This window comes from Prionailurus viverrinus, chromosome A3 (assembly GCF_022837055.1).
Source record: "Prionailurus viverrinus isolate Anna chromosome A3, UM_Priviv_1.0, whole genome shotgun sequence".
Lineage (NCBI taxonomy): Eukaryota > Metazoa > Chordata > Mammalia > Carnivora > Felidae > Prionailurus > Prionailurus viverrinus.
In genome coordinates, this window is record NC_062563.1 from 91,648,470 (window position 1) to 91,936,827 (window position 288,358).

General features: G+C 39.9%; 1 protein-coding gene across 1 annotated transcript; it reads right to left on the reverse strand.

Moving 5' to 3' along the window:
• Window positions 1-54,531: 54,531 nt before the first annotated feature.
• On the reverse strand, window positions 54,532-194,273 carry TACR1 (tachykinin receptor 1). Its single transcript, XM_047854521.1, has 5 exons — window positions 193,885-194,273; window positions 120,720-120,914; window positions 57,195-57,345; window positions 55,937-56,133; window positions 54,532-54,841 (listed from the first exon to the last, which is right to left on the reverse strand). Exons 1-5 carry the CDS (start codon window positions 194,271-194,273, stop codon window positions 54,550-54,552), a joined length of 1,224 nt encoding a protein of 407 aa, XP_047710477.1. The 3' UTR covers window positions 54,532-54,549.
• Between the last annotated feature and the right edge of the window lie 94,085 nt (window positions 194,274-288,358).

Here is a 288,358-nt window from a genome sequence, read left to right on the forward strand (position 1 = left end):
GGTCACTGTCCAGTTTTCTCAGCACCACTTGCTGAAGAGACTGTCTTTATTCCATTGGATATTCTTTCCTACTTTGTCAAAGATTAGCTGGCCATACATTTGTGGGTCCATTTCTGGTCTATATTCTGTACCAATGATCTGAGTGTCTGTTCTTGCACCAGTACCATACTGTCTTGATGATGCAACTTTGTAGTATAGCTTGAAGTCCGGGATTGTGATGCCTCCTGCTTTGGTTTTCTTTTTCAAGATTGCTTTGGATATTCGGGGTCTTTTCTGGATCCATACAAATTTCAGAATTGTTTGTTCTAGCTCTGTGATGAATGCTGGTGTTATTTTGATATGGATTGCATTGAAAATGTAGATTGCTTTGGGTACTATTGACATTTTAACAATATTTGTTCTTCCTATCCAGAAGCATGAAATCTTTTTCCATTTTTTTGTGTCTTCTTCAGTTTCTTTCATGAGCTTTCTATAGTTTTCAGTGTATAGAATTTTCACCTCTTTGGTTAGATTTATTCCTAGGTATTTTATGGTTTTTGGTGCAATTGTAAATGGGATCGATTCCTTGATTTCTCTGTCACCTCATTGTTGGTATATAGGAATGCAACCGATTTCTGTGCATCGATTTTATATTCTGCAACTTTGCTGAATTCATGAATCAGTTCTAGCAGTTTTTTGGTGGAATCTTTTGAGTTTTCCATATAGAGTATCATGTCATCTGCGAAGAGTGAAAGTTTGACCTCCTCTTGGCTGATTTGAATGCCTTTTATTTCTTTGTGTTGTCTGATTGCAGAGGCTAAGACTTCCAATACTATGTTGAGTAACAGTGGTGAGAGTGGACATCCCTGTCTTGTTTCTAACCTTAGGGGGAAAGCTCTCAGTTTTTCCCCATTGAGGATGATATTAGTGTTGGGTGGTTCATATATGGCTTTTATTATATTGATGTATGCTCCTTCTATCACTACTTTCTTAAGGGTTTTGATCAAGAAAGGATGCTGTATTTTGTCAAATGCTTTCTCTGCATCTATTGAGAGGATCTTATGGTTCTTGTTCTTTCTTTTGTTGATGTGATGAATCACGTGAATTGTTTTGTGGATACTGATCCAGCCCTGCATTCCAGGTATAAATCCCCTTGGTGGTGGTGAATAATTTTCTTTAATGTATTGTTGGATCCAGTTGGCTCATATCTTGTTGAGGATTTTTGTATCCATATCCATCAGGGAAATTGGTCTATAGTTCTCCTTTTTAGTGGGGTCTCTGTCTGATTTTGGAATCCAGTTAATGCTGGCTTCCTAGAAAGAGTTTGAAAGTTTTCCTTCCATTTCTATTTTTTGGAACAGCTTCAAGATTTTAGGTGTTAACTCTTCTTTCAATGTTTGGTAGAATTCCCCTGGAAAGCCATCTGGCCCTGGACTCTTGTTTTTTTTTTGGGAGATTTTTGATGACTAATTCGATTTCCTTACTGGTTATGGGTCTGTTCAAACTTTATTTGTTCCTCTTTCAGCTTTGGTAGTTTATATGTGTCTAGGAATTTGTCCATTTCTTCCAGATTGCCCATTTTATTGGTGTATAATTGCTCATAGTATTCTCTTATTACTGTTTGTATTTCTGCAGTGTTGGTTGTGATCTCTCCTCTTTCATTCTTGATTTTATTCGTTTGGGTCATTTCCTTTTTCTTTTTGATCAAATTGACTAGTGATTTATCAATATTGTTGATTCTTTCAAAGAACCAGCTTCTGGTTTCATTGATCTGTTCTACTGTTTTTTTTTTTTTTTGTTTGTTTGTTTGTTTGATTTCAATAGCATTGGTTTCCGCCCTAATCTTTATTATTTCCTGTCTTCTTCTGTATTTGGGTTTTATTTGCTGTTCTTTTTCCAGCTCTTTAAGGTTTAAGGTTAGGTTGTGTATCTGAGACCTTTCTTCCTTCTTTAGGAAGGCCTGGATCACTATATATTTTCCTCTTATGACTGCCTTTCCTGCGTCCCAGAAGTTTTGGGTTGTGGTGTTCTCATTTTCGTTGGCTTCCATGAACTTTTTAATTTCCTCTTTAACTTCTTGGTTAGCACATTCATTCTTTAGTAGGATGGTCTTCAGTCTCCAAGTATTTGTTACCTTTCCAACTTTTTTCTTGTGGTTGATTTCGAGTTTCATAGTGTTGTGGTCTGAAAACATGCATGGTATGATCTTGATATTTTTGCACTTGTTGAAGGCTGATTTGTGTCCCAGTATGTGGTGTATTCTGGAGAATGTTCCATGTGCCCTGGAGAAGAATGTATATTCTGCTGCTTTAGGATGAAATGCTCTGAATATATCTGTTAAGTCCATCTGGTAAGTGTGTCATTCAAAGCCATTGTTTCCTTGTTGATTTTTGATTAGATGATCTGTCCATTGTTGTGAGTGGGGTGTTGAAGTCTCCTACTATTATGGTGTTACTTTATGTTTGTGTAATGAGTTTCTTTATGTTTGTGATTAATTGATTTATATATTTGGGTGCTCACACATTTGGTGCATAGATGTGTACAATTGTTAGGTCTTCTTGGTGGACCCCTTGATTTTGATATAATGCCCCCCTGCATCTCTTGATACAGTCTTTATTTTAACGTCTAGATTTTCTGATATAAGTGTGGCTACTTCAGCTTTCTTTTGTTGACCATTAGCATGATAGATGGTTCTCCATCCCCTTATTTTCAATCTGAAGGTATCTTTAGGTCTAAAGTGCGTCTCTTGTAAACAGCATATAGATGGATCTTGTTTTCTTATCCATTCTGTTAACCTGTATCTTTTGATTGGAGCATTGAGTCCATTGACATTTAGAGTGAGTACTGAAAGATATGAATTTATTGCCATTATGGTGCTTGTAGAATTGGAGTTTCTGGTGGTGTTCTCTGGTCCTTTCTAATCTTTGTTGCCTTTGCTATTTATTTATTTATTTATTTATATTTTCATCTTTTCTATGCTCAGAGATATGAATTTATTGCCATTATGGTGCTTGTAGAATTGGAGTTTCTGGTGGTGTTCTCTGGTCCTTTCTAATCTTTGTTGCCTTTGCTATTTATTTATTTATTTATTTATTTATTTATTTATTTATTTATATTTTCATCTTTTCTATGCTCAGAGAGTCCCCCTTAAAATTTCTTGCAGGGCTGGTTTAGTGGTCACAAACTTTTTAAATTTTTGTTTTGCTGGGAAACTTTTTATCTTTCTTTCTATTTTGAATGACAGCCTTGCTGGATAACAAATTCTTGGCTGCATAGTTTTCTGATTCAGTACACTGAATATATCCTGCTACTCCTTTCTGGCCTGCCAAGTTTCTGTGGATAGGTCTGCTGAAAACCTGATCTGTCTTTCCTTGTAGGTTAGGGACTTTTTTTCCCTTGCTGCTACATGATTCTCTCCTTGCCTGAGTATTTTGTGAATTTAAGTATGATATACCTCATTTATGGTCAATTTTTGTTGAATCTAATGGGAGTCCTTTGTGCTTCCTGGATTTTGATGTCTGTGTCTCTCCCCAGGTTAGGAAAGTTTTCCGCTATGATTTACTCACATAACCCTTCTACCCCTATATCTCTCTCTTCCTCTTCTGGGACCCCTAATGTTCTGATGTTGTTCCTTTTTAATGAGTCACTAATTTCTCTAATTCTTAAATCGTGCTCTTTTGTCTTAATCTCCCTCATTTTTTCTGCTTCATTATTCTCCATAAGTTTGTCTTCTATATCACTGATTCTCTGTTCTTCCTCATCCATTCTTGCTGCCGTGGCATCTATTCAAGATTGCAGCTCAGTTATAGCACTTTTTATTTCATCCTGACTAGCTTTTACTTCTTTTATCTCTGAAGGAAGGGATTCTGATCTATTTTCAATTCCAGTTAGTATTCTTATTATCGTGATTCTAAATTCTGTTTCAGTCATCTTGCTTTTATGTGTGTTGGTTAATTCCCTGGCTGTCATTTCTTCCTGCTCTTTCTTTTGGGGTGAATTCCTTCATTTCATCATTTGGAAGGGAGAAAAGGAATTAATGAGGTAAAAAATTAAAAGTAAAAAAATAAAATTATTAAAATATTTAAATTAAAAAATTAAAAACACACACAGAAAAAAATCGAATAAATGATGCTGGATCCTAGGTGTGTTTTGGTCTGGGTGTTGAAGGGGGCTTGATAGATTAGAGAAAAATGGGGAAAGAAAAAGAAAATAAAAAAGGAAATCGTTTGAAAATTTGAAAAGATGAATACACTGAAGTAGACTAAAATGAAATGATGGAAGTAAAATATAATTTGAAAAAATTTACACAAAAGTAAAAATATAGTAGAAAAAATTAAAGAAAAGCATTTTTAATAAAAATTGAAAATTGAATTTTTTCTCTTTCTGTATTCAAGAAAAAGAAAAGAAGCGAAAAAGAAAAAAGAAAAAAAATAAAAAGGAAAGAAAATTGAATAGATGGACTGGCAAACAGACCAAAATATGAGTGAAATTACTTTGTTTTCCCCTAGAAGTCAAACTATGAAGCGATTTATAGTCCATAAATTAAGCAGGAGGAGAGACTTGTGTTCCTGAAGAGTGAGGTTGGCCTAGTTGGGCAGGGCTTAGTGTAACGGCTCCATTCTCCATTAGATGGCTCTGCTTAGCTTACCGGGGTGGATTGTTGTGGTGCTTGTAGGTGAGGTGCGTATGCGCATGTGTGGGAGCGGTGAAAATGTCATCACTCAGCTAACCAGTCTCTGCTATTGGAACTCTGTTCTCCTTGATCAGAATTGTGCACCTGTCCTTTGTTTTCAGCTTCTGTCCACTCCCTGCTTTTACACAGTTCGTGACAAAGCCCCAGGCAGCACCTCCCTCCTGAGTTTTGTCTCAGATGTGGCTGTTTTTCTGGACACCTTACTTCTGAGGGACTGTGGCTTTGACCTGTTCTGCCCCTCTGTCAAGGGTCTCACCGAGCAATGGCCGGGTGCCAGCTGCATCCAGGAACGTTTGGGAGCCATGCTGCTGCGGGTGCCCAGAGACTGCGGCTGGGTGTCAGCCTTCCCCAGAAAAAGTTCGGGAGATAGTGTTGCTGCAGCATTTCAGGGATTATGGAAAATCACAACACACATCTGGCACCTGGCTTCACCCTTAACAACCTTGTTCTAGCACCAGCGAATGTGGTTGTTCTCCCAGGTCCACTGGGACCTTGCCTTTGGGGGACCCACACAGCTTCTACCAGGTGTTCTTCCAGCAGGGGACCACCTCTCTCCATGTGGCCTGAAGAACCCCAGACTCCACTTTGCTCCTGGGGACTCACCTTTCCTACCAGAGCACCATCTGGTATCGAGCTGCAGAGTTTCATACTCTTTGCTCCCCCTGTTTATTGTCCTAATGGAATTTAAACTCCCTCCTTTCTCCCTTTTTAGTTCATTTCCTGTCGCTGTTTCCACTTGTCTACTTTCTCTCCAGCTGCTTTTGTGGGGGGGGGCTTTTCCCATATTCTCCCCCCTCCCTGTCTTTGTTCTCTCTCCTCAGGCAAAAGTGGCCCCTCCCCTCTGTGGTTTCTCTTTTCCCGAGTTCACCTCTCCGTGCCACATACCTGCTGAATTCTGTGGTTCAGGTTGTACAGATTGTTGTGTTAATCCTCAGATTAGTGTTCTAGGTGTGCAGGATAGTTTAGTGTTGGGCTGGCTGTATTTCATGGATGCAGGACACCAAAAAAACTTCCATGATTTTCCGCCATCTTGGCTCCTCCCCTCTGTCTTTACATTTTTAATGAGAGGAAACTGAAGCTGACAGAAGCTGATCAAGGATGAATAGAAGGTAGGAGGAGGGCAGATGAACAGCGTGATCATGATTTTCATAGCGGCGAGACAATTAAGGAGCGTCAGGAATTAGTCCATTCTATTCATTGGCTACATAAGATGATGGGAGATAATTCTCTCTTTGGCTCATTTTCTTGTGCTTCTATTCCAGCAGAGAGTTGAGGGAGAACTATTTGCAGTACCCAAATAGACTGCCAGAATCCTTCACATCTCTTAGTGTCTTAGAGGGCCTCCTAGAATGGGTGACTTCTCATTGGGCATCACTTCAGCACTTGGAGAGACAGGATGTGGTGTGAAGTACACCTGTGAATTCTCAAACACACATTTCTTGGAGAGGGCTTAGAAACGGTGAGTCAATAAATATGTCGAAATGCTCAGACCAGGGGCTTATGGGGCATCAGTTATGGGGTCCAAGAGAAGAGGGAAAAGGAAGTGCATGAATAGTAGAGAGCTGAGGAGGTGATGATAGGAATGGAGAAATCTGGGGAAATCAGAGAACAGATGTGATGAGAGTGAGGGCATCAGAGAGCTTGCAGAAGAGGAAATTATGGCTGGTATTAATGTCTACAGATGATGACATTTTCAGATTGTGACCCTGGAAATGTGTGCATATTAGCGACTGAGTAGCATTTCCCTAAATTTATATATTCAAGCTCCAATCCATGATGTGACTATAGTTGGAAATAGGGCCTTTAAAGAGGTAAGTAAGGTAAAATGAGGTCATAATGGTGGGGTCATAATCTAATAGGATTGGAGTCCTTATAAGAAGAGACACTGAAGAACTCTCTGTCCCTCCACATACACACAGAGGAAAAGTCATGTGAGAACACAGTGAGAGGGTGGCTGTCTACAAGCCAGGAAGAGAGCTCTCACTAGAAACCTTGATTATGGACTTTCGGTTTTCAGAACTGTGACAAAACAAATGTCTATTGTTTAAGTCACCCAGTCTGTGATATTTTGTAATCGCAGCCTGTGAGCAGACTTATACAGTGCCTAAATCAGAGTGGGATGGGGGATCTATGTAGCTAAGGTGGTCAAACTGTAAGGCTAATATGTGGGATTCATCTATATGGATGAAAAATATTCCCATAAAGATGATTATAAAGTGAATCATAATGTTAGCTAAACTTACTAGGCACTTATGGACAAAGAAATCTTTTTTTTTTTTTTACAAAGAAATCTTCTAAACACTTTACATGCAATAACTCATTTAATCCTCTACCAGTTCCATGACATGGATACTACTATTTCATCCCCATGATACATGGAAAGGCAATGAGGCACAGAGAAGTGAAGTAGTATGTCTAAAGTTACAGAGACAGACATAGAGGTGGTGCTTGAACAACACACTCGAGCTGTAGAGCCCACATCCTCAACCACTGCTCTGTATTAGGATATAGGACATGTTACAGGACAGGAGCCAAAGAAGGGATGTGCACAGAGAAGTGAAGGAAGAAAGATTTAGCAGAGTAATCAGCCAGAGCAGCTGGGCAAATCTGGGTGACTAGTGGATGATAGATGTAAGACGATGGCCTATTGCCTCTCATCCAGAGGGAGATAAAAACCTGTGGTGTGAGCTTGAAGGGATGCAGGATTTTTGTATGAGGATGAAAGAGAAATGATGTGGAGTCAGTGGGGCACTGGGCTCATATTCACACCACCTTGCACTTGTGCCCATCTCAGAGGGTTGTAGTGTGGCAGAAGCTTCATGTCAATAGTAGGTGCAGGCTGGGAAGGGTGCCTTGAAGACCCCTGCTGCAGGCAGAACTGGAGTTTCCTCCTGACCCACCCCTCACAGATGGCCTGAGTTCTCAGCTCTCCGCAGTTCCAAGGAAGAGATGTTAGTGACATTCTCAAGCGTAGCAGTCCAGGTCAAGTCAGGTGATATAAATCACACACTACGTTAAATGGGAGAAGTTTAATATAAGATTTATTAACTAAAATTAAAGAGTCACTATAAGATATAAGGAAACTTTATGATACCCTAGAACTGAGAGAGGGTACCCAAGAAAGGATAAACTTTGAAGGAGTTTAGACCTCATTGAAGAAGGTGTGATTCAGCTCACCTGGTAGCATAAAAGTTTTCTGGTTTGTCCAGTCTGAAGTGAGCAATAGGGTGAGCAATAGGCTAAGTTCTTGAATGCAGGTGTGGGAACAGGCAACCAGCAACTGGTGGCAATGGCAAGCAGTGGGATTCTGGACACTGACAGGGGCAGGAGGCCTTCAGACCATGTGGGTCGCATAGGGGTTTGCAGAAGCTCTAGCAGCTCTCTGTGGATATAGACGCAGAAGTCCTATTTACAATATCTACAACTTAAATACAGTCATAAGTTCAAGAGCAGCTTAGCTGGGTGGTTTTGGCTCAGGATCTCTTACGTGGTTACAGTCCAGATGTTGGCAGGGGCTGCAGTCATATGAAGATGTGACTGGAGGTGGAGGATTGAACTTCAAGGTGGTTATTTGTAAAAGGCTTCAGTTCCTCACTGGTTTTTGGTAGGAGGATTCAGTTCCTTGCCATATGCACCTCTCTATAGGCTGCTTGAGTGTCCTCATTAACATGGTGTCTACCTTCCCCCAAAAGGAGCAACCCAAGAGACCAGCCAAGATGGAAGTCACAATGTCTTTTATGATTTGGTCTCCAGTGTCAAACCTCATTTCTGTTTATTCTGTTAGTTAGAAGTAAGTCACTAAGCTCATTCCATGTTCAAGGGGAGCAGAATTAGGCTCCACCTTATCAAAGGAGTACCAAAGAATTTGTGGATATAATTTGAACAAAGATTTTTCCATTGGTCAAGTCAACCTCATGGACATTATCTGGTTTTGCATCATCTATCTAGTATTATACCTGAGATGTTACTTACAACAGGTGTTTCAGTAGCAAAATGCTACCAGTTGGCAAAATGTAGCACTGGTGGTGAGAGAAGAGGCAGGAAGGAAGAGATCATGTGGAACGTCTCATCAGGGTACCAAGTGGGTGAATACACTTCAGGGCTTTCTGGAGAACTTGCACATAACCCAGTGTTGGGGCTGACATTTGGATATCTGCTACTCACAGGGCTTCTGTGGCTATAGTTAGCAGAGGAATTGCTTCCCTCCATTCTTCCTTCTTTCTTTTCTGTCTTCTCTCTCTTTTCCTTTTCATGAGGAACATAAATGGATAAGAAACAGCAAAACTAATAAGAAACAGTAAAACACTTCTCATGGTCTACATTTCTTAGAAGGCAGAGCCTGAAGCAAAAGCTTATGGCCTAATACTTTGTCGGGGGTGGAAACTAGTGGTGTGCTGGGCTAGCTTGTATTGACCATCTCACAGGAACTGATTGTTTAATTTTCAGGAATTATTGTTCAATACTGCCATGATGAAAAATTAAGTTACATAAATTTCTAATTAAAGAAATTATATAAAAAACAAAAGTAATAACTAGCCTGAACTCACCACTTCCTAATTATATGACTAAAATTTCCTATTATCTATATTCTTGAGGTTATTTATGTTTATTATATGGATATGGTAAGGATAGCAAATAATGGTGTGCTAACTGTGCATCTCTTTCCAGTTGCACTTCCAGTGACATTATGTTAGCAGCCTGAAATCGGTCTTGGTGGGAGTATTTACCCCACAGAAATAGGCAAATGGTACAAATAAGGGTTTGACTTGTCTTGTTGACTCTCTAGAATCTAGAGTTAAGAGATGGAAGAAAGAAGTTAGTAATACAAATTAAACTTAAAAGCATGTCATGTCTGCAACCACTACATTGTGAATACAGCATGAAATTGAAATGGTCTTCCAGTATTCAAAAACTACTATCCAATATAACAAAGAAGTATCTCTTACCATTGATAAATGAATGGAGTTCAAGCATATGGCTTTGTAGTTCCAGTTCCATGTTGCTCATTCATTTAAATGAATGTATCAGTCAACATTTACGATGAAACGACACTTGGAAAGCCAGCTGTTGAACACTCACCAGCACAACACTGAGCAAACCCTGGGAACCAGGAGTGAGGGAAAAGGGGGAGCAAGGCAGGGAAGGGGGCAGCTCAAATACAAGGAAGTGTGAGTATATACTCCCCAGAATTGAAAATACCATCTGAAAGGAATATTTGCACACCCATGTTCACGGCAGCATGATTCATGATATCCAAGAGGTGGAAACAACCTAATGTCCATCCACATATGAATGAATATAGAAACTGTGATCTATACACACAATGGAATATTATTCAGCCTTAGAAAAGAAGAAAATCCTGTCTAGGCTAAAAATATGGATGACACTTGAGGACCTGACACTAGATGAAATAATCCTGTCACAAAAGGACAAATACTTCATGATTCCACTTATATGAGGGATCTAAAGTAGTCATTCTTAGAAACTAGAATTGTGGTAGCCAGGTGCTGGGGAGGAGGGAAAAGGGGAGTTGTTCAAAGGGTATAGAGTTTCAGTTTTTCAAATGAAAAGATTCTAGAGTTCTTTTGCACAACAATGTGCATGTAGTCAATACACTGCACTTAAAATTAGCTAAAATGGTAAATTTTATGTTATGTGCTTTTTTTTTAAAAAAAAAATCTCAATTTGAAAGCAAAAGAGACAGAGAAAAAATACAAGGAGGTTTGTTACTTAGCTGATCACAGAGTCATAACAAGCACAGCTAATTGCTTGGTTTCATAGGATATTTTCTATGCACATAGTCTGCAAATAGTCTCTCTGGGGGATAAAGGGAAAAGAAATGATCCCCCAGCTCCGCCACCCACTATGTCTCCCACACCCATGAGGTGTCACTCCACCAAATTCTAGCTTGTGTCACTGGCCTCTCCAAGAAACAGGCTGGTTTGTAGGGGAAGCCCTGTGCATTGAGCTTCCCAATCTGTGGCAGTGGTGGCAGCAGCAGTGACCTGAGCTGTTGGTAGCACCAGGAGCAAGGCACGTGGACAGACATGAATGGCGCAGAAGCTGAGACCAGTATAATGTTCGTGTGACCTCTTAATTTAAGCTGAAGTCAGGAGAAGAATTATATGAGAAGATAGTTGTTTGTTGTCAGAAATGAGGAGGAAAACATAGGATTGCAAATTGGTGTGTGAGGGTGCTCACTGAGGAAGCCATTCATCAAAAAAGCAGATAGGTGCTGATGAGCCAGGTGAAATACTTCATGCAGAGGAAAAGCATTTTGATAGTGTCTATTCAGAGTCCCGTGCAGCAGAATAATGGCCAGTACTACCGGTGACTATCTACTGTGGCTGTAGTAAGTAGTTTCCAAAATTCAACTAATGAATGGAAGAGAATTGTATTTATTAAAAGGGCATGATGTTGATGGGAACACATTTTAATTTTCAAAATATCACTTTGGAGAGTAAATTCATCAGTGTAACAGAGCTGGTTGGAGCCTAGATTTTATTATTCTCCACTCTTGGGAAATCAACAATGAAAAATAGGGTCAAATCCCTTTTACTTATATTGCATTTGCATTGTGTTTTGGAGAGTCGGGTGCAACGCTAATTAAGCTGAGCAAATTCTTGTGAGAACTACTTGCTTTTATTAGCAAGTGTTTATTAATCAAAAGGTTTTCCCTACATTTAATCTATTGTCACAGCTACTCCCCAGGGTGTAGCAGTTTTTATTTCTGTCCCTATTTAGAGGTGCAGAAATTGACTGAAGGTCATCTAAATTGATCTAGAAATAGGAGAGATGGTTTCCCTTAACTATGGTTTAGGATCTTGTAACACGAGCAGTCCTTGGAAGAGTGAAGCAATTATTAAGACAATGTGGTTGTCATGAAGGTGTAATTGATCTCCTCTGCCTTTTTTGCTTCCCTGTCCCTTCAACCACTTGAGGTTGGAATCCCTGTAGCAACTCCAGAGATCTCTGATGTCTCCTAACTTTGAAGAGGGACTTTCTTCACCCCAGCGCCCACGTAGCTTTGCCATTCCTGGACAGCATCCAAGGGCTCAACCTTGCTCCTTCTCAGTTGCATTTCAGAGGCTGCTTCTCTGCTGATGAGACTATAGCAGGTCATACTCTCATCTAGACTGGAAACAAATCCCTTTTCAAGTTTTATGTCACCCAGAAAGCAAATGAGCCCATCAGTGACTGTGATACTGTTATCAAGCCCAGATAAGACATTTATTGCAGGCTGAAGGGAAGGAAATCCGGTGCCCCTATGGCAGCTGTAGGACACTCCTGTCCCCTCACTCTCCACTTCCATCTCTCCTCGCTCTTACCCTTATCATTTAGCCCACACAGATCTGACTCCTGACTGCCAGCATCGGTATTTCCTTACCTGTGGGTTTTCCTGTGCAAGCTGCAAGTGGTCCCTACCCTCAGCAGCCCTTAACCAACTGCTAGGAGTTGATGTATCTATAAATACCCCACCTCTGTCCCCACTGGGTTGGGACAACTCTTAGGCATGAGATGTACACTCCCCCCCCCGCCACGCCCTGCCGCAGAGTTCCACAGTGGAATCAAGCCTCAGTGGCCCATAGATGTAACTTGCTTGAAAAATGCTCCTCCATGTGTTGGCTTCCTCCCTTCCTTGGCTCACTTTCCCACTCCTCTCTAGCAATGTTTCCTGGGATTCCACTTAGGAATACTGGCCTCAGGATTGGCTTCTTGAGGAACCCAGATGAAGATAGCCTCTAAAATCATAAGACAAATCTGAGCTGAATAAAAGACCAACCTTTATTTCCAAAAGAGCCCTTGCTGATTCATATTCATGTTAGCTGAGCTCTTCTCTGCCTGTCACAGGACTTCGATTTGCCCAGAGCTGAAGGGAATGTGGGTGTTGCAGTTCACCATACCTCCTAATTTTGCAAAGTTGCTTTTCAAAAGTCAGTTGTTCTCTATTCTTATCTATATTAGCTTTTTTGATGTAAAGTTTAATACATTGCATTGTATGGGAAAAGCAAGGAGACTGAAATTTAGTGAGTTAATCCTTTTCCCCCTTTCTTTTCTCTAGCGATGGAAGCATTTTGGCATTTAGCCAAATCCCATTCATTTTGATGTATAGTTGAAAACATGAAAATAGATGAACTAAAAGCCTAACTCCCCAAATTAGAAAAAAATGATGGCAAAGTACATGCAAGGAGAGCAGGAGGAAAACTATAGTGAAGATAAAAGCAGAAATTAATGAATTAAAATCCACAAAAATCATAGAATTGATAAATCAAAGAGAAGAGTCTCTTAAAAGAACAATCAATTACATAAACCTCTGGCAAGTCTCTTTAAGAAAAAAGAAAACATAAACAAACAGTTAACTATTACAATATATCACATTAATAGAGTAAAGGATGCTTTTTTTTTTTTATCACAGCCATTTTTCAACATTGTTTGGAAGTTGTTATCCAGAATTACTCTAACTTCCATCCATGAACACAGGTTTTGCGAGCAGAGATGATTGTAGAATTTCTAGGTAGGAAAAGCTAAGAGGACATATGCTTGCAGAATGAGGATATTTAAAACTTTGATTGCCATTGCCCTGAGGTATACTAATGGAATTCTTCTGGGGTACTAGGTACATTAGCTATGCAGGGTTAAATATATTTATTTATTTTTATTTAAAAAAATTTTTATTTATTTATTTTGAGAGAGAGAGTGAGAGAGCATGAGTGGAGGAGGGGGAGAGAGAAGGGGAAAGAGAATCCCAAGCATGCTCCCTGCTGTCAGTGCAGAGCCCAACTTGGGGCTCGATCCCACAAACTATGAGATGATGACCTGAGCTGAAATCAAGAGCTCGACACTGACTGAGCCACCGGGCACCCCAGGGTTAAATAAGTTTAACTAGGTTTCTTTACCATATGACTTTCGTAGCCCCCAACACTGAAGTGTAAGTTGTGAACCTATGAGAGGAAGATAAAGTACCAGCATTTTCCGAATTCCTGGGACACTCAGGTTCTGGGGACCATGGACTGGGCAACACTGTTCTAGGGATGAAGTGAGGCAAAAACTGAAAAGGAAGATAAAAGAAGAGCTGTAAGTTTATTTACAAAAATAAATCATTATTTTTAGCTGATGTGATTCTCTGTAAAATTTAAGAAAATCAATTGAAAAATGATATGACCAATTATAACATTAATAGTTTTACAATATATCAGCAACACAAGTTAAAAATGAAATAGGAAAAATACCATATTTAAATACCATTAAACATTTAAAATACCTAGGATTAAAGTTAATAAGAAATGTACTAGTCTGATATGAGTAAAACAAAAAAAGGTTCCTGAAGAGCAGAAAAGAACAAGTGAAGAATGTTTTCAGGGTTTTGAAGATACTAATTTCTCAAATTAAACTATGGGTATAACATAAACATAATTACACTATTTACATGAATTTATAAGGAATTTAACACAATAATGATAAAAGTTACCTAAAGATTTTCTATTTTCATATTTGAAATAAAAATCTATATTTATTATTTTTATAATGAGAAAAAATATAGCTATAAAAAATAAATGAGTAAATACAGCTCAGAAATACTTGGAAAGGGAGTTGTATGAGGAGGCCTTACCTTACTAGATATGAACATAATATATAAAAAGACTATAAAAATAAAACAATTAAAATGTTATGGTATGGGTTCAAGACATCCATACTCTAGAACACAAAATAGCTTAAAATGTAATAAATAGGTCATCACAAATAAATAAGAAATAGATGAGTTATTTAGTAACTGGTGTTGATGAAATTGGTTATTTTCAAAAGTAATACACTTAGAACCTGACTTACAAGTATATGGATACACCTTAACAGTATATATGGATATACTTTACAGTGCTATATGTCAATCATATCTCAAGAAAATTTGAAAAAAAGCACATGTAAAGCCTTACTTGAAGCCTTACTTGAAGAAAACTGGTAAATATGTATTTAATTTCTGAATAGATAAGAGGTTTCCAAGTAGAAAACGATAGAATGAACAACAAAGGGAAAACACAGATTTGGTTACATAAAATTTAAAAATATTCCACCTTATAAAACTATATAAATGAAAAGAAAGACAACAGATGGGGATTATGATTTTAAAAAAATTTTAATGGTTTTATTTTTTTGAGATACAGAGAGAGAGAGACAGCATGAAAGAGGGAGGGACAGAGAGAGAGAGAGAGAGGGAGACACAACCTGAAGCAGGCTCCCGGCTCTGTGCTGTCATGACAGCACAGAGCCCAACACGGGACTCAAACTCATGGATCACAAGATCATGACCTCAGTTGAAGTCGGACGCTTAACTGACTGAGCTATCCAGGTGCCCTGAAGATTGTAATTTTTAATCATTTAGGTCCTCATAAAAATGATTTAAAAAATTCCAAGACCTCAATTGAATGATGAACAAAGAATATAAAGATAGGAAATTCAGAGAATAGAGATTATAAGTGGCTAAGAAACATAAAAAGTACACATCAACTTCGGTGTCACATAAATGCACAATAAAACAATAATGAATCACTAACTCTTGCTTGAAATTGGAAACTGTTTCCTGTCTGAGGCAGAGATAGCCTGTTGTCACCTCCCTCATTCCGAATCTGTGTCCTCCTTCCTTCATAGTGCACAGGGATTACATATCCCAGTAACCCTTGCAGTTGAGTGCAGCCATTGGCTGGGTTGTAGCCAGTGGATTGTTAGTGGAAGTGATATGGTCTTTTTTGGGCCTGGTGCATAAAAACCTCCCATGAAGAAATACACCATGCGTTTTGTTCCTTCTGACTGGTTGGAATGGAGGCAACCCCTTGAATGACCTTGGAAGACACATGTTGAAGAAAGCAAACAAAACCTTATCAATTCTGGGTCCCTGAAAGACCTGCCTATTCACATGCCTACTATATTATGTAATCAAGAAATAAATTTCTGTTGTTTCTGAGCCACCATGCCTTTTGGGGTTAACTTGTTATAGTAGTTAGCCTACGGTAACCAATCCAGCACCCCAGGAGCGTTTGGACTTTCCCTGCCGTAAGAGAATGCTGCCAACACATGGGGCTTTGTGGGACACATCTTCCCTGTTGCAATGTCTCAGCTCTGCCACTGTCGAGTGAAAGCAGTCATAGACAATGATGTGGAAATGTTGGGGTTTGGAGCCTAAGACCAAGAAAGAATTCTTGAGATGTCTTCGACGTCAAAAGGTGTTTTTATTAAAGTATGGGGACAGGATCTGTGGGCAGAAAGAGCTGCACTGTGGTTGTGATGGGTGACTTATTATATACTTTCAAGTTGAGAGGGGGTTAGGGACAGCGTAAGTCTCTAAGGAATTTCAGAAGCAGGGTTTTCAGGACCTTGAGGGGCTGGTTATTTTTTGGAAAAGGTCATTTACTGCTGTCTAGTAAAACCTCGGTCATGAGACCCTTCAGATGTATATCAGTGGGCCCTATGCTTGGAGGATGATTGCTAACATATACTTGGGGGGTAGAGATAAAGCAAGTTTCCAAAGAAATTTTTATATGTTTAAGTAGACTTATAGGATCTTGGAGGTCGGGATAATGTTAAGCTAAGATTGCCTTTTGCCCTTAGCAAAGTGTCATCATTAAGGCAGCTGAGTTCCTAGAGGAAGGTCACTCTGCCTGTCTCAAGGACTTGCCAATGGGCTGTGAGTTGTAAGGAAATTTAATTTTTTTTCTTTTGCCTTTGTTTCGCACATCAGACAATGGAAAATAAATAGCCGTGGCTGTGTTACACCAGAACTTTATTTGTGAAAATAAGTAGCTGGCAAGATATAGCCTTGGGGGCTACCAGAGCACAGCTCTATGCCTTTGGCCTAACTTACTTTCCTTCACAGCACTTACTACATGATATATCATATATGAAAGCTTCCTAAGAAGAGAAATGTTTTCTGTCTGTTCACTAGTTTATTTCCAGCATATAGAATAATGACTAGCTCATAATAGACCCTTGATAAGTATTTGCTGAATAATGATTATAGGTTTTAGTGAAATTGGCCCATTCATCTGCTGCTGCTGTAATTGTTAATTTTAGTATCATATTTCTGCAAAACATTATGGCAGAACTGAGTGCTCTCTTTTTGCCCACTGTTTCTCTTCATCTTACCTTATTGACATCTCACATGTTGTACACTTGCAACTACACAATAGCCACACCTCTTCCTTAGTGTGCTCTCTGTGAACAAATACATTCATCAAACTTACAAACACTTGGTGGGCATCTTCACAGAAGCAAACACCTCCGTTTGTAGTAATTTGGCCCTGGATGGTGATACTGGATATTTATTCTGCAGAACTGTAGTCTCTGCAGGGTAAACAGTCTCAGGCAACAATCACAAAATGATACCATTTTTTTTAAGTTTATTTATTTGAGAGAGCGAGAGCGAGAGCGCACGCGCGCGAGAGAGAGAGAGAGCGCAAGCTGGTAAGGGGCAGAGAGAAGGAGAGACAGAATCCCAAGAAGGCTCCATGCCATCAGCTCAGAGCCCAATGTAGGGCTCGAACTCACAGACTGTGAGATCATGACCTGTGCCAAGATTAAGAGTAAGACACTTAACCAACTGAGCCACCCAGGCACCCCCAAAATGACACCATTTGAAAAAAGAACAACATAGTTTTTGGAGGGCAAGCATCTTATTGTCTGTAACCCAGGCAGGATGCCCCTGACACATGGACAGTGTGCTCATGTGGTATGTGTTTACCACAGAGACAGTGGAGGTCTCTTCATTAGTTCTCTTATTGTACAGAGGCATCTTTCTTCCACTTAAATGTTTCATATTTTGGGCTCCTGAAGACCAGACACTCTGCAGTTATAGAATTCCAGTATTTTTTTAGGTGTTCATCTTACCTAAGGAAGAAAAAAAGCACCTCTGACATCTGGAAACTGGCCTGACCCAATCAGCTTTGGTGTTGTTGGGAGGTAGCCAGGCACCCATGGCTGGGTTGTGTTTGTCTGTTGGACATAAGCAATCTACAGAACACAGACATCAGGTAGGGCCACTCTGTGACTGACATGACATGAAACAAAACAAGGCCATTTAATAATTTTATGTGAGCTCAGACAAGAACAAGGCCACTGGGCCGCTATATATTACCAAACCCCTCCTTGCCCCAGCTAATGAGTTATTGCTGCTTTCCTCATTGTAGCTGCATCCCTGCTCCAGTCCGTGCTCCCTGTTGATGAAATATATTGAGATACCCAGTCACAAAATTGCCTGCACTTTCTGACAGTTTTCTGACACTGAGTGAATCTCTGCCTCTTTAAACCCTCCCCAAATCACCAAACCAAAGCCCCAATTCTGTAATAAGTTATTTTTAACACCCTCTTCCTGAGAGGCCCTGCAATAGTCTGTGGCGTGTATTCTCCCTTGCTGCCACATGACACAAACCCAACATGTTCAACTACGGACATTCTTGTGGTCTCTGACTGTAGGGTGTTGACACACTCAGAGGAGATAGGATGCCTTCTTAGGAGGGAAATTGCAGAGCTGCATTAGGGCTCCATGACCTTCTGGAAAATTCCTAAAGTGAACATCAAACCTAATCTACTGATTTCTTTTTTTTAATGTTTATTTATTTATTTTGAGAGAGAGAGAGAGAGAGCGTGAGCATGACTGGGGAGGGGCAGAGAGGGGAGGAGGGACAGAGAGAGAGAGAGAGAGAGAGAGAGAGAGAATCCCAAGCAGGCTTCATGTTGTCAGTTCAGAGCCTAACTTGGGCTCGATCCCATAAACCGTGAGATCATGACCTGAGTCAAGAGTGGACACTTAACTGGCTGAGCCACCCAGGCGCCCCTAATCTACCAATTTCCATCCTTGGAATTCTAACAGCAAGCTACATAATAGCGTGGAGATACAGCCACAGCCATGTAATAGGAAATGAGGATAGTTTTTCTCCTCTGGAAGGAGGGAACATTTGGAACCTTAAAACATTTGGAACCTTAAAGTTAGGCAAACCATGGTGGACTGTCTCCATGCTGTTCCATGGGATCACTAAGACCTTATTGTGAAAGGATTTCAAGCAATTTGAGGAGAAACTTCACAGACAATGATGATGCAGTGGCACCCAGTCTGGCGTCTCTGCATCAAGCTGCCCCATTAATGAAGCATCTGTCTGCTGAAGGGTCATACTTGAAATAACCAGTCTAGCAGTTGGCAGTTCCTGCCCCTGCTCACCCTGATTATGAGTAAAGAGCTCAGGATAATTCTTGTGAACAATTTTAGGAGCTAGCAGGGTACATGTATCAGTCAGGATTCTCCAGAGAAACAGAGCCACTAGGGTGTGTGTGTGTGTGTGTGTGTGTGTGTGTGTGTACGTAAAGAGCTGTATTTCAGTGAATTGACTTACGTCATTGTGGGGGCTGGCAAGTCTGAACTGTGTGGCTGGCCAGTAGGCTGGACACTCTTGGGCAGAAGCTAATGCTGCATCTTCAAGCAGAAGATTATTTTTCAGGGAAACCCCAGCTTTGCTCTTAAGGCCTTTCAGTTGATTGAATGAGGGCCATCCACATAATCAAGAATAGTCTCCATAAGTTGACTGATTATAGATTTAGCCACAACTTCAAAATACCTTCACACATAGATTAGTGTTTGATTGAATAACTGGGTACTATGGCCTTGTCAAGTTGACACATAGAACTGGCTGTCATGGTACAGCTCTTCTCCTGGGTAGTCAAGCATCACCTTCCTGAGCAGGTAAGGAGGGGTGGGACAAGGGTGTGAGGAGACAGGGATTCAGAACACATGTTGGTAACTTCTAGAAGTCAAGAGTTGAGAGACAGATTAGAAGAAGGGTCTGCTCATTTTCCTTCAAACACACATTGGATAGCCAGAGCTCCTTGGTTTCCTCCAGTAGGACAGGCCAACTCCGCTGCTGGGTTATGCAGGTGACTTGAGATATTAGAGGTCAGAGTTATAGGTATTTTGTGGACACTACAGTGAAATAATCTATGTAAAGCACTTAGTGTTTAAAACATTGGCTACTTTGTTGTTTTTTTAAAGCACTTATGTAAGTAAAGCACTTAGTTTTTAAGACATTGACGTCAGGGTGGCTCAGTCAGTTGAGTGTCTGACTCTTGATTTTGGCTCAGATTATGATCTCATAGTTGTGAGATCGTGCCCCACATTGAGGGTGGGGCACAGCCAGGGGTCTGCTTAGGATTCTCTCTCTCCTCTCTCTGTCCCTCCCCCACTCATTCTGTCTGTCTCTCTCTCTCTCAAAATAAATAAACTTAAAAAAACATTGGCTACTTTATCATTATTAATATGTCTTTCCTTTCTTTTCTGCTTATGAGATTGCAGTCATCCTTTAGACTCAGCTCAAATGCCAGCCTCATGGCTGTCTTCTCTTCTTAATTCCCTGGTGATCTCAGATAGTCCTATGGCTATAAATACCATCTATTATGCTGATGCTTTTCAAGTTGATAACTCTGCTCTGACTTCTCCCTTGAACTCCATATTCAAATAACTAACTGCCTATATGATGTTTCCACTTGGATGACTATTAGGCATCTAAAATTTGACATGTCTCAAACAGAACTTTTGATTCTCTGACCCAAATATGCCCCTTCTGCAACCTTCCCCATCTCACAGGACGGCAGCTCTATTCTTGTTACTCAGGTCAAGAAGTTTGCAGTTATTATTGTCTCCTCTTTTTCTCTCACACTGACCTCCAATTCACCAGCAAATTCATTTGGCTCTACCTGCCAAATATAACTAGAAGCAGGTCACTTCTTTCCACCTCGGCTGCTCCCACCGTGGTCCAAGCCCCCTTCACATTCTGGGTTATTGCAGAAACCTTCCCACTGGTCTCATCGTGTTCACCATTGCGCCCCTAGTGGCTATTCTTAACACTGCGGCCAGAGTGATTGGAAACTTTCGTCCTTGCGTTACATCTCTGCTCAAAACAGACATCCTGGCTTTTCATTTTGCTTGAAATGAAATCTCAAGTTCCTAAGGTGGTCTCTAAGGCCCCACGTGTTCTAGCAGTAACACCTCCTGCCCTCCCAAAGTAACATTGATGAATCTGACAAAAATAATGACTGAAAGAAGCCAAGTACAAGACAAAACGGTATGCTTTTATTTATATAAAGTCGTAAACAGGACTTACCTATGCTTGAATTCAGGATAGTGGCTGCTTTGGGAGGGTAACGGGTAACCTGTAAACGGGTATGTTCACTTAGTGACAAATCATCTAGCTGTAACCTTAACGATCGGTGCAACTTTTCTTTATGTTTGTTATACTTCAGGAAGAAAGTTTAAAATCACCCATGAGGTTTCAGATCTATAGGCTGAAAGAATTTTTTTGCAAGATTTAATTTTTAAGTAATCTCTATACCCAGTGTGGGGCTCAAACTCACACCCCAAGATCAAGAGTCACATGTTCTACCGACGGAGCCAGTCAGGTACCCTAAAAGACTCCACTTTTACAAATTATTGCCCAGGTATTTTAAACCCTGTATTGGTGACTTCTGGGCATAAGATTGTAAGTCAGGATTGGCAAGCCCATGTCCCATGCCAACTCCACCCAGTTAGTGATGGGTGCCTGGAGCATTGCCCAGAGAGGGGTTTGGGGTCAGTTTCTGGGCTCAGCAGCAGCAGTGTGCTATGGCCAAGAAGAGACTTATGTCATGATCGAGGGGGAGAGAATTGGCCACATGTGTGCTTAGTACTAGCTAGTCCCATTGATGGTATAGTCAGGTATAAGCCAATTTCTGTCTCACAAAACAGACCCTGATTTATGCCAACATAGAGCTTATTTGAGATTTCAGAAGCTCCATTATGAATCACAGACATTCCGTCGATCTGTCTCTGATTTCTTTGATGATACACCAGTTTCTTAACCTTGCCACCATACCTCTCAAATAGCATCTTCTACACTTGAAGTGCTGTCAGGTTCTGGCAGCAACCACTTGAATAGCAGGTGTTCATTATTTCATCTTCCTTGTGTCCAGTCAGCCTCCAGCTGCCACACTGGCAGCCCACAGCCGGACCCCTAACCTTACATCCAGATGCCACCTTGGCCTGGGTAGCCAGGAGACCCCCAAAATGCCACCAGAGATTGGTGGATGGCCTCCCCCTGCCTTGTGAACAGAGGACTACAATGGACAGATCTCTACTGTTAGCTAAAGTCCAGGTGGTTTGGCCTACCATTGTTATCCTTAAGCCTCTTTTCACTTCAGATGAAGGAGAGATGGGTGCCAAGATGCCCTTCTTCCTGTTCTTCAAACACAGGAAGCTTGTTTGCATCTTAACGTTTTTATACTTGCTGCTACCTTTGTTTAGGACATTCTACACGTAGCCATCTCCTTCTTCTCATTTAGGTTTCGGCCTTCAAGTTGCTTCCTCATAGAGGCCTTCTCTCACCACCCTGAGTCATTCATTATCTCACTAATTCATTCAACAAATATTGTTGGGCACCCACTCGTTGCCAACGCTGTTCTCAGTGTAGTGATATAGCAATGAACCAAGGGAAGCAACGGAAGCATATATCTACAGGGGAGAGTAGAACAGTTAGTAATTCAACATATAAATATATAAAGTAGCAGGTGGTGACAAATGCTGTGAAGAAAATTGCAAACAGGGCAAGGAGACAGGAAATGAGAACAGGGATAGGAGGAAGCACCATTTGGGTCGGATAAGTTAGGGGAGGCCTCCTTGAGTAGGTGACAGTTGAAGCTGGATAAGGTGAGAGAATTAGCACAGGAAATGTCTGGGAAACAGCACTCCAGGCAGAGGGAGTAGCGAATGTGAGGGCCCTGAACAGGGCTGCTGCCTCTCCTCTAACATATGCTCTATCATGTTGTCCCATTTATTTTCTCCATAGTACCTGCATAGTAAATAAATAAATAAATAGTTTATTATTTATGACTTACTTATTGTTTGTGTCATGTTAAGGAGGCTCAGTGAGAGCAAGAATCTTACTGACTGTTCACTGCTTTATTTCTTGTGCTTAGAATTGAGCTTTGTAGAAAACAAAACAAAACCAAAAAAACCATGCCCAATAAATGGGAATGACTTATTAACTTTCTGGTCAATGAGGCTCTCTTAATACAAGCCACAGAAACTTACAAAGAAAAATACAGCAAAACAAAACCAAAGGAGAATTTATTGGAAGAAAGTGAGAGTTCACAGAATTACAGGCAAAGCTGGAGAACAGGACAACAAAGCCTTGGAAAGCAAAGGGCCAAAACCAGGGCAGTCCCTGTGGTCTACTTGCAGGAATGAATGGGCGTCCCCATGCAACTCTGCCGAGGATGTGACTCAGCTTCCCTGTTTCTCATCTTGTGACTCTTCTCTCAGGAATCCAATGGGACAAAGAGGCTGGCTTCATGGGCACACAACCATGCTTTGAAGAATGCCAGTTTGACTTAATGCTCTGCTGTTGCCATCTTGAAATTTTTAATAATCATTGAATAAGGGACTCCGCGTTTTCATTCTAGTAAGACTTTAATTTGTTTAGAGAAGTTTTATGTTCACAGCAAAATTGAAAAGAAGGTACAGCAATTTCTAGTATGCTCCTGACCCCACACATGCACAACCTCCCCCATTATCAGCATCCCCCACCAGAGTGGTGCATTTGTTACAATTGATAAACCTACACTGACACATTATAATCACCCAAACTCCACTGGGTACATTAGGGTTTACTCTTTGCGGTATTCGTTCTGTATAACATCATGTATTCATCATTATTATCATATGGAGGATTTTCACTGCCCTAAAAATTCTCTGTCCTCAACCAATTCATCCCTCACCATGTCCCCCCACCCAAACCCTGGCAACCATTGATCATTTTACTGTCTCCAAGTTTTGCCTTTTCTAGAATGTCATATAGTGAAATCATGCAGTATTTAGTATTTTCTGATTGGCTTTTTTTCACCATGTAATAATGTGCATTTTAGCTTCTTTTCTATCTTTTCATGGCTTGGTAGCCCACTTCTTTCTATCTATCTATCTATCTATCTATCTATCTATCTATCTATCTATCATCTATCATCTATTCATAAATATTTATTTTGAGAGAGAGAGAGAGCACACATGCACATGGGGGAGGAGCAGCAAGAGAGGGAGAGAGAGAATCTGCAGCAGGTTCCTCACTGTCAGCACAAAGCCCCACACGGGTCTCAGTCTCATGAGCCATGAGATCATGACCTGAGCTGAAGTCAACAGTTACATGCTTAAGTGACTGAGCCACCCAGGTGCCCTAGTGCTGGGCTAGTGCTGAATTTCCTTTCAGTGCTGAATGATATTTCATTGTTTGGAGATACTACAGTTTATTTATGTATTAACCCACTGAAAGACATCCTGGTTGCTTCCAAGTTTGGGCATTACGAACAAAGTTGCTCTAAACGTCCAAGTACAGGTTTTTGTATGACAGAAGTTTTCAACACTTTTTAGTAAGTACTGAATCATATGATAAAAGTGTGTCTAGTTTTGTAAAACAAAACAAAACAAGAAAACAAAACAAAACAAAACAAAAAAACCTGCCAAGATGACTTCTAAAGTGGCTGTCCCATTTTGCATTTCCACCAGCAATGAATGAGAGTTCCTGTTGCACCACGTTCTCCTTAGCATTTGGTGCTGTCAGTGTCTGGATATTGGCTGTTCTAGTAGGTATGTACTGGTATCTCAGTTGTTTCCGTTTGTATTTCCCTGATGATGTATGATGTGGAGTATTGTTTCATTTGGTTATTTGCCACCTGTGTATCTTCTCTGGTGGGGCGTCTGCTCAGGTGTTTGACTCATTTGTAACTAGGGTTCTTATTATTGAGTTTTAATCATCCATTTTGGATAACAACCCTTTATCACCTGTGTCTTGCAAATATTTTCAACCAATCTGTGGCTGTCTTCTTACTCTTTTGACATTGCCTTTTGCAGAGCAAACATTTTTAATTGTAATGAAGTCCTGCTTATCAATTATTTCTTTCATAGATTGTGCCTTTGGTGTTGCATCTAAAAAGTTATTGCCATACCCAAGGTCATTTATGTTTTCTCCTATTTATCTTCTAGGAGTTTTATGGTTTTGCAGTTACATTTTTAAAATGTTAGAAAAGGAGTAATTCTTTTTGTAGGCATGGTAGTGATTCTTTTTGCTTTTTGTTTTCATTAGTACACATGTGTAACAAGGAAGTGGTCTGTGGAGCAACATTTTAGAAACTGCAAATATAGGTTTGAATTAAATACTAAAAAAAGATAAATCTTTGATCCATTTTGAGTTAATTTTTGTGACTGTAAGACCTGTGTATAGATTAATTTCTTTTTTTTCTTAAAAAAAATTTTAAAATGTATTTATTTATTTTTGAGATAGAGACAAAACACCAGAAAGGAAGGGAAAGAGAGAGAGGGAGACACAAAATCCAAAGCAGGATCCAGGCTCTGAGCTGTCAGCACAGAGCCTGACGTGGGGCTAGAACCCACGAACCATGAGTCAAAGTCAGATGGCCAACCGACTGAGCCACCCAGGTGTCCCCCCCTTTTTTTTGCATGTGATGTCCAGTTGTTCCAGCATTATTTGTTCAAAAGACTGTCTTTGCTCCATTATATTGTCTTTGCTCCTTTGTCAAAGAGTGATTGATTATATTTGGGGGGGGGGTCTATATCTGGACTCTGTATTGATCTACTTGTCTGTTCTTTTGCCAATAATTCACTGTCTTGATTTTTGTCTCTTTATAGTAAGTCTTGAAATTGGGTAGTGTCAGTCCTTCAACTTTGTTCTTCTTCAATATTGTGTTGGCTGTTATGGGTACTTTACCTCCCTATAGAAATTTAGAATTAATCTTTAGTATCCACAAAATAACTTGCTGGAATTTTGATTGGGATTGCATCAAGCCTGTAGATCAAGTTGGGGAGAACTGACACCTTGACAATATTGAATCTTCCTAGTCACGAATATGGAATATTTCTCCTTTAATTTAGTTCCTCTTTGATTTTGTCATTAGAGATGTATAATTTTCCTCATACAGATCTTATACATATTTTGTTAGATTTATATCTAAGTTTTTAATTTGGGAGGATGCTAATGTAAATGGTATTGTGTTCTCAACATGCAATTTCACTTGTTCATTGCTGGTATATAGGAAGGTGATTGAGTTTTGTATATTAACCTTATATCAGTGCATTTTCATTTTGCACTGCAAATTTGTGTGGTCATTCCTGGGGCCAGCTTGTGTTGTGCACCTACCCTTTTGTCAGAGAAGGGCAAGGGCAATATGCCTGGCAGCTTCCCCAAGGTTTTCCTAAAGGAAAATGGAGGGGAGCTGCTGGATTGGGATGGGAGGCAGGCATATATAGCAGTTATGCTGGAATTCTGTTATATACTGGGTTTGTTAGGGGATAGAGGAAGTGGAATTGGCCATCTGTTTGTAAATTAGGAGACAAATCTTATGCCTATATCCACTCTCACCCATAAATGCTGTTTTACCCAGGCCAGGCAGGGTTTGGAAACCTGCTGTTTGTTTCTCAGTGTCTGTGAATGGTTTTCCCAATTGTTCCATGTGGTTCAGAGAGGGAGTTCCGAGTTCATGTATGTTGAATTCTTGTTTGTAAATTATACATGATGTAAAAAGTAGTATTTTCTCAAAATCTTTTTTGTTTCATGAAAATCATAAGAAAAAATTAGTCTTAATTGTATGCATAATTGTATATTATTTTAACTTCCCCTATGGTTCTATTTCTACCTCTCTGTGGTAAACTTTTGGGTTTCCAAAGGCGTATTCCCTTAGTTCTCTTAGTTCTCTGGTATAGCATCCCACTTATTAGGCGCTTATTGGCACTTTTAAAAAAGTGTGCTACTGTTCTGTTCCTTTTTCATGGCAAGTTAAGGATAATTGTATGACTTTGGGTTCTGTTAATCGAATGGGCTTAAAAATATATAACCAGCTAAGTCCTAGAGACTTTGAAAACTCTCAGCCTGCTTTTATTGTTAAGCGAGTTCCCCAGTTTTTGGTTCAGTATGGCCAGCTGGCCACTCACTTTTACCTCCCTGCCCTCCCCAAATCCTACTGAAATGTCAGAAAAAGGAAAAGAAATGCATCCAAAAAAAAGCACTGTAAATTGTAGATGTTGAGCATTTTTAAAAGATATAAGGTAGATATAATCAAATGATGGAGAAATGAGCCTAGAGAAAATGGCAACTCTGAACAGTCTTGGGCATGAGTGGGTAAAGGGGTAAGAACCATTCTTCCTCATGGACTCTGGAGCACTTCTAAGCTTAGAGGCAACACAGTTTACCATGTCAGTGACAGAGAGCAGATGGTGAGAAAAATTGCAGCTTACAGAATAAATATATAAATCAACATATATATATATATATATATATATATATATATATATATATATGGACCTCCTACAATAAAACATCAAAATGCTCAGCAGAAAAAGAATACAGTAAAAGGAATGAAAATGGTAAAAAAAACTTAAATAATGTGAACTTCACTAATAATCAGAAAATTGTAGATCGAAACTAAGCTGAGATGTAATTTCTAGCTGAAGAGGTGTATTAGTCAAGGTTCTCTAGAAAAACAGAACCAATAGGCTGTTTAAGTGTGTGTGTGTGTGTGTGTGTGTGTGTGTGTGTGTGTGTAATAGATTTACTGTAAGGGATTGGCTCATGTGATATGTGGAGGCTGGCAAGTTGAAAACTTGCAGGGCGCGTGGGCAGGCTGGAGACCCAGGCAAGAACTAATGTTGCAGCTGCAATCTGAAGGCAGTGTGGGGGCAGAATTCCCTCTTCCTTGGGAGGCCTCAGTCTTTTTCTCCTAAGGTCTCCAACGGATACGACGTCCTGCTCACATTATTGAGGGTCATCTGCTTCACTCAAGATCTACTGATTTCAATGTCAATTTCATCTACAAAGTACTTTTAAAGCAAAATCTATCTAGATTGAGGTTTGACCAAATATTTGAGTACCATGGCCTCGCCAAATTAACACATAAAATTAACCATTACAATAGGCAATTTTTTTTAAAGATTGATAATATATGTTGCTTATAAGAAGTAAGAAAAAGAGAAATTCTTTTATATTGTTGGTGGGAGAGTCTATAGAATGACTGGGAACAGACAAAACAGCCATTTGGCAGTTTCTACAGAAATATAAAATATGACATAACTTTCAGTCTAGACTGGTTTTGCTGGCTTGTCTCTACTGGCTGTGTTGTTCCACCTGAAGTGACTGCTCCTGCCTTGGCGGCCCCTGTCCTACAACTTCTCCTTCTGGGTCCAGTAACTGCTCCCTTCCCTTGTGCCTTCAGGGCTGGGAGTGGCATTGGCTCTTGCTGCAGCGCTGCTGTGCCCTGCACTGATGTAAACAATGCCCTTATTAGCCTTCTTCCCGGTCTCCTGATTTGAGTGTGTTCTTTCCTCCTGAGGCCTTGCCGGATACACCCAGGCATCATTCTGGATTCTTCTCTCATCCTTTTTTTTTTTTTTTTTTTTATTGTAATCTCCTGTCTACCACCAAGACATATCAGTAAAATCCTTTTTACTCTTATTTCCTCCTCCAACCACAGAACTAGTTTCTTAACAGACCATTGTTATCTTTTGCCTTGATTTCTGAAAAACTTTCCTGTCTACTTTCCTTGCTTTCAATCTTGTCTTCCACCAGAACATTTTTCTGTTATTGCAAAAAGATCTTTCTCAGATGAAAACCTGATTGTACCGTATTTCTCTACTTAAAATCTTGCAATGGTTCTCCAATGCTCGTAGAATAAAACTCAGTCTCCTAAGTGAGGATTCTAGGTCCTGTGCTACCTGTTGCTTGCTCACACATGGCTCAATGGTTCCCATCTCACACAACTTAATGCTCCCTATCTTTCCTTGTGGCCCTCTAGTAACTCACAACCAGGAAGTGCCAAGACAAAGGAGACAATACTAAGGATTATCTGTGCCCTAAACATGAGAGGTTCTTACCACCCAGCAAGGCCCTACTGGTTTTGAATAAACTCATTCCCAAATTAGAACTGCCATTCTCAACCCAGATGATACCGTCACCCTAACGATGGTCATCTGGAGTGTTCTCACAGCCTGACACCCACAGAGTTTTATAACACTCAAGAGTTACTGGACAGAATTTCTCCTGAGAAGACAGTGAGACTCTCTGGACCTGTGCTGTTTAATGTAGTAACTACTAGTCATGTGTGGCCACTGAACGCTTGAAATGTGGCTAGTGTAATTTGAGATGTGCTGTAAATGTAAAATACATGATTTTGAAGACTTAGTATGAAAAAAAGAGTGCAAAATATCTAAGTAATTTTTGTATTGATTGCCTGTTGAACTGATAATATTTGGTTATGTTGGGGTAAATAAAATATATTGTTAGATTATGTCCACTTGAACCTTAAAAATTTTTTTTAATGTGGCTACTAGGATATTTACCACTACACCTGTGGCACACTGCTCTAGACCCTGCAGGTCCTGGCTACTCTAAGGGCTGTGGGTCAGCACCACCACCAGCAGTATCTGGGAGCTCGTCAGGGTCACAAATTTCAGCCCTGCTCTAAACCAGCTAGCTCAGATGCTGCAGTGTAAGAAGCAGCCCAGACTTCTTGCACATTACATATTCATATGCACAATGTACATATTCATATGCACATTACAGTTGAGAAGTGCTTGTCTAAAGGGGAAGAGGTGCAATGAACAGAGACTTTGGTAATTCTTCCTGGATGCACACATTTATTACATCTCTTTATTCAAAGGCTCTAAGTGTGTTTTTTGCTTTGTGGGAGAGGGAGAAAAGAATATCTCATTAGATAAGAAATTCTTTAAATCAGATGCACATTCCCAGACCCTAATCAAGCACTCTGAGCACAGAGGTTTAAGAGAAAGTAAATTGAACACATCAAGTCTTCAAAAACGATACAAATTCATGACAAATCAGACCGATCATTTGAAGCATAAACTTTCAGAGAGAAGAATCAGAACTCCTTGGAACACTGATAAAGCTAGAGATTCTGAGCATTCAAAATTCAGATTGCAAGCACTATTTCCAAGAACAGTTAGAGCCATTGCAGTGATCACAGAGTTGGTGTCCAAAATTCTGGAAGGTTTGCACTGAACTGCAGCATGAACTGGCTCAAAAAAATCTAACTGGAGTCACAAAAAGAAGTGCAGCTGGTTTTGATGTCCTTCTCTCTCAATTATTTTATGTTTATTTATTTATTTTTCTGGTGAAATCTGGATAATAACTACCTTTATTATTAAACTTTAAACCATCTCTCCCAGGGAATTATAAGAATCTTAAGGGGGACAAGAACATATTTCTATGGTCATTATAGCTGCTAAAATAAACACTTGGCATTTCTAGACCCATTGCTTGAGGCAAACTGCAATACCAAATGCTTCTTAGATAAAAAGAGAGTTGTGGTATGCCTTGTTTATTCTGAATGCGTTATTTTTTTTTTTAAGTTTTTTCTCATATTTTGGCTCTTATGGACAGCTATACTTATTTGCCAGAGAAAATAGAGTGTGAGAGTTACCCTGACCCCTCACAATACATATGTGTTTAAGGTCAAGTTATTCTATAAATAAAATATTTTCCTTTAATAATGTATTCATATTGCAGTAAGAGGCACATACAGATGCTTATTCACAAAGATACCTCCTTCTGACATGGTTTCTGTAATAGCCAGGCATTCCCATTCTCTCTAAAGGCCTTGATGTTCTGGCCAAAAGGTTTTTCATTCAGGGCTCTCCCTGGATGGTATCCAATAACTCCATTTTTCTCAAAATATATGAATAGCCACTATAACCCAGGAGGTTTGGGAGAAGATATTTGGTTTCCAGAATTGTTCCAAATTTAGCCCAAGTGGTGGAGTTGTGTTCTCAATCTGCATTCACCGATTCCTTAGACATAATGCTCTCAGGTTAAACTCAAAGTATGTATTTTTGTTTGTTTAACTAAGTTGATTTCTACTTTTCTTGTTTCCAAAAAGTTCTGAGGCAATTAGTATACAACAAAGCAAATAAAATGGAAATAGAAAGTCAGTACACAGACAAATAAGTGGAAATAATATACTTATGACAAGATGATATCATCCTATGTAGAAGACCCAAATTCTACTGCACATTTCTGGAATCCAGGGATAAAAGGCAAGCAGTAAATATTACCCTACTTATTATCAGGAAGTAGGAGGTATACCAGTTTCCCAATAGAGATAAAATTTTTCTGGCAGTAAATTCCAAAAGAAATTCTTAGGCAGAGATTAAGGAATATTATGTGACATTGGGGATAGATGGATTAATGATACTACCTTCCTCCTCAGGGATATGCAAAGACTAAATGAAGCAAAACATGCTAAGCCCTTAGAATTATGAGTGGCACATAGTGAACTCAAACATTAACTGTTATCCTAATCATGATTATATAAAAATTATATATAAATTACATAGTAAAAACATTGATAATATTCACAGTGACTTTTATAGCAAATGCAGAAGTGTATTTCATTTAATTGTTTATTGGAACAACTCTAGCCAAGAGCATGACATTAACACAACTCAGTGAAGGTGGCCAACAGGAGCCACAGCTAATGTGGTCCAAGTGTGGGGCTGTCTGGTGTCCTCACTGGATCAAAGGACAGAACAGAGGAGAACTGGAGAAATGGTTGGATTGCACACCTCCTAGACCAGTAGTCCTCAGATATGATTCTTAGTCATCTGGTAAGCCATGAGGATCCTTTAGATGATCAGGGAATGAATCCAAAAAACCCAAGTTCTTATAGGCAAATGGCAGGCAATTCCATAGACTTTTAGTAAGTTGTTTACTAATAACTACTAGGTGTATTATTGAGGGTTACTAAAATTTGGTACTCAAGAAATTCACTTAATACTGTGCTAGAATTTCCTGAGGATTCTAGTTCAGCATTCTGCCAATAAGTCTGATTACTCCACAGTGCCTGACAATGCTGCAAAGACCAGAGAGTGGGATGGCTTGTTATCTGTTTATCATTAACAGTATCCCAAGTTTATGGGATGGCAACTGAATGGAACTCTTCTTGATTCTTAAAGTATTAATTTTCTTTTCTGAGGGTTGTTTGGTTAACCCTACAATGTGTTATGATTTACATTTGCATCAAAGTATTGCTAAAGTTAATGTCTGTATGATTCCCTCGAAATGTGCTTGTGTTATCCTCGTGGTTCTTTGTCTATTGGAGTAGCTTTCTCTGACTAAGTGAGAGTCACAAAGGTTTGAGAGCAACTGCCTTAGATTCTCTTACCTGGATGTCACACAGTCAGCTGGACTATCACTCACTGCATGTTGCTCTGGAAACCAGCAAGGACAGGGTAAGGTTGACTCCCTAATGTATATTTATTTATTTATTCAGTAGATCTTTATTGAGTTAACCTATGTAATCTAAAATCAGCCCGTTGTGCCGATACTGTACTGGGTATACATTGTATGATAAAATGAACTTGAGCTCCTCATAGGACCTACAGTCTAACAGTGATACAAAGTTAAAAATATAATACAAATAATTTATACTTGCAAATGGGGATTGTGCCATGAAGAAAAATAACAGGATGGTATGAGAGAAAATAATGATGGGGTCTGTTTGAGGGGGAGATCTATTAATGTCAGAGGTTGGAGAAACATTTCCAAAGAAGTAGCATTTAATCAGAGATTTGAAGGATCAAGGGGTGTTGGTCAAGCAAAGAATGAAGAACAGTTCATTAAGAGAATGACTGGAAACCAGGTAAAATCCTTTCTAGAGCTCACTTATCTGTCCTCAGGCTTCATAATCATGGACAGAAATGATTTATGTGGCAAGATGATCTATGCATAGTTATAATGCTTTTTCAAAACTTGTACCATTATTCTTCTTCCAAATTAAACTGGGTAAAGCTGGTTCTGATATATCTTGCTTGAAATTTATAGTTAGGTATTATATTCAGATTTTAGATTGTGTGCATACTCATATATTGTTACCTTTTGACAAGGGTCATACCTTGGAATTCTCATAAACTAGATAATGACTAACATTGTAACACAGTAATTCTGGCAACAGAAGGGTTAAGTAGAGTGGGGCATGGTTTAGAGACTAAATACAACCCTGGTTATTAGAACTAGGGCCTAAAGTCAGAATAAATGACTAAGTTCAAGTTCAAGTTGAGTTGCCTCAGAACTGAATTAAGATCTATTAAATTTCACAAAAGGTCAAGAATAGCTTCAGAGCTACCTTGGTCAAATAGCCCTCCTGGGAGAGTGGAGCCATCTGAGGACATAGAATTATACAGATTGTCATGTACACCAGTACAATCTTCTTGGAAACACTTCTTTCTTCCATTCTTGATGGCGAGTTTCACATGGGGACTTAAAAGGGTACATGTCCCCAGGCTGGTGTTTCCCAAAGCCTGGTCCCGGAAACACATGTTTCAGAATCAGCTGTAGTTTTGGAGGCACCCCTCCAGAACAACTGAAACAGAGTTTCTGGATAGTCTGCAATGACTATTTGAAATCTTCTATATGCTCCGCCAACCATTAGTTTGTAGCCCTGTTCCCCAACTTCCCGCCCCATTACCAGTGATGACCCTGCTTTCTGTTTCTTAGAGAAAATTGAAGCAATCAGCTAGAGGAATTTTTTTGATATCCTGCTTTCAGATTTCCTAACCTACCCTCACCTTTTGTCTCCCATCTTCCACCTGTGCTCTCTGCATGCCACCACCCTCCTGCTTCCCCAGACATTGTTTGCTACCTATTTTCTCTTCTCTCTCCTATGCATTCAAGTGCTCCTCAAAAGGATCATTCTTGTCGGCATTGAATTATGTCCAAGTCTCTTCTATTAAACAACAAATACAAATCAAAAATACCTTCCGTGGTCCCACATTCCCTCTAGTTACCACCATCTCTCCCTTTCCTTCTAAACTAGCCTTTAGGTCTGGGTCTTTATTTCTTCATCAAACATTTCTTCCTCAGCTCACTGTGATCTGTTCATCTCAGGACCCCACTCAAACAATTCTTGCTATGGCCACCACTGATCTTTTCAACTAAACCCTCTGGGCATTTTCCATGTCCCCTCTTCCTCAATTTGTTAGCAGCATTCAACATCACAGAATACTTTCCTTGAAACATTCTCTTTCATTGTTGGCTTCCTAGACACCACACTGCCCTGTTGTTGTTTTCTCTTTCTCAGCACAATGTGACTCCTCTTCTCCCCAGCTATTAAATGTTGCAGTTGATTACCTGATACTACCATACTTGGCAAGCTATACATGTTCATGGCATCAACTGTCATCTATAATTGACCTGGAAATCAATGTCCTCAGCCCAGTCTGCTCCTGAGCTCCAAATCTGCATATCCAACAGTTTGCTGGTTATCTCCTTTGCTCTCTCTAAGTTACCTCATAATCAACATGTTTAAGATCAAACTCATAATATTTCTGCCTCTCCTCTCTCCCCAAGTTGATATCCCACTGTTCCCTGTTTCAGTAAATGGCACTAACATTCAACTAATCACATGAGTAAGAATCACCAAATTCACCCTCGAGACCTCCTCTTTATCCGTAACCAGTGAAGTCCATCAACAAATAAATATTTCTCATACAGACTACAGGGGATTTCTCAAATCCATCCCCTTGTGTCAATCTCCTCTTATTTGAACTATAGAAATGGCCTCCTAATTGGTCTTCCCATGGCCAGAGTGGTCTTCCAAAAGCAGATTGATCCTGTCACCTCAAATCTTTTGCTGACTTGCTTTGCTCTAAGACTGAAGGCCATAATGCTTATCAAGGCCCATAAGGGTGCCCAAGTCCTCTGCCTCCTTCTCTTCCAGCCTTGCCTCCCACTATGTCTCCTCCTTCCAGCCAGGCTCATTGGTCTTGTGCTTTCAGTCCCTCAAATATGCTGTAATCCCTCCCATCACAGACCTTTCTCCATGCCATTCATGTGCTTGACGAATACTCTTTCCTCTTTGTCTGGGTTACTCTTACTCCCCAGGGCCTCACTTTCTCAGAGAACACTCCCCTGCTCTTAGATGCTGGGTCCAGTTCCTTTGTAACAGAACCTTTCTTTCTCTAATAGCTCTTATCTCAGTTTTTAATTATGCCCTTCTTCATGGGATTATTTGATCAGCATGTCTTTCCATTAGCCTGGAAGCTGCTTGCCAGTAGGATCCATTTTCACTCTCATTGCCTTCCTGATGCCCAGTACAGGGTCTGGTGTATTGTGGGAGTTCCAAGAATGAAAGGATGAGGAACTAGGCATGGCCAGACCTGAAGGAAGCTTCATATTGCTTTTCACAAGGACCATCAGAGATTATTTCTCGAATACCAAAGCACCAATGTGGCTTCTTTAGAGATTACTTATCATCTGAGAGGGAACATTTCTAGGAATTCAGTAAATGTTTGTTGAAAGGGTGAGTTTCGGGGAAGCTTGATATTAGCCCTGCCCTGATTATGTAGTCAAGAAAGGGCATCCAGAGATCCTATATTCCTGCTCTCAATCACACACCAGGTGCTCCCTCTGCATTCACAATGTCTAGGGGCACATCACATTGTCTATTATCTGAAAAGGGATAAAATTGGAGATAGTTATGGTTTCTAGTCTCTTTACTTGTTGTAAAAAGAAAATATATCCAACTTCTGCTGCTTTTGTCTTAGTTACATATCAACTCCCCCCCACCCACACTCGCTCACTGTGCACATAAAAAATGTTGCTCTGACCTGTAGACTCCTTCCTTTGCTTGGATATGAATCTGGGTTGAACATAAGGGGAAAGTTGTAAATAATTGAAAAAAATCATAAAATTGGAATGAGTGTTGGGGCTGTATAAAAATAAATCGCGTTCCCATAAAATGCTCTGGGAATTGTTTTAGATTTCAGGGAAAACAGCTCCATCCTAAGCTGGATACAGTTCGACACTGGGGCCTCCCAGAAGTTGGCAGCTATGGCACATGTCTAGAAATATGGGAAGTAAAAATTCTGTACTTTAATTCTGATTTTGCAAACTTGCCTGAAAGAAGACCAGAACAGAGGCGGGAGGTAGGTGGAGGAGTAAGCTACTCTGTGTTGGAGAGATAGTTTTGGAATGCTAAAAGGAAACACTGGGAATGGGGGCTCAGGGCAAAGGTGAAAAGTGGGTTGAGTTGTAACCCCCTCTTACATCTCCACCCTTTGTCCCTCTCCCTTCTGTGGCACTGACCCTGGAGTCTTTCTCTCAACTGCCTTCTTTATCCTAGTTCTTTGAGAGTCTACTTTGACTAAGTGAGGCAAGACTGTGTGTTAAGACCCCCTCCATTCACTTGCTTATAATTCATCCTTTCCTGTCAAAACCCTCTCTCACTGACTTTACAGTCTGTTTTCTGTTTAGGTTTTGTCTTGCCCAGTGGTTCCATGACCACCTGCATCACAATAACTGACATGTTTTTAAAATGCAGATCTACTAAGTCAGGATCTCTGGGAATGAAGCTAGGAATGATATTGATAAACTCCCTAAGTGACATTTTATGCCCCTTAGGGTTTAAAACAATTGACTTGGTCCCTCCAGTTTCCAACTTCCTACTTCCTTTACTTGGGTATTGAATTCACCTTTCTTTCATGACTCAGCAATCCTGTGGACAATGATCTGGTTCAGGCTGTCCCCAGGACACCCTCCCTTTGTGCACCATTTTCACAGCCAGTCCAGTGATCCCCACCCCTCCATCCAATACCTAGCTGATAGAGAGTCTGGCCTGATAGAACATAGATTTTTAAGTTGTTAGTTGTAAACATAAGATAATTGTCCTTCCCAGTGACATTTATCTTTCTAAAAGAAGGCTTTATCCTCCAGAGAAATGTATAACTAGGAAATTCTGTGCACCCAAGGCTAAATGTGCCAAGATTAATTACAGCTGGAAATCTTTGATAAGCAGTCTTCAAATCAGAGTTAGAACCTGGCCACATACCACACATAATTGTAAGAATGACTACAGAGAATATGAGGACAATTTACCCTTTGGAATGTTTTCCTGATGATTTAATGAGACTATGGAAGTTTGCTGCTCCTAGAAACAACATCTCTTGATTAGCGCTTTGGCGGTGTGTTTGGGGTATTCCTTCCAGCCAGGGCTGTGGCACCTTTAAAAGTAGGAGAGAGGCCTAGGAATACAGTGAATGAAAGACAGCAGAGGTCTTGCTCAAGACTGTGGACTTTGTAATTGGGCAGCTCTGAGAGTCGGTCCTGGCAATGGGATCTCAAACAAGTCACTCTTTATGCCCCATTGTTCTCCTATTAAGACCAATGATAATATTTTATTTTATTTTATTTTTTATTTTTTAAAATTTACATCCAAATTAGCATATAATGCAACAATTATTTCAGGAGTAGATTATTTAGTGCCCCTTACCCGTTTAGCCCATCCACCCTCCCACAACCCCTCCAGTAACCCTCAGTTTGTTCTGCATATTTATGAGTCTCTTATGTTTTGTTCCCCTCCCTGTTTTTATATTATTTTCTTTCCCTTCCCTTATGTTCATCTGTTTTGTCTCTTAAAGTCCTCATATGAGTGAAATCATATGATTTTTGTCTTTCTCTGACTAATTTCACTTAATACCCTCCAGTTCCATCCACATAGCTGCAAATGGCAAGATTTCATTCTTTTTGATTGCCAAGTAATACTCCATTGAATATATATACCACATCTTCTTTATCCATTCATCCATCAATGGACATTTGGGATCTTTCCATACGTTGCTATTGTTGATAGTGCTGCTATAAACATGGGGGTGCATGTGTCCTTTTGAAACAGCACACTTGTATCCCGTGGATAAATGCCTATTAGTGCAATTGCTGGGTCATAGAGTAGTTCCATTTTTAGTTTTTTGAAGAACTTCCATACTGTTTTCCAGAGTGGTTGTGCCAGTTTGCATTCCCACCAACCATGCAAAATAGATCCTTTTTCTCCACATCCTCGCCAACATCTGTTGTTCCCTGAGTTGTTAATGTTAGCCATTCTGACAGGTACAAGGTGGTATCTCATTGCGGTTTTGATTTGTATTTCCCTGATGGTTAGTAATGTTGAGCATTTTTTCGTGTGTCGGTTGGCCATCTGGATGTCTTCTTTGAAGAAGTGTCTATTAATGTCTTTGCTCATTTCTTCACTGGATTATTTGTTTTTTGGGTGTTGAGTTTGATAAATTCTTTATTGATTTTGGATTCTAACCCTTTATCTGAAATGTCATTTGCAAATATCTTCTCCCATTCTGTCAGTTGCCTTTTAGTTTTGCTGATTGTTTCCTTCGCTGTGCAGAAGCTTTTTATTTTGATGAGGTCCCAGTAGTTCATTTTTGCTTTTGTTTCCCTTGCCTCAGGAGATGTGTTGAGTAAGAAGTTGCTGCAGCCAATGTCAAAGAGGTTTTTGCCTGCTTTCTCCTCCAGGGTTTTGATGGCTTCCTGTCTTACATTTGGGTCTTTCATCCATTTTGAGTTTATTTTTGTGTATGGTGTAAGAAAGTGGTCCAGGTTCATTTTTCTGCATGTCGCTATCCAGTTTTCCCAGCACCACTTGCTGAAGAGACTGTCTTTATTCCATTGGATATTCTTTCCTGCTTTGTCAAAGATTAGTTGGTTATACGTTTGTGGGTCCATTTCTGGGCTCTCTATTCTGTTCCAATGATCTGAGTGTCTGTTCTTGCACCAGTACCATACTGTCTTGATGATTACAGCTTTGTAGTATAGCTTGAAGTCTGGGATTGTGATGCTTCCTGCTTTGGTTTTCTTTTCTAAGATTTCTTTGGCTATTTGGGGTATTTTCTGGTTCCATACAAATTCCAGGATTATTTATTCTAGCTCTGTGAAGAATGCTTGTGTTATTTTGATATGGATTGCATTGAATATGTAGATTGCTTTGGGTACTATTGACATTTTAACAATATTTGTTCTTCCTATCCAGAAGCATGGAATCTTTTTCCATATGTTGAGTCTTCTTCAATTTCTTTCATAAGCTTTCTATAGTTTTCAGTGTATAGATTTTTCACATCTTTGGTTAGATTTATTCCTAGGTATTTTATGGTCTTTTGCGCAACTGTAAATGGGATCGATTCCTTGATTTCTCTTTCTGTTGCTTCATTGTTGGTATATAGGAATGCAACCGATTTCTGTGCATTGATTATATATCCTGCAACTTTGCTGAATTCATGAATCAATTCTAGCAGTTTTTTGGTGGAATCTTTTGGGTTTTCCATACAGAGTATCATGTCATCTGTGAAGAGTGAAAATTTGACCTCCTCCTGGCAGATTTGGATGCTTTTTATTTCTTTGTGTTGTCTGATTGCAGAGGCTAAGACTTCCAATACTCTGTTGAATAACAGTGGTGACAGTGGACATCCCTGTCTTGTTCCTGACCTTAGGGGGAATGTTCTCAGTTTTTTCCCATTGAGGATGATATTAGTATTAGAGTGTTCATATATGGCTTTTATGATCTCAATGTATGCTCCTTCTATCCCTACTTTCTTGAGGGTTTTGATTAAGAAAGCATGCTGTATTTTGTCAAATGCTTTCTCTGTACCTATTGAGAGGATCATATGGTTCTTGTTCTTTCTTTTATTGATGTGGTGAATCACGTGAATTGTTTTGCAGATATTGAACCAGCCCTGCATTCCAGGTATAAATCCCACTTGGTCATGGTGAATAATTTTTTTACTGTATTGTTGGATCCAGTTGACTCATATCTTGTTGAGGATTTTTGTATCCACATACACCAGGGAAATTGGTCTCTCTTTTAGTGGGGTCTCTCTCTAGTTTTGGAATTAAAGTAATGCTGGCTTCCTAGAAAGAGTTTGGAAGTTTTCCTTCCATTTCTATTTTTTTGGAACAGCTTCAAGATTTTAGGTGTTAACTCTTCCTTAAATGTTTAGTAGAATTCCCCTGGAAAGCCATCTGTCCCTGGACTCTTGTTTTTTGGGGGAGATTTTTGATTACTAATTTGATTTTGTTACTGGTTATGAGTCTGTTCAAACTTTCTATTTGTTCGTCTTTCAGTTTTAGTAGTGTATATATGTTTCTAGGAATTTGTCCATTTCTTCCAGATTGCCCATTTTATTGGTGTATAATTGCTCATAATATTCTGTTATTACTGTTTGTATTTCTGCTGCGTTGGTTGTGATCTCTCCTCTTTCATTCTTGATTTTATTTATTTGGGTCCTTTCCTTTTTCTTTTTGGTCAAACTGGCTAGTGGTTTATCAATTTTGTTAATTCTCTCAAAGAACCAGCTTCTGGTTTCATTGATCTGTTCTACTGTTTTTTTGTTTGTTTGTTTGTTTGTTTGTTTGTTTGTTTCGACCGCATTAATTTCTGCTGTAATCTTTATTATTTCCTGTCTTCTGCTGGTGGTGGGTTTTATTTGCTGTTCTTTTTCAACTCTTTAAGGTGTAAGGTTAGGTTGTGTATCTGAGACCTTCCTTCTTTAGGAAGGCCTGGATTGCTATATACTTTCCTCTTATGACTGCCTTTCCTGCGTCCCAGAGGTTTTGGGTTGTGGTGTTCTCATTTTCATTGGCTTCCATGAATTTTTTAATTTCCTCTTTAACTTCTTGGTTAGCCCATTCATTCTTTAGTAGGATTTTCTTCAGTCTCCAAGTATTTGTTACCTTTCCAAATTTTGGTCTTGTGGTTGAGTTTGAGTTTCATTGCGTCGTAGTCTCAAAATATGCACAGTATGATCTTGATCTTTTTGCACTTGTTGAAGGCTGATTCACTATGTCCCAGTATGTGGTGTATTCTGGAGAATGTTCCATGTGCACTGGAGAAGAATGTAGATTCTGCTGCTTTAGGATGAAATTTTCTGAATATATCTGTTAAGTCCATCTGGTCCAGTGTGTCATTCAAAGCCATTGTTTCCTTGTTGATTTTTTGATCAGATGATCTGTGCATTGCTGTGAGTGGGGTGTTGTGGTCTCCTACTATTACGGTATTACTATTGATGAGTTTCTTTATGTTTGTGATTAATTGATTTATATATTTGGGTGCTTACACATTTGGCACATAAATGTTACAATTGTTAGGTCTTCTTGGTGGATAGACCCCTTGATTATGATATAATGCCCCTCTACATCTCTTTATACAGTCTTTATTTTAACATCTAGATTTTCTGATATAAGTATGGCTACTCCGGCTTTCTTTTGTTAACCATTAGCATGATAGATGGTTCTCCATCCCCTTATTTTCAATCTGAAGGTGTCTTTAGGTCTAAAGTGGGTCTCTTGTAAACAGCATATAGATGGATCTTGTTTTCTCATCCATTCTGTTACCCTGTGTCTTTTGATTGGAGCATTGAACCCATTGATGTTTAGAGTGAGTTCTGAAAGATAATAGTCCTTTCTAGTCTTTGTTTCTTTGGGTCTTTATTTACCTGTTTTTTTTTTTTCATCTTTTCTTCCCTCAGAAAGTCTCCCTTAAACTTTCTTGCAGAGCTGGTTAGTGGTCACAAACTTCTTTAATTTTTGTTTGTCTGGGAAACTTTATCTCTCCTTCTATTTTGAATGACAGTATTGCTAGATAAAGAATTCTTGGCTGCATATTTTTCTGATTCAGCACATTGAATATATCCTGCTACTCCTTTCTGGTCCGCCAAGTTTCTGTGGATAGGTCTGCTGCAAACCTGATCTGTCTTCCCTTGTAGGTGAAGGCCTTTTTTTCCCTTGCTACTTCATGATTCTCTCCTTGCCTGAGTATTTTGTGACTTTGAATATGATATGCCTTGTTGATGGTCAATTTTTGTTGAAACTAATGGGGGTCCTCTGTGCTTCCTGGATTTTGATGTCTGTGTCTTTCCCCAGGTTAGGAACATTTTCTGCTATGATTTACTCACATAACCCTTCTACCCCTATTTCTCTCTCTTCCTTTTCTGGGACCCCTATGATTCTGATGTTGTTCCTTTTTAATGAGTCCCTGATTTCTCTAATTCTCAAATCATGCTCTTTTGCCTTAATCTCCCTCTTTTTTTCTGATTCATTATTCTCCATAAGTTTGTCCACTATATCGCTGATTCTCTGTTCTGCCTCATCCATCCTTGTTGCTGTGGCATCTATTCATGATGGCAGCTCAATTATGCCATTTTTTATTTCATCCTGACTAGTTTTTACTTCTTTTATCTCTGCAGAAAAGGAGTCTAATCTCTTCGACTCCAGCTAGTATTCTTATTATCATGATTCTAAATTCTGGTTCAGACATCTTGCTTGTATCTGTGTTGATTAAATCCCTTGCTGTTGTTTCTTCGTGCTCTTTCTTTTAGGGTGAATTCCTTCCTTTCATCATTTTGAAGGGAGAAAAGGAATTAATGATGTAGAAAAAATTTAAAAAAATAAAATTAAAAAATATTAAAATTAAAAAATTAAACACACACACACAAATCCAATAAATGATGGTAGGTTCTAGGTGTGTTTTGGCCTGGGTGTTGAAAGTGGTTTTATAGATTAGAGAAAAAAGAGGGGAAGGGAAATCGTTTGAGAATTTGAAAAAGTGAGTACACTGAAGTAGACTAAAATGAAATGGTGGGAGTTAGAATTTGAAAAAATTAACACAAAAGTATAAAATATAGTAGAAAAAATTAAGGAAAATATTTTTAATAAAAAATTAAAAATAAAAATGAATTTTTTCCATTCTCGTATTCAAGAAAAAGAGAAAAAGGAAAGAAACGATAAAGAGAAAAAAGAGGGAAAAATAAGGAAATCATTTGAAAATTTGAAAAAGTGAATATAGTGTAGTAGACTAAAATAAAATGATAGAAATAAAATAGAATTTGAAAAAATTTTACATAAGAGGAAAAAATGTAGTAATAAAATGAAAGAAATATATTTTTGATAGAAATTGAAAGTAAAAGTGAAATTTTTCTCTTTATTCAGGAAAAAGAAAAGAAATGAAAAAGAAAAAATAAAAAGAGAAAAAAGGAAATCGTTTGAAAATTTGAAAAAGTGAATACACTGAAGTATACTAAGATAAAATGATGAAAGTAAAATAGAATTTGAAAAAATTTACACAAAAGTAAAAAAGTATAGTAAAAAAATAAAGAAAAATATTTTTAATAAAAATTGTAAATAAAAATGAATTTTTTCTCTTTTTGTATTCAAGAAAAAAAAAGACGTGTAAAAGAGAAAAAAAAGAAAATTGAATAGATGGACCTGCTAACAGATTGAAGTAGGACTGAAATTGATTTGTTTTCCCCTAGAAGTCAGTCTATGTAGTTCCTTATTATCCATAAACTAAGCTGGCGGTGAGAGTTGTATTCTTGAAGAGAGAGGTTGGCCCAATTGGGTGGGGCTCAGTGTAACAGCTCCATTCTCCACTAGATGGCGCTGCTAGCCTACTGGGGTGGAGTGATGTGGTGGTCGTAGTTTCGTATGTGCATGTATGGGAGTGGTGAAAATGGCGTCACCCTACCCAGTCTCTAATATCAGAACTCTGTTCTCCCTGATCAGCAATCATGCACCAATCCTCTGTCTTCAGCTTTCGTCCACTCCCCACTTTTTCACTGTCTGTGATTAAGCCCCAGGCAGTACCTCTCTCTCGAGTTTTGTCTCAGATGTGGCTGTTTTCCCCGGCCCCTTACTTCTGAAGGACTGTGCCTTTGACCTGTTCCACCCCTCTGCGGGAGGGTCTCACGGAGCAATGACTGAATATCGCCTGCACCCAGGAACACCCACTGGACCCTGCTGTTGCCAGCGCTCCGAGACTGCAGCTAGGTGCCAGCCTGCCCCAGAAAAACTTCGCGAGACAGTGTAGCAGCATTTCAGGGATTATGGAAAATCACAACACACATCTGGCACCAGCATTCACCCTTAATGACCTTGCCCCAGCACTAGTGAATGTGGCCACCTTCTGGGGTCTGCTGGGACCAGGTGGCTTCAACAGTCTCTACCAAGTGCCCTTCCAGCAGTGGAACCGCTTTTCTCTGTGTGGCCCAAGAACCTCCCGGACCCCACTCTGTGTTTGGGTATTCACCTTCCCACCAGAGCACCTCCAGGTATGGAACTGCGGAGTTGCAGACTTTGCACTCCCCTTGTTTACAGTCTTAATGGAATTTAAACCCTCTCCTTTCTCCTTTCTCCCTTTTTTAGTTTAGTCCCTGCTGTCCAATTTCCACTTTCTCTCCAACTGCTTTTGGGGAGGGGTACTTTTCCCGTATTCTCCCCCACCCAGTCTCCGTCCTCTCTCCGCCCGCAAAAGCACCTCCCTTCCTGTGGCTTCTTGCTCCCCAAGTTCACCTCTCCATTCCGCGTACCTGCTGAATTCTGTGGTTCAGGTTGTTCAGATTGTTGTGTTCATCCTCAGATCAGTTTTCTAGGTGTGCAGGATGGTTTAGTGTTGGTCTGGCTGCATTTCATGGACGTGAGACACACAAAAAACTTCCATGCTGTTCCACCATCGTGGCTCCTCCCCAAGCCAATGATAATATTGATTTCATGGCATTTGAAGATGAAATCTGATAATGCACATGAAATACTTGGCACAAGAGATCTGGAGCGTAAATCTTGTTATCACTGTTATCTTTATTATTACATTTGAGTTGGGAGAGGGGAGGAAGGAATTCTTCTGTTCTGCTTTTCAAACCTTCAAACTTCTAGAGCGCACATTTCTGCTTTCACTCACATGTCCTTTTCGTTTATCAAACAAAGACCTTGGGGATATCGTATTCCATTCCCCTTCGCCTGCACTATGTTGTAAACAGATGCAATACACGTAACATGAACACCCAGGGCCAAAGAGTTCCAAGCTTTAGGGGGATATATAGAAAAAGGCAAGGGCTTGTCACTCATCCTGGCTTCAGGGTAGCTGGGAGTAAGTTTATGGTGGTGTAAAAGCTCAATGTCATCTTTTTTTTGAAAAATTAGCTGACAGAATCATGTCTTTTTCAGTCCATGGGACCATGAAGCCAGTGCAGTAAGAGAGGTCTTCCAGAACATGCAGAATAGGGTGTGGGTCTTCCCATACTGCCTACTCTGGTCACCCTTTTGAGGACTTATTCTCAGTCCCTTAGGAGACATGGAGACCAAATTCTGTGCTGGAAATCTACAAAAAGATCCATGACAGTCATCTGGTAGGGGTAAGAAGTTGCTGGGGCTTGATGCTTCTGAGCCAAGGCATCCAGTTCCAAATCCAAGGCCAGTGTAGATTGAAGCCAAGAGTGGTCCTGATAACCTAAAGTATCCGATGCAAAATAAATGCTTCTTGTCCCATAGATATTGCCCTAGATAAGCACCTGAGCCTGCCCAGCCACAACTTGGCATCATCAGCAACATGAGAAGCAGAGAACCTTATTGTTTCTTAAAGAGAGGGCCTTGCATGGCATCTGTAGGTGGGCTGCTGTGAGACTGTGCCCTACAGTCTGCATATCTCTGGGTGGTGGGCATAGCCATACATTGATTTTCAGCCTACCAGTATGACAAGTCCCACTGGAACACTAGGACCATCATGAGGCATCTGGGAATTGGCAGAATATACACCATGATTAGGAATGTGGGATAGTCAGATAAGAGGTGGGGTGGTGAGGAAAAAGGCATAAGGAATCCATTGTGGATCCCCACCATTGGCTTGCATGATCAGACTGAGAGTTGTCCTGGTGGGAACAGAAGCACATGTGACTATATGTCCATAATGATAAGTCCCTATTTCCAGGCCCCATGTAGTCTTTCTTTTATTTTATTTTATTTTATTTCATTTTATTTTATTTTATTTTTTACAATTTATATCCAAGTCAGCCATATAGTGCAACAATAATTTCAAGAGTAGATTCCTTAATGCCCCTTACCCATTTAGCCCATAACTCCTTCCACAGCCCCTCCAGTAACCCTTTGTTTGTTCTCCATACTTAAGAGTCTCTTATGTCTTGTCTTTCTCCCTGTTTTTATATTTGCTTCCCTTATGTTCATCTGTTTTGTATCTTACAGTCCTCATATGAGTGAAATCATGATATTTGTCTTTCTCTGACTGACTAATTTCGCTTAGCATAATACACTCTAGTTCCATCCATGTAGTTGTAAATGGCAAGATTTCATTCTTTTTGATTGCCGAGTAATACTCCATTGTGTGTATATGTATATATACCACATCTTCTTTATCCATTCATCCATCAATGGACATTTGGGCTCTTTCCATACTTTGGCTATTGTTGATAGTGGTTCTATAAACATTGGGGTGCATGTGCCCCTTTGGAACAGCACACCTGTATCCTGTGGATAAATGCCTAGTAGTGCAATTGCTGGGTCATAGGGTAGTTCTACTTTTAATTTTTTGAGGAACCTCCATACTGTTTTCCAGAGTGGCTGCACCAGCTTGCATTCCCACCAACAGTGCAAAAGAGATCCTTTTTCTCCACATTTTCGCCAACATCTGTTGTTGCCTGAATCGTTAATGTTAGCCATTCTGACAGGTGTGAGGTGGTATCTCATTGTGGTTTTGATTTGTATTTCCCTGATGATGAGTGATGTTGAGCATTTTTTCATGTATTGGTCGGCCATCTGGATGTCTTCTTTGGAGAAGTGTCTATTCATGTCTTTTGCCCATTTCTTCACTGGATTATTTGTTTTTTGGGTGTTGAGTTTGATAAGTTCTGTATAGATTTTGGATACTAACCCTTTATATGATATGTTGTTTGCAAATAACATATTCTTCTCCCATTCCATTGGTTGCCTTTTAGTTTTGCTGATTGTTTCCTTTGCTGTGCAGAAGATTTTTATTTTGATGAGGTCCCAGTAGTTCATTTTTGCTTTTGTTTCCCTTGCCTCTGGAGATGTGTTGAGTAAGAAGTTGCTGCAGCCAATGTCAAAGAGGTTTCTGCCTGCTTTCTCCTCAAGGGATTTGATGGCTTCCTGTCTAACATTTGGGTCTTTCATCCATTTTGAATTTATTTTTGTGTATGGTATAAGAAAGTGGTCCAGGTTCATTTTTCTGTATGTCGCTATCCAGTTTTCCCAGCACCACTTGCTGAAGAGACTGTCTTTATTCCATTGGATATTCTTTCCTGCTTTGTCAAAGATTAGTTGGCCATACCTTTGTGGGTCCATTTCTGGGTTCTCTATGCTGTTCCATTGATCTGAGTGTTTGGTTTTATGCCAGTACCATACTGTATTGATGATTACAGCTTTGTAATACAGCTTGAAGTCTGGGATTGTGATCAGGCCCCATGTATTCTAATGTGTGTCTTCCTTTCTTCAAACATATAACCAAAATGATGCCCAGGCACAGGAAATCATGCTCATGGTATTGACTCCTAGGCTACTTCAAAGTGAGCTCCCTACCAGCTGGCAGGAATATACATAAAAGCATATAACCTTCATGTTGGGTACTTCATTCATTTGAATCCTTAACCTGTGAATTTTTTTTAACAATTATTTATTTTTGAGACAGAGAGAGACAGAGCATGAACAGGGGAGGGTCAGAAAGAGAGGGAGACACAGAATCCGAAACAGGCTCCGGACTCTGAGCTGTCAGCACAGAGCCCAATGCGGGGCTTGAACTCATGGACCGCGAGATCATGACCTGAGCTGAAGTCAGACACTTAACCGACTGAGCCACCCAGGTGCCCCTACCTCTGCATTTTTTTTTTAAATTTTTTTTCAACGTTTATTTATTTTTGGGACAGAGAGAGACAGAGCATGAACGGGGGAGGGGCAGAGAGAGAGGGAGACACAGAATCGGAAACAGGCTCCAGGCTCTGAGCCATCAGCCCAGAGCCTGACGCGGGGCTCGAACTCACGGACCGCGAGATCGTGACCTGGCTGAAGTCGGGCGCTTAACCGACTGCACCACCCAGGCGCCCCTACCTCTGCATTTTTAATAGGGTCCGTTAGAGGGCAGCAGAGACAGTCCTATGGCACCCATGAGGAACCTGACCAGAGGTGGGGCTAGAGGTGGGGCTAGAGGTGGGGCTAGAGGTGGTGGTAGTCACATTCCACTGGGATTGCTGAGGGACTGGCGTTTGATTTAGTTGGATTTGAAATTAACAGTAGAAAGGAAGATGTGGCTGATAAGGGAGTGGAACTTCATGACCTTAAAAACTTGGGGAGGTTTGAAAGTGAGTCATTGCAATGGGCAAACATTTCCTGTGAGTGATTGTGTCTGCTTTGCCACGGAGGAATATCCTAGGCTTAGGACTTTGTGATCTTTTAGTGACATTTAGTGAGGTATGGCATCAAGTGTGCTTTCTACCGTCTCTGCTTTCACATTCCTCCCACTGGGCTATAGTGAACATCTGTCTATTCCTCTGGACTCGAGGGCAGAGACCAAGTGCTACAGAAATTTATATTCCCAAATCCCCCCAGCAGGGCACCTGCTATATCATGGGTGCCAGGCAAATGTTTAGTGGATGAGGTTGAATTATCAGCTGCCAAATCTTGATAGGTATAAAATAAACTGAAAATGTCTTCTTCCCTTTTTGAGAAAGTGTTTGTATTGTCCGCAAATTTCTAAGGCCAAAACAGAACGATGATCATAATCATCCTTCACAGCATCTCTCTTTGACCATCTGGACCAATCAGGTGGCTGCCATCTTTAAGAAATAGTTATTGCGCCTAGGACCCTTCTGCCAAAACAAGTACCCCTCCAGGTGGTGGTTAAGGAACAAGAGGACAATGAGCATGGATCAGCGAGGACAAACCAAGTCCAGAAAGAACTTTGTGGGCAGTGAGCATGCACTGCCTTGCCCTTCTTCCTCCACTCTGTTTGGTGGTCTCTTCATGCACTGATGTTCTCCAAATCCTTACACTGGCATGGTTAAGAGTTGATGGCACAGGAATCTGGCAGCCCTCTGGAGATTGCCGTTCTTCCCTCCCAGCCTGGAGGCTGGATCTGTTATGTCAGCTGCTTCTTTTAAGTATAGGGACTAATTCAGGAGTTCTGTTCTGAGAGCATCTCAATTAAGGAAAGTGGGTGAGGGGGAGGTGGGGTTAGGGGATAAAGGGAAAGTGTGGGTGGGTGGGTACATGGACTGGGCAAGGGGGGATGTGGGGAGATGGGAAAGGGAAGTTGTTAGGGATGGTCGTTATCACTATCACACCAAATCCTCTTTATTGATGAGCACACAGGAAGGCGTCCCAAGTAGTGGCATAAAACCTAGAGATTTCGGGGCGCCTGGGTGGCGCAGTCGGTTAAGCGTCCGACTTCAGCCAGGTCACGATCTCACGGTCCGTGAGTTCGAGCCCCGCGTCAGGCTCTGGGCTGATGGCTCAGAGCCTGGAGCCTGTTTCCGATTCTGTGTCTCCCTCTCTCTCTGACTCTCCCCTGTTCATGCTCTGTCTCTCTCTGTCCCCAAAATAAATAAACGTTGAAAGAAAAAATTAAAAAAAAAAAACCTAGAGATTTCATCGTGGTTTGTGAATTCGAGCCCCACTTCGGGCTCTGTCCTGACAGCTGGGAGCCTGGAACCTGCTTCGGATTCTGTGTCTTCCTCTCTCTCTGCCTCTCCCCTGCTCGTGCTCGCTCTCTCTCTCTCTCTCTCTCCCTCTCTCAAAAATAAATAAACATTAAAAAAAATTAAAAAAACAAACCTCAAAATTTCAGCAGGGAGAGTGTCAGGTGAGGGCTTCCAGGGATGGGAACAATGTTGGAGTAAAGCATGGAGAACAAAAGGAAACTGGAAATAAACAGAGGCAGAAAAAGGGAAAGGACACAGGTGCATGCAGTTCAGAGGACCTGGGTCTGAATCTGCATGAAAATCTCTGGAGCTGGTGTGACATATGCTGCTAACATGCCATGGGAGAGTGACAGGGCAGGGGCAGCCGCCCATCAAGCTCATGTCAGTGCTGATACCTGTTAGGCACTTGCTTCTAATCAGCAGTGTGTTCTCCTTCCTAGCTTTGCTGCTTGAGAGGGAGGCCAGGATCAAAAGTCACTACTGCTTTATGTTGAACGCAGTGCTTGTGAGATATGCCCTTCCAGGGCCTCATTCTCCTTCCTCCCTGTTTTCCTGAACTGGATACATGTAAAGGAGGGTGTCTCAGCACACTATGGGGGGGGGGGGGTCAGGAAAGCAGTTTCTATAGCCAGATGCTCCCCTCACCTTTTAAGATGAATGAGGGGAACATGCCTGGAGTGTCCCCACCTGGCCCACCTCTGCCTGGGGTCTTGACTGAAATCCCCCCTAAGGTTCCAGAGCTAAGGAGATCTCAGATGCACTTGCATCTCACATACACTTGCACTCTGGCAGCCCCTGGGGGTGTATCACTATAGGCATCTGTGGCTCCAAAAGCTAAGCGTCTGCGGTGTGTATGTGGGCCACATATGCCCACACAGGACTAGATGAAACGTCTTTGCCTTTCCATGGGAAAATCTGTACTCCATAGCTGGTGTGATCTGTTTGCCCATAACTCAGGTTAGTCCTTCCTCACCTAACAAATACTCGTCTTCCCAGGGAGAAGTGTCAGCACACCCCTTAATCATGAATTTGGTGTTTTTACTGCCACGGACATCTTTAATGATGTTCTAACAGCTTTAACTCATCTGGGCATCTGGGGTGAATTATGATTTTGTTCCAAAGCGGTTTCCAGTTTCCAGGAGTTGCTCTGATTCTCCAGTGCAGCCTATACCTGTCACTGTGCTCTGAAGGTCTCAAGGCTGCTCATCCCTGTCCTATAAACACTATCATTTTTCTCCTTCTCTGTAGAATGGAGGGCGACTGATTCCTCTTGACAAGATTCAGGTTTTGCACCTCTTATTACACACATGCACACAAACAAGGACTGGCGATGTGTTATGTATGACTTGTAGAAATCTTGAGGTGGTTTGTGTATCCCTGGAAGCTTCTACAAGAATATCAGTTTAAGGTGCTTTGGTTTAAATGGAAACATTCTTATTATTTGCATCTGATACCGCATATGCATATGCAATTAGACAGTTGGGTAACTGTCCATATTCTCCTCAAAAGTCGCTCTTTCAATACCTTTACAACCTTTGTGTCATTGCAAGTCCACTGACAGCTCTCCCCGCTCTTTTGAGGGAGGTGCCTCCCTTTTGAGGGAGGAGGCCACAAGGTGGCCCCAGGAACTAGGAGGCAGGTTGCCAGGGTTCGCAGACATTACCATTAAGGTTTCGAATTCTGCCAATTATTTCCTGACATGTGTTTTTAAAGACAGGGGGCTGGACCAAAGCTCTGGTGGCAGTCATGGGGGTCCCAGCTCTCATGTCCCTTCAAGAGAGAACTGGGGTTGGGGAGAATCATCTGGTAGCCTCCAGCTGCAGTGCCTCAGATGCAGCCCACTCTCTCCCAAGAGAGTTCCCAGTGACAACGTGTGGCAGGGGTGCCAGACCTGGCCATTTATGCCATTGGCAACTTTTTTTTTAATGTTTATTTATTTTGAGAGGTTGGGGGAAGCAAACATGAGCAGGGGAGTGCAGAGAGTGAAGGAGAGAGAGAATGTCAAGCAGACTCTGCACTGTCAGCACAGAGCCTGACATGGGGCTTGATCCCACGAATCATGAGATCATGACCTGAGCTGAAACCAAGAATCCAATGCTCAACCAACTGAGCCACCCAGGCTCCCCTCTATGGGAAAACTTTGATGTGGTTGGGCCATCTGAGACTTTTCACAGCTTCATCATGGTCTGAGGCTCTGCCTGCCCATCCTTCTCACCCCCTTTCATCACAGGTGTCACATCTGTGCTGTGCTTCAGGCTTCCCCTGCCTGCTTCTGCTTCCTCTCATCTCTTTCCCAGGCGTCCCGCCAATAAATCTCTTGTACTTCTAACTGTTTTGGTATCTGTTCTGAAAGGGCCTGCATGGACACAGCTCTGTTCACAGGTGACATTGTTGGGCACTTCACATAATCCCACCTTACCTTCCCAGATCCCTACCTGAAAACAGCCACCAGTTTGCCAACCCATTTTGTCACAGAGTTAAAAGTCTATTTAGGTGTTAGTTTCCATCCTTGTGGCTATGCAAGTTAGTAGGGTTCATCATACCATCCCATTCAGCATCCTGTAGGGTGCTGAGGTTCCCCAGGGATGAGACAGAGGCGTGAGATGGTCAAACACACACTTTATTTCTGTATGGAGATTCTTTCCAGGATCCCAGGCTGGATAACAGAAACCTCAGGAACGACCCCTGTCCACTTATAGACTCTTCTTGAAAACCAGGTCAATGAGGTCAGCTCCTGAGTCCCCTTTTCCCAGGAGACCTCTTAGTCCTTCCAAGAGAAAGGACATTCCAGTGTGTCTTCAAATTCTGGTGGGGGTGGGGAGGACAAAGATTCCTGCCCTTCAGTTCCTCCCAGAAAGGTCTCCCACCCACCCCTCAAATACTATGATTTGACTGAGTTCGTGATATATGTCTCAGCTCCTTTCTGTGACGAAATGAAGAGGAGGAGGATTGGCACAGTACAAACAACACATTGACAGCAACTGGATCCCACTTTTTGGAAGTAACATAATAAAGATGGCCCCATGATATCTTATATTCTTTTACTACTGAACACTACACCAAGGAAAAACACTTGGGAGATAAACACAGGGTGACACATTTCTATAAAAATGAGACCCATGCACAATGCAAATCATGGTGTTTCTCACACATGGGAGCTGACAACATTTTAATAAGTTCAGTGGAGAATGGGTTAGAGGAAGGCTTGCTGGGCTCTCTCAGTAGGATGTTCTGCCATAGTTGAACTAGCCAGGACCATCCAATATTCTCTCTTCTTATGTGTGGTGTTGATGCTGTCCAACCACATCCCTTCAGTTCCCTTGGTGGCTCCCTTTGCAATGATCTCAGAGAACTCATTGCAAAAGTCTCTCTGAAGGTGCTAGGTTTTGGCTTGATAACCCCTGTTGAGGGTAGGTCTTTAAAATCCTGGGGAGAATGTGCTTCTCAGCTGCCTCCATGCCTGATGGGTAGTCTCGACCCATTAGGACAGGTGAGCTAGCCACAAACCAGTCTGGTAGGTTCCTCAAGAGTGGAGGAGCTTTGTGTCCCCATCTCAGGGCTAAGCACAGAGCAGGTACTCAACAAATTGTTGAATTCAACTCTAACCTCTTCAACAGAGAGGATGTTCCCAAGTCCTAGACACTTTTCTTCTTGGGTATTTTTTATAATCATTCTGGTTCCTTACATACCCCTTTGGAATGAATAACATGGTACAGTTTTTATTGGAAGTATGATTAATGCTTTGGGCATTGATTTTTTTTTTTGCCCCTAAATTATGTCTTTCATCCATATGTCTACACTGAAATAACTTTATTTAATTTATTTAATCCTTCCCATGCTGCTCTGCATAATGTGGCTATTGGGTTATTTTGGCGTATACTGTTGCTATACAACTTTCTCAGGGCTGCTAATGCCCTGGTAGGGTTATAGCCCTCATGGCTAGTAAAGGCTAGAGAGCCTGTGGGCAGCACTGGTCTCTGTCAACACCACAAATGTAGCACATGTGCATCCATTCTTCAAACCACAAGGAAGACATTCATGGATGTTACATGAGACTTCTGCTTTCAGCCACATCTGGACAAAGCACAAATCTGGGAGACATCAAGAAATTGTGTGCTCACCTGCTGGAAACCTCAAAGCTTTTCTGAGACATGAAAGATTAAATTCATGGCTCTTGGTAGACTGACTGTCCTGTGGGGTTGGTGGGTCTTCCCACCCCTTTCAGACAGGAGGCCAGTTATGCCGTGGGGGCAGGAAGGGAGATTCAGAGAATCTGAAGGGAAGATATAAGGTGGCCTCTTCCCACAAGTGGAGCTGCAGGGTCCAGCCTCCTTGCTCACTGGACATCTGAGAATAAAGCTAGAATAATAGAATAAAGCTAAGACTGCATTAGTGCCCCTGCCCTAAGATACCCCAAAAGGCCAGAGCAGGGAGCCCACATGTTTATCTTCCTTGATGGCATCTCCACCTGTGGAACTTGGCCTGCTAACACTTGATGGAGAGATGCAAACTTTGACATGAAGTCCTCTGCTCTGTCAAAGACCAAAACGTTCCAGAAGAAGGAAAATACTCGTGGTTTTAGGATAAATCCGAGCATGTTTGATATGGATATTGACACGTTGTAGCAGTTGCTACTCTCCAGAAACAGGGTACTAAGTCACTAGACTTGCTGTTCTTATTCTTTTTGAGATTACCAATTGATAAAACTAACAAAAAACTCATACAATCCTTGAACCACTGAATGTTAAAAGGAGTACTTAGGTTATCTAGCTCAGCCCCATATTTTACAAATAAGGAAAGAGAGGCTCAGATAGATTAAGTATGGCACAGGCCTCCTGACTCTTGGTCTGTAGCAGACATTAGCTGGCATCACTGGACCTATTTTGCCGTACTGGTTGTTCAGGACAGTCCCTGGGGATATAATCCACATGGACCTGAGGCTCTCAATCTCAAGAGGTGTCGATGCACTAAAATATTGAGGTCTCTAAAGGAAGGCATCCATGCTTCCTTTTCATGGATGCTTAGAAGACAGAGTTAAACCTTTCCTTTGGATTTTATGTGGTTCCTTCTTTTGTTTACCCTGATGAGTGAAGGTTGATGTGATGTGCTCCACCAGCTAAAGGAGAATAATGTGAGCACGACTATGGACAACTTCACTGAAGTTCATGGAGGCTCCAGGCAAATCCAGGTGCTGCAGGATTCATCCCTAAATGAGCCCCCACATATAACCAAAGTTAATTTTAGAATCATGGAAGAGATTTAGGGGAAATCAAGTCCAACCTTGCCATTTTACAAGCTCAGAGAAGTTCAGCAACTTGCCTTGGGTCACACAGCATGGGGGATATCAAAGTCATAGAAGAATCCGGATTTTTTTTTACACTCAGGATTGGATGTTTTCCCTAAAAAATTCTGAACTTTTTCACAAACCCCAGTGTTAGGGAATTTCTGATGGTTTCTAGATCAAGGCATTATCCATGCATGAAGTGAAGCAAGACAAAAATGGTGGTGGCTGCCCCTGCTGAAGACCTGCGGTCTAGGAGAGCATGTTGGAGTAGAAGCTGAAGCTCTCTGTCATGGTCTTGGAGTTGCTGCGAGAGGAGCCATTGGAGGTCAGATCCAGGGACGAGGGTGTGGTCTTGGGACCATCCTCCAGCTCCTCCTCGTGGGCCCCCACCACCGTGGAGATGGTGGTCTCCAGGCGGCTGACTTTATACACGCTGCCCTGGGTTTGGAGGTACCGGGTGGATTTCATTTCGAGCCCCTCGTAGTCGCCGGCACTGATAAAGGGGCAGCACCGGAAGGCATGCTTGAAGCCCAGGCGGAACCTGGAGAGACAGAAGATGGGAGAGGTGACCCTTTGGGACAGTCTGCTTCCAGAGGGCATTGTCACCACTATGTCAGCTCTTTAACACATAGGCAAGCCTAAGTATGACTCTCTGTTGTTATTGTTATTATTATTATTATTTAAAGCTTATTTATTTTGAGAGAGAGAGAGCAGGGGAGGGACAGAGAGAGAGGGAAAGAAAGAATCCCAAGCAGGCTCCACACTGTTGGTGCAGAGCCTGATGTGGGGCTTGAACTCATAAACTGTGAGATCATGACCTGAGCCGAAATCAAGAGTCCGACACTTAACTGACTCAGCCACCCAGGCACCCCAATGACCACTGACTGAGCCACCCAGGCACCCCGATGACCACCATTCCTGATGGGCTCTCCCTTCTCTTGCTTGTCTAAGGTTGGCTTCTTCTGCCAGAACAGCTCTCCTGATCAGTGTGACTAAGTAAGGGCCTTCCAGACACTGATTCTCCTTTGCTTACCCTGTCCTGCTGGAACTGCTAGAAGAAACTGGGTAAAGCTGCCCAAATTGTATGATGAGATGAGATGGAAAGAGGAAAGTGAGAGGCCAGTGAAGGGAAAAGATGCCCTATGGAGAATGGTATTCTACGGCCATCAATCTCTCTTTGTGTGTTACTCTCCCTGTCTCCCCCCCCCCCCCACCACACCCCACTGCATGCACAGCCCCCTGTGCATGGATCCACAGGGCAGAGGGAACAAAATCACAGGCCATGAACTAGATCCAGCTTTCAGGCCTGTTTATATGCATCAATCACAGAGGTGGTTTTTTTTTTTAATGTGCACCCCCACCCCCACTAACTTAGTTGCCAGTGTCCAAAAGTCAGAAGATTCACACATAAGTATGGATGTCTGGTTCTTCTTGGAGAAGAAAAACAAAGTCCACTTTGGGCTCATAAAGCTGCATGGCAATAATTAGTAGGGATGGAGTAGTGTGGTCTTTTTGCTGCAGTCCCTCCCACCCCCTCTTGTCTCACAAAGATTTTGCTCATTTAGGTTGGCTGTTTGGCTGCTATAGAGACAAATGATCTTGTCCCTGGAGAGAGAGTGGGGGATGAGGTCCTCACCTGTCATTGAGGCAGCAGTAGATGATAGGATTGTACATGGTGGAGCTCATGGCCAGCCACATGATGGCCAGGTAGACCTGCTGAATAAACTTCTCAAGGTAGAGATCAGGGTTGATGTAGGGCAAGAGGAAGAAGATGTGGAATGGCAGCCAGCAGATGGCAAAGGTGCACACCACGACGATCATCATCTTGACCACCTGGCAAGAGGGTGGGGCAGGTGAGGTCACCACCACAGCCAACTTTTCTCACGGCTACTTTCTCCCTCCTCCCATGCCCCTCACCGCACACAGTGCAGTGTGTGGTGGGAAGTGTCTATAATAACCCCTTTCGAGGAGGAGACAGGACCATTTATATGTGGTATCAAAGGACTTTGATTATATCAGTAGTTCTCAGAGTGTGGCTCCGGGACCAGCTTTGTAACCATCATTTGGGATTTGTCAGAAATGAGGATTCTTAGACCCCATCCCATATTACAGAATCAGAAACCCTGGGGGTGAGACCCAGAATTCTGGTTTGACAAGCCCTTCATATGACTCTGAAACACAGTCATGTTTGAGAACCTCTGTGTGATATGACCCCTCTGGGCAGTGGCTGCAGAAGCCAAGGGAGAGCAGATAATGACCCAGGGGAATGGGTATTCAGTGGGGAGAGACTCAGTAAGGAGGAGGAAGCAGTGAGGGCTGGGGGGTGGGGGAAGGTGGAGAGGAGGGGCCAGGGTAGTATCAGGGGAAAGAAGAGGAAGGGAGGCATCTGGACAGCTGCAGCTAGGGAGCACCAGATGGTTAAAAGGGATTTAAAAGGTTTTTTATAAATAGTGAGTAATGTGACCCACTGTTTCTGTTCTCCATCACTAGTTTTGTTCCTTTTAATACTTTTTGATGTTTGAACCAAGTGAATGTATTATTTTGTCAAACTTTAATAATAAAAGAGGACTTAACTCTTCAATGCATTTGTAGTTAAGTGTGTGTGTGTGTGTGTGTGTGTGTGTGTGTGTGTGTGTGTTAATGGCTTGACAGGTTGCAATTACTCTTAAGGCAAGAAAGAAGTGGCTCTTGCCTATACAGGCAGGCCTAGGTTACAAATACAACCAAGAAAGATCTCTTCCCTCCTCTGTCCCACATCTCCTCTCCTCCTTCCACTGTTCCACAGACCCAGGGACATTTTGTGCCTGCTGCCTCTGGGCCTCCTGAGGCTCTGAGGCTCATATGCTTGCCAGCCTGAGCCAGGGCGGGTTAGGTGCTGCTTGCTCTTTGCTTACCTTGCGCTTGGCAGAGACCTGCTCATGGTAACGGTCAGAGGAGTCCCCAGGGATCTCGCTGGCCCACAGTGTGATTCCCACAACAGTGTACGCATAGCCAATCACCAACAAGGGGAGGAAGTAGATCAGCACAGTTACGCAGATGTGGTACCTGCAACAGGAAGGATGGGAGGGTTCAGTCTAAGGACAGGGATGGTCAAGGCTTGCCAACCACCTTTCTCAGCATTTGCCATTAATGAGCTTGGATGATAAGGCACAGCATGGAGTCTGGCCACCTGCATTGGGTGGTTGGCTGATATATGAATGGATAAACTAGAGAAAGCAAATCTCTTCAACTTAGGTTTTTCTTGTGGACTTTTTCCATAATAGAGATTCCTGTTGAGATTGAAGAGAAGAAAAAACATTGATGAAAGGGAACTGAATCTGTTGTATACTTATGACAATTTCAGTGGAGGGTAAGTTCAATATTGCTCACATTCCCCCTCCAAAAAAAAAATGCAACCTTAGGCTGCATTAATAAAAGTGTATTCTCTAGAATGCAGGAGGTGTTTGTACCACTCGGTTAATTCCAGTCAGATTACATTTAGGCTGGGCTTTTGTGCAGGAGTGTAGACAAACTTGTACATTCAGGTGAGAACCACTAGGTGGCTGGTGAGCTCTCTTTCTTTCTGTAGGACAAGTGGATTCACAGGTATAAGAATAATTAGCTTGGAGGAGAGAAACAAAATTTATCCTAGAACTAGGATCAGTGTGTGAAAGCCACAAAGTATAAGCCAATTCTAAGCCTGGCCCTTAAAAATATATCTGCAAATGGAAGCTTCCTGGGTCTCTGGGTTACAGCTTGCAAAATAGATACCAATTGACTTGAGTTTGACTGGGACAAATTGACATGGGCAGGAAATAAGCTTTTGCAGTATTAAACCACTGAGAATTTTTTCTCCAAGATTTTATCTAAATTCAAGTTAGTTAATACATAGTGTAGCATTGGTTTCAGGAGTAGGATTTAGTGATTCATCACTTACATACAACACCCAGTGCTCATCACAACAAGGCCCCTTCTTAGTACCCATCACCGATTTAGCCCATCCCCAACCTCCTCTCCAGCAACTCTCAGTTTGTTCCCTGTAATTAAGAGTCTCATGGTTTGCCTCCCTCTCTGTTTTTATCTAATTTCTGCTTCCCTTCTCCCATGTTCACCTGTTTTGTTTCTTAAGCTCCACATGTGAGTGAAATCATATGATATTTTTCTTTCTTTGACTGACTTATTTAACTTAGCTATAATACACTATAATATACTGTAGTTCCATTAACATCATTGCAAATGGCAAGATTTCATTCTTTTTGATGGCTGAGTAGTATATACATACCATATCTTCTTTATCCATTCATTAGTCAATGGACATTTGGGCTCTTTCCATAATTTGGCTATTGTTGATAAATTACTGAGATTTTGATGTTTGTTGCAACAACATAACTTATTCTATTTTGTTTAAGGCAAGTGTCCTTCTAAGTAGGATGCTCAAATAATTTTTTGAATTTTGAGAAAGGATATTTTTCTCAGTGAGTACTTTGTATATCTGGTTAGTTATAGCCCTTTTCTCCTGATGTGAGTTTAATGGAGAAGATCCATTAGTAGTAATAGTAGTAATAATAGTGGGAACAGCTAATATTTTAGGGAGTTCACTCTAGATCACTATGTTGATAATAATATTAATGATAGTATTAATAGCAGAAACGATAGTTAGATTTTATTTAGTGAAGAGCACAATGCCACTCACTTTACCATTATTCTTATTTAATCCTCAAAAAAAAATGATTAGGCGTGTACTATCATAATCCCATTCTGTAGATGAGGAACCTGACTTTCCCAAATTCACAGCAGGTAAAAAGAGGAGGGTGGGATAAGAAGGCAAGACTGTGACCCCAGAACTGGCTTTTTGTCACTGGAGAAAAGTCATCCAGTGATGACTCTGTTTATACTTATTCTCTGAAATGATTTTTTTTTCCAATAAAGAAAACCTACTTATTCATTTAATTTCTCTTTATCGGTACTATGTTTTCAATTACTTCTTTGCAAAGCTCCACAGTTTTACTTATTCAGCTTCCTGTGAATATTAAAATTTGCAACTTGAAGACACTCGAAGAGCTCTTAAATAATGCACAACAGCTTCAGCAAAGCAGGGTGCTGAGTGCATCCGTTTTGTGCAGACAGGCTGCTCCAACAGTCTCAACAGGCTGTTAAGGTCCCCCTTGATTGTCACCTCCTCTGGGAGCCTCTGGGTTCTCCAGTCACCATGGCAGTGAGTGCATACTGAGTTTCCTACCTGATCTCAACCTCTCCCCCGATTGCTGTACTTATCACTTGGATATAAGGGGACAGGGAGACCCTGGGAACCTTCAGGATACACCTGCTTCTCCTACCTGGAAGAATAGTCCTGACTTATGCAAACTGATACTTGGTTGATGATCAAAACACATTAGTTGAGCTTTGTGGGGCCAGTGCCCCAGAGTGCTGAGCATCTATATGGGAGTTAGGGACACGATGGAAGGACACTGCAGTCCAGTCACCGGTGCTCCTAACCCTGGACCAGTGGATTCCAAACTTGAGCCAGCTTCAGAATCACCTGGGGGAGCTTGTACAAACACAAAGGGCTGGACCCCACCTAGACTTTCCCACTTAACAAGTCTGGGGTGGGCTTGAGAATCTGCTTTCATAACAAATTCCCAGTTCATGCTGCTGCTGGTCCAGGTTCAGACTTTGAGAAACACTGTCCTAAACCAATGGTTCTTGAGCCCGGAATCACATGAGAATCACCAGGGGAGCTTTTAAAATGATCAGTGCTCAGAGACACATTAAATTGGCCTTGATTGTAGAAGCAGGAAACCACAGCTGAGAAAAATTTCCCAAGTTATTCTTGCATATGGTTAGCACTGAGAAGCACTGTTTCAGGTCCAAGTCTGCAAGCCTGTTGGAACCCCATTGTTTGAGATTTTATGACTTCACTAAGATGTGTGTTAACCATATTTTTTAGTTTCTGTATCTGATGCTTTGAGGTCTAGGCCTTGTTGACCTGGAAAGGACTGTGCCTCCTTGGGTTAGTTAATTCCTAGAGATAACTCCTGCTAGTGTGCCTTTCCTATGCAAACGAACCAACCCAGGGCCTATACTCCCCACCCACTTGTTTTCTCAGGGGCTCTTACACTGTGGGATGCTATCCAGCTGCCATGGTCACCCCAGGGCCACTTCAGACAGTCAGGGGCACAGAGCTCATGGAAATGATTCAAACTAGCCAATTCTAAGCCTGTTTATCCTGCCTCACCCATTCCTTCTCTGGAACACACAATAAAAGCCTTCCTGAAGTCTCCTGCGCTCTCTCTCTGCCCGTGGCCCTATGTGGCGCACTTGCCCCTTTGTCCTGGGAACTATGAGTAATAAACTATCTTTTCAATGGCAATCATGTCCTTATCTGTTGGCCTCACCATACTTGAATAGAATATAAAACATACACTTTAAAACAAAGTACGCTTTGGAAAAATCACAGATCAGACCATTAGGAAAATGCTAAGCTGAATCAATAAACATAAATTATCAGCTTCTATTTTCTTAAAAGAAGGAAAAGTAATTTTCTTATTTGTAAACAACAAAAAGTATGAACTTAATTTCAGTTAAAAAGTACTATAGTCAGGGAGAGCATTAACTTGTCCATTGTAGAACAGGGATAATTGAAAATAACACAGGAATATGACCCAGCAATTCCACTTCTAGATATATATCCAGAAGATTTGAAAGCAGGGGCTCAAATAGATACTTACACACCAATGTTCATAGCAGCACTATTTCCAATAGCCAAAAGGTGGAAGCAACCCAAATATCCCTCAAAAGTTGAGTGGATAAACCAAATGTGGTATATATTTACAATGGAATATTACTCAGCCATGAAAAGGAATGACGTTCTAATACATACCACAACATGGATAAACCTTGCAAACATGTTAAGTGGATAAGCCAGATACAAGAGGACAAATACTGGATGATTCCACTTAAATTAAATATCTAGAATAGCCAAATTCATAGAAACAGAAAGTAGAATAGAGGTTACCAAGGGCTGGGGAGAGGGGATGGAATAATAGGTACAGAATGTGGGCTAATGGAAAAGTTCTGGAAATGGATTGTGGTGATGGTTGCAACAATATGGTGAATGTAAAATGGTAAATTTTATGTTATATGTATTTTATCACAATAAACTTAATTTAAAAAATCCATGAGAAAATTCTAGTGAAGCTGGGGTCTTACATCTCCAGATGAGTAGTTTTCTGCTCCCTTTGGGAGCCCCTCAACAATCTCCCTCCTTCCCTCCCTCCCAAATCATAAAAAAACAAACAAACCTGTAGGTTTGATTCTTGGATGGGATCAAAGGTAAAATGTATCCTCCTAAATCTTGCTCAGATAAGCCCCTTTTGCCTAGAAATTGCAAGTACTTAGGATGCCTGAGTAGTTCAGTTAAGCGGCTGACTTTGGCTCAGGTCATGATCTCACGGTTTATGAGTTTCAGCCCTGCATCTGGCTGTCTGTTGTCAGTGCAGAGCCTGCTTTGGATCCTCTGTCCCCTCTCCTCTCTCTGCCCCTCCCCCAACTTGTGCGTGCAAGTGCACGCGCTCTTTCTCGCTCTCTCTTTCAAAAATAAACAAAAAATAAAAAATAAAAAATAAAAAAAGAATTGCAAATACTCAATCCAAAAAATGTCCAAGTTACTAAAAATTCTAAATGACTCTACAGTAAAAAAGTTCAAAAAAATTCTAAGGTCAAATGAATGAAATTCCATCATTAGAAAAAATGAAAATAAATACATTTCTTCCATTTTGACACCTTCTTGAAGAAATTTTACCATATTCTTGTAGTTAACTGGAGATAATTCTGTTTTGTAATTTTTTTTCCATAATCATGGTTTTAAAGAGCCGGCCAATGGAATTTCGTGTAATCTTATTAGGTGAGGCTCCATTTTTTTTTTTTTTTTTTTTTTTTTTTTATTCTCCAATCTGATATTCCTAGGTTCCTGCCAGGCAGGGTTTAATCAGCTCTCAGAGTTAGTATCCGCCTTGAGAGAAGAGAAGAAGGGGTCAGGGGTGCATCTGAAGTGAGTGAGAGAAAGGACCAGGAGTGACAGCAAGAGGCTGTGACAGCAGGGGTGGCTTGGTTCCCACTTGATGAGATATGTCGGTGGATTCCGATCATTAAATTTTGCCAGTGGACTTACCGGTACCCTTGGAAGGCAAGTGCATGCAACAACCTCCTACCTTTGTTCCCTCCAGGTCACCCCTCTAGAAGCGGCACATATTACAAGATAAAATTGCTATATACAGACTGTGTCACCCCAAATCCTGCAGATTCGCCTGTCCTTAATGCCGTAATGCTCACTAATCCAGGTTTACTAACATCTCACTATCTGGAGTCACTCGTTGCTCAAGCACCAACAGTTCCAGTCTCTGAAATAGTCCTCAGCATCTGAAATCAGATAGATGGGTTTGTTAAATAGTATCCAGTGTGTCTTCTAATGCACTTCATGGAGGCTCTAGGTGCCCTGAGGTGGGGGAGGAAGGGAGACAAGAGGGCAGAGCTCTGGGGTTCCTGCTGTCCCTCTAACAAGCAACTCTGCTGGGTTTATATGTGGCTTTCTGTGGATCAGGTTGTTAGGTGGTGGTGGTGGTGGGAGATTTCAGCTGTCACAGAAAGGTGGATGAGCACTGCTGTGCTTATCTAATTCAATGCATTAACCCTCATTCATTGTGTCAGCCTTCTCTACAGTTTCCACACCATGTAATCAGCCCCTTACTTCTTGAATACCCCCTGTGACATGCTGCTCACTAGCTATAAAGCCAGCGCCATCGGCAATACCTGGAGCTTGTTAGAGACGAAGATTCTCAGTCCCCACCCTGGATGGGCCAAATTGGAAAATGTGTACTTTAATAAGACTTTCTGGTGATTCATGTGCAAGTTCAAGTTTGAAGCACAGTGCTCTCCATCTTGGCTGTACACTGGAATCACCTGGGGAATGTTGAAAACTTCCAGTGTGTGGTTTCCAGTCTCAGCTTCTGACTTAAGACTGGCCTGCAGTGCTGCCTGGGCATCAGAGTGTCAGAAGCTCTCCAGAGGGTTCTCCTTGTGGCTGGGGCTGAGAGTCATCGTCGTTGAGCCTACTCCTGCTGGCAGCTGTGACTGATGTCGTTCCTTCTTAAACTAAGAACCTGTGGCCCGATAGCTTTCACTACATCCTAGGTCACAGGCAACAAGCTGAACCTGCCTCCTGGGATGGTCCTGCCAAGTTGAGATAACCAGGAACACGCCTGAGCCCTCTTTGCATCTCGGACTTGTGGGGCCACCCCTCGATAGACATGAGCTGAGCAGTACCCCCTTCCTGCCCTTCCTTGAGCAGCCCTCAGGCTGTCTCTTCCTCAAGCACAGTGCTAGATGCCTGCTTAACTTTTTACTTCCTTCCCAAAAATTGTCTTCTTTGCAGATAAATGTGGTTTCCTTCTAGTAAAAGAAAAAAAAATCCATATATTTTTTTGCTCACTTTCACTTCTAGGCATTAGACCAAATCCCAAAGCCCTTGCAGTCCTATTGGAGACAAAAAGAAACTGCAGTCTACTAATTCATAAATTCTGTGGCCCTGTGTGAGGAGTCCAAGCCTGTGTTCCCATTACCAGGAGCTCAGTCTTTGGGGGACACAGAGAAGTGCCAAAGAATGTAATATGGGAAGTGACTGACAAAAAAAAAAAGGAAGTGACTGACAGTGGTTACCTCTTCAAGTGGAGTGGAGACACTGAGAAAGACGTCAGGGGCCTTTATAAATATATATAAAATATAAAAAATATATACATATGTAAACAAGTTTTAAAATTACCCTGAAAACAGTAGGCATTTTGTTACTAAGTGCATGGAGAATAATGGGAATGCAGAAGTGAGACTCTCAACCAATCCAATCAGGGAAGCTTCCTGCAGGAGGTGTGCTTGGCCACGCCCTGATATGTGTGCAGGAGGTGGGCACTACAGGTGGTGAAAACAGCAAGTGCAAAGGCACCGAGGGAGGACCTTGGCATGATGTGGTGCTGTGCTGTGACTCAGACTAATGGAACATTAGTGAGGAAGTATCAGGAGACTTAGACAGAAAGGTAGACAGAGGACAAATCATGAAGTGCATTTTATGACATGCTGGAGAGTTTATAATGTATTTTGAAGTTGATGGGAAATCACAAAATGGTTTTAAACAGGGAGTGACATGATCAGATACTTGTGCTCTGGCCACAGTGGGGCTTGGATGGAGGCAGGAAAGGCTAGAGGCACCAGCCTTTAGGAAGCTGTGCAAGGAGCCAGGCTGGAAGCGGCAATGACCTGAGCTAGAGCCATGGCAGACCGGATGGATGGGGAGGAGAGGAAGACCCCAGGGGGTGCTGTGGCTGGGAGGAAAAGCTGGTGGGCTTGGCTGCCATTTGGCACTTTAGCTGGGTTTCTGGCCTGTGTGAATGGGGGAGAGTGAGGCTGACTGTTGCAGGTATGGGGACCCGGGAGGAGGAGCAGGTTTGTTGGGGAGGTCAGCAAGCTGACATTTGGATATGCTGACCTTCAGGGCAAGCAGTTGAATGTCTGAATCTGGCTGGAACTAGGACAAGAGGCCTGGGTGGAGATTAGATTTGGATCCCTTGGGTATCCTCAAACCCTGAGAAGATGAAGGGAGAGAGGGGGCTGGCAGAGGAGGCCCACATGAGGATGAGCCCAGGACAGGAGGGAAGGAGGAGAGTGAGGGGTGGGAGGTGCAGGGCGGGGAGGGAGAGTCCAGGGACTGGTGGAACCCACCTGGGGGAGGAGTGTTGGGAGGTGGAGGTGGGATGAGGACAGGAACTTGCTCTGTGGTTTTGGAAATAGGAGGTCATGGGCAGATTCCATTTTTGTGGTGTGGTCAGCGATGATTAGAGCAGGTGAGCCAGCTGATGGGGAGTGAGGAGTGGGGGCAGTAAGTGGGGGCTCCATTCCTAAACTGCTGAGTCACAAAAGGGAGGGAGAGGTCAGGGGACAGAGAAAGACATTTGCATGGGATAACAAAGCCCTCGTGTACCCTCCCCTGCTTGTGACCAGTCTACCCTGGGATATAGAGATGTGAGGACATGTCCTCGCTGTCCTTGAGAGAGGGCTGGGATCATACTCCCATCAACTGCATCCAGGCATAAACTTGGGGCAGAAATGCCCCCAGGTCAGCCTCTTTCAGGATGTGCTGACCAATCAAGGCAGATGCTCAAGTGTATTCATTTAATTCACAGAAAAATTGGGTTGCCCAGATTCCTACCCCCAAATGGTGCTGCCTCCTGAAGGCAGTGGCTCAGCTCCTGCCAGTGAACAAGAGGAAATAAAACATATGTTTTTCTGCAGTCATTATCCAAACCACACAAGTCAGAATTTTGATGTGTTCTTCTCCAGGCTCCTTTTTATGTTTTATCTGCTTCATTAGATGCTATGGTCCTTGGAGACAGAGCCCAGCGGTGTCCCTCTTTAATCACCCTTGCAGAACTGGCCCCAAGGAAACTCTTCATAGAAAGATACCATCTCAGGCTTGGAAGGACATTAGAATTCTCACCTGCTCCATACCCACAGCCAGCAAGAAGCCCCCCTGAGGGCATCCTCTTGAATACCCTGCAGGCACAGAGCCCCAGGCCTGACCATTTCCCATTTCTTCATTTTTCTTTCTTTCTTTCTTTCTTTCTTTCTTTCTTTCTTTCTTTCTTTCTTTCTTTCTTTCTTTCTTTCTAGAGAGGGAGGGAGCAAGCACAGGGTAGGGACAGAGGGAAAGAGAGAGAGAGAATCTTAAGCCCCATCTCAGGGCTTGATCCTGTGACCCTGAGAACATGACTTGAGCCAAAATCAAGAATCAGACGCTTAACTGATTGAGCCACCCAGGCACCCCGATTTTGTAATCAATAGTTTTCTTGTGCAAGCACTATATATTCATTGTGGATTTGAAAATACAGGCAAGCATTAAAAGAACACCTTTAGAAGTTCTTGTGAGCCCATGACCTAGAAATAAATCCTAATAAAGTTGACATCTTCCTATACCTAGCTGCACATTCACACTCTTACTTGTACATACATAAGTATATTTTATATTACTTCAAAAATAACACTGTGTCACAATCATCTTTTTATGTCAATGAATCTATTTCTCTGACAATGTTTCTAACCAGTGTGACCATGCCCCATATTATAGAAGTACATGGGTATTCAGCCTGCCTTCTAATTGGGACGTTTGAGTTATTTACAATGTTTTGATATTTAACTGATACTGTAATTAACATCTTCAATACATATCTTTGCTCTCATTCTCATTTCCCAACAATTAATTAGCCAGAATTAAAGTATTATTAAAGGTTTGGCATATATTGTCCCTCTTCAGAAAGTATCTGCTAACTTATGGCCTCTGGGCTTTCTCTTTTTCCTGCATGGTGGCACTGGGTGTTGGGATGTGTGTTAGTCTTTAACAACATGATAGCTTACTTTTAATATTCTTTATTCATTATAAATTGAAATTTTATAATTATGCCTTTTGTCATTGTCATTTTTTCTTTTCCAAATTGACCACTTGTATAATTCGCTCGATTTTACATGGGGTTGTTCATACAGTCCTTACTAATTTGTGAGAATTCTTTATGGCTTCTATCATATTATCCTTAGAATTGCCTTTTCAATATCATAGTTATGAAAATATTCACCCCTGCTTTCTTCCAGTTTATTTATTTGATTATTTGTGTTGTAACTATTCAGTCCATCAGGGATTTATTTTGATGAGTGTTATGACAAAAGCTGCCACATTGTTTTCTTCACTAATTGTCTACAGCTTTCCCAGCACCGCTATTAGATATTGCGTCCTTTCCTTGCTGAATTGAAATTGCACTTATACCTTATACCACTACCATGTATCCTTGGCTCTGTCTGGGCTTTTGTTCCGTTTCCTTGATCTTTCTTTCTGGTGCTAGCTCCACACAATCTAGTTTTTGTGGCTTTGTAGTATATCATTTATCCATGGCAGTACAACTCTCGTATTATTTTACTCAGTTCTCCAATACGGAGTATTTCTAGACCTTCTTAAGAAGAGGGTCAGGGGATAGTTTCAGTTATTTGCGGGCAGGATTTCAGCTTCCCAGAAGATATCATATGGCAAATCCACTGGCCCAACCCTGCACTGGTTCTCATGATGTCCTGGTTTCAGAGTTTCTCTTGGTCAGCTCTCTCAGACAAAGAGAAAGGTCCTAAAGAGGACGTGTTGCCGGGAATGGCTCCAGAGTTTGGAAATGCTCTAAGAAGAGACATGTAAACAACAGACTCCCAAGCAGAAAGAAACCAAGCTCCCTTACCCACACCCCTCCTCCTTCCAGTCTGCTCATGGGAATAGGGTAGAGACAGGAGGACTATACCCCTGCCTGAAATTTTCACTGGGTTATATGTTAAAGAACAAAATAAACCCTGAATTACAAAGCTTCTGCAGACTTCATAATGCTGAGAGAAGAACATAAATCAGATGGCCCTTGGTTTAGCCGAGGACCTTACTGTGTTCAAGCACAAGAAGATAGGCTAGAAGTTTAATTTGAGGAAGGGAGACATATGCTCAACCTGTCTCTGTGTAAGAGAATATCAAGAGTATAAGTAACAAGAAAAAAAGAGAAAGATGAGAGATTAGGCATGAGAGGGAGGGGAGGGGGCCGGGAGAGACAGAGAGAACAAGAGTGAGTGTTCCTGAACCCCATGACTGAAAGCAGGGATTAGTAAAAGGGCACAGCCAGCAAGAGTTTGCCTGTGGTGAGGACTGCTCAACAGAGTACAAAGAACAGTGGTATCTGAGGGTAAATTCAAGAAGGTATTATCCTGTCTTGTGCTGTAATTCTCTAATTTCTGTAATCACTCCTCTCATGTTCTGTAAACAGCCTCGACAACTCCACATCAGTGTGGCCTTGAGGAAATTAAGGAGGAGGAGTTGTTTCCGGAGTGGGGCCAAAGGGGCTGGTCTGAGCTAGTGGTGGCCAGGAAGATGCCGTGGTGGGTGAAGGTTCTTACTTTGGTGGGGTAGGGAATGTGGTGGAGAAGGAGACTCTGTCTCCGGAGGCAGGGAGACAGAGAGGGAGCCCCTGAGTCTGTATTCCATTACCTGGTCAATCTTCTCTGTCTGGCAGATGACATCAAATCATGTAGATATTCCTGGAATCCCCTTAGTAGTTTTGGAAGCCCCAACCACGCCAGACAGCCCAGATAGCAACGTCTGGGCAGACAATCACCACCAGGTGGCGCCAAACTGAAACCGGCACCGGGACCAATCAGCATTTCCTTGAGAGTACAGGCATTTCCCCTTAAACAGGGGCCTTAAAGCATCGCGCATTTTATGTGCTTGCATTCATTGCACAGGGCCCAACTCACCACCCCCCCCCCCCGCCCATCCCTTACCATGTCATGATGCCATTTTCCAGTATGTACCTCAGTCCAGTGTTTACCAACGTAGCACGAGCTTTGCTAGCCTCTTTGGTTTATTACAATCCCATTGAGAACAAGACTGCATTTTTTGTCTGCGACATGTTTTTTACAAGTATTGGCAGGCACTGATGAATGTTTTGCTGATACAACTCACCCACCCTCAACCCCTCCAGATAGTTAATACGCTCTGCTTGAGGTTGGCAGACTATCACTTCAGCGAATCCATCTTGCTGGATGAATAACCAAGGACAGATCTGGGATGTGCTTTTTGCCCTGGCTGCTGCAGCCTCTAATGAAATTGGAGTTGAGGGGGACTCAGATACATGCAGCAGAACTGATGCTTGTACTTTATCATTCTCTTGAACATTTAACATACAGTTACTTATGTATTTATTTTTTGGCGGGGCATTGTTTTAAAACTGCTCCAATCGGTGCCAAATGGTATCGGTAAACATTTCCTGATGTAAGTAAGTTGCACCATAAATGTAGGTGTTGGCTGGTTTTTACACTCCCCCTCGTCCCTGGGATCTGAGGAACACTTAAAATAATCAAAACAATCCGAGCCATAATAGCCTGTCCACCCTGTCTGGACTAAGTTCCCAGACTCATGGTGCTCATGCCAAGTGCCCCTTCTCGTGCTGTGTCTGCAAAGTATCTCCTCTTCACAAAGCAAATCTTAGCACTAACACCTGCTAACAAATGGCCAGTTAGTGGCCATTTTCCTTTTCTTTGGGAGATATCTTCTGATGAAATCTAGTTTGAAGCATGGTACAATATAAATAGCTGTTGGCTTGTAAAAGATGTAGAAATTTCACATGGCCTGTGTGCAGTGGTTTCATTGTAAAGGTGTTTCTGCCAAGTGGATTTGTCTTTGTGTGATTACCTCTGGGACTTGGGGTAAGAGACAGTTATTGCTAACCCCATTTTAAATTGAAAAATTAAAGTACAGGGAAGGTAATTGCCTTGTTCAAGTCACTCAGGGTTGAAATGGGAATAGAAAACAGATCTGTCCTTTTCTCTTTGCCACCCTTTGCATTTTTTCCTCTTTCTGCTCAGATGAGCTCAGAAGAAGAATGGATAAATGTCATGCAGAGCAGGGAAACCATAGTTTTTAAAGAAGGAACACATACATCAAGCACAAAAATTATCCACAGCATTTGATAAAGGCAGGTAATTTATTGAAAAATAGCATAGCTAAAAACATCAGGCCTAGCATTCAAGTTCATCTACATGGATGACTTGGAATGTGGACAAGTCTTGGATTCCAGTTTACAGCTGAATTCAGTCTTGTATTTCTACTGTCTTTTCTTGTCTTGAACCCTGAGCCCAAAGAGGATCTGAATTGGCTGAAACATGTGGGAAAGACAAACACCCTACTTTCTGTTCCTCAGCCAAAAGTTAGTGTCTTCTTAGCATAGACACTAGACCGTTATACCATGAGCCACACAGGCCACCAGTTTGTAGCTTCCATTAACAAATTGAGCAATGCAATTTATGTGTCTCACAAAAAATATTCAAGGAGACTACATTAATCAATTTGAAATCGGATGGGGATTGTATGTGAGAGGACAAACATTTTTAATGTGGGAGTATTGATAGGTTTTCATGCCTCTCCAAGCTGGCCAAAGAGAATCTAGTAATTTCTGCAACCAACTTTTATGAGCCTTTCCTCTTACAAAAAAAAGGGGTCTTTATTGCTGGAATAAAAGCTAAGTTGATCTGTACCTTAGAGATAGACCTTCTGTGTGGACTTGATGTGGGAAGGAGGTTCTGATTGGGGAGGGCCTGAAGGGGGCAGTGATGCGTATGAGAGCAGGAGGTAGGAGAAGATGAGGAATTGTTTGTGATTATTGCTGTGGACAACCGTTTTTGCCTACTTTTTAATAGCGTTCCTATCTTTATTACTTTTGCCTATTAAACTAGGCTTCCTACTAAGAACGATGCTTTGTTATTAAACAAAGTTCAAGACTGCTTGTTTTTGACGACTTTGACAGTTTTGAGTCAGGCATTTTGTAGAGTGTCCCTTAGCTGGGATTTGTCTAATGATTTTCTCATTACAAGATGGGGGACATGGGTTTTTTGGAGGAAGACCCCAGAGGTAAGATGCCATTCTCATCACATAATATCAAGGGTACATGCTATTAATATGGCTTATCATTGTTGGTATTGATTTGGATCACTTGACTGAGGTAGCATTTGTCAGGTTTATCCATCCTAAAGCTACTCCCTGCCCCTTTCCATACTGTACTCTTTGGAAGAGAGTCACTACACACAGCCCACACTTGAGGATAGGGAGTTATGTTCCCCCTCCTGGACAGTAGGGTATCTACATAAATTATTTGGAATATTTCTGCATGGGGTAATATGGGACCAATAGAATATTTGTCTGTTCTGCCTCACCTACTTGTTTATTCAATCCTTTATATAAATATGGACCTATGTGTATGTATTCTATACCTTGGATTATAATCCAATACTACTTTATTTATTTTGTTCTAATTGCTCCGACTTTAGTCATTGGGAGCTCTTCTGATTGCCCCTCCATGTCTCTTGACTTCCAACATTGTTTGTTTGTGTGTGGAGGTGTGTGTGTTGGTTCCTTTTTGTTAAAGCCAAAATTAGAAACCAAGATCTGGGTACTGGGTGATAGAAAGCCTCATTACCTTTTCCAAGTGCAACCATATTTATTTTGTCATTTTCTCCCGCCCACCTCCTTCCCTCCTGCCCCAGCCAATCCCCCTCAGAGTGAGTAAAATCATTCCAACTCTACATAAGAGGAAACTAAGGAACAGCCCTTCAAAGATCATGCAGCAGATCTCAAACGAGACCCTAAATCTCACACCTCTGAGTCTCAAGTTATTTCCCAATCACACCTATGCTCTGTACTCTGTGCTCCTCTGTGCCTCTGGGGAAGTTTCATGGGTTCAAGACTTCCTGCTCACTTAATCTGCACGGCAACCAGAGGAAATAGATGCTCCTATCTTTATCTCTACTCTGAAGATGAGGAAGCTGAGACACAGAGAGGTAGCTTCCGCATAGCTGTGCATCTGGTGAGTCGTGGTGGTGGAGGGGAATGGTCAGGTGTGGACCCAGGTCCCCTGACACCACACAGGACTCCATGCTTTAGTCCTCCATGGCATGGGCTACAAACTACTGCCCATCGGTCAAGTCAGGTGACCACCTGTTTTCATAGGGTTTGTGAGCTAAGAATGATTTTTACATTTTTAAATGATAAAAAAAATCAAAAGAAGATTATTTCATGTCATGTGAAAATTATGTGAAATTCAGATTCAGGGACCACAAAAATTCAGGGACCATAAAAATCTCTTGGAACACAGCCATGCCCATTGCTTTAAGTATGTTAGCAACTGCTTTTGTGCTGCAGCGGCTGAGGGGAAGAGCTGCGGCAGAGACCCCAGGTCTTGCAAAGCCTGCAGTATTTACTACCAGCCTCTTAAAATCCACGGGCCCCTGCTCCACTGCACTGCGAAGAGAAGGGGTTGGGTCACAGCCACTGCAGAGGAAAGCAATGCCGGCCAGCGCAGTGCCTTCACCGGTCTCATTTATGCTCCTGGGCTGTGCTTCCTTGTGGCACTGGCCCTAGCCCCATCCTTCTTCGAGGGTAGCTCCAAGCTTCTGTTGGAAGCTTCTCTGGTCTTTTTAATCCCTCCAATTCCTCTGATCCTCCAGACCACTTTCCCTCGACTTAGTTTTTGATTACTTGACGCCTTGTACAGTTCTTCATTCCATGCACACGAGCTTTATCTTCCAAGTTACCTGCAAGTTCTCTGAAAGCAGAAGCAGAGAGTATCTTTCTTCTCCACTCCCTAAATTATCAACCATAGATTAAGCTTGCCTGAAACCCAGCTCTGATCAGTGATACAAATGACCTCCCTGTTCAGGCTTCCATCTGCTTACCAGAGTAAGCCTGAACTCCTTAGCAGGATGCTTAAAGCTCTCTGTAACATAATCTGCAACCTCTGCTCTTACTTGTGAGCTGGTGCCCAGATCAGTGCTTGGAACCTGGTGGCTGCTCAGGAAATGTTCCCTCCTGCTCTCACCCACCTTGTTTTCTCTTATGCTCTTCCCACAGTGGAAAAGAACTGAGGACAGACTACTGGATTTGACAATGATGAGGTCACTCATGAGCAATTTCAGCGTCAGGATGGGGACAAAAGCAGATAGCAGGAACAAAGGAGTATTTCAATGAAAACTATAACTTCAGCGAGCATCACATAGATGTTTGTGCTGAGATGGGATAGCGGTGAGGCAGCCAGGAGGCCAATGTTTAGTCTGGGGAGAGCTCTGCATGGATTTGTGAGTGAAGACAGGAGTCAATGGTGCTATAAAGAGGGGGTTAGCTGGGGAGAGCTCAGAAGGAGCAGGACCAGGCCTCAAGTGTAGGGGGAGAGAGGGAAGGGAGGAAGGAAAGGTCCAGTTTCTGTCTTCTCGGTGGGGTTGAAATGAATCATCTGCTGAGTCAAAGACACAGAGAGGGAACAGAGACCTGAGGAGGGCAGCCACAGGAAGGCAGCTCATGACATCAATATGGGAGGTGTTGGTAGGTTGCCGGCAGTGTGGACTAATACAGCTATACTTAGCCAGATTTCCTGATTTCTGCTGGCATTCCTGGGACGTGCAGGTATGCTAGGGGAAAAAATGTAAGAATACGAGGTGGGAGTGCAGAGGCTGCAGATGGGCCATGGACACTGTGGAAAATGTAGGGAGCGATGCCTTGGTGAAGTCATTTTTTGAGCTCCCCTTGGTTTAGCACCAACTGCAGGCCAGCAAGTTACCATGCATTACCCTGTTTAATGCCTACACCAATCTGTTAAGGTGGGGTTTCATTACCTCAATTTTCCACTTAAATTTGAGGTGGACTGATATCACAGTACTAACATGAAGTTTGAGCTGGGATTTTAATCTCTTTCTTTTTTTCCACTCTACCATTCTGCCCTCACACTGTGGAAATGAGGTCCCAAGAGGCCCCAGGGTACCAGAGACTAAAGGAGTAAGAGAGGCCTTGAAGGGTTAAGAAACTCTTTAGTACTCTCATAGCTGTCCCATCCTGTGTCCCTCCTCATTATGACGCCATTCACAGAACCCCTCCTGGCTGTCTCTTGTGTTCTGCTGAATTGTCGGTGAAAAGCAGAACCCTGAGGCCACCACTGTCCACTTGGGGGAACCACGGGCAGGCCACTTGTTGCATTCCTCTCTCTCCAGTCCCACAAAATCAGGAGTGGGAAGGGGACTGGTAAGGGTCCAACCTCAAAACCTCTTTGCTTTTCACTGTGACTCTCCAGCAAGACCCCTGCTTTGGACTCAATGTTTGTGTCCCCCAAATTCACATGTTAAATCCTTAACCCCCAATGGGATGGGATGGGAGGTGGAGTCTTTGGGAGGCAATTAGGTCCTGAGGGTGGAGCCCTCATGATAGGATTAGTGACCTCAGAAGAAGAGGTACAAGAGAGATGATCTGTCTGTACCAAGTGTGGATACAGCAAGAAGGCAGCTCTCCTGGGTCTCTCCAGGAACGAAATAGGCAGGCCCCTTAAGCTTGGACTTCCCAGCCTTTAGAACTGTGAGAAGTAAGTGTTGGTGGTTGTAGCTGCCCAGTGTATGATATTCTGTTGGCGGCAGCCCTAACTGACTGAGACAACCCAGGCTTATTCCAGACTCTGAGTTCATTCCTTGGGTCAAAACCTGTTTTGGTGCCAACTGGACAATAACAAAAATGTGTTTTAAAGATAGGAAATAAGTTGGTTTCCTGGGCCTAGAAGGAGAAAGCCTAGAGGTTTTTCCCATCGTGTGAAATCCCGTTGGCTGTCTTCCATCTCTATGGCTGTTGTTCTCAGATAGATTGTCTAAAACAAAAAATCACCATGGGCATGTTTTTGAAAAGCTGATTCCTGGGCCCCACCCCAGAGATTCTGAGGGAGGGCCTGGGACCTGAGTGTTAACAAGTGCCTCAGTGGTTCTGAGGCAGGTGGCCCCACCTACATGTGAAGAGAACTCAAAGAGGGAACCCAAATCCATCCGCTTAAAACAGTATAGATCCGGATTCAAGTCTAGCTTAGAGCAATTGTCCAAATTCCTCCCTAGACAGATTAGTCAGTGAACTTTACTGCAGTTTGAAAGAAAATGGGTGTCTGTGGCACACACAAAGATGTCTCTGGGGATGGCTGACTGGTTGGCTGCAAGAGACCCCCAAAAGGCATTCACCTTGCTGAGCTCTTTCAAGTGCAGGGGCTGGCCCCAGGCTTTGGGCCCCAGAACCCTCATTTGTCAGCCTCAGAGGCATGGGCATGCTAACCGTGCTCTCAGGAATCTGATTTGTATGCCATTTTCTGGGAGAGGTATGACTGGTAAGCAGACCAGATGCTAGTGCTGGCCAGATCCACAGGCTGCAGATCACATAATCAGATGGGGCACTGGGAGGGTTGCTGGCTGAACGGGGCCTCCTGGCATCAGACTCCAAGAGGCTGAAATGCAGTGCACCCTCCTTCACAGTGGGGATCTGTCAGGGGTGCGAACACGCCTGCCCCCCAGGGGACACCCACAGCTTGTAAGTGCCTGGCACACAGCTGGTGTCCTGAGGATGGCTTAGCAAGGTGAGGTCAACTTCAGGACACTTTTGCTCAAGCCTTCAAGGTCTGTGGTTCACAGACGTCTACATTTCGTGGAAAAAGTTTAACAAAACTTGGGGACTGATGTAGGTTTTCTTTCTTTCTTTTTTTTTTTAGTCTCTTGCTGTGTCAAGTAAGGACATTACAAATACTAACCTAAGGTAAGCCAACCTAAGCTAAACCAAAGGAAACTAAGCTAAGCTACCGACTCCTGGCATCATCACTGTATTCAGTAAGTTACATTTTAACTACGGAAAGATGTAAGGGCATAATTTCTGCAGAAGAGGCAGACCTTTAAATTAAAACATCTGACTACATTAAAAGAGAAAACTTCACTAGCCACTGGCATTTAGACTGGGTGTCTGGAAATCACTGAGAATCTGGCCATTGTTCAAGGACCATCATTCTGTGTTGTTGCCTGTGATCGCCATCCAGATGAGCTACCGTCTGTTGACTCCCACTCCTGGCTCCCAACTGCATTGCAGCCCCCCATTCCCAGATGACCCTGACTGGGTGTTGAGGTGACCCCCAGCCCTGCAGCCTGGCTTGCACAGACAGCTCTTGCATCCTGTGTGTGGAAGCGCCCAGTGACATCTAAAGTCAGAGGGTGACTTTATTTCTGAGAGGAGGAGGAGGGGTGAGAGGGGTTGTGACTGTCTGCTGGTCACCAGCCTCGGTTCCTGTGTCTTCTGTCTGACCACCTACCTCGGAGGGAGTGTGTGTGATAAGGGGCTGCACGTGATGTTGTCACCAGCCAGAAAGGCAGCAACTGGTGTGAGCCCAGTTACTAAATGGGGTGAAGGCCAAAGAGAGAAAGAAACAAGAGGGACTGAAGGACGAGGGCATAGTGGTTGCTCACAGGTGAGGGTGCTCCAGGGACTTTCCTTGCCCAGAGTCAGGTGGGCGCCCACTGAACTGGTCTGGTGGGGAGGGAGCTGTTAGCCTGTGGGGAGGGCAGGCTGGCATAGGCTTCTCTGTCTGGAGACACTCAGGGGGAGGTAGGAAGACAGAGAAGAGAGTCCCCCTGCCACTTCCTGAGACACTCTTCTGGCCATTTAATGGGATTCTGGGCAGATTCCTTTTCCACAGCCTCATATTGGACTAAGAGACACAGGCCAAATAAAGCAAGGCTCCCAAACCTGCCGTTTGGGACTGTTTCTGCCAGGCAGGGTGAGGCAATTACAGAATAGGTTCTCCTGGGCCCACCTGGGAAGCCCTTTCCTACCCTAGGGCTTTGAACCTGAACCTGAAGGCAACTTCACAATCCCTGAAGTGAATAAAGGATGCTTACAGTGGCCTCTTGCAATTCTGTGCTCCGCCCAAATAACAACAAAAAGATGTCTTGGAATTATATTGCACCTGCAGTGTCTGAGATAAACCACACATATTAGAATGTAGGTCACTAATTAGTGACTATTTTTTAAAAGCATTTCTCATGTTACACTATTTACCAAACGGACGGAAGTATCAGACTACTTTCACAACAGGTGCAGCTGTGCGCATGCGCTTCTGCTAAATGCCAACCCAGCTCACAAGAAGCACCAAGCCTATTTGCAAGATGAGGAACTGTTGACACAGGTGTTGACTTGTGCTGTCATAACTTGCTGCAAGGGAGAAAAACCGACAGTGGTGGTTCCTGTCATCTTTGTTCCCTGAAACCCCCACCTCTGGCAAGAGCCCCATTAAGTCTGCTTTGAGACACAGGCATCCATCAGGAGCTCCTGGGTGTACTCAGACCTTGTGGGGAGGCAGAGTTTGGATTACATGTCCGCATAACGTGGCTCTATAGCATGTGGCTGATTCTCCCAGCAGACTGGCCCTGGGGCCTGTATCATTTTTGAGATGTGTTTTCGAGCCATCACATTTCCCCAGCCGGGGGAAACAGGGATTTTTTAGAAAAACAGCTACTAAGAAACTGGCATACAATGCAATGTGATCCAGATTTTTCTTTTGAAGTAGTAAATAAAATTCTTTCACTCACCTTATTCACTGTGAACAGGGATGGTCCTTTGGAGCAATGTTTTCAGGTGAGAAGGTAGTTCAGATTGCAGCTATATGCTGCCATCTGCCACCATGGAGACCAGGCCTGGTGTGTGTGTGTGTGTGTGTGTGTGTGTGTGTGTGTGTGCGCGCGCGCATGACAATTAGGCTCCTTGCATGGAGTAAAATGTTTTAGGACTAATAGGGTTGGAAGACAACGATATGTGTAGTGTGAGTATGTGACAAGCTTGTTGTGGCTTGCTTGGGATTTTTCTGGTTTTAAAACAAAAAGTCCTGCATCTGAGGAAACCTGTCAGTTCTAGGCAAATCCGAATGGCTGGTCACCTTAGATGTGGGAGCACTGTGAATCTGCTCCTCTTCCTAGTTGTCTCCTCTCTCACTGGCCTGTGATAGGGCTGATTATACACGACTTAAGATCCATTCCTTTGAGTGCAGACATTGTCCCGCATTAAAATGCAGACATCTGAGAACAAACTGAGGGTTGATGGGGGGTGGGAGGGAGGGGAGGGTGGGTGATGGGTATTGAGGAGGGCACCTTTTGGGATGAGCACTGGGTGTTGTATGGAAACCAATTTGACAATAAATTTCACATATTGAAAAAAAAATTAAATGCAGACATCTTTGAGAGGGGTGACCCATTAAGCCATTACATCTAGAAGCAGCATTCTATGCAGCTGATCACTTCCTGCTCCTGAAACAACTATGTCCTTCCTCAGGAAAGGCAAATTCAGACTACAAAAAGATTGCATTTCACATTTACTAGATAAGCAAAAATAAAGAAGCCCGACAACACCAAATGTTAGCAAGGACATGGAACAAAAGGAGCTCTTATTCACTGCTGGTGAATGTGCACTGGAACACTCACTTTGGAAAACAATGATCTTAGGGGTGTTATCTTACAAAGTTGAACATGTACAAACCCGTTGATTTCACTTTAAGATATGTGCCCTAGAGAAACCCTTCTACTTGCAACTCAGGAATCATACATAAAAATGTTCACAGTAGCAAAAAGTGGGTAACCACCCAAGTGACAACAAGTAAAAGAATGGATAAATAAATTATGGAGTCCTTACACATGGAATAGGATGCAGCAGTTAAAACTAATAAACCACAGCTACATACAGTAACAGATAAATCTCAGAAACACAAGGTTAAGCAAAAAGTTTAAGCTAATCATGAAAACTACTTGAAGTAGGACACCATTTTTATTAAGGTGAAAATCAAGCAAAACTAAGCAATCTGTTGTTTAGGACTGCATACAGACCACATATGGGAGGGAAGGAAGGAGGATTTCTGTGGCTTAATAATGCTCTAGTTTACAAGATGCTCATCTCATGTTTCAAATTATTAATATGTCCCATTACTTATATATGTGCTATGTACATTCATTTATAAAAATAAAAAAATATACATAATAAATGTTCTAGGAAAATAAAAAGGTAGAAATAAAAAAACATGTCAATGATCATGATAAATGTAAAGAGACTAAATTCACTGGCTGAAAGGTTGGGACGGTAAGATTATATTTTAACAACAACAACAACAACAACAACAACAACAACAACGATTCCAGCTAAATGCTCTTTATGAAAGATACACATAAAACTTAAGGATACAGAAAGACTGAAAGGAAAAGGACAGAATAAAATATTCCAATAAGAGGCACTATGTTAACATCAGACAAACAGACATTAAGGCACAAATTAGGAATATCTAATATCCTAATGTCCAACATTAGGAATCAAGAGAGTCTCTATAAAACCACCAGAAAGTTATAACTTATTTGAATCTGTACAACATAGCTCCACTATGTTATACTATGGGTATAAAGCATAGCTAACATAATTACTAGGAGAAATGGATAAATGCACAAACACGGTGGGCAGGAGATTTTAACACCGCAAGTGAGTGGCAGACATAGGTTTGTGCTTGGATCTGCTCTGCTATTCTGTCTCTCCTAATTTCCTATGTAATCTTGAGCAAGTCTTTTCCTCTTGCTAGACCTCAGTTTCTCATATCTGAAAAGAAGGGAGTGGGCCATTTGGGTCAGATTATATGAAATACTCATACTCCCATGTCAGGCAGTGTCTGGGGAAAGACCTTGTCACATGATGGATTCTTCTGAGCCCTGTGGCAGCTGGTGCTCTTACTCAGCAGGTCTTGGGAGAATCTATCACCTGCAGTTTTCCCTGACAGTTTCACCTCCCAAATTCCCCCCACCCCCATCCCAGGCAGCTTTACACATACAGAAGTTTATAAAGCTCTTTGTCAGCTGAAGAACAGCCTGGTCGATGCAACTTCTGGGAGCTCCATGTCTGGTTTGCCTCTTGAAGTCAATTAGGAGGTGACAGAGTGAGGAAGGCCGTCCAAGCCGCCTCCACTGGAAGGCTGTCATTAATACAGAGCAAATGCTTCTCCAAACATGGAAGAGGCCATCTGTGAAAACTGGGAGTCTAGCCTCCCTAAGTGGCAATTCCAAGTGCAGCGTAAAGGGGCTAACTGGGCATGGCTAGTGTGGTAACAGGGGCTGGCTTTGCTGGCCTTGATTATCACTGTTGCAACACCGGGCTAGCTGTGGCTTGTCTCTGCATCTCTTCCTTATCTCTGTAGTGATGGGCTGGGTTCTTACCTCTGAGGCCTCCCCAGCTCTCATAGACACTGGAAACTCTAAGTCTTGGAGAGGTAACTCTTTTGTTTATTGACTATTTTCCTCAATAGGAAGACGGGAGGAAACTAGCATATACCAGGTGCCTACTAGATTCCAGATGCTTTATACAAGTAATTTCACATAGTTCTCACCACACACCTGTTATTACTTTAATTTTACTGATAGACTGAGGCTCTGGGAGGGAAGACTCTGGCAGTAATACTGACAGGATTCAAACTCAAGTCTTTTGACAAACAGAGACTGTGCTTTTTCTGCCAACCTACAGTGGCTAGGACATCTCCCCTAAGAGGGGAGATGGTTCTGCTGTGAATTTTTCTTCCTATATGATGAAACTTTCAGAAGGGGCTAGAAGGAAGAAGAGATTGTTGGTAAATGCCTGACACAGTGCTACAAAAATCCATAAATATCTGATGATTGACATGGTAACAACAAATACATGAATATCCCGGCTAGAGATCTTAGGAGGTCATCCCAAGGCAGAGAGACCTGTAGTCAACAGGTCAGCATGTGTGTTCATTCATTCCTTCACCCATTTGCCATTTTCTGTGCATTTACTGTGGAACAGGTCTGGGATGCTGGGGGTATAGTGATGAATAACACGGATTCTGTCCCTGCTCTCTTCATTCACCTGCTAAATTCTTGGCAGCCTGAGTCCACTGAAAATTCAGAGGATTCATGGAGGGAAGAATGGTGGCTCAGAGCTGTCAAGTTGTGATGATCATGAATACAAAACTCAATAATTAAGGAGCCCAGTATTAAATTCAGTGTCCCTGTCCAGATTCCATTTGGATTCTTGGTTATTGTCTCATTTGGGTTGGGAGTAATGGATTTTGCATGAATTTGCAAGTTGTGTGACCTTGAGTGAATCTCTAAACTTGCCAAATCTCAGTTTATGTATCTATAAAGTGCAGATTATGTTATAGTTCTCCTCATAGGAGTTTCTGAGAGGCAAATGAGGTTGCTCATTTAAAGTGCCTAGCATATTTTCTCCTCTAGGATTTTGATGGTTTCTTGACTCACATTTAGATTTTTCATCCATTTTGAATTTATTTTTGTGTGTGGTGTAAGAAAGTGGTCCAGTTTCATTCTTCTGCATGTCACTGTTCAGTTTGCCCAGCACTGTTTACTGAAGTGACTGTCTTTTTTCCATGGGATACTCTTTCCTGCTTTGTCAAAGATTAGTTGGCCATACAATTTGTAGGTCCATTTCTGTTCCATTGATCTATGTGTCTGTTTTTGTGCCAGTGTCCTACTGCCTTGGTGATTACAGCTTTGTAATGCAGCTTGAAGTCCAGAATTGTTATGCCTCCAGCTTTGGTTTTCTTTTTCAACATTACTTTGGCTGTTCGGGTTCCATACAAATTTTGGATGTCTGTATCTATATATCTATATGATCTATATCTATATCTATATCTATATATAATGGAATATTTCTCAGAGATAAAAAATGAAATCTTGCCACTTGCAACAATGTGGATGGAACTAGAATGTATTATCCTAAGCGAAATAAGTCAGAGAAAGACTATCATATGATTTCACTCATATGTGGAGTTTAAGAAACAAAACAGATGAACATAGGGAATGGGAAGGAAAAATAAGATAAAAACAGAGAGGGAGGCAAACCATAAGAGACTCTTAAATACAGAGAACAAACTGTGGGTTGCTAAAGGGGAGGTTGGTTGGGGGATGGGCTAAATGGGTGATGGGTGTTAAGGAGGTCACTTGTTGGGATGAGCACTGGGTGTTACATGTAAGAGATGAATCCCTGGATCCTACTCCTGAAACCAATACTACACTGTATGTTAACTAATTTGAATTTAAATAAAGAAATTAAAGTAATTAAAAAACTAAATAAATAAATAAAAAATAAAGTGCCTAGTATAATACCAGGCTCACATAAGGGCTTGACAAAAACCCAATATTATTTAAAATAAAAAAAACTTAATTTCTATTAGTTCCCTCTTGCATCTGTTTTATTATTTCTCCTTTCTATTAAGATCCTTTTCTTCCAAGCAGAATATCCAATGTCATCTTGGTTTGCTTTCCCATGTTCTACCCCAACCTGTTTCAATCACACCATTCAACCACTTCCAACCTCATGGAGGCAGCACAGAGGTGTAACCAGGACCCTGGTAGGGATGTATTCAGGGGAACTAAAGATCTTCTTTGGGCATCAGAAAAGCAAACTGTAACTCATTTGTTCCTTTTCTGATAATTATGCTGTGTGCAAAATTCTTAGCACCATGACTTGCCTCTTGTAGATTCTGGATAGATGAGAGCTCTTTATCCCTAGTTCTTCTTCCCCTTCCCACCATCTTTTAATCTATTCCATCATAAATCCTGAAGATTCTCAGAATTATAAGGGGAAAATGTGACAAAATAGTTCTAAAGTTCAAGTGTAGTGAACATAGATGTTGAACCATACATCCATAAGCTCTCTGGCAAACCTAACAAAGCATCAAAATCCTGTCTGTACTTGAGGCCCCACCGATGACAGGGAGCTCACCACTTTACAAGGCAGCCTGTACCATTACTTCTCAGTAGTAATTATTCCTGAATTTATCTTTACATGGAAGCCACATGAAGTGCCTCCATGTCACTTCCATTCATTGGTCCTAGTTTTGCTCTCCAGAGTGACCCAAAGTCAGTCCCACACCTGCTCCATGTGGTAGCTTTTTACTCCCATTCTCCTATTCATCCCTTTCTGTCTCAACACATGATTACTACTGTAGGTTGTCCATCATAGTTGAAGGGGCTGTTGTAATAAGTCTTCTTAGCATGTATCTTTGTGTTTAGTCTCTCCCCTCCAGGCTTTCTTCCCTATTCTTTCCAGATTTCTCTTCCCCAACCTGGATTACTTTCTCCTGGTTAAAGTTCAAATGTTGAACTTGGCCCGTGAGCCAGTGCTACCACCTACCGTGTCCTTCATGCCCTCCACTGCTGGTCCCCAGCTGTCCAACCTGCCTTTCCTGCCTCATCTCTCACTGACTGTTTCCACCAGTGGTACCAGTGGTATCTCTAGTCACCGTGGACAACTCGCTGCCAAGAATGCCTTGTGATTTTCTCCTTCCTTGTTTTCATTCATTCCATACTCATTCGCTCTCTGGAATGTTATCCTGCCTCACCCTCTATGTTCAAATGAGACTTATTTATATCTCAGGAGAAGTCTAGGTTGTGCTTCTAGACCTAATACATTTTTGTTCATTATAAAGTAAATCGTTTCCATCCATCCTGAGAGATTTTTCTTCAGGGAGATGTCCCAGTTGTAGCAACATTCTGGAAGATGGATACCATGGTTGTCTCTGGGGTTATCTGGAGGAAAGAAGACTGAAAGTGGAGAAACCATTTCATTTCCTAAGCAGCCATGTCATGTCGGGCAGGCTGCTACCATCACAAGGTGCAGAGAAGGTTGCCAGAAGCTGGATTTGAAGTAATTAAGCTGATACTGACAGCTCACGGCACAGAAGGAGGTAGTTACTCTCCAATCTTACAGAAGATTGTTCCATGTCTATTACTTACACTTCAGGATATTAAGATTGGGACAGAGATAATTCTTACTGAAATTAGAAATCGAAATGCAATTAGAACTTCCTAATTAAGTTGTTATAAATATTTACAAGAGTATAATGCACATTTCAAATGGCTGTAACACTGAATGTCTCTTTGAATGTTCTGAGCAAGAAAAATGTAGTGCTCAGTCACTAATCCCTGAGTTGGATCCCCAAAAGGCTGAAAACACACAGAGCACATACATGAAAACACACTCCCACACACACGATCATCATCTCTTCCCTTGAGCACCTGTCACCGTTGGTATGCTCAGAAACAGCTATTCATTTGGACTTTTAATAGTTACACAGTCACTGGCCCATTGGGCCAGTTATAGCTACATTTTATAGTCTTTTTAACTCAGAACTTTGGAAATATGTTGCATTACCCACCATACAAGAACATTATTAGGAGGCTCAGGAAACTGATGTGGTGTCTAGAGCCATTACTTGGTTTAGGGAAGAAAACATTTTACTCTAGAGGTCAGAAGACCAGAACTTCAATTCTGGCTTATTTACTCACCAATCCTATGAACTTGAGTAAGTGTTTTCTCCTTTCATACTTTCAGACAGGGCTAATAGGAACATCTCTACCTTTGAGGGCTTTGGGGAGGATATGTAGAAATAACCAATGTGAAGTACTTAGGAAAGTTAAAAAAAAGAATGAGGCACCAGGTATTATTGTTGATGTAATCATTACTCAGCCCAACTAGCTGATGGATTAGCACACACAGAAGAAACACTTCCTGAAGTGTAATACCTGAATGGGGAAGGTTGGAGGAGGGAAGCTGTGGGCAAGGGCTGAATGCGAAAATAGGGGATGGGCATGAAAATGGATGGATTAGTCAGGAGGAGCCAGGGAGGAATCCTCTTCACAAAGCCAATTGGGAAAGTGCCCTGATTCCAGGCCACTGACAGACTGCTTGTGAGAACAATGGCATGTCAATCAATGCATCAGTCCCTCAACCCATCCCACCACAGGTGCTGGTAGGAAGACAAAGAAGCACTAAGCCTGCCCCTCGGGGAAATTACCATTGAGTAGAGAAATATGATGTACACTCAGGAAACACAATAAGACTGTATAATAAATGATGTGAAATTGTATAAAGGGAAAGCACATTAGTGCTGCTAGCCCTACCCTTATGCCCGGGGAAGAGGGGGTCACCATCTTGTGCCCTATGCTTTAGGACACATAGGACCTTGTATGACCAGGCCCACCTACACAGATTGAAGAGTCTATGCCTTTCTTGGAGTCAAGAAGACATGCCCACAGGTGACCCCTTTACCCTTGTCATGCTGATGTACTTGGGACCCTGGAATTCCCTACAGCCTACTTCTAGGGCCTGTGTGGGCCTCTTGCTTTGGGACAGTCTTCCCAAGGATGGACAATGCTGCTTGTGTTGCCTGGGGTGGCCAAGGCACCAAGAAGTTGGGGAGGCACCAAGGCACCTGGGGTTGCTCTTGGGGGCTGGGGGTGGACAGAGCTTGGGTTCAGAGATTGGGGTGTCACATGGGCAGGGGGCAGAGGCAGGGGTGCGAAGGGAAGTGGGCCAGGCTGAGAGCTAGAGGTTGGGCTGTCCTGCAAGGCCACGTTCCCACAAAGAACTCTAAGGATTAAAAGGTTCAGACTTGGCCTCCAGGTCCTTATTAAGGTATAAGTTTTCAAGATAAGAGGATAGAGATTTTAATTAATGTTTTATTAGCTTGATTTATAATTTGTTAGTATTTATACAGGATATAGTGGCTGCACTCTTATTTTTGGCCTGCAAATGTTAGTGGCAGATCTGAGTGCTAAGGTAGTTCCAGAAGGGAGAGATCAACATTTCCTAAGCATCTGCATCACCTCAGGCAGGCTGTTGCATCACAAGGTGCAGAGAAGATTGTCAGAAGCTGGGGTTGAAGTAATTAAGCTGATGACCACAGATCACAGCACGGGAGGAAGTCATTACTCTCCAATCTTGCCAAAAAGGTTGTAACATGTCTGTTACTTACACTTTGGGACACTAAGATTGGGGGCAAGCTAATTCTTACTGGAATTAACTGCAAGCATCTGGGAGGATCTCCTCTAGGAGGTGGGATTTGAATTTTGCCTTGATGTATCCATCAAGGCTGGGAAAAAATTCCAAGGCACATGAATGATTGAGGCAAGTCTTGGAGGTAATGAGGTGACCTGGCTGGAGTCAGTTATTGCTGATTCCTTACAGCCTGTACCACTGTTGCTACTCCCCATGTGGCTAAATTCTTGACCATTTCTTTATATCTTACTGAAGTGCCACCTCCTCTATGAAGACTTCTCAGATTTTTTCATCCCATAAAATCACTTCTCTGTTCTGGTCCCTTTAGAATACTCTATCCACACCATCAACATGCACAACATTTTTTTCAGAGAACATACTGTGTACATGGGCATTACTAGCTGGCAACCCTGTTGAGAATTTAATTGTGAAATAATAGTTTCAGAAATGTTAGCTTTGTCTCCCTAAAACTCAAACTTCTAGAGATCAAGAGCCCTTCAGCTAAACACAGAGTGATTACAAGAACTGTGGCAAGCTCATTCTGACAGCTCTGTGTTGTTTGGGTTGAGGAAAGGGCAAATGGAGAAGGAGGAACAATTACTGGTCTTAGACTTTTTGATCAAAGTTGCTTCTTGCAGCACAGGAACTGGGAACTTGTATCCTCCTGGGATTCCGAGGGCATAGCCCAAAGCTATGCATGTCAAGCCTAGACATTTATGTCAAGCCTCTTGTTTTATCTCCAAATTTCATGTAGATTTTATATTCTACTCCATGATACATTTTTGTATCTGTTAAATTTTTAAATTATTTATCACTGACTCTTGGAAGATTATCATGCCAGTTTTAAAAAGTGTGAATTATTCTCAGGCTAAGCACAGCACTTGGCACATGGTGGACATTCAATAAGTATTTGCTGAATGAATAAATGAACGAACAACACTGGGGAGTTTCATGTCCCCAGTCCATTTCATTATATTCCCTGGAAGAAGCATGCCAGGTTTAAGTAGCTGAGGATTACATCACTGTTTCAATGGTCCATGTGTGAGAGAAAGGACCCAGTCAGAGTACTGGAAGTATAGGGGAAGGACAAATATGAGAGATGCTTCATAGGAAGAATAAACAGGAATAAAACACTGGCTGAAAATGGAGGCCAAGAGAATCAGAAATGGGGAAGTTTCAAAAGGGAAGGAATGTTTAATTCATCTTTGTCATTTGAGTTTGTGATCATGGAAGATTCAGATACTCTAGGGTCATCTTTTCCAGGCAGAAGAAATCGTCAGCTCAACATGCAACAGGCAGAGAGTCACTATCACTGTGACACGGAAAATATGAAAACTTCAATCTGATAGAAGAAACCATCACTGTCTAGACCCCATCCTGTCCAATATGGTAGCCACTGGCCACATAGGAGCAGCAGGAATTGAGCTGTGCTGTAAGTGTAAAATACACACTGGATTTTGAGGAGAGTATATGCGCACACACACACCCATATCCACATTCAAAGAATATAAAATAGTCCATTAATAAATTTTAAATTGATTTACTATGTATATGTTAGGTTCAATAACATATACTATTAAAATTAATTTCATCTGTTTCTTTTTACTTTAAAAAATGTGGCTACTAGAAAATTTTAAATAATATATGTGTCTTGAATTTATAGTTCACATTATGTTTTAATTGGGCAGTGCTGGTTTAGACTGAGGAAGTAAGACAATTTGGTCACAGATCCAGGAAAAGAGATCCCAGTAGCTCTTCCCTAAGGACTACCAAGGACAAGCCTTTGCAAACTTCCCTCTGCAAAACAATGTTTATCTCTCTGGTGTATTTGGAATACACTGTTAATAGATGGTTGCAGAGAATGATCATCATTCACCACACACATCTGATAGGGTTTACTATTGAGAGAAGCTGTAGAAGTGTAAATTTGAATCGAAACTAATTAAAACCTTTGCCTAAAGAAGCCCTATCAGTCACAAACAACTTCAAGCAGAGATGTGTGATTAAACTCTCTTTTGTGTTAGTCAACACTTACCCAGCTGTGTCTTCAGGTTGTCATGGACTCCTACACCCCTCGCCATTTTAAACAGTAAATAATTGGACTTCTGCGCATCTCCTTGCCATTACTTAGCACTTCTCCCCTGCTGAGACCTGGTTCTTTAAACGAGTCTTATTCCCTTGGAGGATGTTGCTTAAATATCTGTCACCAGTTCTAGCAGATTTAGGATTCCAATCGCCTACTTCCTGTTTGTGGTATTTTCATGTAGCAAAGTACTACATGGAGTTACAGAGAGAACCTATAAGGAACTTGACCCCCCCCCCCGGCCCCCAGCAACAGGCATCCAGGGATGTTTTGGGAATCCTTCCAAGGGAAATTCCCTTCTGTGGTGGAATGAGCTTCTCTCATCTGCAGTCCTGCCTTGCCTGGGTCCTTGCTTCTCTCTCTGACCTGTGCCTTGTAGTGTGGTCCTGTGCTGTGAAGCTCCAAGCCACCCCTCTAGTGACAGGTGGATAGGCAAAACCCAAACCCTCAATGTGGCCAGCAATGCTTTGTGTGACATGCCACCCCAGGCCACTCTCCCCTGCACCCCACTGCAGCCACCCCCACTGGCATTGGCTCTTGTCCCTGTCCTACTGCTTCCAGCCTTAGTGTCTTTCCTTGCAGTGCTTCTAGCTTGGAATGAGATCCTCTTCCCTCCTTCGTTAGGCACCAGCTCCTTCCCAAAACAGCCCCTCTTTCTTGAAACCTCCAACCTTTTAATTTGCTCTCATACAGGCCTGGGCTAGTCTTTCAAAGTGCTCATCACAGTTGATGACCTATGGTTTCTGTAGTTGTGTGCTTATTTGATGCCTTTGCCACTTGATTTCAAGCACCTGGAGGATGGGAATAATTTTTGTTTTGCTCACTGCTGTCGAGACTTAATAGCTATTTGTTGAATAAATTTATAAATGTGTTTGTTCTGTTCCCCCTGCAGACTGCCTGGAATAGCCCTAGTGGGGGTACTGACCGTGAGGATGGGATGCGGGGGTGGAGAGACACATGGTCCTTCCTTCTTCCATCAGGTGGGGACCCCTAAGGCTATAGACCTTAGGGCAATGGTGGGGTAGCTAGGTCAGTTTCCAGCAAACATATGGAAAAGGTAGGACTTCTGGTGTAACCTGCACCTCTCAAACTTCCAGTCACTGCCCCCTTTCAATTCCTTGGTCCAAGCTACTTTCCTTCCTTCCCTGAGATTTCCTTCTCTTTGCATTTCAAATCTTCTCCCCTTTCCCTGTAATTTTCTGCTCCAGCTGCTTTCAGCTTTTTCCCTCCCTTTCCATCTTTAAGCTAGTCTGGCAGTTTCCCACGGAGAGCTTCGAGCTCTCAGGGCATGTGGAGGCAATTTTCCATCTGATCGTAGTGGTTTCTAGTTTTTTATTTCAACGTTTATTTATTTATTTTTGGGACAGAGAGAGACAGAGCATGAACGGGGGAGGGGCAGAGAGAGAGGGAGACACAGAATCGGAAACAGGCTCCAGGCTCCGAGCCATCAGCCCAGAGCCTGACGCGGGGCTCGAACTCACGGACCGCGAGATCGTGACCTGGCTGAAGTCGGACGCTTAACCGACTGCGCCACCCAGGCGCCCCTGGTTTCTAGTTTTAATGCACCCACATAAGGCAGCACAGGCTCAGCGAGCTATCTTGGAAGCTCATCATACGTTCCTCTCTTTGGCATAGCACACAGGGCTGGGGGCCTGGTACAGAGTTTCAGATAAGGCCACTGGTTAGAGCCCTTCATGTTCCAGAGATGGCATCTGCCACCACTTTTTACAGTAAGATACCTCATGGCTCACCTGATGCATAAATGCAAGATTTTTCATATGCTAGTTCTCCCTTCAAAGATATATCAGGAATCAGATCATTGCTCACCACCTCCAAAGGCAGCATCCTGGCCCAAGCCACCGCCATCTTTCTACAGAATGACTGTCATGCTCTCCTTGCTTCTGCCTTTGAGTCCCTAGTTCAGCACTGCATTCTGCATAATCTTATTGAAATGTAATTCCACCATGCCATTTCTCTGCTAAGATCCTCTAACATAAGGAAATGCTGCCATTTGAAACAACATGGATGGACCATGAGGGCATTGTGCTAAGTGAAATATATCAGAGAAAGACATAGAGCATATGATCTCACTTATATGTGGAATCTAAACAAATTTATAAATCAAAAAAAATTTTTTAATGTTTTATTTATTTTTTAGAGAGAGAGTGAGTACGAGTGGGGGAGGGGCAGAGAAAGAGGGAGACACAGAATCTGAAGCAGGCTCCAGGCTCTGAGCTGTCAGCACAGAGCTCAATGTGGGGCTTGAACCCACAAGCTGTGATATCATGACCTGAGCCAAAGTCAGATGTTCAACTGACTGAGCTACCCAAATGCCCCAAAGAATCTATGCAAATTTAACTCATAGAAACAGAGTATAGATCAGTGGTTGCCAGAGACAGGAGCTGGGAGTGGGAGAAATGGATGAAGGTGGTCAAAAAGGTACAAACTTTCTGTTACAAGATAAATTAACCCTTGGGATGTCATGTACAGCATGATGACTATAGTTAACAATACTGTTTCGTGTGTTTGAAAGTTGCTAAGAGAGTAAGACCTTAAATGTTCTCATCACGCACAAAAAATCTGTAACTATGTGAGGTGATAGATAGATGTTAACTAAACTTACTGTGGTGAACATTTGGCAATATAAGCATATATCAAATCTTATGCTGTACATCTTAAACTAATACAACGTTATATGTTTAATTGTATCTCAATAAAATTGGGAGGAAAAAAAGATCCTTCAGTGGATTACCTGCTGAGAGTGTAGGTGACATCCATGCAGTTGCTCCCCACAACCTCCCTCTTACTGCTCTCCTATTGCTCATTCCACTCCTGCAAACACTGACTTCCTTCTGGTTCCTGGACTATGCCAAAAATGTTCCTTCCTCTGCACTATGTATTTGCCGTGTCCTCTGCCTGGAATGCCAGCTCTTCAGTGTGCACACAGCTCATTCTCATCTCCTCCAGGACTCTGCCCAAATGTGATCGTATCAATGTGTGGACCCTGTGTCTTTGTTCTAACCCTGTATTTGTCTCCTCTTGTCTTACCTCTCTGAAAACAGACAGGCACACTGTTGAGATTATGGGGAAACATTGGCTGGTTCAGAGCCCCCTCCAGAAAATCAGTGCTCCAGCTTGAGGGCATCTGCAGATTTGTAAGAGACCACAGACACTAGGGCGATGGTTTTAAACTTTAAAAAAATAAATGGAACCCTTTCATCAAATGAAACCATATGTCGAAGATCTTACTTTGGCAAGTTTTAGAGAAATGAATTGTATGAACACATGAACACACTGCTGGGAACAGAAGTTGTCACTGTCTTAATTGACAGATTAAGTGAGTGAGGCCAAGCCAAAAGAAGTTAAATTCTTAGTGTAGGAGCTGGAAGCAGTGAGGGGAGACTGGGCTTGGAGGCCTTGGATTTGTCACTACCACTGCATGTCCCAACCTCCCCCCTCCCCCAACCAGAGTGCATTCTAAGGGTTTTATGAATACTAACAAAGAAAAAGAAATTTCTATAAAGCACAGCATTAAATGGCTGAAAAAGTCTGGCTTAAAATGAATGCACCAAATATGGCAGCTCATCACCACCCTCACCTCCATCAAATCTTTATTATTACTGTTAATCTAATTATCTGCGTTGTATCACTTTGTCCAGAGGGATGGTATGAGGACTCATCGCATGCATTTGCTAAAACAAATGTACTCCCCACCTCCTTCAGTTCTGCTCAAAGTTCACTTCTCAATGATATGACCATCCTACTGCAAAGTGGGACCCTCCTTTACCCTCCCCTGTTCTCTCATTCCACTCACTCCACCCTGCTTTGTTTTTCCCATAGCGCTTTTCACCTTCTAACATGTTTTATAATTTACTTATTTGTTGTTATTTTTTTTTGCTCCCCTCTGCTAGAATGTAAACTCAGCATGTGCATCCCCTCTGTCTGTTAGCATTCCAGTCTCCCTTCAAGTTCCAGTCAAGGCCCAACTATCTTTCCTGGCTCTGGTTTGCATCAATTCTGCCTCCTCCTGATTTCTCACACATTTCAGTGTTTGATAGAATTATTTATTGTAATCTTCCATTTCTTTTGTGCTTGGAAGTAGAAAAATAATTTCCCACTGAGCCTCCACTCCTAACTGTGCCATTACTCAATGGTGACCTTGGGAAATTATCCAACCACTCTGAACTTCAATCTCTCCATTTTATAAGAAGCTGAATTAGATGATATTCCAGTCCTCCCCAGATTTCACATTCTAAGAGATCAAAGCAATTTGATAGTAGCGTCCATGAACAACAACAACAGCAACAACAACAACAACAACAACAACAACAACAGCTCCCATTCAGAAATGGGAGGACCCTTCAACTACACCATTTCCAATTCTCTCAATGATCCAATAAAGGAAGTACTATTATACCCACTTTGCAAATAAGGAAAGTAATAACTCAGAACTTAAAAAACAATCAGACTTGCTTAAATGACTATCAGTGAGATAGGGCCTGGAGTCTATCTTGAGTCTGTCTAACTTCTAAGCCCATGTCCATTTTCCACTTTGACATGGTCTCTTGTATTATATTTCTTTTATATTACTTTTGGTTATGAATGAAAGACCTGGGCACAGTACATGGTCTGAGGTGAATTTTGAGTCATACTCCAAAAGAGAGGAATCCATTTGCCTTTTCTTGCTTGGCTCTGACACCTGACTGTTGCATGGGCTGGGCTGTACCCTCTAGGAGCTCCTTGATGCTGGCAGTTGGGCAGAAGGCAGACACATGGGGAAGAAGTCATTGTTTTACTCACTAATGTATGACTGTGGACATGTTACATAAGTTTTATAAGCCTTAATTTACAAATTATTTTCATCTATTAAATAAGGACAATAGCATCTACCTCCTAGGATTATTAGGAGAAATTTAAACAAGGAGATGAGTGTAGCATCAGCATGTTGTGTTTTAAAGTTTTTTTTTTTAATTGTGATAAAATATACACAACATAATATTTATCATCGTAACCATTTTTAAGCCTACAGTTCAGTGGTAATAAATACATTCATTTTGTTATGCAACAAACACCTATCTCCAGAACTCTTCTCATCTGCAAAACTGAAACTACATGTGATGTTTGTTTTTGTTCCAACTCAATGTAGATGCAGAACTAAGTACACTTTCCAATTCTCTCAAAAGCGCGCGCACACACACACACACACATGCACACACACACACACACACACACACACACACAGAGACAGAGACAGAGAGAGAGAGAGGCAAAGACCTCCCTGATGATCTTACAAGGTGATACAAGAGTGTTTAAATCACATTGACTGTAGCAAACAACTAAATGTCCACATTCTGCATTACCTTTCCCCAATCCTCACGGGTTCCCAACTCTTCCATTCCTTCCCAACTTCAAATACCACCCCACCTTTGATTATGCAGAATGCAATACCACCAGCTTTAATCTCCAAACTTATGTTTCCAACTCATTATGGTGCTCAGAAATCAAGGTCCCCAAAGTTAACAGGATTCACTCTCTTTGGACAGTAATTGGGATTATAAATTAAAAAAAATATTATTTTCCTTATGCATTATCATCATCATTATCTTCATCATAAAAAACTCTGGTTGGTAAGCTGGAAGAGCAATTCAGAAAAAGACAGGACAGTTTAATCAATTTTCAAAAGAGTTATAGAAAAACAGATCAAGAGAATCCAATGCTGAATAAAGTAGCTCTGAAACACAGCCTCCTAAGCTCAGAAAGACTGAACCAACTACATCCAGCAACTGAAGCTCATCTATCACTCCACACTGGTTGAGTATACTGATCCTGCACCTACCCCAAATTCTGAGTGGGCTGAGGAGGTCTCCAAAGACCACTTGGCACTGTCTTACCAGGAGGATCAGAGCCCTCCTCCCTGGGCTGATATGTGGGGTCCTCCATAACCTGGTTCATGAGACCAAGCTCACAGAGCAACACTCCCTATCACGGACTGTCTGCCAGGAACTACCATATCAGTGTGACTACCTCTGGAGGATTCCTTCCAAGAATTAGGTGGAAATCCAATTTATCTGGATAGCTTTACATGAAAGAGAAATGGAGAAATGGAATTAAAGCTACCAAAATAAGAAAATTCCTGATCAGGAATCTTTGACTAGTCTTTGTCATCTACAGGCCAAGTTATTTTTTTGTGTGGTAAGCTAAATTTGTTTCTGATACCTTAGTGAGCAATAAATCACACCAACAATGGGTAGTATGCAACAACAGAAAGCAGACTGTGTATCTGGGCACGGGGTCCTTTAAAAGTACACAGGAGGAGAGGACAAGAGAAAGGGCAAATGTGTTGCAATTTCATATTTACAATTCACAACAACCTATGAATGTTTAATTCTGACTTTCTTCTTCCTCACAAATTAATCTCCCATTTCCTCCTGTATGACTTTCCACAGAACCGAAAAAGGATTTACCTGAATATTGAAGATTTTATTTTCTATTTTTGCACAGTACCTATGCACCGTAGATCTTAGGAGTTAGAGATGAGGCAATGGAAGGGACCAGAAGTTTGTCAGTGACAGCTGTAAGCTTTGCTCTCTTAGCTAGATTTTCTCCATAATTAAACTTGGAGCAGAATGAATCTGATCTACTCTTAATTCCCCCATGGAATTCTCAACAAATTCAAGACTGAGCTGGCTAAAGGCACTGACAACAGGCTATGGTGCAGGTATTAGAGATGAAAGGCCTTGATGTCTGGGAAGAATAGACAGGAGTCTTGCAGCCATTCAGTCTGCCCATCTGTACCACCAGATGCCTTGCATTTGGTAGTTGGTAATTCTAACTCTTTGTGCAGTTATGGCTGCCAATTTCTGTTTGATTTGTAACACCTCAGCTATTTGAGGAGGGAACTTACTGAAGGGTGAGGAATCTGGGATAACTTCATGGAAGAGGTGATATTTGATCTGAGTCTTGAGAGAGGACAGAGTTTGGATAAGCAGAGAGGGATGGTGTTTCATGGGGAAGAAAGCAGGGGCTGAGGTTTAGGCATTGGAATGAATGGATCAGTTTGACAAGTGGAGGCCCATGAGATCTGTTGGATAGACTCACTGTGGTCACACTAGGGGAGACCTTGGATGCTCAGGTAAAAAATCTGGGCTCCCTCTTAGGGCAGGGCTTCTGAGTCAGGACAGTTGGTGCTCATCTAATATCTGTGGGTTCCCCTTCATGCTGAAGGGGCCCTGTGAGTGTGCTCTGGCAAACAGGAATGTGGCACATCACTTTCACTCAGGTCACCTTGTCTGACCCCTCTGCCTCTTCTGACCCCTGGTGCCTTTGAAAATGCTCCAGGTGATGCAGCTACAAGATGGCAGAATCTTCATTACCCAGGACCTCGACTGTAAACAGCAGGACCCAGGACACATGCTATGTGTGAGAAATAAGGTTTTGTTGTGATAAGGGCCTTAAGTTTGGTAGCAACCTGATAGTTTCTAAGGCTTGGGGTCAAGCAGAGTTGGGAGTTGTGGGTGGGTGAAGGGATATGTACAAGGTCACATCCTCTTCATCGATGAAGCTTCCTCTCATGTGCAATCAGATGGCGCGTTACTCTTCTGGGCCCTGGGGAGAGCAGTTGATTATAAATCTATGAATGCCTCTCCTTTTCGCTAGGCACCATCCCTCTCTCTGTGCTGCTCTTTGAACACCTTGGAACAGCGGGGTTGAGATGGAGAGTGAGACACTTGAAAGGAAGTGTGATACTCTAGTTGAAGCGGGAGTTTAGGAAGCAAGATCCTTTAGTTCTTTCCAAATATCAGCCAGTCAATGGAGATTCTTTAGAACTCCTAGTGCATCTGAGAATCCAGTTTGAAAATACCTTGGTAGCATGGAAAGTGCACAGGAATTGGATTTAGAAGATCTGGATTTGACTCCTGGCTCGACCAGTTACTAACTGCATGAATATGGGTAAATTTCTTCATCTCTCTAGGCCGCATTCTTCATGTGAAATTGGATACAATAACTGCACCTCCTACTGTACAGGTTATTGTGTGTGAATGACGCTTTGTGAACTGTGTAGAACTCTGCAAATATGTGTGGTTTGTTCATTATCATGCATGCATGGCTGCAAAGCTGTTTCAGTTGGGGCCTCGTTGCTCCCTGTTACATTGTTTATGTTGTACATTCCAGAACCTTCTCCCTTCTTTGTGTGGATGACCTTGCCTTCCGTTTCACAGAGACTATCAAGAACTTCCAACTTCTCTCTATACCTTTGTACATTCTCTTATTGTTCTCTCCCATTTCAGGGGAAGATAGTGTTTCTCTCTGTTCCAGCGCCAAACCCTCCATTTGGGCTCGCAGCCCCATTTTATCACAGCTTCATAACTGCTCCATCCATCAGCATCTATCTCCTATATTACAATATTTCTGTCCTGTCAATCAGAGAATGTGTTCAAGTCTTGTACCCTAAAAAAATTCCCTTACCATATTGCCTGATAAGGCTAAGTCTTATCTTCTCTCCTTCTCTTTACTACATATACTTCTGAAAGAATAGCCCATGTTCTCCACTTCCACTCCCATGCCCACTTGGAGCAGGAAGAATGGAAGTAGATATTTCTGACCACAATTAAAGGGGCAGCTAACTTTTTGTGGGTGTGATGAATGTGGGTAAGGAAAGGGAGGTGGTTCTTCAGAATGTTTTGTTCTGAGTAGGTACACAGTATCACCAACAGAAAAGGTTTCACAGCCAGAGAACTAGACAAAATAACTCTGTAACTTTTCTTTGCACTTTGGGTTTTCAACAACACTGCTGCTTCATTGATTTTTTTTTTTATTGTAGGTGATGAAACTATTTCTGTTCTTTGAAGTGTATGAGTATATGAGTATTTGGAGACTTGAACCAAACATCCCCTCACCTAATAAATAGCACACTCAGGATAAGAGCTAACCTGGGTCTTTTAAAATAAATGACAAAACCATGGAACTCAGCATGGGAAAAGCAAGGGCAGTGACAGATCATCATATGGGGGCAAGAGTCAAGTTTATGGGGGCCAAGCCAGTCGCAAGTACCCTTTCTCACTCCCAGTTTGGGATGAGCAGCCAACTACTGTTTTTGCCCTGGTTGGGGGGGGCACTCGATTTAGAGGCAGACATTATGTACCCACTAAATCCAAGAGAAAGATTGTATTTCTTCCTATTGCTCAGCTAGGACATGAACAAGTTGTTTCTCTCCTCTCTAGGGATCTGCATCAGGGTAGAGACATGGAGCGTTCAGTCTCTCAAATCTTTCCCTGCTCCCGGGTCTACCCAGATTTTCATCAGGCACCCCTGGTTGGTGGTGACAGCTAGTGGTGTGTTGGTAACACTTATCTCTTTGTAAAGAAAAATCCCTAATTGGTAGCATTCTGTGGTGTAAACACATTTGCCATGGCCAATTTCAAGCCACGCCATGATGTCACTGGACATGGAACTGGGAAGAGATGTGCACAGTTGGAAGCTGGAAGCACACTACTGAATAGGCCACACATTCTGTTAACTAGGTAGTAAACATACCATAGCAAATTTGAAAATCATGGAAATGCACGGTAGTTTGCAGAGAGAAAAATGTGCTAGGAGCTTTATTACCCCCCCCCCCAAATATAATTTGACATATTCCATTTTCAAAAAGGAAAACTATGCATAGATTGCTTCCAATGTTTGGTTCTGCATATTTGTCATCATCATCCTGCAGTTTGGTTTCCTTTTTATGTCTACTGTAACATAAGCAGTGCCCCCATGTTATTACAAATTTGTCCTAAACATTTTATTTCTTTAAAGAATTTTTTAAAGTTTATTTATTTTGAGAGAGTGAGGGTGAGTGGAGGTGGGACAGAGAGAGAGGGAGAGAGAATCCCAAGCAAGCTTATCGCTGTCAGCAGGGAGCCAGATGTGGGTCTTGATCTCACCAACTGTGAGATCATGATCTGAGCTGAGATTAAGGGTCAGACACTCAACTGACTGAGCCACCCAGGTGCCCCTGTGCTAAACATTTTAGGAGCTGCTGAATATTCCAATGCATGAACAAACCAGTACATATCATGGGACATTGAGGTTGTTTCTGATTTGTGATAAAAAACAATCTTGTTTACCATAATGAACATCCTTAAATCTTCTAGAAATACTTCTGAGGAAGCCAAGGGAGCAGCTGTCCTATGAGTAATATGAAGGGAAACCTCTGTGAATAGCTGCCTCCATATTGGCCAAACTCCGGGGGATCACAGGGCCTGAACTGAGGGACTCTTGTCTGCTAAAAAACTTACAAGCATTGTCCCTGAAACCACATTCCTGTTGACCTTGATCCCAACCATTAAGGTCACTCTACAAGTTGACTCTCATCTCCCTACTTCTGGGTTCATCCCATTAGCTAATCTAGTCTCTCTCACTTCCCTCTCCTGCTCTGCCTTTGAATTCCTTCTTTGTGGCACGTAAACTCCCATCTATCCTCACAGTTTTAGGAATGTTCCTTCACTTCCAGCCTTACTAGAACCCTGGGTGGCCCCTGAGAACATGTGTTCTCTGTACCTCTGTTCTCTGTTTTTCTTCTCATTCTTACATTTACTCTCCTCAGAGCCAGGAGGTGGGTGAGGGTTCTCCTGCTCCTCATTGCCACTTCCAGACCACTTCCTCCTCTGTCCTATCAAATACTATCCCTTTGAGGAACATTTATCCAGCCACAAACCTCTCTCCTTCATTGCTGTCATCCTTCAATCTCCACCTCACTCTTCCCATGTCACTGAGGACTTTGCTCTAGCTGGAAGCTTTCTCCTCCATCCTGCCTCTGTCTCACCGTGGTGACTTCTTTCTCCTGAGGAAGACTGCCCAGCACTCTGGCATCTCAGCTCTGAGACTACTTATCTGTCTCCTCAATTCAGTTATTGGTTATTGGCTTCCTGGTCACACCTAGAGAAAAGTGTATACCACTTTTGAGATATGGTTTTCAAACATCCTCTCCATACATATCTTGTCCATCCTCCTGCCTCTCTTGCCAAAGAACCTCCACTGTTACAGTTCTGTCTCAATGGAACCCAAATAAATTGAGCCTGCCACTTTCTTCCTATCCTTCAGCCTCTTCAAGTTTTATTTCCCTCCTTGTCCATCAATATAATCACTCTTTGCAGCTGCCACCAATTCCCTTACCCATTTCCACCCTGTATGATATTCACAGGATAGCATCTCAGCCCTAGATGAACGAACCACTCATATTCTTGTCTGCTGCTTCTCCAGATGCTGAACACTGGGAGAGGTTAGCAGAGCCAGATTTACTTGATTTTCAATTTCCAGGTTCCTTTCATTCCATGATACCATGACTCTACACCGTGAGTTCCTTTCCTATCCTGCTGGCCACTGGTTCACAGTCCCCTTGGCTGAGTCCTCCTATTCTTCTGACTTTCTCCTTTGTCCAGAACTTCCATGATTAGCTCTCCCCAGGTGACTCATGTATCTCAAAGGTTGTAGAACCATCTATGAGCTCATGGCTCACATTTTTATATCTCTAACTCGAACTTCACTCATGAGCTAGACCCATATGTCCACTGGGATGCACCTCACAAAGTGTCTCATAACCACCTCTTGCTTCAGGGTTTTCTGTTCCAGAATTTATTCCCCACTGTTGTCAGGGTAAAGTCTAAATTCCTCAGTGGGTATACATGATCTCTAGCCTGGTATTTCTTCATTTATTCCCCATCATGCCCCACCCTCCACACCACACACACATACACACACACACGTCACTCAAATACACAGAATTTCTTCAGAGAGGCAGGATAATATATAGTAGCTAATGAGTGAGTTCCACAGCTAGAGTTCCTGGGTTCAAATTCTAGTTATGCCACTCACCACCTGGCAAATCTTGGACAATTTGCCTACCTTATTGAGCTGCTATGAGGATGAAATGAGATGAGGCATGTAAAATTCTTGGTAGAGTGCCTGGAACACCATAGGGGCTTAATGAATGTTAGCAATTATCATTTTTAAAATTCAGTTTTTTCAGGGCGCCTGGGTGGCGCAGTCGGTTAAGCGTCCGACTTCAGCCAGGTCACGATCTCGCGGTCTGTGAGTTCGAGCCCCGTGTCAGGCTCTGGGCTGATGGCTCAGAGCCTGGAGCCTGCTTCCGATTCTGTGTCTCCCTCTCTCTCTCTGCCCCTCCCCCGTTCATGCTCTGTCTCTCTCTGTCCCAAAAATAAATAAACGTTGGAAAAAAAAATTTTTTTTAAAATTCAGTTTTTTCAGCATAACACATGATCTCTCTTTTACAGCATATTATTGCTTCAACCTGGAATTCTTTCTTCCACTGAACCCTGAATACCCTTAGCCCTGCCCCATCCCTACCACATGCTGTCTGACTAACTCAGACTCAACCTCCAGGACTCAGCCAGTTACCTACTTGATCTGTTGAACATTTCATGACCCCTTCTTTGTGCTCTCCTGGCACTGTAGGCTTTTTCTTATAACACCTATCACCCACCACGGTATTTGCATGCACCTTTACCTCCCACCTTTACCTCCCTGATTTCCTAGTAGACTCTGAGAGCATTGAGGGCAGGAGTGCATCTTGGCCATTGTTGTATTTCCAGCATAGTTCCTGCCATAAACTAAGTGTTCATAAATAGTTGTTAAGTGAATGAATGAAATGATAAACTGAGTAATGATAGCTCTCCTCTTTTATGAATAATAAATCAAAAGAGAAAGTTTATGGGAACTATGAAGTAATTTTGCGATTCAGAGATGCAACCCCTAATTCACTAAATATCCTTGGTGATATGAATAAGTGTTCCCTGAAATGGATAACTACAAAAAAAAAACAACACGATACTGGTGAAATAGCTAATTTTTGTACTCAGAAATATTCAATAAGATGCCATCTTTAATAAACAAAAGGAAACTTACATTAAATGAGTTCCAACATCTAAATCTAGCCAACCATGATGAGAATCATGGTTGCTGAATTTAAAAAAGAAAAGAATAGTAAACAACATATTGGACAAGGCAGAAAATTGAATTAGTCAGGCAGAGGACAATTTGACTATTTTCTGAGACTAACTTAGATAAAGGAAAACAGGTGAAAATAAAGGTATGACATATAATAGGAATAGAAATGAGATTGCAAGAGACCCTAGTTACTAAAAAAAGATAAAGGAATAAAGAAAGATGTATCTTTTTTTAAACAAGTTTTTCCAGAAGTGGTGCTGTAAGATTTTCATAATTGTAATAGTAATTAAATAAGCAACTTAGGAAATAGTGGCTATCTGCATTTATTGGATGATTACTATGCACCAGACACTGTGCTAAGGGCTTTACATGCAGTATATCATCTAATCCTCCAATAATTCATGGTGTAGGTACTATTATTATTCCCAATTTTCATATGGCAAAAGTGAGGCTCAGAAGCAAAATGAAGCAATTTTCCCAAAGTCACATAGCTGGTGAATATTGGTCCTACTGTGGATTACTTCAGGAGTGAGCTCTTGACCCATGTTCGGTAAATCATCATCATAATTCTACAACTTTACCTTAGAAATAAATGCCAGGCTCTCTTCAGCAACTAAAAGTAAAGACATGACCATATTTTCTGCCATACGGTTTGGCCAACAGCATGTTAGCAAATGCAGGGCAACCAGAGATTTGAAAAGCACTGGTGCAATGGGGCTTATCCTCTCTTGCTGTTTTTGGAATCCAACCACCATGTGAAGAAAGCTTAGTGTTCCTGCCAGATGATGAGAAACTCATGGTTCAGACACCTCTGTCACCTAGGCTGGCAATCTTCTAAGTGCCAGATATGGAAGTAAGGGTTCCTAGGTTATCCAGCAGCCAGATGACCCACAGCTGACTGAAGACAGATGAGAGAGTCCTACAGAGTTCACTTGAGTTGACACAAACCAGATCAGGAAACCAATTCACAAAATCATGACCTACATGAATAGTTGTTACTTTCAATCACTGAGTTTTGGAAGAGTTTGTTACTCAGCAGGTCTAACTGATACACTATGCAAAGTCAGTTTCTATTATTTGCAGCCAAAAGAGTACTAATTATAATTGTAATTATAATAAAGTTAAAAATTTTTATATCTAAAATATAGGTTGGCCAGAAACTGTACAGTGACAATCCTGTTATGGGAAAACATAATATTTCAATCCTGTTTGGATTTACTAGATTAATATGTAATCTGATAAGTATCTTGGAATACATTTCAGGCTAGTCCCAAAAGAAGAAACCATTTTGACTTCAAACAACAAAAGAGTGACCTTTACAAAACTTAAAAAGACGCAGGATACTCCACCAGTATACACCCAAACTATTTGTATGTATATGCAAGAGAAAGGTATTTTCAAATATGAAGGAAAGTACTCTTTTCTGCAAAGAAACTACCAAAAGACATGCCCTAGGACAATGAAAGATGAATCAAAATGAGAATTCAAAATCAGGAAGCCCTGGAGCTAATAAACTGGTGATGATTAATAAAACACAAGTATATAGAGACAACTATGGGTCATTGTTTATAAACCATAGTTATAAAATGGAAGAGAAAACACTTGTAAGAAGACAGGTCTATATCAGTTGTTCTCAACCTCTTTGGTCTTAGGGCCTTTTAACACTCAAAAAAATTACTGAAGATCCCAAAGAGCTTTTGTTCATGTGGGTTCTACCTATCAATAGTTACAACACAAGAAACAAAAACTGAGAAAATTTGAGTGTTTGTTAAGTCATTTAAAAATAACAGTAACACCTCTAGAGCCCAGATCTTTGTTTCTAATACCATTCTCCTGAGACAGAGGAAAGGAGCAGGAAGTATGATTTGCTATGATTTTCATCTTCCCTGCTCCCTCTCCATTGTAGAGGGGAGATTAGAGATACTCAGAGCCCTGTCCCCCTTCTCTGGTCATCAGGGTTCATGACTCCAAATGTTGAAGCCATTGGGAATCTGGGCAATGGCCCCTGAGCTGGCAGTTTCTTCCCCTGAGCCCTACTGCACATTCCAGAATTGAAAGGTTCAAGGTCTAGCCTTACCCATTCCCTCAAGCTCTTCCTTAGCATCACCGTGCAGCCTTCTGCACTGACAGATTCCTGACACTTGTTTTCCCATGTGAGTCGTTCTTCTTCCATCAGGCTGCATCCTCCCTCTATCAGGTCTCAGGTGCTCAGCTACATGAAAAACTTGGACCCTGTCCAATGGGTAACACCCTGCACTCATTTTCTAGAGCTGAAATGGGTTTCTACATTTTTCTGACAATTTTAGGGGCTATTCCAGAAGGAGAAGTAATTAACTATATTGGACTTAAACTAGAGTATTACATTCAAATTTTGAAATGATCCCTTTAGGATATAGGAGTGCTGATGCATAGGGGCACATGTACCCCAATGTTTATAGCAGCACTTTCAACAATAGCCAAATTATGGAAAGAGCCTAAATGTCCATCAACTGATGGATGGATAAAGAAGATTTGGTTTATATATACAATGGAATACTACTTGGCAATGAGAAAGAATGAAATCTGGCCATTTGCAGCAACGTGGTTAGAACTGGAGGGTATTATGCTAAGTGAAATAAGTCCGTCAGAGAAAGGCAGATACCATATGTTTTCACTCGTATGTGGATCTTGAGAAACTTAACAGAAGACCATGGGGAGAGGTGGGGAGAAAAAAATTACAAACAGAGAGGGAGGGAGGCAAACCATAAGAGACTCTTAAATACAGAGAACAAGCTGAAGGTAGATGGGGGGGTGAGGGAGAGGAGCAAGTGGGTGATGGGCATTAAGGAGGGCACTTGCTGGGATGAGTACTGGGTGTTGTATGGAAACCAATTTGACAATAAATTATATTAAACAAAGAAATGATTCCCTTTATATTTTTCAGCTGGTAACCACAAATTAAAAACCAGTAATAGATATGGAAAATATTAAATAGAGAAAGGAATCCAAGTATATCACTAAAGAAAGCCAGCTAACAGTGAGGAAAGAGAGCAAGAGAAGAAAGGAACAGAGGAGAACTATAAAAACAATCATAAAAAAGTAACAAAATGGCAATAAGTACACACCTATCAAAAATTACTTTGAATGTAAATGGACTGAACACTGTAATCAAAAGATGTAGAGTGACGGAATAGATAAAAATGTAAGACCCACCTATAAGAGACCCATTTCAAACCTAAAGATACATCCAGATTGGAAGTGAAAGGATGGAAAAGCATTTATGAGGCAAATGGAGGTGAAAAGAAAGCCTACATAGCAATACTTATATTGAACCAAATAAACTTTAAAACAAAGGCGATAACAAGAGATAAAGAAGGACACTATACAATCATAAAGGGAATAATTCAACAAGAAGATATAACAATTGTAAATATTTACTCAATATGGAAGCACCCAAATACATAAAGCAGCTAATAACAAACATAAAGGAAGAAAGTAATTGATAGTAATACAACAATAGTAGGGGACTTTAACACTCAAGTTGCATCAGTGGATAGATCATCCAAGCAGAAAAATGTCAAGGAAACAGTGCCTTTGAATGACACATTGGACCAGTTGGATCTAACATATATATTGAGAACATTCCATCCTAAAACATTCCATCTACTTTTCAAGTGTACATGGAACATCCTCCAGAACAGATCACATATTAGATCACAAAACAAGGGCCAACAAATTAAAAAAGATTGAAGACATACCATGTATCTTTCTCAAACACAATGCTATGAAACTGGAAATAAGTTACAAGAAAAAATCTGGAAAGAACACATAGAAATCTAGAAATACATGGAGGTTAAATAACATGCTACTAAACAATGAATAGGTCAACAAAGAAATCAAAGAAGACATAAAAAATGCATGGAGACAAAAGCAAATGAAAACAAAATAGTCCAAAATCTTTGGGATTCAGCAAAAGCTGTTCTAAGGGGGAAGTTTATAGCAATAGAGGTCTATTTCAAGAAGCAAGAAAAATATCAAATAAACAACCCAACTTTATACCTAAAGGAGCTAGAAAAAGAACAAACAAAATCTGAAACTAGTACAGAAGGAATAATAAGATTAGGGCATACATAAACAAAATAAAAACAAAAACAAAAAAACTCCAGATCAATGAAACCAGGAGCTTGTTCTTTGAAAAAAAAATCAGTAAAGTTGATAAACCTTTAGCTAGACTCATCAAGAAAAAAAAAGAAAGAGAACTCAAATAAGATCAGAAATGAAAGAGGGAAAATAACAACGACACTAAAGAAATACAAAGGATTGTAAGAGAATATTATGAAAAATTATATGCCAACAAATTGGATAACCTGGAAGAAATGGATAAGTTTCTAGAAACATATAACTTCCCCAAACTGAATCAGGAAGAAATAGAAAATTTGAACAGATCAATTACCAGCAATGAAATTGCCTTAGTAATTAAAAAAAAAAAAAAAGCAACAAACAAAAGTTCAGGACCAGATGGCTTCACAGGTGAATTATACCAACATTTAAAGAAGAATTAATACCTATGCTTCTCAAACTGTTCCAAAAAATACAAGAATAAGGAAAACTTCCAAATTCATTCTATGAGGCCAACACAACATTCCCCTGATGCCAAAACCAAATAAAAGCACTATAAAAAAAAGAGAGAGAAAGAGAGAGAGAACTACAGGCCAACATCTCTGATGAACATAGTTGAAAGAATCCTCAATAAAATATTAGCTAACCAAATCCAACAATACATCAAAAATATCATTCACCATGATCAAGTGGGATTTATTCCTGGGATGCAAGGGTGGTTCAGTATTCACAAATCAATCAACGTGATACATCACATCAACAAGAGAAAGAATAAAAACCATATGATCATCTCAATAGATTCAGAAAAAGCATTTGACAAAGTACAACATCTATTCATGATAAAAGCCCTCAACCAAGTATGTTTAGAGAGAACATACGTCACATAGTAAAGGCCACATATGAAGAGCCCATAGCTAACATCATACTCTATAATGAGAAACTGAAGAGTTTTTCGTTTAAGGTCAGGAACAGGACAAGGGTGTCCATTCTTACCACTTTTATTCAACATAGTGCTAGAAGTCCTAGTCACAGCAATCAGACAAGAAAAAGAAATAAAAGGCATTCAAATTAGTAAGGAAGTAAAACTTTCACTATTTGCAGATGACACGATACTATAGAAAACCATAAAGAGTACACCAAAAAACTACTAGAACCAATAAATGAATTCAGTAAGGTTGTAGGATACAAAATCAAGGTACAGAAATCCATTGCTCTTCTATACACTAATAATGAAGTAGCATAAAGAGAAGTTAAGAAAAACAATCCCATTTACAATTGCACCAAAAATAATAAAATACTTAGGATAAACTTAACCAAAGAGGTGAAAGACCTGTACTCTGAAAACTATAAAATACTGATGAAAGAAATTGAAGATGACAGAAACAAATGGAAAGACACTCCATGCTCATGGACTGGAAGAACAAATATTGCTAAAATGGCCATACTGCCCAAAGCAATCTATAGATGCAATGCAATCTTTATGAAAATACCAACAGCATTTTTCACCAAACTGGAATATTTATTCCTAAGATTTTTATGGAGCCATAAAAGACCCCAAATATCCAAAGCAATCTTGAGAAAGAGGAACAGAACTGGAGTTATCACAATTCTGGATTTCAAGATATACTACAAAGCTCTAGTAATCAAAAGAGTGTGTTCCCAACACAAAAATAGTGAGATCAACGTAACAGAATAGAGAGCCCAGAAATAAACCCAGAAAAGAGAGCCCAGAAATAGACAATTATATGATCAATTAATCTCCCACAAAGGAGGCAAGAAAATGCAGTGTGAAAAAGTCAGTCTCTTTAATAAATGGTATTGGGAAAACTTGACAGCTACATGCAAAAAAAAAAAGAAACTGGACCACTTTCTTACACGATACTGAAAAATAAATTCAAAATGGATTAAAGACCTAAATGTGAGACTTGAAACCACAAAAATCCTGGAAGAGAGCACAGGCAGTGATTTCTGTGATATCGGCTGTAGCAACATCTTTCTAGCTGTATCTCCTGAGGCAAGGGAAACAAAAGCAAAAATAAGTATTGAGACTATATCAAAATAAAAAGCTTCTGCACAACAGAGGAACAATCAACAAAACTAAAAGACAACCTACTGAATGGGATAAGATACTGACATATCTGGTAGGGGTTAGTATCCAAATAACATACCTAATTAAAGGTTAGTATCCAAAAAATATAAGGAACTTATACAACTCAACACCAAGAAAATAAATAATCTAATTTAAAAATTGGCAGAAGACATGAACAGACATTTCTCCAAGACATAAAGATGGCCAACAGACACATGAAAAGATGCTCAACATCACTCACCATTGGGGAAATACAAATCAAAACCACAATGAGATATCACCTCACGCCTGTCATAATGACTAGAATCAAAAAAACACAAGAAACAACAAGTGTTGGTGAGGATGTGGAAAAAAGGAACCCTCTTGCACTGTTGGTGGGAATGCAAGCTGGTGCAACCACTGTGGAACAGTATGGAACTTCCTCAATGCAATTCCTATCAAAATAACACCAGCATTCTTCACAGAACTAGAACAAACAATTCTAAAATTTGTGTGGAGTCACAAAAGACCCAGAACAGTCAAAATAATGCTGAAAAAGAAAACCAAAGCTGGAGGCATCACAATCCTGGACTTCAAGTTGTATTACAAAGCAGTATTCATTAAGACAGTATGGTATTGGCACAAAAAGAGATGACACATAGACCAATGGATCAGAATAGAGAACCCAGAAATGGACCCACAAACATATGGCCAACTGATCTTTGACAAAGCAGGAAAGAATATCCAATGGAAAAAAGAGCCTCTTCAGCAGATAGTTCTGGGAAAATTGGACAGTGACATGCAGAAGAATGAAACTGGACCACTTTCTTATACCACACACAAAAATAAATTCAAAATGGATGAAAGACCTAAATGTCAGACAGGAAACCATCAAAATCCTACAGGAAAAAACGGGCAACCTTGTACAATGTTATTTTTAATGGCTGCAAAGTTTTTCTTTGTGTGGATGATATATTGATGATTTAATCAGTCCTGTATGATGGCATTTGTTTCTAATTTTACACTTATAAACCATGGTGATATCAATATCTTGCATATATATTTATGCCCTCTTGACTTTCTGTGTACAATTGCTGACCCAAATCAAGTGTATATTTAATCTTTTTAAGTTCTTATTTTAATTCCAGTTAGTTAACATACAGTGTTATATTAGTTTCAGTACAGTATAGTGATTCCATATTCCATACATCATCCAGTGCTCATCATGACAAGTGCACGCCTTAATCCCCATCACCTGTTTAACTCATCCCCCCATTGCCTCCCCTTTGGTAACTATCAGTTTGTTCTCTATAGTTAAGAATCTGTTTTTAGCTCTCTCTCTCTCTCTCTCTCTCTCTCTCTCTCTCTTTCTCTCTCTCTCTTTCTCTCTCTGTTTTTCCCTTTGCTTCTAAGTGTCTATCAGTTGAATGGATAAAGAAGATGTGGTATATATAAATGTATATACAGTGAATATTATTCAGCCATAACAAAGAATGAAATCTTGCCATTTGTAACATGGATGGATCTAAAGAGTATAATGCTAAGTAAAATAAGTCAGTCAGAGACAAATACTATATAATTTCACTCTCAAGTGTATATTTAAAAACCTTGATGGATATTGTCAAACTGTCCTCCTGAAGACAGTGCTCATCTTCCCCACAAACTTGTTAATATTTAGAATTTTCTTTAAGTTTAATCTGGGCTAATAAAATAAAGAGAAAATTGGAATACAGTTTTTCATATCCTTTTATGAGCTATTAGTTTTTTGATTAAAAAAGCCTTATTCTTATTGATTAGTCAGAGCTTCTCTATGTTAATTACATTCATGGTTTGTCTCATACATTGTATTTTTCTCTTAATTTGTCATTTGCAGAACTTCCTCACAGAGTTTCCTGATATATAGAATTTAAGAAATATATCTATATCTGTATTCAAACCAGCAATCTCTTTCATTTTGGATTTGCCTTTGATGTTAGGAAAACCCCTTCTCCATCCCAACTTACATGGAATTTATACTGGTCTTAAGTTGTGAGAAAGGAATACAGCTTTATGATTAGCCCAGAGGTTCCCCAGAATATGTTTTATGGACAATGTTTCTGTGGGATGTTAATGATATTAATCAAAAGAAGGATTCTGTGATCAAATAAGCTTGGGGAACATAAGGTTTAAGCAAAAGTGTCACTTTTATTGACTTCGATACTTAATCAGGGTGGAGCCAATTTATTGCAATATAACTTGAAATAGCTAAACACTAGGAACAATCCAAATATACATGAAAATCATAGCAGATAAATAAATGATGTTTTATCCACACGGAGGAATACTACACAGCTGTAGAAAATGAGAATGCTTGCTCCATATGGTGAAAAAGGATATCTGAGATAAATTGTTTATTGAAAAAGCAAGATTCGGGTATATTATATATTTTGTATGAGAAACAAAACAAGATTATATACACAAAATTTTAAAGATAAGCATAAAGAAACTTTAGAAATCTCCCAAGAAAGTAAGAACAGTGGCTAGAGGGAGAAATCTTCTACTGATTACCCTTTTACACTAACTGTTTATTTTAAACCACATGAATGTATTTCCTATGAAGATAAAATTAAAACATTTTTGAATGAAAAGCCTCTCAGAGGCTTCAATACGCTAATATATATTGTGACTCTCTCCAAGTTGTTGGCAGTGGTGGGTTACGCAGTTGCCTATAAAATCGTTTGAGTTAGAAAATTCCACAGCATTTTGGTTGATCAGGTTTCCCTCCAAATTTATGGAATAATCCTTACAGATATGACATGTCATCTGTAGCATATAGTAAAGACAACATTTTAGAGTCTTGGGTTTCTGTGTATGTGTATGGGTGTGTGATTTCTGTTCTGTTTTTCTATTGATTAATTCTATCCCCAGAAATGAGTATTTTCATATCTGGAAGAGCATGCCATTTCTTATCATTGTTTTTCATTACCTTGCTGATATCAAAATTAATTCTTCTTGTTCAATGTTTTTTATTTTTCTCCAAAAACAAACTTTATTTATTTATTTATTTATTTATTTATTTATTTATTTATTTATTTATTAAAATTTACCTCCAAATTGGTTAGCATATAGTGCAACAATGATTTCAGGAGTAGATTCCTTAGTGCCCCTTACCCATTTATCCCATCCCCCCTCCCACAACCCCTCCAGTAACCCTCAGTTTGTTCTCCATATTTATGAGCCTCTTCTGTTTTGTTCCCCTCCCTGTTTTTATATTATTTTTGCTACCCTTCCCTTATGTTTATCTGTTTTGTCTCTTAAAGTCCTCATATGAGTGAATTCATATGATTTTTGTCTTTCTCTGACTAATTTCACTTAGCATAATACCCTCCAGTCCATCCATGTATTTGCAAATGGCAAGATTTCATTCTTTTTGATTGCCGAGTAATACTCCATTGTATATATGTACCACATCTTCTTTATTGATTCATCCATCGATGGACATTTGGGTTCTTTCCATACTTTGACTGTTGTTGATAGTGCTGCTATAAATATTGGAGTGCATGTGTCCCTTCGAAACAGCACACCTGTATCCCGTGGATAAATGCCTAGCAGTGCAATTGCTGTGTTGTAGGGTAGTTCTATTTTTAGTTTTTTGAAGAACCTCCATACTGTTTTCCAGAGTGGCTGCACCAGCTTGCATTCCCATAATTTTTTAAGTTTATTTATTTATTTATTTAGAGAGAGAGACAACAGCAGTGGGGGAAGAGCAGCTAGAGAGGGTTCTGCCAGCACAGAACCCGATGTGGGGCTTGAACCCACAAAGCCATGAGATCATGACCTGAGCCAAAACCAAGAGCTGGACGCTTAACCGACTGAGCCCCCCGGGCATCCACAATCTTTTCTTGAATTATTTTTACTCATTTATTATTTCAAATGATTTGCTTTATCAGTTACCTAAATATGCTTGTGGGAAGTTTGTGGAGAGCTGATAGCTTTATGGAATTATACAAAGACAGAAGGGTGTTTCCACCTTTTGACTATTGTGAATAATGCTGCGATGAATACTGGTGTACAAATAGGAGAAAAAAGATGGAAAAGGAGACTGTTTCCTATACGCCCTTAGATACTTTCCAGGGTTTGAATCAAGTGAAATGCACTTCTCAAATATTCTTTTATGCCAATCAGTAAAGTCTAATAGCATGATGTTTTTCATTTTCTTCATGTAACTCCTATTTCTTAAATACTCAAAGTGTTATTTTGTTTCTGTTGTAAAGGAGATCTATTATTCATTTATTTTCTCAAGGATTATTGCTGATATAAGCTATTGTTTCTTCAGTAGATATTACATTTTAACAAATTTATTTTGACATTTATTGAAACAGATATATGATGTTTTCCTTTTACCAATTAGTTGAATGAAATATAATAGATTTCCTGATAAGTTACTAACATTATTTGCTGGAAAAAGTCATGCTTAAAAACAAACCATTGTTATTTTAATATAATTTTGAATTTTGGGGGTGACTTTTAATTAGGTTCTTTGCATCTATGTTTGTAAATGGAATTGGCCTGAAGATTTGTTTTTGAAGTTCTCTGTCAGTTTTTTACAATTATGTTGTGCCAAATGCATATAACAAATTATCAAGTTCTCCATATGGGTCTGAACTCTTGAAGAGCTTATAGGGTATTTGAAAGAATTTCTCTGCAAAAATTTTGGTACCAGTGCCTTTTATAAATGTAATTCTTGAGCAGTATTTTCATCCCTCTCCCCTCGAGCAGCATCAATTTGATATTTGTGGTTTTGTAGGAAATCATCCATTTTTATCTTACTGTGAGTTACACTCTCTGGCCTGTGTGTGCTTTGTCCTCAGTCTAAGAGCAGCTGCTTTTGGAAGCTGATGGTGGCAGCCCAAAGAAATCTCCAACTGGGGTGAGGGGTTCCCATCTTTCTCAGGACTACACTTTCCTCTCCTAATTAGGGCCTGCTAGTTTATGTCTTGCCCATGACAGTCCTTCGTGGCTGCCTCCTCTTTGGCTCTTTCTGCACAGTGTCTACCAGAAAACTGAGTGAAATTTCTGGCATTTGTATGGCAACCTTCCTAGTTTCTGCATTAATGCAGGCTTTTTTCCCCCTCCTCCTCCTCCTTCTTCCTTACTTTGCTCACTCTAATTTCTTTATGGAGTCAAAGTTGAGGGATTGTTTTTATGCTACCATCTTTCCCTGAAGTGTTAATGTACTTTTCATTCTTGGTTTAACTGCTTTTCATCAATAGCTGAGACAATACCAGGGGCCCTCAGCTGTATCTATAAATGTAGCAGGTGTCAGGGGAGGAGATTAATCATAACAGCTAGCATAAACAGTCAGTCCTGGAAACACGAATATGCTGACACCCCTTTGGCCAAGGCCTGGAAGAGCTTGGCAAAGGATACACATTTCTTTCCTTTCGTTTATTTGTGAAATAGTCAAGGAGGTGGAAAATTTGAGAAGTAATGTTGCAGGTACGTTTTCTGATATTCCCTTTCCCCCTCTTATTCTGTCAATTAGTTGACTTTCAGTTTTCAGTGCTGTTAATGAAATTAAAGATCTGTATAAATAGGGGCGCCTGGGTGGCTCAGTCGGTTGGGCGTCTGACTTCAGCTCAGGTCATGATCTCGCGGTCCGTGAGTTCGAGCCCCACGTTGGGCTCTGTGCTGACAGCTCAGAGCCTGGAGCCTGTTTCAGATTCTGTGTCTCCCTCTCTCTCTGACCTTCCCCCATTCATGCTCTGTCTCTCTCTCTGTCTCAAAAATGAATAAACGTTAAAAAATATTAAAAAAAAGATCTGTATAAATATAAAAATTTCAGCTAATTTCTGATGATGGAGTGTAACACATAAAAGACAAAATGCTGCAAAAAAATAACAACACATATTTTTATAGTTTTTGTTACAACTGGTACTTATAGAGAATTATATTAGAGTTAATATATACACATTCATGTACACTTCTACAAATTTTCTAAGTAATTAGAGTCATGAATGATGCTATTTTCTGGCATCACCTCCTTTCCCAGTACTACTGATAATATTTGGAATTCAGGATAGGCATGTCTTACTTCTTGCTACAACTCTACTGCATCGTTCGGTACATACAAGTTTAATTAATAGAAAATGATATATGACCAATATTAATAAATGATTCAGGAAAACTGAAATTCCCCTGGCTGCCTCAATCTTGTTCTTTTGGATGTCTTTCTCATTTTTCATCCTCATTACAGACTTTTTCTTGGCCTTGATGGTGGGCCCTCTGATAAAGAAATGTTGGCTCATTCATCTTCCTTGTCCTCAGGGGCCTTGCCCCTTCTGGGACCACTGCAAACTGACAGCCTGTATAGCATCCTCAAGTGTGAGTTTGGCTCTGAATGACTTTGAAAGCTATGGCACATTCCTCCGTGTTTTAACAGAATGGGGAAGTCTATGCATTTTTCAAAGCCAGTGGTTTCTCTTTTATACTTGTCCTTTCATGTGCATTTTTCTAGACCAGGAGGAGTCACTTTGGGTCACCCAGGAAGCCAGTCAATCCATTCCCCCTTCATAGGACTTCCTGGGCAGTGTCACAGTTCACCAGAGCAGCCGCAGCAAAGCCGGCAGCTTGCAAATTATGGCAGGATTCCATTACAGATGATGATAGTATTGCATTAATAATGAGCCCACATCTTCACTTTCATCAATGTTACAACATTGGGATATTTTCTATAACCATGCATTGTAAAAATAAACAGAATGGCAGAGGACCCTGAAGTAGTCCCCGCAAGGATCTAGGAATATAGCTAGAAGCAGCTTGTTTTAAAGCTTAGTGTTTTGGAGGCGCCTGGGTGGCTCAGTTCGTTAAGTATCTGACTTCAGCTCAGGTCATGATTTCATGGTTTGTGAGTTCCAGCTCTGCATCGGGCTTTGTGCTGGCAGTGTAGAGCCTACTTAGGATTCTCTCTCTCCCTCTCTCTCTCTCTGCCCCTCTCCTACTTGTGCTCTCTCTCTCAAAGTAAATAAATAAACTTAAAAAAGCTTAGTGTTTTATCTTAAGTCAGCTAAAAGAACCCACTGGAGTAATTAATTTTCAAAGAGCAGATTAGTTAACAAAATTATTATTTATGCACACATTTAAACATATGGGTATATGTTTTCATATCAGGTTGTAGAAACATGTTTAATGACACAGGTAATCATTTATGATATGGTAAATGAAATAAGCAGATAATAAGATGTATATACAAATTATCCATTTTATGAAAAGATATTCAACCCTACTTGTAATAAGAAAAATGCAAATTTTTAACTATAATGGGCAAAAACCTAAAGTTTGACAATACAGTACTCTGTTGGTAGGGCTACAGAGAAACAGGGACTCTCATACACTATTTGTGAGAATGTAAATTAGTACAATCCCATGTGAAGGACAAATGTCAAAATTAAAATGTTATATATCTTTGACTCAGAATTCCATTTTTGGAATTTTTTGGCTATGGATAGCCTGACATGATACATGTAAAGGTTATCCATGGCAGCACTCTGTAATAACAAAAGGCTGGAGACAATCCAAAGTCCACCAAAAGTGATGGCTTAAATAACACTGTACATTTGTAGCATGGAGTACTATGTAGCTGAGAAAAAGAATATAGAAGCTCTTCATGAACTGACATGGAAATATCTCTGAGATATATTAAATTAAAAAAATAGGGTACAGAACAATGTGCATAATAAGCTACATTTTGTGTTACAGAGAGGGAGACCATCTATATTTGTGCTGACTTGTATGTATGTAAAACACTTCAAAAGAAACTAAGAACAGTAGTTCCCTAGAGATGGAATAAAAGCCTGGAAGAATATTCATCAAAATGTTAGAGCCTTTGATAAATGATGGGCATGTGGGTGATTAAAGAAATTATAGGACTTTTCAGTATACTCCATGACTTATTTGTATTTTAAAATGCAAAATACAGTTTTAAATGATTTTCCATGGCACAAAAACAGACACATAGACCAATGGAATAGAATAGAAACCCCAGAACTAGACCCACAAACGTATGGCCAACTCATCTTTGACAAAGCAGGAAAGAACATCCAATGGAAAAAAGACAGCCTCTTTAACAAATGGTGCTGGGAGAACTGGACAGCAACATGCAGAAGGTTGAAACTAGACCACTTTCTCACACCATTCACAAAAATAAACTCAAAATGGATAAAGGACCTGAATGTGAGACAGGAAACCATCAAAACCCTAGAGGAGAAAGCAGGAAAAGACCTCTCTGACCTCAGCCATAGCAATCTCTTACTCGACACATCCCCAAAGGCAAGGGAATTAAAAGCAAAAATGAACTACTGGGACCTTATGAAGATACAAAGCTTCTGCACAGCAAAGGAAACAACCAACAAAACTAAAAGGCAACCAACGGAATGGGAAAAGATATTTGCAAATGACCTATCGGACAAAGGGCTAGTATCCAAAATCTATAAAGAGTTCACCAAACTCCACACCCGAAAAACAAATAATCCAGTGAAGAAATGGGCAGAAAACATGAATAGACACTTCTCTAAAGAAGACATCCGGATGGCCAAGAGGCACATGAAAAGATGCTCAACGTCGCTCCTCATCAGGGAAATACAAATCAAGACCACACTCAGATATCACCTCACGCCAGTCAGAGTGGCCAAAATGAACAAATCAGGAGACTATAGATGCTGGAGAGGATGTGGAGAAACGGGAACCCTCTTGCACTGTTGGTGGGAATGCAAATTGGTGCAACCACTCTGGAAAGCAGTGTGGAGGTTCCTCAGAAAATTAAAAATAGACCTACCCTATGACCTAGCAATAGCACTGCTAGGAATTTATCCAAGGGATACAGGAGTCCTGATGCATAGGGGCACTTGTACCCCAATGTTTATACCAGCACTCTCAACAATAGCCAAATTATGGAAAGAGCCTAAATGTCCAACAACTGATATGGACAAAGAAATTGTGGTTTATATACACAATGGAGTACTACATGGCAATGAGAAAGAACGAAATATGGCCCTGTGTAGCAACGTGGATGGAACTGGAGAGTGTGATGCTAAGTGAAATAAGCCATACAGAGAAAGACAGATACCATATGTTTTCACTCTTACGTGGATCCTGAGAAACTTAACAGAAACCCATGGGGGAGGGGAAGGAAAAAAAAAGAGGTTAGAGTGGGAGAGAGCCAAAGCATAAGAGACTCTTAAAAACTGAGAACAAACTGAGGGTTGATGGGGGGTGGCAGGGAGGGGAGGGTGGGTGATGGGTATTGAGGTGGGAACCTTTTGGGATGAGCACTGGGTATTTTATGGAAACCAATTTGACAATAAATTTCATATATTGAAAAAAAAATGACTCTCCAGGAAATTGACCAAGTCTATCTGTAGCATTTTGTAGCCCAGAGGTACATGCTTATGAATATAGCAGCAAGGGATCAGGGCTGTGGAGACTGTTTGGGTCTTATTTTCTGGTGAACATTTGTCTCTCCCATCAGGGACAACATCTGTCCTATATTCTCTTGAACAAATTGGGTAAATTTTGGGATTTAAGGTGGGATTAAGCATAAAAGTCAGCAAGGCAAAATACATGAGGTCAAGTAAACATGAGAATGAAGTTGGCTTATTCAAAGGTAAATACTTATGAATAATATCATTCCAGGCAAAGTCCCACACCTCAAAAGGTAGTTTCTTCTGAAGGAACTCTTAGGATTGTCCCAATGAGAGAAGTTTCTTGGGAGCTTGTAAAACCAAAACCCTTTGAATAAGATTTAATTTTAAGTTAAAAAATATGAAACATACATTCCAGAAAAAGTGGATGAAAAAAATTACCTGGTGTTAGGAGTAATTTTTAAGCAAACACTCATGCTACTACTATCTAGCTCAAGAAATATAATAGTGCCCGCCCCTCAGAAGCACCTCTAAGTGCATCTTCTTGATCACACCCCTTTCCTCCCATGAGAGATAAACATGCCGTTGCTTTCATGGTCCCTACTTCTTTGTTTGCATTTATAGTTTTGCCACCTACTGATGTGCCCTTGAAGATGTACTTTCATTTTGTTTTAAAATTTTTGTTTGTAAGGGCCATCCATGTTGCATGGAAATACATTTTGTTCATTGTATTAATTACATAGTATTCTGTTACATGCTTGTACCACAATTTTTACCCATTGTACTGATGATGGATGTTTGGAGTATCTCCAATTCCAGGCATTAAAAAAAACACTGATATGCTTTATATGCTAGATGTTTCTGGGTGCATACATGCGTGAATTTCTCCAGGGCAATTACCCCTCAGTGAAACTGTGGGGTTATGGTGTATGGGTAGTTTCTGCTTTTCTAGATACTACAAAACGTTTTCCAATATGGTTTTATCAATGTATACTTCTAGCAGTCTACAAAGGTTCTCATTGTTTCCTAATTACACCGAAAGTTCTAAATTCTTAGTTGAGTCTGACTTCTTAACATTTGCTAGTCTAGTGGGTGTGCAGTAAGATGTCACTATGGTTTTAATTTATATTTGACTGGTGATGAATGAAGTTGTGTGCCTCCTCATGTATTATTGGTCATTTGGACATTTCTTTTTGTGAAGTGCATGTTCAAAGTTTTCCTTTTATTGGATTGCTTTTCTTTAATAGTGCTTAATTTAATCCATGTATTAATAAAGAATCTGAATGATGAATGATCAGGACTGGGGTTTCACCATGCAGCCAGAAGGCAAATGCAGCAATCTAAGATTTTTCACAAAACCCTTTTATATGATTAGCTGACACAGATTTTTCATCAGGCAAATTGGGCTTAAGCACCTGCCCACCACACTGTCTGCTGCCAGTCATCTGTCTGTGCATCCAGATCAATGAATGATGCTGATGGCTGTAGTTAACAGTCACCAGTCTCTTCTCCTGTGCCTGGCACTGGGCTAAGCATGTGCCTTATTTACTTCTCTCAATACCTCTTTGTGGAATGTTCCATTAGGCTTACAAGCTTAAATAACTTGACTGTGATGACTCAACTAGAGTGTGATATGGCTGGGAGTTGATCCTTCATTTAACTCCAGAGCCCGTGTTCTTATCCTACTCATTATACTGTCTTAAATGAAGTTTCTTTCTGGTTTCAAATTTGGGATTATTGTGTGCTTTGGAAATGGCAATCAGTTTTAGTAGAAGAGAATATAAGGGAGTACTTAGTTTAGAGCTAATAAAAAAATTCCCCCCAAATATATCATAATGCATTATGAAGGATATTGACAAAAAAATTGGCTTACATAAAGCTTACTATGCACTTGAGATATGTTCACTTCACTTCACAGTCTGTACGTGGATGGCAAATACGGATTCCTTTAACTTACTACTGCATCCATAAACAACTGACACATCTTGAATAGATAAAATCAGATGCTCTTCTCCAGACTCATTTTTTGAGGTTAAAATCATGAAATAAACAGATGGTATTGTCTTTCTCTGACTTTTTTCACTTACCATTATACTCTTTAGCTCCATCTGTGTTGTTGCAAATGGCAAGATACCATTATTTTTTATGGCCAAATAATATTCTTCTGTGTGTGTGTGTGTGTGTGTGTGTGTGTGTGTGTGTACCTCACATTTTTATCCATTCACCCTCACTCATATATGGAATTTAAAAAACAAAACAAATGAGCAAAGGGGAAAAAAAGAGAGAGAGGGACAAACCAAGAAATTAGAGTGAACAAACTGAGGGTTACCAGAGGGGAGGTGGCTGTGAGGATGGGTGAAATAGGTGAGCACTTATGATGAGCACTAAGTAATATATAGAATTGTTGAATCACTGTTATGCTGTGTATCCCTGAAACAAACATAACACTGTATGTTAACTATACTGGAATTAAAATTTAAAACTTAATAAAAACAAATAGAAAAGAAGTTAAAAAATCATGTAGTAAACAATGATGGCAAATCTAATCATGCATCCAGTACAGCCACCCTAAATTCTCAAAGCAAGGAAATAAGACAATCTGGCACACTTTGTTGAGTCTCAAAGGGCTTTCTAGTCATTAATAAGCATAAAACAGCAGAATGTTCAAAAGTAAAACTTTAAATACTACTGTTTCTTGGACAAAGCTCCAAAGATCTGTGGAAAAATAAACCTTTATTCCCACATTAAACTTAGAATTTGTTGGAAGATAAATGAACTATATTTTGAAGCAAAACTTTAGAAAGGTGACCAGACTTGGAAAAGATTTTGATAATCAAGAGCCGTGCTATAGTCCACACAGTTGAGGGCAGTTTCTAAGCAGTTTATAATGGGATTTAATTCAGAGGGTTTTTATTTTTCCCTTTTCAGGGAACCTTCTGGTTTGAACACATTCACAGGCCCTGTATGGTTTGCAAAGCTATGTTCTTTCTCCCGCTGAGACCCCGCTCAGTCTTGTAGTGTCATTTGAAAGAATAATTTCCAATGTCTCCTTCTAGGCTGAGCATTAATCCCCCCACTGCTTGATCGATTAAATCCCACTGCCTGTGTCTGGAAGGCGAAGTCTGAGCTTTATGTATTGCTTTCTGGCAAGCCCCATTTCCATGCTCCCCATACAGATGCAGCAGTATAACTCTATGCAACAGGCTTTTGTACCCTCAAATCTTGGGGGCCAACAGGTAATGTCTCATGTAACCATCTAATCAGATTAAAGGCCTATTAATGACTATACTGCTACCTGATGAATTCGGCTCGATAATAATATCTTGCCTTTTGTATGGCATTTAGTTGCTTACAAGGTGAGGATACATTATCTTGTTTGCTCTTCACAATAGTTGTTTATGGGAAGTGGTGTTTTATCATCTTGCATTTTAACAATGAGGGGAGATTGTTATCCTTGCCCAGAGTCACATAGCTGGTAATGGCAATCTTGTTATTAAAACATAGATCATCTGATTATTAACACCAGTGTACTTTTATGATTCACATAATAAACCCAAGATTGGAGGATTGTAGAGAACTTTCAAAAGGACCCACATTATCCATGTGCTCTGAGTCCAGAAAACTGATGGTAATATAAATGTCACATTGCCGCTCACCTGGGCAGAATGAAACAAAGAATAAGCCATTTCAGTGTCACCTGTAGGAGAAGTAGGCTTGGAGAAAATTGCCAGGATTTCTTTGGAAAACCTTAAATGTGATCAGTCAGGCCCTGGAAGATAAGCAGGACTGCCTTATAGGAAACTTGTAACTCATAAGGTCTCAGTGCCCTGGCCTTGCCTTTCCGTGCATTTTGAATGCACCTGGAATGCATTTTCCCCACCTGGAAAGCCCTAGAGAATAGGTGGTTTGGCTTGGTTTTCCCCAGAGGCACATCCTGAGATAAAGATTCAAGTGCAAGTGACTTGGTTAGGGGGAGAAAGAGATACTAGTAGGGAGTGGGCCGGTGGTATAAGGAAAGGTGTGTCATTGAGCCAGCTGCCACTGGGGTGACTGGAGCTTAATCCCAAGACAAAACCTTGGATATAGTGTAAAACCCACACTTCAGAGACATCCCACTTGAGGTGAGGGAGCTGGGGTATTCATACACCAACTCCTATCAGTTGTTGAGAGCTGCTGCGTGCAGGGGATAATTCCCCCACCTTCTGGCATGCTGAGCAAGAGCGTAGAGTAGTGTTCTATAGGTGAGGAAAAGGCTCCCAGGCAAAGCAATGCAGACACTGGCAGGGCAGAGTTGTTGGTAAATGGCGGGAGGATATGGAAGAACACTTGGAAGGTAGGCTATAACAGGATGCAAGTCTGACATTTTTTCTAATTTTCATTCAAAGTCCACAGTAGTATTTGGGATATAATAATCCCTTGATAATTATGGACATATCAACTTGACATCAAGAGTGGCTATGAGAAATGCTTATAGATGGACACTAAATCCTAACCAACAAAATAACATGAAAAGAAAGAAGAAATAAGAAAAGGCAAAAGAGGTACCGGGGAGTCACCCCTACTCACACTTTCTCATAAATCTTGTTGGGATGCTCTGGCCATTCAATCATGCACACCACTCTGTTGGGCATGGTCTCCGTGGTCGAATAGTAGCCCTGGGGGAAGGCCAGCAGGAGAGCCAGGACCCAGATGACACAGATGACCACCTTGGTGGCCGTGGCTGACAACCGGGGCTGGAGGGGATGGATGATGGCCATGTACCTGGAACAGAGAAGAAAGGACAAATTTTTGATTTGGTCACCAAAATTTGCATTAGTGATTAGCATTGTTCCTATCAATGAAAAATTCCAGGGAAACCTTTGACTTCTGATGATTTTTACAACTATTTTCTGATCCCTTTTTGCATATTCTATCTTTAAGTTTTATGACTCTTAGGACATAAACCCCTAAAATCCATGAGAAAAGTCATCCAGGTTCTTAAGTATTTTAGAGCCCATCTAGCAACATTCTAGGAGAGAAGTTTTCATCACTAGAACACTCATGGTCTATACCCAAGTTTATATCAGTGGCCTACAGTAGAATTAGAAAAATAAGAACAATGTTGTAAATTTATTCAATATAAACACTACCTTTATCCTTTTTGGATTAAAGAATAATGCTGATAGAAATAGTGGTTTTTAAAGTCTTTATGTGGCAATTTAAAAGGCTAGCAACCTTATGTTGGTGTCTACAATTTGAAGGAAAATGAATGTGTATGGTGAGAAAGTAGTAGCCTAACAGTAAAACATCAGCCCCTGGATAAATATTCAAGTTGAAGTTCTTTGAACATGTACAAGTCAGTGTGTGGCTCACGACACATGCTTCACGGGGGAAAGTCTCCATTTGCTGAAACAGACACACTTAAGTTTATTATAGTCCAGGGTAGATGGAACGTCTACCCTGAAGGGAAACAAAGTGAATGATGACCCAGGACTTGGAATTGCTCCCTCCTCCATCTCCTCTCACCTGGGATGGAGCACTGAATGGTGCCAGTTGAACAAGTGTGTCCACCTCTGAAATGCAGCAGAGATCTTAGGAATAATAAATATTCCAATCAGCATTTCATACCAATTATAATCCCATCAATTCTGCATCTTCCCTTTTGAAAGGCATCCTGCCCTGCATGTTTTTCTTGCAAAATTTATGGATCCATCCCTTAAAATATGCATTTTTTTTTTGTCAGAGTAGAAATTATATCTCACCCTGCCTTTGGGACTTAAATATTATCTGACAAAGCCTCGTATGTGATTTTCTGACACGCAGGTATTTCTGGCTCCTGTGGGACAGAATGGTCAATGGAGACTTCAGAAATGAGCAGACAAATAGCATCCCAGCTGTCAGCTGTCTGCACATAATTCCACATAATTCTTTTTCTACACTCTTTGGACTCCTAAGATCTGTAGGCCAGAACTGGTGCCATGGTTACAAGTAAAGCAATTTCATTCAGTATGTGCTCTACACGTTCGCACTGGGCACCTGCTGCATGTGGAACACAGCTTTTCCTTCTTGGCTCCATGCTTCTAATTTCTTCAGGGAGAGTAGGCGCATAAATAAGCAGCCACAAAACATGACAGTGGGATATGTGACCTCAAGTGGTAATCTGATAAATACCTTAGAGCCTTACTGAGGGTGAGGAGGTAATCAAGTTGGTATGGCAGGGGGACTGCTGGAGGGGCTTAAAGAGGTGTGATTGCTGGATTTGGGACAAGTCTGCTGAGCGTCCAGCTTGAAGGGCCCGAAACATTCAGAGCCTTCCTCTCTTCTCTGTTATGATTAGATCTGACTCCCTGTCTGGGGAGCTTGATGGCTCAGTTTTTGCGAAGGTTCGTTTGAGTGTCCTGTCATAATTCTCAATTTTTTAAAGTTTATTTATTTATTTTGAGAGGGACAGAGAATGCGTGAGTTGGGAAGGGGCAGAAAGAGAGAGAGAGAGAGAGAGAGAGAGAGAGAGAGAGAGCATCCCAAGCAGGCTCCACACTGCCAGCACTGAGCCCGATGCTGGGCTCAAACCCACAAAACCAGGAGATCATGACCTGAGCTGAAACCAAGAGTTAGACACTTAACCGACTGAGCCACCCAGGTGCCCCATAATCCTAAACTTTAAAATACTTTTCTGGGGCGCCTAGGTGGCTCAGTTGGTTAAGCATCTGACTTCAGTTCAGGTCATAATCTCACGGTTCGTGAACTCAAGCCCCATGTCGAGCTCTGTGTTGACAGCTCAGGGCCTGGAGCCTGTTTCAAATTCTCTCTCTCTCTCTCTCTCTCTCTCTCTCTCTCAAAAATAAATAAATAAATATTTTTAAAAATTAAAAAAATATATAAAATACCTTTCTCTACATTTTCTTGCTAGGGACCTAGGCTTTCTTCTTTGGTCTTTTATAGTTATGCTCCTGAAGGTGTTCAGTGTGTGGAGGCTGGATATTAGGGTACCTCAGGTCAGCCTTTACATATATGATCAGAAGTGATAACCTTCAGGAAGGAACTCCCCAGAATATTTACCTTCTGCCTCTTTTGGAAAGTGAGCAGGCAGTCTGGAAGTCAGGAGAGAGTAGAATTAGGAATAGATTTGGAACAGATATTTTGGTGGGGGCAAGCAGTAATCTATAAATCTTTGGGCAAATCTCAGTTGAGTTGGTGGCTATAAAGGTAATCATTCAGCTGTTCTCTAGAGCACCAAAAGGGCAAAGACGACTCTCAAGATACTGTGAATCAAGCATTGTCTGTCTTCTTTAGGTGACTTCAAGAGGCCATAGCTGTTTCCTAGTGAGGTCCACTACATAATAGACCTGATGACCTTCCATCCTTGGGGTGTTCTCCTGAAAAAAACCCCTGACAAGTCCTGGTTTCCCTCCTAAAGGAATTTCTTGCTGCCTGAAGGCAATGAAGCACTGGTTTTCTCTTCAGTCATGGGGTGGCAGTGGATAGGGAACCCACAAACGGAGCCGGCAGAGGTGAACTGTGAAACCACTATTGTCCTTTCCGATTTGGTGAAGAGCTGGACCTGGATAGTCAAGGCCAGAATCTCTTTGAGTGTTTGCATTAATTTAGGATTTCTTACTGGATCATTTCCCAGAGGCAAGATCTTTCCCCTACAAAGCTGGACACATAGCCATAAAGATGTCTTTCCTTTCTAGCACCATCCAGGCTTCTGCTCTCACTGTAGCTGTGCCATTCTCAGGCCTCACAGGAGCTTGAGACCCCACAGAGGACAACGTGCTAATTATATTGCCCCCTTTTAATATTATCTCAAACGCGAGATTTTAATTTTCATTTCACTCAGCATAAACATTCAATCTTAAATAAACATACCTTACAACCCATCCCCAACCCCTCATTGGTGATACACTGTTCAGAATCTAATGTGACTAGGGCTTAAGGGGAACTGCATCAGCATATTGGTGCTATAGCTCCAAATGGGTTGCAGAAAGTCATATTTTATCTTTATTGCAAAAATTACAACTTGGGAGCCCATTTCAGTTAACTCTGCCGTTTCTTGAGTGTAGGAGCCATTTCAGTGACAGATGAAAGCATTACGCACATAAAGCCAGAGAGAATACAGAAGATTGGCCTTAAAAAATGTATGTATTTTCATTTGTTCAGAATAGAGCCATTTATAAATCTCTCTCTTTCCTTTCATTTTTTTCTCCTCTTCCTTCTTTCTTTCTTTGGCAATCCTCACTTCTGGGGCTTAAGAGACACGCTTCTCTCTTATTTACACCAAACCTAGTACCACTCAGGTAACTTATCCACTGATGAATGTGTGTTTTCTTTCCTGATGACCATTCTGAGCTTGGATTCCACTAATATACACTTATATAATTATTTGTAACCCCCCTGAACAATTCTTGCTTATTCAGTTATGAGTTATCATTGAGCAAGTGCTCTAAGCCTTAGGAAAATGCATTTAATAAATATTTATTGACTGCACTGTGCTCAAGAGACCAGAAGGCAGTCAATGAAATGTCTTCCTGGTTTACACATTAATCATCAGGCTGCCAGAGACAGGGGTCCGGAGGCTGTGTGGGGTGTGGATTATGTTTTCCACGTCAGGTTGCTCCAGTCCCACGGAGGGCCAGTGGCTCTGATTTGAATTGCATGTGGCCTCTGAGCTGAAACATAGCACCTGAGGTGCTATCTTCCTCTTGAGTGATCATGCTTTATAAAAAGAACTCTCCATAGAGTCCCTGAAATCTGGAAAAATATAAGGCTGCACATTTTTGTAAAGGCAGAGTGAAATAATCTTACTGTGAAAAGGAATTCCAATCTTCTGACAATGCCCAGTATCCTCATAACGTCCTCTTGTACCAGCCCTAAATCACCTGGCAGAGAGGATGTCTTTCCTCTGCCAAGAGACCGGACCTCCCAGGCTCTTCCTCCAGGTCTAGTCCCTGCCCTCCCTTACCCCCACTCCCTCCCTCCTGGGATGGTAGAGTTTCTGTCAGGGGACTACATCTTCCTGGGTTCAAATGATGAGGAATAGTGGCAGCTGAGAGCATGGCTGCTATGGTCTGGTTCAAAAGTTGGCAATCTTTTTCTGTAAAGGGCCAGATAGTAAATATTCTAAGCTTTGTGGCCCATAAAGTTTCTTTAATAACTACTCAACTCTGCCTTTGTAGTGTGAAAGCAGACAAGGCAACTATTCATGACTGTGTGTCAGTAAGACATAATTTACAAAACTGGTGGTGGCTGGGCTTGACTGTGGGCCATAGTTTGCTGACCCTTGGTCTGGTTTATGGGAAGTGAAGAGCAGGAGGAATTAGAACCATAGGAGAACATGGTGTACTCTTCAGAAACACTCTTTAACTTTGGCAGACTGAGGACTCTAAGACTTAAACTCACTGGGTGGATAGATCTTAATGCCCACAAGGAGTTAGTAAAGTGGTCAGCTACCATTCATGACCCATAATCCAGCCCCTTGTCTGAGTACAGTAGTCACTAACCCATGATGGTTTTACTCCTCCTGGATGGCTCCTACTTATTTTCATGAGTTGGCCCATTTATCATGTCCCATGACTGGGTTTAGGTGCCCTGCCTTTCCTGCTGTGAAGATCTCTAACCTTGTATGGACCACATTTCAGTTTATTTGCCTATCTACCTTGTCTCGATTCATCCTTGACAGATTCTTTGGAGATGGCAGCTGCTGTGACTTATTCAAGCTGGTTTCCTTGGCTTCCCTCAGTGCCCAGGACATAGTAAATACTCAGTGAAAGCTTAATTGAATAATTGAATATACACATTTCTTGGTACATAGCAGGGGCTCCATAAATGGCTGTTGAATAAAAATAAATGCAATAGGAGAACTACATTCTTACTATACCTTCATTCGTCCCAGTCTGAACATACGTGAGACTATTATGTGGGAATAATTATTCCTTAGTATTTTCTGTCATACAGACATCCAGGATAATCTTGCAGGAAGGGCTCACTGGACCTAGGTCTTCAGAAGTTCCTATCTCTTGACATTAAACCCTTAGGTAAATTCTCAATAAGTATTTGCTGACTAACTTCCACATTGACCACTATGTAGAAAATTCAGTCTTTCTACATGGCATCACCGCCCAACTCTTCCTCTGAACGAGAGGTTGCCCCATGCTTTCCCCTCCTACTACTCACCCCTTTCCATCCCAGGCAGCACCTGTTGGGGCATCAATTGGGGTTCTCTTCTAGGACATTTCTTTAATCATCAAAATCCTCATTTAGCCAGATCACTTGACCAGCTAACTTTGTCCATTCAACTAAGCTTAAGCGTCACGCAACTATATCAAAGAGGCCTTTGAGCAGCCAACAGAGGTGGCCTGAAGTTCACATACTACCAAAGCATTTTTGTTCATGGCAAAGCGCCTTGAGTCCTCACTGCTATGTTATGCACGATTCTAAGCAGCATGACTTTTTGACCTCCAAACCCAACATAGATTCACATCACTGTTGGTGGGCTCATTTCAAAAAGGGTTAGCTGACAGCAATGGCACAGTCAATAAAACCATAATAAACAGATGCAAAGACAACTGGAACTGAGAGCCTGGAACAATTTAGAGTTAATTGAGCGGGGGGAATTTAGCTAACTGATGGCTGAGCTGTCCTGCCCTATGTGTGGTCAAAGGATCTATGTGGTCCAAAGTGATGCAGATATAAAGTCTTCAGTCAGGGCTACCATAAAACTATGCATGACTTAGGCCTGAAATGAACTGTGGGGGAAAAACCAGTAAAGATCCAAACCAAGTACAATATCCTGAAGGCTTCTACCTGTAGAGGTGGGCCAGATTTACATGAAAACTTAAAGCAGGGGCACCTGAGACAGAAAGGTTGGGTGAGGGGAGGGGCGGTTCAGAGAACAGCATGTTCCCATCTCCTCCTCCACCAGAGCACCCTCTCTTCTCCCACAGGCCTCCTTTCTTCACCAGATAAAGGCAGGATCATGTGAGTGAGGCACTCATTGCCAGGCTTGTACAAATACAGAGTTGGCTCTTTGTTGATAATTTTGATATTTTGCTCAGCATATATTTTTTGTGTTAATTTTTTATATTTTAAAATATTGCATTAAAATATTTTATCTTGATTGCTGAATCATTTGTGCCAAACTTAAATTTTGCACCCAAGGTTAATGCCTCCCTTGCCTCACCCTAATCCCAGCCCTGATGATATCTCCCACTCAAGTACATTAGGCAGGACAATCACTGGTGAAGTGAAATATACTTGGACTTAGGTAGTGGTGGGACTATTGTTCAATGTTTCTAGTCCCATCAACCACCTGATAAACAGTCAGTTATGCTGTGTCTTCTCCCTATAGCCTTGTAATGCCCAGGTCACCAGACCATGGTTGGCAGGGTTGATATGAGGCCTGGAAAATTATCACTAACATAAGCAGAATAGAGGCTGAATAATTCTACTGTATAGAGCTATTTGGACACTCTTTCTGTAGTGATTTTGCCTTTCGTTGTACATGCAAACCATCAACTATTTATTTTATTGACTGATTGGCTGATAGTGCTTTCTTAGTTAAAAAAATTCTCTGACAGCAGTAATTTGTAAACAAACAAAAGTGCATGTTTAATGACAAATTATAGGCTTGATTTCTGCTTTTCACTAAAATTGATGATGAATGTATAACCTGAACAAAGGGATTGTAGACGTGTACCTTCGTGTGAAAATCTGAGGACATAAATCTGCTGAAGAAGCAGCATCATCTCCACCAAAAACTTAGTAGTTATTTTAAGCCAATGTGTCCAAAGATGTTGATTTAACATATGCAGTGAAAATGGTGTGTTTGCCCATTACTCTGTGAACCCATGATTTTTCATTTAGAATAAATAAGTGCTCTAAATTAATTCCACCAATTTTCAGTTCTAATTTTTCTTGTGCATGTACAAAAGTTCCAGTGGTAGCTATTAGGATCTTGGCTCGGTTAGCAGAAGAACTTGGCAAATAGCTAAATGATTCTAATTTTATATGACTGTCATCAGATATTTCAAATAGGAAATCAGGTAACATCAATTATGGTTCAATTCTTTTGTAATCTAATTCATGGAGTCAAAGTTTTTGGAAGTAGAAACAACTGGTATTGTGAATATTATCATAAATTCACTTCAAATTTCAACAGGGAAGATAAATTGTTTTGTTTTTATACTAATATGAATAAATGTGGTAAACATAATGTCCTTACTAAATTAAGAAACCTATGGAACAGAAATGTACTTGCAATAAATTGTGACACATGTAACTTGCAAAACAAGCTCTGATACTTTATCAACTTAAAGCTGACGTTGTTGAAATTTACAAAAACTCTTGCAGGTGCAGGGTAACTGAACTAATTTTTCTTATTTTGGTAGTAAATTTGATGATGAATATAAAAATATACTTCAGTAGGATTTTGGACACGTTGACGCCTTTGACAAACTGTTTTGTGAATTAACCTATGTAATAGTACTAAATTTTTTGCACCTGAGTCCTCTCAGTTTTGGTTGCACTTGTTTAAGATTAGTTGAGTATCTTCAATTGCAAATATATTTTTTAAATGTTTTTTGGGGGGGGGGAGAGAGAGAAAAAGTACATGGGCACAGGTGCGCAAGCTGGGGAGGGGCAGAGAGAGAGAGAGAGAGAGAGAGAGAGAGAGAGAGGATCCCAAGCAGGCTCTGCACTATTAGCATGGAGTCCAAGGTGGGGCTTGATCTCATGAACCATCATGAGATCATGACCTGACCTGAAATCAAGAGCTGGCAGCTCAACTGACTATGCCACCCAGGCACCCATAATGCAAATATTTTAAATGGAGTATCCCAAAATATGAGCTTCTGAAACTTTTAGAAATTTGTAATTTTTGAATACAAATATGATAAACAAAAAGACATTGAAATTTATCCCTATAAGGGCAAGAGAGGAACTGCGTAAAGTAAGCAATGGAAGCTCGAAGGTGTGCACAACTTAATTTTGGAATTCTTGAATTGCCTTTAGGAATATTTTGACCTGTGGAAAGACTCTCTTGACAGATCTCTACTTTTTCAGTAAATAATTTGTACTCTGTCTCAGAATGGACTGGTATGAAATTGGCATGGATTATAATTTTGCAGTATCTAAATTTGGTAAATCAATAAAAAGAAACAGAGAGACAACCTATTTACTAACTTAGATAACTTAGTTTTGTCTCTTAAATCTATCTTTTTGTGTCTTTGCGCTGCATTCTGGATACTTATTTTGGATCAATCTTCCAGTTCCCTGATTCTTTCTTCAGCATATGTAATCTACTATTAGACCTGTCCGTTAATTTACATTTCAACTCTTATTATTTTTCATTTTTATAATTTTGACTTGCCTATATTTCAATATCCTTGGTCATTCTTTATATTATTCCCTTGGTCCTCATATTTTCAAGCTTTTTTTATAGGTTCTTTTATATTTCTTTATACATAATACACATAGTTTATATTCTGTCTCTGTTAACTCCAATAACTGAAGTATCTGTGGATCTGCTTCTAAAGGTTCTCACTCACATTGATTTATTTCATTATCTGTCTCATTTTGACTGCATTATTTTCCGTGGAACTTTATCTGTGAGAATTCATTGATGCCTGGATTGAAGGCGGTTTCCTTCAGAGATTTGCAGCAGTTTCTGCAAAGAACCTGGGAACACTTCCAGGTTGGGACCACTGTGAACTAGATTTCTGTGTGAGATTTTTTTTTTTTTTTAGATCAATCAACTGATATGAATTTGGCCTGCATACCATGTGTGGACTCCTTTTCTGCTGCAAACTTTCAAAATATATATATTTATTTCTGTTTACTCTGCACCACAGTTAGAAATTAGTAATTTTTCTTGTAGTCCCTGGCAGGGTAGGCATTTATTTGCAGGCCTTTTTTACACTGAGTGTGTAGCCCTTTGTGTCTCAACTTTAAGCGAACTTACCCTGTTAGACAACCCACAATGGGCAGGTCTTAGGCTTTGAGTCTTGTCCCTGGTACCTTACCTTGTGAGTCAAAGTCAAGATCAAATACCCTCAAGACCAAAGCTAGCTTTACTACTCTGTCCAATAATTAGAATTGCTGCCCTCATTTAAATTTTGACCTCAGTATTCCTGACTTTCTTGCAAGGTAATGAATGCATTGAAGAAGTTTGCGTGTGTGTGTGTGTGTGTGTGTGTGTGTGTGTGCGTGCATGCGTGCACATGTGGTATTGTATCCAGAATTTTTTAATTTAAAAATCATCCAACCAGGATATCTAGTCTGTAATTTGGCTGAAAGAAGAAGTTATGATGTCTTATTTTTATTTTATTTTTTTGTTTTATTGTCAAATTATTTGGTGTAAAATTTCAAACAATACAGGAGGAGAAAAAGGGAAAGCCCCTCTCCCACTTCTGTTCCCTAAGAGAAACACCTAGCTAACATACTGAGCACTTGGGAAGTGCCAGGCTCAATTCTATGTGCTTTCGGTGTATTAACTCATTTTATCTTTCACCAACTCTTCAAGGTAGGCCATTTTTATGACCCTCATTTTCCAAATGAGCAAACTGGCTCAGAGAGGTCAAGTAACTCATCCACCAAGTAGTGGGGCTGGGTTTGAACTTGCCAGTCTGGCTTCAAAGCCTTTGTACTGCTTTGTCCCCCCTCCCCCACCCGCCTTTTGCTTTGCTTTTATTTATTTTATTTTTTAAAAAAATTTTAATGTTTATTTTTTGAGAGAGAGAGAGAGAGCGTGAGGGAGGGAGGGGCAGAGAGAGAGAGGGAGACACAGAATCCGAAGCAATCTCCAGGCTCTGAGCTGTCAGCACAGAGCCCAACAGGGGGCCTGAACTCACAAACCGCGAGATCATAATGCATAAAGTTGGATGCATAACTAACTGAGCCACTCAAGTTCCCCTGCTTTGCTGTTATATTATGGCACTATCTAGGACTCTCATACCTACTGTTAATAATGGATGCAAGTCTTCTTTTCTCTGCACATATAAACCTATATATTCATACTTTTCCCTGATTGATTCCATCCATTCAGTAAACATATGGATTCCTTTCTATGTGTCAGGTAAGAGTTCAATGTCTCTGTTTTGAAAAAGTCTGTCTAGTGGGAGAGGCATACAGTTACACTGTAATGAAGACACAATGCCTGTGTACTGAAGGAAAGTTGCAATGTGTAGGAAGCATGGGGCAAATAGGTTGCCATTTTGGCCTGGGCACTGAGGTCAGGGAAGTTTCTCAGTGGAGTTGGTATTTAAATTTGACCCTGAAGGATATATTGGTGTGTACATCAACAGAGAGCTGTATGCAACATACTTTTCTAGGAGGAGGCAACAGCATATACAGAAGTCTGCTGACCTGAAAAGAAATGGCTTGTTTATAATCACTTTAAACATTTTACTAGATGTTTCTCAGGAAGGAGCAGTTAATACATCTTCTATTCTTATAAATCCCTGGCTGGGCCCAACATAGGCCCGCAGTAATCACCCATTAATTGACTTAACGCACTCTCCCCCCAGTCTATTAAGCAAGCAGATGTTGGCCTCTAAGTTTGGTCCCTCCAGATGTTGATGGAAAAACAAGGATAGAGGATTGAATGAGGAAGGACACAGTCCTGTGGTCTCTGTTGAGAAAAGTGCCCAGAGAGAAAGCTAGCATCCAAGGGAACATATGGAGGATGCTGAGACCAGGGCTGCCAAACAGAGCAAGATCCCAAGAGAGAGAAACATGCTTTCTAGAAAGCAAACACTCCTCAGGCCTGTGTTTACAGACCACCCTGTGGCCTGTCCTGCTGGTGATGTTGGACTTCCTCAGTCTGCATTGCCAGATGCTGGAGACCCTGCTGGCTGAATTAGGACTTTCTTCTTCCCAAGGAGTTCTCAGCACAGAACATACTTCTTTTCCTCTCCCCCTTGCTCTTACTTACTTCTTTTTCAGCTCTTTAATCTCTCTCAAAGTGATTTCTCAGTGTCAGTTTTCTCCTTGTGAAGTAAGGACATCTTTGTTGACGAACATTCCCAGAGGCAACATAGTATCTTCTCAGAGGCTCAGTGCCTAGTTTAAATCCGGCTACCAGGTGCAATGGACACACTGCATAAACGTCTGCACATCAGCGAGACTGCCCAGATCCAGGGTCAGGTGCCCAGAAAGTATTCAAACAGCAAAAGGCTGATGAGGCAGTGGCGTCAGCTCAATAGCTGTTGTCTATAATGGAAGTGCTCAATTTACAACTTAAATAGTATTTCATAGGAAAAATATAAAGGGGAGCAGTATTCATTTCCCACAGTTCCCATGTGTAAATTCTACTGAGACATTTAAGCATGACAATTGCTGAAACATGATGTCACAGACTGACAGGGGGCACTAAACTTCAGCCAACTACACATCAGACCTTCTCTAGGGTTTGCTGGAATGAACTGTCTCCCCTGCAAGGGACCCCAAGCCCCAGCTTGCCTGTGGAAGAGGAGCCCAATTCACCCTCTCCCCATCTCCCAGGCCTCCCCCTCCATGCAGCATCCTGTTTCACTGCCTTTTTTTTTTTTTTTTTTACAAATGTCATTTCTGAGAGTGGTTGTTAGAGGCCCATCAGAGAGCCACTGTAATAGCAGGGAACTAGCAGGGTGTTGTCAGAGGACAGAGCACCGGCTGTGAATGTGGGGACTGCACAGGAGACAGCATCTTCTCAAGCAAGAAGGAGCAGGTGGAGAAGGCAGGAGTTGGCAGGACGGGGGCATGTGGAGAGGGGGCCAGGCACGTCATCTGACAGGGCACAGCCCACCAGCTAGCATTTCAAGTCCTCTGTCCAGCCTTCCTCTCTGGCCTTCGGAGTGGTGGTTGTTCCCTTGGGACGTGTGGGTCTGACTCTAAGGGGCTTGGCCCTCACTCCTTTCCAAACAGCCCACAGCAGGGGACTCAGCATTTCACTCACTGGTGCTGCAGAGTAACAAAAACAAAATCTCCTTGGACTAGGAGTCAGAAAGAACTGAATTCTAGTTTTGTAAATTTCTCTGCACTGACTGGTGTGAGTTTCTGGCAAATCACCTCCTCTCTGTGTCCTGACGTCCTTATTGGTGAGCAGTTTCTGTAGAGTTCTGTGAGGTCCAAGTACAAGTCTGGCTTTGAGTCTTGGCCCAGAAGGTGGAGCAGGGCTGCCGCTCCCAGCTCCTGAAGGCTTTCCCCCTTCACCCCTGTCCCACCTCACAGGACCTCTCAGCCAGCAGCTCTCAGAGTCCCCTCACTCCCATCAGAAAGGATCAAAGTCATAACAGGGGCTTTAATTTTTTTTTAATCTCATGTGCTCATGGTGAAGATCAAATAAGAAAATAAAAAACTAAGGCCTGGTAATCATTGTAGAGGCATAGTTAGGCAGACTCCCCAGACAGGCCCCCAAAATAGGCCCCGGTAAGATAGGAAAAAAGGCAACTCATCAGGTGTGTTATGCCACCTTTGGAGCTTTAGATAGATCATGGACAAGTAGAGGTGGATGACAGCAGAGGGGGATGCCTGGCTGAACCCGTGGTGCCCACACTGGCTCAGGCAAGGACCTCAACGGATAAGGATGTCCTTACTACAAGTTTCTATGGTCCCTTAGGAGAAATTGTTAGGTCAACCATAACTCACTATGAGAAGCAACTCAGGCCGTGGATCGGGTGAGCATGTCCATGTTTCTTGCATGCCGATGGCACATGGGACCTAAGTGACTATGTAGGGCTGTTAGGGCAGTGAGGGGGATTAGAGGTTGTTTAGTGCAGTCCCTTCACTAGACACGGGAGCTCACCAAGGCCCAGAGAGGTGGCATGAAAAACGAAGGTCAAGTTTAAGGCTAAGTGGTAGCTCTGGAATTTCTATATTGGAAGGACTAAGGCGAAGATACTGGGTTGAAGGAAGGTGGGGGGATATCTTGAAGCTGCTTTTATGTAAGACTTTACATAAAACTGGAAAAATGTCACTTGTCTAGTTTAGCAAGTAGGAGGAAGGAGTTAGTGCAGCTGGGAGAGAACTAAAGCCACTCTTGGGCACCAACACGACTTCATGCCCAAGAACTCTGCTCCCCTGCTCTTCTCCACTAGATGTGGCCACCTGAACATTTTTAGGTGTAGGGGAAAGAAAACAGTTTCTCCTGTGTCCATAACAATGAGCGCACCGTCTGGACTAGGCAGCCCTACCCGCCACCCCTGCCAGGGTCACGGGAAGCACTTGTGATGAGCGGACTGGCGTTCGGCCTTGGCAACCGATGTTCACTGTACGGAGACACCTACACTTCGATCTCATGCCCAGATTTGGAAGATCAGGAAAGTGATTTCTAGCAACAAACTCATTAGTACCAACCTCTATTACCCAAAAGCAATTTGGAGGGCTGATGAAATTCATTAAAATGGGATTTTCCTGATAATATTAACTACAAACAGAAAAGACAGTGACTTATGCCCAGCTTTGCAATGCCCTTGGGGAGGTGTGTGTGAAAGGATTCTCTCTCTCCCACTGAGTCTTGAAGGGCTCTGACCTTCTGGGACCTTTTCTGTGCCTAGGCGACAGGTGTCTCAAACAGATTAAAGACATTTGTTTAAACAGCTTTAATGGTTTTGTTTGTTTCATGACTACCCAGACAGCTTTTGAGGTCTCTCTTTCCAACATTTGCTTGCTTGCTTGCTTGCTTCTTTTTTTTTCCTTTTCTTTTCTTTTCTTTTCTTTTCTTTTCTTTTCTTTCTTTTTCTTTCTCTTTCTCTTTCTTTCTTTCTTTCTTTCTTTCTTTCTTTCTTTCTTTCTTCCTTTCTTTCTCTTTCTTTCTTTCTTTCTTTCCTATTCACTCTGAGTGGTTTAAATCCCCTGGGTGACTGACTAACTGACAGCTATGGCCATGGGCCACTCCAGGAGCTGTTGTCCAAAAGGAAACGGATGCTTTGTATTTCAAGTGGCTCCTGGAATCTCACTGCAGTCCTGTCACCAAGCCTCGTTCCCCACCTGAAATGAAATGGGACACTTTGCCTCAACAGATTTGATATGGTGTTGTTGTTGTTTTTTTTAACATGGTGGGGCAACATGTAGAAATGTTGTTCTGATACCGAATAATGTGCAGGAAGTTACTTCTCTACCCCCGCCCCCACTCTTGCTTATCTCTCTCCGGCTCCATCTTTAAGGGAGGGTTGGTGAAGATGTGAGGCTGAGAGATGGGATGAGGTCCAGCAAGGGGATGGAGGAGTCCATTAAAGCACCTGGGATAATGATTATTTGATTTCTACCAACATGTCTTTGCCGTCAAGTCTCATCTATTTACAGCTGCTTACTTCTGGGTATCCATTGGGTCAGAGACCATCCACTCCTCCTCTGGGAAAGTAGTGCCCCTTCAGAGTCTCTGAGAACAGTGCCTTTTGTATCAGATATCCAGTTTATCATCCTCTGGGATATGATGAGCAGAGGCAGCTGGTGGGCCCACCCAAACTATGTTCTTTCCCTCTTCCTCAGTAACAAAACCTTAATTTGAGTCATGTAAGTTCTGGCCAAATGGATGTAAGTGGCAGGTTGTGTAAAAGTTCTAGGACAGAGTATTTTTCTCCCTTCTCCTTTCATCCTGTTTGCTGCCTACCACGTGGGTGCAATGATTGGAACCTCAGTGGTCACTCTGGACCATGAAGTGGTCTGAGCATGGAAGCCATGTGTGGGAGAGCAAAAAGAGAAGGAGTCCAGGCGTCTGATGGTTTCACAGAGCCATTATACCTGTCCTTCTGTGGCCACTGACTTTTTAACATTTGCCTTCCTCTGGCATCTTTAGACTGTCAGCCTGCCTCCCTCTGGGACTATTTTATGTAATATAATAAACCTCTGTGTGTTTAAAAATAGTAATCAGTCCTCAGTTACTCTTAGCTGATGTGAATTCCAACTGATACCAAATTTTGGCACTTGTAAGTAACAGAAACTAGAATAATCCAGTCACTATGGCAGGGGCTGGGGGTGCAGAGGCAGGGATCATAAATACAACCCCTGACTTTAGGGATTTCTGGTCTTATGAGGGTGAAAGACAGTAATCAACTAAACCTACAAATAAATGTTCAATTACAGCTGTGGTAAGAAGTAGGGCCATGATATTATGTAACAAGGGATATTTGGACAGCCTTGGGGGTGAGGAAACATTCTCCGAGGAAGTGACATTTGGGCCGAGACCTATAAAGTGAGTTGGATCTGGTAGGTGAAGAGCGATATGGGAGTAGAGTCATTCCAGAGAGGCATGGAAAACAGCATGCTCAAAGGTCCTGTGGTGGGAGAGAGGCAGTATGTACAAGGTACAGGAGCACAGGGAGTGACAGGGAGGGGTGCGAGATAATGATACTAGCTAATACCACTGGGTGCTTACTCTGTACCAGGTGGTGCTATTTTTAAGTGCTTTATGTCTATAAACTCATTTAATGTTCATAACAACCCAAACAGGTAGATACTATTATGACCCACATTTCACATACGAGGAAACTAAGTTACAGAGGGATTAAGTAATGCACCCAATTTCATATTGTTACTAAGCAGTGTGAGTCCCCAGGAAGCCAGTGAGCAGAGCAGTGAGCAGGGTGGGGAGGTGTCTTTACCCAGATGGGAATGGGAAGCCACTGTATGTTCTTAAGGTGAGAAGTAGGGTGGCCAGGTTTGCACTTTGAAGGGTCCAGTCCACTCTTGGTGCATGACAGCTTTGGGTGGGGTCATCTTAGACCTTCTGCCTCCGGTCTTCATGACCTCACAGGACATGTTCTCAGTAGTGACAGGCAGAAGAATGATGCTAAGTTATAAAAACCACAGTCCCCTTCATTCTATGTCCTAAGGGTTCTGTAGCTCAGGCCTCAAGAAGAACAGAGGTTACTAAGAGTCTGAATGAAGCCTCTGCAGGCATTGAGAAGTCCATCTACCATGCCTCCTTGCTCCAATGGGAGGGATGAGCAGAAGGCAGGCTGTCCCTTCTCTCCAAGTCACTGTGATAGCCTCTCACCCAGGACCAGGGGCCTTGGAGGCTGCAATGGCTCCTTGCTTGCTGACTGGCCTCCCTACCTGCAGAGTGTCATGGTGGCCTAGATCACTGCTTCCCACGCCAGACTGCTCGTCGGTTACCCAAGGAACTGTAAACAAAAGTTAGATGCCATCACCCCTCTTTCGATCTACCAAATCAGAATTTCTGGGAGGAGGCCTAGATATCAGTATTTTGAAGAGCTCCCAGGCTGAAGCAAATCGCTTCTAAGGCCTCTTCTTGCTTCACAATGATGATTTTTGTCTTCCTCTACATTTATCAATTGAAAGAGGAATAGGAAGAATGAGACACAGTGCTAGGACGCTTTATATATTTTCTATTGCTGAATGCTCACCCAAGCCCTCTGAGGGTGGTAATACCATCATCACTGGATGGATGATGAGACTGGTTCAGGATGTTTACTTCCCATTCAATGCCTCACACTTGATAAACACTGGAGCCACTGTTTCTCTAATACCCAGTCTCCTTCCACCAACCCCGGGAAAGGGGGTGGGGGCAAATGTTTTCTTAAAGGGTCAAACAATCAATTTTTTTGACTTTGTGGACCACATGGTCTTTATTGTAACTATTCAGCTCTGCCTTCACAGAATGAAAGCAGCCACAGGCAACATGTAAATGCATGTGCAGAGCTGCGCCTCAGTGATACTTCATATATAAAAGCAGATGGCTGAATGGATTTGGCCCATCAGACATAGTTTGCCCACCCCTGCACTAAACAGTTAAAGTGTTGATTTAGCCTTCTTAAGGAAAGGGAAATGAAATGAGCATTTTTTTAAACATTCATTAAGGGATGTCTAACAAACAGGCTACCCAGGCATCATGCTGGACTCTTCATGGCTTTTATTTCCTATAGATGGCTTTGTCACCCAGGTGCTATTGTCCATATTTTACTCATTAGGAAACTGAGGCACAAAGCAATTAAATTATTTGTCTAAGGTCACATTGCTAGTGAGGCAAAGAGAGTGTCTGAGTTGGCCTATTAGGCTGGAGGCAGGGATCTGGCAGGATTCGAAACTGGGTTGCCCGACTCCAGCATCTGTAATTTTTCTGCTAAAATGAGAATGGCAGAGGAGAATCTATGCAGCTGGCTTCCCTGCTGTGGTCACACAGGTGAAGCTATGGATCCAGTTACTTCTGTCTGACCCGAGGGCTTAGGTGTCCTTTCCTCCCTGCTCAGGGAAGTTGTGTAAAGCATCATCTTCCAATGTACTTCGGCCACACTGGGTGCCCCCACCCCCCACCCACAGAGAATCAGGAATTGTACACGAAACTGAATATTTCAGAGCTTTCTTCCTTCCGTATATAAACAAGTAAAGCATCAGCGTTCAATATTCTGGTAACAAAGTAATCTCCTTCCTGTTGAGCTGAAGATAAAGGATTTGAGAGGCTCCACTGGGGGAGAAATAAGAACCTTAATTGTAAGTTTATTTGAGACACAGCCAAGATACTAACATCTTATTCAGAATGGGAAAACAAGAGGTTAAGAGGTAAATACTTTCAGACATTAGGTAACACAACAGCCCTTGTCAACGCCCCCCAACAAATGAGAATAAAAATTTAGTTTATTAATTCTAGATGCATGTCCAGGTTGTTAATGGGGAAAGAAAACATATAATTCAGAAATCTGTTTTTGTTCCTTTTAAAACAACATGCTTTCATTAAAACTAAAATTGAAGTCCTGTGATATGGAGGGTTATTCTCTGGACTCTGTAAGATTATCTCTACCTTTCCAGGCCACGGTGGAAAGGGAAGTACTCAATTTCACCCATTAGATTTTGGAAGTTACAACTTTGAATTTCTTTCTTTCTTTTTTGTTTTAAATTATTTTATTTTATTTATTATTATTTTTTAACTAATTTATTTAAATTCACGTTAGTTAACATACAGTGTAGTAATGGTTTCAGGAGTGGAACCCAGTGATTCATCACTTACGTGGAACACCCAGTGCTCATCCCAACAAGGGCCCTCCTTAATGCCCACCACCCCTTTGGCCCATCCCCTCACCCACCTCCCCTCCCATAACCCTCGGGTGTCTAAAGTAGCCTGCTTTCCTCAGTATTGTGTGCAGACATCTATTTATTAACAGCAAGGGCTGGGTGGGTGGTGAGCGCCTGCCTTCCTCCCACTCACTGTAACTCAGAAAGGCTGAGAGCAAATGAAAGTGGCAGTCGGGTGCAAGAAGTGGCATATAAAAGGGTTCTGTTTTGTTGTTGCTTGTTTTTGTTTTGTTTTGCGAAAAGAGCAGAGGCAGGTAAATGTCCGTCTGGAGAAATGATTTTAAAAAGTCATCATAAAGAAAAAGGAAGCCAGATTTGCTTGTGAAGGTTACAGGCAGATTCTGTGAGGCGTGAGATTTAAATGGGCAGGGGACAGAGCTGCTTTTGTCTGCCTGGGTGCTCCCTGGCTGGTCTGTTTTGGGAAGTTCCGACAGGGAGCTCCTGAAAAGGCTGTTCCCATATTCTGCCAAACCAATCCGGCATCTCCCTTGTAAGACGCAACTCAGGGTGACCCTCAAGAAGCCCTTCCCAAGGCCTTTCTCTAATCACCTCCATCACTCTTTACTGAAAAGTAAAATGCAGCCTGAAAGCCCGTTGTGCAATGGCTTTATATCTTGTCTGCACAATGAGACTGGAAGCTCCTTGAGGAGAAGGCCAGGTTGCCTGTTCAGTATGCATTCCTCGTGGTATTGGCAAGAAGGATGGCAAATTCAGAGGACTTAGGAGTCACTTGAGAAGACCCTGCTCTGCCCTTCAGAGGTCCAGCCCTACCCATGCATGATATGTAGAGATTCTCATGGTCTTTCTTCTCACAGTTCCCCTTGTGACTAGTTCTTCAATGCATAGACTATCTTTTTTTTTTTCTCCTCAGTCACCTGGATGCAAAATTCTCACTTTTCTGGTTGGTGAGTCTAGTAAGAACTGGGGATGTAGAGATCACGGGAGGGGCTCTGGGTAACTCACATAGTCTTGGTGGCCCTCTCTTTCTCTTTCATTTCCTCTTAGATTGCCCTAGAAGTCTCAAGTCATTCTCCCTTGAATATATGGACTCCCCTGCCCCCTTTCCCCCAGCTTGCAAATCCCCATCTACTGGGTCTCAGCAGAACAAAGCTAACTCATCCTCCTTAAAAACAGAGCTTGAAATGATAGATAACCTTTTCTTGCTACATTAAACAGGACTTGCCTCTCTTAACAAGAATCCCTCCTTAATAGAAGTGCCTTGCAACACTGATGATTTTATCTGAGAGCAGGAAGTTCAAAGTCTCGGTGCTGGGAGGGGCAGGTTTGATATTTTATATTTATATTATATTTTATATTATACAGAGATTACATTGGGAAACGAAAGTGGCACAACAAAAAGTCATTATCTTTAAATGACTATTTCATAAAGATTCTATAGTAGAAAATTGATCTCTTAGTCTCAAATCTTAACATTTTTTGTTATAATTTAAACTACATTTATTTAAGCTCACCTGAAACTTTATGCATATCAGGGACTCTGTGAACTCTGGACACCTCAGAAAATAGCAGAGGAAACAGAGCTCTGTCTGGGATGGCTTAACCACATCCAGATGTGGAGGCCAGGGCATGGACTAAATGGCTTGTACCATCTTCAGTAAACAACTTATTCCCATCACGCATAGTCTAGAGGACCAAGGAAGTAGGAAAGAACAAGGGAGAAATGGTGTCAAGCTGTGTCTTTGCCCTCCCACTGCTCAGTGTACAAATACTTTCTGGTCCTCTCTCAGGCACTCTCCTAGATATTAGGACAACACAGATGAATGAAGTATGGGCCTTTCCCTGAAGAGCACTTATAGGTGCTGGAAATGTGTTCTACCATGTCTCCATGAGTATTTTTGGATATCCTGAGAAGGTAGCTTGCTTGGTCTATCTCAGTGGTTTGGTTTTCATATCTTCTGCAACTGCGGTCTGCTTGCTAGACTGGACTCTATAGTTTCGAGCAGCTGCATCCCGCACCGTCTGCTAGTCTCCCCACAAGAGTCCAGGCCCAGGCCTGTGGCTGCTTCCCATTGTTCTGCTGCAACATTTAGTGTATTATACTCAGTGCTTCCATATATATTGCTTCATTTTATTCTCATAACAACACTATGACAACCCATTTTTGGCCCTCTTTTATGAGGACACTGATGTTCAGAGTGCCTAAAGTAACAGCAGGTGGAGGCTAGTGGAGGAGAGATGGGCTCAATCTCAGCATCCTCAATCTTTTTCCCATGTCCTGTCTAGCACACTGTTAAGCCCATTGAAAGCACTGGCTCATGCTTTCTGGCTGTTCAGTGTTTTCATTCTTCATGCCAATCCTCATGCCAACCTTGATTGCCAGATATTTAGGTCTCAGGAGATGGCTGTTATAATATAGTCCCTCTGATCTCCTGGGCCTCCTTTCTCAAGAAGACAGAAGGTTCACAGTAAGTTTGGCAAACAAGTCGGGTATATGTTGCCAAACAAAAAACAATGATTTCTGTCTCACTTTTAAGCTCCTAAGTCTCTGAAAGTCAAATGGGGGTGGGTAAAAGCAATGAACAACAAAGGATGGAAACACCTAAGAGGCTGGCGGCTCAAACATTTGGGGAAGAGGCGATTCAGTTATTCATTCATGCAACACATTTCTGAAGGCCTGGGGCTATGTAAGTTGCTGGGGACATGAGACAGGTATGACATGGTGCCTGCTCTAACAGAGTTCATGGCCTATTACAGAGGGGAAGGCATGCTAACCACAAAGGAGGCTAGATTAACTAGAGAGAAGGCATGTTAACCAGAGAGGATGTATTATATAACCCAAACTTGGCTCGTCCTCAGTTGTTTTATAAACATATGGATTCCTGGGCCCCACTCCTAACGCATTAGAATCTTCCAGAACCATCATTTATATTTTTTAATAAGCTCCCAAGTTGATTCCAATAATCATGGCAGTTGGGAGTAAAGCCTCACAGTCACATTGTAGAGAAACCTGCACTGGATACAGTGTGGACCAAGGAGGGGTCTGTTGCTGTAATTCTGGGCTTCACAGAGAAGATGATACCTGCAGTGAGCCTTCAGAATTGCAGTAGAGGAAATAATGTGCACAGGTGTGTGGAAAAGGGGAAATGGTGGAGGGCTTCCAGGTGGAAAGCTCCTAAGAGCAGAGGCCTGTAGTGTGAAATACCATGATAAGCCAGGAGGTGTGGGTGGGCTGGAGCCTGAGGTGCAAGAAAGGACTAGGTTAGAGAAAAGGCCAGAATGTGGTCTAGATCTCAGGTAGCCTTGTTAATTCCACCAACAAACTTAAATTTTGCCCTCTTTGAAATGGACAACCATTCAGAGATTTAAATCAGTGAGTGAACTGATCAGCTTTCATTTCAGAACAATTACTTTAGAATTTCTGGAACAAGATGGAATTTTGAGCCTACACATTTAACTCTTCTCTTTCTAAAGTTTTCATGGAAATATCCAAACAAATATAAAAAGGAGAAAAATCAGGGAAGGATGCCCTCCTCAAATTCCAAGTGTTGACACTCTTTGTATTAGTTAACATTGACCCAGCATTACTGGGTGTGGGCATTGTCTGGAATGCTTGGCATTACAGTACTCCATGAGGGAGGTGCTATCATTATCCACGCTGATGGGCTATTATTATCTTCTATTACAGATGAAGAAATCACAGCACAGGGAAGGTAACTGAGTCCATCAGTCCCATAGCTCGTGGCATAGCTGTTATTTGAACCCAAAGAGTGTGGCTCTAGAGACCAAACACTTACTCACAGCGTTATACTGCTTAAGATATTGTAAAAATATTGTGCTAGTGGTCTTCTGTGACTTGTGGACCAAGGTCCCTAATTCTTTACATATGATGGAGAAGCTGATCCAGGTGGTGGGTGCATCAGGTAAAGAGTGCAATCCTACTAATTTCCAAGCTCGGGGGGGGGGCCTTCAAACAGGGGAGGCCATGAGCAGGGTGCAGAGGGAGTATTATAAGACCAGAACCTATGACAACAAGAGAAGAGGAACATTCTCCAACTGTTCAACAATGAAGTGCCCTTCCAGCAGTCTGCCTGCAGTTATAATTACTTTCCTAGTTTCCATGGTCAAGGGGAAATCAAACTTGGCACAAATGCTCCTAACTTTGAGCAGTGGGGCCAGGACTCCATGGGGCCATTACTGGGACAAAGGACATGGTCTTTCATAGTGTTCAGAAAACACAGTGGGAGCTGCTAGACGGAGCCCTCCTAGTCTTGGGAGGTGAGATAATAACTAGAGTGTGGGCATAGCCTGTGGGGTTCTGAGATAACCATGGGCTTCACCATACACTGGAAGGAATCCCTCAGCACCACATGTGTTTCTCTTGTGCAGATGTCTCTGACTGCAGCCTTCCCTCACCTCCCCATCCCCTATGGCCAACTAAACCTGCAGACTTCTCTTTTCTCTTTTTCTTGGACTTGAGATTTTACATAAGCATTCCCATGATCTCCGACAAAACCACTATAACGCACAACCCTGAATAGTACTTTCTCAGGAAAGTTGGGCAAACAGAAACATCGGCAGGTATGTGAAATGGTTCAGCAATTTGAAAGAAGGAAATTAATCTGAAGACTCAGACAAATGCTCTCCTCTGAAGGAAGCTTACTCCAAAAAGTGAGACAGAACCAGAAGCAAAACAAAATGGATTCATATTCTTAGTGAGAAACATCGCTTAAACATTTTTTTTAATTTTTCAATATATGAAATTTATTGTCAAATTGGTTTCCATACAACACCCAGTGCTCATCCCAAAAGGTGCCTCCTCAAAACCCATCACCCACCCTCCCCTCCCTCCCACCCCCATCAACCCTCAGTTTGTCCTCAGTTTTTATCGCTTAAACATGTTTAAGAATTTAAATTTTTAAAACTTCAGATTTTAAGTTTCAAATTTTTATTTGCAAGTGGTAGCTGTGAATAACAGATTAGATAGTACCAAAGATCATATCAACGATTCAAAAGTCCAGTTTGAGAAATTTTCCAAAAACCCAGAAGCAAAATACAGAGATGAATATAATATACAAAAATGTAAGAGATAGGAGGGTGTAGGTTTAGGAGATAAAATACAGTATAATGGGAATTCTGAAAGGAGAAGCAGTAATTAATTAATTCATAATGTTGTCCCCGGAGCTGAGTAAAATTTAAGTTCTTAACTTAAATGGGCTCTTTCTAGAAAAAAATATACTACAAAGATAAATTCAATATTAAGAACTCTATTAATATCACTTATCATATAACTAGATCAAAGGAGAAAAAACTTATAATCATTTCTTGGGGTAACTAAAAGACATTTAATAAAAATTTAACATCATTTCCTAATGTGAAATAGTGATAGAATAATATGCCATTAGTAATATAAAGCATATATATTTAATTTAATGATGAAAGGGCTTTTAATTGAATGATGAAAAATAGAAGTGGTCTGTTCTTATTAAAGTCAGAAACCACACAAATGACCATTATTACCAGCAGTAACATTGTTCTAAGCATACTACCCAATGCAATTAAGATAAGAAAAAGGAATAAGAGGCATAAAATGATGTAAAATAAGAGAAAACTATCATGATTTGCAGATGACAGTCTATCTACAAAACCAGAGACAATCAATGTAAAAACAGAGATAAATTAAGGATTTCAGGAGGCGGTTTCAAAACAAATGCATAAATATCAACAGCTTTCCTATATACCAGCATGACCATTTATAAACCATAATGGAAATAAGATCACATCACAAGGGCCATAAAAACATATAACACTTAGAAATAAACACTTATGGAAATATATAGGGCCCCCATAAAGAAAACTACTAAATATTCTTTTACTGAAATAAATAATGGAAACTTGAATAAATGAAGAAGGATGTCCTGCTGAATGCATGGATGCAATCCTGCAACATTATAACAATCTCGTTTGTGGAATTTGAAGTTCTTATTGCACGCCCAAGTGGAGGGATACGGAAAGCACATAGGATATATATTTTGAATTCAGATGGGAGGTCTGGGTTGGCAACAGAGATTTGGGAGCTAACACTATAGAGTGAATGTTTGTAGCCATAAGCTGTATGAAACCCCTAGGAGTGTGGAGTGCAAAGAAAAAAGGACCAAAGACCAAATTTTGGAGAACATCAGCATTCATAGGGTGCACAGGGACAGAGAAGCCAGTAAATGAGATTGAGATGGTGGGCGTTAGGATGGAGGAGAAAAACCAGGAGGGAGAACTATCACAGAAACCAAAGGAGACAGCCTTAAGAAGCAGGGAGTAGTCTACATGGTCATTTGCTACAGAGGGGTCTTGCAAGAGAAAAAATGGAAAGAATCTATGTTATTTGGCTTCTAAGAGATTACTGGTCACAGTGGCGAGGATAGTTTCAGTGGAATTTGAGGATTCCAAAGTTGAGGCGAGGACTGTTGAATTTCTTATGATGCTAACAACCCCATGGACTCTACCAGTTGATGTGGGAAGTCACTAAACCCTGACAAGTCCCATTTTCCTCATCTATAAAGTGGAGTTGCAGTTGCAGGAAAAAAAAGTGTGATGACTGTAAAATATTTCATAAACTATAAACCACTATACAGACAGCGTTATTTTTAGTTCTGATGATCTTCCAGGCAATATTTTAACATGAAATGTGTTAAAGGTGATGGCACTGAGATAATGGCCCTGAAAATTTTCCCCATCACATCCTCTGTAGTCCCAATTTTTCATCCCAAGGCAGGTTCTGCAGGCTTGTTAACACAGAAACATAATCTGCTATGTGCTTCTGCACTGACGCACTAAGCTGCTGGGGAAGCCAACTGATCTGAAATGTTTTGCAATGCCATGCATTGTTTCAGCCATCGAAAAGGGAACAGAATTCCAGTTCCAATGAAGTGAGGTGGCAGAATGTGTTCCTGTTTGTCTAAGTAGATGCCAACACTTAAATAAATACCATGTTCCTTCCCAGAACTTAGTTGGAAAGCGCTCCCTCCAAACGTAACCCTGAGATGCTTGGCACATGGCCCAGACCATCTGACATTTCAATTGTCCTTCCCACCATTGTTGGGATCTCAAATGGCCACAGAGCTGGTATTTCTCTAGACCCTCAGTGGGAACATTTCAATGACAAACTATCAAGTGATCATATCATAATGGGCTTAGACCCACTTTCATTCCTTTCTTCATCCATCCCTACAAAGTACATTTGTTAAGCATCTATGAAATGCCAGGCACTTCACCAGGGATAAGGTTCACAGAGATGAATGACACTGAGTTGCCCTTGAAGAGTTCGTTGTTTAGTGAAAAAGAGAAGCATGGTAGCACTTCATTAAATACAGTGAAATAAAGACTTTAGTAGATGAATGTCCAAAGTGCTATGGGAAGCTTGAAAAGGGCATCTATCCTGCCAGTTCAGACAAAAGTCCAAGAGTTGAAGTGTCAGAGGTCTGACTCCTTTTAGCTCTGAAAACAGAAAGCGTAGTAGTTGGTACATAGTAGCTGTTCAGTTAATGCCCAATAAATGACTGATGAATACTACTAAACATGCCTATCAACCACAGCTCTCCTAATCACCTCACATCTATCCGCATTAGGGTAGTTGATTTCTAAGGGGATAGTGACTGATGCTCCCTCAGAGAATAGACTATATATCACACTCTGCCATCCTCAGTAGGTGAGCCAATGACCATTAATCCCAAAGAAAGATGGGGCCAAAACCCCTTGTAAGAGTTATTTTAGGCAAAAGTTCAGCAGGAGAGCAGGCCCGGAATGGCACCATGGTCATGATCACCCTGATTGAATCTAAAAGACAACACGGCACAAGATGGAAGCAGAGGTCAACGGGAATCTTCTGAAGTCATCCAGACCTCAGTGGGACATTATGAAAGACTGCTGCTGGGAAGATAGCCCTCCTGACTCTGAAATGCGGTAACTCGCCCAAGACAAGCCCTTGTCCCCCTTGAGGGTCGCTGACCCCATTCGTCACATCCCAATGCTGCCTGGCTATGCTCAGATGTCTCTTCCAAATCTAAGAAACTAGGATTTGTGTTTTTGAATCAGGAAAAAATATTAAAACGAATCTCTTAGTTCTTAGAGTAGTTGTGACCACTGGGGAAGAAGCAACGGCAAGATTCTTGAAATCTACCCAACGCATTCCCCATTTCCTTCCACATGGCTGCTAACACTTTAACTTGTCAGGGCAAAAGATCCAGGTAGGACAGCCCAGGAGACAATTTTAACTCCTGTGTGCAAGAATTAGACTTCTCACACGTCGTCTCTCCCTTCTTACATTAATTCCAGGTTGTCAGTGTCATGTAAATAGTGTAACCAGGCCCATTTAACCTTTTACGGGAGTTGCTGGCTGTGGGCAGCACTATTCAGCTCCATTCAGGGTGTCGTGCTAAGAAAATCACTGGGGTGTCCTTGCTGTATAAGGACATCATCAGCCTTGGTAAGGGGCTGGCCTCCCTATAAGATTTCAAGAAAGGCTGTGCCTGATGGGTAATGGGTTAATTGAAGGGCAGGGTGGGGGCCTTGCTGTGCTCCCTCAGGTGCTCTATCAGGTGCCCCCTGCTAGTGCCCAAAGCAGTGCCTGGCCCCACAGGAAGGCTGCCTTCCTTTCTCCCAGGCTCCTGGCTTCCCCTCGGATCCCAAGGATCAGGGTCACACTATCGCTGCTGAGGCATGAACATCTTGTTCCTGAAAGCCTCCAAATTAACAATACCCCTGAGGGGGACCACCAGGGAGTAGTTAGACTTTTCAGACTTGAGCATGTCACAAGGGAAGACTGCATTACTAAAGCCTCTCACTCTGGGAGATTTCTAATTGGAAGTTTGGCCCCAGGGAGGTAATCAGCCAAGCAAGAAACACTGGGGATTCAGGACCAAATCCAGCATCACTGAGTGAGAAATGCCGGGCTGTCAGCCACCCAGCTATGGTGCCTCTCTCTGACAAGTGTTTACCATCTGTCCCCTCCCTTTCATCACCACTGTAGGACAGGCGCTCGTGCATCCTGCCTGGACTGTGGCCAGAGTCTCCTGATTGTCCTGTGTTCTCTGATCTTCTTGCCCCCGTCTCTCCCTGTCCACCTGCCCTGCATTCCTGTTGCTGTCAGAGGAGTCCCGTAAAGCACTCTCCAAAGCGTTGCTCAGCTCCTGTTCTATACCCATCACTCCTTCTTTCTCACTATGTGCTGCTGGCTTCAGAGGCTGCATCCAGTCCACTTACCACCTCAGTCATGGAGGGCAGCCTGGGGAAGCCTCCCTCCTCAGCACTCTGGGCTCTGCCACTCCTTGGATCGCCCAAATTCACGCAGAGCACGGTCATCTCTGACCCCACTTCTCCACATCAAAGGAAGGAACCGGGCAAATACAACTTTATTTATTTTAGAAGGTTGTTACGCCTTGACTTCCATTTTAAAAATAATAAAAACAAAACCAAAAACACTCAGGAACTTTCCCCAACCCTCCTTGCCTGTCTCACCCTCATCCTTCAGGGATGCTCTTTCCATTCTTGAGATTTCAGCTCCTAAAATGTCTGAATTGTCTTCAGCTCTAATTGCCCTCTTTCCTGGTATGGCCTAGCAAGCCCCAAGCTCACTTAGCATCCTCTAGGTTTAATTTCCTCTCTTGCCATAAGCAACCTCATTTCATCTTTCTGTCTCTCTTCTCTCCCTTCCTTTTCCCATCTCCCCTGCTCTTTGCTTACATCCTCTCTACCCCCTTTCTCTCCTCTCTCTGCTCCACCTCCCTCACTAATGTCATTAGTTCCTATCAACAGCCCGTTCATCTCATCCTATCTCCAGCTCATCTGGCCCCTCTCATCTGTCTAAGGTTCTATTCCTTCCACAGAGCTTCCCTACCCTGTTCTGACAGGTCACAGAGCTCAGATACACATAGATAGGGTCAAGACCATCACCTTCCTGCCATGGGAAGTCACCATATTAACTCTCCTTTATCGTATTTCTCATAAAAGTGCATTTACATTTTATCATATCCACATGGCTGGAGGGAGAGTTTTGGAAAGGAGAGGGGTCACAACATGTGTCGAAAGACATAGAAATCTTTAGATTAACAAAGACAGAAAAGATAGTTGGCCTTAATAGAAGGTTATTAGAGAACTTTGAAAAGAAATTCAGATGATTTAAAATATATTCAAGTACTCTAACCCAAGATGGGCAAATTATAGTCCCTGGCTTGTTTTTTAGATGGCCTATGGGTGAAAAAGAGATTTTACATTTTTAAATGGATGATAAAAAATAAAAGGGGGAACATTTGATAATGTGTGAAAAGTCTATGAAATTTGAATTTCAGTGTCCATAAATTAAATTTTCCTCTAAAAAAGCCACACTCATTTATTTATGTATTATCTATGGCTTCTTTCATTCTAGCTACAATGGCAGAGCCTAGTAATTGGTGTCACCTGAGAGACCCATAGGCCCTCTGAACTAAGGATTGACCCCTAGAACTCAGGAAACTTCTAGAGGCATCTGCCTGTCAATTTCATCTTTTAGGAACTAATTGTTGGAAGAAGAAAAGAAACATTGAGGCAGTTGGTGGTGCAAATGAATCAGAAAGTACCTGACAGTTACTTCAGCTTCATTATCATGTTAAAATCCCATCCCTTTCTGAATATTCATCCCAAGCCTTAATAAAAGGAGCCTGCTTACCCCTTTCCCCTGGAGTGATGGCTTTGGGCATTATTCCCTGTGATCTCCTTGTTTGTACAAATAAAGATAACTTTGTGTGGCAACTCCATCTGGGATAATCTCTGTAACTCACCAAGAAGCAGATCCACTTTAATAACGTTGAGACATAAAGTAGTTACAACAATTATAGCCCATAAACCCTAAAATATTTACTATCTGACTTTAATAGGTTGAATGCCCCCCCCCCAAAAAAAAAAAAACATATACCCATCCCCTGATACCCAGATCCTGTGCATGTTACCTAATTTGGAAGAAGAGTCTTTGCAGATGAGATTAAGGATATTAAGATAAATTCATTCTGGATTACTGGGGTGGGCATCAAATCCAATTTCAAGTGTTCATAGAAGAGACAGAAGAAAAGACAGAGGTGGAGGAGGAGGCTATATCCCCAGGAAGCAGAGATTGACATTACACAGCTGCAAGCCAAGGAAAACTGGGAGTCACTAGAAACTGGAAGGGGCAAATAAGGATTCTCTTCTAGAGCCTTTGCAGGGAATGTAACCCTGCTAACACTTTGATTTTAGACTCTGACCTCTAGGCCTGTGAGAAAATAATGTGTTGTTTTAAGCCACCCAGTCTGTGGTAACTTGTTAAAAAAGCCTTAGGAAACTGACACATTGACCTTTTCCATAAAGTTTGCCAACCTCTGTTCCTACTTGTATTCTACATTGTATCTTGTTATGCTCCTTCAAGTTTACTTTATTCTTAAAGGACTTAGTGGATACATTGTTTTTCTATGAACTTAAGATGAACAAGAAAATGTGAAAGCTGGCTGTGTGTCTGGCTGGCACCTCTTGCCTTCCCAGGTGGCGGTGGGAAGGGGGACCGGGTGTGCTCCATTCATCTCTTCAAAGGACTCATCCCTCCAATGTATCCCAGCACTGCCCTGAATCAATAATGGTTGGAAACTGAGGCTGGGAAGGATTATCTTCTCCGCTTTTACTGAAGTTTGTGGTAGTGGCAGGATGAGGTTTGGGAAGGGATAAGTAGGAAAGAATACTCCTTGGAGCAAACTGATAACTGAGACTAGACTCCACTCTAAGTCTGAACAAATCGCCTTTCCTTCCATTTTCCTTTGCACCACCTGCCCCCTACCGTCCTCCCCATCCACTCATGGAAGCAAGGTTCCTCAGCCGCCAGAGAAGGTACCCACACTTCTCTTTCCTACACTCCCCAAAGAGAGACTCGGGTCCCACAGATAAACCTTTCACAGGCAACGTAAGGACTTAAAGGCAAGGATTGGACTTAGTGGAATCAGAGAATGAACTGGAAAGAACCTTTAAAGGAGGACTGCATCCACTTGGTTCCCCACTGTTTATGTAGTGTGCTAGAGAAGGGCAGATAAGTAGCCCACGCGGCCCCCAGATAGCCCAGGGCCAGCACCGTGACAACTGGCATCAATGGGAGCCCCACCCCTGCCCCAGGTCAGAGGCTAGGCACATGGATGCACTGCCCTTACACCTTGGTGGATTTGTCCCTCCACCCCCCCCCCCCCCAAACACACACACACACACACAACAACAAAGGAAAAGGAAAAGGAAAAAAATTATAAATGCACTGTATTTCTTTGACTAAGGAAGAGATGGGTCGGAAGCAATTTAAATATCTTATTCTGTTCTTTCAGTTTTGGCTTCTGGCCATTATTAGGAAGATGTGGGAAGAAGCCTGAATGAACATCTTCTCATTATTGAGAAAAAATTCACAGCAGTGAAGCAATTTACAGCCTTTCTACCTAGAGACAGGGAGGTAAGAACCTTCTGAGTCCAAGTCCCCATGGAAATGCTCTTCAGAGCTTGTCTCTCAAATAACTTGCATATAGACACACGGATTTGTGCAATTCTCATCATAATCTCATAGGTTAGCTCTAAACCACATTTGATATTTGAGAAAATGGAGCCTAGCTTTGTTGAGAACTTATCTAAGGTCACAGAGATAGTTGAGGCCAGAGAGAATATGAGGGTCCACCTGTGACCCAAGTTGGTTTTCTAACACTCCTCACCACTTTGGGATCTAATTCATTTCAGGTTAATATCTCTGAGAGCTTCAGATGGGCAAAGGCCTGGGAAAGGCATTATTCCAGGTACCTGATCAGTATAGTTTCAATTAAGCAAAGCGGGCATGGAGAGATTTCCAAGATTTACTAACTCCCTTTTGTTCTGTGTCTTCTTCGTAGGCAGAACATGCATATTGTGTATTCCCAGGGTCTGATTTAATAAAAGGGATTTCTATGAGAGGCAGCAACAAGACAGCTATTTTCCAAGATAAGACACATACTTAGATAAATAGCAAAAATAGAAATGGCCCTAACAGGGGGTTCTATCCCAGGCCTCAAGCAAAATTTGAACCTTACAATCTGTTAGTTTTTAACAGCAGGGTTAGAAGTTGTTTTTGTCAGCTTTGGGTGATCGCCATATATTTTCATCAATTAATTTTTGTTGAAATGCCTGCTGAGTATGTGGTGTAGCACAGGGAGTCAGCTGACTATTGGCATCATAATCTAATTTGGCAGCTGGGCCCTGAAAGCTGAGTATTACTCAAATTAACATGCCCAGGATAGCAGAGGAAGCAGAACTGAAGACAGGAATCTGGTCAGTGAGATGCTTGCTGTGCAGTTATTAGTGAGAGTTGAGGCTCTGCTTTGAACTCGGATGGTCCCGCATCCCAGCCCTGGCTCTGCCTCGGATCAGCTTCCAACAAGTTATCTCAGTCTCTGAACATCTGCTTCCTCATTTGTAAAACTGAGATAGTAATCGCACCAACTTCTAATGGTGTTGTACTAAGTGCTTCAGATGTATTATCTCATTTAATTCTTACAACCACCAGCTGTGATAAATAACTTTTTATTGGTACTTTTTTGGCAGAAGGGGAATAAGTAAAGTACCTAATTTGATTGGAAAGGCTAAGGAAGAGGAGACCTGATTTCTAGTCCAGCTTGGTGATTAATTCTAGATCTTCAAGGCCTCAGAAAGCAGATCCTAACAACATGCCTTCTCCATTTGCATTATTTAAAGTATTAAGTACTCCAGCCAACTGAGACACAGCAAAGTAAAGAATTCAAATGGGGAAGGCATGTCATAAAAGGTCAACTGGTAAGTACTGAACCCAGTTAAGTTTAGATAATTGTTAGCTGTTGTAGTATTTTTTTATTAAAAAAAAAAATCAAATTTTTCTTTCCTCCAACTTACTGAGAAATAATTCAGGAAAGAAAAGAGAAAGAAACTAGTTTCTATAAAACTGGAAACTCTGAGTATTCCTCAACTCTGCCAGGAAACAGAAAGAATTTCTAATAGTCAAGGTTCTGAGGAAGCTTACAGTCAGGAGAAAGGAGAAGGGTGGTAGGACACTCTCTAAAGCTATGTCTCCTACAGATCTTTTCCTTCAAAACATGGAGTCTTACCACTCCATGTGGTAAGGGAAAGACAACCTAGATTTGACTTCTAGAATAATTGGAGCCATTTTAAGCACATTTTCCTTGGCATTAATTGCTGTTTTCTTGCATGAATTCTGGGACTGTAATTACCCTCAAAGCTGTGTGATGGGAGGTGCTTATATCTAAGAGGGTCAGGTTGGCAACTGTTAGGAGCTAAGCCTGACAGAGTTGTGGTGTATTCTGGGAGTTCCATCGAATACTGGAAGAACTATATACTAAGCATTTACTATATGCCAAGCAAACATACCATTCCCTAGGTTAGGTAAGTAAAAAATTAGAAAAGATGTCTGACTATGCAGGAATCACTGCTGCTCATGAAAATATACAACAGGCAGTGGGACTGGATTGTCTCCTGGCAATACATTTGCACTAAATAAAAGACTTCAAAACAATAAAAAAAATTGGCTAGAAAATATGAATATCAAATGAAACTTGATCTTATGATCTGAAATGATAATTCTGTCAGCAATTATGTGGACTGTGAGGTGAACCAAGTTAAAAAACAACAACAGCAGGGGGCCTGGGTGGCTCAGTCAGTTAAGCCTCTGACTTTGGCTTGGGTCATGATCTCACTGTTGCTGAGTTCAAGACTGCATCAGGCTCTGTGCTCACAGCCTGGAGCCTGCTTCCCATCCTCTGTCTCCCTCTCTCTCTGCCCCTCCCCCACAGGCTCCCATGCACACAAGCTCTCTCTCTCTCTCACTCTCAAAATAAATAAACATAAAAAAAAAAACCCAACAGCAACAATGTACATACATATGGAGTTTACAGTAAAACCTAATGTGAAAAGACCTCTCTATATTAAAGGATGAATAAAGGGGTGCCTGGGTGGCTTAGGCGGTTAAGCATCTGACTTCAGCTCAGGTCATTATCTCATAGTTCTTGAGTTCGAGACCTGCATTGGGCTCTGTGCTGACAGCTCAGAGCCTGGAGCCTGCTTCAGATTCTGTGTCTCTGTCTTTCTCTGCTCCTCCCCCCTTGCTCTCTCTCTTAGAAATAAATAAAACATTAAAAAAAATAAAGGATGATTAAATAGAAAAAATGAAATTTAGAACCAATGACTTACGAGTGTGTATTATAAGAGGGGGGGAACATAACACTCAAAAGGCAAGGGAAGAACATAGTTTGAAATAACAATTTACTACAGGTTTCAAAACAAATTCTTTTCAGTGGTAGAGCATTTGACTGCAGAAACAAAAAGAAAAAAAATTTTTTTTGAGAGAGAGAGCATGAGCAGAAAAGAGGGGCAGAAGGAGAGACAGAGAGAATCTCAAGCAGGCTCCATGCTCAGTGTGGAGCCTGATGCAGAGCTCAACCCCACAACCCTGGGATCATGACCTGAGCTGAAATCAAGAGTTGGACACTCACCCAACTGAACCACCTGGAAACAAATGTTATAGTACAACTGCTTTGGGCTTTAAAAACTATTCAAGATAACAAGAACTCCATGAAGCAGACCAAGGATGAGATCAGAGAAATTAAAGCTGAGATAAGGAAAGATATAGCTGGCGGGGGGGGGGGGGGGGAGGCAGTAATGAAAAAAGAGTTGATTGACATGAGAAACCATTTTTCATTTTTCTGAGTTAAAAAGTGATTCAGAAGAATCAAATACTGAGAAGAAATTTTAGAAATACTTTAAACATATTATTTTGCTTATAGTCATCTCTTCATATAGGCATAACAGTGATATATTATTTAAAAATAATGTATAAATACATCCAACATAGTACTTAGGATAATATACAATGCTAAATGATAAAAAAATGAATTATATTTGAAGCAGCAATGTTTTTCTTTTTCTTTAAAAACAAAATTTTTTGTAACGTTTATTCATTTTTGAGAGAGAGGGAGACTGAGCACGAGTAGGTGAGGGGCAGAGGGAGAGGGAGGCACAGAATCCAAAGCAGGCTCCAGGCTCTGAGCTGTCAGCATAGAGGCTGATGCAGGGCTCAAACTCACGAACTGATCATGACCTGAGCCAAAGTCAGACACTTAACCGACTGAGCCACCCAGGAGCCCAGCAGTGTTTTTTCTTTTAGTGGTATATAAAATAGTTTGCCTTACAATCAATATTATCGTAGACTTGATGAAACAAAGTATTGCAAATATTATAATTGAGGTCTGGATTTAAATAATATGTCACTAGTAATAAAAATATTGTTCTATATGAACAAAAATATATAATTATAAAATATAAATTGGAGCAATTCTCATAGGAAAGAAATTAAGGTCACATAGACTACTAGCCTTTATAAAAGCAAAATTATCAAGAAAATTTAGGGACTAGATTAGTGGCATCTTAACCTTAAAATTAGATTAAACTGTTTTCAGATCAAGGTTTAAAAAAAGAAACCTAGAATATCTTCATTAGTCCTTAAAATATATATATTTCGTCTTTACAGCTGCTTGCTGGAGGAGAGACAATTTTGAAGGAGTTAAGAATGCAGCTACAGAATTAAACTCAGCATTAGAATAAATAAATTTCAGAAAAGCAATATATAAACCAGCTTTAGAAATTGTTCAGAATGAAACGGAAAAGGAAAAGAAGATAAAAATTACGAAGAAATTGGGAATCTTGAACAGGAGAACTAAACAATTTGAACAGAAATAATGATTTAAGATGTAATAGAGGAAAAATGTTTCTGATTGAGTAAAGAGCTGGGGCTGCTTATACTAAGCAAAATCAATGTATATGAGAAAGACGTGCACACCTAGAGATATTCTGATATATTTTTTTTCTTATTTCAAGAGTAAAGAAAGAATTCCACCAATCAATCAAGAAGATAAATATATTTTGCCTGTAGAGGGGAAAATGCTGGCCTCATAATTCTCTCCTACTTTGATGCCAGAAATAAAGGAGCCACATTTATAAAATTATGGGAGGAGAAATCTTATAGTCTAAGAATTTTCTACCTAAGGTGTTATCTGTTAAGCCAAAAGAAAAAAATCAGGAACATAAAAGTTCAGAAAGCATACCAGCCATCCCATCCCTGAGATAACAACAGCAAACTCCTAAACACCACTCAGAGATATTATCCAATTGGAGAGAAACAGCTCAGAATAGTATAAGAAAAGAGAAGTTGTTCAGTAGAAGGGTTATGGTTAACACTGCAACAACTTAAATAGGAAATTAAGGCTTAATAATAGTTGTGATATTATTATAAGGCTTAACAAAAGTATTAAAAATAGCTGCTAAAAAACAAAACACATAGCATAAAATACAACATAAAAATATGAATTAAGGGGCGCCTGGGTGGCGCAGTCGGTTAAGCGTCCGACTTCAGCCAGGTCACGATCTCGTGGTCTGTGAGTTCGAGCCCCGCGTCGGGCTCTGGGCTGATGGCTCAGAGCCTGGAGCCTGTTTCCGATTCTGTGTCTCCCTCTCTCTCTGCCCCTCCCCCGTTCATGCTCTGTCTCTCTCTGTCCCAAAAATAAATAAACGTTGAAAAAAAAATTTAAAAAAAAATATGAATTAAAATTCCATATATAGCTTTTGGCTACTACGGTGGGGCTGGAGAGATCCCAACCAGGCTGAGGACATTAGATCTCGCTGTCCTCCCAGCCCTTTGACCCCTGCCCCTACTGAGGTCCTCAGTAACATGGTTTGAACCCAGAAAAAATTCCGTATAATAGCAACAACAACAACAAAAACTGAGAGAGTGGGAAAAAGACAAAAAGAAATTTAAAATGCATGCTAAAATCTCCCATAGACTTAGCCAATAAATACAGTTTTGGCCCTGGTATTTACATCAATGAAAACAGTTTCAAGAATTTTTTAAAAAATGTAAAATTAACCACTAGAAAAATAGCAACAGAGCACAAAACTTTCAAATCACTAGAGAAAACAAATTTAAAGAAAATTTAGTCCATCTAGTAAAGGATGGGGGGTAAAAATAAACCCAGTAAAACAGTAAAGAGCCAACAACAAAGAAATCATGAAAAACAGAAGCAGAATCAGACCAGCATATTCATTAGGACAAGAATTAATGTAAAAACACTTTTACTGAAAGAAAATGAACCTAAAACATCAGCAGCATATAGTTGCTAAACATACAGTTTTAGAAGTATAGACTTCCTAAAAAAAAAAAAAAAAAAAAAGCAAAAACAAAAAACCTATTACCTGGGAAAAGTTGCAAATAAAATGATGGACACTCTGTGTATAAATTCAGCTTATGGAATGGAGTCATATCTCTTCATCAGCTGGAGAGAAAAACATTGGCAGTATGGGGTCAAGAACAAGTGGGTGAATCGGTAATCATTAATCCAGAGTGAATATTTGATGAATTTATCAAACCTGAAGCAGAGAAGCCCAACCAAGACTCTAATAAGACTATCCTTAAAAAAAAAAAAAAAAAGAAAGGAATGTTGGAAATCTTCCCATCAATATCACTTAGGAGCATATTGGAAATCTATTTGCAGAACATGAGCCAAAGAACGTTCTGAAAGTGCTTTTTAGTATAAAATATTCTTTTGTGACATCTACAAATTCAGAAGACAGTCATGCTATAAAAAGTTTAAATAATCAGATTTATGAAGGTCAAAGGCATCTCAAAGTATTGTATGTTTTCATGACCCCACACAAATATGTATTTAAGAAAGATTGACCAAATTTTTAAGTGTGGCAGAAGCACACACTATAATATAACGTACCTTAACTAATTCAAGCCAATGGCCAATGGTCCTAGAGTCCCAAATAATACCAGAAGAAAGCCAGTGCCTTCAGATGAAAGTCTACAATATTTAGTTCCCTTATTTTGGGGAAGAAAGCCATGGGACAAGAACAATAAAACATACCAGTGGAAAGGAGAACTTCAGCTAGAAGTGAAGGCTATATCAAAGGGAGTAGGTTCATTTGAGCTCTGTTTTACATCAGGCATATTTAATTACATTTCATGACTTTCTTGGTTGAGGAGACAATTTCCTGTAATTGAAGGTCAATATGATTATATTTTTAGCATATTTTTGTGTGTGCACTATTTATGTCTGGGTGACACTCAGGGTGCCGACTTTTTTTTTAATGTAATTTATTGTCAAGTTAGCTAACTTACAGTGTATACAGTGTGCTCTTTGTTTCAGGAGTAGATTTCCATGATTAATTGCTTACGTACAACACCCAGTGCTCATCCCTACAAGTAAGTGCCCTCCTCAATGCCCATCACCCATTTTCCCCTCCCCCATCCGCCCATCAGCCCATCAACCCCAGTTTGTTCTCCGTATTTAAGAGTCTCTTAATGCTTTGCCTCAGGCTCTGTTTCAAACTATTTTTTCCCCTTCACTTCCCCCATGGTTTTCGTTTTGTTTTTTTTTTTTCTTTTACTTAACATCTTTGTGTGCCTCAATTTTATGTTACCATTTCCTTTAAAGATAGATGACTCAGAGAAATTTTATTGATATTTCAAGGTTGTTAAAATTTCATGCTAGGATTCAATTTACATCTGAATATGAAGCACTATGTGTTTTTCACTTGTAGGAGACACTGCTGAGGCCCTCCCATATCCAGTTATTTTCTCTGTCCTAGTTCTCTTAGAGATTAGAATTCTCAGTCCCATTGCAGCTGGGCAAGGTTGTGTGGCTAAGTCTAGCCAACAAAATGGGAATGGAAGCAATAAGTGTTATTTCTAAGTGAAGACAGTTTAATTGCTGATATACCACTTCCACTTTCCCTCTTATCCTGTCAGGGCAATCTTGGAATTCATATGTTAAAATGGCAGTGTCGCAAGATGGAGAAAAATTTGATTCCTGAGTCACCAGATGGAGGAGAGCCTCCACTGACAAAACATCAGACTTTGGGAGAGCAAGCAATAAACCGTTGTGCTCAACTACTGAGAATTCAGGGTTTGTCTACTGCAGCTGCTATTGATGACTTACCCTAACAGGAGATTTTTTTGTGTGCTTCCTTTAAGCTTAAGTTCCTTAGGACCTATAAATATTTTATATGAACGAAAATGTGAATCAGCTTCTAGCAGATAAAATGTATAAAGTATAAAATAAAGGCAGTTATATAGTCCCTAATAATCAATTTAATGTTTCATTTACATGTATTCTATGAAGTGTAACTCTACATTGATTGTTTGCTAGGGCAAATATTGCCAGGTTTATTTATTTACTTATTTTTCACTTAAACCTTTATCAATCCCCAGGGGAAAAAAAAAAGTGGAGATAGGAACAGTGAACTTCCTAATGACTTGTTCTCAGAAAGCTGGTGCACAGGTATGTTAAAAATATGATATTCAACTTTACTTTCCCTCAAAGTATTTTGTGATTTATTTTGAAGAAGATTGTCTATTTAATATAAAAATGTAGATGTCATAATAACAAGGGAGGTGAGACAGAAAGAGAGAGATTCTTATTCTAATATTGCACTATTACTCTTCATGACCTTATTTATTCTATTCAATGAAATTTAAAATGAATCACTTAAGGGACACCTGGGTGGCTCGCTCAGTTAAGTTTCCGGTTCTTGATTTCGGGTCAGGTCACAGTCTCACAGTTTGTGAGATTTAGCCCCGTGTCAGGCTCTGTGCTGACAGCGTGGAGCCTGCTTGGGATTCTCTCTCTTTTTCCCTCTCTCTCTGCCTCTCCCATGCTCTCTCTCAAAAATAAATAAGTAAACTTCAAAAAAATAAAGTGAATCATTTAAGTTTCTCCATGTAGGTTAATCAGTTTATATTTTGTACAAATGATTGTTCTATTTCTTTGGAGTGTTTCATGAAGTAGTGTAAACAACTGTCCTCTTAGCTTTCACTAAAAACACACACCCTTAAAAAAAATGGATGTAGAAAGATAGATCAGGCATAAACTGGTGATCTAAAAAGAACAATAATCTTGGAAATTATTTGTGGAAAGACTGGGCAGTTTAACAGGTAAACTTTTATTTAAAAAGATTATATGATTCCTATGATATATAAACACAAAGAAAAAGAGGTAAAGCTCCCAATTCATTTCATGAAGTACAATCTTAATGAATCATCAGTCTGCCCTCATGGGTCTTCCCTCAACTCAAAAAAAAAGCTAAATAAAATATCTGCAATACCAATTCACAAATACAAGGGCAAGATAACATATCATGCCCTAAGCAGAATTATCTATGACTATAATTAATGTGGCTCCTAGGGTTTCAGGAAGGCCTTGTCTGTCAGTCTCCTAGTCCACCAAACCCACTCCTGTTGGTCCAGCTTAAGCCTGGACTTGGCCTCTGCAGAGGCTCTTGACAATGCTTAGTCTCAGGCTCCATCAACACTTTATGGAACTAATTAGTGGGTAGGATAAAGCCAAGGCATGAGGCTGGGACCATGACAGCCTGATACTGAACTAGCACCAATCCTGCCCAAGATTTCATGGCTCTTCCTGTTATGGTAGGTGTGTTGAACTGGAGGGGTGGATGCGATGCAGCCAGCAACAGCAGGGACTCTGGATGAATTGCATGAACACGGATATTCATCTTAGTGTCCTTCCAAAGGGACTTGTCAGGCGCTAGACTAGGGTTCAGATTCCCTAGATTCTCATTAGGAAAACCACTAAGAAAATGTCTCAGCATAAATTGGCCATAAGTCCCCTTCTTGCCCTATCTGAATAAAAGATCATGAAAGAGCAAGGGGAACAAGGATCTATCTGCTCACTACAAACTGTAGATAGAGAATCAAGAGATGATCCTCACCTGAGGCTGTTGTCCTACAGTCCCTTCTCTGGAATGGAATATCAGGCTGCTTGGGTAGGCTGGGAGGGGCCTTCGATTTCTCTGCCCCTAGAAAATGAGTTCTCATGATACAAGGTGTGCAGCCTAACTCTGCCGCTCATCATTGATTCTTTTTTGCCTTCAGGTGTCTGTCCATTAGTCCTCTGCTCCTGATATCACAAGTGACCACCAGTAGAATCAGGAAGATAGCCCACATTCTGTCAAGGTCTCCTCCCCAGCTCATGTCTCCCTGTCCCTCTGTTATATAGTGAACTCTCCATCAAGCTCATAGCTTTCAGAATGACTTTTTAACAAGGAGAAAAACTCGATACTTTAATGAGCCAATTCAAACAGTTAACATCTATTATGGAGGACCCAAATATCTCATCTTTACCCCTTAATTAAAAAGTCATACAAATGAGCATTCCCTAAAGGGATGTTTTTTCCCAACACTGGGAGTAGGGACTGTTGGACAATCCAAAACATGTAATCACAAGCACACTGCTCTATTAATAAGAAAATGTCACATCATTAGGTTATGGGAGAAAAACATGTGGCCATCAGGATAAAGACCAGAAATGGATTCAGTAAAATTCAATGTCCATTTTTTTAAGTAATCTTTATACCCAATGCGGGTGGCTTGAACTCACAACCCCAGGATCAAGAGTCACATGCTCCCAACTGAGCAAGTCAGGTACCCCTCAACATCCATTTTTGAGGTAATCTTAGAAACTAGAGGAGATCCTTCCTTTACATGATAAAAAGCATCACAAATCAACAACAAAAAATATAGAGTGATAAAGTTATAAAGGTATTTTTATTTTGGTTCAAATGCCCACTATTACTACTACAGTTTAATATTATAGGTGCTTTAAGCAATTCAATACAATAACATTATTATTTAACTTGAAAATCCAAGAGGATTGCAATGAACGCTTACTTGACTGTTGGCCAAGTAATCAGCACCCTCCCTTACCCCAGCTTATGCTGTCATTGGTCTTTGGCCTCTGGGCTGTCACTGACTCTTCCAGGAGTACAAACTGCAGCCCATCTGACTGATAGTCTCTTCCCAAGGCATTTTGGAAGAGACAGAGACAGAGTGAGGGAATAAGAACACAGCAAAGCAGTGAGATAGAGATTATGGGTGGTTGCAGTTGCAAAATGTAACATTTGAATGCTTTTGGAGGTTATATCCTCTTTTATTTGGTTCAAGTTATGAGGTATGCTATTTGCTGGGAGACAGAATGAGAGATGGAACAGCATACAGAGAGGTCCAGAGCCAAGAGACAGGAAAGCCCAGTTTTAGTTCATTCTGAGATGAAGCTGTAGTCCTGCTTTTAGGTTATGTGAGATGCCTTAGTGTTCTTATAACAAAATATGCTTTCTGCTTGCGGTAGTTTGAGTTGAGCTAATTAATGCAGGGAGGTAGCTAGTTGCAAACTAGATATGAAATAATAGATTTTTCATATGTTCACACTAATAAATAAGAATATATATGATGAAAATATTTTTCCATGGTAGCAACAAAAAGATAAACTATAGGAACAATCCAATTAAAATGTGCAGGATATTTGTATAATGAATACATTGAATACTTACCAGAGGTAAAATGGAAAATTTGAAAATGGAGGGCTTATAATGTTGAGGGACTGAATTAACTGTCAATCATTTTATATTTTAATACAATTCCAACAAAACTTATAGTGAGATTTTTCATGGACCATGACTTAGTGATTCTAAAGTTCACCTGGGAAAATAAACTGGCAAAAAAGTGCAGCAAATCAGAAATAGAGAGGAGCATGGCATGTATAGGGAGGTTGGTGGTGGGAGGCATCTTCCTGCCTAATCAGATATAAAAGTTAAGTCCTACTAATGAGAACAGTAGTGTCAACACAAGGATTAAAATATAGGTCAAATAACTATAATAAATTGCCTAGAAACAGATTCTACTACATACAAGAATTTAGTATAAAATACTCATGACATTATAAATTTTTGGAAAAATAAATCCTTTTGGGCATAATTGGTATACTGTCTAGAAAAAAAAAATCCCATTAACTCATCCCTTAAAAAAACTGAAAGGAAATATGAATAAATACCTAATCTTGGAGTGAAAGAGGACTTCCTAAACTTAAACTAGTGACAAAAAATGGTTAATAATGTAAAACTTCTGAATGTCAAGAAATATTTTTAAAGATATTAAGTAAATACCAAAGTTGAAGTATGTTTGTATCTTATATTAAAAAGGGTTAATATTGGGGCGCCTGGGTGGCTCAGTCGGTTAAGCCTCTGACTTCAGCTCAGGTCATGATCTCGCGGTCCATGAGTTCGAGCCCCGCATAGGGCTCTGTGCTGACCGCTCAGAGCCTGGAGCCTGTTTCGGATTCTGTGTCTCCCTCTCTCTCTGACCCTCCCCCGTTCATGCTCTGTCTCTCTCTGTCTCAAAAATAAATAAACATTAAAAAAATTTTTTTTTAAAAAAGGGTTAATATCATTAACATAAAGATAACTCTTAGAAACCAATTTAAGAAATAAGCAAGTAAACCCCAATATAAAAATGGGCAAAAGAGTTAATTAAGCTAGTTTCAAAATGTAAGAAATACAAATGGCCAATAGAAATATGAAAAATAAAAAAAGATTAGGCTTATTAGTAAGCAAAGAAATGCAGTTGGTACAATAATATGGTACCATTTTTCACTCAGCAATTTGTCAAATATTAAAGTTTATTTACATAGTCTCCAATTGCCAAAGTACAAGATGAGGCATTTCATATGGCACTGGAGAGAGATGAGTTTAGACCTTTCAAGAAGTAAATTCAACAGCATGTCAAGAGCTTTGGCATTTGAAAAAAATAACCTTTGACTTGAAATTCCAATTTTAGAAATTTGCCCTATGGAAATACACAGTTTGCCAGACGTATGTGGAAGAATATTTGTTATTTAATATTTTTAAAAATCTTGAGACCAATGTCCAACAAAAGGGAACTGGTTTAATGAATTATGACCATAAATAGTGTGGCAGGCAGAAAAATGCTCTCTGCCCCTAAAATGTCCAAGTTATAATCCCAGGAGCCTGTGAGTGAATACATTATCTTACAGGATAAAGGGACTTTGCAGGTGTGATTAAATTAAGGACCTTAAAATGGGGAAGATTATCCTGGATTATCAGATGGGCCCAACTTGATCACATGGGTTCTTACAAACAAAGAGTCTTTCTCAGCTGTGGTCCCTAGGGGGCATGACATCAGACAGTTGGAGAGACTCAATGATACTGGCTTTGAAGATGGAGGGGCAATAAGCCAAGGAATGCAGTTGACTTGTAGACCCTGGAAAAGGCAAGGAAACAGATTCTTCACTAGCGTGCCAGAAAAGAACAGAGCCCTGCCAACACCTTGATTTTAGGCCACATCCCATTTCTAACCTTCAGGTAAGAGAATACCTTTGTATTGTTTCCAGCCATTAAGGTTGTGGTGATTTATTACTGTAGCAATAGAAAACTAATACAAATGAGATACTTTGTGATCAGAAATCAAAAATCATATTGGGTACGAATTTATATAAAGTAAAAAGCAGATTACAAAATTGTAAGGATGATAGCTGAGTTCCAGTGATGAAATGTAAATAGAGCAGCATGATTATTTCTGGGTGCTGTAATTATCAGACTTTTCCTTGATGATCTATTTTCCAGATTTTCTAAATTAGCTCTCCTTTGTAACCAGGAAAAAAATACATGTAAGTGTGAAGTAAAATACTCTTTTAACTTATATTTCTTTAATTACTTACTCAACAATAATAATCTAATTTACAATGGCTTTACTTCAATGGCACCTTCCCCACCCTACCTAAATCCTAGTCTTAAGCATTTCAGTAGAAACATAACGTAATGGAATTCACTTCTCTTCACTAAAATAACACTTTTCCTTCCTGGTATCTTTTTAGAAACATCTTAACAATCCAGTGAAAGCTGCCCTCATACACTGGCATATGCTCAGCTGTTACCCTGAATATCCAATGCTATTGAAGATTTCTGTAATTTTGTCTACTTTGCTGGATATTATATTGTAAGCACAAGGTCTGCAGAGGCTTTCTCAGGAGTTATTGACTGGCTGCTAGATTAACTGTGAAGCTACAGTCACCAAATACTTGTTGATAATGAGTGATTCTGGAGTCTGTCCCACTGTACTCCACCACATTTCTACTTTTTAGTTTATTTTATTATTTTATAAAAAAATACTTTATTTTATTTTTTAAGATTGCCAAATCAGTGAGAATGCACAAGGGGCATATATCTTCCTATAATAAAGACCTTGGGTCTGATTTAATCTCATTTTTAGAGCCTTAGCAATCAATGAACCAGCCACAACTAAAAGGTAGCAGCTTTGCTTGGGTGGAAAAAACAGTCTGGTTTGGTATAGAGCCCGTTTCAAATAATGCCCCTCTTCCATTTTTTTCCTTTCTTGAAATGTCTTGATAAAAAGATACCTGGCAAATGAAATCTGCCTTTAATCAATCATTACATTTTTTAAACATTTACATTTTTTAAACACTTACATTTTTTAGACATTTAAATAATTTACTTAAACCAAAAAAAAAAAAATCAAACAGTTCACCCATTTCTCCTATCCCCTATCCCCAGCCTCTGGCAACCAACAATCTGTTCTCTGTACCTATAAGCTTGGGTTGTTTTGTTTTGTTTTTTAGATTTCACATATAAGAGAGATCATATGGTGTTTGTCTTTCCTTGTCTGACTTATTTCACTTAGCTTAATGCCCTCAAGGTCCAACCATGTTGTTGCAAATGGCGATATTTCATTCTTTTTTTATGACTAAATAATACTCCATTGTGTATGTATATCACATTTTCTTTATCCATTCATCAGTTGATGGACACTTAGGTCCATATCTTGGCTATTGTAACAATGCTTCAATGAACACGAGGGTGCATATATCTTTTCAAATTAGTGTTTTTATTTTCTTCAAATAAATACCCAGAAGTGGAATTGCTAGATCGTATGTAGTTCCATTTTAAATTTTTTGAAGAATCTCCATACTGTTTTGCATACTGCCTGTACCAATTTACATTCCCACCAACAGTGCGTGAAGTTCTCTTTTTTCCCACATCCTTGCCAACACTTACTTCTTATCTTTTTGATACTAGTCATTCTGACTGTGTGTATCTCATGGTGGTTTTGATTTGTATTTCCTTGATGATTCGTGACATTGAGTATCTTTTCATGTGCCTGTTAGCCATCTGAATGTCTTTGGATTTTCTGTCCATTTTTATATCAGATTGTTTTTGTTTTTGCTATTGATTTGCATAAGTTTTAAAAAATACATTTTGGTTATTAGCTCATATTATATGGTTTGCAAATATTTTCTCCCATCCAGGAGGTTTCCATTTTATTTTGTTGATGGTTTCCTTTTGGTGAAAAAGCTTATTAGTAAGATATAGTTTCACTTGTTTATTTTTGCTTTTGTTGTTATCTACTACGCTTTATTGTTCTGGGTTGTTTTACTGCTCTCTTTGGGTTATTTATTAAATCATGAATAATAAATAAAGGTCACTTTTCACTTAGGAAGTTGGCTTCTGATTTGGTTGACCTCAAGAAGGAGTGTGAAAGATGAAGGAGGGATTTAGCAGCTGACTTCTTCTCCATAACGAGCCAGGCAAAACCAGCAGAAAACAATTATTTTTTTAACCTTCACATAGGGGTGAGCACAGAGCAAATCATAAAGTGAAGTCTTGTCTAATTATACAATAATTATCTACTCTTTTAATTTGAAGGAATATTCATCATGCTTCTCCCTCACCAAAAGGAACATCCTCTGACTTGGTAATGATCAAACTATATTCTTAAGTAGAGAGAAAGGCAGAAATTAGACCTTCCTGTTCTTATGCAAAGAGCAGTTCTGTAATGAGCTGTCTTTACCTGCTCCATTCTTTGGAGCCATGTGACCTTCCAGCAGGACAGACACCTGATGTGCTAAACAATATGCTGGTGCCTAGTCTCTCTGGTGAGGGCTAATTACAGCACCGTGGCTCGGGAACTCAGGAACAAAGCAATCACTCTCTTGTCTTGACTCCTCTCCCACTCCTGTGCTACACCACCAACCCAAAGACTTCCGTGACTTTTTTTTTTAAATTTTTTTTTTTTCAACGTTTATTTATTTTTGGGACAGAGAGAGACAGAGCATGAATGGGGGAGGGGCAGAGAGAGAGGGAGACACAGAATCGGAAACAGGCTCCAGGCTCTGAGCCATCAGCCCAGAGCCCGACGCGGGGCTCGAACTCCCGGACCGCGAGATCGTGACCTGGCTGAAGTCGGACGCTTAACCGACTGCGCCACCCAGGCGCCCCAAGACTTCCGTGTCTTGGCTCCCAACATGTGCATTACCCCCTCTGAATTCTGTGTTCCTTTCTTTCCAAGTCATGCTGAAATCTCCCAGTGGACCCTTGAGTGGCATTGATGTATTACATCCACGTAACACAGAGGTCTATCATGTATTGTTTCCTAACATTTTTCTTCTGGAAACAGTTGCTAAGTATGCATCACTTTTGCAGATAACAAATGGCTGCTGAGGGAGGAAGAGGTATTATATAAAAGAAGATTCCTTTTTTTCTCCATAATCCATAGTAATGGAGACTGAAAGAAGAATGACTCCTTTCTTCTTTGCCATTTAAACTGAATTAATTCTCCCCACTTGTGAATTTTTATAAATGGTTCGGGATTTCCATTAAAGACACTTCCCTGGGAAACTAAAAGGTTCTGGATGGGGATGGCTTCTATGATCCAGTGGAAGTTCTATTCTCAGACTGTTTCAAGGGGAGGGGAGGAGGAGGGACTCAACACAGGCTTTTAAGAAATCATTAAGGAGTCTTTATTGATCAGTCAGAATTCTGATAGTTTATTGACCTTTACTCTGAAACAGTGTCTGCTTTTGAGGTGACTGTGTGCCAAGTAACTAAAAGTCCATGAAAGCATCTTTGAAACTCCATTTCTAGCTCAAAGAAGTCCTCAGATATGAGTGCCCAACTTTTCTTGCTTCTAGATAATGGGTACTTTCTTTTGTAAAGTGAGTATTTGTTTTGGTTGTCGCAGTAACTCCAGGGTGCTGCTGGCATTTAGCTGTGGGGGCCAGGAATGCTGGTTGTCCTGCACTGGGTGGTATGGCCCTGCACAAAGGAATACTGTCCCGTATTTCAAATGATCATTGACTGCCTCTCCAGACAGTCATGCAGGTAAAAAAAAAAACCTACTTATAATTATCCAAATCCAGAACCTAGCGTTGAGTTTTATATAAAGTAAATTAATTTCCTATTACATAAAGTGATACAAATTTATTATTTTACAAGTCTAGAGATCAGATGTCTGAAGTGGGTTTTGCTGTACTAAAATCAAGATGTCAGCAGGCTGTTTCTCCTGGGGACTACAGGGGAGGATTCATTCCCTTGTCATGTCCGGCCTCCAGAGGCTGCTTGCATTCCTTGCCTCATGGCCTGTTCCTCCAGCTTCAAAATGAGCACCGTGGCATCTTCAGCTCTCTCTCAACTTTGACCCTTCTGCCTCCCATTTTCTTTATAAAGCCCTTCTGACTACAACCACATAGCCCCGGACAAACTCCTCACCTCAAGGTCCTTAATTTAATCACATCTGCAAAATCCTTGGTGCCACATAAGTTGACATATTCACACGTTCCAGGGGTTAGGATGTGGACTTCTTGGGGGATAATATAAAGAGTATTCTTGAACTTAAAAAATATCCCAAATTTTCTAGGAGACTGCCATATAATTAAGAGAAGATTATCTTTTGCTTTTTTCATGACCAAGAATTTATCCCTTTTCCCATGTCAAACATCGTGACACTGACAGAAGCATGGCTCACAGTATTTGAATTGCCAAAACAAACAAACAAACAAACAAACAAAAGTAAAAAAAGAAACCCCACTGCTGCATCTGCCTGCATCTGTTCCTGTCACATTCTCTTTATTTGAAATAAAGGCATAAGCTTAGCATACTCATCTTGAATCTTCATGTTGTATGCCTGAGCATTTCCATATTGAAATACATATTAATTTATTATAAACTGCTTCTTATTTCTATTTTATAATATACTTAGGACATTATATTGATTTTTTCCCTTGAAAATATATGTATAGTTAGATTATAATATCTATGAATTTTATTTCTAAATAGTAAAGGGGACATTACAAAATATTTGTTGTAAAAAAGTAGAGCATTGAGTCTGATGTGTGCATGTCAGATTCTACTGCCCCTTTCATTTGAAGAAGTCTCTTTTTTCCAGGTCAATGCTATCTATGCATTGGATTTTACTCCCTTCAATCTCCTTCAAAACCCTACTGGACCAATTCTTGCTAAGGGCATCAAGCAAGCCCCCCATGACATATTCTATAGTTCTGGTACACACTCTACTCCCAAGATCATGAAAATTCTAGGAAAAATCTCTAAAGGAGTCCCCCAGACCTTCAAGAGCCACTACAAGATGTCTCAGTTTCCAGTACCAATGGTTCCCCATTGGTGCTCTAATTAGGAACACTATGGACCTTCCTCATAATGATGGCCATGACCAAAACCATCGCTCCCTACTTCTGTGTGTCTGACCACCATCCGAGGTCTGAGCTTCTCTCGTCAAGAGCTACCACCCTGGCTCTTATCTCCAATATAGTTCAAAACATTTTCCTAGTCTGATGCACCCTCCCACCCTGCCATTCCTATGGAACACATAGTCCGTCATCAACAAAATCCTCACCTCTTCTTCAAAGGTTCCCTTCACCTTTTGCTACCTGCAACTTGGCTGTTTCAGAATACCATGTCCACTACTGTAGTAGTCTTAAGTGTGTTGTGCTTCCTCCAGAGTCCATGCACCACAGAGCCAGACCAAGGGCAGATGTGCACACTGTCCTCATTCCACTTCTAGACCATTATTCCTTCTTTATCTTTTAAGCTTCATGCATCTTTGATACATGATAATGGACTACACTTGTTGTAGCCACTCGCTGACTCATCTACTGCTCATTCTCCTTCATCCTTTGGAGATTTTAGCTATGTTCCCATCATTGTCCCTGTCTTCACTTTTGGGGACTGTAATATACACAAACATGATCAATCCAACTCCCTGACTCACTTCCTTGACTTCTTCACTTCCTGTTATGTTTTCCTCCACTTGCCTCCAAGCTTCTACTCTCATGGTGAATCATTACCTGTGTCATCCCTAGTAACTACATAATTTCCAAAATTTCTACTTCAAACCTCTTACTCTCTATCACCTCCTATCTTTTCAGTTCATGCCCTCTTGTACTCCAAGTCCAACAACTGTTAGTACTCATTAGGATCTTCAGCTCCTCGATCTTACCACTTTTTATTACCTATCACCCCTCATATCCTTGCTTCTCTATTCCTCTAGCTAGGACCCCATGGTTCACCCCTGTGGTCCCTCCTTGCATAGACCCTTGACTCCATTTTCCTCCCTCTCTCCATTTCATCCATATGGCAAAACCCAGTGCTAATAATCTCTAAGCCTGCATTATAGAAAAACACACATTATGTTGACTGGTCTTTAAACTTTCTGTCAATTCACAAATCTCAAGTGGCCCTTCTGTATTGCTCAACCGTCGTAAAGTATTTTATAGTCACTTCACTCTTCAGCTCTGCAACAAGACTATTTCAGAGCTTCTTCCCTCTTCTCTACTCCTAACACTTCCTCCTTCTCACTGTCAGCTGATGACCTTGATTTTTATTTTCTGGGAAACATAGAAGCAATAAAAATGAATTATCTGATTTTATCATCAGATCTACCAGGCTATCTTTTCCTCTACCCATATGTCCATTGTTCTTCTGGCCACTGTGTACGGTCTCACCTCCTTTTAAAGGCCATATTTGGACATATCCCCATTTGCACACTCAAAAACTTTGCTCCTATGTCCACTCCACTCACCAGTATCATAAATTTCTCTTTCAATTGCCCCGTACTCATCACAATACATACATGCTGTAATTTCTTTCCCCTTAAAAAAAATCCTTCCTTAAACTTATGTCCTTTCTGCCTACGAAGCTTTTCCTCTTCTCCCATTTATAACTCTCTTTTCCCCTCACAGTCTTCTGTCAGCCTATCCCAGCCAATCTCCACCACTTTACTAAAGCTTCTTATGTCAAGGTCAATGCTGATCTCATCTTGTCAAATCCTTGAACCTCATCTTGCTTGACCTCTCAGCAATTTATGACACTGGAGGCACTTCTTCCTTCCTGAAAAGCTTTCTTATTTAGCTTCCAAAATACCTCACTTAATAGTTCTTTTAATTCACTGGCTATTTCTTCTTGGTCATATTTGCTACTTCCTACTCTTCTTTCCTGCTTTTCTAAATTAAGAGTTCCCTAGGGCTCAATCTGTGGCAATATTCTCTATTGCTCTTTCCACTAGGTGGTCGTATATAGCTCCTAAGTATATGCTAATGACTCGCACATTTGTATCCCAGCCCTTACCTGTCTTTCTGAAGTTCAGATTTAAAAACCAACTGTCAGTCCAAACAAGACATACAGGTGGCCAACAGGTACATGAAAAGATGCTCAACATCACTAATCATCAGGAAAATGCAAATCAAAAGCACCATGAGATACCACCTTGTACCTGTTAGAATAACTATTATCAAAAAGACAATACATAACAAATGTTGGTGAGGATGTGGAGAAAAAGGAACCCTCATGCACTGTTGGTGGAAATGTAAACTGGTGCAGCCACTATGGAAAACAGTGCAGAGGTTCCTCAAAAAAATTAAAAATAGAACTACATATGATCCAGCTTCTTCTGGGTGTTTATCCAAAGAAAATAAACACACTAATTTGGAAAGATATTTGCACCCCCATGTTCATTGCAGGGTTATTTAGAACAGCCAAGATGTGGAAACAACCTGTGTCCATCAGTGGATGAATGGATAAAGAAGACACACACACACACACACGCGCACACACACACACACACACACGAGTATTATTCAGCAATAAAAAAAGAATGAAATATTGCCATTTGTGACAACACGGACAGACCTCAAGGGGATTATACTAGGTGAAACAAGCCAGACAGAGAAAAACCAATACCATATGTTCTTACTTATATATGGAACTAAAACAAAAGCAAAACTGAAAAACTCCCAAACTCATAAATAAAGAGTACAGATTGGTTGTTGCCAGGGGTAGGGTATGAGGGATAGGTAAAATGAGTGAAGGGAGTCAAAAGGTACAGACTTCCAGCTATAAAATAAATAAGGCACAGGGATGTAATGGACAGGACGGTGACTATAGTTAATAATAATACTGTATTGCATATTAGAAAGTTGCTAAGAGAGTGGATCTTAAAAGTTCTCACCACAAGAAAAACATTGTTTTGTAACTTCGAATGCTAACGGAAATAACTAGATGTAGTGTGGTGATCATTTTGCAATATATAAAAATATTAAATCATTATGTTATACACCTGAAACTAATATAATGTTACGTGTCAATTATACCCCAGTTAAAATAAGATAAAATAAAGTAAAAAAAAATCAACTGTCAGTTCACTCAATATCTCCACTTGTCTGTCTGCTACCTTCTTCAAACTTATCAGGGCCAAAATCATTCCTGATTTTTTCTTCTGAACCTATTTCTTCTCCATTCTTCCTCCATCTTAGTAAATTAAATCACCATTCTCCAAGCTGCTTAGTCTCAAGCCCAGGAGTGATTCTCGATTGCTTTTCTCTTTTATCCCACATCTACTCCACCAGTAAATCATTTGTTCTACTTTCAAAACATATCTCAAATCTGATCAATTACCACCCCTATCATTATACCCTAGGTTAAGTCACCATCATCTCCCTCCTGGGGTCACCACAGGAGAGCTCTTAACTGGTCACCCTTCTTCCACATTTGCCTCTCTACTCTCTATTCTCCACATGACTGCCATATGATCTTTTAAAATTACAGATATGATCATGCTCCTTCCCTGCTTCTTATCTTCTAATGACTTATCATCACATATAGAATGAAAAGCAAATTTATGTTGCTGTGGCAGAAAGTTTTAATGCTCACTGAACATTCATTTGCTCTCCCACATTTTCTGGAGCCCATGCACTTGGACCTGACCATATGACTAGTTATTGCTAATGGATTTTGAGGAGAAGTGATCTGTATTACCTCTGGACTGGGTTGGGTTAAAGCTCCCATGTGGCCTCACCTCTTTCTTCCTTTAATGTAGCAACTGAGCTGCTCAGGTTGTGATGGCTAAGCCAAAAGATGGAAACAGCCCGTGACCAAGTATTGTTTTCAGGGGGCTTCCCAGCAAAGAAATTGAACCTGTAGTAGACTTTGAGTGATAAACAAACCGTGTATTAAGCCATTGCGATTTGGGGGTTTGCTTGTTACTGCAGCCCATCATAGCCTACCCTCACTAATACATGTGATCTACATGGCTTTCTTATCTAATTTCATTGGCCTTTCTTCCAGACTCACTCCCATCCAATCTCACCCAGGTTTTATTGCCAAACCCATTCTTGCCTCAGGGCTTTTAAGTCTAGCTGTCCTTGTACCTAGGAAGTCCACTTTCAAGATCATCATACCACACTACTTTTCTCCACTCTCTATCCTCTTATCCTTTTCATTAAAGAAGTTCATAGTATTCAAAATTACATATTTTTTAGCTTGTTTATTGTATATATCTCTAAATAGAGAATAAAGACTTTTTGTTGGTGTTCTCTATTGTATCCTCGGAGTCTAGAACAGTGCCTGGCACACAGTTCACATACAGATTAATTGCACTAATGGTATCAACTACTTATTCCTTGCTATACCTTTGCCCTAAACAGATGGACTTTGGTTCCCTAAGCATGAATCTGGTTTCTTCTGAGGGCTTGTTTTGCCCAGTGGGGCATTAGTAGATGTGACACAAAAATAGACTGGAAAAAGTGCTTGCATGTATCTGCTTACCTTTTGTATCTTTGCCATTGCCATAAAGACATACCTTGGCTAGTCTGTGGAAGGATGAAAGACACATGGAGCAAGCTGAAGTGCCCATCATCTTTGCTGAGGCCAGCTTAATCAGTTGGCAGCTCACTGCCCCCAGACATGTGAATGAACCCAGCCCAAATCCAGACAAGCCTAGGCCAAACCAACTGAGTGTTTCAGACTAATGAACTAGACAATTGCTTATTGTTTTACACCCCTGAGATTTTATGATTGTTTGTTACATGGCACTACCATGACAACGGATAACTGATACAACAGGGACTCAATAGATAGCTATTGAATGTTTACAGTGTATATGGAGATGTTCTACAGTTGGTATGTAGATACTCTTTCCTAACCTGCTCTCCCTCCTGTGTTCATGATTTGACTATCCATCTACCTGTTCTCCCAAGTTAGTAAACTGAGAGAAGCCTCGATTTCTTCCTGTCCTTCATTTTCAACTCCTACTCCCTTCTAAACATTGAATAGCCCGCAACATTTTACAATGCCACCCTAAAATCTCTGGAATCTGGTTTCTCCAGTCCCATTGTTCTAATAATATTTTACCTCAATATTATAATAACTTCCTATTTGGTATCCCTACCAATAGTTATTTTGCCCACTCTAGAACATCCTCCAGACTGCCATTAATTTTGCCAACCTCAAAAACAAATATGGATTTATAGTTATATAAAAGATTGAGGGGTCACTTTGAAATACTGCTTTCCCAAATTCCTTAGAAAAATACTTAAGAAATAATTTTTAAAAATAAAAAAGAAATAAATGTTACCTGAGCAAATTCAATAAGGGAAAAAAATTAAGAACAACAAAGACAAACATATTCCAGCCCATTGTTTCTTAACTGTCTGAATAATCAATTTATTATTCCTCATATAATATCAAATATTGAGATTATGGAAAGTAAACAGAAATGGATGCAACATTATCCCTATGTTCATGTCACTCATGCATTTGCTCTGCTGAGCAGGAAATAAAGGGTAGACTTACAGTGAGCATTTCCAACAACTCTCTGCCTATTTTGTCTGCCCCACAGCCTGCAGGGAGCTTCTTTTATTACTGAGACTCCATTAATAGTTGTGGTGGTAATAAATTACCATAGTGCTCATCAATTACAATTTTATGTTTCTTCCATTTTCTTTTAATTTTATCCATGGATAAATTTGTAATATGAAAAATGGCAAGTGTAAATGGAAAACATTGGCTTTTCTAATGTATCATACTTCCTCTTGCCCAGGGTCTTCATAAATGCAGCTAACTTTTCTAAACCCTTTCCCCTCCACACAACTTCCCTCTGTTTATCGTGGGCTTAAAGAAATAGAGGTTTCATTGTTTTTCATAACAAGAAGGCCAAAGCCAGGTAAGGTAGTTTAGGGCTGGTATGTGGGTCAGTGATATGCTCAGGGCTCTAGGCTCTTTCTAACTTTCTGAACCACAATCCTTAGTGTGTAAGGGTTGTTCTCATAGGTAAAACGTGCTGCTAACATCCAGGTCTCTTGAACCGGTTCTAGAGAGGAAGAAGGGGAGAGAGCAAAGAGTTAAAAAAAAAAGTGTTTTTTCTTGTAGACAGTGCCTTTTTGTTCAAGCAGAGAAGTTCAATCTAGAGACTTTCTCCTGCACCCCATTGGCCAAAACTTTGTCATATGACCAATGCTCCCTTCAAGTAAAACTATGACATTGACAATATCTCTAGTAGAGGATGGGAAAGAAGGGGGCTGTAAATGGCTTTTGTGTAACCAACCCAGTGTCTGCCACTCTGCTCTTCCTAATTCCTACTCATCCTTTAGATCTCAGCCCCAAACCATTCAGACTAAGTGTATTTTTATATACTCTCGTAATATTAATATTCTTTAATAGCTGTTAAGACACTTTGTAATTGCACACTGATTTGAATAATCAGTGGATTAATGTCTTATTAATATCTGTTTGAGGGCAGAGATCAGGTTTGATTCTTGCTGACCACTGTATCCCTAGAGCCAAAGTATGTATGGTATTTCACTTAGCAAAATATTCTTTAGCTCCATCCATGTCATTGCAAATGGCAGGATTTTTTATGGTTGAGTATAATACTCCAATATATATAGATATGGGTATAAATATAGATGTAGATATAGATCATATCTTCTTTACTCATTCATCAGTCAATGGACACTTGGGCTATTTCTGTAATTTGGCTATTATAGATAATGCTGCTATAAACACTGGGGTGTGTATCCCTTTGATTTAGTATTTCTGTGTTTTTTGGTAAATACCTAGTGGTGCAATTGCTGGATTGTAGGGTACTGCTATTTTTAACTTTCTGAGGAACCTCTATGTGTTTTCTAGAGTGGCTGGATCAGTTTGCATTCCTACCAACAGTGAAAGAGGGTTCCCCTTTCTCCGCAACCTCGCCAACTCCTGTTGTTCTTGTGCTGTTGATTTTAGCCATTCTGACTGGTGTGAGGTGATATCTCATATTGTAGCTTTGATTTGCATTTCCCTGATGATCAGTGATGTTGAGCATCTTTTATGTGTCAGTTGGTCATTTGTATGTCTTCTTTGGAAAAATGTCCATTCATGTCTTCTGTCCATTTTTTAAATGGACTATTTGTTTTTTAGGTATAGAGTTTTATAAGCTCTTTATGTATTTTAGAAACTAACCTTTTATCAGATATGTTATTTGCAAATATCTTTTCCCATTCCATTGGTTTCCCTTTAGTTTTGTTGACTGCTTTCTTAGCTGTACAGAAGCCTTTTATTTTGAGAGTATTATGCTAAGCAAAATAAGTCAGTCAGAGAAAGACAAATAACATATTTCACTCACAGGTGGAATTTAAGAAACAAAACAAACAAGAAAAGGGGAAAAAATGAGAGATAGAGGCAGTTAAGAAACAGACTCTTAACTCTAGGGAAAAAATTGATGGCTACCACAAAGGAGGTGGGTGGGGAGATGGGTGAAATAGGTGATGGGGATTAAGGAGCACACATGTGATGAGCACTGGGTGTTGTATGGAAGTGGTGAATCCATTACTATATTGTAACCTAAAATAATATTACACTGCATATTAACCAACTGGAATTTAAATAAAAACTTTAAAAAGAAGTATGTATTGTACTGACTCTATAAATATTTAGATCTACATCTACACAGCATGAGAGAGTTCAGTGTTAATGGAACATAACAATGATTGTTATGTGATGAAATGTTTCCCCAATCAATTTACATTAATAACAACATGTTAGAAACCAACAAACTGTATATATAATGATTTTTTAAGCCACAAAACAAGACTTATTTATACTTCTTTGATAGTATCTCTTTGTTTGCCTTATTCATATTGCTTATAGGAAGGGAGAATCTGGAAAAAATAAAACCGGATATTTTAAAGATAAAGCTTCGGCCGCCTGGGTGGCTCAGTCGGTTGAGTGTCCAGCTTCGGCTCAGGTTATGATCTCACAGTTTGTGAGTTCGAGCCCCGCGTTGGGCTCTGAGCTGACAGCTCAGAACCTGGATCCTGTTTCGGATTCTGTGTCTCCCTCTGTCTCTGCTCCTACCCCGCTTGTGCTCTGTCTCTCTCTCTCTCGCTCTCAAAAATAAATAAAACATTTTTTAAAAAATTTTTTGAGGGGCGCCTGGGTGGCGCAGTCGGTTAAGCGTCCGACTTCAGCCAGGTCATGATCTCGCGGTCCGGGAGTTCGAGCCCCGCGTCAGGCTCTGGGCTGATGGCTCGGAGCCTGGAGCCAGTTTCCGATTCTGTGTCTCCCTCTCTCTGCCCCTCCCCCGTTCGTGCTCTGTCTCTCTCTGTCCCACAAATAAATTAACGTTGAAAGAAAAAAAAATTTTTTTAAAAATTTTTTGAAAAGATAAAGCTTAATTCTTTTAAATTGCAATTTTTATTTTTCCCTCTAAAATGCTAAAATGCTAATTACTGAGGTCCTTAAATAAGCCATTTTATTAATCACGGTCTTGTTAAAAATCTTATAAAATGCATATCTAGGCTGAAAAAGTCTGTGCTGCTCCATTTTGCTTATCTGTATATTTTTCTCAATTTTGTAAAATCTGTGTCTACCCACAAGGATGTGTCTCTCTCGGGATACTCTGTAGTGTGCCAGAAAAAAAGATGAGCGTTGAGGTTCAGCCTCTTTCCCTAGTAAGGAAGCTCCACTGCTGGGCTCTTTCTTGCTTCTTGGGCTGGCTTTTACATTGATCATCGTCATAAAAAATGTGGCTAGGTTCTCTCCCTGCTATTATATCATTGGCTGGCGGGACTCCTAACCTGAGAGGGTAAAATCTGTTAACTACTTTGTAGACCTTACTTCCACTGTTTTTCTGAATCAATAACCTATTGTGGTATTTCTTTTTTCTTTTGCTTGACATGGAGGACCTGGGGAATGCCCTGTACTACTGTGTGATGGCTACACAGAGAAAGAATTGTAAGCAATATCTTCTAGGAATATTTCTCGCCACCAAGTTCATTTATTTCAGAAAACATAATACATTTCAGAAAATGCTTATTTCCTTATAGCCCTGAAACCAAAACTTGCAAAGACAGCACCAAAAAATGAAATGACAGTTGCACTTTACAGCAAAGATACAAAAATATAAATTAGGGGTGCCTGGGAGGCTTAGTTGATTAAGCCTCTGCCTTCTGATTTTGGCTCAGGTCATGATCTCACAGTTTGTGAGATCAAGCCTCATGTAGGGCTCTGTGCTGTCAGCTTGCTCTCTCCCCCTCTCTCTGCTTCTCTCCCCACCCACGCTCGTGATCCCTCTGTCTCAAAATAAATAAATAAATATTTAAAAATGTAAATAAAATATTAGCAAGCAAATCTAGCAGTATAATAATAGAACAAAGCATATAACCAAATACTGTCTATTCTAGAAGTTCTACAACAGCTGAAAACTACGAAATTAGGCAATAAAAAAAAAGGTTGTATCCTTAACACAGTTCCTGCAATTCAATATGTAATTTAAAAATGAAGATTTAAATTTAAAAATTTCCAAGGTTATGAATAGGTTATTCATAAAAAAGTAAAATATAAAGGAATAGCAAATATACAAAAATATCCAAACTCACTAGTAAGAAATGCAAACATAAATAACATTTTATTTTTTTTTTTAAATTTTTTTTTTTTTTTAACGTTTTTATTTTTGGGACAGAGAGAGACAGAACATGAACGGGGGAGGGGCAGAGAGAGAGGGAGACACAGAATCAGAAACAGGCTCCAGGCTCTGAGCCATCGGCCCAGAGCCCGACGCGGGGCTCGAACTCACGGACCACGAGATCGTGACCTGGCTGAAGTCGGCCGCTTAACCGACTGCGCCACCCAGGCGCCCCATCATTTTAAATCTTTTAAATTGGGAAAGATATTTCTGAAATTGTTAGGAATGTGAAGAAACACTTTCATGTAATGGGTGTGTATATTCTGATTCACGCTACTAACTTGCTAAAGCTTTCTGAAGTAAGCAAAATGAAGCCAAAGCTTAAATGTCCAGCACTCTGAACAAACTTTTCTTCTAAGAATCTATCCTCATAACCACGCACATGTTCGAGTATAGCTAGAGCACATTGATCACACAAATTAAATATTGTAGCAAAAGCTAGAAATAAGTACAAAGCCTCAGGATGAGACATTATTTAAATTATGATACTTTGTAGCCATAAAACATGATCTTTTAGAAGAACATTTAATTACATGAAATGTTCTTTATTATGTTAAAATAATTTAAAATATGCCATAGGAGTATAGTTATGTAAAATATCCTATGCATAGGGAAAAAATCCTGTACTGAAATAATTTCTAAGAATTGACAATAGTGAGATGAGGGTTGATTTTGCTTTTGTTCTTCATCATACTTTATTTTCTGTAAGGTGCTAATTCTCCTTAGTGTATACATAATGGTTTATAGTGTTAGAAATATATATATTAGATGTTATCAAAAGGGAATTTACAGTTGCGCAGATAGTATTCAACAGTAAGTTATTTTTCTTTAAAAAGTAGCATAAGTATATCTTAATTTTACACAGTGTTATAAGTCAAATCCATTCCATTTTTAAAAAGTAGCTTAAGCTTAAACCTAAATAAATAGCCTTAAAGAATATCTTCAGGACCCTTCTGGACTCATCTGCTTAATCAGAATCATAGTACTTTGCATTTTTTAATTTTTAATGTTTATTTTTGAGAGAGAGAGAGAGAGAGAGAGCATGGGTGGGGAAGGGGCAAAGAGAAGGAAACACAGAATTTGAAGTCTGGCTCCAGACTCCAAGCTGTCGGCACAGAGCCTGATGCAGGGCTCAAACTCACAAACTGTGAGATTGTGACCTGAGCCAAAGTCAGACACTTAATCAACTGAGCCACTCAGGCACCCCAGTACTTTGCATTTTCAATATTGCTGTGTAAATCTACTCTTCAATTGTTTTATGCACAACAGCTTTTGTTTTTTTCTGCTCCAACTCCATTTTTCAGGCAATGATATTTATTGAAGTCATGCAATTTTCAAACTGTTGAAGAGGAGTTGAGAGGATATAAGCAAGGGATTTTTGATCCAGGTGTAGAGAGAAAGGGAGAAAGGAAAGACAAAGAAAAAGGGATGCGAGCTTTAGATCAAGTGTGGGTCCAGACAGGTGCTAGCAGAAAGCTCAGCTCTTGGAAACCTGGCCCTACCCCAGGATTTGTAAACAGCACAAATCCACTGAAGATGCTGGAGAGGTAAAGAATCATCTTGGCCATCTAAACAGGACTTCACTGCCCTACTGCCCTGAACCCCGGCCTACCAGACCCTTAGGACTGGCTGGGACCATGACCCAAAGTCCCTTCTGATGACGATATCCAAGCTACAAAGTTGCTACATATTCATCAAAGAGAATCAGCCTTCTTGCAGACTTAGAGCATTATTGAGGGAAATGGCCAGAAAGGGAAGAGGATAGTATCTTTGCCTTCTTTGCATTTTGCCTGGTTTTAGGTTGGCAGTGCCTTAATTGGGCCACTAGAAACCCCTGATGACTGTGATATGGCTCATATTCTAGCTGAGTCTTTAACATATTAACTTCCAGACCCCTTATCATGCCAGCTGGAAAGAGAAAGGAAATGGTCTTAAGGACTTGGATACAGGGTTTCTAGGTTATTGTCTAAGTTCCTCTTTAAGAGCTCAGTTAAGGTGTTGAGCTAACGAGTTGCATTTCAGCCTCAGGACTGCTTCCCTTTTAGTTCCCATCATGAAGTGAGGCATTTTTAAGCACCCCCCCTTCCCGCCCCCGACACCCTGGGACTACTTGGGAGAGTATTTCAGCTGTTTGTGGGGCTTTCTTTTGTTTAAACATTTTCAGAGTCAAAAAAATCCTCTTACGAGAGCATATTAATTATTCAAGAGGACCTTTCTCCACAGTAAAATAAAATTAATAAATCGTACACGGTGAGTATTTAAGCTTATGCTCCTAATCTCCCCACATGCCACTAAATGTGTACATGAGACTTTTCAAAATTAGTGTCTCAATTATACTCTATGACAGAGCAGAGGGGTAGCTAGCACGACTGTTCACCCTTCCTGCACGAGCTCAGGCAGAAGGTGTGATTTGTGAAGGTGGCTGCTTGTTAGTCCATATATGGCTTAGGGCACTGAGTTAAGCTATAAGAACAGAGCACCACTTATTTTTTATGATCTGAAATCTAGGGCACTGAGAAGGAAGAGAAGGGAAAGGAACTCAGCACTTCTAGAGCCATAAAAAAGTCATGAGAGTCTGTCCTCGGAGGAAAACCCATCTGAAGAAAGAACATCTCATGATCCAATTGGAGGATGCAAGGGCACCAGTTCCCTTCCAGGCTCTGAGAAGAAAGGCCCTCCCACCAAAGACTCATGCCAAGGGGAATGGAAGCTGCTGTGTTGACCTTCTATATAGGATGAACACAGTGTCTCTGGGCATAGATCTGAAACATGCTGACGGCCTGAGTTTGTCAAAACTAACAGGCACTACTTTTCCTTTTTTTTTTTTTTTAGATAGGTATACTCTTTTCTTTTTAAATTTGTTAAAATTTATTTTTGAGAGACTGAGAGAGACAGAGAATGAGCGGGGAGGAGCATAGAGGGAGAGGAAGACACAGAATCTGAAGCAGGGTCCAGGCTCCTAGCTGTCAGCACAGAGCCTGACATGGGGCTCAAACTCACGAACCATGAGATCATGGCCTGAGCCGAAGTGGGATGCTTAACCGACTGAGCCACCCAGGTGCCCCACATTTTCTGATGATTCATGTGAAGAAACAGGATACACCCAGAAAAATTCTGACACCTATTTTCCATAACCTCAAAGTCTCAAAAAAGAAACTGAAAGACCCAGGACAGATGGTGATTTTTTGGTCACTTTATCCATGGCAATGAGCCAGTATGAATGAATGGAGGTCCATTAAGAAGGTAAAAACATAAGAGAGTATGGAATGCAGCTAATTCTACTCAGGTAGCAAAGTGACTGAATGCAAATTTGGGGTGGGATGAAGTTTTGCATGATTCTATCTATGTAATTCAGATGATAAGATATTTTTTTTTCAATATATGAAATTTATTGTCAAATTGGTTTCCATACAACACCAAGTGCTCATCCCAAAAGGTGCCCTCCTCAATACCCATCACCCACCTTCCCTTCCCTCCCACCCCCCATCAACCCTCAGTTTGTTCTCAGTTTTTAAGAGTCTCTTATGTTTTGGCTCCCTCTCTCCCTAACTTTTTTTTTTTTCCTTCCCCTCCCCCATGGTCTTCTGTTAAGTTTCACAGGATCCACATAGGGGTGAAAACATAGGGTATCTGTCTTTCTCTGTATGACTTATTATACTTAGCATAACACTCTCCAGTTCCATCTACGTTGCTACAAAAGGCCATATTTCATTCTTTCTCATTGCCAAGTAGTATTCCATTGTGTATATAAACTACAATTTTTTTATCCATTCATCAGTTGATGGATATTTAGGCTCTTTCCATAACTTGGCTATTGTTGAAAGTGCTGCTATAAACATTGGGGTACAAGTGCCCCTATGCATCAGGACTCCTGTATCCCTTGGGTAAATTCCTAGCAGTGCTATTGCTGGGTCATAGGGTAGGTCTATTTTTAATTTTCTGAGGAACCTCCACACTGTTTTCCAGAGTGGCTGCACCAATTTGCATTCCCACCAACAGTGCAAGAGGGTTCCCGTTTCTCCACATCCTCTCCAGCATCTATAGTCTCCTGATTTGTTCATTTTGGCCACTCTGACTGGCGTGAGGTGATATGAGTGTGGTTTTGATTTGTATTTCCCTGATAAGGAGTGACGTTGAGCATCTTTTCATGTGCCTGTTGGCCACAGATGATAAGATGTTAAGATGAAAATCGGAGAAGGGTAACACTTGAAGGAAGCCAAGGAGATGCAGGGCACATTGAACTATTCGATTGCAGTGGTAAGGTGTGGGTGGGTTCTGTGGGCACTGAGAAGGCAGAGTTCCACCATGAGAAGGGCTCAGGGCTTTGGGCTCCTGGAAGACACACCTGGATTCCGATCTCCAACACAGTCTCCGAGGCCCTTTATGGAGAAGATGATTCTGCCACTGCTGCTTGTGTAACTGTGTAACGCGGGAAAGGTGTTTTGTAATATCAAATTGGCGATGAAGAAATGGCGTTTCTATATAAGAAGTGTGTGTATAGTAGTGAATTTTATGATCAGTATATGTTACTTGTGTGTGATTTGTTTTTAATATGTTGGAAATGAGAATCTGATATATTAGAGAATTTGACTCACCAGATTTGTAATTTTAATTGAAACACGTAGGAGGATTTAAGTAATTAGTTTTGTAGTCAATATTTAGAGTCTCCTAAGAACCTCATTTACTGAACTTGTAAGTTCAATTCTTAGAAAGTTGAAATGCTTTAAGAGAACTTAATATGCTAAATTAGAAGTTTTGATTTATTAGATTTACCAGAACTATGCGAGTCCTGAGAAAGATTTTGTTTCTCCTACTTATAAGTCATCCTGTTAGGGATTTGAAGTTTTAAGAAAACCAGATGTATTAAATTTGTGTATTACATTTGAAATATTTAAGAGAATTTCATAATCAACTTTATAAGTACAGTTTACATTATTAAGATTATTTGATGTTAAAGTTTGCAAAAATTTGTGACTAATTGGAAATATGTAAGATCATTTCACTAAGTTTAAAAAAGTTAAAATATTTAGGAGGAAGTACTCCATCTCATGTTTAAGAGCTAATTGAATATTAGTCAAAATACAAGGGAAAATGAATGTTTAACACTTTAACCAGATTTATAACAACACTTCCAAGATTTATAAGATGTGTTCAAAGGCAAAAGAAACACAACTTTAACAAATTGAATATCAACTAAAACACATGCAGCTGTAAGAGGTTGTTTTGTTTTGTTTTGTTTTTTTGCTATTATCCTCAGGCATTTCTCCCTTACACATTTTTGCTATGACTCTCAGATGTTTTTATCTCAAACATTAAACACTCAAATGATGCTCCACGTGAGGGTGGTGACTTTGTGGCATACAGGATGTGGGCAGTGAACATGTGGTTTTGGAGATGGTATCAGTGAAAATGATTTAGTTTTTCTGGACTGTGATATGCAAATCCACATGCTAGGCTTCTGGTAGAGTGAGTATCTCCACAGGTGGGAAGGATGGTGGATAGCATTTGGCAAGAGGTTTGCTGTCCCAATTGGAAGGATTTTAAACTATAATTTAGGCAGGGACATAAGTGCTTCACCCTATTGCTGTTATCGCTGATGTAGAAGGAATTCAAGAGGAGATGAGACAGGAATGGTGTGTAGAATAGGTCTAATGGTGTGTCAGGGTTTATTATAGATCATAATATAACCATTAACTGAGATCTTACAGGATTTCAGGCAATGAATCAGCAACTTCCCATACATTTCCATACTTTCCCTTTCCCCCTCTCTCCCTGCAACAATACTCTACAAGGTAACTTTTATTATATCCCTTTTATCCGATGGGGAAACTGAGGCCCAGCGAGGTTGAGTGTCTTGTCTACATTCACATAGCTAGTAAATGGTAGAAGCACTGCTGGGACCATGGCCTGTGCTCTTTCCTACACTAAACTGCGTTATCAAAGGTGAGATATAATGTTATTAAAGGACATTCTTATACAAAAGATATGCAAGGCACTATGTAGAGTATCCCAAATGTTAAATATAATGATAAAGCTGAATTGGAAGGTAGATCAAGTAAAGAATTATAAAAGAGAGGAGCAAGGAATCAGGCTCAGGGCTGCTTAGATAGACTTCCTAGAGCTTCATGTGTTGCATCAGTACTCAAGCTGAGATTTATCTCTTAAGGACATCATTAAAGTGTCTCTTCATCCCTGGGGATTCCTCACCCATAGAGCCTCATATGTCCCCTTTGAATGAGTTGGAATAATAGCTTCTCAAGGTAGCAAGAGGTTTGGGCAATATAAGCCAGTTCCTCAGTCTGTCCTCCAGGTCTGTGACTTTCTCAGGCTCTCTGCTGGAATTTTCCTGTGTCTGTGGTATTTTAATATAGTATAGACTAGCTGTTCAGACAACTGCTGTGGATATGGGACTTGGAGTGTTAAGTGGAGGTTAGGCTTTTGCTTTTCCTGACTCAGGAAGGACAGGTAAAGCAGAGAGTACACTTCCTGTTGGTAGTAGGGGTGTTGGAGAAAAAGCTAAGGGTTGACAATAGTTGGGCCACAGAGGGGTCTATGAAATACCTGAGTTTCCAGTATTCCTGGATAGACTAGAGGTAAGATAGAAATGATAAACACCTCCTTTGATTAGAAGTGTTCTCCTGAGGTGCAAGATCTACTGGGGACAGGGTGTGGGTTAGGAATCCAATAGGGCCCAGTCAAGTGAAGTGTGGAGGAGGCAAGTGTGAATTAGAGCACATAAGTTATTCTAGAATAGGTTCAGAACACCTGTTCTGAACCAAACATTCTGTAGTGTAGCAAAACTTCATTGTAGGCATACATTTGGCCCAATTTTTATTTTCCTTCAAGGTAGAACATCATAGGTGTGTTTGAGGTCCGCCTGATGCATTTGGTCTGGTTTTCAGATTTTGGCTGATGTGTGTAGAATAGAGGTACAGTCAAATCAACCACTATCCACACATTGTAGTGAATATCTGTTCTGTGTCAAGCAACAAGGTAGCTTCTGGGAACAGGTATAAAGTGTCCCTGTTTTCATAATGCTTGTAATCTAGCAGGTAAGGAGGTGTGGGAGAGACCAACAAGTTACAGAAAATTGTATAAATAATATCGGAATAGGTAAGAAGGATACTTTATCGAGACTTGAAGGCTTAGTGCAGGTGGTACTTGTGCTAAGTCTAAGAGGACAAAGTAACCAGGTAGGATGCCATCCCTATAGCAAGTGAAGCCAGACAGAGTAATATTAATAAGGCAGTGCACAGTTCTGGGTATTAGTTAACCTCTCAGTTAAGAGGTCCATTAACAAATGGGAATAGCCAGTAGAGACTAAGGAGGATGGAGAGATGAAGAAACTGAGGGCAGTTAACCAGGGATGGAAAAGCTTTAGGAGGGATATATCTAAATGACTGCCACATAGAAGAGTCATTATATTAGTAGGAGCAGCCCATAATCAGAGGCAGATTTCAGTTCAACAAAAGGAATAATTTTATAATGAACCAAAATGTGAATTTAACAAATGAGACAGATTGAGTAAAATATTTAAGCAGAATTTGATATTCTCATAATGGCCCTGTCTAGAAAGTTGTGGGGTTGAGTTTTTGTTTGGGTGGAAAATTTTCAAAAGAGTCTGTAACATCCTTTCTGGCACAGTAGGACCCTTATGTCACTTTTCAGCCTTCAATGACAGCTTTCTTTAGATGATATAACATCCAAAAGCCACCTTGAGTGGGAGTATGTAGGCAGATGTCTAAGGCACAGGAATGCAAATTGCATGGGTCTCCAAGCTATGAGGGAGTAAAGAGTGGGAGGATGATGCTAAAAGAAATAGTTTCTAATAGTCTTTCATGGCAGAAACAGAATCTCCATTGCTATTGAGGATTAGATGAGACAATGGATTGGAGAGGATGGAAACATAAAGTATCATTATCAATTTTATTAACATGAAATCTCTTTTCTAGTGTCCAAGTGACAAACACTTATAAATCATTATAATTCCCAGTCGAGTGTTCCTGAAATTAATTTAAAAAATACAAACTCCACATTGTTTTCTCTGCACTTTGTTGTTTCTTTTCTCCTCCTCTGCTCCTTCTTCCACTCCTTCTTCCTTGTCTTCCTTTTCTTTATTTTACCAGTAAGTTTTTCCCATATTCCCAATGGCAGTTCTTCCCTCTGTCTCCAAGTTCCCTCAGCATGGTATTAATTACATTGGGTTAAATTGGTATTCATGACTTTATCATCCCCCCAAACTGAGAGCACAAGGGCAAAGGCAAGTTTTACTGCCTCAGAATTTGGCATATGGTAGGTGTTCAGTAATGGTTGGATGGATGGATGGATGGATGAGGAAGAGGACATTCTCCTCATTGTCATCTAATTTTATCCCTCCTTATCATATTCTGCTAATACTACCTTTCATAGCTACCAGTGTTCTTTACCAAATCCAATGTCCTCATCACCCTAGGATTCTAATGACACTGATGAACAGAACCAACCACAAGTCACCTGTCTTAACCTTTGTCACTCTACATATCCTGATTTCTCCACTACCTCTCTGCTTCTTCCGCCATCCCCCCCGCTCCCACCCCATTACTTGATAGGACATTCTCACGAATTGTTGATGTCTTTGCCTCTTCTCTGGAAATGTGTACAGGTAAAAGAGATGTTTTCTTCTTTCAAACTCAAATAAGCCATCTGTTTGGAAAACTCCTAAATCCACATTTTCATCCCTGGCTTCTTAGTTAGTTTCTAGTCCCATATCTCAAGTTGCCTTGTTGGGCATTTCCAACTAATTGTTACATTTTCACATCAAATCCAGCCAAAATTGTATTCATCTCTTTCCTCTCCATTCATTTCCTGATTTACTAACCTCTGCATTCATTCCCTGGTTTACCTGTGAACTCACTTCACTTGAGTCAAGCAGTCATTCTTCCCAAACATTTTGCAACTTTTTGCTTCCATAATTTTGTCAAACAGTTTCTTTTACCTGGAAGGTCACCTTTCTTTATCATCTTCTCTAAAAAATTTGATCTAATCTTCAAGGTCCAAGTCAATTGCCACTTTTTGAAGTCTTCCTTAATCATCACTGCTGGACATAATGTTCTTCCTCTTCTCTCATATTGAATTTGTCTATACAATCATATAAAACATATTCTAGCACCTTATAATGTAGCTACCTCTATATCAGTTCTATTTGCCTCAATATGTAGCATAAAGCTCTTGAGGGAGGACATGAGACTTCGAGTTAGGAAACATCACCTTACCTGGTGGCATTATCCATCAATGGACTGAAGATCTTTGTCCAAATTTAACTGAGTGTTTCTACCTCAAGATCCTCATTCAACATTTGCTAATTTGACATCAATAATAATAACAAAGTCTTGTGGTCCTATTACATGCATTTACATTGAGAATTACTCTTCATTTCCCTTCAATTAAACCTATGTTTCTGCCAGTTTTTTTATAAATTTTTTTTTCAACGTTTATTTATTTTTGGGATAGAGAGAGACAGAGCATGAATGGGGGAGGGGCAGAGAGAGAGGGAGACACAGAATCGGAAACAGGCTGCAGGCTCTGAGCCATCAGCCCAGAGCCCGACGCGGGGCTCGAACTCACGGACCGCGAGATCGTGACCTGGCTGAAGTCGGACGCTTAACCGACTGCGCCACCCACGCGCCCCTCTGCCAGTTTTTTTTAAAAACAAGGTCCTTGACCATTTAGCATACTGGGAGCTCCCATGAGTAGGGACAGGATGTGACAAGTGCAGTGTGACAGCTCCAGAGAGAGAGTAGGTGGGCATTGAATTTCTCCACGAAAGATCCTTCAGTCTAATTGACCCATCCAAGATGTTAACAAGCTCAACTTTGATCTATGTCAACTCAGACATTTGAGGTTCTGGATTTGAAAAGACAGGGTCAGTTGTGATGGATAAGCTTCTAGTGAATGACCATTCTCAGTATCACAGAGATGCTTGGTCATGGGTTGTAAGGTTCATCTAAATTAGTGAAAAGATTCTAAAATCTATGTTTGACCTCTGGACAGTGAAGAATTGACCTGAGATATACAATGGGATCCAAGTCTAGTCAACAAGGTGGGGTTCAAGGACAGACTACAGGTCTGGTGGAGACCTGGGAAGCAGGCTATTTAAATTTGTAGCTGAGTGTGGCTGGGAGAATGGGACAGACATCACAGAACCATCAGAAGTTTTTGTTGTTTATGCATGTCTTTGCTTTTGGTTCCTCTTTTACTCTGTCAGAGCGCTCACTCCTTCTTTTGCCTTCAACCATTGCCCCTATCTGGGCAACTGTATATTTGGTCCTGATCATATTTCATATTGTTCAGAAACCATCATAATTTAGATGTTTCCTTTCACTCAAACACAACATCCAGGACCAGTCTGAGGAGTGAGCAACCTTCTCCTTTCAACTCGCTGAAATTACACTTGCCCCTTCCAGGTAGAGAAGTGGTGTTACCAGCCCGGTGCTTTGCTGAGCTTCCTGTTGCTGTGTGTTTAATTCCCAGTCAGGTTGCCTTTTGCCTCTATAGTCCCTCTTGTGGGGCTTAGGAATTAGCCTATTTCCTTCCTTCTTAGTGCTGCTCTTCAGTACTAGAACTGACCACAATCATGGGTCTTTGCAAAATGGTGGTGTCACTTCTTAGTGTCCTCCAACTTCTGATTTTATAAAACATCACACATACCTTCTAATTTTTTCTAGTAGGGAAATTTTTTCTTTTTTTAAATTTTTATTTAAATTAAGGCAACACTATAAACAATAGTCCAATTACAGAAAGAGCCCAAATGTCCATTGGCTGATGAATGGATAAAAAAAATGTGGTATATTATATACAATGGAATATTACTTGGTGATCAAAAAGAATGAAATCTTGCCTTTTGCAACAATGTGGATGAAACTAGAATGTATTATGCTAAGTGAAATAAGTCCATAATAGGAAAAATTTTTTGAATTTCATTTTAAGTGGGAGAAATTATAGTTTCAAAAAGTAAAATCCCTGATGTGTTTTGGAGTTTAATTAGAGTTAGATCTGATCTTATTTAGGTATATTTGTCTCTGCAACCCTTTTATTCTAGATGACCATTGCCTTCAATAAATATTCCTTCTTCAGAAGAAGAAACACTTTTGTTCTCTCTCTCTCTATGTCTCATTCCCCACTGTATGGAAAGATAACAGAAAATAGTTAAATTAGTACTATAATTTACAGGTGAAAGTCTCTTTTTTCTCTGTATATACGTTTTAGTTCTAGAAGAAAATTTGGCAAAGTTTACCAGGACAGTTTGAACTAGCAACTCTATATCAAGAAGTTTATTTTGAGGAGAGAACAAGGAATGCTCTCAAAGATTTATGTCTGGGATACTTGTAGTTATTAAAAATGGAAAAAATTTACATATGAAAATAGGGGAATGGTAAAATAAATGATTATAGCCACGCAGTATAATGCATCCATTTTTAATAGATCAAAAATTCTATTTTGCAAACTATTTCATGACATGGAAAACACACATGAGATGATAGTAAGGAATGAAACAAAAAAGCAACTGTTGAAACTGTTTTTATTATGATCCAAAATTTAGCCTTAAAAATGGGAGTAACTGTATGTGGCATAAATAACACAGATAGAAAAAAGCCAGTATAAGCTAACATTCCAGAATTTTAACAGGTTTACTGCCAGTAGTGGGATGGTAGATAATATTTACATTTTCTTTACAATTTTATGTATTTTTCTAAATGTTCTTTTGGGAAGATGTATTATTTTGTTCATTCATTCACTTATTTAACAAATGTGTAGTGACTGGTGACAGTACTGCCTTGTGCTGAGGAGATAAAGTAAACAAGACAGAACAGACGTATTCCTTGCTTTGCTTAGAGTTTACAATCCCTTAAAATTAGGAGGAAAAATGTTTTTTTTTTTTCCCTTAATTCATTTCATTTGACCCAGTAATTCCACTTCTGGGACTCTATCCTAAGGAAATAATCAAGAAAGGAAAATAAAATTACCATATAGAAATGTTTATTAGTGCATTAACCATAAAGCAAAAATATTCAGAAATCACCTAAATACCCAACAGTAGGAGGACAGTTAAAGTAATAATAGCACATTCATATAATGGAATAATATGAAGCCATTAATATTGTGTTACTGGAGACTTTTTAATAATATGGGAAAATGTTACTAATGTTTTCCATTACTATCAATGGAAAAAAGTAAGCTGCAAAATTATACAGAACCTGACCTCAATTATGTAGTGTAATAGTCATAAAAGAGAAATTAAAATGTTAACAGGTGTTATTTTTGCATGGTTAAGTAATGGCTGATTTGTATTTTGTGTCTATGTTCTTCGTATTTCCTGAGTTTTTGCAATGAACAGGTTTAATTTTATAATAAGGACAAACATAATGCTTTTGTTTTTTAAGACTTGATTCAGATTATCTGTTAAAAATTCAAGGAACATACAAAAAGATAATTTAACATTTCCTTAAAGTTTGCACTGCCTTGGTGGAGAAAGGAGAGATAATTGATATGATGACTGCTTACAGCCCCTTACCTTTCTAAAATATTCTTGGGAGAGAATGGATGAATATACATGCAGTGGAGCTACCTTCATCAGAGGTCTGGGGTGATTAACTCACTGTGCTCATGAGGCTGAGCAAGGAAAATTAGAACAAGCACTTGGATGACTTGGGGACAGAGCCCTGAAGCCTAATCCCAAACTCTACCTTGGATTATAACCTTGAGCATGATGTTGATAATCTCCCTGGGCTGTATCTGGACATTAGACACTTGGGGGCATTTCTTGCTCCTGTCATTTTCCTCAGCTCAGGCACCAGGGCTCCTCTGACCTCACTAAGCAACTGTCCTGCAGGGTCAGGGTCCCTGTCTATGGTTTGCCTAGAAAGAATAATGGAGCCTGAGATGCCAGGGTCAAGGCAACTAAAATCTGGATCCCTACCCATTCCAGTGTGAAGACTTTGACCCTGGTTTCTGTCCTTAGCCTCCTAAGTTCAAAGGGAAAGAGCATGGCTGTGGAACATGTCATTTCTGGGTAAGCTGGAGCAAGAGATCTGTCTGCTGAATGCTCAGAAGCACACTGACTGACAGGTCTCCCTTGAGCTCACACAAGGCCCAAGTGCATTTAAAATACCAACTTTCCCTCTGATTTAAAGTTCATCAAGGCTGAATGAAATCACACCACATTTCACTGCACCTATATTCATTCATATGTCATGCTATGGGTTTTCTAAATTTAAGGGGTCTGCTGTCCAGTTAAAGGAACAAGTCAGTGCAGAAAGACTTATAGGCATACTTCACGTTCAACAAACTTAGTATCTGAACACTAAAGTAGCATAAAAGATAAATTTACAAAAGAACTCATTTCACTACCACTTTGAGTAATTGGTTTACTGTCTACATTTAAAATATAAATTGATTCACCGCAACGTGTCACCACAATGTACCAAGTACATAGAGTTGCATAAAGGGAGTTGTACGTGGAATTTAGAAACCAGCATTTGGACACCACTGCAATGATTTCTTTCATTTCTCTGATTTTAAAAGTGTTCATTGACTACAGAAGCTGAAAAAGACCTCAAATCAATTGCCAATCATAAACAATATTTATGCTAAAAGAATTTAGTAGTTTGGGAATTTTGAGGGGGGGGGGATTTTTCTCCTAGGTCCTTCTTTGGGTTTCTCATAATTCATTGATCTCAGTAAGGCCATGAAAAGAACTCATTTCAAAATCACAGTGGCAGGTGTTTTAAACATACCTCCCCATCCCAGGTAAGCATTGAATATTTGTGCACACATAGATACACACTAAAGACCTATAACACCCACAAAAATATCAATACAGAGGAAGATGTGCTCTACTAATCGATTTTCCATTCTGCCACCTGAGGAGCCATTCGTTCCAGAACGCAAGCCCTAGTGTTTGAAAATGCCAACATTTTCCTTTTCAGCCAGCTTCTGAAATCTTAGTTGGGTGCAGGAAAGAAAGAGCTTTCAACTGCCTTTGCCAAGCACATTTCTCTGTAGATACAGACAGGTGAAAAACATTGACCTTACATGACAAGAGAAATTTAGAAAAACTCCTGGGTAAGCTCCCTGGGCCCCTATTTGCGGAGTTCCTGAGGAACAGTCTAGCAGCATCTCGTTGCTGAATGACAGCTCCAAGCAGCATAGATGGAGCTGAATTAGAATCCTGAGTATTTTATGATTCTAATGAAATGCTCTTCACATAGAAAGAATATTGGAGAGTTGAGGTGGGAGCAGAAAGTTCCTGAATATCCAGGAAAAAGTGAAAAATGAGAAATTTTACCTAGGCACACTTAAAACTGGAAGGCACCAAGAGGCTGTCCAGCAGAATAGTAGGCTTGCAGGGATTTACAAAGCCCCAGCCAAGGGCCAGTCCCTTGGCCAAGGCTGGAGTATCCCCTTCAGGCTTTCAGGGTAAATGAGAGGAAGAATATATGGAAAGAAGCAAAGCAGTAGTTGAAAGAAACCTATTAAGAAGATGGGTGCAGAAGGGGTGAAGAAATAGAATTAAGTGAAGGAAAAAGGAGGTGTGTGAACAAAGGGAGACTGGCAATGAATGAAAAGGAAGATGAAAGGAAAGAAAAAATAGAAAAGCAAATGGTGAGATAAGATCAACAACTAATTCAACTAGCTGTCAGTAATAACCCCAGGGTCCAGGTGACCAATCTCCACCATGAACCAGGCGCAGTGCAACCCGGAAGCTCACAGCAATGCCATGGTATGGACAATTTCTCCCTTTTCCAAAAAGGGCAAGCTCACCTATCGAAGGCCACAGCAGTCATGGAATAGATGCTGGCGAAGACAGCGGCGATGGGGAAGAAGTTGTGGAACTTGCAGTAGAACAGGCCGTAGTACCATTCGTTGTGGACAGCATAGGTGAAGTTCACCACCGTGTTGAACGCAGCCATGGATGCCTCTGCAAAAGCCAGGTTCACCAGGAAATAGTTCGTCACTGTCCTCATTCGTTTGTGGGCCAGGATGATCCACATCACCACCACATTGCCCACAACGGAGGTCACCACGATGACCGTATAGGCAGCTGCCCAAAGGACAATTTGCCAGGCCGGCTGCACGAACTGGTTGGGCTCCGAGGTGTTGGTGGAGATGTTTGGGAAGAGGTCTGAGTCAACCTGGAGGACGTTATCCATTCCTCTGCTAGGCGGTTAAGCCCTCTTCTCTGCACACACCCTGCCTTTGCAGCAGGCCCTGAGGCTGATGCCTGGAGTCAGGGTCCTGCTTGTTCAAGACAGGAGGGCTGCAGGCTCTTTCTGGGCAGAACTCTTTCCTTGCAAGCAGAAGAGTTGGCTCTCAGAAGATAAACGCTTCTAGATGCGCTGTCTGCTCCTCGTGGCTCTGAATTCCTCCACTTTCAAGCTTCAGGAAGCATTTGAGTTCAGAAATCCGGAGACAGCGTCTCTCCTGCGTGGGACTAGGAAAAAGAAAGAAATCCCAGGGGTCACGCTTCCAGGAAGCAGGAGACCCTCGCCTTTTTGCACCTGCTGCTATTTGCAACTCCTATTCCCCCTGCTTGCAGCTGGAAATGCAAAAAAAAAAAAAAAACAAAACAAAAAAACAAAAAAACCCAAAAAACAAAAAAACCAAAAAACCTGTTCTGCAGGAGGACTGGGGGCAAAAGGGTGTGTTCGTCACCACGCGACCTGTAAAAGTTCTGAGTCTATAGCCAGGATTCTGGGGCCCCGTATCTGGCTGGAGATTTTTTCCTTTGCTTTCCCTGTGTTGCAGCTGCTGCTGCCGCCGCCGCCGCGGTCTGCAGCTTCGCAGGAGCCTCTTTGGCTTGGGTCCTGCTCAGCTCGGGAGTTAGCAGAACCTCGGTAGGTTGCGCGCAAGGTTTTTATAACCCTCTGCAGAGACGTCACCGGGAAGGGGCAGTACCTGGGCTGCCGGTCCCGGTGCTCAGTGCAGCAGCTGAACCAGCTGTTGGCAACTGTCTCACTCCACTAACGCAGCCACCACGCCTTTTGCTGATACCTGCTGTGGGAGTCTTTAAGCCGGGCGGGGGAGGGGGGAAGGGGGCCACGCACTCCGCGAGGGGGCGCTAGGTAGCCTCGGAGTAATTGCGCCAAACGAAGTCTGCAGCTGGAACCACAGAAAAGGATTTGAGAAAGAGCTGTAGCGATGGACACACAACTTCCAGGGAGAGCAGCCCGGAGCGCTGCGACAGCTCTGCAGAGGCGCCTGCCTGTGGCTGTGGGAGTCCGGCAAGAGTGGGGGCGACGTGTCAGAGCTGCTCTCCGGGCCTCTCTCCAGCCCGAGTGCACCACGGGCTCGCTCTGTCGGCTACCGAGAAGGGAGGGGCAACGATGCCCAGTTGCAGGTGTCCGAAAAACAACTTTTCTGAGAACGTATTTAGGAAATATCCCCAAATACCTAGTTCCTTTTCCTGGGTAGACCAATTCCCCAGAGGAAGCAGTGATAGACTCTAAGCTTTGGGGACACCTTCCCAGTCTCTCTAGTGGTTTGGCCCCTCGGTCCATGAAAAGCTCCAGCTGAACTCTACAGATGAGCCCCAGCGCAGGCAACAGGGACTGGGCTGGGCTCCCTGCGAAGCTCAGTGAGCCCAGGAGCTACCTACAAGCAGTGTGTCTTCCAGACGCGCCTCTTCTGGCTCTCTGCCAGCACTCACTGCGGCCTCGCGTTCATCGCCCAGAGACCTAGCAGCCTCTACCTCCGAGCCTCCCGGGCCTGTCGGCCACAGCCCGACCGGGTGGCGTCGGGGTCTCCTTCCCCTACCCCGTCTCAGGTTTGCAAAGGGACTGGAGGGCAGGTCTGTCTCCCGTCTCTCTCCACCTCCACCCTGCCCCCGGCGGGCTTCAAGGCTTCATCTGTCAGTCCAAGGCCATTTCAAAAGGCCGAGCTGGAGTCAGGCGCTGGGAAGAGGTGGGAAAGGCTCTCCAGTGCGTGCGCATCATCTTGAAGAAGCCGAGATGGCATGAGGTTCGGAGCGCGGTCCAGCCAGAGTGCCTACGAGACACGGTTCCGCGGGTAATCGAATCTTCCGAGGCTTTCTGAGGGCCATCTACCCCTTTGCCTCCCCTCGCTCCTTGCCCCCCTTTCCCTGCGGGGCACTCAGAACTGTGAGACGCGGGTGGGGATGGGTAGCATCGCTCCGCGTTGAGGCTCGGGATGGCGCAAGCCTGCACTCTCCAGGGAGCAGCGTTTACGCACTAGTCCTGCCTGGTTGCGCGCCTCTCCTTCGAGCAAGCATGTATTTGGCAGGAAGCGCTTTTCAGGCTTAGAAATTTATTGTACCGATTTATGCCGGGCTAAAAACGAATCCATTCACGGTGCGAGGGTGAGGGGCCGAAGTGGAGGTTTCTGCTAGTTCACTTTGGTTTTGCTGAAGGCGAGAACTTCAGCATTTATATGAACCGCACCTTGCACTGCCTGTTCCTCCAGGCACCCCTAAATCCAAAGAGAAAACTAATTTAGCCAATAGATTGTGAGTGGAAATGATATGTCACTTCTAGGCTGAAGCATAGAAGAGAGAGAGAGAGAGAGAGAGAGAGAGAGTGTGTTAGAGGGAGAAACAAATGTCTCTTCGTATTCTCTCCCACCAAGTCACAAATGATGCAGCCACAAGAAGACAAGTCTTGATTACCTTGAATTCCCCAGTGACTGTATAACCCAGGCCACTGCCCAGTCATTTTGGACATGTAGCATGAGTAGGAAATAAATTTTGTTGTATTAGGGCACTAGGGTTTGGGATTAGTTTGTTACTCACCATGATCTAGCTTATCCTGAATAATATAGGAATAAAATATTCTGATATCTGGTAAGGTAGGTTCATCTGGATGCTCATTTCATGCTTTTTAAAATCCTTTTGGAACATCACATTTAAATTTTAATATTTTAAGTTCAATTTAAAAATTAAACAAAACACACTGCATCAGTATTCTAATTGGAATTGTCTGGAATTTATCCAATTTTGACAAAACTGAAATTTTTTATATTAATTTTTTAAATCCAAGAACATGCTTTGCTTTTCCATTTATTCAAGTCTTATTTATGCCTTTCAAAAAGATTTTATAATTTTGAAAATAGATTTTATATTAAAATTTGAAAATAAATTTTAAAATAGATCCAATCTTTTGGTTAAATTTCTTTCCATATATTCTGTAGATTTTGTTTCTTTTTTAAATGAACTACTTTTTCCTTTTTTATCCCAGATCAAAGAAAACCCATTGACTTCTGTGTGTATGTATTTGTGTGTATGTATGTATCCTAGTCATTTTACTAAATTTCCTATTTATTTTAGTGCTTTTTATTTGAATTCTTTACATTTTCAATTACATCATTAGCATATTCTTGTCTCACTGAATTTCCTTTACCTTCTAGAACAATGTTAAATTAAAATTGATGATAGCAGATATTTCTGTATAGTTTCTGAATTTAAATTTAGATGACTGTGAATTTTAACCATTTAGGATAGTATTTGTTGTAAAATTTGCTAAATAGTCTTTTATGTTTAGTTTCCTTGTACTTTATTTTACCTGGAAGTTTAAATAAGAATGTCTTGTAATTTCTTTTATTTTAAATGTCTTTTTCAGGATGTCTTGCTATGATTGTATAATTTTTTTTCACTAATTTGTTGACATAATGGATTAAATGAATAGATTTCCCAACACTGACTAAACATGGACTCACCCTAGCATTCCTGGCACAAACTCTGCTTAGTCTGAGGCTATATTATTTCTTTGATATAGTGCTGAATTCAACCTGCTAATGACTTAACATTTTTACACCTGTTTTTCTAGTTGAGATTGATGTAGATATTCTTTTCCTTTTTTTTTTTTTCAGATATTAGTGTTATGCATCAAAAAATGAATTGGGAAGCATCTCATCTCTAACTACAGCAAGAAATAGTAGTCCTTGTCCCTGAACTACCCAGGAACCAGTCAGAAGTGTAAGTCCTTGGGCCAGCACAGAACTACTAAATTAGAATCTGCATTTTTGTAAGACAGGTTATTTGTATGCACATTAAAGTTTGAGGAACTTAAAATGGGTCCAGTGCTTTCCGGATTTCTTAATGATAAGAATCTCTTAGTTACTTGTTAGTAAACATTATCATGTTCCCCTGAAAATTCTCATTTGGTAGTTCTGGGTTGGGACTCAGCAATTTGTGTTTTTACCAAGTACCCTGGGTCAGTCTTCTCTTCAAGCAAGTTTTATAAATATGTTGGCCTTTTACTTTAAACAGCATGAAACTAGATGAGTCCTTTCTTCATCTCAAGGAAATTTTCAGCTAGCATGTTTTTGAAATTATTACTTATTCTCCATCAGTCCTTTTTTCTCCTTTTGAGAGTCTCATTGCTGTCATGCTAGGTCTCCTAGATCCATCCTCTGAATGTTTTAAAATTTATTCCTGCCCCCATTCTCAGATTTGAGTACCCAGGCCCTTCTGTTTCGGTTCTTTCTCCAGGTTCCAATGCTGATCTCCCAGCAAAGCCTAGCCTGTCCAGTTGAACTGTTCTCTTAGCTCAACCCCCACAAAGCCCCAGGGCTCCCTTATGTCCAGCTGTCCTTAAGCTTGAAACCATGTGGCTGATTGGAGAGGACATTGGAGTTGGCTGGGAAAGGGAGGGCAGCTGCATTCAGGTCCCCATCAACTCTGGTCTTCTGAAGACCAGAGTTGTGGATGCAACTGATGTGGATGCAACTGATGTGGATGCATCCCCTTCATCCTCCACAGTGTGCATGAGTTGCTACAATTAGTCACTGGCTCCCATCCTCAGCCGTCCTTTTACAAGACAAACTGGTGTGCATTATATGTCTTGGAAATTAGATTGTTAGTTCCCTGAGAGCAAGAACCACGTTATTCAACTACTCATTTGCTAGAAGTGCCTTCCACACAGTGCATGATCAATACACACGTATTAGGTTGGATTGAATTGCTTGATAATGGTTGAATTTAGAAGGGTGGTGTGAGGCAGGGAGGCAGCAACAGATTAGGATTCACAAACTGTAAATCTTCCCAACACAAAACAACAATAAGCATTAATAATAATAACAGGAAGCAGAGGGAGAAAGTAGAGGGTAGCTGGCTCTTAAACAATGTTAACATGGGCCAGGAACAACTGTTCCATGTGCTTTACATATAGTCACTCTATTTGCCAATACCTTTAGCTTTAGCTTTCTTGAATCACTGTTTTATTTGTGCATCTATATATACTGTAGCATATAGCATAGATTTTGAGTTTCTTCTCATAAGCCAGTGTAAAAATCATTTTCTTTTAAGTGAGTTAAACCTGTTCATATTTAATGATATGACTAATGTTTGATCTTAATTCTGTTACATTATTTTATGTTATATTCCTTAGTGCTTTTTTTTTTACATTATAGGCAAATGTATATGTTATATTTATGGTCTGTTTGCTTTAAAAATATTAGTGTGTTGTTTAGAAAGATTTTTGTGTGTGTTTTTCCAGTAGCTACCTTTATACTAGTACCTTTTATAATGTTCTTAGCCTCTTTTGGCTCATATAGGCTTCTATTATATGGTTTATCAGCTTTATTTATTTATTTGAAATTTACATGAAATTTATATGAAATTTATTGTCAAATTGGTTTCCATACAACACCCAGTGCTCATCCCAACAGGTGCCCTCCTCAATGCCCATCACCCACCCTCCCCTCCCTCCCACCCCCCATCAACCCTCAGTTTATTCTCAGTTTTTAAGAGTCTCTTATGGTATGGCTCTCTCCCTCTTTAACTTTTTTTTTCCTTCCCCTCCCCATGGTCTTCTGTTAAGTTTCTCAGGATCCACATAAGAGTGAAAACAGAAAGAATGAAATATGGCCTTTTGTAGCAACGTGGTTTATCAGCTTTAAATGACATTATAAGTCTTCTACCTGTTACCCAGGTAGTGATCTATGAGCCTTTCTTATTCAATTGAGCCATAGTAACCTGTTGTCTTTGTAGGTAAAATATGGCTGATTATCAGCAATGTCATATGGCTTAATCTGTTAATACTTTTCCCTTTTTATTTTTTGCCTTCTCCCACTTTGGAAAGTTGTGTTATTTCTACTTTGACAACATATTTAACATGTACTCATAATTCTTTGACATGTATCTTCACTTTTTGTTTTGGTCTTAGGTCTATAATGAAATATATTTAGTGGTCACTATCAGTCCTTTTGCTGAAATTTCTGCATTAATCTTTAGGTTGAAAGAAGCTCATTCTGTAGTGAGTTCTTCAGAAAGAGTTCATAGGTAGAGTTTTGCATTGTTAAGGCTGTTTTCTGTCGCATTCACACTGGAAGTTTAGCTTCAGTGTATATGTATATTTTTTACTTTGAAATAAATGTAAAAATGACACATACTCCTTGGCAACTTTTACAGACTTCTATGATTTTACAGACACAAAATTTTCACAGGGCTTTGTATACCTCTCATTTCTTAAAGAAAATCACTATTTTCTATTACTGGAGAATATTTTCAGATCTGTTAAGTTGTTGTAACTGTTTAAGTATTTCTGTTCTATTACTGGAGAATATTTTAGGAGAAAAGTTAAAGACCATCTAATACTTGAAATGAAAATGTGTACCATTATTTATCTTTTAAATACAGTTTCACTGAAGTATGTATCTATTCAGAAAAGGACACACATCATAAGTGCAGAACTCAATAAATCACAGAAAGTAAACATATCTGTGATACACAACCTAAGGGAAAAATATTCTATTACCAGCATGACAGAGACCCCCTTATACCCTCTCCAAAGGTAACCACTACCATAGCTTCTAAAACTGTGGATTCAATTTGCATGTTTTTGAATTTTAAATTAATGGAATTATGCCTGTCTAGCTTCTTTCATCCACATTACAATTGTGAGATTCATTAATGTTGTTTGTAACAGGAGTTCGTTTTTATTGCCATATGACATTCCATTGTTTGAAAATACTAGTTTATTCATTTACTGTTGATGGACACTTGATTAGTTTTTGTTTCTGGCAATAAGAACAGCCTCACTATTTTTTAAGCACATGTTCATGCATTTTTGTTGGCAATATGCCTGGGAATACAATTACTGGGTCACGGGTTTGCATATGCTCAGCTTTAGTAGATACTAACAAACACATAGTTGCTTGTGACAGCTACACTCCCACAGCAACACACATGAGTTTTCCAGCTGCTGCACATCCTTGCAGATAAATGGTATTGTCAGTCTTCTTAATCTCTGCCATTCTGACAAGTGGGTTATGCATCATGGGTACCCCACTGTGGTTTTAGTTTGTGTTTTATTCATGAATGAAAGAATGTGGTGGAGCACCTTTTCATACAATTTTTGGAAAGTGTCCATTCTGGTTGCTCATTTTTTTTTAAAATTAGTTTCTCTCTCTTACTGATTTGTAAGAACTCTTATGTGAAATAGGTCCTTTGTCAGTTATATGTATTGCAAATCTTTTTGTATTCTGTAGTTTTCCTTTATGATGGCCAGAAATTCCTAAAATTAATGTATCCCAATTTATCACCTTTCCCCCTCTTTTTAGTCAATGCTTTTTGTGCTTTAAGAAATCTTTGCTTACCCCAAGATCATGAAGATATTCTTATGTTATCTTCCATTAACTTGATTGCTTCAACTTTTACATCTAGATCTATAAGCTACTTGGAATTGATTAATATGAATGGTATGAAGTACAGGGTTAAGATTCATTTTCATTGATATTGAATTGTCCTAGAACAGTTTACCTAAAAGAATGTTCCTTCTCACTGTTTTCAATGGTGCCTCTGCCATAAATCAAGTAATTCTGTATGTGAAAGTCTATTTTTGGATTCTCTATTTTGTTCAATTGGCCTTTTGAATATCCTTGCCCCAGCACCACTATAGATCTATAATAAGCTGTCTTGTAATCCAGCAGTATAAGTTCTCAATTTTTTTTTTCTTCAAAGTTGTCCTGGCCATTCTTATAGCCGATTTGCATTTGCACACAATTTTTGAAATTTATCAGTTTTTACCAAAAAAACCAACTCTGCTGCAATTTAAATTGGGATTGTTTTGGATATCTAGATTAATTTGGAAAGGATTTACATCTTTACGATATTGAACATTCCAAGCCAAGAATGTAGTGTATCTTTAACTAATTAGATCTTCTTAATGTTTCTCAATTAAGTTTCATAATTTCTAGTAGGGAGGTCTTCCACATCTTTCATTGGCTATCTTGCTAGATGTTTGATCACTCTGATGCTGTTATAAGTGGAAATTTTTCAAGTTTTACTTTCTAAATGCTGCTGTATATAGATACACAATTGATCTTTGTGTTTTTATTTTATATTTATAACTCTGGTAAATTCATTCATTAATTCTTAGGTTTAATTTTGGAATCCTCTGGAATTTCTATGAATACAGTCACTGAAAGGAATAAATACAGTTTTAATTCTGTCAGGTTTTGCTTCATATATTTTGACATGGCTATATTATTAGGTGCAGACAAATTTAAGATAAATATGTATATATTTCTGTTAACTTCACCCCTTTGTCATTATGAAATACACCTCTTCATCTCCATTAATATTTCCTTCCTTTGAATCTACATTGTCTGATATTGGTATTGCTGTGCCTTTATTTTGGTTAGTATTTGCAGAATATATTTTATATTTTAGTTGCAGAATCTTCATTTATTTCTTTCATGGTTTCCAGTTCTCCACTGAAAATTTTCATCTTGTTATATAATATCTTAAACACATTAGTATAATATCTTTAATGTCCATGTTTGATAAATTATAAGATTTTGATATCCTGGGGGTTTGTTTATGCTGTCTATTTTTCTCTTGATTTTTGGTCAATTTTTGTATTTTTTGCATGCTTAATTATTTTCATTGTATGACATAAAAGGTGTCTGCAAAATTATAGAGCTAATTTTAGGCATTGGATAATGTTATATTCCCCCAGACAGGAGTTATTTCTGCTCCTGGCGTGTGGTTAGAATGACTTTAATCCAATCAGGGCTTGAGCTGATTGAAAGTGACAGTTTGGTCTTTGTGAGGTCTGGTCTATTCTCGGTTCATCATCACTCCTTGAGTAATGTTTTCTGGGAGTCCACGCTGAATCCTTGGACATTTACAAGGGTCCTTCCTTCTTTGTGGGCACTGAAGTCCATTTGTGTGGGTATTCCTTTATTTTTTTAAATTTTTTAGTATAATTGACATGCAATGTTATATTAGTTTCAGGTGTACAACACAGTGATTCGACAATTTTATACATTATGCTGTGTTTACCACAAGTATAGCTACCATCTGTACCCATATATCTCTATATCAATATCATTGATTATATTCTTTATGTGACTTAAACATTTCATAATTGAAGCCTGTATCTCCCACTCACCTTCACCCATTTTGCCCAACCCCCCATTTTTTGTCTTGTCAACACCATGAAACTACTAACACCTCTGCTCAGTTCATCAGCCTCTTAACCACTGCTTAAGAAAAGGCAAAAGCTTTGAGGGAGAGGGGTCAAGGTGATTGGTGGGAGAGGGAGGCAGCTACTGGGCAATGGGCAGTGCCTATTTAACAAGTATGGCAGTGTTTCAACTTTTTAAAGTTAATTGACTTTATATTTTAGAGACATTTTTGGTCTTTTATTTAAAAAAATGATCAGCATATACAGAAAGTACCTATATACTCTGTCCTGCCACCATTGTTATTAGCCTTAATAGTGCACAGCAGCTAAGTAGCTGCTCTGATTTTTTGCCAGTGCCCCTGTCTCATGGGAGAGGAGCCCAGAGAAGCTCAAAGTTTTAGGGTCCTTATCTGTTCCCACCCTGATGACTTTTGGCTTCTATCTGCTTGTCTGAGGTGACAAGCTGGCACTAGTAAGCACATAGGTAAGGGGTATTTTGTCAGTGAATATCTATGAAGAGAATTGATCCTCCACTTTAGAGCCAAAATTCTATCCTATAGACATGGTGTCAAATCATGCTGACAGACGCGTGCCTGCGGAACCATGGGCATTTTATTCCTTTCATCTTCCTAATACAGTGTTACTGGCAGTAGTTTAAAAAAAAATTAAAAAGGAAGGCTTGTGAGGATCAGCTAATGCCTCCACTGGAGACTGAGCTAAGCAAAGCATAAAAAGCCCTCATATTCCTCTTCCTACTAGCCTCCAAAAAGGGGAAAACATTTCCGACTTAATTTCCTAAGTATTGATCCTGCTTGGACCTGATGCCTGTCTCAGATTTAAAAAGAACTTTGTAATATTGAAATATTGCCTCACAAATATCCCTTGAGTTAAACTTCCACAGAGCCCTTTAGTTTAGAACTTTACAGGGGCCTTAACTATCAATAGTAGTTAAGACATGGACAGAAGGTAATAGCAGAAATCTTTTCTGGGACAGTTCCCACTCTTACCTGGACTACTATTATACTTAATATATTTCATAAAGTCTAGATAAAACTGGCATTGGTCAAGGATAATTTCAAAGAAATTTCAACCCGGTGATTTAGGACTTTTGCCTGTCTAATGTCTTTCTGTGTGCCATCAAGTAGTTTTTTCATCTACCACCTTCTTCATTAAGCATTAAAATTGAGAGGGGCTCTGGAATTCTTCAGACACCTTCTTAAATGGATAAAAGTTTTCCAGGAAAATGCAGGCTATTTTTTTCCTTGTCTTCAAGACCCATGTGCATCTGGTGTATCTACTCTGAAATAGTAACACAGTGAACTGCTTGCTTCTTATCAAATAACCCAGTACATCTTGTACCACAGGGTGCTCTGTAATCATCAATATTAATCATATAATTAAAATCATGGTATTCTACATACATCCAACTGTTTCTTCTTTCTCACAACCACAATGGGAAGGCCCATGGTCTGTGGGTTTTGGTAATGATCCAGTTAAACATCAGTTCTTAATATGATTCCTCGGATCATTAATTGTCAATAGATCTTCCCTTGAATGCTTGAGTCATTTAGTTTTATGGTGTGCAGGTTGACTTGAACACACCCCATACCACATTCTTGTGGAGAAAATTGTCTTGCTACCGCTCTAAGCATTTTGTTTCCATCTCTCCTTCACATCTCAGAAACTGAAAGCTCATCAAAGTTAAATCTGTCTGAAGTCTGTTCGTGGGATTTTCTAGAACAGTACTTGGGATGAAAGTGATTTGGGAGTTATTTTATTTCCTGCTTGTCTCCATGTTCTAGTATGAAGACTACTGTGATTAATGGAGAACATAGTGAAATATCCCATCTTCCACCGCCTTTAAAGGTATTAGTGTTTGCTCCAACTAAGGCTTTTTCTCTCCTACCAATTCCATGGACTATGAAAATATATAACAGCTGGCTCTATAATCTGTTCAATGAATTTCAACCTCATCTGTGATTAATAATCATCTTTGGTTTGCTCCACAAATATCTGAGTGCCAGACTCTATGATACATATGGTAAATAAAGTAAGTATGATCCCTGTCCTCAACAGAGGGGCAAATAAATAGCAAAGACAATATAGCATGATAAGCACCATGTTCGAAAAAGCATGGAGCATATAAAAAGGGGACCTGCCCCAGGGCTGGGGAGTCAAAGCAGCGTCACAAGGGGAGTGACATCTGAGCTAGCTAGGTCATGCTATACTAACAAACAGTCTCTATGTCCCAAATAAAATAAAATTTTATTTCTTGCTTTTGCAAGAAGTATTTCCTAAGTCAAAACTAGTCACACGGTTGTACCAAGCTGCAAGGTAGTTACCATGTGCCCAGAAAGAAGAAATGTAAAATAGAATTTTTGACTGCATAACATTGTCTCTGCCACAATTGATCCTTCTGGTCATCATATATTCATTTCATTTTTCCTTCCACACACAGAATACACTGCCCAAGGAAGTTAATTCATTATCCCATCCAGTTAGAGCACCAAGCTGCAAGGTAGTTACCATGTACCTAAAAAGAAGAAATGTAAAATAGAATTTTTGAATGCATAGTATTGTCTCTGGCACAGTTGATCCTTCTGGTCACCATATATTCATTTCATTCTTCCTCTCACACACAGAATACACTCCCGAAGGGAGTTAATTCAGTGTCCCATCCAGTTAGAGCATCAAACTGGATAGAGGATTTCTGGATAAATCAGGTATGAATGTGGATTCCATTGGTCTGGAGACATATGAACTAAAAATAGACAAATATCTGTGTTTTCACCCTACACCCTATATGCAATTATAAAATTGGATAGGAGAAACCATAATCATAACATTCTCATTTGGAAAGGAGAAAATAAGAAACACGCAGTCATCACTACTCAATGGCAAGTCTAAAAAATCCTGCTTTGCGGACCTTATGGAGTTCCTCCAACCTAGGATGGTGGTTCCAACCAGGAGCAATTTTGCAACAGAGAATATTTGGCAATGTTTGGAGACATTTTTGGTTGTCACAACTGGGGAAGAGACACTACTGGCATTTAGTGGGCAGAGGTCATGGATGCTGTTAATATCCTAAAATGCATAACCCACAACAAAAACCTACCTGGCCCAGAGGTCAATATTGCCAAGTCTGAGAAACTCTGACCTGGGGGTAAGGAGGATTCCTTGATGAGGCCCTGGTCCTACTCCCGAGTTCCCTATGGCCTGTGGCTCCTAGTTACTGCCTTCCTGGAGCTTCCTCCCTTTTCCATCTTCCTTTATGGCCACATCTAAATTGTGCACCGAGGACTACATCCTCCTTGAGTACTGCACAGTTGTTACTCTTGTGAGATGGCATTCAAGTGTCTTTTTAAGTCTTGAACAACCACAATTTCTTTCTTTTTTCTCAACTGTTGATTTTTTTAAGTTTCTTTATTTATTTTGAGTTGGGGAGGGGCAGAGAGAGAGGGAGAGAGAGAATCCTAAGCAGGCTCCACACTGTCAGTGCAGAGCCTGACTTGGGGCTTAATCCCACACACCGTGGAACTATGACCTGAGCTGAAGCCAAGAGTCAGATGCTTAACAGACTGAGCCATTCAGGCACCCCTTGATTACTGATTTCTTAAACAGTTAAGCCTTTTCCAAAACATATCTATTTGATTCTGATCAGTTCTTTATATCTGTACCTATACCTGCAGTACTTGATAAGACATATCTGCTCTTTTTCTTTGCTTTATTATCCCCTAAACTCTCTTAAGGGAGACTCTTGAATTTCTATGGAAAGGCTTCACAGTTAATCTGATCTCTGACAAGACTGAATTGTAATGGGCCTTTGCCACTCCAAGACTTTCTTAACACCATCTATTCCTGTTTGGGTATAAAAGAAATTGGCTTTTCTAGTTCTTGCAGGCCATGAATTTTTGTGCTATTTATTCCCTTTCATTTCTGCTTAATCCCTTTCTGATTTCACCTCCTCTTGTAATTCCTTGCCAAACATAGCCAAATAATATTCAACACATATTACTAAGTTTCTTCCTTTCAATGTTTTCCATGAGAGAGGTGCTTGGGTGGCTCAGTTGGTTAAGCGTCCGACTTTGGCTCAGTTCATGATCTGTGAATTCGAGCCTCGTGTCGGGCTCTGTGCTGACAGTTCTGAGCCTCGATTCTGTGCTCTCCCTCTCTCTCTCCCTCTCTCCCTGCTTGTGCTCTGTCTCTCTCACTCTCTCAAAAATAAATAAACATTAAAAAATTGAAAAAATTAAGTCAATGGTTTCCTCATATGAGAACCAAACCTCCATTAATCACACAAAAAAATTGACTAAGCATTTTTCCTCTTTATAACATAAATTAACATTTCCTAGCCTTGAGTGTCAATTTTCTTACCTCTGCCACCCATCTGCTAAGCCAATGTGACATATATTAGGTTTTTCTGTGTAGTACCCAATTACTAATACCATTTTCTCTATTAGCCAGAGGATACTAGACCATGCTATGGCAACAGACATTCTCGAAACCTAGTGAGTTAACAAAATGCCTCCTGTTTTTTTGCTCACAAAGCCTGCAGTGAGCTTGGATGACTCTCCTCCTTATGACCACTCAGAGATCCCACTTCTTCAATCTTACATCTCTGCCTCCTCAATATGAGGCTCTCAGTTTTCCAGGATAGGAGAAGCCAAGAGACATGAGAACCAGGCAGAAGCTTTCAGCTGCCTCACAATGCATATGACACATATCACTTCTGATCATATTTCATTGGTTAAAGCTGGTAATATGGCTCCACCTAACATTAATCACTAGGGCTGAGAAGTGTACTTCTGTGTGTGTCCCAGAAGAGGGAATATGAAATTGGACTTGATGAGTACAGAGTATTGTCTCTGCTTAGCTGAGAACTTGAAGGATTAGGAGTCAAGTCAGATGAACAGATGTGAGGAGTATTCTGGGCAGAGGGGATTACTTGTGTGAAAGCCTGGAGGCTAGAAAGAAAGTGAATCATTTCGGAAGTGACAGAAGTGTTCTGTGGTTGAATCTTTGTGAGGGCAATGTGGGATGAAGGAGGTGAACGGGAGTAAAGGAAAACCAGCTAGGGGCTGCTATCATGCAAAGCCTTGTAAACCATAGTAAGGAGGAAGGACTTTATCTTATGTCAAAGTGTTATAAGCAGGGGAGTGATAATTTGATAGATACTTACTAGAAAATCATTCTGGCTCCACGGAGTCCAGAAAAGATTGGAGTGTGTAAGACGTGAGACAGGGATACAGTTAAGACATTGTTGCAGCAGTCCAGGCAAGAGATTGCCTGAAGTTGAGTAGTTTCAGAGAGGATAGAGTGATGCAGATATGTATGAAAGAGTCATAGGAAGTAGAGTCAACAGGAATTGATGGCTAATTAGCTCTAAACAGGCAGAGGAGTCAGGGATAAACCCAAGTTTCTGATTGGGCAACTGTGTAAACTGTAGCATCATCACTGATGGTAAACATAGGCAGAAGCCCTCAGACAGTTACCCCAGCCTGTGATATTTTATAGTAGAAATCTGGCCTGATGTTGACTGCTGAAAAGACTTGAAAATTACATTAGCCACCTGAACATCAGGAGGAGGCAAGGCCTTCTTTCAACCTAGCTTTTGTTTCTTTTGTGGTTTTGTGTGTGTGTGTGTGTGTGTGTGTGTGTGTGTGGTGTGTGTGTGTGTGTGTGTGTGTGTGTGTGTGTGTGTGAGAGAGAGAGAGAGAGAATCTGAAGGGGAAAAAAAACACAGACTGCTTTTCAATATCAACCCTTTCCTAACAAGAAACTGAAGGCTCACTAATGACCCTGTGTTAGTATAGCCACTTTGGAAAAATAGTATTACCTAAAAAAGTTAGAATATATACTATAATGGTTAATTTTATGTGTCAATTTGGTTGGGCCACGGTGCCCAGATATGAGGTCACACATTATTCCAGATGTTTCTGTGAGGGAGCATGTTTTTAGATGAGATTTACATTTAAATCAGTGGACTCTGAGTAAAGCAGATTGACCTCCATAATGTGGGTAGGGGTCATCTAATCAGTTGAAGGCCTGAGTAGAATAAAAAACAGATATCCTCCAAGCAAGAGGGAATTCTACAGCTGATGGCTTTTGGACTTGAATTGCAACATCAGCCATTTCCTAGGTCTCTAGCCTACTGGTACATCCTGCAGATTTTGGACTTGCCAGTCTCCATGATCATGTGAGCCAGTGCTTTAAAATCTTTCAACAGATAGCTAGCTAGCTAGATAATAGATAGTATACCTATATATATTAATTTATATAAGTGTATAAACATCCTATTGGTTCTATTTCTGTGGAAAGCTCTGAGTAATACATATACTAACCGTGTAACCTAGTAATTCTACCCCTTGGGATATACCAGAGAAAGACAAGCAGATGAGTACCATTCTTGTACACATACAAGAATGTTAATAGTAACATTGTTCACATTTGCTAGCATTGTTCATATTTGTCCTATACTATAACTACATAAATGTACAACAGTAGAATATACAGACAAATTGTGCTGTGGGCGTACAATGGAATGATACACAGTGAATGAATGGAATGAATAGAATGAATGAAGGCACACACAAAAACATGAATGAATCTTATGAACATAGCACTGAATGGAAAGAAAGCAAGATACAAAAAACTATACATGATAAACTCCATCCATATACATTTCAAAAACAAACAAAAGTAAATTATAATTTTAAGGATGCATACTTAAGTGGTAACACTATAAAGAAACTAAAAAAGAAGCGATTACCAAAAAATGCTAGAGAATAGTTATTTTTAGGGATATAAAAAGAAACATATAGGAGACTTCTGAGTGCTGGCAATGTATTTCTTGTCCTGGGTGGCGGTTATGTGAATCTTCACTCATAATTATTCAATATACCATTCATTTATGTTTAAAGCATTTTATATATATTTTCCCTACAATGTAAAAAAGTTTTTAAGAGAAATCTACTTATGATACTTTTCTGAAATGCTCCCCATTTTTTTTTCAATCAGAGGGTGTTTTGTTCTGACCACTGGATCAGATAAAATGTGCCCATCTTCCTCTCTGCTCCAGTAGAATGGTGTTAGTTTGTGTGTGGTGGGGGGTGGCTAATCCTAATACGGATGGGGCCTGGTCACTCTTATTCCCTAAAAAGATTAACAATCCTGACATGACCTCAAATTGCTGGGCCATATTCACTTTAACTTCTACCACTAAAGCCTGTAGCAGAAGTTCTGTGTCTTTAGGCTTTTCCTTCTGTTCATTTGCTTTTTCTAATTACAAGTGACAGTGAGGATCTAAAGAGGCCTTGAGACATTAATACAATCTGAGTGTCCACAATACCAAGTCACTGTTTAGTCTCTGTTGTCACAGGTTCCAAATAGGCCTGCTTTGGCCAGTCTCCAATTACTGGCCTTTGTTCACTGGTTTTTTGTTTTTTGTTTTTTTTTGTTTTTTTTTGTGATTAGCACTTTTGACATAGTTCCAACTGGTAGGTTTTGCCTGCATTTTGATGCAGTGTTAAATGTCCATGAATTTTTTTTTTTAGATAGTCACAACAAAGGCTTTAGTAATTTTGAGGTTATATATGATCTCTAGTGCAGAAAACACTGACTTTCTACAATTTTTCTTTTCTTCCCTGTGTCAGGAACCTGCCAGTAGGGCACCATTTCAGTAGCATATTGTAGATACAATTTTAAAATCTCTTTCTGCATGAATTAGGCATCACAGAGTCCCCAAACATGCATATTTGGTGTACCATTTGCTTCTTCCCTGAATTTTTACTGCTTTCCCTCTTGCCTGTCACAGAGGCTTATCCCAAGGGATTCTGCCCAGAGAAATGAAGCAGGACAGGGGATTTGGATCAATCCAAACTTAATTGCTATCATGAGTCTCTGTTTCTCCACTTAAAAAAAAAAAAAGTAACAAATTTGGTTTCAGTTGATGCTGGCTTATCCATAGCTTTTAGGACCTCTCTTCTTTTGACACTTCTCCTACCGAAAGCAATTCATTGCAAATTTGTGATTTTCCCATTCTATGTTGGCTATATATAGCCATGAAGTGTTTGGTCTAAATTCATAAACAATGTTTGTCCCCAGGAAATTAACCAGCTTCAACAACTATTCTCTTTCTTGGGTAGGACTGGCCTAACCTTGGGAATTAGCACATATTTTGAGGCATGACTCTGTCAGTGGTTGAGCAGTCATGATGCAGATGCCCTCCTGACTCTATTTTCTGGAAAATGATTACTTTATTATGCTGATGGATTATTTCAGAATTCATCTATAACCTTGGACTTAAATCCTCCAAAATATAATCTTCGTTTACAGAAGCCATACTTAAATGTGGGGTTGTGTTAACTACAAAAAATCTGATTACAATGGTTCTTGGCCCCATCCATTATTAAAAGAACCATTTTGGCCCCTGCAAACTCTCCTCCAGTTATTTCTAGAAATTTCCAGGAAGTCTTTTTTTTTTTTAACATTTATTTATTTTTGAGAGAGAGAGAGAGAGAGAGAGAGAGAGAGAGAGACAGAGCATGAGCAGGGGAGGGGCAGAGAGAGAGAGGGAGACGCAGAATCCAAAGCAGGCTCCAGGCTCTGAGCTGTGAGCACAGAGGCCCACAGGGGGCTCCAACTCACGAACCGGGAGATCACGACTTGAGCCCAAGACAGGCGCTAAACCGACTGAGCCACCCAGGCGCTTATTAACAAATCCTGTCAGATTCCAGTTCAAGATGGCGACTTCGGAAGGCTCTGAGCTCACCTCCTCCACAGAGCACACGGAATTTACACGTATAAATAGGATAGTTCCTCCTGAAGAGATCTGAAGGCTGATGGAACAGCTACTGAATAGCCAAAGACAGGAAGAAGGACAAGGCGGAGACACGGTAAGAAAGGGAAAACCCACCCCGACCCTGCGAGCCACAGTGGGGAGGGATAGTATTGAGGAACCCGGAACAGATTCTCTGGCCTGAGACACAGAAAAGAAGCCACGGTCTACAAGAGAAACAACACTAGAACTCTGCTGAGCGGTGGAGGAGAAAGCCGACCTGGTCAGAGGGGCGGGAGAACGGTGCGGTTTATGTTCCCAATTCTACCTTAAAAGCCTGGGCCAGAGCAGGGTCACCATACCGGGCAGTTCCAGTCCTGACCAGGAGCTCTCGTGACGGGGAGCTCACGACCTCAGTGAGCGGAGGGTCGGCAGGCCCACGCCAGAAAAAAAGCACAGAAAAAAAGCCACAGAAAAAAAGCCACAGACTAAAAGGGGCCAAGGAACTGTGGGAGCGCTCCCTAGCCGCTCCCCACCTCAAAAGTCCAGACTGGAGTGGGGTCTGGCCGCCATAAGGGGCGGTTTCCAACACCATTAGTAGTGTGTCCTGACACCGTAACTGGTGGGACAGATGGTCACAGAAGGCTTGCCACTTCAGCAGGCTCAGGGTCTGCGGGCACACAGAAGAAAAAAAAAAAAAAGCTTAAAAGAGCCAAGTTAACTGTGGGAATGCTCTCCCCGCCCCCCACTTTGAGCCCAGACCGGAGCAGGGTCTGGATGCCTTAAGAGGCCTGTTCAGTGCCATCATTAGTGGGCGGTGATGCCATAACTGGTAGGTCCCATGGTCACAGGGAGCTTGTGACCTCAGCAAGCCCAGGGTCCTGAAGCCCTTGCGAGCCCCATTCGTGCTGGGGCACAGAGAAAAAACCGCACAGGTTAAAAGGGCCAAGGCACTGTAGGACCTTGCTCCCTTCCTCCACCTTAAAATTCTAGACCAGAGCAGGGTGCAGTGCATGGTGAACTTGGGACCTCAGTGTGCTCAAGGGCCACAAGCCCATACCCGGCCCATCGCCCTGTGGTGCTGGGGCACAGAAAGCAAGCCACAGTTTTGTGGGCTTTTTGGTTTTTGTTTTTACTTTTAAAATTTTGTCTTCTTTTGTCTTTTTATTTCCTTTTCCTTCCCCGCCCTTTTAAATTTTTACATTTTATATTATTATTATTATTTATTTATTCTTTCTATAAAACACCACCGTTTACAATAGTAATTAGCATATTCAGCCACAGCTACACCCAGCCAGCAAAAGTCACCAAGCACACACAGTCTGCATGGGGGACACCATATACAAGACCATGCCTTCAACTATAGAAGAAGTAGGCATTTCGCCTAATCCACAGAAACAAACACGGAAAGTCAAGCAAAATGGGGAGACAGAGGAAGATGCTCCCAAAGAAAGAACAAGAAAAAAAAGCCTCAAAAAGAACAAAATGAAACAGAGTTAAGCAATGTACCTGATAAGTAATTTAAAGTAATGATTGTAAAGATACTCACTGGGCTAGAGAAGAGTGGAAGAACTCAGTGAGACTTTTAATAAAGAGATAGAAAAATATTAAAAAGAACCAATCAGAGTTGAAAATTCAATAACTGAAATTAAAAACAAAACAAAACAAAAAACACTAGAGGGAACCACCACTAGATTAGAGGATGCAGAAGGCTGTATCAGCAATCTGGAAGACAGGGTAATGGGAAGCACCCAAGCTGAACAGCAAAGAGAGAAAATAATTTTTAAAAAAGAGGGTAGATTAAGCGATCTCTTGGACAACATCAAGCAAACAAACATTTGCACTATAGGGGTCTCAGAAAAAGAAGAGAGAGAATGTAGTAGAAAAATTATTTGAAGAAATAATAACTGCAAACTTCCCTAATCTAGCAAGGGAAGTAGATATACATATCCAAGAAGCACAGAGTTCCAAACAAAATGAACCCAAGGAAGTTGACACTATGGCACATAAGAATTAAAATGTCAGAGGTTGAAGATAAAGAGAGATTTTCAAAAGCAGCAAGAGAGAAACAAAAAATTACCTTCAATAGAAAACCTTATAAGGCTATCCACTGATTTTTCAGCAGAAATTTAGCAAGCCAGAAGGGAGTGGCATGATATATTCAAAGTGCTGAAGGGTAAAAAAAAAACCTACAGCCAAGAGTATTCTACCTGGCAAGATTTAAAGGAGAGAATTTCCCAGACAAACAAAGGGTAAAAGAGTTTATTCACCACTAAACCAGCCTTACAAGAAATGTTAAAGGGACTTATTTAAGTGGAAATGAAATGGACATAATTAGACATAAGAAAAATATGAGAAGTGCCTGGGTGGCTCAGTTGGTTAAGCATCCGACTTCAGCTCAGGTCATGATCTCGTGGGTTAGTGAGTACAAGCGCAGCATCAGGCTCTGTACTGACAGCTCAGATCCTGGAGAATGCTTCAGAATCCGTGACTCCCTCTCTTCTGCCCCTCCCCTGCTCATGTCCTGTCTCTCTCTGTCTCTCAAAAAATAAATAAATGTTTAAAAAATAAATTAAAAAAAAGAAAAAAATGAATAAAAAGATGTAAATTATAACAACATATACACAAATATAGAGAAGGGAATACAAAGAGAAAAAAAGGGGAAAAAGATCTTTTTCTGTTTTTTTAAAGAATGTTTGTGAAATTAAATGACCATCTAATTAATATGAACTGATATTTACTTAGGATGTTATATATGAACTTTATGGTAACCACAAACCCAAAACCTATGATAGATACACAAAAAATAAAGAGAAAGGAAGCCTAACAAAACACTATAGATACTCATTAATCACAAAGAAAGAGAGGAAGAGAAGAAGAAAGTAACAAAGAAGAACTACAAAACCAGAAAACAAATTTTAAAAATGGTAATAAGTACATACCTATCAATAATTACTTTAAATGTAATTGGCATAAATGTTCCAATCAAAAGACATAGAGTGGAGGAATGATAAAAAAAATAAGACCCATGTTTATGCTGCCTGAAGAGACTCACCTCAGACTTAAAGATGCATACAGACTGAAAGTTAAAAAAAAAATTCACTGTGCAAATGAAAGCCAAAACAACAAACAAACAAACAAAACCCAAACCCAAAACAAAGATGGAGTAGCAATACTATCTCAGACAAAATTGACCTGAAAACAAAGATAAGAGACAAAGAATTGAATAATGATAAAGGGATCATTCCAACAGGAGGCTATAACAATTGTAAATATCTTTGCACCTAAAAGTGGAGTATATAGGTTTAGAAAATATTAATAAACATAGAGAGAAATTGGCAGTAACACAATAATAGTAGGGGACTTTAACACCCCACTTACATCAATGGATAGATCATCCAAACAAAATCAATGAGAAAACAATGTTTTTGAATGACATATTGGATCAGACGGACATAATGAATATATACAGAAAACTCCATCCAAAAATAACAGAATAAACGTTATTTTCAAGTGCACATGGGACATTCTCCATATATATCACATATTAGGCTGTTAAACAAACCTCAATAAATTTAAGAAGATTGAAATCATACCATGTATCTTTTCCAACCACAACAGTATGAAGCTAGAAATAAATCACAAGAAAAAAACTGGAAAAAACACAAACATGTGGAGACTAAACAACATGATACTAAACAACCAATGTATCAAAGAAGCAATAAAAAAAAATGCATGGAGACAAATGAAATGAAAACACAATGGTCCAGAATCTCAGAGACACAGTGAAGCAGTCCTAAAAGGGAAATGTATAGCAAACAGGCTTACCTCAGGAAATAATAAAAAAACTCAAGCAATCTAAAATGACACCTAAAGGAACTAGAAAAAAAGAACAAAGCCCATAATGAATAGAAGAAAGGAAATAATAAAGATCAGAGCAGAAATAAATGATGTAGAGACAAAAATAATAAAAATAAATTAAAAAAACAAAAATTAATGAAACCAAGAGCTAGTTCTTTGAAAAGATAAACAAAATTGACAAACCTTTAACTAGACTCATCAAGAGTCTGGACCCAAATAAATAAAAGGAACCAAATAAATAAAAGCAGAAATGAGAGAGAAGTAACAATTGACACCACAGAAATACAAAGAATTGTAAGAGAATACTATGAAAGATTACATGCCAACAAACTGGACAACCAAGAAGAAATGGATAAATTTCTAGAAACATGCAGTCTTCCAAACTGAACCAGGAAGGCATAGAAAATCTTAATAGACTGATTACAACTAACAAAATAGAATTGGCTATTTAAAAACTACCAAAAAAAAAAAAAAAATCCAGGACCAGATGGATTCACAAGTGAATTCTGCAACATATTTAAAGAAGAATTTATACCTATTCTTCTCAAACTATTTCAAAACCTGGAAGGAAAGCTTGCAAATACATTCTATGAGGCCAGCATTACCCTGATACCAAAGCCAGACAAAGACACTACAAAAAAAAAAAAAAAAAAAAAGGAAGAAGAAAAGAAAAAAGAAACATACAGGCCAATAGATGCAAAAATTTTTTAATAAAATATTAACAAACTGAATCCAACAACACTTTAAAAAGATCATTCACTGCAATCAAGTGGGATTTATTCCTAGATTGCAAAGATGGTTCAATATTCACAAATCAATGTCATATACCACATCAACCAAATGAAGGATAAAAATCATATGATCTTCTCAATGGATGCAGAAAAGCATTTGACCAAATTCAACATCCATTCATGATAAAAACACTCAACAAAATGGAAGTAGAAGGAACATACCTCAACATAATCAAGGCCATATGTGAAAAACTCACAGCTAACATCATCCTCAATCATGAAAAACTGAGAGCTTTTCTCCTAAGGTCAGGAAGAAGACAAGGATGTGCACTTTCACCACTTTTATTCAACATAGTCCTGGAAGTCATAGTCACAGCAATTAAACAACAAAAAGAAATAAAACCATCCAAATTGGTAAACAAGAAGTAAAACTTTCACTATTTTCAGATCACATTGTATTATATAAAGAAAATGCTAAAGACTCCACAAAAAACTACGAGAACTAATAAGTGAATTCAGTAAGGTCATAGGATACAAAATCAATAAACAGAATTCCATCCATTACATTTCTAATAATGAAGTAGCAGAAAGAGAAATTAAGAAAACAAACCCATTTAAAATTGCATCAAAAATATTAAAATACCAGGATACCTGGGTGGCCAAGTCAGTTGAAGCATCCAACTCTTCATATCAGCTCAGGTCATGATCTCACGGTCATGAGATCAAGCCCCACATCTGGCTCTATTCTGAGTGTGGAGTCTACTTGGGATTCTCTCTCTCTCCCTGTCTCTCACAAAATAAATAAACTTTTTTTTTCAAAAATCTTAAATAATAAAAAAATCTATCTAGGAATAAACTTAACTAAAGGGGTGAAAGACCTATATATGAAAACTAAAAAACACTGATGAAAGAAACTGGAGATGACATAAACAAATGGCAAAATATTCCATGCTCATGGATTGGAAGAAAAAATATCATTAAAAGGTCCATATCACCCAAGGCAATCTACAAATTCAGTGCAATCCCTATCAAAATACCAATGGCATTTTTCACAAAGCTAGAACAAATAATCCAAAAATTATATGGAGCCATAAATGACCCCAAATGCCAAAGCAATCCTGAGAAAGAACAAAGCTGGAGGTATAATAATTCTAGATCTCAAGATATACTACAAAGCTGTAATAATCAAAACAGTATGGTACTGGCACAAAAATGGACACATAGATCAATAGAACAGAATAGACACCTCAGAAATAAACCCATACTTATATGGTAAATTAATTTATGACAAAGGAGAAAAGAATATACAATATGGAAAAGATAGTCTTTTCAATAAATGGTGCTGGGAAAGCTGGACAGCTACATGTAAAAGAATAAAACTGGACTAGTTTCCAACACCATACACAAAAATAAACTCAAAATGGAATAAAGACCTAAATGTGAGACCTGAAACCAAAAAATTCTAGAAAAGAACACAGGCAGTCATTTCTCTCACATCTGCCATAGTAATATTTTTCTAGATATGTCTCCAAATGCAATGACAGCAAAAGCAAAAATAAACTATTGGAACTACATCAAAATAAAAACCTTTTGTACATCAAGAGAAAACAAAAAGACAACCTATTAAGTGGACAAATATATATGTAAATTATGTATCTAATAAAGGGTTAATATCCAAAATATATCAAGAAATTGTACAACTCAATATCAAATAATCTGATTAAAAAATGGACATTTTTCTGAAGAAGAAATACAGATGGCTAACAGGTATATGAAAAGATGCTTATAATCACTAATCATCAAGGAAATGCAAACCAAAACCACAATGAGCTATCATCTCATGCCTGTCAGAATGGCTAAAATCAAGAAGGCCAGAAGCAATAAGGGTTAGTTAAGATGTGGAGAAAAAGGAACTCTCATGTGAACTGGTATAGCCAGTGTGGAAAATAGTATGGAGGTTCCTCAAAAAATTAAAAATAGAAATAGCATATCATCCAATCTTTCCACTATTGGGTATTTACCCAGAGAATACAGAAACACTAGCTCAAAAAGATATTTGCACCCCTATGTTTGTTGCAGCAGCATTATTTACAATAGCCAAGACATGGAAGCAACCTAAGTCCATCAACAGATGAATGGATAATAAAAGTGTGGTTTACACATGCACACACACAAACACACACACATTGGAATATTACATAGCTATAAAAAGGATCAGGTCATGCCATCTGAGACAACACAGATGGATCTATGGGATGTTATGCTAAGTGAAAGAAATCAGACTGAGGAGGACAAATACCATAGGATTCCACTCCTAATGGAATCTTAAAAAAATGATTAAACAAACAAAAAGCAGAAACAGAACCATAAATACAGAGAACAAACTGATGGTTACCAGAGGGGAGGGAGGTGGGGGATTGGGCAAAATGGGTGAAGGGGAGTGGGAAAAAGAATCCTGTCAGCTATCACAAAGTGCTTGCTATTTCTTAACTCCTGCTCCAGCTCTCTTTCATGAGACCTGCCATTGTCCCCCCATCTCGGCTGCCCACTAGTGAGCAGCCACCCTCTAAGATCTCTAACCCCAACATGCCTCATTGAGAACTAGTCTAATCAGAAGTTGGGGTGCTGTTCATGCCCCCTTTAAATGACTTTCTTGCACCTCAGTGTCCTACAGTGTTTCAGTGAAATACTTCACCCCATTTTGTTTGCAGCTGGTCTTCTCTCAGGACACACTCATGAGCCTTCACAGAAGTAATTTCCATTCTTCCTCAATTATGCCTTCTTTTCAATCATTTACATACCCCCAAGAGTTCTAAATTCAGCCCTGTTGACATCAGACCTACATTTTACTTTAAAAATTTTTTCTGCATTAAGATGCTTCTTCATAAGTGGAGGAAATTCAAAGACCATGACAATAATAGGAAGAAGAAATAGAAACATCTTTAGGATCCAAGTAATCCTCCCCAAAGAAATGTATTAATCTTATCATACCATTTGAAAGTTTGAGTTCTGGCTTGAGAGTGATTCTTGGTGAAAAATTCAGAAAACTATTTGACAAGGCTTAATCATCCATATTCTCTTTAGACATAAAATTACTCTAGCATAGAGCTGTATTCTGGAGGATAAAGGGTAAGAAGCTCTGGTGGTAATTGGAGGACACAGAAAGTGACTCTCTGGGGAATAATAAAATTGATACAGGAATAGAAAAAACAAGATAGTGCTTCCAGTGATTATAAAATAAATTCTATTTGCCATTATTGAAGAGTGTGCTGTCAGAGGGAAAGTAGACTAGAGAGGCACAAGCTATGGGGTTTTTTTGCAAAGTGAGAAGTGAGTAAAGAGACTGAAGTCTAGACATCCAGGGAGGTTTGGTTCAGGCTGGTGGTGGGGATGCCAGTGGAATGAGATGGTTATGGTTCTGCAGATCAGCAGTAGCAGGAGCAAGGGCTGAGTACACAAAGCACTTGCTCTCCCATGAGGGCTAACCTGTAGGCTTGCCTGTTACTTGTGGCAGAGTTAGGTGGAGTGGATAAAGTGAAACTAGTATAACCTTGGCTTTCCACAGATTTAAGAGATAGAAAAACTTCCAGCACTTAGGTGTTAGAAAACCACATGGCCTGCTTGGGCTGCAAACAGGTCTTTTAGTGAGTATGCATCACTTCCCATACTCATAGGTACATTAGGGTCCCTTCTCTTTTTATCTTCATTGTTAGACAACCCCGTTTCTCTTTATCCAAGTTTCTGCTTCATGATATCCCTACTTTTGGCCAAAATCTCATGGAATGTTCATTTGCCTCAGCAATGGCTGACACTGTGACATTCAGAGTGGTTTCCAAAGGCAGCAACCATCACGAATGCCTCTTGGTCACTATAGACATGCAGAGCTTTATCTCTGCTTGACAGGTTAGAGCCTGAAGTTATCTTAGAAATCAACTTCTTCCATGTGATAGTTTATTATGCCAACAGTTATTTATTGATGATCCCCTACGCTAGATGCTGGAGCTACAGAGATGAACAAGACAGAGTGAATCCTACACTGATGGCATTTACAATGGACAGACAGGGGTAAGATTGGGTGTGATGAAATTCCATTGGGGCAGCCCCTACCCTTGCATTGAGGGATCAGGGAAGGTTTCCTAGAGCCAATGACAGATGAGCTGGAACCAAAGGATGAGAAGGAGCAGCCAGGCAAAGTGAAGGCAGGAAACTGAGGCCAGAGAAATTAAGAGTAGAGCCAGGACTATTTCTCAAACCCTCAAATTCCCAGTACCTTGTTTATTCATGGAACATAGAATGGTAAATCCTAAGCCATAGAGTTACAGAGAAGAAATCATACCCTCTTCCTTCAACAATCCCATTGTCTGATAGAGAAATAAGTACATAAACAAACACAACATGATGAGATAAACACTTTGATAGCTTCAAGCACCAACAATTTATTATGTGTTCAAAGGTGACATTTTACTCTGACTGTGGTCAGGAAGGGGGATCAGGTGATTTTGGAGGTAAATTTGGATGAAAATTAGGTGGTCACCAGGTAAAGGGACCAAGGAAAGCAGTTCAGATACTTTCCTGGAAAGCCTCCTTTTCCTTTGGAAGGCTCAGAAGCACCCAATCCAGTGGCATATTTGATGAATTATGTGTCATTCAATATGACTGGAACACGTGTATGGGAAAGGGAAGGAGATCAGGAAATGGGACTAGAGAGGCAGGCAGAAGCCACATTCCCGAGGGATTTGTAGTGGGTTATGTTAAAAAGTTAGAAATTATCCTTGAAACAATGGAAGCTAGTGAATGACTTAATTTGAGACTAGCCACATTTTTTTTCCTTGAAAGAACACTTTATCGATAATATGGAGAATGTGTGGGGAAAGGTAAGATTAAGGTAGGGAGACTAGAGGAAAAGCCATCAAAGGAGCCCTTGTGTCTGTGGTTGTCTGAATTAAAGCAGTGTGAATGAAGGGAAGTAGAGGATTTTGAGAAATACTTAGGAGTGAAATTAAGGTTCTGACTTGCCTGAGACCTTCCTGGTTTTAGCAGTGAGAGCTCAAAATGCTAGAACTCCTCAATCCTGGGAAAAGTAGGATGATTGGTCATCCTCGATGGAATTAACCCTGCAGTGAGAGGGATAGGTAGAAAGAGAAGTCAAAGGTGACTTTCAGGGTTTTAGATGGTCATCTCGGCCAACAATGGCACCATTTATTAAGATAGGGAAATATAGAGAACAGTTGCAGAGTTGGGATCTGGGTAATATAAAAAAGTAATTTTGGACATGATGGGTTTAGGTGATTATGCTATATCCATTGGAGATTTTTAGATGGTGGGATATGTTTCTAGAGCTCAATCATCAGAGCTGGGTTGCAAATAGAGACTTGGGAGTCAGGTACAGATAAATAGTATTTGGAAAGACTTCTGGTCAATATGGAAAACAAAGCAGACACAGGAAAACCTCTGTCTTCTGTCTGTTAACTATCATCTATCTATCTATCTATGCCAGATAATTTGGAATTAGTTTACTTTAAACATATAGTCAATATTTAAAATATAAAAGTAAATTTTTAGGGATCAGAAATGAAGAGAAAATCCTAAACCATTGTGCTGAGCTACATTGTAAACAAAGATCCAAGAGAGGAATAGGGAATCTTGTGGACGCTAACTTTTTATGTAAGGTCTAAAGTCAAGGATCTAAACTGAAACAGGACCCTCTGTATGAAGTTGGACATCAGGAAGGGGTTGCCATATCTCTGAATGAGCATGAAGCAGGCCACCTGTTCTGAATCATTCTGGGAAAAGAGTAATTTCAGAGAAATCAGAACCTCAATCTAACGCTGCATAGATTTCCTTGTGATGGATGTCCTGTGGGAAACATTCCTGCTGCAAAAACAAAGCACATGAGGCAACAGTGTGAGGGTAGACAATCCCTAACATGAGAGTCAGAAAGCACAAAAAATGACAGAATTCACAGATAATAAAGCATTCTGGAAGAGACTTTAAAATAAATTTGTTTAAAAATTTACAGGAATAAGGGAAGGAATAAAATATCTAAGACTAGTGTGGGACATTATGAATAAAGAACAAGTAGACAAAATAAGTATTTAGAATAAAAAACATTTATTGAAATAAAAAAAACTGAATAAATAGGTTAAACATAAGACTAGATAGCTAGAGAATTAGCAAACTGAAATATCTGAAGAAATGACTCAGAATGTAGCACAGAGGGATAAAGAGATGGAAAATATGAAAAAGAAATTAAAAGATATTTAGAACCTAATGATTAGCTTTAATATACATCTAAACAGCATTCAAGGAGGGCCTAAAGAGGATAAGGGAGAGAGAATTTCTAAAAGAATATTGGTGAACAATTTTTCAATATTAAAAACTGGTGTGGGTCTTCAGAGAAAAATGATATGCCAAATCCTCAGCAGGATAAATCAAAGAAATCTATACTTAGACAACTTGTAATAAAATTTCAGCCATCATGGATATTGAGAAAACCTTAAAAGCTACCAAAGAGAAAGCACAGATTATTTATAAAGAAATGACATTCAGACTGACAGCAGATTTCTCATCAACAGCAGATGCCAGGGACAAAGAAAAACCATCTTCCCAGTGCTGAGGGAGGAAAGAAAACCCAGAACTCTATGTAAGATTAAATGATCACTCAAGAATAAGGGCTAAATAAGAATATTTTCATAAAGAAATTTATTGCCCACAGGCACATCCTCAAGCAATTGCTGAAGGATTCACTTTAGTAAGAAGTATATTGAAATCAGGAAAAAAATGGTGAGAAGAATAATCATTGAACAAAGATATTTGTAAAATGCAATCTGATAATTGACTAAAAAAATATTTTTAAAAAGTTTTATTCAAAAATAAGGTGAAATTATGTTTTCAACAATAACATGGAATATGGGAGAAGTTTTCTTTGTGGAAATGTTCTAAGGTACTTATGCAGGGTGGTGATAGGTATAATTCTGGAGTAGAGTATGAACTTTACAATTTAAGGATGGCATGGAAGCAACCTCGGTATCCACTGATAGACCAACACACACAATGGAATATTACTCAGCCATAAAAAATGAGATCTTGCTATTTGTGACAACATGGATGGACCTAGAGGATATTATGCTATGTGAAATAAGTCAGACTAAGGAAGACAAATACCTTATGTTTTCACTCATATGTGGGAATATAAAAACCAAACCAAACAAACAAAAAAGCAGCATCAGACCTATAAGTACAGAGAAAAAGCTGATGGTTGCCAGAAGGCAGGGAGGTGGAGAATGGGCAAAATTGGTGAAGAGGAGTGGAAGATACAGACTTCTGATTATGGAATGAATAAGTCATGGGGATAGAAATCACAACATAGGGTATATAGTCAATGATATTGTAATAGTGTTGTATGGTGATAGATGGTACCTATACTTGTGGGCATGGCATAATGTATAGAGAAGTTGAATCACTGTGTTGTAAATCTGAAACTAATGTAACATGTGTCAACTATACTCAAAAATTAAAAAAAAAATAACATAGAGTTTAAGGATGGCAACAAAAATAATATAAACAAAATAATTTCCAAAACAGTAAAGGAAAAAAAGGAAAAGGGAAAGAAAGGAATTAAATAAATTCAACAAATGACAGGGAGAGAGGAAAAGAATACATCATAAAAAACACCAAGTAAAATGGTAAAAATAAGGGACGCCTGGGTGGTTCAGTCGGTTAAACAACCAACTTTGGCTCAGGTCATGATCTCATGGTTTGAGTTTAAGCCCTGCATCAGGCTCTGTCAGCACAGAGCCTACTTCAGATTCTCTGTAAATAAAAAAAAAATCATTAAAAAAAGAAATAGGATCTGGGGTGCCTGAGTGGCTCAGTTGTTTAAGCATCCGACTCTTGATTTCAGCTCAGGTCATGATCTATCTCACAGTTTGTGAGTTCAAGCCCTGCACCAAGTTCTGTGCTGATGGTGCAGAGCCTGCTTAGGATCTTCTCCCTCTGCCCCTCACCTGCTTATGCACACACACTCTCTGTCTCTCAAAATAAATAAACTTTTTTAAAAACTTGGGAATTTATTCCAACATGATTGATGTATTAGGGGGTATTTGGAGCATAATAGAAAATTTACATTTAATTTTGAATGATTCTGTCTGCAAGAAACACTGGATGGATACTGAAAAGGACACCCTACTGGACCAAGCTGTGTAGGAGTACACAGGATGCAAGTGTTCCAAACATCCATCAGCTCCTTGGTTCACCCCAGGTGCTGTAAGCCACACCCCTCCACACCTTCTTCCAGATGGCCCTCCTTCCACAGCGTCTTAAGAACTGCCACCCTCCTGACAGCTACTGCCACAAGCAAACTTCAGGTGTTTTCAAGGTAAAATGTCAAATCTTTTGCAGTATGTCTGTATTTCTTAACTGAATAAAACATATAAAACTGTGCTACTATGTTTTTCTATCTTTTAAATAATATGCTACTGATGATGTTTTTGAGTATTGTTCCTCTAAACCCACTTTTCTCATAAGCCCTGTGATTTTTTTTTAAAAAAAATTGTTACTGTTTATTTATTTTTGAGAGAGTGAGCGTGAGTGGGGAGGGGCAGAGAGAGAGGGAGACGCAGAATCTGAAGCAGGCTCCAGGCTCTGAGCTGTTAGCACAGAGCCCAATGTATGGCTCAGACTTGAAATTGATGAGGTCATGACCTGAGCCAAAGTCAGACATTAACCGACTGAGCCACCCAGGAACCCCATAAGCCCTGTGATTTTTACTGCCATCACAGATTTTTACCATTACAATGTGGTAATTTTAACAATGTGTATGTCAAATCACAGTAGAAGTCACTGTATATTTAAACATTAACTACCAGAGTATAATAACATAAAAGGTTTAATATTAAAGGAATGAGCTATACTAGCAAAAATAAACCAAAAGAAAGTTGAGGTAACAATCTTAATATCAGACAAGGAAGAATTTAAAATAAAATGTATTAATAGAGTAAAGATGTTTGGGTTACAGGAAAAGATTGGGGGGTCAGTCTTTATTGGGAAGAACATCTCCACTGAAACTAGGAAGGAAGAGGTTAGGATGAGCCGGAATAAATGTGTTCCCAGAGGAGTAGGGATGGATATTGGGGACACTCCTGCCTGGTACCTGTATTCTGCCTTGGAAGCAGGAAGAAATCAATGTGGCAGTATGAACAATAGCTCCCAAAGGTGTCCCTGTCCAAATCCCTGGAACATGTGAATATATTACCTTGTATGGCCAAAAGGACTTTGCAGTGTGATTAAGTTAAATGTTTTCATATGGGGATATTATCCTGGGTTATACAGGTGGGCCCAATATAATCACAAGTGTCTGTAATTAAGAGGAAGGCCGTGGGAGCAAAGTCAGAGTAGGAGATGTGACCACAGAAACAAAGGTGGTAGTGATGTGAGAAGAGGAGCGGGAGGGAGGCCTTCAGAAGCTTTGAAAAGCAAGGAAACAAATTCTTTCCTGCAGTCTCCAAAAGGAACACAGCCCTCCCGGTATCTTGATTTGAGACTTCTGACCTCCAGAACTGTAAGAGAATACATTTATACTGTTCATGTGAAGTCACTACCTCTGTGGTAATTTGTTACAGCAGTAGCAGAAAACGAACAACACCAGCTCCCGTATGTAAGAAGAAAGCCCTTATGACAAGGGCTTGAGGAAAGTGAAATGCTCACTGTAGAGACCAGGAGAGGAAGCTGGGGAGGGACACACACACAGGTTTCTAGGCAGCAACAAAGCCCAGCATATATTGGCAACCTTGAATGTTATCATGAGACCAGTGGTTGTGCAGGAAAAGAAAAGGCAGAAAACTGGGTTCATTCAGAACTGGAGTTTTTCTAGGCAAGTGTGGCAGAGGAATTCATAGGCAAGAGAGCATTGCAACATGCAGCCTCAGCTGGCTACAGGATTTGTCTAGAAACCTCCTTTGATACTACAACTTGAGTAGTTGCGCAGAGAATGTATGTCCCTCAAAATCTAAAATATTTTCTGTCAGACCCTTTATGAAAAAAGTTTGCCAAACCCTGCTCTGTAGTATGGCTGCTTTGGCGAAGTTGAATGTGAAAATCTTCACTGGTCATATCCTTTTTTTTTCCTTCTGTTTTCCTCTCTTGGTTCTTCTGTCCCATTAAGTGGGTTGTTACTTTCTCTGTTGCCTCACCTGAGCTCAGAGCTGGTTATTAGAACACCATACGCAGCAAGCATCCTGCTGCTGGCAGGAGGCCTGTTCTGTAGAAGCAGACCGACTGTGGACCTCTTCTGAGGAAGCTCCCCTGACCCCTGGGCTCTGTGTACTCTTCACATTTCTGAGGCAAGAAAACTCAGTCCATTCAGATCCCCCTTCACCTTTTCTGAGTCAAGTGACCCATATACTCATGTAAGGACAATGTCAAATCTCTCTCCCTACTCTAGATCTCTAGGCATCAAATTCTTTCCAAGATACCCTGCTTCCTGATTCTCTCGTCTCTGGGCTGTGATGCTCTTCTCCTGATATGCGTCCTTCCCATGAGGAGAAAGACCCATAGCAGTTCTCTTTGCTGAGACTTCACAAAAAGTCTCAATCATTATACTTAAAGCCCACAGGCCTGAGAAGTCCTTTGGCTTGGGAGAAGCAAATAGCTCAGCACTGGAAATTGGGAAGGAAAGGAAATTATTGTCAAATCCTGCTGTTTGCAGAATCTTTATTTGTTCAATAAATACTTACTGAAAACCTACTTTGTTCCCAGCACCCAGCTAAGTAATGAAAACATTGTGCTGAGCAAAACAAGAATGATGCCTTCCTTCAAGGAAGCTAGTGGACAAGAAAGACATTGAAAAAGTGATCCCATAAATAGATTCATAATTATGAATCTCGATAACTGCTTTGAAGGAAGAGTCTGGGATGATATAAGAAAGCACAATTGAGAGCTGAGTGAGTCACACACATGCCCACAAACTGATTAATGCTTAAATCACTCAGTTTTGCCACTGTAATCCCTCTCTGAGAATATTTTTGAATTTGCTTTCAGCACCGTTTTTCTCATGAAAGCATCCTCTGCCCTGGCCATGTTCACTGAGGATATGCTGTATTAATATTTACAAGCGGTAATAAGCCTCATAAGGTTAAACCTTTTGGAAACATCTGGCTTTTCACTCTAAAGTGATCCCAGGTTGAAGCTATGTTATCCTGAATTACTAAGCAGAACAAAAGTGACAAGACTGTTCATCACTGATAAAATATTTCCTCCAGCGAACAAGCATGAGGATTCTTAGATATGTTTACAAGATGTTGTGGTTGGGGTGAGGGAAGGATAAGGGATAAAGGTGGGGGCACAGCTGGCTTCTGAACTAATTTCCCGGAAATATAAAGCTCAGTAGTAAATGACTGTGACAAAGCATCATTTCTTCATCAAACTGAAATGAATGAAAGTGAAGGTGATATTCTTTGAACCAGTCATTGTTACAGCCTTTGCTTTTCATTGCTGGGAGGAATTGTGCCATAATAATATAATAAAATAATATAATAATTTATATATACTCACTTTGCATATATAAATAAATTATGGTTATATGTATATATATAATCTCATATACATATATGTAATTATAATCATATATATATATATATATATATCCACAGTGACTATACATGGAGGAGAATGGTGAAAAGGAAATATAATGTCTAAGATTAATCCAGGATTTCTGATATTTAAAATAGTTTTAATTTATATTAATTGATTATAAGTAAGAAAAATTATTTCCAATATATGTTTTGACCATTTGGGGAATTAAATTGCTAGTTCATATCACTTATCTATATTCTGCCAGGGGTTTCAGGTTTTCCTTGTTCCCTTATGTTAACTCATTCTAGATGCATAGATATAGATATAGATATACATATAGATATAGATATGGATATAGATATATAGAGATAACATCATTTTATTACAGTCAAAAATACATTACATTCAAAATGTTAGCCATCTTTTACAGTACAGTAGTATTAACTCTATGCACATTGTTGTGTAACAGATCTCTAGGACCTTTTCATCTTTCTAAGCTGAAACTCTATATCCATTAAACAACTCTCCTTTTTCTCCTCCCCCAAGTCCCTGACAATCACCATTCTACTTTCTATTTCTAGGAGTTTGACTATTTTATTTTTTTAGTTTTTTTTAAATTTTTTAATTTTTACTTTTAATTTTTTTTAATGTTTATTTTTGAGAGAGACAGAGACAGAGTGTGAGCAGGGGTGGGGCAGAGAGAAAGGGAGACAGAATCCGGAACAGGCTCCAGGCTCTGAGCTGTTAGCACAGAGCCCGATGCGGGGCTCGAACTCACAAACCCTGAGATCATGACTTGAGCTGAAGTAGGACGCTTAACCGACTGAGCCACCCAGGTGCCCCTTTTAATGTTTATTTTTGAGAGACAGAGAGACAGAGAAAGACACAGAGTGCCAGTGGAAGAGGGGCAGAAAGAGAGAGGGAGACACAGAATCTGAAGCAGGCTCTAGGCTCTGAGCTGTCAGCACAGGGCCTGATGTGGGGCTGGAACTCACAAACCATGAGATCATGATCTGAGCTGAAGTCAGACACTTAACCAACTGAGCCACCCAGGCAACCCTGAGTTTGACTATTTTAGATATCTCATATAAGTCAAATCATTCAGGCTTTGTCTTTTTGTGATTGGCTTATTTCATTTAATATCCTCATGATTCATCCATGTTGTATATAGCATGTGAAAAGATTTCCTTCTTTGTTAAGGCTGAATAATATTCCATTGTATATATACCATGTTTTCTTTATCCATTGACCTGTTGATGACATTTAGGTTGCTTCCACCTCTTAGCTGTTGCAAATAATGTTGCAGTAAATATGGTTGTGCAAATATGTCATTATGATTCTGTTTTCGACTCTTTTTGATAAATACCTAGAAGTAGGATTGCTGGATTGTATGTTAATTCTATTTTTATTTTTTGACAAATGTCCATATTGCTTTCTATAGCAGCTGCATCATTTTACATTCCCACCAGTAAATAGTGCACCAGGGTTTCAGTTTCTCCACATCCTCATCAACATTGTGGTTTTTCAATTTTTTTTTTTATAATGGCTGTCCTAATGGGCATGAGGTGATATCTCATTGTGGTTTTGATTTATATTTTTCTAATGAGTAGTGATATTGAGAATCATTTTAGATGGTTGTTGGTCATTTGTGTATGTTTGGGGAAATGCCTGTTTTTTATGTTTTTTGTTTGTTTGTTTTTTCCTGTCTTTTAAATTGAAAAATTTTAATTATAGGAGTTCTCTGTATATTCTGGATATTAACCTCTTATCAGATATATGGTTTGCAAATATTTTATTCCATGCCATAGGTTGCCTTTTTACTATATTGTTTCCTTTGCTGCAGAGAAGTTTTTATGTTTGATGTGGTCTCATTTGTCTATTTTTGCTGTTATTTTTTGCTTGTGTTTTTGATATCATATCAAAGAAATCATTGTCAAAGCCAATGTAATAAAGCTTCCCCCTATGTTTCCTTTTAGGAGTATTGTGGTTTTAGGCCTTACATTTAGATCTTTAATCTACTTTGTGTTAATTTTTGTACTTGGTATAAAATAAGGGTCCAACTTTGTTATTTTGCACTTGAATATCCAATTTTCTTAACCTTATTTGTTGGAAAGACTCCCCTTTCCCTATTCTGTAGCCTTAGCACCTTTGCCAAAGATCAGTTGACTGTATATGTGAGGATTTATTTTCAGGTTCTCTACTCTGTTATGCTGGTCTATATGTCTGCCTTTATGCCAGTATCATATTTTTGTGATTACTGTAGCTTTGTAATATGTTTTAAAATCAGGAAGTGTGAGGCCTCCAGCTTTGTTTTGCTTTCTTAAGATTATTTTAAATGTTTAGCGTCCTCTGAGATTACATATGAATTTCAGGATTTTTTTTTCTATTTCTACACAAAACATCAATGGAATTTTGGTAGGAATTACATTAAATCTATAGATCATGTTAGGTAATATGGCTACTTTAACAATATTAAATCATCCAGTCCATGAATGTAGGATGTTTCTATTTATTTGTGCCTTCTTTAATTTCTTTCAGCAATGTTTTGTAGTTTCAGAGCACACATTTTTGCCTCCTTGATTAAACTTTCTCCTAAATATTTTATTTTTTTGAATGCTATTATAAATGGATTTTTTTCTTAGTTTTTTTTTCAGATTATTCAGTTAGTTTATAGAAATGCAACTGAGTTTTGCATATTGATTTTATATCCTACAACTTTGCTGAACTTTTTTATAGTCTAACAGGTTTTTTTGTGGAATTTTTGGGATATTCTACATGCATACAAGATCATGTCACCCGTGAACAGAGATAATATTACTTCTTCCTTTCCTATTTTGACGCCTTTTCTTTCTTTTTCTTAGCTAATTGTTTTGACTAGGTCTTCCAGTAATATGTTGAATGGAAGTGGTAAGAATGGGTATCCTTGCGTTGTGATCTTAAAGAAAAAGCTTTCAATTTTTCACCATTGAGTATGATGTTAGTTGTGGACTTTCCATATATGTATGACTATACATAATGTGGTAATTTCCTTGTATTCCTAGTTTGTTGAGTGTTTTTATCATGAAGAATGTTGAATTTTGCCAAATGCTTTTTCTACATTGAGATAATCATGTGGTTTCTTTTTTCGTTCTGTTAATGTGGTTTATTACATTGATTGATTTTTGTGTGTTGAACCATTCTTGCACTTCAGGAATAAATCGTACTTGGTCATGATGTACAATCTTTTTAATATGTTGTTGAATTTGATTGAAGTATTTTGTTGATAATATTTTTTATCAATATTCATCAGAGATATTGGTCTATAGTTTTTTGTTTGGGCAGTACCTGATTTTAGTATCAGGGCAATACTGGTCTCATCTACTGAGTTTGGAATTGTATTTTCTATTCAATTTTTTGAAAGAGTTTTATATGGTGGCTTCACTGGTGAGTTCTACCAAACATTTAAGGAAGAATTAATACCCATCATCTGTGACTCCAAAGAAAAAGTATAGATTTTTCTATTTCTTCATGATTCATTCTTGGTAAGTTGTATGTTTCTAGAAATTTATCCATTTTTTTCCTAAACTATCTGATTTGTGGACACATAATTGTTCATAGTTGACTGTTATGATCCTTTTCATTTCTATGGCATCAGTTATAATGCCTCCTCCTTCATTTCTGATTTTTGTTATTTTGAGTATAGTTTTTCCTAGTCTAGCTAAGAAATTATTGGTTTTGTTTATCTTTTCAAAAAAATCAACTTTTAATCTCACTGATTTTTTCCCCATTGTGTTTCTATTCTCTATTTCATTTATTTCTGCCCTAATATATATTATTCCTTTCTTCTTCTAACTTTGGTTTAGTTTGTTCTTCTTTTTTCAGTTCACTGTGAAAGAAAATTTTATAGCATTAAGTAAAAGGTAATTTAGAGAGTTCAATAAATGGAAGCTACTTGATCATTTTTATAGTCTATGAAAAGAGATAATGATACAAGTTGAATCACAAATCAGTGAAGAAGAGATTCAATAAATGGCTCTAGAACAATGGATTAATTATTAGGGGAAAAATCAATTTATACCTTTACCTCATATTACAAAACAAAACACATCCCAAAAGAATTAAAAAGTTAAGTGCAAAAAATAACTTCCAATAGTAAAATTCCAATTAAAAGCAAGAAAAAATAAGAATGCAGCCTATGCTATTTTTATTTGATGTTGCTCTAGAAATGCTAGTCAATAAACTATAATGAACCTTAAGTGAAGTTGAATACTGGAAAAGGAAAGTCAAAATATGAAAAAAATATTGACAAAACAAATTAACTATAAATTATGAGAGCATAAAAAATAGAAGAATAGTTAGTATTAATATGAGTTGAGTAAAATAGCCAGATGTAAGATAAATATTTTTAAAAATTCAATTGCTTTCCTATAAATCAGTAGTAATATAAATATATAATGGGAATAGATGCCACTCTTAATTGCAATGGCAGTGAACATACACACAGAGAGATTAGTTAGAAATAACTTTAACAAAATGTGTGGGAATTACTAAAAAGTCTTTATAATTTTACTGATTATTACAATGGAATTAGGAAAACTAAATAACAGTGTAATTTTATCCTGAAATTACTCTACAGTAATTGTAATCAAATTTGCAATGAGTTGTTTTGAAACTTGTCAAAATAATTCTATAGTTAACCTGGAAGAAAAAACATGAAAATACTAAATGAGAAATCTTCAGGGGAAAAAGACAGCAATGAATGGGAATGGGAATGTGTGGAAGGGTGGTTGGTAACACAGAAGAGTAAAACATGTTATTAAGCTACAATAATCAGTGTGAAACTGCTGCAATAATTGTTAGATTAATAACATAGACACAAAATGCATTATGATAAAGGAAAAATCACAAACTAATGATAAAAGAATAAATGAATTTTTCAAGAAGTGATGTGAGGAAGATTGATTAATTGGGGAAAGAAAGATTCTTAACTTATGGTTCTACATCCCCAAATGCAAAATTTTAACTACAAAAACTTCAACAATAAAATAATCAGAATAAAACAAAGGTGTACATTTGTTAGGTCTTATATGGAGAGTATCTTATTAAACAAGATTCAAAAATGTTACAAGCCTTATATAAAAATACATAGGAAAAAAGGGGGAGATATACCAAATATTAGCAGTGTCTATCTAAATGGTAGATATTGGGTAATTTCAGTATTTTTCTTGATACATTTCTATAGTGTTCAAATTTTCTACAATGAGCATGATTTACTTTGATTATGTAATAAAGTTTTTTATGTAAAAATAATCACAATAAACATTATTTATAAATGTTAAGTGAAAATTCAAAATATAAATGTAAAATTAAGAAGTATAAAATATAGAGGGGAAATTATTTCCAACCTAGAATTCTATATCCAGCAATATTGTCAATAGAATATAAAGTAATTAAATTAATTTCAGAATTCAAAAGGTTGATAAAGTGTGTCTGGCTGATAGAGTTGGGTAAGTACTGGCTAATTCATCAACCCATTTCTTAGTCTCCTTGGCCCTCATTATGTCTCTACATTTATCCTAAGGGGAGGATATCAGTATCTGATGAGTTCATGCAGCTTCAAAGGCTTTTCTATTAATGGATTCATTAACCTCAAGTAAAATGCAGGATGGGGCCTGGTCTGCTTTTTAGGTTTGTAGTAGCCTGGAAAGATGATTGTTCCAAGGATCAGAGGGAGTGAATTCTATACCAACTCTTCCAATACAAAGCTGTGTAATCTTGGGTAATTTGTTATTTTCTGTTCTTATCTTTTTCTCCTTGGCTAAATACAGTTAAAACTACCATAATAAAATTCTATAACTTGTAAATTAGCTTGCATATTACTTTCAAAACCATAAATCCCTGTAAAAAAAAATCACTATTGAAAATTTTCTATCTACTCAGATACCGTCTTGCCACATAAATCTTCCTACTGACTTCTGAAAGGAATTATGCAAATGTTTTCAGTAACAGTTATTTAAAAATTGCTGGATCTAAGGAGAGTTGTTATCTAGAGACAATGTTTTATTTATAATATTTGGGATTAATTAAGATGGAAACTGATAGTGAAATGGGCCAAGTCCAGTTTACACCTCTTTGTTTAGTATTATGGAATTATAGAAGTATGGTTTTCTTGGATCTCTGGTGCCTCTAGGATTGTTAGTTAATGGATGGGCTTAGTTTCAGGGATGCTCGAATTTAAAGAGTAGCTGCATTATACAGGGACTTAGGCCTTCACCTGTGTATTTCTACAACCTAAGAGAGTGCAGGGATGGCTGCATTTGCTTGTGGGAGGCCAATCTTTTTTAAGTAAATACATAATTGACAAGATCCAGAAAAGTCAGCTACAACTAGGAGTGCATGTGTGCTTACCAGCAAAGGATTAAAAACCAATTTCACACCTGATAAATAAGGTACAACTGATCTGATTACACTATAAAGATTTCAAACAGTCCTTCCCTTTCTAAGGCCACATTTCTTTGTCAAAGGTAGGGAACATCACAGTCTTGCTTTCTTAGCAGCAGTTCATGTGGAAGAACAAATATACACATGGGCTAAAAGTTTTAGAGCCAGGCACACCTGGACTTAATGTTTTAGCTCTGCCAAACACAAGCTGTATAAACACAGGCAAGTTAACCACTCTGAGCCTCAATTCACTCATCTGTAAATTGGGAATGATATTGCTATTATCTTCCTCAAGGGCAGTTTGGAGGGGTAAAGGAGATAATGTGTATGTCTTGAGCACTAACTACATTGATCACATACGTGATAGTAATAGCAATATAATACCCACCTACCTAAATATCTCATTTGTAGTATCTACACTTCCCATGATGCATAGTAAGTGTTCAGTAAGTATTTGTTGAATGAAAGAAATCTAGTAACTGCTTCCTCTCTTTGCCCCTTCAGATAAGGGACTGATAATAGCTCCTCTTGACTACTATCCCAAGTTACTGTCCTCTCTAACAGGTTTCCTTAAACTCTGCTCACTCTTGGTAAATAGTCTCCCTCTCTTTTTAAGACTCCTCAGTTTACCCCATTTGGGTTTGCTCCTGTTTTCTGCCAGGACTCTGACACAGCAAGTCTATAATACAGAAAAAATATTTATAGTTTCAAATTTTCCAGTAATTCTCTGATTTACAAGACTACCGTAGACTGAAGACCTTTGGACAAATTGTTCCTCAGCTCTAGGAAACCCACCTGAAAGGGCCTCTCACTGGTAGGCAAGGGTCAAATGAAGACCTTATGCTGAGAGGTGTCCTCACATTATTTAAAATAGACCAAAATCTTGGGGTGGGGGATAATTAAATGTTCCACAATAGGAAATTAGTTAGATATATTGGGGTACATCCACTGGTGAATTACCAGAATGTCAAGGTTTCAGCACTAGTAAATTATGTTAATCCAGACAGAAAGTACAGACATGGTTTCCCTTTCACCCAGAGAGATGAATGTGGGAAAAATTTCAGGGAAGTCCAAGGTACTGAGCACATGGTTAAGGGTCCCTGTGTTGAAAATGGTGACTCTGAGTCCTGACACCCCAGAATAGGTAAGAGAAACAGCAGAGTCTACCGCTACAACAGGGAATCTCTGTATTTTTAGTCTTCATGCATGGGAAATGAATAATGACTTTCAAAATGAATGATTTGGGTAGCATGGAAATCTTTAGTATCTGTAAGCCCATTTTCATAAGGACCTGTAGGCATCAGAGATACAAACATGAAAATACATGATGACAAAATCCACGAGGGCAGGGATATTATTCACTGAAAAATCTGCAGCAATACTTTTTGAAAAATGCATTCTCCATGTATGTTTAGTATCTGTGTCTTCTACTAGAATGTCAGTCCCCTATGAGGGCAGAGATCTATGACTGTTTTTTTTCACTACTATATCTACTGTGCCTCAGTATCAGGTACACAGTAGAGGCTTAAAAAAATGTTGGAAGAACAACATAATTCTTTTTCAATTAAAACAATTTTCGAATAACTTTTTATAGAGCTTTATTGGTATGTAATTCACATACCATAAAATTTACTCACTGTAAATACACAATTCAATGGCTTATAATATACTTACAGACTTGAACAACCATCACTATGATCAATTTTAGAATGTTTTCATCAGCCCCAAAGGAAACCCCTTACCCGTTAGCAGTTACTTCCATTCTCCCTTTTCTCTAGTCCCTGGAAACCACAATTTGCCTTCTTTTTTCTATGTATTTGCTTATTGAGGGAATTTCATATAAATAGAATCGTATGAGACCTTTGTGACTGGCTTCTTAATTTAACCATGTTATAGCATGTATCAGGACTTCATTCTTTTTTTTGCTGAATAATATCCCATTATATGAATATACTACATTTTATCTATCCTTCATTTGATGGAATATTTGGGTTATTTCATATTTCTTTCAGTTTTATTAAAAATAATTGTTATGTAACATTGTATAAGTTTAAGGTATATAATGTGATGATTTAATACATGAATATAATGTGAAATACCACAGTAAATTAGTTAACCCATTCTTTACCTCACGTAATTACCATTTCGTTGTTCTTGTTCTTGTTTTTGTTCTTATTAGTATGTTGAGAACATTAGCAACTTTCAAGTATGTAATACAGTGTTTTTAGAGTCACCATGCTGTACATTAGATCCCTAGAACTTATTCATACTATAATTAAATGTCTGTACCTTTGACCAATATCTCCTCATCCCCCCCCACCTTCTGATAATCACCATTCCACTGTTTCTATAAGTTCTATGTTTTTATATTCCACATATAACTGAGATCATGGTTTTATCTTTCTTTAACTTATTTCACCTAGCATAATGCCCTCAAATTTCATCCATATTGTTGCAAGTGGCAGGACTTCCTTCTTTTTTATGGCTGAATACTGTTACATTTTGTGTGTGTGTGTGTGTGTGTGTGTGTACAAAATGGAATATATATAATATATAGTAAGTGTTTACATATTTAACATCTTCTTTATCCACTCATCCATAAGTGTACACTTAGGTTGTTTCATGCTTTGGTTATTGTGAATGATACTGCCATGGACATGGGATAATGCAGATATTTCTTTAAGATAGTGATTTTATCTCCTTCAGTTATATACCCAGAAGGGGAATTGCTGGATCATATGGTAGAATCCTTGTATGTGACAAGTTACTTTTCTTTTGCTGCTTTCAAGATTTTCTCTTATCTTTGGCTTTTTTAAAATAAAGTTTATTTATTTATTTTGAGAGAGAGAGAGAGTGAGAGTTCACATATGCATGAGCTGGGGAGGGACAGAGAGAGATGGAGAGAGAGAATCCTAAGCAGGCTCTATGCTGACAGATCTTATGAAACATGAGATCATGACCTGAGCCAAAGTCAAGAGTTGAACACTTAAATGACCTAGACAGGTGCCCCTGTCTTTGGCTTTTTAACTCTGATGGGTCTGAGTCTAGATCTCCCATATTTATGCTATGGAGTCTGTTGAGTTTTTGGCATGTGTAGATTAATGTGGCTTCTTTTTTTTCAATTTGAGAAGTTTTCAGCCATTATTTCTTTGAATATTCTTTCTGCTAATTTTTCTCTCTTCTTTCCTCTATTATGAATATGTTTTAGTGCTTAATGATGTCTCATATTTCTCTGAGACTCTGCTCTTTTTTCTATCTCCATTATTTCTTTCTGTTCTAAATGCTTAATCTCTATTCTTCTATGTCCAACTTTGCTGATTCTTTTGTCTGCCAACTCAAATCTACTGTTGAGCCTTCTAGTTAATTTTTTCATTTTTGCTTCTGTAGTTTTCAGTTCTAAAATTTCCATTGTTTTGTTTTATAATTTCTCTTTACTGACATTATCTATTTCATGAGACATTGTCATCTCCTTTCTCTTAATTCTTTAATCATGGTTTCCTTTAATTTTTTGAACATGTTTATAATACCTGCTTTGTCTGCTAAGTCCAACATCTGGGCTCTCTCAAAGGTTGTTTCTACTGCTCACTTTTTCCTGTATAGGTCACACTTCCTTGTTTCTTTTCATTTGTCATAGTTTTTGTTGAAAGGTGGACACTTAGATAATATACTGTAGCAATTTTGATACTGATTAACCCCCTATGTACGCGCGCGCACACACACACACACACACACACACACACACACACTTCCACTGAACACAGGGGCTTGGTGGTGTTATGTGCTTCCTTGTTTATTTAGTGATTTACCTGGACAATTTCAGTCTATTTCCCTCTGTGGGCAGCCTCTGATATTGCACCTCAGGGGACGTAGTCTTGGTCATGCACATCCTAGGGTGACCATGGTTTTAGTATGGTTCTCTTTGACAGTTTATTTCCCATATCCCTCTGTTAAGGTGCCTCTATTGGTATCACATCCAGCTCTAAGCCCCCACTAAATGCCAGCTGTTGCTCTATTGTTTTTAGCAGTGCTATAGATCAAACAGTGAAGCTATAAGTTGCTTCACAGTCTTATCTACTTCAATACAGGTGCCTTTGAAAGGGTAGTTTTGAAGACAATCTTTGAGGCTTATATCAATTCCAGCAGGGTTCTATCTAGATATCTCTTCTATTGGTTCTCTAGCTAAACTTATAGCTGCTCTAAAGTTGAATTGGTTGTTCTAATTGTTTTGACAACATCCTTGGGCTTGAACTTCCACATTCTGTTCCAAATAAATTCAGTTCCCTTGGTTGGGAACTGAAAATCTTTCTGTTTTTATGGTCTGCATTTCCCCCTAGACAAAATTTCTACACCACTGTTCCAGGGCTGGATGTGGGGACAGTGGGCCACTTCTCTTGGAATGACACCCTTGCTTTATGAATGGGACATTGTGTGGGGACATTAACTCTGGTCTTCCTGACATCCCTCTTCTGGAATGAAACTTCGACCCTGTGAGCAAGCTGGAATAATTGGGCCCAGTATTCTCATCCTGATACACAATAGACTTCCCTATAAGTGGGGACTAAATGGAAGAAGAGAGCTCCAGATCTCTCAGCTGCTCTTGCCTAGAATAGAGCTTCTGCAACAGGAAGCCTGGAGTTAACAGTAGGGATGGTTGGTGGCCTATTTCTCCTGGGATGATATCATAGTCATGGACTTGGAGCTAGAGAAGAGGCAACCTATGTTCCTGGCTTCACCTGCCCATAGTGGAAGCTCCCATCATGCCAAGCTGGGGGACAGAGGAGGAGCAGGTCATGGATCAAATGCCACAAGTTCTCACTCTTCTTACCAACATATCAAATTTTCTTGAATGGATGTTTCTCTATTTGCCATATGCCCTTGGGACAATTTCTAGAGACTTGAAAAAGAATTTTTTAATAGTTGTCACCAGTTAACAGTTATTTTCCTGAGGAGAGAGTTTGCAGAACAACTCACATTGCCATTCCAGAAACCCTAATAACTATGTGTTAAGGAAGATGTTGATACTGTTTCAAATTTCGCATATTCACAAAAGTTATAGGAGAGGGGAAATGCCAACAAAGACAATCATAGGAGAGGCTAATTACATGGAAGATATGCAGAGGATTGCACACCCACACTTTAGATTGTATTTCTAAAATGTGTGGCCTCATTTTATTAGCCCTTCTCTGTTATTCAAGAAGCCTCAGGGTATCATAAGACCAGATTGTTATAATAATATCAACCAACATTTGTGTGGCACTTAACAGTGTTAGTCTTTTCATTTACATAATCTTATGGCTGCTATATGATACTAAACTTTGCTCATGATGGAGTCTTTCAGGCTTTGTCATCTCTGCCTTATCTTTTTCTGCATCTGCTTTGCATATAGTACTAAGAAGAGTGAATTTAAACCCTGTTAGAGAAGAAATGGCTATGCCATCCTTTAGTAATTTATTTTTCCTTTCTAAAGCATTTGGTTTATTGGTATTTGTTAGGAGCACACAATGTACACAGCATTATATGTGAATTTATGTATGATTTATTCATACTGCACTTTGTTTCATCAAGAATGTAAGGCAACTTTCAGGATCTTGTACAACAAAATAAAATAAATAAAAAGAGACAAAGGGAAATATCAGTGTAAAAAAAAGTAAGCTGGTGTGCCTGGGACTGTCCTGCTTGTAGCATTGAAAGCCCACATCAGGTTTGCCCTGAGTCCCAGGCAAACCAAGATAGTCGGCCATCTTTTTTTTTTTTTTTAATGTTTTTTTTTCAACGTTTATTTATTTTTGGGACAGAGAGAGACAGAGCATGAACGGGGGAGGGGCAGAGAGAGAGGGAGACACAGAATCGGAAACAGGCTCCAGGCTCCGAGCCATCAGCCCAGAGCCTGACGCGGGGCTCGAACTCATGGACCGCGAGATCGTGACCTGGCTGAAGTCGGACGCTTAACCGAATGCGCCACCCAGGCGCCCCGATAGTCGGCCATCTTAATAATACAAGCAAACCGTTTTTTGGCTCTTTCAGTTTACTGAACCCTGTTCTAAGCACTTTATATCTACTATCTCATTTTATACTCCCAATGACCCTTTGAAAGAAGTTATTACTTTCATGCCTACTTTTTAAGAGGAAACTGAATCACAAAAATGCTAAATAATTTGTTCAAAGTCACACATCTATTAAATGGCAGGGCTGGGATTCAAAGCCAGGACCCTGAGCTCCAAAACTGAAGTTCTCTACCACAAGCCATAAAATGCATTGAGGTCCTCCATAAGTGCTCTAAATTTTGCTCTAAGTTTCCAAGTAGTCAAAGTAAAGAGGAAAATGTGATCAGTTACAAAATTTACATTGTCCATAAAATAAACCACTTCTAGGAGCACAGTAATCTCTAGTGCTAAGACCATCTATTTGCTCAATAAATATTTACCAAGTTCTTATTAAATATTATTTTTTAAACGTTTATTCATTTTTGAAAGACAGAGACAGAGCACAAGCAGGGGTGGGACAGAGAGAGAGGGGGAATCTGAATCTGAAGCAGGCTCCAGGCTCTGAGCTGTCAGCACAGAGCCTGATGTGGGGCTCGAACCCACAAAACATGAGATCATGACCTGAGCCGAAGTCAGATGCTTAATTGACTGAGACACCCAGGCACCCCTACCAAGTTCTTATTATAAACAGGCATCATTCTAGGTGCCAGAGATATGACAACGGATAACACAAATGAAACCTCTACCCTTGTGGCCCTGACATGCCACAGAGACATTTCAGAGATATGTCATAGAAAGAAGAAAGCAGGAGGAGGATGGGAGCTTCTGGGGAGTGAGGAGGCTACAATTTTAAATAGGATGGTAAGGGTATAACTCAATGAGAAGATGATATTTGAGGAAGGTCTTGAAGGGTGAAAGAGAGTCTTTGTTTTAGGTGGAAGAAACAGCAGGGACAAGGGCCTTCCCTCAGTGGTGTCAGAAAGGGCCCTGGTGAGTCTGAGGCACTTTGAGTAGAATAAGTCAAGGGAAGAAGAGTAAGATACAAGATCAGAGAGGAGATGAGATAATGCAGGTCTTTGTTAGGCATTGTACAGACTTTGGCATTTATGGTGAATGAAATGTGGGTTTGATAGAGGAGTGATACGACCTGGCTTCTATTTTAAAAGGATATCTCTAATTGTTATACTACAAATTGATGTAAGAAGGAAAGGGGAATCAGGGAAATTAAGAATAAGGCTATATCAATCACCCAGGTGAGAGATGAGAGGACTTGGACCAGCAAGGTAACAGGTGTGATGAGAACATATTTTGTCAATATAATTTTGGAGGTAAAGTCAATAGGATTTGTTGATAGGTTGGATGCAGTGTGTGAAAGCCCTGGGACAAGCCCCAACTCCAAGATTTGGGGGTAGCTGAAAGTATGGGATAGCCACTAACTAAAACGAGGAAGCCTACAGGGGTCAGGTGGTCAGGTTTATGGACAAAGATCAGAAGTTCAATTCTGGACAATTTGAGTTTCAGGTGTTTGCTAGAGTCCAACTAGAGATGCTTAATAATGGAAATGTAATTCTGTAAGTGGGAGAGAGATTTGAGCTGGGAATAAAAATTTAAGAATGACCAGCATATAAATTGTATTTAAAACCATGAAACTCAATGAGATCACCATGAAATGAAGTGAAATATAAAATGGAAGTAGTCCTGAACCCTTGGCCCATCCAATACTAAGAATCAGGGAGAAGATGAAGATCTAGTAAAAAAGGCAAAGAAGGAGTAGCCAGTGATGTAGGAGGAAACCAAGCTGGACAAGATGCTCTGAAGGCCACAGGAAGAAAGAGTTTCAAGGAAGGGAGAATGGTCAACTATGTCAAATACAACTATTGGAAAGATTAGAATAGGGACTGAGAATTGACTATTGGAATTAGCAACATGGAAGTCATTGGTCATCTCGATAAGAACAGTCTCAGGAGAGTGGAGAGGTCAACAGTTTTACGACTGAACAAGAAATTAATGATATAGACCAGGGTTCAGCAAACTGTGGTCTAAGTTTGGCTTGCAATCTGTCATTGTAAATAAAGTTTTATTGGAACACTGTCAAGCCTATTCATTTATGTGTCTCTGACAATTTTTGCATTACAATGGCAGAGTTAACAGAGCCCACTGGCTTGCAAAGTATAAAATACTTCTCGTCTGGAATTTTACAAAAAAACGTTTGCTAACCTATGCCATAGACAATAATCTTGAGTTTTATTTCAAAAGGGGGCAGAAATTAGGCTGTCTTAGGGAAATAAAGTGGAGTCAAGAGAAGAATTTATCCTGAAGAGAAAGACTATAATGTACTGAACTACATCTTTAGCTACAACTCTAGGAGAAATACAGCACTGGGTTTTAAAGGGCTATTTCTTATAACCGATACCACAGAAGTACAATTGTAAGAGAATATTATGAAAAACTATATGCCAACAGGTTGGATAACCTAGAAGAAATGGATAAATTTCTAGAAACATATAACCTACCAAACGGAAGCAGGAAGAAATAGAAAATTTGAATAGACTGATTACCAGCAAGGGGATTAAATCAGTAATTAAAAACTCCCAACAAACAAAAGTCGAGGACCAAATGGCTTCACAGGAAAATTCTACCAAACAGTTAAACAAGGGTTAATGTCTATTATTCTCAAGCTATTTCAAAAAATAGAAGAGGAAGGAAAACTTCCAAATTCATTCTATGAGGCCAGCATTACCCTGATACCAAAACCAGATAAAGACACAACAAAGAAAAGAGAACTACAAGTCAATATCTGTTTTTTAAGTTTATTTATTTATTTTTGAGAGAGAGAGAGAGAGAACGCATGCAAGCAGGGAGAAAAGGAGAGAGAGAATCCCAAGCAGGCTTTGTGCTGTCAGTGCAGAGCCCAACACAGGGCTCTGTCCCATGAACCATGAGATCATGATCTGAGCCAAAAATCAAGATCGGACGCTCAACCAACTGAGCCACCCAGGCACCCTGCAAGTCGATATCCTTGATGAACATAGATGAAAAAATTCTCAACAAAATACTAGCAAACAGATTCCAACAATACATTAAAGAAAAATCATTTACCATGATCAAGTGAGATTTATTGCCAGTATGCAAGGGTGGTTCAATATTCACAAATCAATCAGCATGATATATCACATCCATAAGAGAAAGAATAAAAACTATATTATCATTTCAATCAATGCAGAAAAAGCATTTGATGAAGTACAACATCTGTTTATTGTAAAAACCGTGAACAAAGTAGGTGTAGAGGGAACATATCTCAACTTAATAAAGGCCATATATGAAAACCCCACAGCAAACATCATACTCAATGGGGAAAAACTCAGCACTTTCTCTCTAAGATCAGGAGTAGGACAAGGATGTGCACTCTTACCACTTTTATTCAGCATAGTACTGGAAGTCCTAGCCACAGCAATTAGACAATAAAATAAATAAAAGCCATCCAAATTAATAAGAAGTAAAACTTCCACTATTTGCAGATGACATGATGCTATATATAGAAAACCCTAAAGACTCCACCAAAAAACTAAACCTGAATAATGAATTCAGCAATGTCACAGGATACAAAATCAACTTACAGATATCCATTGAATCTCTATACACTAATAAAGAAGAAACAAAAAGGGGTATCTGGGTAGCTCAGTCAGTTAAGCATCTGACTTCAGCTCCAGACATGATCTTGTGGTTTGTGGGTTCAAGCCCCACATCGGCCTCTATGCTGACAGCTCAGAGCCTAGAGACTGCTTTGGAGCCTGGAGACTGCTTTGGATTCTGTGTCTCCCTGTCTCTGCCACACTCACATTCTGTCTCTCAAAAATAAAATAAGACATTGAAAAAAATTTTTTTAATTAAAAAAAAAAGAAACAAAAAGAGAAATTAAGAAAAAACTTCCATTTACAATTGCACCAAAAAATAATAAGATATCTAAGAATAAAACTAACCAAAGGAGTGTAAGACCTATACTCTGAAAACTATAAAACTTTGATGAAAGAAATTGACAACATAAAGAAATGGAAAGACATTTCATGTTCATCTATTAGAAGAACAAATATTGTTAAAGTGTCTATATTACCCAAAGCAATCTACAGATTTAACATAATCTCTATCAAAATACCAAGAGCATTTTTCACAGAACTAGAACAAAAAATCATAAAGTTTATATGGAACCACAATTCTGAATTGACAAAGCAATTTTGAAACAGAAGAGCAAAGCTGAAGATATCACAATTCCAGACTTCAAGTTATATTACAAAGCTGTAGTAATCAAAACAGTATAGTATTGGCTGAAAAATAGATACTGAGATCAATAGAATAGAACAAAAAACCCAGAGGGGCACCTGGGTGGCTCAGTCGGTTAAGCATCCGACTTCGGCTTAGGTCACGATCTCACACTCCGTGAGTTCAAGCCCTGCATCGGGCTCTGTGCTGACAGCTCAGAGCTTGGAGCCTGCTTCAGATTCTGTGTCTCCTTCTCTCTCTCTGCCCCTCCCCTGTTCATGCTCTGTCTCTCTCTGTCTCAAAAATAAATAAACATTTAAAAAAAAAGCATTTAGAATAGAAAACCCAGAAATAAACTCACAATTACATGGTCAATTAATCTTCAACAAAGCAGGAAAGGATACCCTGCTTTGGAAATAGGACAAGGACAATAGGAAAAGGACAGTCTCTTCAAAAAATCGTTTTGGGAAAACTGGACAGCTACATGCAAAAGAATGGAGCTGGACCACTTTCTTATACCAGACACAAAAATAAATTCAAAATGGATTAAAGACCTAAATGTGAAACCTGAAATATAAAAATCCTTTAAGAGAGCACAGACAGTAATGTCTCTGATATCAGCTGTAGCAACATTTTTCTAGATATGTCTCCTAAAGCAAGGGAAATAAAAGCAAAATTAACTTTTGGGACTATACCAAAGTAAAATCTTTCTGCACAGTGAAGAAAATAATCAACAAAACTAAAAGACAGTGTACTGAATGGGAGAAGATATTTACAAATGATATATCCCATAAGGAGTTAGTATCCAAAATACATAAAGAACTTATATAAACTAACACCCCCAAAACAAATAATCCAACTTAAAAATGGGCAGAAGACATGAACAGACATTTGGCCAAAGAAGACATCCAGATGGCCAATAGACACATGAAAAGATGCTCAACATCACTCATCATGGAAATGCAAATCAAAAGTATCTCACACCTGTCAGAATGGCTAATATCATAAATGCAAGAAACAAGTGTTGGCGAGGATGTGGAGAAAGGGGAACTGTTGGTAGGAATGCAAACTGGTATAGCCACTCTGGCAAACAGTATGGAGAGTTCTCAAAAGGTAAAAATAGAACTACCCTACCATCCAGTAATCATGCTACTAGGTATTTACCCCAAAAGTACAAAAAAATTAATTAAAAGGATACATGCACTCCTATGTTTATAGCAGCATTATTTACGATAGCCAAATTATAGAAGTAGTCCAAGTGTCCATCAATAGATGAATGGACAAAGAAGAGATGGTATATGTAAGTATATGTATGAATGTAAAAGATATATATATATTATAATAGATGAATATAATAGATGAACAGACAAAGAAGAGACAAATATATATATTTGGAATATATATTCCAATATGTATATGGAATATTATTTAATCATAAAAAAGAATGAAATCTTACCATTTCATGGGTGGAGCTAAAGAGTATAATGCTAAATGAAACAAGTCAGAGAAAGACAAATGCCATATGTTTCATTCATATGTGGAATTTAAGAAACAAAACAAATAAGCAATGAAAAAAGAGAGAAAGAGAGAGAAACAAACCAAGTAACAGACTCTTAACTATTGAGAACAAACTGATGGTTACCAGAGGGGAAAAGAGTAGGGGGATGGGTTAAATAGATGATAGGAATTGAAAAGTACACTTGTGATGAGCACTGGGTAATGTATGGAAGTATAGAATCACTATATTGTATGCCTGAAACTAATATTACACTTCATGTTAACTAACTGGAATTAAAATGAATGAAATGAAATGAAATAAGACGAAATGAAATGAAAAAGGCTGTTTCATATAACAGTCCTCATATTGGCCAAAGGCAACACTTCAAAATTCTGTTAGTAGAAATATTTTAGAGGTGACTGTGCTTCAATTCAAGGATCTGGCTTCCCAGTACCCTAGTTTAATGTGGGGGTAGCATTTATGTATCTGGGAAGGAAGTCCTCTATACATTTAGTTCAACCTCTGTTGATTTTTTTTCTTTTTTTTTCCTGATAAAATTTTAAAGGATGGACAGTTGTTTTGCTTACTTAGCAAGTACCAGGAGTGTAGCTAGTGTGTGTGTGTGTTGCAAATTTGGAATTTAGCCATATCGACTGAACTGGGTAGCATTGGGGTCAGTATAAAAGAAGAATGTGATATGGTCCCTGGTGATAAGCAGTTTACCATCTGGAGAAAGAGATAAAACAGGCACATGCATTTGCAACAGTACAAGGGGGGGGGGGGCATGTGATATTAACAAAAGTAGCTAAGGTTTCTTGAGTAACAAGACTGAACTGTTGCTCTCTCCCACCCACAGCCGTCCACATTCCAGCAGGTAACATCCTTCCAATTGCTCACATTGGATGCCTTAACTGTTCATCTCACATTTCATATCTAATTCCTCAGGGAAGGCAGTTAACTTCACCTTTAGTTACATCCAAGTCCAACCATTTCCTACCACCTCCGTGGGTATGCCCCTCTTACCTTCCCTCTTCCACCCCTCATCCCAAGCTCCAGTTTGAGCCTCCACCACTTCTCACATGAGATACAGTAGTAGCAACAGGTCTCCCTGACTTCACTTTTCTCCCTTACAATCTATCCTTAACAGAGAACCAGAGTGATTCCTTTAAAATATAAGTCAGATCATGCCACTCCTTCCCTCAAACTCCAGCAAGATATCACTCAGAGTGAAAGCTCAAACTCTGAGACCAGCCTTTATGGCTCCAAGTGATCAGAACCTCTTACTGGTTTGCCTTCATCTCCTACACTCTCCCCTGGCTCCTTCTTATCATGCTGGATCCTTGCCATTGGGCTTTGGCTTGAGCTTGGAATGCCCCCTCCGTGGCTCTCCATTCAGTTCACTCTTTCACCTCCTTTGGGTCTTTGCTCCAATTCCACCTTGATGAGGCTTCTTGATTCCTGACAGTGGTGAAACTTTCCCTCCTTCCAGCTGAATCCTCCCATTACCTCACCCTGCTTTACTTTTCCTTTTGTTTCATCCCAGCTATCATTGTCCAACACACTCTAACATTTACCCATTTAGTCTATTCATAGTTAACGGTCTGTCTCCCTCGCTGGTGTATAAGATTTGTGTCATTCTTGATGTGTTTTGATGGCTATCTAGAACAGTGCCTGGTCCACAGTAGGCTCAATAAATACGTCATTGTTTAATAAATAAATGAGTTCTGACTATGTGGCAGGTAATGTATTAACGACTTTACACAAATTATGGAATTGAATCTCCACAAAATTTCATGAATATCTTCATTTTATTGATGAGAAAACAAAAGTATATTGGGGTTCAGCCACTGGCCCAAAGTCACACAGCTAACATGTGGCAGAGCTGGGATTTGAGTCCCGTGAAACAGGGTGAAAGACTTGTCAAAGAGAGACTCTCCACTCCTCAAACTGGGACAATTGCAAATAACTTCAACTTCCAGGAACCTTGCCAGTAGGGCCCTCATCCTTATGAGGACATTTGAACAGGAGAGAAGCTTGCTGGATAATTAGCCTGAGTCTGTTGGGGTATAAACTCCTCAACTGTGCTTTGCTGCTTGCATTTAACATTCATTGCTGAAGGAATAGTTAATAACCTCATTGTACTTTGTTTCAATTAATCATGGAAGAAAAGGCAGGTAGAGAAGTGCAGACTGGTTTTTAGAGGCTTCTTACCCTTTGGTTTGACAGAGCGTGTTTTTTTACACCTCCCATTACAAGTAGGTAATCTTTTCCTGTAAAAGCAACCGTAAAGCAAGACGCTGACATGAGATGCCACACTGCTCACCTGAATTCTTTGCCAGCATCTGCAGATACCATTACAAAGGGGACATTAGATTACACAGTTTCCCCACAGGAAGATGATCCAAAAGCAAGCAAGGAGTGAGTTCACCATGAAGGTTCCAGGATGTTTGATTAATCTAAGGAATATTTTCCACACAATAAATTGAAGAAATATACATTGCTTCTGCAGAGGCAGGCTGTGATTTCATGTGAAAAAATAAAAGGAAGAAAAAAAACCCCATGATGAGCGCATTCTATATCTGTCAAGTATTTTTATGACTCAACATGTAGTCAGTCAGCTGAGAGTTAGAAGTCTGGTTGAGCTGGAACTTCCAGACTTAATAATGCATGGCATAGTGTCATTTATTGGAGATGAGAAGTTTGTTATGTTTTCTGAGTTTTCACCTTTCATAACAGTTCCCCAGAAGTTTTCCTGTCTGCAAACCACAAAGGAACACCTGAAACAAAGTCGAATTGCAGAAATGTGGCAAATATTTTGCCTTTTCTCCCCATCTAGACATCAGCTCTGTTTCTGTTAGTGGAAATGGCCTAATGAACAAATTGGCTTTGTATATAATAATTATTAAAAGAAATTCAAATTTTTCCTCACTAAGTAAACAATGAGAGATGAAAAAATATGAATTTGGAGAGGCACCAAATCATTAGCCTTCCCAGCCTGCCTTGTGGCCTCAGGAGAATAATCACTGTCTCCGATAATGATAACCACTAACACCTGTTTGTGTAGTTACTGTGTGTTAGGTACTGTCCAAAGTGGTCTGCACACATTATTTCATATAATCTTGCAATACCCCACAAGGTAGGCATATCAGTCACCTATTTTCACAATAATGCTGCCTGACAAGCAACAACAAAATCTCAGTGTATTCAACAATAAGTATCTATTGCCCAGGTATCTGGGGTCAGCTGGGTGGAGGGGGATGTCTGTGGTGGTGGCCAGACGGCTCTACTGATGGTGGCTGGCTCACTCACATGCCAGCCTGTCAAGGCTGGCCTAAGCTGGGACCACCAGGGATATTCAGCTTCACTCCAGTACGCCTTTCTTCTTCCAGCAGAATGGTTTGAGTATATTCCCCAGGTGTTGGCAGAGGGGCAAGAAAGCAAGCAGAAAGAAACAGACAAGTCCTTTTGAGGTCAGAACTGGTGCACTGTCACTTCCACTTCCTTTTATAGGCCAAAGACAGTCAAAAGGTTGAGCACAGAATCAGATTGGGAAAGTACTATAAGGTTACCTGGCTTGGATACGGGGAGGGTGAGGAATGGGGTACATGAGAGCAATCTATCACAGGAGGGGGGTGTTGTCATTTTACTCATTTTATAAATGAAGATACAGAAACAGAGATGATAAGTAATACACCTAATGTCACTTAGCTAGTTAGCAGAAGCAGGAAATAAATCTTGCAGTCTGACTCCAGAGTCCATGGCTGTTAACCATTACTCACACTGCTTTACTCCTATTTCCATCTTTAGCCTGAGCTCTTCTCAGGTTAATCAATGCCCTCCTATGGACAGATCCAATAGCCTTGGTTAATTGTCAGCATCTCTATCCACTCTAACACTATTGCAAGCTGCATCCTTGAGGCTCTTGTTCCCTTTGATTCTGCAGGTCCTGTGCCATTTCTCTTTCGGCCACTCCTCTGCTCGGCCCTCTCCACTCACCACCTAGCACACTCACTTCTATTGCTTGGCATCTCCCTTCCCGAGCCCACCCACTCTTATAGTTTCCATTACTACCTCTCTGTAGATGACTCTCATTCAGCTCACATCTCTGGCTCTAAGAAAGCTCACTATAATTTCCAGTTACCTTACTCAGTGGTTTGTCCCTCACAAATAACAGCCCGGGAGAATCAGGCTCTTCTCACTAGCATCTGATCATTTCCTGTCACCTAGCAACTATTCCAGAGCTTAAAATTCCATCATGAGAAACTTCTTACAAAAATATTACCACTGGAAAGCATATTATATCTGAAAGCTCTCATCCTACCTTTTGCTCTGTTCCCATGGCATTTAAAACTTATGAAATTGCCCCAAGGTGACTGTTTTTTACCTATGAAAGTAGCAATTTCACAGGTTTCAGCTAAATAGCACTTGTTACATTGTACTGTAATTATTTATGTACCTGTGTTTCCCCATAAGGCTCAAAGCTCTTTGATTGAGAAAATCATACTTTCTTTTGCTCTAGATCAAGTTGCCTAGTATGTGACACCAGATAGGGATTGGACTAAGCAGATATTCAGTAACTATTTGGTGAATGAAAGAATAAAAGAAACTCTCTGCAATCATGTCCCAAAGTCTGGAGACAGAGTGCTAGAAAGAGAACAAGAGGGGGATGGGGCACCAGAGCAGAGGTGGAATCAAAGTCAGTGTTTGCAACCTGACTATTCCTGCCTTGCATCACTCGCGAGCACCTCACGTTCTTTAAATAACACTTAAGGCTCTTCCAAGTGGCAAATGCACTGTGTTCTTACTATAAAAGAATGTAAAAAGTTCAGTATTTCTAATGTATAAATAATAAAATCCAAGCCACTCATATTTCTGCCACCTTTTTGAAAATAGCCATTAACATCAATATTAGTGAATTTCCTTTAAGGTTTCACCCACAATATTTCTTTATACGTGCTATATACGCAAACATTTATTTTTGGTCTCAGTCTTAATATTATTACATTAGCACTTTCTAATGTTCGTGGAGGTATTTCCCAACTATCACTTTTATTATTATTATTATTATTATTATTATTATACGTTTATTTATTTTGAGAGAGAGAGAGAGAGCAAGAGGGGAAGGGGCAGAGAGAGAGGGGGAGAAAGAATCCCAAGCAGGATTCGCACTGTCAGCACTGGAACTCACAAACTGTGAGATCATGACCTGAGCTGAAATCTAGAGTCAGACGCTTAACTGACTGAGGCACCCAGGTGTCCCTAAATACCACCTTTTTTAAATGATGAAGTTTTTTACATGTAAATATTTCTCTGTATTTGGGTTATTTCCATAAGGCATTTTCCCAGAGGTAATACCCAAAAAGTCGTTTTAACTGGACCAAAGAGCACAAATAGTTTTAAGGTACTTTACACACATTTATACAGTACCTGAAAAAAAAGTAGTACCATGGTACACTTCCCCATTTCTAAAATGTGAGTGCCTGCCTCACCACATAAAAATCAATGTTGAATACTATTATTTTTACCATTCTTTCATAACTTGACTAGCAAAATTTTAACCTATTTTTAAGTTTGACTTTATTATTATTATAGTTAAATTTATAACTACAGGTGTCAGAGGTAACCACTTTCAATTTTTTTAGGTGTTTCTTCTGTACGTACTTCTATTTTTAAAAATATTATTCTTGTCCATTTTTTGTGGAAGAAAAGAATTTCACTCTCTTTTATGTACAAATCCCTCACTTTTCCCTCTGCCATCCCCTTCATGTAATTAAAGTGCAATTTTTGGTTAAATTAGAAATCAGTATTTTTTTCTTAAAATTTTTAATGTTTCTTTATTTTTGAGACAGAGAGAGAGAGATAGAGAGATACAGAGCACAAGTGGGGGAGGGGCAAAGAGAGAGGGAGACACAGAATCCCAAGCAGGCTCCAGGCTCTGAGCTGTCAGCACAGAGCCCGACACAGGGCTTGAACTTACGAGCTTGAGATCATGACCTGAGCTGAAGTGAGATCTTAACCGACTGAGCCACCCAGGCATCCCGGAATTAAGTATTTCTAAATGCAATGTGGAATCCTGTATTGGATCCTGGATCCTGGAACAATAACAACAACAAAACATCAGTGGAAAAAGTAGTAAAATGCAAATGAGTTTAACATAGTAGTGATGAAGTTCCATGGTTATATAAAGTGTTAACATGGGGGAAGCAGGGTGAAAGGTGCACAGGAACTCTCTGTACTATATTTGCAACTTTTCTGTAAATCTAAAATTATTCCAGAGTACAATGTTTATTACATTAAAACAACAATGAGATAGCACGACACACCTCTTAGAATGGCCAAAAGCTGGAACACTGACAACACCAAATGCTGGCGAGGATGTGGAGTGACAGGAAGTCTCATTCAATGCTGGTGGAAATGCAAAATGCCAGTTTGGTTAAAGGAGTTGTCCACACAAAAACCTGCACACAGATGATAGCATCTTTACTCATAATTGCCCAAACTTGAAAAGCAACCAAGATGTCCTTCAGTATATGAATGGATAAATAAAAACAGTGGTACTTCCAGACAATGAAATATTATTCAGCACTAAAAAAGAAATGAGATGAAGACCTGGAAGAAACTTAAATGCATGTTACTAAGTGAAAGAAGCCAATCTGGAAAGACTACATACTGTATGATTCCAACTATATGACATTCTGAAAAGGAAAAACTATGGAGATAAAAGGTAGTGGTTGTCAGAAGTGGGGTTGTGAAGGGGGGAAATGAATAGAGAATTTTTAGGGCAGTGAAAATACTCTGTATATTATAATGATGGATGTATGACTTTATACTTTTGTCCAAATTCCTGGAATCTACAACACTAAGGGTGGACTTTAAGGTAAACTTTGGGCTTTGTGTGACAATAATGTGTCAGCGTAGGTTCATCCTTGTTAAAAAACAAAAACAAAAACATACCATTCTGGTGAGTGATGTTGATAAGAGGGGAGGCATGCGTGTGTACGGGTATAGGATATATAAGAAACCTTTATATCTTCCTCTTGATTTTGTTGTAAACCTAAAATTTCTCTTAAAAATAGTGTTTAAAATAAAGTTTCAAAAGCAAATCAGTGTTTACATTACTATATACATACATTTGCTGTTGAGCCAAGTAGAATGCCCTTATTATGTTTCCTTTGGAATACAACATTTAAATTTTTTTCTGGAGTTAATATTTGTCTCATTTTAAATTTATTTATGTAACTATTTTTCAAATCCTCTGTTTTCCAAATTATCCAATATGTCTGCTTAACAAATATGGTAAATGTCTGTCAATATTATTATCTAAGTGTTTAAATACATCTGATAATCTAGCAGTTAAATATGTTTTCCCTGGGTATCTCCTTCCCTAAGTCCTTGATCCTACTGCTTTAATCTAGTTTGATGGATCTAGGACTTTCCTTTTCCTCTTCCCTGTTTTGAATTTCCTGTATCTTGGACTCCTGTTTTACTTATTCTTAGTTTATTCTTTAATTTTTCTAAAACACATCTTCGAATATTTCTCTAAGAAGGAGTAAATAAAGGATACATATTTGAGTTATATCTAATAACATCCTTATTCTACCCTTATATTTGTTTATAATTTGAAAGGTATAGAGTAATACTTGGAACTAATTTTTCCTCAGGATTTGGAAGGCATTATTCCATAGTCTTTTAGCTTCAAGTGTAACTATTAAATAGTCTAAAACATTCTAATTGCATATTTTTTATGGACCTATTTGTCTTCTCTTCAAGTTTCTAGAGTCATCTCTGTATCCCTGAAGTAATAAAATTTTACCATGGTATATCTTGATTTAGGGTTTCTTTTTTCATTCTTCTGGGTATTTTGATGAGACCTCTTGACCTAGAAACATGTCCTTTGGTTCTGGAAAGTTCTCTAATAATTTTCTCTGTGTTTTATTTTCTCTGATTTCTCTAGAATTCCTACTAAGTGAATCTCCCAAATTGATCCTCTTTCTTTGCTTTTCACTCCTCTCTTATATCTTTTGGGGTTTGTTGTTGTTGTTGTTCACTTTTTGAAACATTTTCTCAATTTTATCTTCAAACTCTTCTATTGCTTTTTACAAATGTGGCTATTTCTGTTTTTTGTTTTGGTAGTTTATTTTTTCATTCTGAAAGTTTTTTAAAAAAAATAATGTGATCTTAAGTTATCCCTTCCCTTCTTATTTAATACTTATTCTGTATTAAAAACATAATTAGGGGAGAACTATTCCAAATGACTTTTAAGTACAATAATTTGACTGTACAACTCTACTGGGTTATAGTTCAAAGACAAAAATGACTACAAAATATGTTTAAACTGTTTTCAGTAATCATATTGTTTGTAGAAGTTTATATTTTTATTCTAAGACCATAGTATATGCATTGTGGGGTAAAGGAAATGAGTAATTATGTGAAATTCTAATTCTGTCATCCTCAGTACTATTGAAATCAGGATTATCTGCATGGCATAAAGGGCAAAATAGAAAATATTTAGCAAAAGCTCTGTCCTGAGTTTGAACTGAAAATATTTTAAATTCATCCCGTATTTTACTTTATTTTGAATCCTAGCACTGTCTACTCTAAAGGTCCAGAAATAATGACCAACCCAGTATCCCTAGCAGCCAGATTATAGTCTTATAATATCATTTCCCATTGAAAGCAACCAGAGTTACTTAGAGAAATGGCTCAGTCCTGGCTGGAATAAATCGTCATACAGACAGCAAGGAAAATTATGAGTGACTAATGATATCATGTCAAAAGAACTCAAGAGTCCACTTTAAAAGGCCCTTTAGCCAAAGATAGAACAAATTGAGCCTCAAAAGGAAAGTAACTGCAACATACTAAAACATATCAAATACTTTTAAAATCACGTGCTCCAAAGCATATGAAAAGAAATCTCATTGGTCAACATTAGAGAATAGTGGGGAATTAACTTGTTATTTTGAAAAGTGGTAAATAAAAAAAACACCAAAAACCAGCATCAACTAATTGATGAGAGAAGTTTCTCTTTGTATAAATGTTTTAGCCAATAAATTAATATAAAATAATAGAATTACAATATAGCAATATTATAAAATTAATGAATTTAAGTATTGAACATCAGTGACTGCTCACATTCAAAAAAGACACAACCAAACATAATTTTCTTCTGATGAAAGAACCCAGTACCACCTATGAAATAGTCTTGTCATAAAAACAAATCTAAATCTGATCAGCCTTAAATCCAACCCTCAATTTAAAGGAAATATATAGGACAAAAATCACATTAAATTTAGTATGACCAATTGTCCCTGGTTTAAATGCTGAAAAGTCCCATGTCCCAGAAAAGCCCTCAGTCTTAGGCAGAGAGGGACTGTCACTCTATCAAGAAAAGCCATCTGCAAAATCCAGAATATGGGAAACTCCACTAGTGGGCTAAGGTACAATGACCTTGACTTTAATCATTCCTTCTGTTTTCAGTTCCAAGCTTCACTTCTGATAGTTGCGCATGGGCCTTTCTAGAGCCCCGTGAAATAAGAGGCCTGCTTCTCTTGGCTGTCCTCTTCCACAGCCATTCACATTTTGTGGCCACTCTTCCATCTACTTTTTCTTTTTAATTTTTAAAATTGTGATGAAATATATATAACATATTGCTCACGATTTTAATTATCTTTAAGTGTACTGTTCAGTGGCATTAAGAATATCAAAAATATGTGCATTGTTGTGCAACCATACCCACCATCTGTAGTCCATATCCAGAACTTTTTCACATCATTCCAATCTGAAACTCTATATACCCTTTAAAACAATAACTCCCTTTGCTCTGCTACCCTCTCTGCTGGGAACCACACTTTCATTTTGTCTCTAATTTTTACGCCAGGTCCCTTGTATAAGTGGAATCATACAGTATTTGTCTCTTTGTGACTATCACAAACACATCTTTATTTCACTTAGCTATGTGTCTTTAAGTTTCATCCATGTGGTAGCATGTATCAGAATTTCCTTCCTTTTAAAAGCAGACTAGTATTTCATTGTATGTGTATCCCACACATTGTTTATCCATTCATCTGTCGATGGACATTTGAGTTATTTCAACCTTCTGGCTGTTGTGGATAATGCTGTAATGAAAACAGTGTGCAAATATCTGTTTGAGTCCCTGCTTTCAATTCTTTGGGGTATATGTCCAAAAGTGGAATTGCTGGAATCTTTTTTAATTTTGCATATCTCTCGGCTGAAAATTTGACCTCAATATTGCTTTGTGTTTTTTTAAAAAATTATTTAATTTTTATTAGTTTTTCATTATTTCAAAATATACATAACATAATATTTACAATTTTACCCATTTTTAAGTGTAGAGATCTTTGGCATTACATATATTTGCATCGTTGTGCATTTGTCTACTTTTTGTCTTTTAAAATTTTGTTGAGATTTTATGGTTTCCTCTCCTGTTTGCTTTGTTTTCACAGCTTTATAAAACATATACATGTGCCATGTGCTTCTAAAATACTACTTGAAGAAGAGGAAGGATAAATGCATGTGGTTAAGCTGGCTGCTGTGGTTAACGATGTCTCTCTGTTATATATTTTGAATGTGTTCTCTTCAGTTGTGCTTTGTCTTTTAATTTTATGTATAATGACATATGGAAATTGTAAACTTGATGTATTTACATTTGCTTTTTCTTTGGTTCTTTTTTTCATATCAGGTATTATATTATGTTCTCCATTTAGGGATGGTCATAAAATTAATTTCTCTTTTATTTTTGTTTTTCTTTTTTATTCATTAATATTGGACTATTTTAAAAGTCTGAAGTTCACTCTGAAGTTCAGTGGATGACAAGGACCTGAAATTCTTTTTTCAAATTGAGATAATCAATTGTCCCATTTTATAAATGTTTGTTTCTTTTCCTAACTACTACCTGTGTGATCTTAACCAAATAATATAACCTCTTGGAGTCAGAGTCTTCTCATAACAGTGCATACCTCACAGGACTGTTGTAGTGATTTAGTGAATTAATATTGTCTCTCTCTTTGCATAGTGCGCTCATTTATGCCTCAACTGTCATTAACTGTACATGTAATAGGATATTAAAATCAAATTTTTCACTTTTTTAGAGTTTTAACTTACATCTTAAGCCTGGAGAAAATGGGTATTAATTACCTCCTCATTCAAAAGCCAGTTCCTCAAATATCTCTTCAGGACTTGCACTAGGAAGACAAAACTAATTCTGCCATCATTAGTGCCTATCACCTCCAGGCTATCTAAGGACAAACCAAGGATTCACCAAGAGGTAGAGAGGGAGTCGGTGTGCTGGGGTATCCCCCACCCACAGAGGAGAAGATGAGAGCTCCTCAAAAAGTCCAAGATAATAGGTTGGCTAAGTGTTGTGACAGCACAGAGAAGGGAGACACTCCTGACTTCCACTGGATAAGAGAGTATGTTTCCTGTGGTACAGATGAGGACTCTGAGTTATCCAGAAGCCAGCAGCTGAGGGGGCATCACAAGTGGCCTATGGAGGAGGCATTGTGCATAACATGGAACTGTAGTTGAAAGGGTCCAGCTGGCAGATCTGCAACCCTGGAGGAGCCAAATGTAGAGTCAGTGGGGAAGATGGACAGAAGATCAAGGTAGAGCAAAATAATGAAGGACCTTCACAGTCCCTTTCCCTATGGTCAATATCAGAATCTGCTTCAGACAGAGCTTAGAAAGAAGGGAAGTTTTAGATTGGATAAAAGATTAAAGTTTCAGAATTTGGTATTACAGTTTTAGACTTTTGAATATATGGAAAAATTCTGTAATTTGCCTGAGATTTCATCCAGTGTCACAGAAGGAAGATCAGAAAGACCCGGTTTAATAGAAACAACAAGAAAAACACACACTAACTTTCTGTTTACACCCTACTTAGTCCTATTCAGTTGTGTGTAATAGTATTATTGTTTATTTGTGGATTTTCATTTATATTCTATTATCTATCTACATTCGTGTGCCAGGAGTAGACTGATATCCATGGTAACTTCAAGCAAAATTTTAAATATCTAGTATATAAAAAAATTAGTTTCCATTGGGAGAAGGTCTACTATGCATCACATATTATCTTTAACCCTCACAGCAAGCATGCAAGGTTACTGTGTTCCTTATTTTAAGGCTGAAATTTAAGGGATTTACTGTGGCTCACAAAACCATCATGTGGCTCTCAGATTCCAAACTTTCACTCTTTACATTGGAGTCAAGTCTTTCATTCTTCTTTTTGTCAAAAACTTCATAGGGGTGCCTGGGTGGCTCAGTAAGTTAAGCCTCTGACTTCGGCTCAAGCTCCACATCAGTCTCTGTGCTGACAGCTCAGAGCCTGGACCCTGCTTTGGATCCTGTGTCTCCTTCTCTCTCTCTCTCCCTCCCCCACTCGTGCTCTCTCTCTCTCTCTCTCTCTCTCTCTCTCTCTCTCTCAAAAATAAATAAACGTTAAAAAATTAAAAAAATTTCATAGGTATTCTTGCCTGTTCATTTTTCCCTAAGAACCTAGGGTAATTTTGCCAGTGTATTTTTGTTGAACTAGTAGTGTACCTGATCAAGTACACCCTTTTTCCAGGTTCTCTCTTTCAGAGGAGACATATCTTCTAAGAGACACTTAACTTTTTTTACGTAATAGTCACTTCATACAGGCAGATCTTCAAACTATTGTTGAAAAATGCTTTGTGTATTTTCATACGTGAGCATCTTCATCGTTTCTTTCTATCTGGGTCATTTCCTTGTAACATTGTCCCTCCAAAGTGTCCAATGTTTTTCCCCAACTTTCTGCACTGCTCATATTATTTTTTCTGCATTAAATATTAGGAATTAACTGCTCGCTTTTCTCTCCCACTTTTACTTCTTCAAATCATCCCTTTAAAGTCCAATTCAAGTTTCAAATGCATCACAATTATCCCAGTTAATGGCAGCCATCTTTCAGTCCGAATTTATTACATACTGCTTTATAGTGTTAGGTACCTTGCTGTGATTTTATGTCTGTAATTAACAGCATGGCCCTATCTCAAGGCATACTGAGAGTTCTCAGTTGTCAGGTGGGCACAAGCCTGTCCATGGGGTGGGGGTGGAAAAGCTGGGATGGATAGGCCAACTTGTGTACCAGGCATGACTAGCTAGCTAGCTGCCCAAATGAACAACTCTAAAAGACACTGCCACATGAGTCTGAGTCTAGCCAGTGCCTATCTCCATGGGTCCTTGACTCAAGGATTGAGGTTCTTGGGCATCTGGAAAATAAATATTACATGTCTATTCTACTGGCGGGAGAAAGATAAGTAAAGGGTCAGAAGCTCATGATCACAGTCATGGACTTATACCTTAAGGTAGTCTTTCTGAGTTAATGGAGAGAAACAGGGGAGGGTCTAGAGTAGAGATTCTCAACTGAGAGTGATTTTGTCCCTCAGGGACATTTGGCAATGTCTGGAAGAGATGCTTTTGATTGCTTTAACTGAGAGGGGAGAATGTGGGTTCTAGTGGCCTCTAGAGAATAGAGGATCTTTTTGAAGCATCCTGTGATGCACAGGACAGCCACCCACAAAAAAGAAATATGCTGTTCTAAATGTTGATAGTGTCAAGGGGGAAAGGGGCTAAAGACATCCGGTCTCTGACTGCACTCCATGGGGCGGGGGGACATTCAGGGATGGGTCCACTAATAATATAAACAGGCACTAACAAACAAAACAAAAGCCTAGAAACTAGGGCAGAGGGCCAACTGGGTGAATAGTCTACAGGCAATGGTAGAAAGGAAGGTTGTGTAATACCAATTTAATCTCATGCAACTGTCACTCAGGATAGTCTGGCCATAGCAAATAATTCCCAGAGCACTCTAAGGAAAAAGAGGGCCTAACATGTTCGTCATGGACTTGGAATGACGCTATAGGTGGAGGTAAATATTGGTAGAATGAGGTGGGGTCTGTAGGACTGATAATAGCATTTCAGCATTTTCTACATAATTTAAGGACAGCCACCAGTTCTTATGCATGTTTATATTCCCCATAATGCTAACACAATGTACTATAGTTTTTCAGTTAGTGCTTATTAATTGATTAACTGATTGATGATTTTCTTAATTGATCATGCTATTCACATCTATCTATGCTCAGCACCACCAGGACAACTTGGATACATTCCAGTGTACTGAGGAATTAAATCTCCCACTGAGGATCCTGACAATCATATCACCAGAAGACTTGGATTCAGCTCTGCATTTAAATAGAAATGAAACAAGCACACTTCAACCCTCTAGGTGGAAAGTAGCATAATCTGCTTACTTATGGCTAAGCCCCCATGAGAAAGGAAAGTAATAGGCAGTAACTCCAGTGATGAATTATAGAACAGCTTCATTTAGCTCACCCCATCTAGGTAAAGCATCCTGCTGGCCTCCAGAGAAATTAATGCACCTTAATTTTAATTAGTAGATAATTTCAGATCAGCTATTTTACATACCTAGCTGTTGCTTCTTTTTTCCTAGGCTATCTCGTCCCCTCAATCTGCCTGAATCTGGCCGAATAGCACACTTTGATCCTAGTTCTGGAGGCTGAATATTGAAGCCAAATATTTTAGAAGCTAAATATTGAAGTAGAAATCAATGGACATGTGTTGTGTCCTTACCCTCCCAAAAGATGGCAAAACTTGTCCTTTCCCCCCAGATCCTTGACTTCTGCTTGTTTTCAATACTGTCATGTAGTTTGTGGAGGAAATTATATCTCCTCCCAGAGAAGGTCCATGAGAAGAGAGGACCCTAAAATTTAAAAGGGCTTCACAATCCAAAGAAAATTACTCTTTAGTGGTAAGATTTTAGGCACCACAAAGGCAACATGGACAGGGAAAGCCTCAAAATGCCCCTAAAACTCACAACATATCTACAAGTGATTAACAATGCCATCACTTGACCATTAACTTAGGTATGAAACTGCCTCCTTTTGTGTCTCTGTTTCTTCTTTCGTGATGATGCTTGTTCCCACCAATCCATACTGATGAATAGACATATTTTCATGTGATGAGAAAGCACATCTCCCACTGAAGGGAGCCAAATGCAGTAGACCAAACCAGAACCTGTCTCTTTTTCATAGTAGTTTTATCCATGGTGGTTCTGAGTCCCTGCCCCAGACCCTGCTCGGGCTGAAGGGGTCTTAAATGATAATGGGAACAAAGTTTTCTTTCTTCTAATGTTGCTGCTCCTTATTGCTGTGGTGACTTTTCTTATAACATGTTTGAATAGACATTTAGGTAAGCTGGTACAGTGATAGAAAACAGAGAAACTAGTTTTTTGAGTTGAAAACAGGACTTTGGACAGCCCTCAGCATCTCAGTAAACTTTGTTTTTCTATACAGTGAAGAGAAATTGCCAAAGAAGCTGCCACTTCATTCTCTTCTGTGAAGTAAAAACAAGGGCAGAGAGCATTTTCTCATTCTAGAGTAAGTAGGAAAAAAAGCAACAGTTATTTTTACTTTGTTTTAGAACACTCAAATGGACCTAAAACCATCAACTATCTAGATATATTGGTCTTGGAAAGAAAATCAACTATACGTGTTCAGAAGAAAAAGTGCCTACCTGCAAAGTGAAGTCAGAGTTTCACAGAGGAGTCACTTTACCTGGTCATTGAGTGCTGGGAAAAATAGAACTTTCCTAGACATACCAGGAATAACAGGACATAAGACCTGCTTCTGTAATCAACAACCAACAAACATTAATAGCTTGAATAGCAAATGTTTATTTCTTATTTATACTCTATGCTCGTTATGGGTCAATACACACACTGCTCATGGTAGACATCCAGGAACCAGGCTCCTTGTTTGTTGCCCTGCCGGAGAGACAAGTAAACATAGCCAAACAAACTAGCTCTGAAAGTGACATGGTACTTCCACCCAACTTTCACTGGACAAGACAAGTCACTGTCCATGACTGCAAGTGGACAGGAAAGTCATTCTTCTGTGTTCCCAGAGAGTGGGAGCCAGGATATTTGTGACTAGCCTTAATAACTATCATGAAGCATGTTTGAGGCACAGCAAAAAGTTCCATAGGAGGAAAACTGAAAACCTAGGTTGGAAAACCTTGTATGCCACACTGTCTGGAATTTGTTCTGAAGATGTTGTAAGAGATAAAAGTGTCTTTTGTTATCTTAATGAAGTGACTTTTGGAAAGCCCCTAGGTCACCTAAGGAAAGGGACTGGTTGCCAGGGGAAACAACCCAGTAATTATAGGATTAGAACTTTCAGTCCCACCCCTCAGACCTGGGGGTAAGGGAAAGGGGATGGAATTTGAATAGATTACTAATAGCCATGATTTAATCAGTCATATGAATGTAATGAAGCTTCCATAAAAACTCCAAAAGAACAGGGTTCAGAGAGCTTCCAGGCCGGTGAACTTGTGGAGGTTCAGGGAGAATGGTGAGCTTGGAGAGGGCTCAGAAGCTCCATGCCACTTCCCACACACCTTGCCCTATGCATCTCTTCCATCTGGCTGTTCCTTAGTTGTATCCATTTGTAATAAACTAATGATCTAGTAAGTAAAATATTACTCTGAGTTCTGTGAGCCACACTAGCAAATTAATTGAAACCCAGGAGGTGGTCATTGGAACCTCTGATCTATAGCCAGTAGGTCAGACATGGGTGATAATTTGAACTTGCCAATGACATCTGAAGTGAGAGGCCTGTCTTACAGGACTGAGCCCTTAACCTGTGGGATCTGATATCTCCAGGTAGATATTACCTAAATTGAGTTGAACTGTAGAACACTTGGTTGGTGTCAGATAATTTCTTATTGGTATGAGGAACCCCTGCTCCCCACACTACACACACACACACCCTGGAATTGGTGACAGGAACTTTAGCCAGGTATCAGAATATCCCAGGTAAGACAATGCCCCAGACAGGACATCTGGTGCTTACAATATATATCAGATAACACTGGTAGGTGTGGGGTTGGAATAGAGGGTCCCCACAAACATAACAAATGGTAAGGAGAAGACATAGGTCCAAACCAGCCAGCATTCCCCTCCCATGCATAGTCTGGCCACTGAACATTTGCCAAAGGATAACCTGGCCTAAAAATGTTAGAGGAGGGCATCTGCCCTCAGAACATCTGAGGGCACATCTCAGAACAGTCCAATATGTGTGTTCACAGTCCTAATGGTTTTGGCTTCAAGATGCCATGGTTTATTTGAGTTGGACTCAAGTCACTAACAGAATTTTATAGATGATAGATCAAGTTATGCTCAATGCTTCTTCTAATGGGAAGAGGCTGGCTTCACTTATTTTATGAATTTTTATATTTAATAACATAAATATCATTTATGTTTAATAATTTTAAAATTCCAGGTAGAATATAAATTTGAAAGTTATAGTGGAGAGCTTTCTCCCCTAGAGGTAAGGGCCTATCATCAGGGATCACTAAAGACGAGATGAAGTATGCAAGAGCATGGCCTGTAACTTCAGTTCTTTAAAACATTAAAATAGGGGTGCCTGGGTGGCGCAGTCGGTTAAGCGTCTGACTTCAGCCAGGTCACGATCTTGCGGTCTGTGAGTTCGAGCCCCGGGTCAGGCTCTGGGCTGATGGCTCAGAGCCTGGAGCCTGTTTCCGATTCTGTGTCTCCCTCTCTCTCTGCCCCTCCCCCGTTCATGCTCTGTCTCTCTCTGTCCCAAAAATAAATAAACGTTGAAAAAAAATTTTAAACATTAAAATCTACCTATGTATCTATCTAAAATTAATGAGAAATATCCATTCTCCAAAAATATGGGACAGAGGTTATGTGAACTAGAAGATCAAAACTGCCACATTGCCATCCTTCTAATAAAAAGAAACTAGTGAGAAGATGATCTATTACTAAGAATTTAATTTGGCTGAGGGGAAAAGCAAGGGTAATTCTAAAAACCTAGTCTTTCCATAGCTAAGCTGTAGCCATTAAAAGGTTTAGAATTGGACAAGTAATAATTTTTAAATCATCTTTGAATAAGAGTACTCCAAGCAGAAGGAGTAGCATGTGCAAAGGTCCTGAGAAGGGAAACATGTTTAGTATGGTTGAGGAGCAGAGAGAAGAGCTAGCTAACTAGAGCATGGGTGATGTTGGAAACAAAAGCAGAAGGAAATGGCAGATAAAATTAAATTTCCTTGTAACCTCCAGCCTTTGACAAATACTTGAGGCAGGTGAGTATAACATTTCTCCAGGAACTCCTTACTGTCTTAATGCTTTGCTAAAGGGGAAAAACAACCTTAACTTGACAATAGCTAGGCCTCAGTATCCTGTGAGTCTTCTTCAGCATATGGAAAATCCTTTGGAAACTTCCCCTTGCCTTTACCAACTCCCAAGTATATAAGCAGTCTCTCTTCACAATCCTGGGGCAGCTCCTGCCCATGGGTCCTGTCCCTGTGCTTTAATAAAATCACCTTTTTGCACCAAAGACTTGGCCATCAGCTCCGGAATCCCCTGCCACTCCATGACCACATCAATGGGAACCAGGGGAAGGCTGGGAAGAAAATTTTATGTAATAGCCAAGGGAAGATCATGTAGGGCTTTATAGGACATGTAAGAACTTTGGATTTTATTTTAAGCAGAGAAGTGACACATTTTTATTCCTGTGCTACATGTGGCAGATGGACTGTGTGAGAGAGGTAAGAGAAGCAAAAAGACTGCCTAAGAGGCTATTGCTTTTGTTCGGGTGAGAGAAGTGGTTTGGACCAAAGTCATAGCAGTACAGTGGTATTAAATGGTCATATTTGTGATGTATTTTGGAAGTGATCTTGATAAGACTGCTGTATTGGATTTGAGATGTGAAGAAGAAAAAGGAATCAAGGTTGTGGAAAGAGCTCTAGAGAACTGTAGCCTTTTGAGAGCTGATTGAGAAAAAGATGCCCAAAGGAGATGATACTACCTCCAAAGAAAACAGGGCTGAAGACCATGGCCACTGGGCAAATTATAGACCAACTAAAAAAAAAAAAAAGTCCTCTTTTTCAGGGCACCTAGGTGGCTCAGTCAGTTAAGAATCTGATTCTTGATTTCGGCTCAGATCATGATGTTATGGTTCATGAATTTGAGCCCCACATTGGGCTCTGCACTGACAGCACAGAGCCTGCCTGTGTTTCTCTCTGCCCTCCTTTGGGTGCTTTCTCTCTCTCTCTCTCTCTCTTTTTCACTCACTCTCTCTTAACATAAATAAGTAAACATGAAAAATTTTTAAAAAAGAAAAGAAAAATAGTCCTCTTTCTCAATATGGAATTAGAATGTGATTTTCCCATTATATGTTATTCTTGGAGAGAAGGAGACTGACTATGGGGATAAATTGGATTACATCCTCCATAGCTATGCAGCAATTGTATATTTAGCCCAAGCAAGACATATGACATGATCTCCTGTGATAACCTAGTAGATAGAATGGAAAAGTATGGGGTAGATAATAAAAGGATTTATGATTCATTGAGAGAATTTGGCCCAAATGTCAAGAGGCTCAACTTCAGCTTGGAGGAATGTTTCTTATAAGTATAGAAACCTGCCCAGAGCTGAGATAAAGAAATAGAGGGTTTGGTGCTTAAATTTGTGTACAACATAAAGCTGCAAAGAAACATGAATATATAAAAGAATCAGGATCCAAAACCATTTATATTTGTATCTAACAAGATTCATTTAATGAAGGTTCACATAAGATCTTACACATGGGTCCAAAAAGAACAGGTGAACAAATGCAGTGTGGAGAGTCAGGAACGGGCAGACACATCAATAAAAAGATGCTGAAGTTTTACCATTCAGAAAGATCAATATTAGCCCTCAGTGTGATGTGACTGCCAACGAAATTAATGCAATTCCGAGGATATTCATGATGTGTTATCCAGAGAGAGAGAGAGCCATTAATTGTGGCTCTTAGAAGCCATAATTTAATGGATACTGCAAAAGAGAAATAAAAGAGTTTAACCATGAGAGAGACTAAAAAACCACATCTAAGATATGGAAAACCTGGGTTATGTTTAATTTATTCAACATAGATTTGCCCTGTAATTACTCTGTATCAGGCACTGTCATAGGCATTAGGAAATAAATCCTAAATCTTAAGAGGATGAGATTGCAGAAAGAGTAATAACTAACAACTGTCATCTAGGAGAGATAAAAGACACACTCTGAATGGCCCAAAGGAGCAGAAGTTATAATGATTAGGAGCGTTAGGGAAACCTACTTTTTTTCAAAATTAAAAAAAGAAAATTAACAATCAGCCTTTTGTGAAGGATGAGTTGTCCTGACATTAGCAAGTTCTCTGTTACTAGAGTTGTTAAGACAAATAAAAAGCTATGTATTCAGTTCTTCTTTAAAGGCACTTTATGTGCACATTCCAGAAAATGTGAACAGTAGAGTGTAAAAAAAAGAGAAAAATTGCCTTAATCTGATAACTTGGTATAGCCTCTTTCTCTAGGTATTAGGTATCTCTCTATGTCCTTAAACACATAGACACACACACCAATAATCCTATCTACATATTAAATGGTTAAGATCTTAACTGCAAAACAGCTTTATGTGCTTTTTTTTTACTGGTGAGGCAATATTTTATTATATGGGTGCACTATGACTTTTTGAACTATTGCTCTCACACTGGAAGCTTAAGGTATTTATTCCTCCCCCTCTTTTTTTGGTCATAAATGATTCTGTGGTGAGTATCTTTGTGCTATGTGTGCTCCCATCTGACTGTTTACTTGGAATAGAGTTCTGATAGTGTAATTGCTATGCAGGAAGCTATGGAAATTTGTAAAATTTTGGATACATATTATAAAATTAATTTCAGGAAGGTTAAGCTCATTTACATTCCCATTAGCATGAGAATACCAATATAACCTCACTTTTAGCCAATATTATTTTTTTAATTTTATTTTTTATTTTTAAAAATTTACATCCAAATTAGTTAGCAAATAGTACAACAATGATTTCAGGAGTAGATTCCTTAGTGCCCCTTACCCATTTAGCCCATCCACCCTCCCACAACCCCTCCAGTAACCCTCAGTTTGTTTTCCATATTTATGAGTCTCTTCTGTTTTGTCCCCCTCCCTGTTTTTATATTATTTTTGCTTCCCTTCCCTTACGTTCATCTGTTTTGTCTCTTAAAGTCCTCATATGAGTGAAGTCATATGATTTTTGTCTTTCTTTGACTAATTTCACTTAGCATAATACCCTCCAGTTCCATCCATGTAGTTGCAAACGGCAAGATTTCATTCTTCTTGATTGCCGACTAATACTCCGTTGTATATATATATACCACATCTTCTTTATCCATTCATCTATCGATGGACATTTGGGATCTTTCCACACTTTGGCTGTTGTTGATAGTGCTCCTATAAACATGGGGGTGCATGTGTCCCTTTGAAACAGCACACCCTTGGATAAATGCCTAGTAGTGCAATTGCTGGTAGGGTAGTTCTATTTTTTAATTTTTTGAGGAACCCCCATACTGTTTTCCAGAGTGGCTGCACCAGCTTGCATTGCCACCAACAATGCAAAAGAGATCCTCTTTCTCCGCATCCTCACCAACATCTGGTGTTGACTGTGTTGTTAATGTTAGCCATTCTGACATGTGTAAGGTGGTATCTCATTGTGGTTTTGATTTGTATTTCCTTGATGATGAGTGATGTTGAGCATTTTTTCATGTGTCAGATGGCCATCTGGATGTTTTCTTTGGAGAAGTGTCTATTCATGTCTTTTGCCCAGTTCTTCACTGGATTATTTGTTTTTTGGGTGTTGAGTTTGAGAAGTTCTTTATAGATTTTAGATACTAACCCTTTATCTATATGTCATTTGCAAATATCTTCTCCCATTCTGTCAGTTGCCTTTTAGTTTTGCTGATTGTTTCCTTCGCTGTGCTGAAGCTTTTTATTTTGATGAGGTCCCAGTAGTTAATTTTTGCTTTTGTTTCCCTTGCCTCTGGAGACGTGTTGAGTAAGAAGTTGCTGGGGCCAAGATCAAAGAGGTTTTTGCCTGCTTTCTCCTCGAGGATTTTGATGGCTTCCTGTCTTACATTGAAGGGTTCATCCCTTTTGAGTTTATTTTTGTGTATGATGTAAGAAAGTGGTCCATGTTCATTTTTCTGCATGTTGCTGTCCATTTTTCCCAGCACCACTTGCTGAAGAGACTGTCTCCATTCCATTGGATGTTCTTTCCTGCTTTGTCAAAGATTAGTTGGCCATACGTTTGTGGGTCCATTTCTGGGTTCTCTATTCTGTTCCATTGATGTGAGTGTCTGTTCTTGTGCCAGTACCATACTGTCTTGATGATTACAGCTTTGTAGTACAACTTGAAGTCAGGAATGTGATGCCTCCTGCTTTGGTTTTCTTTTTCAAGATCGCTTTGGCTATTCGGGGTCTTTTCTGGTTCCATACAAATTTTAGGATATTTGTTCTAGCTCTGTGATGAATGCTGGTGTTATTTTGATAGGGATTGCATTGAATATGTAGATTGCTTTGGGTAGTATTGACATTTTAACAATATTTGTTCTTCCTATCCAGGAGCATGGATTTTTTTTCCTTTTTTTTTTTTTTTGTGTGTGTGTGTGTGTCTTCTTCAATTTCTTTCATAAGCTTTCTATAGTTTTCAGTGTATAGATTTTTCACCTCTTTGGTTAGATTTGCTCCTGGGTATTTTATGGGTTTTGGTGCAACTGTAAATGGGATTGATTCCTTGATTTCTCTTTCTGTCGCTTCATTGTTGGTGTATAGGAATGCAACGGATTTCTGTGTGTTGATTTTATATCCTGCAACTTTGCTGAATTCATGAATCAAATCCAGCGGTTTTTTGGTGGAATCTTTTGGGTTTTCCAGATAGAGTATTATGTCATCTGCGAAGAGGGGAAGTTTGACCTCCTGGCTGATTTGGATGTCTTTTATTTCTTTGTGTTGTCTGATTGCTGAGGCTAAGACTTCCAATACTATGTTGAAAAGCAGTGGTGAGAGTGGACATCCCTGTCTTGTTCCTGACCTTAGGGGGAATGATCTCAGCTTTTCCCCGTTGAGGATGATCTTGAGGTATGATTCTTCTACTCTCTTGAGGGTTTTTACCAAGAAAGGATGCTGTATTTTGTCAAATGCTTTCTCTGCATCTATTGAGAGGATCATATGGTTTTTGTCCTTTCTTTTATTGATGTGATGAATCACGTTAATTGTTTTGCAGATATTGAACCAGCCCTACATCCCAGGTATAAATCCCACTTGGTCATGGTGAATAATTTTTTTAATGTATTGTTGGATCTGGTTGACTAATATCTTGTTGAGGATTTTTGCATCCATGTTCATCAGGGAAATTGGTCTATAGTTCTCCTTTTTAGTGGGGTCTCTGTCTAGTATCGGAATCAAAGTGATGCTGGCTTCCTAGAAAGAGTTTGGAAGTTTTCCTTCCATTTCTATTTTTTGGAACAGCTTCAAGAGAATAGGGGTTAACCTTTCCTTAAATGTTTAGTAGAATCCCCCTGGAAAGCCATCTGGCCCTGGACTCTTGTTTTTTAGCAGATTTTTGATTACTAATTCGATTTCCTTAATGGTTATGGGTCTGTTCAAATTTTTGATTTCTTCCTGTTTCAGTTTTGGTAGTGTATATGTTTCTAGGAATTTGTCCATTTCTTCCAGATTACCCATTTTATTGGCATATAATTGCTCATAATATTCTCTTGTTATTTTTATTTCTGCTGTGTTGGTTGTGATTTCTTTTTCATTCTTGATTTTATTAATTTGGGTCTTTTCCTTTTTGTTCTTTATCAAACTGGCTAGTGGTTTATCAATTTTGTTAATTCTTTCAAAGAACCAGCTTCTGGTTTCATTGATCTGTTCTACTGTTTTTTGTTTTGTTTTGTTTTTGTTTTTTGTTTTCAATAGTATTGGTTTCTGCCCTAATCTTTATTATTTCCTGTCTTCTGCTGGTTTTGGGTTTTATTTGCTGTTCTTTTTCAGCTCTTCAAAGTGTAAGGTTAGGTTGTGTATCTGAGGTCTTTCTTCCTTCTTTAGGAAGGCCTGGATTGCTATATTCTCTCCTCTTATGAGTACCTTTGCTGCATCCCAGAGGTTTTGGGTTGTGGTGTTATCATTTTCATTGACTTCCATCTACTTTTAATTTTTAATTTCCTCTTTTACTGCTTGGTTAGCCCATTCATTCTTTAGTAGGATGTTCTTCAGTCTCCAAGTATTTGTTACCTTTCCAAATTTTGGTCTTGTGGTTGAGTTTGAGTTTCATAGCGTTGTGGTCTGAAAATATGCACAGTATGATCTTGATCTTTTTGTACCTACTTAGGACTGATTTGTGTCCCAGTATATGGTCAATTCTGGAGAACGTTCCATGTGCACTGGAGAAGAATGTATATTCTGCTGCTTTAGGATGAAATGTTCTGAATATATCTGTTAAGTCCATCTGGTCCAGTGTGTCATTCAAAGCCCTTGTTTCCTTGTTGATTTTTTGATCAGATGATCTGTGCATTGCTGTGAGTGCGGTGTTGAAGTCTCCTACTATTATGGTATTACTATCGATGAGTTTGTTTATGTTTGTGATTAATTGGTTTATACATTTGGGTGCTTACACATTTGGCGCATAAATGTTTACAATTGTTAGGTCTTCTTGGTGGACATACCCCTTGATTATGATATAATGCCCTTCTGCATCTCTTGATACAGTTTTTATTTTAACGTCTAGATTTTCTGATATAAGTATGGCTACTCCAGCTTTCTTTTGTTGACCATTAGCATGATAGATGGTTCTCCATCCCCTTATTTTCAATCTGAAGGTGTCTATAGGTCTAAAGTGGGTCTCTTGTAAACAGCATATAGATGGATCTTGTTTTCTTATCCATTCTGTTACCCTATGTCTTTTGATTGGAGCATTGAGTCCATTGATGTTTAGAGTGAGTACTGAAAGATATGAATTTATTGCCATTATGATGTTTGTAGAGTTGGAGTTTCTGGTAGTGTTCTCTGGTCCTTTCTAATCTTTGTTGCTTTTGGTATTTATATATATATATTTTTCTTTCTTTTTTGTTTTCATCTTTTCTCTGCTCAGAGAGTCCCCCTTAAAATTTCTGCAGGGCTGCTTTAGTGGTCACAAACTCCTTTAATTTTTGTTTGTCTGGAAACTTTTTATCTCTCCTTCTATTTTGAATGACAGCCTTGCTGGATAAAGAATTCTTGACTGCATATTTTTCTGGTTCAGCACATCAAATATATCCTGCTACTCCTTTCTGGCCTGCCAAGTTTCTGTGGATAGGTCTGCTGCAAACCTAATCTGTCTTCCCTTGTAGGTTAGGGACTTTTTTCCCTTGCTGCTTTCATGATTCTCTCCTTGTCTGAGTGTTTTGTGAATTTGACTATGGTATGCCTTGTCAATGGTCGGTTTTTTTGAATCTAATGGGAGTCCTCTGTGCTTCCTGGAATTTGATGTCTGTGTCTTTCCCCAGGTTAGGAAATTTGTTTCTAGGAATTTGCTCACATAGAAAAGAAACGAAAAAGAGAAAAAAGATGAAAAAAAAGGAAATCGTTTGAAAATTTGAAAAAGTGAATACACTGAAGTAGACTAAAATAAAATGATGGAATTAAAATATAAATTGAAAACATTTGCACAAACGTAAAAAGTGTGGTAAAAAAATTAAAGAAAAATATTTTGAATAAAAATTGAAAATAAAAATGAATTTTTTCTCTTTCTGTATTCAAGAAAAAGGAAAGAAGTGAAAAAGAAAAAAAAAGAGGAATAAAATTGAATAGATGGATCTGCTAACAGATTGAAATGAGACTGAAATTACTTCGTTTTCCCATAGAAGTCAGACTATGAAGGACTTTATAGTCCATAAACTAAATAGGCGGTGAGACTTTTGTTCTTCAAGAGCGAGGTTGGCCCAGTAGGGCGGGGCTCGGTGTAATGGCTCAGCTCTCCACTAGATGGAGCCGCTAGCCTACGGGGGCGGAGTGTTTGGTGTTTGTAGGTGCGTATGCGCGTGCACGGGAGCAGTAAAAATGGCGTCACCTAGCTACCCAGTCTCTAGTATGAGAACTCTGTTCTCCTGGATCAGCAATCACGTACCCTTCCTCTGTCTTCAGCTTCATCCACTCCCCGCTTTTTCACTGTTCGTGACCAGGCCCCAGTCAGGACCTCTCTCCAGAGTTTTGTCTCAGATGCGGCTGTTTTCCCCAGCCCCTTACTTCTGAAGGACTGCTGCTTTGACCCGTTCTGCCCCTCTGCAGGAGGGTCTCACCGAGCAATGGCCAAATGAGCAATGATTGAATGTTGGCTGCACCCAGGAACACCTGCTGGACCCTGCTACTGCCGGTGCCCCAAGACTGTGGCCAGGTGCCAGCCCGCCCCAGAAAAAGTTCTTGAGATAGTGTAGGAGCAGCTTTTCAGGGATTATGGAAAATCACAACACACATCTGGCACCAGGTTTCACCCTTAACAACCTTGTTCCAGCACCAGCGAATGTGGCCGTTCTCTGTGGTCTACTGAGACCAGGTGGCCTCAACAGTCTCTACCAAATGTTCTTCCAGCAGTGGACCGCTTTTTCCCATGTGGCCCGAGAACCTCCGGACCCCACTCTTTTCCTGGGGATTCGCCCTTCCTACCAGAGCACCGCCAGGTATGGAGCTGCGGAGTTGCAGACTTTGAGCTCCCCTTTTTTACAGTCTTAATGGAATTTAAACCCTCTCCTTTCTCCTTTCTCCCTTTTTAGTTTAGTCCCTGTGGCTGTTTCCAATTTTTCACTTTCTCTCCAACTGCTTTTGGGGAGGGGCGCTTTTCCAGTATGCTCTCCCTGTCCCCCGTCTCTGTCCTCTCTCTGCCTGCAAAAGCATGTCCCTTCCCGAAGCTTCTCGTTCCCCAAGTTCACCTCTCAGTGCTACGTAACTGCTGAAGTCTGTGGTTCAAGTTGTGCAGATTGTTGTGTTAATCCTCAGATCAGTTTTCTAGGTGTCAGGATGGTTTAGTTTTAGTCTGGCTGTATTTCATGGACGAGAGACACACAAAAAACTTCCTTGCTCTTCTGCCATCTTGGCTGCTCCCCATTATTATTGTATTTTAAATCTTTCCTAATTTCATGCAAAAATTAGTGTTGTGTTTTAATTTGCTTTTTTTAGAATACTAATGAGGTTGAACATTTATTTCAGATGCTTATTAACTACTTGTCTTTTCTAGAAATCTTTGGATTTCTTACGTTCTACTAGATTTTCCAATGGTATTACAGAGTTTCCCTTATTGCTTTGAACATGCTTTCAAGACATATTACTTTATAATATTTAGTATGCTCTTATGGTAACTAATCTTTCCTCATTGTCTCTGTTATTTGGTTTTGTCAACTGTTTTTATATAGCAGAGAAAAATATTGATAAATTTGATTTTACAAAATTAAATTTTTGGAAATTATAACAATATCAAAATGAAATACATTACCTAAAAATACTTCCAGGTATTTCCAACAAAATATTAATATGCTTAACATGTGACAGCTAAAAAAATCCATTAAAAAATCTAAAAATGCAATAAATAAATAGAAAAGGATAAAAACACAATAAACCCAAGAAACAGTTTAATTTCACTATGAATAAAATAAACTGAAATAAAACATCAGTGTTTAAATTTTAAATATTAAATGATAATACTGCTATCTGTGTGGTCATTAGATGCACAAAAACTGCTAGGAAGCAATTTGGCAATATGCTATGTATTAGAAACTTTAAAATATTCATTTTCTTTGTCTTGGAAAATTGTATTGAATCCATTAGAGAATGTGGTTACATATATATGCACAGGTATGTTTACTACATCATTATTTATATATTAAAAAGGTAAGCCATCTAAATGTCCAATATCAGAAGATTTGAGTAAATTATATTCTATTCATAAGATGAAATGTGCTGCTAATTAGTGGTGTATCATCTTGGAAATTAAAACTCTGATAGCTAAAAAATTTTCAATAAAAGGTTTGGGAGACAAAATGAGGCTATTTCCTGGCAAGTAGAAAAAAAGACAAAAATGAGAATAAGATCAGAGAATCTATTTGGGATGGCCAACTTCCAACTAATGGGAGTTTCCAAAAGGGAGAATAATAAACCAGTGGGAAAGAAAATAATCAGGAGGAAAAAATGCAGACACATTTTCAGAACCAAAAGATATTTATTTCCAGATTTCACAGTCTAACCAGTGTCCAGCGCAATGTATAGGGGGAAAACACACCAACATAATCATGAAAGTTCAGAACTCTGGAGATCCAGAGAAAATTATAATGCTTCCAGACAAGACTCAGGTTTCAGACACAGGACTGAAATGAGAATGGCAGAAGGCTTTCTCAACTGCAACAGTGGAGGCTAGGAAACAAAAATGCTTTTAAAAATCTGAAGGAGAAAAAAAAATCTGAAGGAAAATGATTTTCAACCTAGAGTTCCCTATCCAGCCAACTCTCAATGAAGTAGAAGAATAAACTAAGAGCATATTTTGGCAAGCAAAATCTCAAAAAAAATATGTCTGCATTTACCCTTACTCAAATCTTAAGAAACTGAAGAAGTATGTTTTTTTTATCAAAGTGAGAAGTTACAGTGAGAAAGAGGAAAGGCAAAGGCTCACTAAGCAAGTATCTCAAACAAGAGGGAAGCAAGGTAAATCCAAGATGGAAGCCAGGGAAGCTCCAGAGAGAACTGTGCAGCAGATTGAAAGTGAAACCTGTCTTAACAAAACCAGGTAGACAGAGGAGCTCTTAATGAATATATCCTTTGGTTTACCATAGTCCCCACCACTCCTCATAAAACCGCCAACCCGCAGAGGCTACCTGATAGGTTAAATGTGTGAAAATTTATTAAGAGATGTTTTATAGAACTATTGAAAAGACTAAGTTTGAAAAGACTAAGGGATTCAAAGAAAATGAACCAAAATTTTAATGAGACACTATGAACTCCAAAGTAAATACAAAGTTGAACAATAATTATAGCTATATACTTAGTACTGCTGATATGTCAGTTAATATTCTAAGTCCTTTTATACATAATTACTCCCTTAATTTTTACAGCCACCATTACAAGTTGGTATCATTGATATCTCCATTATATTAGGAAAAAATAAGAGTGGTGATTTGTGTGGGGCACCAGAGTGGGATTCAAACTCAGCCTGTCAGGCTCAAACCCACCTGTCTAAGAAAGGAGATAAAATCACAACACTTAGTTTGGCTCAGCAGTGAACAATAAATGCATAGTCGAAATGATAAAAACCACTGAATCCAGATTGACCTCAGAACTGTTATATAACCATATTGAGAGGATGGAAGAGTGGGGAAAAAAAGGAACACACAAATAACCAAAGGACAACAAATAACTTTACCTGCAATAATAGAATGTCAGTAAATAATTTCTACACACATATACATATGTATATATCTTATATATGTATATATGTGTGTATGTTTAGATATGTATTGACTTGCTGTTAGTACAGGTGGGGTGTGCATGTGGATGAGTGTATATGTTTGAAATATAGAAATAAATACCAGAATAAAAGAAAAAAAAAACGGTTGAGTGGTAGCTCCTAGTAGCCATTTAGTAGCATTTAATTTTTAACTTAAAACTATACACATGTATTACACATAAACACACACACACATCTATATCTGTAATATATCTCTATGCATATTTGATGCTGGCAAAGATTTTTAAAGCTACTGGTCATTGTCAATAGCCTATGCACACAAGAAATACTTACATATTTGTTAATAGTTACTATCCAGAGCCCGAGTGCACCTTTATTCTACTGTCTGCTCTGGAACCCCCCCATATCCCCAAACCTTCCTACGATGTAGCAACTAAGGGCAAAAGCATGGCAGAGGGCTCCAGGACTCTACTCCTACCCCAGAGCCAGCTAAGCATTAGTTTCACCTGCATTGGGTCTGTGCCTATGTTCTCTCAGCCGTTAAATAATTATTAATGTCCTCTTTGCTTATGAAATGACACTAAGTGAAAGAACAATACAAATTGTATGTCTATAAAATCAGTAAAAATGGGGCGCCTGGGTGGCTCAGTCGGTTGAGCATCCAACTTCGGCTCAAGTCATGATCTCGCGGTCGGTGGGTTCGAGCCCCGCGTCGGGCTCTGTGCTGACAGCTCAGAGCCTGGAGCCTGCTTTAAATTCTGTGTCTCCCTGTCTCTCTGCCCCTCCCCCGCTCATGCTCTGTCCCTCTCTCTGTCAAAAATAAATAAACATTAAAAAAAATTTTTTTTAATCAGTAAAAATGAGTTTATATGGGGAGTAATAGATTATTTTTCTCATACTTGTCTGGATCTTTTACACTTTCCATAAAAAGCATATTAATTTTATGACTGACAAAAAAATAACATTAAAAAAAAATCCATAGGTGAGCACAGTCTGGGTTTGTATTATGCCTAACTCCATGACTGACTGGATCATATAAGCTGGTAAAGGCCAACCTCCACTTTCATAAACAATAGACCTGAAAAACCCTTGAATGGCAAATGTCTAAGTGTGATGCTGTAAGTGTGATGAAGCGAGTCTTGATCCCAGAGAATTTTAATGATTTTAAAATCTCTGTTTACAGTCCTATGATTACAGGAGAAGCCACCTCCCTTGGGTACAGGAGGCCAGATAGACAGTGAGTGTCCAGCTAGGCAGGAGGCAGACACAGACAATCCCAGGTCAAGTTAGATGGTTGGCCATCCCAGCCATTAATTCCTTGTCCAGCTGCATTAAATATATGAAGAAGGGATAATAAGCAGTCTAATTTGTCTAATTTTTCCCCTCCTAGAGACAGTACATCCCAAACCACTTCTCCCCTGCCTGCATACACAAGTTCTTATGATAGGTTGCTTATTTCTTCTCCTACAACCCTTTGAGCTTTCCAAAGCTAGGCCAAGAGGATCCCAAGGGTGTGCTTCTGGTGCCCACAGTCCCAAATTCCAAAGTCTTTTTGGTCTGCTGGAGATAGGTTGACCAATTATCTCAGTTTGCCCAGGACTGAGGAGTTTTTCGGGAAGCAGGACTTTCAGTGCAAAAATGGGGAATGTCTTAGGCAAACCAGGATGAGTCAGTCACCCTTGCTGGAGGTCTAAGCTATAGATCATTACTGGAGCAGTGGGAGGGGATTGATGGGCATGATGCTAGGCAGGTAAGGGCTGACTTGGGGATACCATTAGTCCCCCTGGTCTTTCCCACAGTGGCAGTGGCTAGAAGACAGGAACCTCATCACAAGAGAGTGTAATTCATATCCTTTCAGATGACTTGTGAGGAGAAAATCAGCCTATGTAAGAGGCAGCTTTTAAGTATCATGTGTAAGGCCAAAAGGAACTTGTAGGGGAGTGCCTGAGTGGCTCAGTCGGTTAAGTGTCTAACTCTTGATTTCAACTCGGGTCACGATCTCGTGGTTTGTGGGTTTGAGCCCTATGTCGGGCTCAGTGCTGACCACATGGGGCCTGCTTGAGGTTCTCTCTCTCTCTCTCTCTCTCTCTCTCTCTCTCTCTCTCCCCTCCCTCCCTCCCTCCCTCCCTCCCTCCCTCCCCAGCTCACTCTGCACACTCCCTCTCTCTCAAAATAAATAAATAAACTTTAAAAAAAAGAGAGAGAGAGACTGGTAGGTAAAGCAATGGCTGGGGAATCCAGATGGAGTGGGTGGGGACCTTGTTACCCTGACAAGCCTCTCTTGCTTCCCTTAACCTCTTTAGCCCCATTGAGATTGCCAGAGGAGGATTAAGACCCAGTGTGGTGAGATCTTCCCATTTTACAGAAACCTGTGAAAAAAAATTTTTTATGTGAATTCTCAGCCTTTCAATGTGGACAACTAATTCCAAAAACATGTAAACACTGCAGTCTTTCAAAACTAGTGCCTGTGAATAGGTATGATGTATGATCTCTGTAAAAGTAAGACCTCTGTCTCTCTGATACTAAACTTTCACTATGTGGTACAGAGGATGCCTGGGGGGTGGAAGTGGGCATCAGAGAACTTCCACAGGATTCACCATTCAGTCTCAACTGCTTTGTAATTATGGATCTCTTTCTTTCCTTCTCCAGATGTGTAGGTAACCCCACCCTCCACCCAGGTGCCAGACATAGGCAACGGGGAGACTTCCCTGACTTGTTTCTCTGCTCCTCTTTCATCTCCCCACTCCTCCAACCATGTTTGAATGTTCAATTGGCCACTCATCTCTAAGGTGGCACATAGCTTTAGAACAACTAGAAAGCCCAAACTTACGGGTTGGTTTCAGTATCTTGTATTTTAGAAATTTCTGCTGCAGAGCCAAATTCCCTGGATTTCTTTTGGCCTTTGAAATGAATATCCCATGCAGGCACACTGAAGGGACACACCCTGGGCCAGAGATGGCTAATGGGGATGAGCAGATACCTATAGTTATTGGTGTCTGACAAAAGGCACATGCTAGGACTCCTAATCAGCTTTTCAGAAAATAATTTTCTTTTTTGCAGATTGAGGTTGCCCTCGTAAATTGATAAATGTAGGCCCTTTGAGATACCAGTGCAGGGGAAGTCATCCTGCACTGAACTGCCAAGTTTGGCACCCTCACAATCCCCATAGGAGGTTGGTTCCTATGGATGGTGCTTCTCAGTGTGTCATCTAAAGACCACTTGTATTGAAATCACCTGGAGGTCTTTTAAAGTACAGATTTCAAGGTCCAACTCAGCCTACTGAACCAGAATCTGCAACAGAGAAGCCCAAGATTCTCAATTTTAACAAGCCTCCTCAGGTTGTTCTTAAGCACAGTAAATTATAAGACCCACCACTACATGGACTTTCTTCTGCTTTCTTGGCAGCCACCAAGGCCTCAGATTTCAGGTTGGGAAAGCAAGGGGAGATTAGCCATGTCTCACCCTTTGATCAGATAAATGGGTATAATTACTAGGATAAAAGAATATGAGGGAAGAGGAATCATTCATTTGAAGATTAGGAAATCAAATTTGAAATGAGGGTGATTTTTTCAAAGAGCCAATTATGAGAGGGAACAGCCCAGTCTCATGATGGAAAGGGCTCCCCAAAAGGCAGGCAGGATTTATATTCAATGCACCTCATGCCAGGGGCTCAGCTAGTATTGTTATTCATTTCCTCAACATTTACTGAATTTGTATATGTGTATGTGTATGAACATATTTATTTTATATATATATATATATACACATATACACATATACATACACACACACACACATATGACAGGAACTCAAGTCCAAACACATTAAATGAAATACATAATTTAGATACATTTAATATTAATAACATGTATAGGCCAAATTAAGGTGTAACAATCATTATACTTGCTGTGCAAATAGCATACACTGTTATTAAGATAAACATAAGCTATAAGACAATAGTGGGATATTTTGACATACCACCAATCAATCTAGCAAACCAAATAGATAAAACTTAGTATTAAGAGAATTTTAATCACGTGATCAATAAATTGAAGTTAATAGACGTATAGCAAAGTGTACAACCTGGAAGACATAATCCTTAGCTGCCCTCAAAGACATGAATAGACATTTTTCCAAAGAAGACATCCAGATGGCCAACAGACACATGAAAAGATGCTCGACATTGCTCATCATCAGGGAAATACAAATCAAAATCATTCTGGGATACTACCTCACACTGGTCAGAGTGGCTAAAATGAACAACTCAGGAAACAACAGATGTTGGCGAGGATGTGGAGAAACATGAACCCTCTTGCACCGTTGGTGGGAATGTACACTGGTGTAGCTGCTCTGGAAAACAGTGTGGAGGTTCCTCAAAAAATTAAAAATAGAATTACCCTATGACCCAGGAATTGCACTACTAGGTATTTATCCAAAGGATACAGGAGTGCTCGTTTGAAGGGGCACATGCGCCCCAATATTTATAGCAGTGCTATCAGCAATAGCCAATTATTGAAAGAGCCCAAGTGTTCATCAACTGATGAATGGATAAAGAAGATGTGGTTTATATATACAATGGAATACTACTTAGCAATGAGAAAGAATGAAATCTTGCCATTTGCAACAATGTGGATGGAACTGATGTTATGTCTAGTGAAATCAGTTAGAGAAAGACAGATATCATACGGTTTTACTCATATGTGAAACTTAACAGAAGACCACGGGGGAAGAGAAGGGAAAAAATAGTTTCAAACAGACAGGGAGGCAAACCATAAGAGACTCAAATACAGAGAACAAATTGAGAGGGTTGATGGGGGGCTGGCGGGGAAGGAAAAATGGGTGATGGGCATTGAGGAGGGCACTTATTGGGACGTGTACTGGGTGTTGTATGTAAGTGATGAATCATGAATACATGAATATGTACTCCTGAAGCCAAGAGCACACTATATACACTTACGTTAGCTAACTGGACAATAAACTATATTTTAAAAAAATCCTTAGCTGTCCTCAAACATTGATTAAGTGCATAGGCACAATTTTTTTCAGGGAGCAGTTTGGTACCAAAATTCTTTGAAACGTGTATCTTCTTTAATCTTGAAATGTTATAAGTAGGAATTTATACTGTGGACCAAGTTGTATGTATAGAGATGGCAACTGAAGTATATACATGTCCAAGAATGGATGCCAATTAAATAAATGAGGACCTTTCATATATTTTTATTGAAGCAAATGTTTCTCCAGATGAAATTGCAAAGCACAGTTTTTGAAACTCTGGTTGAACTGGAGTATTGGCTTCCAGAGCATTGTGCATCCCCAAGAGAAGTTCTTGTTTTCAGTGAGGAATGGTGGGAAGCCCTGGGGCCTGCGGAGCCAGCAGAGGGCGCACCTTAAACTGTCTGGGGCTGGTAGGGGATATAGGAATCTCAAGGAGATCCTTCACAGGAGGTGGCCAGGTGTGAGAAAAAGGTGAAACACCTTAGAAGCCAGGTATTTCACTGCAAATCAAAACCATACACCTCATTCCTTGACATTATACAGATCTACACTGAAACCAGGCACCACGGGGAGAGGGGGGGCCATGAAACAATCCTAACTTTTTCTGAATTTATCTGAAAGTAAGTAGATCAAGGAACATAAACTAAAACCAGAATAGCAGGGGCGTGACTAAAACCAGAATAGCAGGGGCGCCTGGATGGCTCAGTCGGTTAAGTGTCTGACTTGATTTTGGCTCAGGTCATGATCCCAAGGTTGTGGGATTGAGCCCCGTGTCAGTCTCTGCATTGAGCATGGAGCTTGCTTAAGATTCTCTCTCTCTTTCCCTCTGCCCCTCTCCCCTGCTTACACACTCTCTCTCTCTAAAATAAAAAATTAAAATGAGAATAGTACTTTCCTCTTGGGGAGAGGAAAATTGAATAAAGAAGGATACAAGGATCTTCAAATGTGTTGATAATATTTTTTAATTTATTTTTTTAATTTACATCCAAGTTAGCTAGCATATAGTGCAACAATGATTTCAGAAGTAGATTCCTTAATGCCCCTTACCCATTTATCCCATCCCCCCTCCCACAACCCCTCCAGTAACCCTCTGTTTGTTCTCCATATTTAAGAGTCTCTTATGTTTTGTCCCCCTCCCTGTTTTTATATTATTTTTGCTACCCTTCCCTTGTGCTCATCTGTGCTGTGTCTTAAGTCCTCATATGAATGAAGTCATATGATATTTGTCTTTCTCTGACTGACTAATTTCGTTTAGCATAATATCCTCTAGTTCCATCCATGTAGTTGCAAACGGCAAGATTCCATTCTTTTTGATCGCTGAGTAATACTCCATTGTGTATGTATGTGTGTGTGTGTATATATATATATATATATATATATATATATATATATATATATGCCGCATCTTCTTTATCCATTCATCCATTGATGGACATTTGGGCTCTTTCCATTCTTGATTATTGTGGATACTGCTGCTATAAACATGGGGGTGCATGTGCCCCTTCGAAACAGCATACCTATATCTCTTGGATAAAAACCTAGTAGTGCAATTGTTGGGTAGTAGGGTAGTTTTAATTTTTTGAAGAACCTCCATATTGTTTTCCAGAGTGGCTGCACCAGTTTGCATTCCCACCAGCAGTGCAAAATGCCCATTTATTTTGCTCATTTCTTCACTGGATTATTTGTTTTTTGGGTGTTGAGTTTGATAAGTTCTGTATAGATTTTGGATACTAACCCTTTATATGATATGTTGTTTGCAAATATCTTCTCCCATTCCATCAGTTGCCTTTTACTTTTGCTGAGTGTTTCCTTCACTGTGCAGAAGCTTTTTATTTTGATGAGGTCCCAATAGTTCATTTTTGCTTTTGTTCCCTTGCCTCTGGAGACGTGTTGAGTAAGAAGATGCTGTGGCCAAGGTCAAAGAGGTTTATGCCTGCTTTCTCCTCAAGGGTTTTGATGGCTTCCTGTCTTACATTTAGGTCTTTCATCCCTTTTGAGTTTATTTTTGTATATTGTGTAAGAAAGTGGTCCAGGTTTATTTTTCTGCATGTTACTCTCCCGTTTTCCCAGCACCACTTGCTGAAGAGACTGTCTTTATTCCATTAGATATTCTCTCCTGCTTTATCAAAGATTAGTTGGCCATACATTTGTGGGTCCATTTCTGGATTCTCTATTCTGTTCCACTGATCTGAGTGTCTGTTTTTGTGCCATGTGTTTCCTGGATTTTGATGTCTGTGTCTTTCCCCAAGTTAGGAAAGTTTTCCAGTATGAGTTGGAAAACTTCTACCCCCTTTTCTCTCTCTTCATCTTCTGGGACCCCTATGTTTCTGATGTTGTTCCTTTTAATGAGCCACTGATTTCTCTAAATGGCCCTCTCTTGCCTTAGTCTTCTTTTTTTTTTTCTGCTTCATTATTCTCCATAAGTTTGTCCTCTATATAGCTGATTCCCTGCTCTGCCTCATCCAAACTTGCTGCTGTGGCATCCATTTGAGATTGCAGCTCAGTTATAGAATTTTTTATTTCATGCTGACTAGTTTTACTTCTTTTATCTCCACAGAAAGGGATTCTAATCTATTTTCAACCCCAGCTAGTGTTCTTATTATCGTGATTCTAAATTCTGGTTCAGGTATCTTGCTTGTATCTGTGTTGATTGATTCCCTGGCTGTCATTTCTTCCTGCTCTTTCTTTTGGGGTGAATTCCATCATTTCATCATTTTGAAGGAAGAAAAGGAATTAATAAGCTAAAAAAATTAAACTTAAAAAATTAAGAACAACCCAAATAAAATCAAATAAATGATGATAGATCCTAGGTGTGTTTTCATCTGGTTGTTGAAAGGACCTTGATAGGTTGGAGAAAAAAGGGGGTAAAAAAAGAAGAAGAAAAAAAGGACAAGTTTTGAAAATTTGAAAAAAATGAATACAATGATATAGGATAAAGTGAAATGATTAAAGTAAAATAGAATTTGAAAATTTTACAAAAAAGTAAAACCTATAGTAGAAAAAAATAAAGAAAAATATTTTTAATAAAAATTGAAAATAAAAATAAAATTTTCTTTTTCTGTATTCAAGAAAAAGAAAAGAAAAAGAAAAGAAAATTGAATAGATGGACCAGTGAACAGACTGAAATACAATTGAAATCACATCGTTTTCCCCTAGAAGTCAAACTGTGAAGAACTTTATAGTCCGGAAGCTAAGCAGTGAGGTGTTCCTGAAGAGCAAGGTTGGCCCAGTTGGGTGGGGCTTAGTGTAACAGCTCCATTCTCCACTAGATGGCGCTGCTTAGCTTACTGGGGTGGATTGTTGTGGCGCCTTGTATGTGTGTATGGGCACGTGTAGGAGGGGTGAAAATGGTATCAACCAGCCACCCAGTGTCTAGTAATAGGAACTCTGTTCTCCCTAATCAGCAATCACACACCCGTCCTTTGTCTCCAGCTTCTGTCCACTCCCCGCTTTTACACTGTCTGTGACCAGGCTCTCAGGTTGCCAGGCAGCACCTCCCTCCTGAATTTTATCTCAGATGGGGCTATGTTTCCCAACCCCTCACTTCTCAGAGACTGCAGTTTTGACCCGTTCTGACTCTCTGCAGAAGGGTCTCACTGAGCAATGACTGGGTGCCAGCCACATCCAGGAACGTTTGCAGGACCATGCTGCTGCCGATGCCCAGAGACAGTGGCTGGGTGCCAACCTGCCCCAGAAAAAGTTCACACGATCATGTAGCAGAAGCGTTTCAGGAATTATGGAAAATCACAACACACAACTGCCACCAGGCTTCATCCTTAACAACCTTGTTCCAGCACCAATGAATGTGGTTGTTCTCTGGGGTCTTCTGGGACCTCTGGGGTCTGCTGGCATGGCCACATGGACTCTACCAAATGTCTTCCCAGCAGGGGAACTGCTTCTTCCCATGTGGCCTGAGGACCCCCTAGACCTCACCCTGCTCCTGAGGATTTGCCTTTCCCACGAGAGCACCACCAGGTATGGAGCTGTGGGATTTCACACTCTGCTCTTGCTCTGTTTATAGAGTCTTAATGGAATTAAACCATTTCTTTTCTCCTTTCTCCCCCCTTTTTTTTTCAGTCCCGGCAGTTGTTTCCAGTTTTGGACTTTCTTTCCAGCTGCTTTTGGGAGGGTGCTTTTCCTGTACTCTCCCCCATCTCCATCCTCTCTCCACAAGCAAAAACAGCTCTCTGCCCTTCGCGACTTGTCTCCCCCAGTTCACCTCTCTGTGCCACGTACCTGCTGAGTTCTGTGGTTCAGGTTGTGCAGATTGTTGTGTGAATCCTCAAATCAGTTTTCTAGGTGTGCAGGATAGTTTAGTGTTTATCTGGCTGTATTTCATGGATGCGAGATGCAAAAAAACTTCCATGCTGTTCCACCATCTTGGCTCCTCCTCCAAATGTGTTGATAATATTTTATATCTGAAGTCAAATAGATGGTAGGTACTTATCTGTTTGCTATATCATTCTTTATACTTCTCTATGTGTCTGGAATATTCCATAATATATGTTTTTAAAAGGTATCTGTTACTCTGCTGGACTGAAGAGATAAACTGTGTAAGGACTGTGACATCTTGGGCTCAAGAGATAGATATAAGAAATGTAGAGAGATTTCTTTTATGTTTTTAAAATTTATCTTTCATACAAAACAAAAAACAAAGCTTTAAAACAAAACCAAACAAAAGTAATGTAGCAAGAAAGTAATGGTGGGGCCATCTGTAAACATCGGCATCGGAATAGACTGATTTTAAATGGCAGATTTGAAGTTATCTCTGCCCTAGCTTCAGAGGCAGCATCTCCCATTGTCACCCAACAACTCTGCTCTGGGGTCGGTGGTATACAAGATCTCAAATTTTTTTCCTCCCATAGCTTATGTGTGTCCTTCTTCGAATTACCAGCCATTACACAGGCTCTCTGTGTGTGTGTGTGTGTGTGTGTGTGTGTATTGGAAGGCAGGAATGGGTTCAGGGGAGCACAGAGGCTCCCAAGTATATAAGTGGATGAATGTTTGATTGCTATTCTTCATTCCTGGTCTGGGAGACAGATCCTTTTAGCATTTTCTTGCCTATAATACCTTGGCTCCATGTCCTTGTGAACATGCAAGGGACATGTGGACATGGACAGAAAAAGGAGAAAAGTACAGTGAAGATTTGGCACTCTGCCAAAAAGGGAAGAAGTGGGCAAGAGTACAGATCCATATTAAGTAAGACTGCCCTCATTCTGAGGGGCACTGCTACAGTCTAGGGTACACCCTGCCTAAGGACACTCTCAAGGGTAAGAGGTCTAGAGGCAGAGTGGCAGATTGATCTAAGCAATAGCAGGAGTGCAGAAGGCATCAGTGTGCAATACATAGGCACAGCCATGAGGGTTTCCTGTGTGGTCAATGTGGAGGTCAGAAGGCGGATGTGAAATGTGTTCATATGAGTGCGGCCTCTCCCAGGGTACTGGGGCCAGGGTGACAGAAATAAGATCATGTCCCAGAAAGGACACCTGATGGCACTGTTGGAGGATCCCAGGTAGCCATGTGCATTGGAATAACTTTTGTCTATTTCTCCCACCACATGTCCAACCAACATACTGAGCTGAATTTATTGTCACAGTGGAAGGAAAATCCTTCCTAGACATGTAAATGTAAAGAGACCTTTACTAAAATTATTATGAGATGAAGATTAATGTTTTTCATACCTTTCTGTACTGACTCTGTGAATGAGTAAATTAAGAGGTATTAAAATGGCATGATAAATGAAACTAAAATTAGGGAAGAGCTAATTTATGCATCTATTTTTCCTAAACAATTAAGTCTAAACATGTTATTTATGCTCAGTCATGAATATAATGTGGCTTTCAATTTCTCCATGATTGAAGGATGATTGTTTCCACAGGCTTATTTAATGTTGGTCTGACATCATTTAGTATCATATAATAAACTGAATTGAAATTTCATTTACAGAAATTAATGGGGTCATGATCCAACACAATATTTTATAGCCAAGATGCATATTTATTGAGAAAAGTAAGATTCTCACAGTGCAAACCACAATAGGACTGAATCTTTCTTGTTGTGTCTTCAAGAAATCAAATTTTTCAATCATTGATGTTAGGACCCTTCTAGGAAAGCATTGTACATAGCATAAAGTTGTACAAAAAAATGAGATTTTTTTCCCCAAGTTTGTTGTTGAAAAAGTAAAACTAGATCATTTTCAGTATCAAGATTTGGCTGTAAACAAGTCACACCCCAGAAACTAAGACAAATTGGATGAAAGTGGAAGAAGATGCCCGTATTCAAGGGCGTCTCATGGGGATGGACAGTCTTAGGGCTGTGTAAGCCATCTGTAGAATTCCATCAGGCAAAAGAAGATATAAGCTTGCCTGGGATAAGGGCCAAAATGAAATGGATTATATGCCAATCAGAAGAGATGAGGCAAAGATGTGGGTGGCAGAAGCTGCTAGGTTGAGTGGCTAAGTCAGGTATCTTGGATGCAAATTCACAGACACTACGTTGTGGGGGATGTTCCTTTTATGTGTGGCCTAGCACCTTGATGGAACAGGAGCTGGTCTGAAAACTGGTCTTGGGAACTTGTCCTGAGGAGCTGCTAGTCCTGAGAAGTTGGTCTTAGGTTCCCAGAGGTGGGTTATGGTACACAGCTGTAACAGATGGATAGCAGATCAGGGCACTAACATCTCTTCCAACCTCCTCCTAGTGTGCCTTCCTCTGCCACAGAAGCTGAGAAGCTAAAAACTGTGTCCCACACTTCCCTGAACTAGGATGGTCAGATGCACTCATTTGAGACCTGAATTTAGAACTGAGTTCTTCAGGGAGGAAGGTGGTGGCACATGAGCATTCATACTGCTGATGTGGCTCTAATTGGCATATATAGCCGGTGGCAGCTTTTTGATCCCCAGTTAGAACCAGAATGCTATATGATCCTGGGGCCAGCATGGGGTACAGTGGCTTCCTGATCCACCAACTTTCAAATCATAGCACGGATAGCAGTTCTTTCAGTCAGTTTTGTTCTAAAAGTCATTCCTAAAGACCTAGCCTAGAACCTGCTTCTCTAACCCTTCCAAAAACTTGGAAGCAACTAATTTCCTCTATTAAATTCTTTTCTATTTATGTGCAATGAGACCCTTACTGAGATCACAGCCCTTTCATTTGACTAATTATTTTGGCTAATCTTTCTGGTACCTGGAAGCCCAAACCAATACTTCCTAGAACAGAAATATATGTTGAGATATTAATAGGTTGCTTTTCCCTGTTCCATACTCCACCATCTTTGCTTTAGGCTTTAGCCTTTTTCTCAAACAACATTCAGAGGAAGCAAACATATATACAATGTAGAGTCATTTTCTTGACTTTTGGATTCCTTTTTTTTAATGTTTATTTATTTATTTTGAGAGAGAGGGAAAGAGTATGAGTTGGGGTGGGAAAG

What these genes read in the sequence shown, in the direction of transcription:
- TACR1 (XM_047854521.1), bottom strand. Translation starts at nt 194,273, where the DNA reads ATGGATAACGTCCTCCAGGTTGACTCAGACCTCTTCCCAAACATCTCC. An exon ending in AGGTCTCTGCCAAGCGCAAG is followed by an intron (nt 56,134 to 57,194) that starts GTAAGCAAAGAG and finishes CCCTCTTGCCAG; the next exon opens with GTGGTCAAGATGATGATCGT. An exon ending in TACTGCTGCCTCAATGACAG is followed by an intron (nt 54,842 to 55,936) that starts GTGAGGACCTCA and finishes CTGTCTCTCCAG; the next exon opens with GTTCCGCCTGGGCTTCAAGC.